Source organism: Acanthopagrus latus, chromosome 15, assembly GCF_904848185.1.
Source record: "Acanthopagrus latus isolate v.2019 chromosome 15, fAcaLat1.1, whole genome shotgun sequence".
In the NCBI taxonomy this organism is placed as follows: domain Eukaryota; kingdom Metazoa; phylum Chordata; class Actinopteri; order Spariformes; family Sparidae; genus Acanthopagrus; species Acanthopagrus latus.
Window position 1 is genome coordinate 12388304 of NC_051053.1, and position 287879 is coordinate 12676182.

The following is a 287879-nucleotide window of genomic DNA, read 5'->3' on the forward strand; positions in this document are numbered from 1 at the left end:
TAGCTCCCATCTGCTGTCCTGGCAACGCGCGCACACATGTAGATTAACCATCTTATCTGACCGCACGCTGGTCCTGCACCAAACCCGGAGCTCATCCGCACACGACCGCCCAGGCCTGATGGAGAGGTCAGGACGTGACCTCCCGGGATCACTCGGTGGAAAGAGTTGGATGAAGCTACTTTTTAAAAATTGATAGTTGCTGACAGAGGAAGAGCAAAAAACGAAAAACATTCCAACTGCAGCTGGGTCGAAATCCCTCCAAGGTGAGTCCGGTGGGTACAAACACGTATCCAAATAAGACACAGCCAGACCAGCTCTACCCACAGTTCAATGCAGCTGCACCCACCAGCCCCTGGAGCACATGATAGATGGGACCACACTCCAGCAGCTGGGCTGGAGGTTTATGCAGGAAGTAGCAAACAAATTTAATTGTTTTTTCTCTCCGCACCCAAAAAGGCTTATGATTAATTATTCAGCGAGCCCTTTGCCGTCCCTGCGGTGAAAGCAGCATCTGTCATTTATTTAAAGCACGCCGACTCACAGGGAATCAAGTCACAAACACATTATGGTTTCATGTTTCCATTCGAAAAAGTCGTAGCACACCTGCTGTTTACAAAACAGAGGATGAAAAATCCTCATAGAAAAGCTTGTTATCTTTTGTTTTTACCTGCAGGAGACCGACAAATGTTCCTGTCCGAGATGAGCTCTTTGTCTCGTCGGAGCCCGGGGGGACACGTCTGTTGGCTGATGAGCCCATTTACTGTAGCTGACAGTGCATCTTCATTTCTGTATCATTCCATTCCATGTTTTTTTTTTAAACTTGTATCCCATTGGTTTGTCTTGTATATTTATTGTATTTAAAATGCTTTTAATGGAGTCCAAACTTAGCTGTCCATGAGATTTGGGCACATTCTGTTAGACTATCAGTAACTTTTTATGATTCCATCAACGTTTTGTTGCTATTCTCATCCTGTTGACACACTCATGGACGAGGTTCACTTGAAAGGCAGGAACGAGTTGAAATGTGAGGGACAGACTGTGTGCGAACAGACTCACATGTGAATCATTGAAAAAGTCTGAGCCACTCAAGAGGGTGAAGAGTTTAAAGAGCTTTTAGTTTGTGATGGCTGTCGAATCGGAGCAACAGTCAAAACATGCCCACGTATTTTGGCCCTTAAAGCCTTCAGCAGGACAAGTATACTCATACACATACTCACACTGATGAAGGCCTTAATGGTCTAATAACTCATTACCCTCTTGAGTGACTTCAGCACTCCTGAAGGAATAAGTCAGCATTTTCAGCAGCACTCTTTTCATGCTGTTTTTTTTTTTTTTTTTTTTTTTAACTTTCAGCTAACTTTGAGTTTCCCCTTGACAGAGTCTCTAGCTGAGCTTTGGTGTAGAGATAGTCGTGCGAAAACAAATCACACTCAAAAGACTGACTCTGAGACACCGACCTAACAGAACTAATTAAAAGAAGGTATTTTTGTGCAGAACTGGGGAAAGGAGCTAGGAGAGGATCATCTCACGGCCAGTAAGGAGAGGGGACAGATGTGTAGCAGCAATTAGGGGGAAATGTGCTCTTTGAATGAGATCTGAAGCTGGAGGAGAAGACTGATACCACTCTCCTGTCTTCATGAGCAACATAAAGCTAAAACAAACAGCTTGTTTGGTGCAGCATCAACATAACCAAACAAGTTGTTAATTTTAGAGATATCAGCCTTAGACATGTCTCCCCTTTCTTATATACAATGGAACAAGACGCTAACCCTATCACAGTGCTGAGGAAGTGCGCATCAACTCTTGAACAAGAGGCCTGTGCTTGTGACAGGGCAGGATGGAAACATTAAAGACTGACTGGCTTAGTTAGCTTCGTTAGCTAACCTCTGATCAATGAGTAGATGCACGCTATGGAAAGAGAAACAGATCCTACATTAAACTGCTCACAACATAGTCTGTGTAACTCTTGAAAGAGCCATTGTTGTCGAGGGTCTTTAACTCGAGTGCCATCTACTTCCATTACATGTGAGAGAAGGCAGACGTCTCTACAGCTGATATCTCCAGAAACTCACATTTTGATTTTGGAGTCAGCTGTCGCAATAGACAAAATGGAAGGAACACACACACACACACACACACACACAAATGTTATTTTTACAACTACATTTATTAAAAAAACAAAACAAAAAATTGAACAAAAACAAATAAAGCAACCAGTGTCCCACCAGGGATGAGACAGTTTCCGGAGAGAGACATTTTTAAAAGCATACAAACCAGCAAACTGTAATCTAGCAGCATCCAAATGTTGGAATCTCCAAAATCATCATTTATATATTTAAATATATAGTTTGTTTGTTTTTTCTTTTTTGCCCTGGCAAGCTACACACTTTACAACATACACAGAGCTTTATCTCTCCATAGTGCAGAAAAAAAACAAAAGAAAAAAACAAATACCCCTTAATAAAATAAACAACTTTAGGTTAAATAAGCTTAAATAATAGTGTTAAATACAAGACACTTCTGTGGCAGATATGTACAGAAATAAACACATTTGGCATTGTAAGTGTGGTTCACTGGCGCTTACTCTAATGCTAGAAACCACTGCATAAGAACACGTTTTGCTGTGATAAACTACACACACCCACGCACACACATTCATACACACAATTTCATATCAGTGAGCCACAGACAAGGCATGTGTTTATAAAAGAGAATTAAAAGCAAAGAGAAACAATCCATTTACAACCGAGAGTTTTAGGCACAGTCTCTTCCTGTTTTATAAATACATGTCAAGTACGACTGCTTCTCGACAGGAGCTCTTCACGTTTGTGCTAACTTTTTTTGTTTTTCATCGGGTTTTTTTTTTTCTTCACTTTTTATTTTTTAAACACAGTTTCGTAACTACCACTTTGTTATTGCTAGGACATTGTGACAGTGAATGGAAACTACTGACAAACGTGTGTAGGGAAAGCACCTTTAAAACATCAAAATTACTGCCATGTGACCCTACGTTACAACACTGAGGAAAAGGAAAAAAAAAAAGTGGAATTCGTTGAAAAAGAAAAAAAAAAAAAAAGAAAAAGAAAAAAGAAAAATGGCCCAGAAACATCAAACTTTGAAACCTTTTTGTGGCTTTGGGAATCCAGAAATAAAAGGGTCTCAGTTGAGCTACATTCATTTTCCCCCTCTCCTCTGTTAGGTTTAAAGACCACCACATGTGGATTCCTCTTGGTGCAAGCAGACAGTAAGTACCACTTCATTATGTCCAGTACATTCCTCCGCTCCCCTCCCCTCCCCTCCCCTCCCCTCCCAGCCTCACCCTCCTCTCCTCTCTCCTGTGTCCGTGAAGGCCGGCACAGAAACAGCTGTGTGACAGTGTGCGCAGTATGATACAGTAAAGCGGAGTATACAGTACAGTAGACTGACGGGACATACGTAGGTAGATTATATGCTGACTACAGTAAATGAGCTTTACATTCCACTACTGTAAGAAGATCCCAGGGACTCTGGCGGGGCCCCCCCGGGGGGGTTGCCTTTCTCGATTCCTCTCCAACACCGGAGATGAGGAAGTTTCCCAAGAGGCTCGTTCGCCGGGATGGAGAGAACGTTAACATCAGAAACAGCCCAGCACTTCAGACAGAAGAGGTTCCCAAGAATAAGGTCCAGATCGGGGTTTTAATTCCACACAGGGCTGCACTACAGTCTCCTAAGCAGGGGCTTTTTAAAGAGTCTTGATTACACTGGGGGCCGGTAATGGTTTGTTTGAAAGTTTGTTTGCCTGTGGATCATCTGGGAGTCTTAAGTAGGAGTTGAGTGGGTGCCCAGGAGGAGTGAAGGCCATCTTGCGCTTTCTCGCTCTCTCTTCCTGCAGGTCTCTCGGCCTCTCTCTCAGGGTTTCTTGTCAATGGTGTGAAAGAACCACTCTGTAAACTTCCTGAGCTGAGCCGCTGCCGTCTGGCTCTCCTCCTGCAGTCGCATGTTGTCCTGTCTCAGGTGCTGCACCTCCTCCTGCAGCATCGCCTTGTCCTCTTTCTCCTGCGCACACACACACGCACACACAATCAACACCAGGACATGAGGCAAATATAAATGGATGCAAAAGAGGTTGATAAAAGCCCCGCTATTACAAGAAACATCCGTCTTTCGTCAGCGCTGTGTAAATGGGAGGCATTAAGCTTTTTTTCCTCTGCTGATAAAAGTGCATTTCCTCTCTCCATTTTAAGCACATTAGCGGTCGTGGGGGAAATGTTGGGCTGGGAAACAATACGGAAAAGGAAGCAGGATATTGAATTAAGTGGACGAGTTTGTATTACACAGACCTCGGGGGCACCCATTACTCAATGTCTATCCTCTCGGGTTGAGTGGCACAGACTGTTTGCTGACATGTAAAAAAAGAAAGCGGAAAGGTGACGAAATGTTAATCAAGTCACTGGGTTGATAAATGTGGACTCACCTTTCTGAGGTCATGCTGCAGCTGCCTGAGGATCACCTCCAACTGGTTGACTTTGCCAGTCAGGGTGGAGGGGGCGCTGCTGTTGGGGGACACACAATATAATGTTGTTTCAACTCAAGGAAGACTTGTTTTATCACATTTTTACTGTCCTCAGCTAGCCAACTAAGTAGCTAGCTAACGTGAGCTAATGCTAACGTCAATAAGTGGAAATCTAAGTATCCAGCTGACTTTTTATGATTTAATTTGATATGTTTTAAACTGACAAGCCTGTGAAATGGGGTTAAAAGGCCCAATATTTTTTATTCTTGGTGTCTACAGGAAGATGTTTACATGTTTCAATGCTCAACAAACATGTTTTTTTTATGCTGTCCATTGCTGCAGCACCTCTATTCATCCAAGGGGAGGTACAAATATAGGAACAACCTTGTTTGTGTATTGCAGTGTAGAACTAAATAGCCCCTGGCTTAATTTTTGGACAAGCAACACAGTGGTTAAATTTATGCTTCAATGTTCGTACTTTCAAACAGCATGTTTCAATGTTATCAGAGAAAAAAAAGCTTTAAAGGTGAGAAACAACTGATGAATCTGGCAAATGTAACACTATCCAACACGGGGCAGGGTGGAATGTTATGTGCAAACTTTTCCAAACCACATAAAAGGACATAATAGAGATGCCACCGTTACTTTAAACTCAAAACTCATTGATTATCCATCAGTGGACGTTTCAATCGGGGACACATTTGTTAGCAGTCCCTGTAAAACATATATAGTTGTTGGCTAAAAATATGACCCTTGTCTTTGAAAAAAACACTCAGTTATTGTTGGTGCTCGTAAACGATTATGCCGCTTTAACGTTAAAGCAGATAAACACAAATCAAAGCAATTCTATTTTCCCTCTTGTGTTTCGGGTTTTTGCAGAAGTTATAAAACGATAACCACACTACAAACTCTTGAGATACTGAGTGTTGGTCTTATTACAGTCTCTTGCACATCGCTTCATCATGTGAAAAAATCCGAAGCTTGACAGGCCTGCTGTGCCTAGTTATGGTTGCTAAGCTATGATTGGACAATCACTGCTCCGAGCCGGATTCAAGCTAGCGCTCAATAATTCACAGGCTACGGGAGCATTGTGCTTGTGTGTTTGTCGGTTAGGCGTACTCTGCTTCCAGCGCTGCTCCCTCTGCCTCCACCACTCGTCTGGTCAGCTCTCTGGAGATCTGCAGAGCCTCTGCCCGCTGCATGTCTGTCATGGTGCAGAATGACGCCACGCGCTGGTCTGGAGACAGAACAGGTCACGTAACAGGTCATAAACTGGCCTTAACACCCAAAAACAGGAAATGAGTTCAGCGACGCATTTCATGGTTTCAGCATGCGACGAAAAATAGAGCAGAACAACACATTTGCATGCACACACTCCTGACGGGATGAGGCGATTCATTCATGCTCTGGATGAATGAGTGGTTCTAGTGTTAAATGCTGATGCAAAAGCCACCAAATGAGGTCCTGCTGTACAGAGAGATCTACATCCAGGCAACTAGGAACAAGGTGGTAAACAGAGCATTTCTAGACTATCACAGATAGAGTCGGTCCCTTGGGCGTTGCTCGAGTGCCCTCGCCCCTCTGAGCTTCCACTGACAGCTGTTTGCCACATAATGGGCTGGATCCCACAGAGCTGTAAGGCTCCAGTCATGCTTGTTTTACCATATCAGGCCCTTAAGCTTGCTCAAAGCCCCATGGAAAACCCAAACTTGGCATGTTACACTTGGGGACTGCTTAGTTTTGAGGCGTAATGCTCTTCTTCTTTAGAAGCCACTCTGTCTCTCTCAAGCCCTTGGTCTGAGACTAAAGATAGAGGGATCTGCATATTCATAGAAGAGATTAAGGAAACCCTTCCATTAATTTAGACCCCCAAATGAAAGCTAATCCACTCCAAGACAAAAGCTGATGGAGCCTGGAGTTGGTTGCTCAGACGAGGCAGGAAAGGGAGACCGAGCTCTTCATTTACATATGAATGAACATTTTCCTCGTATTCGATGGCTGCATCGGAAAGATTAAAGACTTCTAGGAAATCAGTGACGGGCGCGGAAAAGCGGCTTGTCATTTTTATGTGACCCTGTGTCCAGATTTAGCGGACAAATGGTTGAAAATCAAAGAGGAACAGCTTAGGCTGAATTGAAAACATGACAATCCAGGAGTAAATAAACAGCGGCGTATTTATTGGAGATGGAATAATAAAAAACATATTACATAGTTGACAAAGACAGCTTTCAGTGATTGCACCAAAAGCCTTTTGTCGGTGAAATTCACTAAATCCCATTTTAATTCCATCCAATTCAACTCTAGAAGTCAGGAGGCCAGGATGTGTTTTCGGATGCTGCAATCCAAACAGTCTCTCTGCAATATGAATTGGAGCAGCCTGGCAGGATCCGCAAGGTTAGGAATGCTATAAATGCTTTACATCTCTGGCAAACTTTCCTCCCCTGGCTCTAACCAGAGCTGGTTAAACATACATGGACCACAATGGCAGCCTGGAGCAACTGTCTGCTCAGCAACAAACCTCCAGTTTACATAGTGTTTTTCTGGGCCAGCCGGGCTACTGTGACAAACCCCTTCTTGCTGCCAGTCAGACTCTGCATCATCTCCACTGATTCCACTCTCCTTAAATGATACGCTGCGGGCTATGCAGCAGGGATTGGATCAAAGACGGAAACTCTACAGAGGATACATAAATTATGACAAATGAACAGTCACATGCTACGTTGCCTCTTCAGTGGTCTCGGGGTCAGATGTAGTTCAAGTTGAAACGAGGCTCGTGGCATGTTCGCGTTTTCCGTGACAAATGGGCAATACAGTGGCATGAGTGCGATCGAAAAAAGTACTTCAACTTGAAGAAATGAGCAGAAGTGATGATGCTGACCATGAAGTGGAGACATTTAAATGCTTATAAACTGAAAACATGCCGTGACTGAGTGAGCAGACAGATTTCAGTCCTGCTCGATTCCTAAATGACTTGTCAAAGACCACAAACACTCTGAAGCAGCCATTTACAAGGTCCGCCTTACGTATGATGATTGCTGTTTCTAAGGAGAGAATCTGCCACTTTCAGTCAGATGACTCATCTTGTTCTAGCAGAAAAAAAATCTTCGAGTGGACCAAATTCAGTTTTAATGGAGAAAAGGCCAGCGGAAGAGCTGCGATTATCCCCAAACTATCAACCTCGGAGCTTAACAGTTAAAAAGGCTTCGCTGGAAGAACTCTCCCTGAAGTGACGACTTAGAAATTGGCTCCATGTCTGTGCTGAGAAATGATGGCTCATTTTTCCAAGTTAGGGTGCTTGATGGATTCCCACAAGTCGCCTCGTACAGCACTTAGGAGACGCTAGAGGACACACACAAACAAAGCGCACACAAACCTGCACATTCAAGCCAGCTAGCACTTGCAGATTAAAGACACACACACACTTAACACACACACAAACTAAGCAGCAGTAAGGGGGAGGGGGTTACACGAGGTGCCAGCAGCTTCAACCAGGCTGGTTACCTTCGAAGGCTCGTGCTGCATCAACCAGGTGGGACCAGTCCAGGCCCGAGGCAGTGTCTGGGAGGGGCATGAGGCCCGGGTCGCTGAACTTGGACCTGTCCGCCAAGGAGCCGTCAGAGAACCAAAACTCATCTGCAGAGACAGGCAGGCACTCAGATCAGTGTCTAGGCCCAGCCTGAGTTTAGAGCTAATCTCTGAGTCGCCCATCAGTTTGCATCAGAGCAGACAAGAAGGGTTGGGAGAGGGATGGAGGGGCGTAGAGGAAGGGGGGGAGGCAGGGGGTTTATTCTAACTAGTCATAGCTGAATAAAAAGGTCCAGTCACTGCTCATCAAAACATCAAAACACCTAGCTTGAGTCCGCTTCTAAACTGGACGCACCGGAATAATAAATCCTCTTAAAGGTCGCAAACAATTTAACTTTGAAAAGAAAAGTTTCGATTTCTGTGACTGCACACCAGCGTCTCTGCATAGCACTCACAAGGCGCTGTCTGTGGGGCGATAAACGACTTGTCTAAGTGAATGTCTTCATGTTTCAATCAATATCTCCTTTCCCCCCCCCTCTGTCTCTACCACCCTCCCTCCCTGTCAGCTCTGAAAGACTTGGAACGCAGTAAACAAGCTCCCATTCTGCAGAGAGGCATTTAGAAAAGCATGAGTGGAGAAGAGACGGCAAGAGCTCGAGGTGATGCAGACGCTCTCCTTTCAATTTACCCGAGCGTCACGGCACTCGAGTGAGCCGCTGTTTACCAAATTGGACTGTTTCAGTAAGGGAAAGAGGGAGCCCGTGTTCTCGACTATCCTTCAAAACAATCGGGGATCCATCAGGTTGACAGCCAGAAGGGGCTAAAGAGAGAAACATCTTTCCAAAAGCCATTTTCTATCTAGCGACGGCAGCCGGAGACGGATGAGGAGCGGTATGGAAATGAGACAGGAGGGACAGAGAGGGAAGGCAGGCAGGGACTCATGAGTGAATGAAATATAATGTATGACAGACACTGTGACACTCCTGATGGGAAAATAGGCATGTTCATGTCGCAGATCTTAAGGACCTGCAGTGGCGCAGGCAGGACACATCACACCTCTCATTGCTGATACATATTCAGAGGATGCTGGGCCAGCAGTAGAGAGGGGGAACACTAGCCAGCAGTGACAGGTGTCTGCTTAATGCAGACGGAGCGGCGGGCCTCTTTGCAAGTTGCGTGCCGCCTCACCCAGTTCCAATTAGTTGGTTATATTGAGGAGTGTTGCTGGAGTGTGTACCAGTCTTGCTAATGATATCGGTAGGACGCAAGTGGCTCTTCAAACAAGTAGCTGTATCCTGGCTCTTATCTGGGGCCAGAGAAGAGGAATGATAATCCAAAAGCAACATGCAGAGAAAGTCTACATCAGTCCTCCTGTCTCTGAGAGGTATTTTAATAAGACAGAGCACGGCCCTGTTTGTTTCTCTTGAAGCAGCTTCTCTGCGGCATACTTGGTAGGAGGACACTGATTGTGAAATTATGGGCTGGTACCAACACTGACGTTTGTTGTTGTTTTGTTTTCATTGTTTTTTTAGTTCCTCTATTGTGAAAGGAAGGACAGAAAGAAAGAAATCTTCATTATAAAAATAAAGTAATTCAGCCCTTCATTATATTATCTCGTAAGATCATATGAATGTATGATACAGCCTTTAACACAAAGTTCTTTTACATTAAAAAGACTATTTTGTTGAGAGGTAAAAAGCTTCAAAAGCCTCTCTCTGTTAGCACTACCCAACTACCTACTCATTGTAAAAGAGTTTTCAGTGCTTACATAGCCCTACAAACTAATGGGTGGAATGTCACAGTGGTACATGAATTTCCCCGGGCAAAATTCAATGCATCACAACTGCTATTAGTGACGTTCATCCTACTTTACCAATAGGCCCAATGGTGCATCCTTAATCTCCCAGTGAAGAATTGCAGAATTGCAGATTGTTTGTGTTTTCTTTTGCAACTAGGTTAGTGAGTTTCACCGCCTGTACTTACTCCTTAGGTTGGACGCCCCCTGGTTGTGGATCATGCGAGGAGGCAGCGTGCTGTGGTAAGGTGGAGTGGTGCTGAAGAGGATGTCGTTAGGCATGGCTTGGTCCAGCATGGAGCTGTGCGAGCTGGCGTAGGATGAACCCTTGCGGTTACTACACACGCTCTCGTCTGACAGCGTCCGGTACAGTGTGGAGCGTCTTGGTGACAAACTGCCCACTGCCGACACCTGAGAGAGGGAGAAGCAGAACAAGCTGTCATGCGATGGTCACAACGATGCAGACGACAGAGCTGAATGACCTCTAAACCCCCAGCGATGGCCCCTTCTCTGCAAACCTTCCCCACGCCTTGCCCTTATACAGCACAGCAGGTGTACATGAGCAGGCAGCTGGGTGGGTGAGGAGGGAACATCGGGGAGCGGTGTCAGGAATCAATTACAGTCTTTGCTCTCAGGAAAATGCAGATGGATTGAGCACAGCTGGAGAGTGTCTGGCAAGTGGGAGAAAGCGGGGACAGGGCCTGTGGAGGTGGTGACAGAGGTCACTGCGCTGAGGCGGCCAACAGTCACTGAGCTTAATGTGATGGAGGAAAAAAAGACTGCTTAAATCCATTGTATTGGTGATGGCAGCTTTGCACTTACCTTAACAACATATATCAGGGGGGAGGTGCAAGCTTTTGTCTACAATCTGACTTAAAGTAAACACAAGCCTGCTAGAGTAGAATAGCCATTACAGCTAACTGCATGGAGATTTAAAACCAGGTCACATCAGAGGGTGTCGACAAACAACAAGACTTTGTATTCCTTTCAGTATTGTATTAAGTACTACATTGGTGCAGATATTGAAGGTAATTCAGCGAGCAAGTTGACCCAGATGTAGATCCTTACGCAGTTAGATAATGGCTAATTCAGGGGGCCAAGTTCTGTGCGTACTGTAGGTCAGCCTCAGAGACTACCGTTAGAAATTATTCATGTGAATTTGATGTTGATGTTCCCCACAAACATTGTTCGTCACGAGTCCCTGTTTCCTTGAATCTCTCCAACAGTAGCCACGGGTGCAAAATGAGCGCATCCATAATCACAATGGCTGCCTTTATGGTAAATAATCCTGGTTGAAAAACATTGTCATTTTCCTTCAATTAAACTCCAGCGATCATCCAGGGATTGTCGATACAGATGAATAGAACACAGGGGCGCTCCTGTATAAGTCAATTTAACTCAGCGCTCTATTAAAAACTCATCATATTAAATGAGCCCAGAACAAATCTTCTTTTGTGTGCTTGCTTACAAACCAGACAAAGGCCCAGTGGACACAGCTCCGTGAAGCGGCCCGTGTAATGTACTTACATAAAGTGTGTGCGATTCCTTGCATGTACTCTCTCTAGAATAGTACTCGTATTGCGAAGAATCTGAACACTGAACAGGAGATCAGTGTTAGGCCAGGCAGGGGTCGGACGGCGACACAAGGTCAGGGTGAACAATCCCAAAGGCTGTGAGGGTTTGAAAGGCAGCATCATCCTGAGGGGGTGATGCTGCAGTGCACAGAGAAGAGTGAGACATACTGCTGCACGGATACTCGAGTTTCGCGACTGTTGCCAGACTTTTGATGGAGGATCTCCTGTTTAAACGCACGAAACCGCGGAGGCCAATCCAATCCATCATTGTCCCTTTCAGCCTACATAAATATTGCAGCAGTGACATCAAAAGTAGCCACAAATGATATGCGGGGCAGTCGCCCAGATGGGTGAATGTCTGCCTTTGGCTTTCCAGCTGTAACCAACACTACACTGATATCCCCACAAGCCAACACCCAGCCATCTCCATTTCAAAGACCGATTCCCCACAAATCCCACCGTGAGAGTTTGACAAACATCTAGTACGTCTTTAAATGAGATATACACTGGCATTCAAAGCAGCATACATACATACGACGTCTCACAGGGTTTAACTTAACAAGGTTGTCTCTTATTGCGAGTTTTCCCACCCAACTTTACAAGATTAGACCCCATAAGGTTCTCGCTCATCATAACAACTTAGAACAGGATTTGCTGCTCTCTCTTATAAAGCAAAAATAGCACAGATTTAGAAGTGCAGTAAACGGAGTCACGGCAGATGAAACCATTTGCAATAGGGCTTAATGTTTTTTCAGAAGCCATCTATTTATTACATCTACAGCATCAAACCGGGCTCTCTGAACACATCCTGGCACCGCCTGATTGAACTTGCTGAGCACATTAGGCAGAAAATATCATATTAATCAAACCTGCAAGATTACGGACTATTTTGGTGTGTCTAAATCCACCTCGGCTGGCAGCGGTCTGCGCTCTGATTCAGGCTGCAATGCCTTTGAATTCTTTCGTTCTTATCAGTCGAGGCAGCACTGACACATCCAACATTTTTTCCCCCGATTTCCTGCACTTTTTTTTTTTTTTTTTAACCTCACTGCCCGCACTGAACAAAGACAACAACCAGCGTTGGAACCCTTTGACGTGCCACTTGAGAGGATGTGTCGGACAACCACCTATTCAGATGCTTTTTTCTTTCCCACAGGAGGTTCAAAGGAGGAACGTTGTGGGAGAATAAGCTGTGAACGGCCTTTCCTTTACGTCAGCCACACAATAGCCTGCCTGTCTGTGGAGGGGCGTCCCAGCGGACCGGGCGGCTGGCAGGGAAAATCTCTCTGCACCTGCTCACCCACACAATGGCATCGGGTGACTACCGGAAGTGACACACAAATTAACCTTTGCCCAAGACTCCGTTTAATCACTTACGAGATTAAACAACTCAGACTGTATTAAATTAGAAATACATCGCTGATGTTTCCAACGTTGTCATTACTGCAGTCTGATTCTTTTACGTGCCAGCAGATGATTGAAAACATGCAGTCCCAGCGAGGCTACTCCCAAAAAAGAGTAGTATGTGTTCATTGGGATCAGATGTGTACAGAATATGGTTGGAGTATCTGGCTCTGTGCCCTCCCTCATGCATCTCTCTCCCAGATTGCTTTTCCACACACTGTATTATCATGCTGAATCGGACTGGGGAGTGAGACTGCAACAAAGACTCAACTTCTCTTTGAATCCAACAAGCAGTGCCTTGCACCTTTGTAACGGTTACCGCGCATTCCTTCTCTGTGGGGAACAAAACAGCATCAAATGAAGGGAAATCACAGCGCAGGCCCGATACACCTGCTTTCATTTTAGACAGCCCATTCTCCTGTGAGCGTAGTGGAAGTGCAGCATACAACAGCAAGATGAGCAAACCACTGCACTGAGATACATCAAGTGAGGGTCGAGGCCTGCTTGTGCCAGAGGACATGCCTGTCATCTGTAGGGCTGGAGTGCATTTATATTGGAATTGAGCAGCATCCAAAAATAACCCATTTGTACGTCTCCAGGGTCTCTTACTGGTAGATAATGGATGGAGGGGTGGGGGGATGGCACAGGGGAGACTGAAGATGCAATTAATAGAGTCTGCAGGACGCAGGAACATCAAACATCGATGCACTCTCTGCAACTCCCTGCCTTTAATCCATGACATCCCGACTGAGCAAACATAGGCCCCCTGTTTTAAATCAAATTAACCAAACACTCTGTTCCAGTCAGAGGCGACTGAAAGGGTCTTGTGTCAGGGAAGACAAGCCCTATCAGCTGTGGTGCCAGCTGATAGGCAGCAGATGTTTGTCCTGCTTGTGCTCGCTTCCCAGCAAGAGGTTATCTGACTGATTCTGGCCTTATGTACTGTGCCTGTTTGTCAGCATGATGAAATAGCATTCAGGGTTTGGGGACGATCTTTGGAATGTCACATGATCATGCTACCAACATTACTTCACAATTTCATCCATACAATTAACATGTAGAACAAGGACGTGGGCTTACACCTGGATGGCTGGGACATGTCCCTTCCCATATCTGAGTGAAGTCGTTAGCATTATCTTAGTGGTGAGGTCATACATGATATATCCATATATCCTCCTGGAGGCTACGTCTCCAAGACAACCAATTTAGGCTTGTCAATGTTATCATCTGATTGGCTGAAAAGATGAGGGCTGTCCTTTTCACTGGTGCCAGGATTGCTCATCACACACAATGTAGTTTTGTCGATACCAACACATACAGCATACAGGTGATCTATTATAAAGGTTTATCACAACGATAAGATAAACCTGCGTCTGTCATCTGTAGGCTAGCACTTGGCTAATTAGCAGGAGTAAATGCAAAAAGGAATAAATCAAAATATGAATCCGAGTATAAAAATCTATTAATTATTTTGTGTGCAGGAAACACAGCAGGGTGCTCAGGAAGTAGCACAGGCTGATACTGAAGCAGGTGCATCATCAAATGATAAAAGTTAGTGTTAGGATGTTCAGCAAATATAACTGTAAACCTTGACCTAAAGTCAAGGCCATGAATTTTTATATATATATATATATATATATATATATATATATATATATATATATATATATATATATATATATATATATATATATATATATATATATATATATATATATATATATATATATATATATATAAATAAAATCTGCTTCTTCAGAAAATAAATGAGTTTTACGACATGTTTGTATGTACTGTATCTTATCCATTAATGCATAATTCAAATCAATGCATTTAGTTTTATATAGGTGGTGGGTTGATGTGTCTCTACAGCATTGAGACCGATCATATGCCCTTGATGTAACCTCACCTTCCGAGTCCTGTCTTCTCCTGGAGGGCTGTCAGGCTGCATCATTTTCAGGTATTCTTCTTTCGAAAGTCTCTGCAGTGATTTCCCATCCCGCTCAGCCTGGAGACGGCAGGCAGCCTCCTGTGCATACAGCTGCCTGTGGACGACACAGAGGGCACAGAAGAGCAGGGCTCATCAGAAGGGCCATGGAAGACACAACATGCAACGGGAGGCCTTGGGCCATCACAGCTCGGGTCCAGCTGTTTAGAAAATATTGTCAGTTTCACGCAAAGCGCTCAGGTGGATCCATCTTAGCATGCCAACATCAGGTGCATCCCTGCTCCATGCTTGTCAGGTGATCATGGGGTAAAAGGGGGTTGGAGAAAACAGGGAAAGAATTTATTTCCAGTCTTAACCCTGCCAACCCATGATTAAAGAGACTGTGAAGAATGCAGCCAAGCACGTTGAGAGGTGGAAAGGAAGGAAGGAAGGAAAAAAAGAGGGTTTTGGACAGAAATTACATCTGAAGACAAGTGCAAACCAGGGACTCTGGGGGAGTGTTCAGACAACAACAGAGGAAGACACGAGAGCTGTTAGACAGGGTTGGAGAAGGAGCCAAGCCAAGTGGTGACAAGTTTTGTTTTGGTGGCAGTGGTTGTCAGTGAGGTATTTCAAGAGAAGATTAACATTATATTGAGAGTGTTTGCTGAGTGTTTAGAGTGGGAAGTGACCTGGCTGGTGAAGCTGTGTGGCTGTGAGACCTCTGCTTTAAGTGTGTGTGCTGTTGGCAGGGTGTTATAAAGCCGCAGGGGGGGTTGCAGTACGCTAGATAGCAGGATGTTGGGACAGCCTGACTGTGTTGGTTACCTTAGAGACACTAACGCTGAGAGATGCCCCAGCACCATGGCAACCAAGGCCTAAATACATAGATGGGTGTTTTCATCCATTTGAGATTGCTGGGTGCATCCTGACTGATACACGACATCTCTGATTCAAAAGCTCTTTTCTCTGGGCTTCATCCAAGAAGGAAAATGCATTTAATTGAGCTGTATATACTGGTGCTTTGGTGAAAAAACTGTTGGGACAAACCCCATCCTCTCCTTTTGTGTCCTGATCAGCTCTTGTCCAATTTGCTGTTATGTGATCGATCCATGATTAGGGGAAGATCGGAACCTCGCTAAAGCCCTGTCCTTTGCAATTAAAAATTATTCTGCTGTACGGGAGCATCATTTTAATGCCTACAGCATGCAATACATGTTATCTTACACAGCAGGTCCTAAGTATGGATGTGAAAAAAAGAGAGTATGTTTTCATCCACCTGTTCCAAATACACACTTTCTAATGGCAGAAATTTGAAAAAGACTGAAAAAAAGGCTTGGCTGAAGAGGGCATAAAAAGAGGAAACACAATTATTTCTTTCTGCACCTTGATGCTGAGGTGCCTTCTTTTGTCAGAGACGAGGTGTTAATGTTACACTGCCCATCATTGCTACAGGACTCCAAAGAAGAATAAAGAATCCTTCTAAAGAAAAAAATGAGTGGGGTTGTTATAACCGCAACATCGCTGGTTTGGGTCAAGACTGGGCTGCTTGTCATCTCCACTCTCTATTACAAGAGTGGCTGATTAAAACGCCACAGGGTACACGTGTTTCAGATGAGACAAATTCCTTCATCTTAGGTGGGAAGCAGCATGAAATAGCATGATATATCAGAGTTACTTATGCTTGATTACATATGTGATGGTCTTGAATAAAATTGCCTGAAGGTAACTCACACAAATGTGGGCCGATGTATGGTGTCTGAAATTCAGCTCAAATTTGCTCAGAATTTGAAACAGAAATGCAGGAATTCAGAGAGTGTGTTGGCTACGGGTCTAACAGGAGGACAGTGGGATTCTGTAGGAGATACACAAATGTCACAGCCACTGATGCACAGCTGGTTGCCATCTACTCTCAGCATGTGCCACACGTGAGGACTGTCCACGTAAGGACACTTTTAGACCTATGAGGACAGGCTAGTAGGGCGGTGGTCGGGGACAAAGGGGGGTGGTTGGTATGTGGAGTGAGGGGGGCAGGCTGGGTCAGATTGGGGCCACGGGGTTGACTTTGACTAACTGTATACCTTGAGCGTTCAGACAGCATTGTGAGAAGGAAGGCTAACAAGCTCTCTGCTCCTCTGGAACAAGAAGCAGAAGCAAGAGAGACAGAACCCTGGGTTAGGAGCATTGTTACACATCCTGCATTACATACAGTGTTACAGCAAATGAGAAAAACTTCTTAGAAAAGGGGGAAGAGAAACTTCATTATGTTAGAACAATATCTGTGAGTAATATTAGCCCATTCATCATGAGGCACTGTTACGTAAGATGAAATAAAACCACAGGAATATATAAACAAACAATGGGGAGGGTAACTGAATTACAGAGCTTTTTCATAAGTCGGCAGAAGATGACTTCAGTGCATGCGATCAATCACGGCGCCCTTAAGTGGCAAATTTCACAGTCTAAATGAAATTACTTGGGAGCTAGAGCAGGGGGTTTCTTCCAGGGCAGAGCTCACATTCTCTTCTCCAAAATATGCCCCAAGCAGGTCACGCAAACACCTTCGAACAAGCACATACACACACATCTACACTCACACCATCAAAGCTGTGTTTCAATTTCACCGTCAATGGCTCTCTGTTCTCAGCAGCATCCATTTAATCACCAGACAGATACAGTCAGTCATCACTGCTCATATAAAGTCTCAACCTGGCTTAGCGACTGCATGCATTCCTCTCCCTTTGTGAGTATTTCTAGAGGCTACTCTGCGGCAGGTGTCCTCGGGCTGCATGTGCGTCAGGAGTGTGTTGTTTGTGTGTGGATCGTTGTTTGGCTCCCAGCAGAGATGCTGATCTGGTAGAGTCTCAGCCTGGCTGTCCACGGGGACCCGGCTTCACGGGAGCGATCAATAACCACAAGTGACATGTGCCAAGTGTATTATGTCCACGGCTTCATTGAGCTTATTTATTTTGTGGCTGTCGGCTTCAATCAAGGCCAGTTTATGCACACTGGGTGGGCCGATGGAGGGGGGACACTTGTATTGGAATGGCCTTTGTGCGACTCTACGTCTGGACGGAAACAGTGAGAGGAACAGTGCTGAAGTGGCTAGTTAGCGTGATTAAAAAGTGCATCATCTAGCTTTGCACTCTAGCTAGTGTAACTGGAACCAAACTGTACTAACTTTGTGGTGTATGCGCTAAATATTTTCTGTCCGTTTTCAGTCACGCTTGCTCTTGCTTCCTCGTTCACACACACACACACTCACCCACACTCTGAAATGCTGGGAGGTCCCTCAGTGCTGTGGGCATCATCATCATCATCCTCGGTCGTCTTCATGCCCACTGGGAGAGTGCAACCAGCCTGCGGCCGTGCCTGTCCGCAGGCCTCTGAGCTGGGACCTGGCCCCGGCTCTGGCCCTGTCAGTGAGCTGCTGGTCTGGGGGATGGTGTACACCTTGGAGGAGTCAGCTGACATACAGTATCTGGCACCGCGGGCCAGAGGACTGCCAGAGTGGTGTGAGCCACTGACATGATAGCAAAAAATAAAGCATAATGTAACTCAAAAGTGACCAAAATGAGTGAATTTAAAAAAGGCGCAATATGTAAGAATTGGCCCCCACACTCCAAACAAATAGGGGGCAGCAAATATCACCAGAGTAACTGCTTACTGCTGCTAACTGTGGCTGCTGTTAGCTAGTTAGCTCAGTTAGCCTTGAAGCTAGCAGTTTGAGACAAGGAGCTCAGGGACTAGGGTAGTGTTGATGTTTACACCACTAGCACAACAGCTTTGTACTGGGACAGGTCATGGCTAGCTGGTTAGCATGCTAACCTCAGTAGATATCTATGCAACACAATATATAGACATAAAGTCAAAACTGCTATTTCTTCACATTCTGTTGACAATTTTAGTCATTGTTTCAAATAAAATTCTTACATATTGCGTATTTAAACAGAGAAAAAAAACATGAAAGCATAAAAAATACAATGAAAAAATGAGAGAGTAATACTGAAACTCAGCCTGGCTGTTGACTCAGGCAGGATGACATGATTTCCTCTACGCAGAGTGTAGTCACGCAAGTTCACCTCTGACCTACATTTGGAGATGACTCACATGCAGTCTATCATGTGCGTATTCTTGCTGAACTTTGCCCTTTCAATATTTAGTCAAATATCAACTGACAAACCAGATTAAAGGGTCAGTGCACTCAAATCACTAAGTAGTGTATTTCACCACTTTCTGCCAGTGGTATTTAGACAGTAAATCTGCAGAGGTTTTGAGAAATCCTCCACTGTGTCTTCTGCTGATTTATTTCTTAAAAAAAAAAAAAAAAAGTAAGGACATGGCTGGCTAAAGGTTAAAGGGAAAATGTTTTTTTTGTTTTGTGACTTTATGATGCAATGGTCAAAGTGCTTTATTTCTTGAGAAAAAATATTTATTTAAATATTTATTACTAGATTTCAGCTATAGTTTTTTATAACAACTTTTGCTTCTGGTTTATTTCATAGACAGTAAAATTGTACAAAATCTATCTGATTTAAACACATTTATGTGCCATTTCCTTGATTATTGTTGCAGCTTTGTGAAAATAATTAGGACCCCTCAATATCCTTATCCTATCTAATCATTCACCTAATAACAGATTAATGCAGGATGAATGTATCACATTTAAAACAGCAATGTGAAAATGAGAAGCACTCTGCCTGTTTTTGCTCCTTTTTTACGTACAGTACATCATTAATATGAGGGTGGACAGATTGGGTTTGGCGTCAGTGACCTGGTTACGATCCATCATTTAAGTATCATCTTGCTGTTTGCTGGAAAACTTTCGGCGAACACAAAAAATTCTCATAAACCACCCTGAGACATACGAGTTGGCTTTAGCTGGAGGCACTACACACTCCGCTTCCATATTCATGACCATCTGGGCCACACCCTGCAGAATGTGCTCCTGCTGCTTCACTGTTTGCTCAGATGACACTCTGGTGTCAAAGACCATTACATAAAAGGTGGGAAGCATCGGAGTAGTCAAGGTGATGGCATGGGCTCTTTAATCATTTCTGAATGACATCCTGGAGCGGACAGTTCTGATGGCTCCCAAACCGGTCAATGATCTGAACAGATTGTGGGAACATAATCCTGTATGGCATAAACAAATAGATACCCATTCTATTTCATACAGACAGACTGTGAGTGGCTGCAGGGCCAACCCTCTGTGACACCTCTCCTCTTCCCCAGATGGGCCCCAGTCTGGTAAGTAGGACTTGGACGACGGTGTGATAAAACCCCCCATGATGCTCCAGCCTGACAGCGGCTCCACCCACAAGGCTTTCAGCACAGCTGGATGAGTCAAGTTGTGCGGGTCAGGAGTGAGGGAGCACGGCTCGGTGAAAAGGTCAACTAACAGCTAGCAGCTATCCTTTTGTGTGTGCGTTTGTCCATGTGTGTGTGTTTAACGGGAAAGATAATGGGCAAAAGTGTGCGGGCGTGGCGGTGGGGTAAGTGTGAAGTACATCCACATGTTTGAACACAGCAGATAATGCTTCCGGTCATTCCATGAAAAGGGTGTGATTTTTCTCAGAGGGCAAATCAATGACCTAACACACTACAATCAAGTAATTACCCATCGAGAGGAAAGAACATCAGAGTCATCACGCAAATTAGCTGGAGCATACAATGCAATGATTGATAAAAAAGCATTAAGTCTCTGAGTTAAGCATTGGGCCTGCAGAACAGCTTTAATGCACCTTGGCAAAGACACAAGTCACTGGAAGCCTGTTGGAGAAGTGAACGTGTTTCCTATAGATATTCCCTCGTTTGGTGTCGCGATATTGGCTTTCCAACATGTCACTGTCTCCCGTTGGTGTTCAACAACATGTGATTCACTCTGTTTTTTAAACCATCCAGTGACACACTTGTAGCTTCAGATGTATTGTATACATGAAAAAGAATAGGAAACAACATCTGAACTGGTTTTAAGGGGAAAAACCTGAATAAAACACACAATCTGTGTCTGGACTATACCTTGAGTGGGATGAAATCTCGCTCAGGTCTCCGATGCTTCCCTCCGTCACATGACTCGACATTATGGCAGAGGCGTAGCCCTGCGGCAGGTACAGCTTCCCATGCTCCTCCTCTGACGCCCCGTCCTCGTGGTGCTCTGATACCCAAGGGTGCCCCTGCTCCCCCACCCTGCCCTGCATTAACACCCGGGCCCCAGGGGCCACACAAGGATTAGTGTCTATGCCGCTGTCTGTGGATGCCCCTTTGATGTATGTGAGGCCCAGCATCTCTGGGTCCATCAAGTCTCCAGAGCCAAAGTGCTTATCGTCGCTGTTGCTGGAGGCGTTGCTCGAGAGAGTGTTGCTACTTGAGTGGCTCGAGTTTTTATCGCCCGTCTGGTCGGATGAGAGGGGAGAAGGGGGTGAAGGAGACAGAAATACAGCAGATCAGACAAGGTTAAGCAGCAGGTGCAAATTATTCTTAACGGCAGTTTTTAACATACTTAGTGATAGGTTTACCCATCAGGCTACATCACATGTTCATGTGTCCCTGACGGAGGTGACAGCTTTTTTCAGTTTTTTCAAGGCTATCGTTTGGCTGGTTGACAGTAAAAGGGAGGAAGACGAACTGAATATGCAGAATGTCAGACGCGTACATTCAAATTCCTTATGTGAGAGATGTGCATGATCTTACCCTCTATATAGGTGAATGATATTTGCATCAACTTTTTTTTATCAGTTCTGATCAAAAAGTCAGAGTTCAGCTAAAAAAAGTAAATACATTTTTAATGTAGGACAAAGGTCTTATAACTCATTTTGTTGACTCAAAAACAGGCCTCGAGAGAAAGTTAACAGCAATCCTCAGGATTGTGACCTGTCACGTTTTCTTCATTATGTTATGCTTCACACAGCTAAAACACAGAAACAACAAAACAGAAAAACAAGCTCTGTATGTTAGGGAAGAGAGAGGGAATGGTCCAAATTTCTATCCACTGGCTCGGGTTAATGCAACACTGGCTGAAAGCACGGGAGGATGTTGTTAGCTGTGTGCAGCAGCCTCCAGCATCAAAGGAGAAATAAAAGACAGAAGGAGAGACTGTGCATGGGCCAAAAAAAAAAAAAAAAAAAAAAGATAAGTGAGAGGGGAATATAGAGAAAGGGGGAAATGAGAGGCTCGAGCACTTAATATATTCAACCTTCTAGGAAAATGTGTCCTAGAAAAAGTGTGAGAGAACTAGAAACTGTGATGAGATGAGGCGCCCTGTTAGCATGCCAATGAGGGGAAAGTGATAAGTGCAACGAGCGGCTAGAGGGGACGACACGAGGTTGAATACCCCAAATTGAGCCGCTGTTTGCTGCAAAGCCCGTATACAAGTCCAGTTTGACCTCACTCTGATTTAAACACTGATGTGGGCTAAAGCAGCTCTGACAGAGCAGAGTTGGGCTCCAAACACAGCGCACACACACGGGCTGCATTAAGCTGCATTAAGTGCTTCTGTGCCCTTCAAAACATATCGACAGTCAACTTCTGAACACTTTCAATAAACGCAGTGTGGGCAGCTTGAGTCAGAATGAAATGAAAAGTGGGTCAGGCATTTACCCTGGACAGCTTGTTGGGTGAGTCTTTTCCTCCTTCTCTCTGCTTCAGAGGGTTCAGGATCTTGGTGGAGGGGATGTGCCATTTGGCCTCTGTGGACCGAGAAGAAAAAGCAGATAAGAGTGTAGTTAAGAGCCAGTTATGAATGGACAGCACGAATTGGGCAACTGACGAGACAAATGTTACATTTCTAGCACCAAACCAACAAGATGTAACCTTTTTAAACCTTAAATTAACAGCTTCAAAATCATTTTGATGCCACAGTGTCTTGTAACAGGGCAGATGGTGTATCTGTCTCAGCCACTGTGTCACTAGTTTCTGCACGATGTAACTTCAACGAGAGCGTAGGATCACAGCATTATGTTCATGTTTACTTCAACATACAAGTTTCCAACAAATTATTACAGACCTCTGTATTTTGACAGTGGCGTTGCACTCAAAAACTGTGAGGGGCAGCAAATTGCATAAAATGCCAATTTCTGCACATTGTTGCTTTAATATGCACCTGGATTAGGCAAGGGACTATATAAACTTCCATGTCATGATTTTCCTGGCCAAAAATAAATGCATTTCACAATATTATTCTGATAATCAACAAATGTAATCTTAAATTGCAATTGTAATTGTAAGTTGTAATCTTAAAGACATACTGAAATATCTTTACCGGACATTTGGCGTCACATTTGTAATCAAATTTCAAATATCTATATTGCATCACAGATAATACAAACATCTCTTTGAATCTACAGTTTTACAAAAATTGCAGAGAGATGACAACAAGGGTACAGCACAAGAGCAACATGACTGCAGGCTCAAAAAGAGATAAAGTTGTTAAAGCTGCATGCAAACTGTAATATGAATGGTATATGCCTTTTCATCTGACAGCTTTTCCAAAATAAGGGCAAAACCTGAAATATTTTATGCATGTTAACGTAGTTCGTTTTAAATAAGGTAATCATGAATCATAAAGGATTAAAGATCGTCAGACTGACCTGCAGACCTGGTCCTCTCCAGGGTGGGCTCCCTCTCCCTGTGCATCTCCCCGTCTCCCCCCTGCATGTCCCCCGCACGCTCATGGAGGATCGGGGAGGGACACCTGGAGACAGAAAGAAAGAGGAGGAAAATGGGCTGTAAATTATTTTTCTCTCCATCGTGTGAACTCTGTATTCCAGTCAGCAATAAAGGCTTGAATAGATTTACCACAGATGTATAGCAATTAGCTCAAGATCATTTAAGGTCGAATCACTTGAGCTTATAACAGAATGAAGAAGCTGCCAGACAACGCTGACAAGAGACCTCCTTTCATTTGACTTGGTGCTCGCTTCTTGCTCCTGACAAAAGGGAGAGAGCAGCAAATGTTTCAATGCGGGTCTTAATTAAACCTTGACGAGCTTCTAAAGGTTACAGCAGATGAACAGAGGCCGCGGCGCTTCATGCTTTTCAGCAAAGACTCTGACTGGAGATCAATCGGCCAGTCAATGTCTCCGCTGTTGTGCAGCGTGGCGGCTCTGACAGGGCACAGTGATCCCTGAGAGTTCAGTGCACTTTAGAGGCCTCTGACAGAAAGGCAGCAGCGTGGAGCTAAGCCTCTTGTCATGGTCGGCAACCACTTGCAGACAGACATTGGTCTCTGATGGGTTCTGCTCATATACAAGACTCAGACTGACAGATGTAATGCCTGCGCAGTCTGAAGCCCTGCTGCCCTACAAACCACCAAATGAGAATATTGAAAAGAGATCTATATTGATATGTACAAAACACTTGAACTGGAAAATTATAATGGCAGAGAGAAATTGTGGTGGCTATAATCATGTTGACAGAAGCTAAAAGGTCTCCTCTGAAGTCTCTCTCTCGTGTTCTCACCAGGATTTTACTTCCCTTGTGTTCGATATGGCCAAAAACATTATTTTCAACAGGCTTTCTCCAAAATTACAGCGTAGTTTGCTAAAGTGGCACTTAAGTCGCAATAGGAAATGGTGAAGGACAAGAAAGTCTTCTTTATAATCACTTCCTATTACACGTAAGTGCTCACCATTTTTATCCAGAACATAGGAGGGAAGATGTTCTCAAGAGTTACGACAACGCGAAATACTGTACTAGGCTTGTATTTGAATGGCTATAAAACCAAAATGGTTTGATTTTCAAAGTTCCCATTTATGTTTGAGGTAGCCTTTATGTTCATCTGAATGAAATCCGGAAACCAAGGCTCGGGATGACTGAATGGAAACTATAATAACGGATATTAAATGGAAAAAAAAAAAATCTCATACATGAAACTCATCATCTTCCCTCTTTTATGCTCTGGATGTGGTATTAAACTATGCCAGGCATAATGTCATTGTTTTGTTAGATCACTTCCTGCACAAAAAAATAAAGAAGGAAAAAAAAAAAAAAAGGAAAGAGTAATGACTGGCCAAAAGTGCACTGATGATTTGGTCATTTCATGGGGAAAAATTGCTGTCATTTTGCAAAATTGCAAGTTCTCAGAAATAATGCTGGGGCTGATTGTAGCTGCATTCATTATTGCTGAGCCTCATATTCCTGGAGGGACTACGTAGAGGTAGAGACTAGTTCAAAAAGAAAAAAGTAACGCTGCTGTGGTCCCGTACCCGTCATATCCAGGCTGCTGGGACCAGGTGCCGCTGCCGCACGGTCCTGGATCACTGGAGGAGGACTGGTTACTGGGGGAGCTGCGGTAGTGCTGGTCTCCCTTGTTACACGAGGTGACCTGTGGGTTCTCCATATCCTGCATCGTCCTGCAGAAACACAAGGGCAAAAGATACACAACGAAAAATGAGCACTGTAACTTCACAGAGGCCAGGTTATCAAGTAAATGCTATATCAAACCACTTTATATTAAATATTTACATTAGATTTTTGACTTGAGAAGCTGAAATTTCCAGGGAGCACGTCTTCCCCTCACTGTTTCCCACATTAATGACTATATTATTGGGTGAAACCCCAGTAAACGGTCTCTTGCACGTGAGCACCGTGGATTATCTCAAAGAATGTGAGAACTGTCAGAGAGGGAGAAGGTGTCTTGTTCTCCACAGACAAACAGAAACAGAGATTAGTTCTGGTAATAAGCCTCAGTGAGTAATCCAGATGGTGGAGTCCTGTTTGTGTGAAGAGTGAAGAAGCAGTAGCTTCTAAATGTGAGAGGGTGCTTCAGATTCCTGCTTTGAAACATAAACTCGACTCTGCTATGACCTGTTAAAGGATGTTAACTCACCCCAAACTGTCCACAATGTACGTTACTGTCTTGAAATAAGCCCTGGCCTGACCTGACATGACGAGAGGTTTCTTTGCTTGCTTTTGCCTGGTCAGAGGACTTTGGGAACTACAGTCAAGGGGGAAAATAAACACTGGATTTGAGTTTTGTCTGCTGCCTGGAGGCCTTCCTTTTAACACACACACACCAAAGTAGGTTAGATGACCGGACGGAAATAAGAGTGCAACAACACAGGCAGGATGGCTTTCACATTAAGTCTCAAGTCAAGGCTAGCTGAATGCTCTTTTTTTCCTCTATATACTCTATACCACTTTCTTCTATATGTTTTTGCTTCTGTATTTGTTTATACGACGAGTTCAGTGATAGATTTGAATTAAGCTCACATCCCAGGTGTGTTCTCCCTTTTCAAAAACATCAAAATCCAAAGAAAGCATGAAGGAACATTCAGAAAGATCAGAAACACGCAGGTAGATTTCATAAAATAAAAATCCAACAGCGCTACATAATGAAAAAATCACATATAAATGTCTTTGTAGAAGGTGACAAAGTCTCAGCATGAACCCTTTCTCCTTCGTCATCAGGATTCCTTTGTCTGGACCTCCATGGGAAACTCACTAAACTGTCAGTAACTCAGTCGCAGCACACATCATTGAGCGTTCTGGCCAGATCGCTACATTTCCTCCCCGGCTGAAGTGTTAGTCTCCCCAGTCGGGTGCAGGCACTTTAATGTGAACCAGCAGCAGCTGCTTTTTGTTCTCCCTCTCTTCCTTCCTCAACATAATGTAAAGTTCGAGATATTGAACATAATTTTTCCTGTCTGCGCTGCAATAACATGCGAGGCTACGGAGATTAGCGGCTGTCTCAGTTGGCTGCAGCATAGGTGTCATATTTTATAGTGCCAAGTCTGAATTCAGCTGTGTGTGTGGATGGGATGATGCTTTATCTAAGGTATCAAGCTTCACATGTGTCCTATAGGCCGGCGGTTCCCAACCCTTCCCTTTGTCAGACATCCCTCTACAGCACTATCAGATTAACTCAAGTGCCCTTTTATTGATACCATCTGTCGTGTTCATCTGAATTCACACTGGATGTTATTCAACACTAGTGATTGTATAGAAGTGGATATTGTTTCAGTCATGTTTCGTCTACTTAGAGTGGACAGAGGCAGACATTTTAAGTGTTTATTAATGTACTCTTAGCACATTTCAACCAATTAGTCATTAGTCACGACACTTTTAGCTGTTTTAACTATTTATTCATTACATTTAGCTGACGTTACCTGTTCAGACTACCTTGCATGTTTGCTGAAGAGTTCTCACTCAATTTTAAGTGTACAGCTAGTTTTTCTTTCTACTCTGCAATCTCTGCACGTAGACCTGGTTCATGGCTACTATAGGTACATGTTTGATTCCTCTCCTGCATGTCCACACAACATGAAAAATACATGAAAAAAACCCCAAAACAAAACAAAAAACAAACAGAATATGTCAGTGTAGAATATTCCCCTCCTGTCTCTCTCCCTCCCTCTTCAGGCTGTGCCTCCTCCATCCCCCTCCTGTACTCCCACTCCCTCTGGGGTGCTACATATCGTGGTCCAGGGAAGAGCTCTCTCTTTGTTTCTGCAGTAATTGGATGAGATGAGCTGAGCTGTGTCAGTGTCCCCATCACCTCCTCCTCGGCAGGGTGCAGGAAGAGGGAGGGGAGGGATATGGAGAGAGAAAGAAAGGAGTGAGGGAGAATGGAGTGCTCCCACCGCCAGCGACTCTGATTAGGCAGAGAAGGCAGCCATTATCCCAGTATAGTCAGAACAGGCAACACCAGGGGGGGTCAGTGTGACACACTGGAAAGGTTATCATGACTGTAGGGGTTTCATTAGAATGAACAAATCACTGCTTTACATGGCTCAATGGAGATGTCCAAAAGAGACACAGTCTAGGAGAGGAACAAAGTCTGAGCGTGGCCTTATCATCTAAAGGGAGATGAAAGCAGAGCCGTGAATTCATTGGGCTAAAATGCTCCATTTATATGTATGCAAATAATTGAACACAATAACAGCACCTCAAAGTGTTACTGTGGTTCTTTTCTAAATGAGAGAGGCTGAGAGTTCAAAGATTTTATCTCAAAGGATTGGATCTTTTGAGCGTCATAATGTTTGATGGCAAGCGTTGCTCTGCGCAGCTTTCTGAAAAACCTTGAGGAGAAAGCTTGACTTCTAAAAATGTCTAACAGCATCATTTGTTCTCTTGAGTTATTGCAGTGACTCTGTTTTTCACACCACTGCAAATAATGTTGCTGTGAAGGTGAACATTTTCAGTTGTTCTTATTGTACATACTAAAATAGTTGTGACTGTTGAGTTGAGGTTATTAGCGCGTGCTGAAAACCTCATAAATATTATTACACTCCTAAAAACTGAACATGTACAGACCCAAGAGTAATTTGTCCTTTCACAGGGAGCTAATGAAAATCTGGTTACAGTTAAGTAGTGGTAAGCAAGACTTCTTTCACAAAATTATTCATAGTCTGCTATTGCTAGAATTATCGTTTTTTTGTCATCTGATCACTTTGAGTGATGAGTCAAGAAATGGAGTGGGAGCCGATGCCGGTTTACCTGGACCCATCTGGCAGCTTTCGATCAAAGGAGGTGCTCCGTGGGATAGCTGCCTGGTGCTGCTGGAGAATCTGCTGGCACTGCAGGCGGTCAGGGCCCTGCGTGGGTGAGCCTCGGGATAGCTGTGCTCCTGCAGCTGTGGGCACCCGATGCCAGGTGGTGTTTCTCCTGAAAGGTGTCTTGTACTCGCAGGGTGTACCCTCGCTGTCGACTTTGTACTCCACCATGGGAATGCGGTAGAGCTCGGAGCAGCCCCTGAGAGGGAGGGATGGAGGGCGGGGATGTGGATGGAAAAAACTGTTACAGGTCAGTCAAGAGGTCGGGATGGAGACGATCATAACATCCTAGTTGTGCTGCGGGTTGCCTTTTCTTAAGATAGCACCTAAAATATCAACTCTTCTGAGCTCTGCTTCGTTCACCAGTGAGATGCTAGCTTGTCAGTGTTAGACTGGGTGCTGCTGAGCAGGTAGAGCACTGTGGGTTCATCTAAGCTAAGTCGCTGCTTGAGAGAGTGAGAGTGAGAGTGACAGAGTGACCATAACCAACGAGAGAATCAGGCAAGGGGACAAGCAGAGTTGGGTGACAACCAACAACCAATTGCCTCACTGGGGACAAATAAAATGATCTGACTGAGAAATCCTCTGTGAATTTGTCACTGTGAGTTATTTCACTGTCATTTTTTCATTAATGAGACAAAAAATAAAAAAGATTTTTGCAGGTTTTTTCAGGTTCTGATGAAAATCTTACAATTTGCTGAACAGCTCCATGGAGAACACAGTAGATTAATCTGGGACCAATTTCCATTTTTTTACTGTATCACATGACTCCAACTATTAATCGTTATGATTCTTATCAGTCAATAAATCCACATGACAATATGAGAATGATTATCGGTAATGTAAGAACATTATATTACATGTTTTGGCAAGTTTCCCATTAAAAGGTTTAACAAAATTCTGTTGTTCGGATAAGTCTGGGATTTTAAGCTGGTGCTTCATACTGTACAACACAACGCTGATGTTAAAACTAGAGTGAGGGGAAAAATTGCTTGTATTACCATGACTACACCAAAACACGCTGTCAGGAATATTTAGCCTGAGGCGGACATCTAGATAAAGTGTGTCAACAATACACACAGACACACACACACACGCACACACACACACTTGCATGTGCATGCCGGGGGCTTACAGGCACATCGGAGACACTTCGAAAACAGTGGAAAACACTTTGCCATTTTAATAGAGCCAAAAACCTCAGCTTGCCACTTAATCAGATATGGGTCTCCCCTGAGTAGCTCTACACAGGAGGCTTTTCCTCCCTCCATCTCTACCCCATTACTGCTAACAACGCTGTGGATCTCTGGGATGGACAAGGCCTGTGATGCCATTTCATGCAACATTAATCTTTGGGGCTGGGCAGAGGCTTGGTGTGTATGTTCGGAGGGATGGGGAGTTTACAAGGTGGTGGGTTGGGGTTAAACAGCCTGGGTGCTCTGCTAGCCCTCCAAAAGCATCTCAGGCATGACCCTAATGATTACACTGCCCTCCCCCTCCAAAGTCCATTTTCTACAATCCACTGGAGGGGGGAGCTGTGGATACTTTGCTGTGGTCATACATGTACACACAGCGGAGCTTGAGAAGGGTGTGCTGGCTGATTGCAAAGGCTGTGGTGGAGGGGGTGAGTAATCCCTCTCAGAGAGACCTTTTCATCAAACTGGGCCACGGGTGGCTGGGCTGTTTACAGCCGGTCTCCAAGTGCAGCTGTGGGTGTTATAAGATCTAACTAGAAGATCATCCTTTGCTGCTTCCTCCTCCTCCTCCTCCTCCGCCACCGTGTCGCCTGTCTCTCACATCTGGTCAATGTCGTCGGCAGGCTGGCCTGATACATGACAGACTGTCAATGGTGTGCTCTACATCCTATGTAGTTTACATTATTTACTATATGTATGAAGCATGCATCACTGGTTTGATATATGGGACAGTGAGAGTAATGAATGACATTACAGCATCAGAAGATCACAGATGCATCTTAATGACTGAAGCTCAAAAATCTACTGCACACATGTGAGGGGTCCAAACACTGGCTATTTAACAGATAAAATCATTGTCCTGCTTACTTTCATTGTGTTACATGAGGTCTTTCAGTCAGTTTTCGTTCATGTCAAAAGAAAATTGTGCTAACAAGAGTGTTAAATCCTCTGGACTGTTGGTCAACAGGGCTGCTAACCCACTCATTACATTGATTAACTCTGTTTGTGTGGTCATGCCAGGTTGTCACACTTCATTACTCTCTGAAAAGGCTAAAACAAGCCTAACAGCTTGTCAACGGGAAAAGTCTCAGCCGCTGTCTCTTTCTCTGCTTTTTGCACCATAATGACCAAGAGCTGACAAGCTTCATTTTTATCTTATGATGCTAATGTCCTCCATCAGCACCCTTACAAGCCTAGCTGGAGGTTGAAATTCCCATCCTGCTGGCCTGATGTATGTGGAATGCACCTCTTGTTTGTAATCTATAGGGGGACTGGGGCTCACTGTGTTTAAATCACAGAGACACAGCAGGAAACGGGTGTTTGGTCAACAGTTAAACCTGAGCCGGAGGCTGGAAGTTGGAGGCTGGAGGCTGGAGGCTGGAGGAGAGGCTGTTTGACACATCCAGCCTGCCATAAGGAGAGGAGGGAGCCAAGAACTGGTGAGGAATATACTGTCTGCTTCCTCTTGATTCCAACAAGAAGTGCTGTTCCACTCTTCCAGCTAAATGTGAGGGGCTATAAATTATACCACAGTGGCCTACATATATAGAGGAGGACATCCACAACTGAAAACCAACATCCGGTCAACTAAAAATACAGCTACTGCATGTCTGACTTATTGGAGGAAATCATTTGACAACACAATTGCTGGAATAACACCGTTGCTCAGTTAAAATATAGAGCTCAGCTCAGTCTGTGGCCGACAATCAGCTCTTTTAGCGTTAGGCTCTTAGAGAATTTCACTCGATCAGTGTGACAACAGGACCTTAGACCTCAAGTCAGAGTGCTGTCACTCTGATGACATGGCCAGCAACTGAGGGACATGCTAATCCATTCCCACAGTCAGAGTCCATGTCACAGCAAAGAGCCACAGAGGTTGTGACCTCCACCAGGCCTTTGCTGACCATTGTCAGGAGGTTCATTAAATAAGGTGTGCTGAAAAAAAGGGCGAGAGAGAGAGAAACTTTTTCAGCAATTTCTTCGCCAACCGATTTAAAAAGAAAAGAACGGTTCCTGCGAAGAATGCGAGGGGATTAGGGTGAACAATTTGTGATGCAGGTTCTCTGAGTTTAGGTTCAGCTGTGCTCTTTTTCACAGGGTGTCGGCATGAGAAGTGAGAAATCCGGCTTAACTTTGGTCCAGATGAAAATCTGTGATGACAAGTCTGATGACACTTCAAAGGAAAGGTCACAAGTGGCCATCTGAGTGTCACAGGCAATCCTCATTATCAACAGGGGGCTGCTGCAGGTTCAGCCTACTTAAATTTGGGTTATCTGACATTTTACAGACAACTTTAATATTTTTGCACTTAAGATCTAAAATGTACAATATGTTGGATGATTCTCTTACAATATGGATGTTTTTTTGTTTCTGTCCTGCAGTGATCGTCTATATTGTACTGATCCTTCTGTTTACTCCGACATCTCCGATGTCTGTACACCAAAACATACAATCGCTGCCATGTTCTATACATCACATTCCTCTTCCAACGAGCTAATCTATTTCATCTTTCTCTCATTAGTTTGATCCAAGGCCAACATGTTGAACTTGTTTAAAGCTTTTCAGAGTGATGATGGAAAAGCCTGTGGTATTGCACTGGGCTGAAACCACATCCTTCCTCCAGTGTAAATAAATACGGCACTAGGTAAGGCTAATATTAGAGGCATATCTCCATTGGCTTAAGGCTGAGCAGGGTAAAACCATTTAGGGTATAAACAGCTTTAGGAAGTTTGTTGTTAAACAGTGCTACACAGCTATATGTCTACATGTTGCTTTTTTTTTCTTCAAAATGTTATCTTTACAACTGTATGACCCCATCAGTCTTCTTTGATTCTGAAGGAATCACAAAATACAGAAGACTAGATATTCGGACAATTTAAAAACAGTAAAGAGGACACGTTCTCCTTCTAGCCCTAATGTGCTTATGAAAACATTTTTCCTTGTCATGGTAGCAGTATGGAGCCAGAGTACATTGTCTGGAGGTCATGAGACTCTTGTCCATTGTTGTTAGACTAACCCCCATCTCTCTGGCCACAGGGGACAGACTGAGGCTGCCGGGCCCCTGCTGAATTCCTTTCCTTTGAGATAATAGTGGAGAAACTGGAGCACGTATTGTTGAACACAACTGCAACACTTTGGCAACTCAAAGACGCGGAGGCGAAAAGAGTTGAGGGCCCTCGAGATTCTTCACCTGACCTCTCACCTCCTGATTTGTTGGAGCCTTGGGAGAAAATTCACAGGACCCAAGACGGAGACTTCTGGTTCTCATGGGATCAGGATGATGATGAGAAAGTGTGTTTCAGTAACACAGATAAGTCTCCCAGGAGAGCTCAACCGCTCGGACCAGTATAGTCTTTGCCTGTAATACCTACTAATCTGCCACATGCATCTGTTAGCAACGCCATATATGGGTCAAGCATTACGTGCATTATGCATCCTACCACACGTTATGGACACACAGCATGATATAATGCATACTCTTGGGCACACAGTGCTATGCCGCATGTTTATTTTTAAAACCATCTTTTATTGGCTGTCAAAAGTACATTCACAGGCTTCAGTGGTGTCAGGGAAACCAAACCAGATGTCCTCCACTGGCATAAACACCGTGTCCAAAGCCTCCTTTACAGAGCGCTCCATCCTGTAACCACATCTCCAGGGAGCTGGACAGGCGTACACCGACGCAGAACCAGTTTTTTGGAAGATGTTTGTTTTGTCTACTTTTTGCTTCCCTGAACTGTGATTACAATAGTATCACCATGTATCATCATAGATCGCGGTAAGAGGATTAGATGTCGGTTCTGCCAGAGTGGCTGCTGTGTTGGATTCCCAGACGAGGCATGTTAACCCGCCATCTGGGGGAGCAAATATGTTACTCCTCTGTTGCCAGAACAGAATGCAAAGTTGAAAAACTGTCAAATACACACCAACTATACAGTCATTTGACATAATGGCATACATATAAAAATGTTCAAGAACATAATCACACAGAACTTGTAGCGAGGCAGCCATTAAAATAATGTTACAGAAATATAGCACATTTTCAGTGATCAGCACTTATAAATGCATAGCCATCAACAGGTTTTTAATTTGAATTATTAGCTACCAACATTAGCATGACCTGCAACATCGCAAACAGAAAACTGGATTAAATGGAGGCATTCTCTCTGCACACAGAAGTCATTCTGTGACGAAGTGGGAGCTGCATTTGCTGGTACACAAATCTGTCAGCCTGAAGCACAACCAAAACAAAGATGTCGAAAATGTGAGTGTGAAAGACTGATGGATATGATTTCACAGGGCTGTCTGTCTCTCACAGACAAAACAAGCAGATGTGCTTTCAGAACAAGCATTTTGCACGGACCTTCATCTCTCCCCATCACATAAGATCATTTGAAATATGCCTCTCTCTTTATATCATGGGAGCAGTGGACTCTCCCCATGGGTGTGTGCCTCTAAAAAGCCAAACACTCCCATCCTAATTGCTGAATAGAAGACTGGGTGAGGTTAGAGAAAACCAATCTGAAAATGCGAGCCGTCAGACAATGGCAGTGAGAGATGAGCCATTAATCAAAATGCTCCTCTCATTATCATTAGTGAGAAACGCTGACTGTCCATGTCTATGTGACTCTACAGCCCTGCTGGAGCTTCCTCTCACAACAAAGCCGCATCAGTACAAAACAGAGTCCTGCTCGGGAGACATCAGCGGAGAACATCATCAACCCGTGTGCAACAAAAACAGTATGTAAGCATTTCTTCATGCTAATCTTCTCAAATACGAGAGCAAATGTCAAGTTAATTTAGTCCAGCTGCATTGACAAACGAGAGAAGGGAACTGCTTTTCTGTTATGTCTTCATACATTTTTGAGGAGCACCTGCTTCTCTGTTTCACTAACCACAACACCAAGCAAATGTGAAACATGCAGCTGTTTTGTAAGCATCTTTGCCTCTAAGATTTCATAAAAAGTTTGCGCTGTAAAAATAAGAAACAAGGGTGAGGTGTTACCTTCTGGGGGTGCCATCTTCATGAGGCTGGATTATCACCACTTTGACACTGACGGATGTGCGCAACAGGTCGATCATCTGCTCGTGGGTGAGAGTAGCGACAGCCACCTTGCAGATCTCCACCAGCCGGCTGCCCTGCCTCAGCCCAGCTTTCCAGGCGAAGCCGAAGGGCTCCACATCGGCCACGATGCCTTCAAAGTTGACGTGGAAACCGAGTTGGCCGAGGCCGTTGCGACGCAAAGTCATCTCTGATGTCTCGCAGCCTCTGGTGGTGATCTGGAACCAGAATCAGGATCAATTTGTTCATTATCTTCCATACAGGGACACCAATTTTGTTTTTAATGCACTGATCCAGAGACATAAGTGGACTGTACCCAATCACACTGAGATAAACAGGGAAAGACTGGATGCTGAGTGATCCTAATATCACTTAATAACAGCTTTCTGAGCTAAGACAGTGTATTCCAACAGTAGCCATCAACAGTGTACAATTTGCCTCTTTTCTAACAGATGTGCGTGGGTTTTATTACACAAGAAACACACAAAGAACACCAAAGAATAATACTATTAGAGCAGAGTGAAAATCCTGTCCTTAGGCAGAAGTGCGCGAGCGTGTTTGTTTGGCTAATTCAAAGAACCTCTCAAAATGGAAGTTAATAAGGGGGTACATCACTGAGCTAACTACTTTAGCGTCAGTGCTGCACAGAGACAGCTACAACACACATGCACACTGCACACACAAATACACGCCTGTCTCTGGACACTCTAACTACAGCAGCTCTGTGGGTGGGGAATTAAGATCAAGTCTGCCCATGAGATGCTTGTTCAAAGAACTAAGTCTATTAACCAGAGTTAATTTCTAAAAAGGACTTTGGAGAACAACATTTAAACTCCAACACATAATCTGCATCAACTGGCAGCTGATGAACACACTTTGTTCACATCCAGATTGAAAGAATGTTCTCTTCGCCGGCTCCTTTTTTTCACAAATCTGGAGACTGCAGCCATGGATACTTGATGGACAGTGGCTACTTGTCCAATTGGATGAAACTTACAGTTGGGTCTTGTCCAATCATGTACTTGCATGCAAATTACGATGCTCACTTTGCTCAGCGGTGGCCTGGCCTAAGCCTCTGCTTTAGTGCAAGTCCAGTTCAAATGAAGTTCAGGCGGATCTCTTGCATCCGCAGCAGTGTATTAGTAAACCACGCAGTGACCACACTGAGCAGAGATGAACATGCAACTGTAACCCAACTATGAAGTTATACTCTAAGTGTAGGTGCACAGAAGACTGGACATTTTCCTCCAAGTTTTCTTGTGACAAAAAAAAAACCAACAAAAAATAAAAAACCTCCCACTGCATCAAATGAGCTTTAATCAGGCATCAGATTAGTCTTGGTTCAGTTGTGGGTGACAGCCTCCATTTGCCTCAGAGTGGCAGCTGGCTTCAGGGACACATTAACTCAGACTATGGCCTGTCAACACTCCACCGGATTCTCACACTTGCAGAAATCCTATCCAACTGTGAGGGAGGGGGAGCCTAGACAACCATGGTGAGACACAACCTTAAAACTTTATTAGCTGAGGAAAGGACTCATCGTGTTAGTGAGGTTTAAGAGCTGGTTAAGTCTCAGTCTCACTATTTTTTTTTCTAAACAGTATCAAAGATTCCGCTTAAAAACAATCACTCTGCATAAAAGATCAAGGGCAAATAAAATTGGAAATGTGAAGTCCAAAAAATCTCAGGGCGCAAAAGTGTAGAAGTAAACGGTCTATATATGAGGAAGACGTTGGCCCGGGTGTTAGGGATCATGAATCAAACTGCCCTTCGTCAGAAATTCATTAGGCCTAAATAATAGCTTTCTAAATGGCGTCATCAAGGCCCTTTATTCAGTCCATCCTGAAAATTAATGGACCCAGGTTCTCCTCCGAATGTCCCAGATCCATAATGGCTGAAGCTAACAGCACACTCATTATCTCTTAGGAGAAATTTGTGGCCTGTAAAGTTATTTTGATAAGGCTGGTGACAAGTGTGGCAGCGTGGACGTGTGTCTGAAACGTGTGTGTCCTGCTGACCAAAGTGTTTCCACATAGAACCGAACGAGGAGCTCGAACAACATAGAACAACGCTGCCCTGGGGAACCAAACAGTATCTGCCTCAAATCTGTTGTCAAGTGGTGTTACTGGCGTTGATCCACAGTGAGAGGTCTGACACTCTGAAGCAGCTTTGACACTGATGACACCGTCTCTGGTAGCGTGTTTCACAAACATGACAAAACCTTGTCATCCCAGTGATCCTCAATCTCATCTCAATCAATCTCATCTAAGATTTTTTTGCTTTCCTCTTTGAAAGATGATAACCTGAATCGTCTTTCATGTTAGATTGCCGTCTGTGTGGACAAAACAAGCAACCCAACAGGGTGAATGGTGTCTCTGTCTCAGCCACTGTCACTTGTTTCTGCTCTGTGTAACTTCAGTGAGAGGGTTGGATCACAGCGTTACATACATGTTTACTTCAAAATACAAGTTTTTTTAAATGATCAATTAGGCTGCTGTTTCTCAGGAGGTAGAGTGGGTCTACAAGGTCCCTGGTTCGATTCCCTTGAGAAAAGCAGTGACCCCTCACATTTAAGAAGCTGCAACCAGTAAATGTCTTCTACTCAAAAAAATTACAGAGACTCAAAATAGTTATGCAATACATATTCTCCCGCTGGACTAATCGATATATTGCTTAATTGTTATAGTTCTACCTTATTTCATTTTGCTACTTCGCTTACTTCTGTCATTCAAGTCTATACCAGATTTGGTCATGTGCTTTAATTTGAAGTCCTGCTGATGTGTACACTACAAAAAGAAACAAATACATAATGCAGGAGACTGCCGGTGTTTTGTTCAGGAAACCAAAAAAAATCAGCACCCAAGCCCAGCTGACTTGTCTCATAAAAGCCGAAACACGCGGCCACCCAGCCTGGCAACACCCTGGAGAGAGCAGGGCGTTATCACAAAGCTTTAAGTTGTGTTCTCACACTGGGGCTCCTCTGTGTGTTACAGTGGGCAATCTGTTCACTCTGCTTCGCATTACATCACAGGTCCGGCAGCCTGTAAAGCCCTCCAATGAAACGCGATTCGAGTCCACCTCTGGGACATTACAGACACCTTTGGGACGAAGTATGCTCAGTCAGCTCATACCGAAATGAGCTGCTGCTCCACTGTCTGTCTGACTATCACAAATAGACACCCATTTATTAATACCTCTTCTCAGCTTTTCACCGTGAAATATCCCCTTGCAAATCCCGTGGGTGAGTGGACAGTAAATGTGAAGGGATATTAGCATAGTGAATGAGGAAGCGAGGTCCTTTGGCTAATCACAAATGCTAATATATCCTGCACTGTCCTTTCTTATGATGAGTTGAAGAGATGCTGAATGACACCCATGTCCTTTTAAGATTAATTATGGTAAATACTTCTTCAGGATCTCATGGTTTTTGAAGCGGTTGAGCTTCTTTGTGCTCATGTTCACATTCACTTTTCATAATTCAACGCAGTCTCATTTCTAACAGGTCATTGCAAAAGGTAGTAATGAAAGAGGTGTAATTACAGGGTTTTTGTAGCTTTTTTAGGGGGGAAATTCAAAGGCACTTTTAGCCTTTTTAAGCCCTTACAAATGCAATTGCAAAAAATATATTTTTCATCATGCCTTTATATCATAACTATTTCAAGGTATAGTGTCAACTAATTTTCTTTGCAAATGTCAGCATTAGGAGACAACAAACAAATGTGATGACAGGAGAACTTCATTTCAAATATTACATATTCAGGTAAAATTTTAGGTAAACACAAGTTACTGCGTAGATGAAAAACACAATTAAAGGAGTCTATAGGAATTCAAGTATATTCCCTAACCTTGAAAATGGTAACAGTAGAAATTGTGCATTTTCCAAACTTTCAAGATTTTGTAAGAACCCTTTGATAATCATACCATAATCCTCAGGAGAATGAGGAACTTGTCCTTGTTTTTAGTAGGAAATCAATTGCTACTTTCAGATTGTTGGCTGAACCAATGATACGCTGACAAGGGTTTGTTAGAGATTTCCAAATTGCTCATGAGGTTGCCAAAGGGATAAATGGAGGAGAGTATGCAGACAGGCAGTCAGAAATAAGGTCATGCACGGCTCAGGTTTGGATTTTGGGATTCAAACTCGATGTTATTTAGGGGAAACAAAGGGTTGCCTGATTAGAGGTTCAGTAAACAAACCATGGAAACTAGAATGGGAAAAGCAGTGCAACAACATAAGGAGCGGAAACAAGGCATCGGATGCCAAATTCCAGGCTGAGGAACCAGGTGTTTGGACCTATTTTTTCTTAACTTGAAAGGTACCTAAACCCACCTGACCCCAAAAATCACACAATGTGCCCAGGGTCACTGAGTTGTACAGATGGCCGAGGCAGAAATACAAAATGGGGATGAGAGAGCTAAGTGTGTAGCTCTCCATAGGAGTGAAGTAGTCTGAGGCCAAGAGTCCTCTATTCTTAGTCCATCAGACCCAAAAAACGTGTCTGTGTTTTCTCTCGTCCCTTCAAAAAATGGGTTGGTGTCCTCTTTATGCTGCCTCGTCCTGTACCTGCACCCAGACATCCTCATAATCAAGACTGGGCCACAATTACATCACGGCTAATCTTTACTCCATTAAATTAACCGACCGCCGCAGGGTGTGGCTTTGGCTTTGTAGTTTTTTAATGTTTTATCGTGATCGAGAGCTGGAGCCCATCTGCACTTGTGTGACCCTAAGTGCTGTACACCTCTGCTGATTCTGTGCGATGAGCCAAAAAAAAGCTATCGACAGGAGGTCCGTAATCCTCTCAGGACTCTATTGACTTCACTTTACAGTTTCACATTGAAGTGACACGCACATCTCTGTGCAGCCCAAAAAAGTCCAGGTAGACAGAGGAAGGGGGAGCCTGGAAAACAAACGTGTTGGGTTAACACTGCAAGATGTTGAGGAAAAACGCAACCAAAGAAACACAAGGAAGGAAAACAAAAGACTGGAAGCTCAGTCGGAGTGAGTACAGTTGCGACACATAAGACTTGACAGGACAGATATAGGTTAAACAAGCATCGGTTCTGCTGACAATATGATGAAAATAAAATAACACGGCTTGTGGTAAGTAGTAAAGCTACAATGGCAAGAGCAATATTTGCAGAACGCATTGTTTCACCACAGGGAGACCACAACCATCCTGAGTAAAACGCCTCACTGCACCATTTAAAGGAAAGGGAGCCATTTTTCCTTCGTGTGCCAGCAGCTCATGTGTGAGACCCAGTCATCATAGATTTACACGGCAATTCTGGTGACAGACGACAACTCAACGTTTATGGGCGTTACTTATAGGTAAAGTTTTAGATGGGATATACTAATGAACTCCTTTTCAAAACATTATGGGATGTTGTGACTAAAACCTCTACACGAAGCTTTTCTTAGGATAAAAAAAAAGAAAATGCCATTCAATCAGTGAACAACAAAGCTGTAATAGCATGGAAAGTGTAAAAAAATCAAGATATTGTGTTAAAAATTTACCTGTGTAAAAGTCAAGTCTCATTAAATAGTACTTGAGCAAAAGTCTTCAACCCTTAAACTATACATATATTGACATGTATGTAGATACAGTATACCATGGGTCAACCAATTATTGGCTAGGCCGATTATCAGATCCATGATTAAGTATTTGTGTATTTATGGAATCAGTCTTTGCTTTTTAAATGTGATTGCCAATAAAATAATTGATATGAAAATGTGTAACTTTGGCTCTGATGTAGCATAAAAACTAAAGCACTAAATAAACGAACTTAAGTACCTAAATCAAATAAATGTAGTGGAGTAAAAAGTACATGTACTTCAAAAATGTACTGGAGAAGAAGTATAAAGTATAAGATAAGGAAAATACTACTCAGTGAAGTATTAATACCTCAAAACTGAACAATACTTGAGTAAATGTACTTTGTTACATCCCGTCACTGGATGCTACAGACCCGTTAGATAACGCCTCTCATATATAATAAGGAAGATATGGGGGTATATGGTCATGACTGGCAGAAGCAAAGGCAAAAGACATGATGCAGCTGCCGCCCCCACCAAAATGTTGGCTGCTGTCCACATAAGAGATAAGACCTTCAATCAAGCAACTGCGTAGAACGAAGAGAGGATTGACACAAATGGTTCCAAAAGAGGCTGAGGCTGCGTCATTACTGCAGAGGCCCAGGTGTGTTACCAGGGGCCCTCTGCTGCATGCCATCCCCCTCCCTCCATCCTTTCCTGTCTGTCTCTAGCAGCACACGCCAAAAAAGGCAAAGGGCCAAAAAAATAAATAAATCTTTCAAAGTTAATAAACTTTGGAGCTGTCTCTTTCTTTTGCTTTCCTGCCCTACGGCTGACCTGGCAAAGAGGCCATCATTATTTGGCTAATTTCGATGCTGAAGTTCACTTTTTTTTAAATCTGTCAGCGCATGTTAGCGTATTAATGCCAACCCTTGGCCAATTCTTTACAACAGTTTCTGACACACCACCGGTGTGAGGACTTAATTATTTTTACTGTAATACGCTCGTTTTAGCAAAAATAAACTGGATTTCCCACTAGGACCAGAACCCTCAATTAGCAACAGAGACATCAAACAGAGAATGAATTGCTCTCCCTCTGTGAGGCTGGTTGTAGTGTAGTGAAAAAAACTGATTATCTATGTTTTTTCTGTGAAAATTCAGACTGACACTAAAGAGATGGGCACAGTCACGATCAGCTATTCCGCCTATAGTCTTATCGAGCAGATAAGACCTCTAAATGACTGAATGAGTGTTGCAGTTGAGTCTTTCCGTTTCTTACCTCCAGTCGTTGCACCATCTCCCTGATGTCCTCTCCGCAGTTGTCGTGGGCAGACAGCATGATACACTCCCCGCGTTCATAGAAGATCTTAATGCTCATAATCCCTGAGGTCCACCCGATGACGTCACGACAAGAGCAGTTGAAGACCACATTTTTGGATTCTTCCTCGATGAGCACAATAAACTCATTAGAAATGCCGAGCAAGCAGTCCACGTCCATCGACTGGCCAAAGTCCCTGGCGCGAACACTCCACGTGATGGCTCCCACGCTGAACAGATGTGCGTCCTTCCTCGGTTTCACCTTCTCCTTCTTCTTGGCCCCCAGGGTGATGAAGCTGAATTTGACAGCATTGTCAATAGTAGTTGTGCTGACAAAGTTCTCAGCCAGATCCTTCAGGTACTCCTGCCGCGTGCGAGTCGCCATGGCTCGGAACTTTTCTGACTTGTGTGCGGCATTTTCTCCATTGATGACCTTGGCGAGCAGGAAGTCCCTGAAAACGGCTGACTTTGGGAAAGTCACAGACTTGGGAATAGGGGGGCCGAATGGAGGCACGTCTTTAGATCTGGACACAGCCACGCTGGGAAAGAACAGGATGAGATCAATTAATCAAACGTAGTGGCGACAGTGAGGAGGAACTAAGAGAAATGGAGTATTGAATTGTACGTTTAATGAGCAGCCATTTGAAGAGTGTTGAAAAAAATATATGGCTTTGAGGGAAATTATTTCTGGTGGGAAGACAGAGAGGAGCTCTGACTAATCTTGGTCGGTTCAACAAATGCTATGTTATTAACATGAGTCGTCTTGACTTCAGAAACACTCAAGGAGAGAGTCGCAAGTCATAATTTCAAGGTGTCTCTGAAGATAATAACTGTATCATCACCATGCAGATCAAAAGAGCCTTGTGATTCCTGCACATTACGATGAAGCCTTGACAAAAACCACAGAAAGCACTCAGCAGGCTATTATTATTATTCTTTCAAATTAAGTGCTCTTAAAAGTTCATGTAGAGTCATTTGGCATGAAGACATTCATGCACATCAAAAGATAAACATTCCTCTGAATTGTCTGGAGGATATCAGTTTGCATCTTTAGGATATGAGGAGTGAAATATTTGTGTGAGAGCCTCACAGGCGTGGTGCATGCGTCTTCTATTTACCTGTAGCAGACGTTATCAGTGCAGGGGTTGTGGACTTTGACGATGACAAACACATGTTGGAAATGGGAGCGGATGTGTTTTGGAGTGAAAGGAAGCGCCCCGGGCTCCTGGAATACTATGGTGACGATATCGTTGCCAATGTGCCTCTTCCTTAATAACTAGGACAGGAAAGGGAGAAAGGGAGTCAGATGCAGGTAAAAAAATAAAAAAGCACCATACAAAGAGTAAATATAGTATGAGAGATCAAGAGGACACAGGTTCAGATTTATTTATAGGTTTATTCCATCTCGTTTGAAAGCATTTGAGTGGACTAATCAAGAAATCCCACTAACGTTTCACGGTGAGATATTGGATGCGATGTCCGTACCAACACTATGAGATCAACACCAACCATTTTTTTTTCTTTTTATGATTTAGAGGTGCACCATGTGGTTTTGGAGAAGACAATTTCAAATCATAAGAGAAACTAACTTGATTTTTCATGCCTGAACAAAATAAATAAACAAACTCTCGACTTCACTTGACTGAATGAACAAACTGAACTTAAAGACTGTTTTACTTTGTTTGTATTCAACTGGACCCTGCCACCTTCTCTAGCTTCAACACTGAGAACAGCTTGTTTGCTCAGTTTCAAAATAACTTTTTAGTATTAACTCGTTAATATTGTAAATATCAAAATTCTGAGTTTGAACTTCTTCTCCAAAACCACACTCAGCCCTTTAGTGTCTAAGAACAAAATAAAGGGCTTTTTGAATGAGGGCGGTGTATTCCACTGACACAATTTAGCCTTTTTTTGGGCAAAGGAGACACACTCATCCAAACCCAATTTAGACTGCTTGTATTGTTGTATTGTGTGGATAGTTAACCTCATTCTCTTGGCTGAAATGCAGTTGTCAGTGTCGGTCCACAAGAGGCTGAAACAAGCAGGATTAGAAGGTACAGAGGTGAATTGGAAAGGATGAATGGATGAGCGGGGCACGCTCTGCTCGGGCCTGCTGAAAGATTACCAGCAGGGATCAAATTGAAATGTCCATGAAATACGATTGGAGGAAGTGGAAAGAAATCCAGGCCCAAATCCAGCCAATCAGACGCCTTAGATACACATGATAGATTAGGTGCCGGCAGTACTCACTGTACATCTGCTGCCCTTCGCTCACTACCCACCTCCTTCAGTGTTTCACTGTTAATGTCTCTGCCGGGTTGTTTCATTATGGGCTCAAAAAGTACTTCCATACGAGGAGTACAGAGACTAAGATGGCTTTATTGGGCCGTCGCTTGCCAGTCCACCGTTATATCCACTTAATTCCACTTGTTAGCGCAGACAGACACAGTAACCCATCAAATACCACGTCAGGTCCAGCCCCTGGGGACGCATTGATTAAATCCTACTATGGGGCACCGTTACCATGGCAATGCTCATGCTTTCCAACTGATAGGTCATTACCGTGGCAAAATGAGCCTCTGGGGAAGACTGAAAGGGGCCGGGATTGAAAATATCCTCAAAGGAAGCTGCTCAGGGACCACCATTACCGCCATTAGACCACACAGCAAAGCACGCAGTGGTCTGCTGGACGGTACAGACAGAGAAGACATGAAGAGTTTACTGACCTGCTGTCTGTTGTTGGGTGTGTAAGGGAGCATGGTGGACACGTGAAACATCAGCTCATAGTCCTTGTAGGTGGTGTAGAGAGAGTGTGTGCCCGTGGAGTCGGCTGTAACACAGGACAGGACAGAGCATGGCGTCAAGGTCACAGGCCTCAATACAAAAAGGCAACGGTTTTAGGTGATGGTGAGGTTAAGCTGATGATGTAATTGGACAGAAATCAAGATTAAAGATATACAAGCTTAAAAAAACACTACAGAACATCTGCACTCAGCAGGATTACAAGTGTGTGGGCTTGCACTTTGTGAACATTTAGCATGACGTGTGTTTTATCTTACTCTTGTTATCCAGCTGGGCTCTGTACTTGGTGAAGCCTTTGAGCCGCACCCTCTGGCCAAGCAGATCCAAGAACTCCTCGAGTGCTGGCCCGGCGCTCTCGTTGTTGTACATCTCCTCCTCTGTGCTCTGGCCAGCCTTGCAGTAAAGCACTCCTACCTTGTGCTGGAAGCTTAGCTGCAACAAGGGAAAACACAGACACTCAGCAAAGTAAGTATCCTTTCCTGTCGCTGATACGCATCACACACCACCACTCACACACATACTGTACATCATGCACTCAAAGCATGCAAGTGCCCACTTTCCATCATGTCACAGCTAATGTGAAGGCCTTCATAACCCTTCTAGGAGAGAGCTGAAATCCCCTTTTGTGAAGCCGGGCTGTGAACTCTCAGGAGCTCTGAGCGGAGCATAAATCAAGCCCAGCTAATAGCTGCTACTTAAGAGCAGCTGTGGAGCAACGAGGGAGACATATAACAGGATAGCTTTGGTTTATGGCAGAAAACTCTATAAGCCGCCAGCAATAGCATTTTAATCCTTTCAAAAAACACTTCCTTAAGCAGTACTTTTGTTTGGTAAAGTCTTACTGTAGCAGTGGAACACAAGCAACAGGCACTGAATGGCAACGGCATTGATCTTTCAAACAACCCCACTAATAAAACTCAACGTTCAGCAAAGAAAGCCATAAAAAAAGATAAATGTCTTATTCACGAAGACGTGTATTCATAGACACAGACAAGCCAGCCAAATCTCACAGGTTTCACTGCAAGCATTTATATTACCCAGAAGTGACAGGTCTGATATGAACTTCTCTCACAAAGAGACAGGAAGAAATAAAACATCCGGAGTGATTCTTCCTCTTGCACGGTGAGAGAGAGGGAGAGAGAGAAAGCCCTCTTCACGGACATGAATCTTTCATGGCTCATAGCTCTCTGAAGCTCGCCAAGTAGGAGGAAAAAATAGATGAAAAAACAGCCTCCTGCATTTGGCACCTGTTGCTCAATATTCACAGCTGAGGACAGGGCGTTCTTGACCCGGGGTAAATGTGTCAATGCGGCAAGACGAAAAGGTTTCTCCGGATGTGAACGCTGACAAATGATCTATATACTGAAACAAATTGGAATTGTCTTTTTCCCCCCGTCACAGGTTATCAGTTCCCGGTGTGCTCCTGACACTGTCCCCGTGATGACTCCCTCCATCAGGCAGTCGGCTCTGCACTAAAGCTCCGGCGGTGGCGGAAAGCTATTATACCATCAAGCCCAGTGGAAGTGGCATGATGTGGCCCTCTATTTTTTTTTATCCTGCGTTATATGGGCACACTTAACCTCCTGCTCCTCTTAACAGACTAGCCTATGGCGAGGACAATCACATTGGCCCGTTGGTGCAAATTTGGCGCTGCCTGAAAGGTCCAAACACATCAGGACACATACAGATGAGTAATGCTCCAGAGTTGAGGCTCATTGTGTAACCGCCTTTGATGTGTTTTCTTTTTTGGTGGCATCAGCAGCCACAAAAAAAGGGAGATCCCATTTAGGGGATCTGTGATTGGTTAAAATATTCCCCTCGCTAAAAGATCTGAGTGTACATTTCTAGAAATGTTGGAAATGTGTCCCCTCTTAATAGATCTTTTCCCGTAATGCTCCTCTCCCTCTGTCTGTCCAGAGCTGCATGGTGCTGAACACTGTTCTCCCCTCTCCCTCTCTTCAAAGAAAAACTGCAAAGATGGAAAGATACTTAATGAGCGGAGAAAGAAATGAGGACAGTGTTCTCCTTTGAGAGCCGTGAGACGTACCTGAGGGATACAGCAGTGTCCTAACACAACACTGTGACATCTGTCTGCACTGCAGTGTCCCGCTGCACCAAAAAGTCTCAAAACACGACTGCCAAAACCTGGTTACAATCACCACACACCATTAAACAAACATCTATTGCAGTTTTGGGGGCAGAAGGGTTCAAGTTCTACAACAAAATGTAAACTAGAATGAAAAAAAAAACCTTGCCTCTATGGAAAGACATTTAATTCATACAGTGTTACTTTAATCCAGTGGCTGGAGCGGAGTAAAAGTACGATATTTGCCTTCAAAATGTAGTGGAGTGGAAGCATAAAGTAGCAGAAAACTGCATGAGTAAATGTGCTTCAATTCTATCACTTGATACCAGGCACCAGTACCGAATCATTACACAATTGTAAGTAAAACTACTGGTATTAAAATGATACTTAAGTAAACGTACAAAGTATTCTTAACACTAATCAGAGTATTATCAGTCTAAATAGCAGCAGGATTTTCATTGACCCGTTTGTGATCTGATAGTCTAAGTGGCTACAAAAAAACAGATGAAAGGTTTAGACATGAATTCTAATTGTACTCGTCATGATTTTTAAATGAACCGACGACATGGTGTAATGCAAAACCAAGTAGATAGGAAGATACTCAAGGTACCCCCCAAAATTACTCAATTAAAGTAATTTGAGCGATGGCAATCAGTCATCATTTTTTCATCAACTTTCAGGCATAATTCATAGAAAAATAAATTAATCTCACAATGTAAATGGAAGTCAGAAACAATGTCTTGATCGGTCCCTTCATCCTGATCTGCACCAAAGTTCATTTAAACATTTAACATCTATTCTGGGTCAAGACCCATCCTCCGTCCCAGTTTTGTCGATATCTGTTTATTGTTTTTTGTGTAATCCTGCTGACAAACCAACCAACCAATCAACAAACAAAAAGACACAGGAGAATATGTAACCTCCTTGGTGGAAGTATAAAAAGGAACATGGGATGTAAATGTGAAGGGAAATGAAGGGGGGAAATTCTGGTCACTTCATGTCACCAAGTTAATCCACGAGTTTCAAAGTCATGAAAGGGGATAGATTTACATAAGGCCTAGGTGATTTTTCTGACACTGCAATACCAGCCTCAGTAGGTGGTAGATTAGTCTCTTGAACTTGCGGAACAAATCTCACTTAAGCCTGAATTATATTTCAGAGTCGAGCGGTCACTGTTGGCATCGGGAGTGATTCATGGTCCTGCAAAATGCTTTACCTGTTGACTACTGTAAGACCGCTGTGACACTTGATTGGCAGCGCTGGCAACAGTGTCATGCATTCATTCTTTGGTCGCTTTATGAGACAGAGCTCTGCAGTGAAAATGGTTTCCTAGATTAGGAGGAAGGTAATTTGTTCAGCATTTCTGAGAGGGGAAGATAAGCAGCCCCTCTCTGACCTCTCCGATGTTGTCTTCGCTATCACCAAACACTATTATGTGCAGTTACGTTTCCTGCGCAGCTGCGCATACACCTGCAGGCTTGACTTTTATCTTTTTCAGATCCCTGCTTTTGTTATCGTGAATTACAAATTAAAGCTTGAAATTACGTTTTTTTTAATTCGGCGAGCTGATAAACTCTATTAAACAAATTTCATTTCCATTTAATTTTCCAGATTTTAGTTGTCAGATGGCAACAGCAGATACACATCTGACAGCGGTGGCTTCTTAGAAAAGTGTATTATTTGTGATTTCTATCACCTAAAATCACATTTCGAAATCTGCTTAATGCTTTTCCCAGCCCATCTGCACACAGCCGGGCTCAGTGTGATCTACAACGTGATCTAAAATACATTCACATATGCCCTGTTCTCTTCTTACAGCCAGGCAATTACAGCACAGTCTACATCACTGCTTTTGGGGATATTCTTTCTGCAGAGCTGATCATGAGGCTGTTATGAGGGCTGTCTTGCTCCAGGACACTCTCACTCACCAGGCGTCCTTTCTGCTCTGTTCGGAGCAAAAAAACAAAAAAAAGAAGCCTTTTCACACACATACACACACTCGCAAAACACAAAAAACAGCGGACTGACATCTCCTCAGCGGCATGTGCACACACAAAACTTCCTCAAATAAAGCTTTCTACATGCGGTGGAAGAAAATAATGCAGCAAAACAAACACAAACAAGCCTGGTTGTCCACTCCATTTCTGAGCTGCAGTGCTTCCTGCCCAATATTAGCTTCTGCACATAAACACATTAACAGGGCGGTGAAAGTCCAGCTTGCTTAGAACGAAGATTACAGGGTGCATTGACTATTAAACGCATGCATGGCAAGCACAACATTAATGATTAAAACAGAGCGTACAAAAATACCGATGACCAAATATAAAAAACTGGCCTCCACTGGGCGTTTGGTTTGAGGTCTGTGTGGAGGCCTGCCAGTTGGAAGAGCTTCAAGCCCCACTTAGTCTGGACTCTCTGTAGTTTCTTAGATTACTTTATTGCTTTTTTATCCTCCCTATGTGACAGTTTCCCTCATATATCGAAAGTCTGTATCTGCAGACAGTCTCTCATGGTGAAGGCATGGGGTGTTGCATGGCAGGTGAACAAACTCAAGTATCAGCTACTTGAAATCCGGCCGGAATAACATCCTGGAGCACTTATTTACAAAGTTACTTTGCTATAATTGGATACACAAAGTCTGTCATCATCTAAAGTGCATCTAACTTGCTTCAGAGAGGACACTACACAGCTCTTGTTTAAGCGTGTAGCGCAGTCTTAATATACAAGAGGGACACGGCTGACACTCTCTATTATATGAGTCTTTCCCCTGTCAGTTGGAAGGATGGGTTCATGCTAATGAATGTAATTACACTAATAAGCAGCCCATTCTGTGATAGAAAGATAAGCAATAGAGCACTCGCTAATCCCCCCACGCTCCTATCCATCCTGCAGTTTTATTAGATGAGAAAATAAAGGCCTTAAGATCACACAATGAATCCATCTCTGACACCTGCGGAGACAGAGCCCAATATCACTAATAGCCATTTTATTCAAACAGAGATAATGCAAGATGACATCCCCTGCCATCTCGACAGAATATCAAATCACCTGCTCTCAGATAAGTAAGTTGTCAAAAGTGAGTTTCTTGAGCATCCTATCAGCAGAAAATGTGCGCCAAAGTAGTCGATGCAGGCTAAAGAGAGAGCTGCATTCATATTGATTATTTTAAAGTGTGATATTGGCTGTCTTATGCCTCCACCTGGGAGCCTTTGTTCATCTATATTAAGCAGCCCACGTATGGGACAAAAGGTCTTGCTATTTGAAGTGAATCCCTCCCGTTTCCTTTAATAGCTAACGTAAATGTCAGGTACAGAGAGAGATAATTCAAATTAAACATCTATATCATATTATCATTACATTATTCATATTACTGATATTTTGCAGTAAAAGCACAATAAAAGACATTCGACATTTTAGCAAATATGTGTATTTACCAATAGTAGAAGGTTAGCTTAGCTTAGCATAAAGAGTGGAAACAGGTGGAAACAGCTAGCCTGGCTCTGTCAGAAGGTAACAAAACTAACCTCCCAACACCACAACATTAAACACACAACTAAATGTGCACATGTCAATATGTCTGTCAAAACATTGTGGTTTTACAGGGCTTCTGTGAAGCGGTCTGGATGCAGTGACTTCCTGGAGTCATGTTTGGATTCCTGGCAACCCCATACTGAAGTAGTAGTATTTACTCAATAATGATACAAACCAAGGTCTTCATGAATGAATGATACACTGCACCAGTCGCTCTAAGAGAGAAGATTAGCACTCTATTACCACTGGAAATGCTCATTCTGGTTGAGTGACCAGATGCACCAGAAGTGGAGCACATAACTAGTGTAAGGTAACATGGATGGCTACGATTAGGGTAAATATATGGAGAAAATAGATTGCATTGCGTAGATTACCCAAAATGTCGCAGATTTCTCTTTTAATAACTCTTGTTCCCTGTCAAATGTTCCTGATTGAGACACTCAACCGGATCGTTCCAGTGCTGCTTAATTATCAACAGCAGACTCAAAACACTGAGGGCATCTACATGTACTCACCCCCTGCTCATCCAACTTGAGTAGCTGCTCCGGGACCTTTGGGGAGTTGAGGGCCAGCCTCAGACACTGGATATTAAGCTCAGGGATGACGTACTCGAGCACTTCTTTCAGCGGCAGGCCTCGGGCCGTCCCGTGTCGTGCAGTGGATGGAATGGCATCCTCCAGGATGGCTCCGCGGAGCGTAGTCAGCTGACAGAAAAGACCGGTGGTGAAATGACGATTCGTTGTGTCGCCTTGTACAATGTGTTTTGGCTAGGTCTGTGTGGCACTATTTCCATGGAGGTCAATATGTCTGTGAATCAGTGGCTTTACTCATTTGGATCTCTTTGCCCGCACTGTACTTGAGTGATTACATTTCATTTCAAAATGCTGGGAATGAAAACCAGGCTTCATCCCTTTATGTTATGGCATATTAATTAGAGCAGTGGCTCCATTACGGCTCCATTGGAGGGCATTAGGAACTCAAATTCTAAATAATTAACATAAGCTGACTGCGCAGTAGATGTTAAGTGGTATTTTACTGTTAAGATCATTAATGTGCCAGTAAACGTTAACCCAAACGGCTTCAGAACACCCACTCTGTTGTTGTTTGGAACATCACAGGCACATTTAAGCTCATAAATCCTATTTGCATCCACACAGCCTGTGGACGTTAATGTCAGCAGTCAAAGGCTGGCCGACAGAGAGGCTTTCAGAAAAGCAGATAACTTGATAGACTCGTAGAGGAAGGGAGAGTGAGAGTGGGGCAGTGAGGCAGAGAGCGCTCAGGCTAAATGATAGGAGTACATGCAAATAGACGCTCCAGTGGATGGGGAGTTAAAACATTTTCTGCGTGCTACTTGCAGGGCTACCATGACCCAGATACATTGTTTTATCATGGGAGTGGTGCTTTAAACCAAGAATGGCACTGGATATCAGTGACATTTCCCTGCCTGACACATCTGTTGCACCTGAATTATTCAGTGGATGAGACCACCCGGCATCAGTCAAGGAGAGGGGTTCTGTACCACCAGGGACCGAGAGACTGTGCATCTCAGTTTGTGGATTAATCAGATTCTGTGTGCACGAGCGTGGGTGTGCGAAAGTGTAAGCAAGCCAGGGCGATCACACCGACTCCGATAGACTGCATCAGTGTTTGCATGACTGGCGAACTGAGTCACAACTGGCACGGCGTCACTGGACACGTTAGGGTGGTGGGAGCAGATTTTGGAGCTGTGAGAAGCCTCCTGATGTTTTTTGGAGGTACTGAAGCGTTACCTCCACTCTCATGCTGCTTGAATGAGCGCTGAGCCGAGTGACCTTAACATGTCTTGCCGAATGCAACATATGAGAAACACACTTTAAAAGCTTGCCTTGGCTTGTAGTCAATTCTTTAATAGGGTGTTGATTTCACGCAGGTTCTTCCTATCCTGCATAGTTCTACGCTGATTTGAGTCAACAAGCAGAGCAGAAAAAGTGCACAGCGGTGTATTAAAGTTACCTGGCTGGTTCTGAAGGTGACTCTGTGGTTGAACTGCATCCCGTCTTTCTCCTTCCCATCGTCCAGCCTCTCCCTGCGGATGCTGACGGCCACAGGTCCAAGATTGTCATCGAACCCGAAATAGTTCTGATGTTCTGGAGGACGAGTAAAAAAGATCTTAATTAAACACAGATGTTTAAAAAAGCAGAAAAGTGGTCTATTGCCTGTTGAAGCATCACATGAAGTGCTCTGAGTTGACACTAACTTCAATGAATACACAATGAATACACAAACTTGCATAGTTGTGAAAAGTGTTATTAAAGGATATGTCCACCTAAAAATGATAATTCCTACATTATCTACTTGACCCCAAACTAGATGTAGTAGGCTGAAGTTTCATAGCTGACAGCTAAAAGTGTTAGCGCGCATCTTGTCTGAAGAGAGCACACGACTTCAACCGCACATTCCGGGTGTACATAAGGTCTTTCAAATCAATTTGGGATCTTGGGGTTTCAGGAGAGTTGGATTACTTCGAGGAGCTATGTAGAGCCATTTTATGATTTTGTTTTCAGATGTTTCTTAAGCTTTAGAACAAGTCCAGATCTGCTTCAGCTGTTGAGGAGAATGCTGTGATGCTGTTCTGCTGAGAAGCATCTGAAATGTTTTGTGGACTTTGACACTTGACCTGACTTTCCCTCTGCGAGCCGCTCTCTTGGAGATTGAAAGTCAGGTCAAGTTTCAGATGATGACAAATTTTTTATTTTTGATGGAACTTGTCCTTTAACCTTGTTCAAATCTGTGTCAAATCACTGCTTTTGCTTAAATAGAATATTGATTAAAATGATTGAGTCCATATATTTATCTCTCATGTTGAAATTCTCTGAGCTTTGGCAAGCTGGGGCAGTGATTACAGAAAGCAGCAGGGGTCCGACGGAGATTTGAAAATGATTGGCTTGGGGATTAGAACCTGGTTTGTGGTGGCAACACTGGGATTAAAAAAGTAAATAAATATAAATACAGCCTTGGAAAGTTTGCCCCACTCTGACCCATCACTGGCCCAAATACTTCACAAAGCACCGTACTTCCATACACAAATGAACAAAGTATTGAGGCAGTCAGACACTTTTTGTTTGGTAGGGTTCGGTATGAAAGATGGATTTGGGACTCTGATTCAAAAGTAACAATCATCCTTTGCATTCTTCATTCGGGAGCGGTGAATTTATGATCCGACCACACGCATACCTTTATAATGCAGATCCAGTGTTCGGGGAGCTTTTTGTATCTGAAGTCACGCCACTACAGATAGAAAGTCTGCTCCTGCTACTGTATTAATCCTAGGCATTAGAAACCATGCTAAAAGCTCACTCAATCCAATTTCTCTCTGCTTTGTTTTAATAGCACACTGCTTCATTGGATAATTGACAGTGCAGGGTGGAAGAATATATGGGAAGAGATGGACAAAGCTACATTTAAACCCAGGACAAAGTGGTTACACGGTATGCACCCTAAACCATGAGGCTACCACCAGGATGTCCTCTCTGACCAGGCTTAGAGTATTTGTGTCCTGTAGTGGAACATAAAAAAGAACAGTGTGTGACATCGCTGGGACTGACAAACCAATTTATGGACTTTATATGAGCTGCCTGTCAAAACAAACAAACAATAGATTTAAATAATTTAAGAATCAGAGTTTTAGCGACAGGGCCTGTGGATGTTGATGTTCAGCTGGTCAGGACATCCATTCATTGCACTCAACAATAGTTGACAATAGTCTCCTAATGTCTTTCTAACCCTGCCTCCTCTCCAGTGTACGGGAAAATGACTAACTCTAATGGGAAGTCAATTTCTCATTATATTTACTCATCAGGATGCATATTTTTTGTTCACTTGTGGACACTCACTGAGTTTTCCGCATTTGTCAAGATGATAATTTGTGCAATTGTAGAGTTGCTGATATGTTGTTTGTTCCTCCCAGCATGTTTGTATAGTGGGGTGTGATGAAATCTATAATGGACACTTATGTCTGTGTAGACATATTGATTTCATATTTGAAAATCATTATATATGTATAAATAAGTAAAAAAAAAATCTCTACTTACTCTAATAAACATCTGTGTGTGTGTGTGGGTGTGTGTGTGTATATAAGGTATGTGTCTCTGGGTGTCTGTTTAGGAGATGGACAGGAGCAGAGCTTTGCGCACAATGAGCGCTGCCTTGAGCAAACACTCCCTAATCCAGGCTAAAGCCGGGGAGAAAGACCTGGATCCCACAGACTACAAAAGAAAAAAAACCTCAAAAGCACTGACATTCGCAAAGTGATTCCTGCAGAAGTTTTGACTTTGCATCTATGTCTAATGAAAACGCTGATCCTTGTCACTGTGGCGTTAACACTGGGGCAATGTGCTTATCAGCATGAATAATGAATTAACTGTATGTAGGCACTACGAGGTCAGCTGTCTGAGGAATGCATGGCTTGTCAGGGACAGTCGACTGAGGGGAAATGCTCTGTGAGGCATAAGGTCAAATGGTGGCAGGATGAGGGATGCCTATGCATATCAGGCCTATAGCGATCCAAATACCAACGGCAAAGTGACGGGGGCAGAGTTGACTGCAGCGGAAAGCTTTTTGTCAACACATCTATATGAACTAGTCACTGGTCAACAACAATAGGTGTTGACAAAAGGCTAAAGGGTAAAATAAAGGCATTACTTTACCCTGTCTCCATATAAGGCATCATCTACATTCTCAGGGACTGGGCCTAGACCCGTTATCCGTCCATCAGCTTTGGCTACTGGGCCACAAAGATATAATCTGACAAGTACCAATCATCTATCATCTAAAATGGACTAGAAGGAACAGCATAAAAAGACACCCTCAACCCTGATGTAGGTCATTTCCACCAAGACAAATAGTATATATGTGCAAATTTCTCATTGCGCGGTGAGTGATATCTTACATGACATCTAATAAACTTCAGTTTCACACTTCTCTCGCTCTGTCAAAACTGTACATGTGTGTTCCCTCTCTCTTGCACGCCATCACCAGGGCACTTCCTGTCGCTCTCTCTGATCTTGACATATGTGAAGTTACAGAATCAATGAGCTCGTAGAGGAATTGGCTCACTTATGAAGAGAAACAGAAGGAAAGGGTGCCATTTTAAGGATATTGATGATGTAGTAACTTTTTTCCTATAAAATCCATGTCCAACACATATACGACAATGTAATCTATTAGGTTGATGAATGTGCAGAGTTAGAAAATGTTGACGACCCCTGGTTTACATCATCCTCTATTGTATCTAAATGGCCTAGCAAGTACAGTATGTATCCAGGACCTGTGTGTAACCATGCTTGGCTTGAGTGTGGATGAACCATCGTGTCCATTAGGGCAGCCTGGGGAGAAACACTCCTGTTGCTAAGGGAAGGAGGGCTTCAGGCAATCAATCTGATCAATGTTCAGCCCAGGTTGATAAAAGCCTGCCCTAAAGTGGTGTCATGCGGTCGTGTTTGTGTGAGTGTGTGTGAGTGTGTGTGCGAGTATGTGCTTGTTTGTATGTGCATGTGGTTTTTTGCGGTGAAGAAAGGTGACGACAGACTTGTCGTTCCAATAAAACACCTCACGAACGAAGGGCAAGGGCTACATCCACATGCTGTGAAAAAGGCATCTTCCGTGAAACCAACGACATCAAAACGAAACAGACAGCTACACAAGGCACTTCAATTATACATTTGACCTCGTTGCCATAGAATGAGGTTAAAAGGATAAACAACTACACCAGTTCTTGGATGGGTAGAAACTGAGACAACATTTCAGACTAAATGGATTATGGGAGAAGCTCAATTTTACATTTAAACACACTGTAAGAAGAGCCGGGGCCTCATTACAGAAAAATGTCCAAGCTGCTTGTCCTATTTTAACTTAAGTTTCAAAAATAGAAAAAAAAACAGTTTACAGAAGCAACTCATGACTGTGTCCTGTCAGACATATCTCAACTTAGGAAATTTAAACTGTAAACTCAGTTCCTCTTTAACCAGCAGTCATCCTCGGTGTCATGCCTGTATCTGTGTTTGGTATGCACTACCTGTATCCATTGTCATGGGTGTGCAAACATGTGCAATAAGAAAAGATGGCTGTGCAATTTTAGTTTGAGTTGGAGTCATGTTTTTGGAAGAAAAAATGTATGAAAGTGAGAATGTGTTTTAAGTCAAAACATGGCCAAGGAAATCTAAGGCTAACATTTTAAAATATGAATGCCATCCTAACTTATTAGGTTCCTTACTCTTCAGTTAGGACACTTGTGTAAAAGGCTAAATTCTTATACTAAATACAATTTAGGAGACATGATTCTGTGATACCAAAAATACTAAATGTCATCCTGAACTGAGATAAGATTTCAGACTTTGGAAGTTTCTGTAATGAGGCCCCAGATCCATAATGTTCTAATTAACCTTGATGGAGGATATCAAACCTCAACTGAGGAATATTCTAATGTGTAGTATCTTTTTGAAGAAGGTCAGGCATTTCTCCGTGTGAAAGGTGAAGCAGCTGTTTTCTGCAGAGGCTTAAGAATGGGTAACTCAATCTGCTGACGGCAGCAAACACAGACACGCAGACAGTGAGAAAAACAGATATGTATAATGCGGTGATGGGTTGGGGTCGGCATGGTATTTCCAGCGTTGGTCACAGAGGTGTTTTAATGAGAGGACCTGGGACCTTGGAATAGTTTTGCTGACCCCAAAGTTTCATAGGGGGGGTCCTCACGCCCCAGCGGCCCCCGCGGGGAACAGCTGCAACACTCCCTCTCGCTCACCTCTCTCTTCTCACATGACTAATCACAGCTTCTCTGCAGGGTTCAGGGCAATATCACAGAGAGGACACGACCGTTCTTCTCCCGGGGAAGTGAAACACACACCCTCGCACCCAACACAGGCCTGCTATTGTTCTGGCCCCTATTTCATCTGGTCCTACAAAAATAACTGGGCCGCCAAGATATCTGACCCAATGAGCGGAGGCTGGTCCATAAGGGAACTCTCACACGGCATTGTGCATAGTCTTGTTTCAAAGAAGTTTGGCCTGGAAAGTTTTATCATCCTCAACATGGAGTCAATTTCATTCTTCCTGAATCATCATTTTAAATCTCTGCAAATCCAAAAAAAATGACACAGTCATCATGAGCATTCCTTACCTCTCCCATAGAAGTACTTGTGGTAGTAGTATGCTCCAAGGTCGATGTGCTCAATGATGTAGCGTTTGACCTTCTCCCTGTGGATAGGCTGGTTTTCTCGAGGCACCTCTAGCACAGAGACTCCAGCATTGGTGCAGTGGGAGCTTAAAGATGATTCAAAAGAGCAGCTCTCTGACACACCACTGTAGTTGGCACTGTTGGCTCTGGAGAGGGAGATCCTCCTCTCGCCCTCACCGCCAATTTCATTGCGAAAGTGTGGACAGCTCAGCACCAAATTGTTGCCCTTCCCATCCCCCTCGTCAACGTCCAAGTTCTCCTTAGGGTTCAAGTCCTCCCTGCTGCCCAGCGGTGACTCAAACAAGGGGGCATTCACATTGCTACATCCTGCTGCTCCGCCATCGTTCCCTATTCCAGGTCCAGCTCCAGGTCCAGCACCAGCTCCAACTCCAATCACTCCAGCAGCTCCAGGCCCTATTCCAGCTGATGCGGCTGAAGCCCCCGTAGTGGTGTTCTTCCTCTGGCTCAGGTTAGCTCTGCTCGCCACCGCCTCGCTAATGTTAAAAAGAACGCTCTGGACATCATAGTGCGCGAAGCATTTCTGGAAGCTGAGCGGACGCCGGTCATCCTCTATTGAGAGCCTCAAGGCGTCGCTCTCGCTTTTGATGGTCCGCAGTTTCCTAAAGAGAGACGTCTCGGATGATTCCGATTTAAGACGCCTCATGAATGACTTCTCCCGCTCCCGGCTATAGAGAAGAGAGCTGTCAATGTAGTCGTAGCCTGGAATGTGGACTATCTCACCCCTGGCAATCTGGGCTGCAGTCTGCAGGCTGGGGGAGAGGGAGGCATCGCAGCGCAACAACTCAGGGAAACCCAGAGGCGGAATGCTACGGTGGTCCAGGGTGTCAACTCGGTAGCCCCGAAGCATGGTGAAAAAGCCATCTCCACTCAAACCTTGGCGGTCAATGGAGGATGTGCTGCCGTATTCGCGGTGCAGCGAGGCCCCAGTGTTTGGATTGACAGCATTCTGGTCCATTATGTCCTCAGAGTCAATGTCACTAATAGTAACATCGCTGTTGCTGCGTTGACGGATCGGATGGAGACCCTTCAGTGGGGAGTGGCTGAGAAGGTCACTCAGCGAGTATTTGTCAGAGTAGTCCACCTCCACACAGACTGCTTCGCCTTGCTCCAGTATTTCCACTGCGTGTTCCTGTTGGCCGTTCTGAAATACCGGTATCACACTCTGATAGTTGGGGGAAGGCCGACCGTCCCATCCATCTTTCCGTGGTGGCCATTCCGTCACCCTGGCCCTGACACCCATTTTAGGCATGGCTGGGGTACCATTTGTTTTGCCTGCGCCTTCAGGTTTCCCCTGCATGTTGGAGGCTGGTGGTCCCATGCTACTATTCAAGGCTTTGAGTTTCCTGCCAAATAGCTCCTCTGTCTGCATGGCTCTGGAGTATTCTTCTGGGCCTCCCACAATTCCCACAAGGTTTGATTTGTTATCCGTCACAGGGCTCAAAATACTCATATCCTGCTGGCAGACTCCTTGAAGAGCACACTTTCAGGACCCGTCTTCATTACATCATGTGATTTGCTCAGTGGTGAGTGGAGGAGGAGCCTCTTTCCTGAGTCAATGAGGCAGCCGTCGTCATAACTCACAGAAGGCGGCTGGCACAACGATCGACACGCAGCATTTGGATGTCAAGGACAAGTGTCTGAGGAGCGCTGAGGCACAGCGCAGTGGAGTCTTTTCTCACAGCGTGCCACCGATGCAGAACGACAGCTGGAAGAGTTGGATCTGTGACACAGAAACAAAAACACAGAAGAAAATTTTAGTGCACTGAAGTGGGTTAGAGCACTTTAAAACATTTAAAACAAGGGAAAGCAGTTTGCATTGCTCAAAATGACCCGAAAAACACAGCACATCCAGTTCAGCTATAAAAATGATCATCCTGCTGACCTAAATCTTCTGTTATCTCGTGATAAACTCCCACCAAGGTGTATGTAGGGCTGTATTACTTTTGGAACTATGTGGAGCATAACACTTAATACGGATAATTAGTGAATTCGAGAGGAGCTGATTCCATTATGGGTTTATAACAAGATAGATGTATATCTTGGTGCTTCAAGCCAATGCCTAACAGATGGTGGTGAAGCAAATTACAGCAACAAGAGGCAGATGTTCAGCTAAATGTTCGCATGTACCAATATCTGATCCAACTGCTCGCAGCATCATCAAGCCGGCAAATTATACAGGAAGGATAGTTCTGAATATTCAACGCCAATGCCATTTTGCATTTTTATCTGATGTAGTTGGGTAGGAGGAAAATGAACACGGATACAATGAGGCAAACTGGCTATGGGGTGAAGTCCTCTCCAATACTGTTACAGAGTCAAAGTTTCCAAGTTTAGTCTTTCCCCTTGTTCAGTTTTGTTCTGCTGGGGGAAAATACACAGACAAAAGGCTGATATCAGCAGTTTTATTCATTAACCTGAACATCTGAGGACAGGGAGAAAGAGAGCGAAAACATTGCTCGGCTTGTCCTTGAAAAAGAGTTTCGTTTCCTCCTGGGTATTTTAGATGTCAGATATAAAAATGGAAACCACGTGAGTGTGCAGCATGTGTATCTGTAAGTTACATCCCGGTAAATCAACCATGTGTACAAATTTGTTAAACAGGCACCGTGTTGGCCATGCACCTCCATCTAATGCGGAAAACGATTTGACATGGACAATGCAATTAAGACACTGACAAACAAAGACTGTACTGTTTACCGACGCCAAAGGCAGAGCTCCAAGAGGAAGTGAGCAAATTGAGGAAACATAAGTAGATTCTTCTCTCGTCGATCTCAACCAGTGTTATTGGGTGTGTTGTGAGTCCAGTGGGAGGAGGGACTGAGGCGTTACACTGGATTCATTTCCTCAAACACTAACTTCTGCATAAAAGATCACACAACACCATGCGCCAGTCGAGAATGTGACAAGGGCGGATATAGAGGAATAGAGGGTGGCATGACGACTTTATGGGGTGCTAGAAATATACTGTATGTATGTAATTCAATCTGTCTTATATATCAATATTTTTCTGGGAAAGCTGCCAAAAAGATATTATTAAAAGTATTAGTAAAAAATAAAAAAAAAACGGAAAAAAAAACCCAAAAACTAAAGGTGGCTTTAGACATTAAATTGTTTCATTTTCAATATTATTTTTTTTTTGTAAATAAATGTCTATTTTTAATCCACCATTTTTATGACGGTTTTTTCTTGAATTTGGATTCTGCAGATACTGATGTGGATACGAGAGCTCCTTTATCTTGAATATTATTATCATCGATATACAAGTGGATGTTGCTAGTATTATGTGGAAGGATACAAAAGACTTGCAGAGCACTTCTTTTTGAAAAAGCAATTCTGCAAAAATACATTCAAGGACCAACATATGGAATATATGAGTGTGGAATCTGGATCAGTACCAGGACTGCACTGGTCCCAACTGTACGTTATAAAACTAGTTGTTGTTGTATGTTAAAGGTGCATTACTGGTCTGACCTATGCACATATCTTCCTGCCACTCCCCATTCTGTACTTCCACTGATGGAAGTTTGCACACATAGTAGGATTAAAAAGCCATCAGCTGCTGGGAGAAGATGGAAATGCGGCCTGCTGCAGGGGCAGCTAACAGTACCTGGGTATAGTGGGGCAGAACCTTGGAATCTATGGGGAGCTTCATCTCTTGTTGCATTTACTTGCAGTCAGGCATGAGCATGTTGCTCTTTTAAATTTCTAACAGCAACAATTTTTCATAAACACATTTTTGTATTAGACTGTCAAAAACCGGGATGGCAGCCAGGGTGTCAAGGCATTTTTTTAGGGGTGGCAGCTGCCTGCAGATCTGCCCCGGGACTGCTGCAAATCTTCCTACATTGACCTAAATGCCTTTTTCTTGTTCTGTGGCTGTGTGCCTCATTTCTCCTAGTACTGCAATCATGTGAAAACCCCACGAGTTATCAAATAAACCCTGCACATCACAGAGAACAAGGCTCCAAAGCTCAAGCTGTTTGCTTCAGTGAAGATGATAAGCCCCCGTTAGAGCTTTCCTCTTTGGAAGGTTTCACTGTGAAAATGATAGATGAAGTTTAGACACAGCGTCCCAAGCTGTGCTCCAGCTCTGTCCACTGGCCTCTAATATGATAGCTTCTGTTTCCAGACAACTGTTTACATTTCTCTTTTGCTGTTAAGGAGGAGGATGAACTATTTTGGGAGGGAAATGTCGGCCACATTAAGATTAGCTACAAGCCACACCAGACCAAATACATTTGAGTCGGAAACGTTGTACTAATAAAGTATGCACCTCTGCAGGGGCCAAATACAGTTTAATGCATGCATGACCCAAATGTGTAGGAATAGACTAAAAATGATACCTTCTCAGTTAAGTACCCTGCCAAACTACCCACAATACCTCTCTCTCCCATTAAAGGCTTGTCTGGTTATGAACACAGCTTCATTCACAGGCAGCAAACTGCAGTGTCTCTGTATTTAACACAAGGCGGAGAGAGGACAACAAGACATTGTGTTGTGTCATGTGAATGTATAATGTAGTGACAAGAGCTGTTCTGGGAAATATGTTTGTCGGTTGCAGTAGGCGAATGATGAATAATGGAATATTTGGTGTGCGGCAGCGTAGTTAACAATGACAGCATCTGTATCTGAAAAGGCCAAAGTGGTAAAATTGGGTATGAAGTTGCTTTTGATGAATAAATCAATGAGCTCTGAACTATAAGAACCAATTCTAACATTACAATCTGGTACACAGTAACAGGCGAAAGATAGGACAAAGACCTGTAGCGAGTAAATATGGTTGTACTTAAAGATGGACAACTTTGTCTCCGAATTGTTTGTAATTATAATTAATGACTTGACAAAGGTAAAAAGAGAGTACTAAATATCCAGCACCCAAAAACACCATTTAAGTTATCCTGTCACCACAACAAAGTATCTTAAATTTACTGTAAATTACTCTAATTTTTTCCCATATCATCTATCTCTTAGACATTTCCTTTATGTTTCTCCAGTCAACCAAAATCCGCCTTGGGGTCTGTTTCCCAGCCACGATGACAGGGAGCAGAGGTGACTATATGGCAGCCTGCTGACCGACACCCAAATGTCGCCTATTGACTGAACAATTAGAGCAAGTGACAGCAAAATGTGCCACCTGTGCAAACAGCTTTATCAATGGTGACACTCCAACAGAGGCTTTAACGGATGACTGAGAACCGGGAGAACAAAGGAACTGACATACTGTAATCTCAAAGCGTGACAACAACACAGCATGAATGACTTTTCACAGTAGTCCGTGTGGGGTGGCTAAAAAAGATGGAGGGGTGTAATGCTGTCAATGCGGCAGCGTCGGGAGAAGTCATTAGCATTATGTCATCGCGTCAAAGATGACTAAATGGACAAACATTAAGATATAAAGAGAACAAAAGAGAGCTGTAACAACTGCCATTCAAAACTTCTACAGAGGTTTTCAAAGACGCTTCAAATGTCTCTCATCACATTTTATGGAACCATTATCCGATAAAAATGTATTTTTCACAAAATTGTGACTTTTGGACTCTCTGATTACTGGAAATCCTTGGATCACATCATTCGGAGACAATCCTACTCAGCCACAACGGGAATCTAATTCTGCAAATGGTATAAGACTAAAAATATTAGTGTAGCATAAGTGTAATTCTCGATTTAAAGGGTAACTCCACCATTTCACATTATAGAGTGTATTTTCACTCTTTGGGGAGTACTTCTGTGTATGTAAAAACAAGTAGTATAAAGCCTTTTTGTGGCTCCAGACGAACCTGCATGTAACTTGATAAATTCCATCCAGTGTTGCATTGTGGGTAATGTAGGCACCAGGTTTTTAAAAAAGCAGTAAACTGCATTGTGTAATCGTCCTGAGTGAAATCACTGGAGGCAATTTATCAGATTACATGCATGATTTTTTCATCATGATTTTTTTCCATCAACACACATTATTCCCTGAGAAAATCCACCAAAACTGTTGAAAAATGCCGTATCCTACAATGTTAAAGATGTTTACCCGGATCGGTAGCTTAATGACAACACAACAACAAATGTACAGAGATGATAACACAATCTCCTTGGCGGAGCTGAAAACACACAGAAGCAGTAGACCCCTATGTTTATGTTCATACTGTCCAGCCTCTCCTTGTTTATGTTGCTACAGGGGGTCAGGAAAGGGTGAACTGGCCTTTATTTCACATCTCGGACAGGACAGGATAAACCAGAGGACATGGTGGTCTGTGTTTCCCTTTCCTGTCTGCTATTAGTTACTTTCCCTGCGACAGTGATTAATGAACTCAGTTGTTTCAGTCCACATCTATCCCCCAACCAACAGAAAGTGCCCCGAGCTACTTGGTCAGCAGAATCTATCTATACCTGAAGGAGGCTGTTTTCTGTCCTCTCCTTTCAGGCTGTGTGTACATGGGAGGCAGCAGATGGAGGGTGGGCGGTCTGCTTGTCTAACAGCCCTTTATTACTGGAGTAATGCATCGCCATTATGGGTGTTTAAGACACAAGGCCTGGTGATCAGGGGGGAAGGGGCTGAGAAGGAGAGATGGGAGAGAAAGACAGGCCTAATTACAGTAATGAACCCATTTTCTGTCTCTGATGTTGGATGGTCTGTCTTTCATCCCGGTCCATCTAGAGAGGAGTGGCCTAGCTTTTCTCGCAGGTCTTAAAATAATCCTGACATTGTGGCCTGATTAAAGGCCCGGCAGATATTAATACGCTGTCAGGAAAGTGAGCACGTTCCGTCCACCATCCTGGGATTAATAGTATCGCTGATAAGCCGTCTCACCAGATCAGGACACATGGCGAGATGTCAGCCATCTCTGACGGTCTCACTTCTCACTTCTACAACTCCTATACAACTGTCGCTGCGATCACGGAGAGAAAGACCACCCCAACAAAGCTCTGGAGCGCCTTTTGTGGCAGCTCCTTTGCAGTTCTCCGAATTATCCAAATGTTTACAGTGTCAGATAGATTAAAGTGGGTACATTCAGATACTTTGCTCCTCAGCTACTTGAGCTAAGAGTGAAATGGTGTTTCAATTTGAAGAAGAGATTTATGGAAATTAAATCACAACGCAAGGATGTTCTACAAAACAGCGCTGCATATATTAACACTTAGGCTCTATTCGACGCCAGTTGCAAACACGTTCTGTGCACAACAGCATTAAGATTACTCCACCGAGCGACGACAGCACTTCACGAAATTAGGAGCTCACTGTGTGCTGCTCAGAAAGCAGGGCCATGACATAAACCCTTTAAAAAAATACTCTTTGAGAGGAATGCCAAATCATTCGCACACCTGATTTAGACATAAGGTTACCTTTCAAAATATCTTCTTGTGAAAGCCTGAATTAGAGGAGTTGCAAAGGTTGAGTAAATTGTGTGTTGAAATTGCAGAAACTCACCTAGAAGTCGCAATTATGGAGGCAAAATATCAAGATTTGCATGGGTTTGGCCATCACAGGCACAATTTCGCTGTATGTTTCTGCCAGTGCATGGTGCATCCATTCTGCATGATTACAGAATACTATAACAACAGAGCAACCTGTTATTATATTATTCAGTACACTGGCAAGGCTGAGGCAAGAGAATCAAGTAGGTAAAAGATGAAGCAACTGTATGCAAGCTTTTCACTTCATTGAATCCCCACATTCCTCTAAAATCTGCCATCCTCCACGTTATCCACCCCAGGTCAAACATGTTTATTTAACCCCCACCAAGCTGCAGGGCCACTCTGAGCCCCGGGGTGACCACAGACCTGTGATTATAGACAATTATCTTTAATAAACCCTGGTGTAATTGAGCCACATTAACGCTCCTCTGTTCTCAGCAAGCAGGAAGTAGTAGCTGGCCGCGTCCCCAAGACGCCTCGACCTCCAGAGCTGAGGCCAAGCCGTGATGCAGTCATCCTCTCCTCTCGCAGCCAAATTAGGGTGCAATGTGGGTTAGAGGCCAAGATGATTACACCAATTTTCCAGCTCATGGACTTCATCATATAGTGAGTCAGGCCGCATTAATATGTGAAGCCCCGCTCTGTGCATCCACAATCCCTTTTATTTCAGTTCCTTGCTACCTGCCCTCTCTGGCAGCTCTGCAGCCAGTCAGAGATTTGGATGCCTCACACTGACTGTTGTTCATCATTAACGCACGGGAGAGGAAAAAAAAAAAAAACAGCAGAAAGCAAACAAACCTGAAGGCACGTTTGCTTATGCTTCGCTGCCCGCCATTTCATTCCTCAATAAACGCACAATAAAAACAATGAATCACATTCCATGTCACATCACACTCAAAGGCGATCAAATTTGCGCTGCACACTGTGTTAGTGTTTCGCCCTCTGAGGAGTTGATTTAAAACAACGTGGGAGCTCTGTTTTCAATCCTCTATTGTGAGCAGATGTTCCAACCTTGCAGTGGGAATGGGAGGGGTGCACGCAATGGTTTTGGGCAGGATAGATATTAAATTCATCACACTTGCAGGCAAAGCATGAGGGGGTGTATGACTGCAACCAGACACGGGCATCTCCAATCTGATGAAAACATTCCTGTTTCCGCTTCACTGGAGCGATTCTTTACCTTAACTGGGTTAAAGCAGAGGAGATTGTGAGGTTAAGAAGAGAAGGGAAAGTGGTCGACCGGGAAGAAAAAAAAACCAAATGGGAGTTTTGCCAAACCTTGCTCAAAGAGATTTGTGCAATCAAACCATACAACCAATTAATTGGGTGATGTTATCCTCGAGAGTTCATTACCAGGGCCTGGGAAAACTGGCACACCATCTTCCCCAAGTGCCTCCAAAACCAGAGAGGACACTGTGTGTGAGACTATGAAAGTATGGACCAAAGAAAACCAAATGCACCATTCAACTATTTCCTCTTTCATCTGCTGCTCTCACAATTCAACCTCACAGCAGGGAGAAATCTCCCACCAGCTGACACTCAAATTAGCACTGATGCTAAAGCCCTGCCATCTATGTCCAAGCCCAGCCCGTCCTCAACACAGCGATAAACTCACTCCATCTGAGCCAGTAAGAACCCAATCATCTAACTCCACCCTCTCTTATTGTGGTCAGACCACCAGCCGAACGCCCCGATGTGCCAATATTGCCTGCAGGGAGTAACGCTGAGATTTTAATGGCCAGTGTGAAAGGAGGGTCACACCCTCAGTGGGAGGTAAGGAAACCAATAAAATGAGTTCCAGCCAGCGGCCTTATCGCGCCTGATGTGTATGTATAAAGGGAAACTGACAGCAAACCACATCCAGCCTACTTTTCCTTTAAAAATACTCACATGGATGAGGATTTAACAAGATTTATTTAGGTTAAGTGAGGTTGCACACGTAAAGAGCAACAGAATTAAAAATAATGCTTCACTAGTGAGAGGATACAGGGGCCCACAGTCACATCTATCCACCATTTGACCACCTGTATCCAATCTCCTTCACGTCACTCTATTTCTATCATTATGAGCTCCAGTATGCTCAATTTGAAATAAATTTAGCAAACTGTCTGAAGCTGTTGAATACAGTTTTGTATGTGACTGGAGGTCAGTCCCTCCGCACTAAAAATGATGGAATATGCAGAGAAATCTCAGAAACACAGAGCCAGAACTCCTGATGCTAAAAGTTGAGATGAATAGACGCAGCAGCTCCATCTGCAGCTTAGAGTCGCAGCTTATGTTACAAGAGGGACAAGATGATTTAGAACCGGTCCCTGTGCTGCTCTGCAACAACAAAAAGCAGACAGCGTGTTTGTTCCCTAAACTAAAGAGGAAGACTGAGTGGAGAGCTTACTCTTTTCTAACAACAGAGGAGCAGTACAAATGAGGAGGGAAGAGTGTGCCAGCCGCTTTTATGATGTGCCAAAACAGTGACCCGAGCTATCACTCCAAGTCAGTAAACTTGATGTGATTTAGTTCTTTAATTATGTTAGAGATATGTTGATATTTTTTTCAAAAGTCTCTGTAAAAGCTCAGCTGAGTTATATTACAAGTACTGCTTGTCTGATATAGGTATCATTAGGGGCACAGCAGCGGCCACAGACCACCTGCTTTCATGGTAAAACTACAGCAGCACTTAGTGAAGCGCATACCTCCACCATGGTCCAACAGTCCTCTTTTGTACTCATTCATGAATACCATCCACGTAAATATGCCAGGTTGCTTTTCATCAGGAAACCACTTACATTTTTTGCCTCCTGTCTGTGTCCATTTATTTGTTGGTTTGTCAGCAGGATTACACAAAAAACTACTGAGCAGAATTTTGTTCACTTTCTTTAACATTGCTAGACGGGGTGTTAAAGAAAGTGACGTTATTGTTAATTTCTCAGGAAATAATGCATGGATCTTGACTTTAAGTGGCTGAATACAAAAGGAGACTGCAGGGCCTTGGTGGATCATGTGCTCAACTTAGTGCCATTCTACTTCCCTGATAAATGTACCATTTAAGTGTTGAAAAATGATGTCCTATCTCGCAATCCTAAAGAAAGTAAGAAAAAAATTGCTTGTCCTGTCCTTTTATCTGGATGCGCACCGAAAGTTAATGGGGTCTATTCTGGGCCGAGACCCATTTCTTCATCCAAGTGTCGAGGAAATCTATTCAGTTCTTTTTGTGCAATCCTGTGTAAGCCCAGTGGAGGCTTTTTATTTGTCAAACCTGCCATACTGTCTTCGTGAACATGGTAATTCGGTTTTTCAATGTCCAAAGTCCTCACATGTTTTACTACTCATGTGTGATCTCATTTCTCTTTGACTGTCCGCAAATATGCGCTGTCATTTTCGGGCTTAACTCTTGCTGGGAAAACAAAAGAGCGTCCTGTCATCACCGCAGACCGTACTGACATGATCCAATTTACATGGCATTGCCCACAATCACACAAACAAACGCGATGAGCTCATACCAAACATGACCATGGGCATAACAGAGGAGACCAAGGGAAAACAGAGAATACTACAAAGGACAGGAGAGTGTGTGCATGTGTAAAGAGCGAGGGGCTGAACAGAGGCAGTTTCTTGCAAGAGCAAGAGACGATTAAAGACTTTTTGTTTACATCTCAAAGCACACAGACCCAAGTTGAGCCTACAGCAGAAGAACAATCAGAAGAAGAGATAAAAAAGGAGGTCAGACAGCACAAAGTAAACACACAGCCTCGCCGTCTCATCATTCCCCTGGCTCCGGGCCTCACAATGCCCTGTGGGAAATGCCCACATTCACTAATGCCCAGTCAGTGCCCCAGGTGCACAGACTTATGGAGAACACAGCCTCTATCAAACAAGCACTGCAGTGTCTCCAGGAGTCCAACCTCTGGCATGAGAGCAGCTTCAAAAGAAACTCCTTTTTTCTCCGTCTACGTTTTGATCTATATAAAACTCAAGCAAAAGTCCTTTCAGCTGTTTCACTTCTAGACTGAGAGGAGCAGACGAGAATCTCTGCAAAAAGGAAGTGCGTTCATACCTGAATAAGACTTCTAAACTTCTATAGCAGTCGAGGAAAACTCAACAGCGTTCCCGCACAGATATAAGACAGACAACATCTGGAATAAAGGAGGCCACAGGCAGATATAGCTTTGTGCTGAGCTGCACTGTCTGATATCAGCTCCTGTGGTTACAGAGCTTACCGGAGGTCACTGCCCTCAAATAGTCATCTCACCACACCTCATCTGTCAACAGCTGTGCTCTCACGTGTAAAATTAAACAAAAGATAGCCGTTTGCTTTGCCGTGGACTTTGTGGTTTTTGGACTGGTGGTTATTTCCAACTGTTGTCTTATCGTGGAGACAGCTTACACCGACATGAGTCTGTTTTCCTACACCTGACGCACCCCTGGATTCTGCTCTGCTGCTTTGTGTTAGCTAGCAGTAGCTCCGTCTAGAATACCTAAAAGCTCGGGGGTCACCCCGAGATCTGACGCCGCTTTACGTGGTTCAGGGAACAGTAAGTATTTACCCCACAGAAACTGCAAATGCTGAATTCTTTTAATTTCCTGCACACATTCAAATCTCCTAATATCTACCATATGTTGCGTTACAGATGGAGAAAAAGGGGTCTGCCAGAAGAGTGGTTTGAAACATCGTGACTGTGTATAGAGGCAGGGAACTGGGAGAAGGCAGAGACAGAGCTAATCTTATTATGTGTATGTGCACATATCTTTCATCTCCATTTCTCTGGGAACATCAGTTGAGTCTTTGAAAGTAATTGATTGCATTGTGAAGCAGCACAGCATGTTGTGACGCTTCACATGTATAAAGTTCAAATGCTTCTGCGCCGAGTGGTGTTGTGACAGTAAATATCCACAACAGATGTTCTGAAAGTGATTTAAGACACGACTCTTATCACTTGGTGACGACTGAGCCCGTTCATCAAGTCATTTGTCTCAGTAGTTCTAGTGCAAACACGAAATACACACCTTGCACTTCAGATCTGCTGTTTTCGAAAGTCAGATGGCTGATAATGCATTAAGATGACAGCCGTCAATAAAATAAAATTACCACTGCAGCTCTGGAATGACGACCTTTACGTGCCAAGATTAACATAATTACCAACAGCAATCCATCAAGTGGGACCGCAGTACCGCAGTAACGGCTGACGGTAGCTCCAAATAATCGCAGTGACGAGGTGTAGAGCCGCAAAGTTACGAAAAGAAAAGAACCCCTGTTCTGGATCTGGACTGAGCCTTGTATAACACAGCACAACAGTGGTAGTGCAGGGGAGCGGCAGGCCTCCTCCTGGCTCCACTGAAAATGGGAGTCTCCTGCCCTGATGCCCCGCCAGCTGGCCGCCTGCCCAGCGCCTGCCAGGCAGCACACTGCCATTGTCCTTTAGTTGTTTCAGGGTGATCTGAGAATTAAAATAGACAGGACAACAGATTTTCCCTGTTTATACACACAGAATAAAGAACAGCCACTGCGGTAAACACTCACCCAGAATGCACTGAGTTAAATTATTTAAGCAATGTAGTAAACCAGGCTAATGCAGTGTCCCATTTTTTAAACACAAAATTAATGAATACTGACTTATGGAAGGCAGCTTTACTAGAAATGTTACTGGCAGTGCTACAGGAAGTTCTAACACCTGTGTCAGTTGATATTATGTAATAACCAGCATTAATATCACACCCATAATATGCATGCATAGTTCTAGATATCTATAGAGGTCTCACAGACTGAAGCTCCTGTATGTTCCCAACAGAAGGAGACCGTGTTTGTTCTTGGCTGCTCCAGTGAAGCCCCACGAGCAGAGAGCACTGTGCTGTGGCCCTTCTCCAAAAGGGACCATCTGTCCCCCGAACTTGGCCTAGCCACACCGGGCCTTCGTGGCTATGGTGAGACAGAAAAGGGACGTGCAGGGTTGATGTGGCCCAGCAGGCCTCTAGAATAAACCACCACCTATTTCCATCAGCACACATCCCCCCTCTGCTGCTTCCCAGCAGCACGCCGCTTGCCCTGCTACCTCCATACCAACGACAGCCTGTCAGCGGAGCACACTCTCTCAGGGAGAGGAGGGAAAGAGAACGGGTGGGGGGGGGATGGTGAGAAGCGCACTCTCATCTCGCAAAAGCGAAGCTGTTAACAGAGACTTGAGGAGTTTGGAGAGAACGCTTTGAGAACATCCATGCTCGCGCTTCTCTGCTGAGGTCAGTCAGATTGCACATTGTCACATTATCGCTGCAGAGTAGGGAAGTAGGTAAAGGTAGTGAGAAACTAAACACTAAGGAACACACATCACGCATCATTCATGGAGCAGCACAAACACATGCTGACCAGCAGGACGACCTCAGAATGTGTCAGTGTCCTCTTATTCACTTTGGTAGTGCTCAGTTAGTTTTCGAAGTTTGTTTCTCACCCAGAAATCTCAGAGATTTGCCTTAGACAGACAATTTGGACTTCTTGGCAGCAGCTGGGAGCTCCACAGCTGACACAGAGTAAGGTTTAGTCAGCTGGGGGGGATGGGGGAGAACATAACTTGAGGGAGGACAGGAGTAAGCACAGATACATGGATGAATCACTCTTACATTCACCTCGCAAGAACTTTCTGTGCTGTTTCAGCCACAGACACACACTCACCGATTCCCCCCGGTATACACCATAGGCTAGACCAGTCCTCAAACACAAAAAAATACTTATTCTGCACATACATGTGAGGTCAGCATGCATCATTTAGCATGTATTTTTTTCCCATGATGCCATGACATGACAACCAACACCAATGATCAACAGTTGCCATGCTTACCTGATTAAGAGAGTCCTATTTCATCAGAGCCATAAATCCTTAGAGCACAGGACACAAAGCCCCGTGAGCCACTGTGGTAATGAGCTCACTATGGAAATGCTATCCAAGTGCATTAAATCCATCAGCCACTTGTTGAGAGAAAGCTGCCACACTTCACAGCAAGACAGCCCAGAAAACAAACAGCTCTTCCTCCTTATTCCCTCGGTTTCTTTATCCAATAACTAGTTCGGGGAGAAAATTAAGAGAGGTGGAAGAAAAAGAAGGAGAGAGTAAAATAAGGTTGAGTCTGGCGGCCATCGGGGAGTCAATTTGGGGGAAATGCATACAGCTGCTGCTTAATGCACGCGGCCCTCTCCCTCCCCCTGTGACAAAGCCACCAACAGAATGAATGGGACCGCTGCATTAGCATATGTAAGGGAAAGTAGGTGGCTGTGCTGGGCGGGAGGGGAGAAAGACTGCTGGGAGTTGGTGGCAGGGGGGAGGGGGTGGACCGTGACATTCAGAACTTCTCTGGCTGACAGGAAGGACGGGTAAAAAGAGGGGGAAAAGCTATTGTTCCTGGGAAAAGATGCCCAGGTCAAGCCTGTGACCTTAAGTTTCTTGCAGTGGCTGACATTTGGATCGGCGGGAGATGGAGGGATCCGCTTATCCGTTCTCCATCCTATGAAGCCGCAGCCGGGTACAAAGGTCTGTCTGACAAACGGAGCCAGCAGCAACCATGACCGCCTTAAACACACGGAGATAAGAGGAGAAAGACAGAGCCCAAGAGGAGAACTGCCCTTCCTTCAAAACTGATAATCCCTCTAGCCACACGCCATATGCTGAGCCGGCATATTTTTACCTTGGGCAGACAGGAGGGCTGGGTGAGGCTGCGATGGTCCTGAGAGCAAGGAGGGAAAAAAAATGTATGACAAAAGGTCCTCATCTCCGCAGGGCGCTACTCTCCGGTGCTTCACTGCAGACAGCTGTGGGTTTAAGGGCCGACACACCGCAAGCCGGAGAGCTAGTGCCACCAAAGCCTCACTGCAGTTTGTTTAAGTGAAGCTTTTATCATGAGATGTGAGGCAATGCATCAAAGGCTGCAGCTGACAGCAAGCTGACCACTAACATTCATGCACAATCTGCATCTGAATGGCAGGAAGTAAGTAAGTAAGTGAGGCTATTTAAAAGTTGAAACTGTAAAGGTTTGCTTGCTTTTGCTTTGTGCTGGAGTGGAAAAGCAAAAGAAAAAAAAAAAAGAAACCCAAACAAATCCAGTGAAAACAACAACTTTCAGAGAGTGAGTGCAACATTTCAGCAGACATATTCTCAATTTATTCCTTAAACATTTAGTTAAAATATTGTGAAGAGGATGAGTGTGCAGGGGTTGTTGGTTATGTAACATTCATTGAGACTTTCTTTGATTACATCAACACTTATGAGAAGTTATTTCCTCTTATGCAAACACAGGTCAGCTGTTGTCTCCGTTGTCGCCGTCACTACTATTCTGGGTATTTTTAACCCCTTCAACACTCTGTGTTCGATACAGCCATAGCAGCTGCGCTTTCTGGTTCTCTCTTCTGACAGCAAGTTGACACAAACACCACTGCAATGCCCACTGAAGTATTTAACGAGATGGCACAGTAAACTGCTGTTGACGAGTGTGTTGTGCTGTGGTTAGCCCAAAAGCCAAATGTAATTCTCAAAGCTAAAAGTAATCCCTCTCAGAGCTATCAGGCCTGAGGAATCACAGCAGGGTTACGTTTGACAGGAAAATACTTGGACACACTATGGTCAGAAGTAATTTACTTGGATGCTGTTGTACTTAACACACAGTACACATGCATTATTATGCCAGGCTTTTAATAAAAAATCATGTTAAGGCCTAAATATAACTACTGTTATTCTCCCTATGGTATCAAAAGTTGATATTTCTCCATGTATTCAAGTTAGAAACGCCAGTCACATGACAATACCACTTCAAGGTGTTCATCTTTTAAATGAAGCTGTCAGGCATCGTTGAGCTGTGTCAGCTGTCATTATGTGTTGAATCAGATCAGTTGCCGTTTGCTGACGCCAGTTGTTTAAATTCAGTTTGGTGCGTCTTGGCCCTGACATGGAGTTATTGTTAGGGATTGTGGTTCAAATCTTTGGGTGTGGAGACCTATAAAACCATTCTCAACAACCACTGAGACACCTCTAAACAAGGCACTTGTAACTACTGCAGAGGAGCTGCATTAGCACCATGTTTCATAAGTGCACTGACTGAGCTGTGAAACCAGTTATTTCCGAGAAAGTCAACCTTCCTTAGACACATAAAAGCTAAATATAGAACAACTCTGCGAGGTAATTGAGTTGTGATGACATATCTCTCCTCCTGTACAGTGCAACATAACTGAGTTCCAGAGGTCTTAATTGGAAAAACACTAAACAGTGACATTGTAACCACTTCCTGAAGACTGCTTTGCTCTCCCTGTTTCCAGTTGGAGGTAGGAGCATGTTAATAGCAGGAAATGACAGACTTTAATCTAGCCGAATGAATGGCACCAAGTACAGGTCTGTATGCCACAGTTGGCTTTGATCTAGCCACTGCAGGCAGGTTCTCAGCTTTGATTGGAGTTGAGGGGAAGGAAAAGAGTTTTATTTGAAGAGTGGGAAGCCCCAGGAGGTAACACTTAGCAGTTCTTGTCACTGCATCCCAGCAAACAGACAAACTATTCATCGGCCTACACACATGTGCAGCAGGGCCTGTGGAGAAACACACAATCCCACAAACACCGCTCGTTTGCACATGGACGGCCGGGTCTGACGGGTAATTTACATACCAAGGGTAGTCATTACACAAACGGATACACATGCAAAATGACCTACATTCACAAACACTTCAGAATGGTCTTTCACAGCTCATCTTTCAAATACTGCAGACAGTTTGGACTCATTCAAAGAAACACACTGACTTTTTTTCCAAGTTTCCTGTTTCTATGCTAAGCTAAGCTAACTTCAGACACCCCTACACAAGGTAAAACAAAGCACAACCATGTTTTTTCATAAATTAAATATGCCTGACATTTTTAATAATGGATAGTTGAGTTAAATATTTTACTGCAGTTAGTTTATGTGGTTGATGTTTGGATCCTCTCGCAAAACTGAAAACAGAGACAGCATCTGCTTTATCACATGTGTCTCTGGAAACAATAATCACAAAATTTAATTACCAAATTTGGACTGGATGTTCACAGAAATGTATTGCATACAATGAAGCAACAATTTAATCAAAACCTTTGTCCACGTTTCAAATTTCTACATTAAATTCGTGAGTATACTCCAAAAAAAAGATTCAAACGTGGGCAGCTGTGGACACTGTGGAGCTTGGAGGACGCGTCCCACACATGCAGACGTATTCTGTACATTGCTGTATTGTAGTGGTCGCTGTCACAACAAATTGGAGGGAGATGGATGACTGTACAGAGCCTATGTATGCACCCATGATGACTAAATCAACGTCTCAAGGACCCTCACGCAATCATGGATGCAGAAAGAAAAAGTCTGTATAGAAACACACACATGAATTGTGGATGAAAATTGAATAGGAAATCAAAAATCCATTTCTCAAATTAAATAGTAAATTTATACAGTGTGGCTGTCCTTAATTTAAATGTACCAAAGACTGTTATCTTGTCACAAAAGTAGGGTTTGGACCATTTACTTCACCATACAATGTGGTTTGCCCTTTTCTTCTGTAGTCTGCATTGTTTGTCCTTGCAGTTGAGATGTGTTGGATCTTACACATCTTATGCCTCTTTATACATCACTGGTTCCATTACTCCTTCCATCAACCTCCAGCCTTTCCCCACAGGACACCTAAGCGCTGTCTTGTTTGGTGATGGCTTTGGCCATTTGGTACATGGCTGTGAGTGCATGCCGGTGGATGACTCAACTCATCCAGACTGGTACCTTGACACCCTCTCTCATTCTCACTCTGGCCAAACAAAATGCATGTGTGACGTCTGGCAGAGGGTTATGAATATATTCCCCAACAGACGCATACACAGACAGTCACAGACACATATTAGTTAAACAAACATACCGCATCTTGCGTAATACAATATCTTTAGCATCGTACAGGACTTTCCTTTCGAGATGCTTGACTGTGGTGTACTTTCATGGGACTGTCAAGAATACAGTGTAATCCATTACAAAGCCTGATTACGAATAAATGCACACTCAACATTTTTTAAAAATATATTATATGTATTATATATATTATATTCAATTTCTCTGCAGTGGAACTAATTCCTTCTTAAAACAACCCAAAATTAGTCATTCAGTGGTGAACCCGACAAGTCAACCCAACTCAGCATGGTGGTGTGGAAGCAATTGAGGCTTGCTTCGTAATTACAGCACTAAACAAGTCGAAGCAGCACAATGCGGTGGGGAACGAGGGCTTTTGCCTGATTGATTCCACCAGGGGACATTTCATAATCACCAAGAACCAAAGGCACCTGTATCCGCTCAGATCAAGCTCTCTTTCATGAAGGTGTGACGATAGCCAGGCATGTGATCCATTTGCCGTCCAGTATTTTTAGCCCTGCTGATAACAGCATGCTGCAGTAAGACAAGTTCTTCCTTAGTTATGCAGAGTGGCAAAGAAGTTGTTTAGGGAAATGGCCTGTTCCTCCCGCAGAGAGGAAGGGGGGAGCAGCAGCTGGCAGCCAACAGGCAAACACAGCATCTCCGAATGTCACTTCTCCCCTATCCGCCCCCTTCCTTTTTATCTCCCTCCAAATTCTCTCCTCCTCTCAGTTTGTTCTGTATCTGTTGTCTGAATTCATCAGAGAGCTGGAGCCTGTGCTGCCACCACTATGCCTCCCATGCCACTCCATCAGGAAGAGAGAGAAAGAGAAGGGGGTCGTGGGCGCATGAGGTGAGGGGGTGGAGAGTAAACAGTGGCTTTCGCATCCCTCCATGTTGTTGCCAGGCAACTTTTTTCTGCATATGACAGCCTTGAGTGACAGCAGACCTCCCTTCAGAACAAAGAGGGAGGGAGAGGAGAGGAGCAGAGAGCAGCACGCGGATGAGCGGTGATCTACTGAATACGGGACAGGCACATTGTCGTCGAGTTTCGAGCAGCACAGAGCAACATTATTAAACATTTGAACAAAACCACAATAGTCTAGAAAAAGGGTGAGACAGGCTCAGGAGAGCAGTTCCCAATTTAGGGGTCAGAACACACCAAGGGGTCGCAAGATAAACATGAGGGGTCGTGAGATGATAAACAGAAATGTGTGCTTCTAATTTTTGCTGTTTTCTTTTCAAATTACTCGATAATTTTACTCTTTATGGCCTCTAAAAACTGTTCAATTAGGCCAAGGTGACTACTCTCAGGCCTTTTGAGGTCTTTATGGGTCCAAATCTTCCTGCCCAAACTCGAAAAACCGAGCGGTATATTAGCCAGAACTGAAGTGGACCAGTCTATCACCAATGAAGAAGAAGGAGACAATAGACCTGGTCTGCACTGATTTCCACTAGTTCACATTCAAGTTGTCATTACAAAAACTGCTGTTCTGACAAGTGTAATGTTAATAGTCACCTCGAGTGTGCCTGATAAAGCATATGGACACATACAGTCCACCCTCTTTGCCAAACAAGGTCAAATATAAATTTCTTTTTTTTTGTTTTTCTTCTCTTGCTGGTTGAAAAAGCATAGCTAATACACTCGTTAGTTCAATTCAAAAGTTGACTTGCATGATCACGGCTGAGTCTTGTCAGATCCACTTGGGTATTATACATAATGCTAAACAGAACCGAGAACAACCTGGAACTGATTGGTTGGCTTTGCCCATCAATGGAAGTGAATTCTACAGTATTTTGTTGTTGTTGTTCCAAAAAATATTCTCATGTCAGTTACAGGGACATAATATTTAGTGAAAATTATAATAGAGCCAAAAAAGCCCTTTTGTTTTCATCCTGTTAAAGACCATTATAACTGTTGACATTAATAACAGAGTCAAACTGTGATTTGGTTTTAAATGGTTAGTGTGCTGTGAAAATTTCACACCATTGCAACCCTACAGTACCTGTCTGGGATCTCAGGGATGAAACAGTAAAGACTTCCACTATCAAAAGCTTGATGCAACTGGTGACTGTGAGTAATGCAACATTCAAGGTTGACAAGCATAAAAGAGGGAGTTTCAGAACATGGTGCTTTTGAAAATGTTCCGTCTCTGTTGCAGACAACTTTCTTTCTTTTCACACCAGATAAAGAAAACTTCTTTTCTGTTGCTGTCACACTGCAGAACAAACCACTTGATTATTTTTTTGAACACTTAAAACATTGCCACTGGCACTCTGAAGGATGTCTTCGGTAATTAAGTGCTTATCCGACTCGTGTTTATATTTTGCAGTTTTGCGCTTGCTCTTTCATTACCTACGAACATATGATTAGGATCTGTAAGGAACTCCTGGGGCAGAGCACCGGCTTTTACCAACAAAACCTACAAACTATACTTTGGCAAAAGTTGGCAGACAGCAGTAGTTCCGGCTCAGCACGTTTTGTGAACGGTGCAGATGACGCGCTTCATCCATAGGGCACGTAATGAGGGTTTCTGACGAACGCAGGGGCTAATATTAGCACGTGAATAATAATCACTGGCCGGAGCGCTGCTTTTCATTGGAAGTTTGGCAGGGAAGAGCGTGCTGCTGAATGCCAGGTCAGGGGTGCTGCTCTGCGGATGTGTGCAGATGGAGTGGGCAGTCAGGAAGCAAAGGAAAGTTGACACTGGAAACCATATTGTTAACAGCAGTATGGGCAAAGCTGCCAGTGCTTTCAGATGACCGAGTAGGATGCCAGATGCTTGCACCACGGCTGGCTAGAGAAGTGGAAAACAAGGCTACAAACAAACAAGTAGTCCGACAATGGTTACATTCACAGATGGATGAACCCGTTGGCATACTGTAGGTGAGGCTGGTGAAAGTCTGATACACAACAACAAAAAAAAGAAAGGATGTATTCAGATCATTGTACAGGATCTAGATACCAAAATAACAACAACAACAACAACAAGTAGTGAAGTGCAGGCCATCTGGAGCATATGTTCCTGTGCAGCTACTTCCTCCTGTAATTAATGAAGTCCTCCAAAGGGAACAGTCTGATTAAGTGAAAAGTTTTCTTATTCTCCACAGGCCTTGTTTTCAGGGCTCGGAGAGAAATGGCTCCGGCAGAATTCCTGAGAACTAGGCGGCCCTGGTTTGTCATGCAGCTGGCATCTCTTTTTATGGAGTCACTTTCAAAGCTTTTCCCCCTACAAGTGGCATCAAAAACATCTGTTCCCAGGGCAGCCACCCACATGAGAGATCGCCCAGTCCTGGCCTGGTAGGATGGCCTTCAGATGTAGGCAACATGCAGAAGTGCATGTAAAACCCCAGACAGCCGCATAGTGACAGTTAAGACAACAACTTAAGTCACAAAGTGGAGAGCAGAGAGGGAGGAAAAGACAAATAGAGAATGAAAAGGCTGTACTGAAAGGTAAACATGGCTCAAAAGAAGAATGAAAGGAGGGAGAAAACCCTAATACAAACAGGTTATAGTGGAGGAGGACGAGCGCAACAACTAGTACTTCTGAGTGAATGTCCTGGCCATACTGAAGGATGCGCAGTGGTACAAGACCACTTTGACCTCCATTCTGTTAGAAGTATCCCTGGTAATGCCTGATGAAGTAGCAGCAGCACAGCTACTGTATTTTAAGGCTGCTGTGTCCAGAGATGCCTTAAATGTGCACTCTGACAGTGCTCCGAGCAGTGTAAAACACTGTGCATCATTAAGGGAAGTGTGTGTAAGTACTGTCCACAGCCCTGTAAAGAGACCGCTGGTGGGGAGAGAGTGGATGGAGGGAGGCGATGGGAAATGGTCCGAGTTATTTCCATTCCCTCAGCCCGTTTATGGAAACATTATGGGAGCAAGGTTCGGTTCTCACGGAGGAGGAAAAGATTCGGGAAGGAAGAGTGAGAGAAAAGTGAAGGAGGGAGAGAGGGAGTGAGGGAGAGAAGAAGGAGGAGGGACTGGGGAAATGCTGCTTTTAGCTATTTTCTCTGGAAAAGACCTTGCTCTGTGTGCGTCCTTCATTGTGTGGTTCTCCCCCTGGCAAAGGCCACAAAAGCCTCCATTTATCTATCCTGAGCATCTAGCCTTATTGAGAGAAGACCCTGAAAGGCAGGCAGCCATCACGTGTGCCAGAGTGACATGGCTCTTCCCTTGTTAACACTTTAGACTTGCACCCAGAGTGCACCCGGCACAATCTCCACCTGAATGAGGGATTACTCCTGCCGACGAGCGGACGAAAAAAGAAATAGTACATCTGTTCTATATATTTGCATTTCTTTGGTTGAATCACAATGCACCACTTGACTCGATGGAAAGCGAACATTCTCAGTCAGGCGTGAGAAACCCACCCCATCAATGAGGCCTTTTTCCACCCTTTGGTTTCTTTAACCAGGGTAACAGCACATCACAAGGAGCAGCCTGCACAAAACACAATCTGTCAACTCGGAGGCAGACGGGGGCCAGTTTATTCACGATTCGCCCTCATCAGTTTCTATTTACTCAGTGTTCTCGGCAGTAGAAAGGGGACCAAGTGCAATTTTAGGACATCGCAATGTGCGCTATTCAGCAATCTGCAGCTCTAATTGCAGTGCGAGAGGAATTTTCTACATCTCTTGCATTGAGGCACAACAGCTGCAGCTGGCATGGCATGTGGTGGGTGTGTTTAAGGGAGGTGTGGCGACTAAAAGGGTGTCAAAGTCTAACCTCCCGCTGAGAGCCACCCACACACGCGAGCACCTACGCATAAACACGCACAAAATGCGCACAGGGTTACACCCACATGTTCACAATCACACTGTCTGCTTCTGTCTCCGTGTAAAGATTAATGATGTTAATGACATACCGAAGCATCGGGGGAAATTCAGCGCATCGAAATTTTGCTTCCCTCTCTGCTGCCACTCATCAGCACTTCCTTGATCTCACTGATTTAGAGAGGAGTCAGCTGGCTTGAAGGGAAAACACACACACACATGCACACAGCACAAGCATCCCATTCCTCCAGTCAGCTGGCCATCATCATCATCCCCTGCTACATATCTGCGGAGGCACGCACACACCACTGTTCATGAACCATTAAAAAGTGTGTAGAGAGGACAAATGGATACGAATGCTCTCCTTTTTGCCTCCATATCTCCACTCTAGTCTTGTTCCCACCTCCTCAAACCACCCTCCTACCATCCCCCTTCCTGAATGCTAAATGGGGAAAAAGTGTCCAGGGAGATGAATGTTGATGAATTCATTCCTTCCACCAGGAGCAAGTGCACTGATCCGACCTGGCATGAGGGCCCCCAGTGATCGAGTGAACTTTGACCTCCAGAACTGATCGAGGCCAATGATCTGATGAAGTGCTCTTATGAAAGGGGGGGGAAGGGGCTGTGCAAAAAGAGGGGGTTGGGTGAGTAAAACGTCCCAACAGTCATAAGGAGTATTGTTGTATTGCATATTGCAGCATTTCCTCAGGAACCTCAGTCCACTGGCATTAATATTTATGTAATTCAGCATGACACAGAAAGAGCTGGAGTTAGATCTCTGAATGCACTTCTGCCTCAGTCAAGCAGAGATCAGGCACAAGATGAATAATGTGCGCAGGAAGGTGTCTGTCCTTAATCACAGAGTCGGCCAGACTTTACAAGCGAATACCAACTAAGCACCGATTTCCTTATTCCTCACTTCCTTATCTCTAAACTGCAGCTGGCTCTGAAGAATGTCACCAAGATGGCAGCATTTAGGGAAATCACCAGGCACTAGCAGCTGTACAACATGCACTCTGGGTCACCAACCAGCAGAATCAAGAGGAAAGTGTTGCTTTAAGAGCCAAGACGGCACATAAAAACATTTTTATTTTTAACGTTTTTATTGCATTGGTCTATTTAGAGATTTGGGGCTATATGGCTTCCTTGTCTTCTTTCAGACTGGTGGGAAGAAACAAGTCTAAATACACGTTTAGGTGTTTATTTTCATTCAGATTCTTGTGATATAATGTCTATGCTTTATGTTGGAGAAATATTTACCGAAGTTAGCATGCTATCCAGCTAACCCCGGCTCTTTGGTCCAGAGCTCCTGTGCTAGCAGTGTTAACAATAATTCTCTCTGAGCTCCCAGTTCGAACTGCTCGCTGGACTGCTAACTGGGCAAATTAGCTAATGGCAGCTACTATAAGCAGCAGTAAGGGTATCACTAGAGTAACTGAGTGTAACTTTGCCAGGTGGCAAATTCTTACATGATACATTTAATGATGGTAATCAACTGGGGAAGTTTCAATATCTATTTTGACCGTTTTCACATGCATTGAATTTTTTTAGCCTTAAAATGTACGTACGAGCCAGCAATCTCCACTTCAGTAGCACTTACATATAACAAACTTTCTACTTTTATTCCTGTCTATATTCAGAAAGTGTTTATTGTGAAATGTCCTCATATATCATTCCTACCCTAACTTATACCTCATTTTATTCTTAGATACATGGCAAAAATCAAATTCAATCTATTAGTTTTTGCAGATTAAAGTCTGAATAAGAGCATTAGCTCAACACGCCAATAAACTGCGCTTAAGGGAGCTACAGTGTGCAGACCGTTTTTTCATGTTTTCATCAATATGTTTTTGTTTGTTTTTTTACAATTTTCACCTGTGGTGTCTGAGGTAGACTGCTGACACAGTTATATCCAGCAGGGTTTGGTAAGGTGAAAGACTCCTACAGGCTGTTGCTACAAATACGATCTTAGTCAGTTTGCCTGGTTAATAAGACAGACAAAGAGTCCTTCAGCAGTTTGTCATGTAATGTGTGCGTCTGATCTTGAAATGCCACCTCAGAAATATTAAATTATTTGAATTCTCACCATCGTCCCAAAAGAGAAAGCTCAGACAGTAATGCTGTTCAATACTAAATCAATAACAACCACAGACCTCCTGTATGGGACCCCCTGGGGCAAAATCCTATGAACCAGAGGCTCAGTGTGTCTTTTTCAGCATCTATGGCGAGACAATGTTTGCAAACCCATAATATTCCACATTGTAAACCTAGCCATGGGCATGTTTTGTTGATTATGCAGTGCAACAAAAAAACACTGAGGTGGCAAAGCAATGAATGGTGCAGCAGCAGCAATCCATGAAGTCAACAAACAGAGGAGCTGGGACTGACCAGGGAACAGGCTCTGTTTGAGCAGAGGGACATGCAAGATATCTCCTCGGGGAGCCTGGACTGCCTTTCAGCGAAAATGAAACAAAATGACAGGAAACAATTAACCTAGACTCATTTGTCTATTTACACTCCCCCAGAAGAAGTCAAATGTCACCACCTGAGAGAGAGGATCTTCGTGTGTGACCTGATGAGAATCTGTGTGTGTTTACATGCACTTAACTAACCTGATTATTGTCGGCTTTCTGCTTTAACCTGATTTATTTTAGAGTTAGAGAAATTGTTTCCTCCAAGGGAAGGGGGGGCTGGGAAAATCTGGTCAGGAAACCAGGATTTCCTCTGGAGAAAGAACTAAACTTATAACTTAAAGTAAGTGTACTATAAGTTATTATATTATAAAGCAAATCCATCAGCAAGTTAACTTTGACCCCTGACCTTTTGTGTTTGTGTGCTCCACCTAAACACAGATTATCTTGTGACAGACGGGAACAGTGTAATTATACAGCTGCTCCTGTGGTTAGATATACAGCACCTGGCTGTGTATCCAGCAGTTGTGTGTTGGTTGTGTTTTGGCTTGAGCCCACACAGCTCAGTGCTGAACTGTATGTGGCCCTACAGGCCTGTTTACATTTCGGAGAGGTTCCGAGGGCTTCCAGTAAACACCGCCTGAGGAAAGGTAAGCACTGAATGAACACACAGTGTTGCTGCTAGGCATTGTAAAAATTAATTGCACAGAGACCTCTTGTTGGGATCCTAACATAGTGTCTGGGTTTGCCTGCCCATGTTATGTAATCTCCTTTCCCCTCACTCCTTCTTCTTTTAAGGCAGTAAACCCATATAAAGGCGAGCATTCAGTGTCAAATGAGCTGCCCCTCCAGCTCTGGATCCCACAGCGTCCCACCCCCTGTGGCTACCCTCCAAACATCCACAGAAGCTTTCAATACACTTGAGTGGAGGGGAGGAGGGGAGCAGTTGATTTCCTCCACATTGACAGTGCGATTACAGGAGCAAGGGAAAAAAAAAAAAAATCAGGCCACTGTCACTCCGGATCATTATCCTCTGTCAACAGCCTTTACAAATCACATAAAACGAAGGCTAGTCAAAATGATGTCGCATAGAAAGAGGAAAAGCAAAAACAAGCTAGATGGAATATACTACTCTAGCTTGGAATTAGCTCTGCTTGGCTGAGCCGGTGCTCCTTAAACACATCATACCACTGCTGCAGCAGCCCCGAGTACAAGAAAAGGCCAGGCCGACTGCCAGCCCCTGCACCGTTCAGCTCCTCTCCACTTTAGCCTCCTTTTCCACTTTGTGTTAAAGGGTTTCCCATACACACCAGTAAATCCAGTATCTCAGGGTTGTCTAAATTAGTCACAGACTACTGTGTCTTTGCTAACAGCGAGTCAGAGGAACAGGCCACAGGCAACATCATGCACAGACATTTTTGTGCTTCAGTAAGTGGATACAAAGACGTGCATAGTACAATCTGAACTGAACAACAAGAGACAAATATTTATATTTCACGGATATCGAAAGGAAGTTTAATGTTTAATTTAACCAGATGACGCTTTAGAAACTGTGAAAATCCTCTTGGAAATAAAATCAGCAACACTTCAGATTTTGTCTCAGACACTTAAAGCTGCTGTCAAACGAAAGAGTAACACAATCGGAATAATGCATTGAATGACACCACTTTGAAACACACACCAAAAACAAAGCTGAGAATGGCCAAAGGTTTGTTATTGTAGTTCTGGGATTCCCAGTATAAACCATATATATTCACTTCACTTAAGTCATTATCATCTGATTAATGAGTCAGCGGGAACACAAACAAGAATAACTTCCCGATAAGTTTCGTCAGCGCTTTTAAAAACACAATGACAAACCACAGACCATGACTAGACTGTCTCATTTGTCTCATGTCAGACGGCTGACAACATAAAAGGAGCCAACACGAAACAGACACTTTCTCACAATTGATAAAAAGGGTTGTTTAGGAGAAGGTTCCTTCCTGTAAAAAGACTGATAGAAACTTGTACATTCTGGTCAGTACTGTACAGAACAACACAAGCACAGACGAGTAAATTCAGTGGTTTCATTACTATATTATTTACATCTTACGCACATACTCCTTAAGGACACTGCCTAACATACTACAGTGTAATATCTATTAAAGGGATCCTGCAGGTCATTAAGCTTAAATTGAATTTCAATGCAACCCCATGCTTGACAACAGTGTGGAGGTACTGCAGAGCGCTGGTGAGGTTAAGTGAAGGGTACTGGCTCCAGCAGCAGTGCCTCAATGACTCACACATACAGTAACACACACAGACACACGCACACACACACTAAAGCTGAGCACTTTATGGCACATCTGTCATGGCTCTGCTCCATTTGACTTGTTAATTATAATCAACCTCTATCAGAAACAAGTCAGCGCACTTTTACGCTTCAAAACAGCTCATCCGATGGCTATTTGCTCCTTGACTTACCCAGGGTCAATTTGACAGTCAAGGGCGCAGATGTATGCACGGGGGGCTTCATGTAGTATTGGCCTATATTTGGCCTAACTACAGTTCCCATATAGTGTACTTTTGAGGCTAAAATTTCATTGATATATAATAAAAACAAATAATCCAGGAAAAAAACATTAACTGTAAAATACATCCATCCTGTCAAACCACCAAACTCAACTCTATTTAGTTGAAGTCGAAATGTCTGAGTTCCAAGATAAAAATTTCAACATGAAAGTGCCCTGAAGCTTGACTCATAATCCAGGGTAGCTGCTCCAACAGTAAATAGAAGCTGTTGAATTCAGAGTACATTAGCACATCTGTCTGTTTAGCGTCTCATTAAATAAGTTGTAGACTGATTAAAAAAAAACAAAAGTACTGTTTTGTTTATACCTACAGAGCAGGCATAACTATGTCTTCCTGGAGGTGTGCGTCTTGGTTTTCCGACTTGCTCAACTGGAATGTGGTCAACTCTGGTGTGACTTCTTTTCTAGCTACAACTTCAGCGGTAAGTAACTCAGTAGCGCAGCACTGTTAGCGGGCAACTGCATGATATATGTATCTAATACTGGTCATTTTAAATATCCATACTGTACACCATTCCCAAAGTGGTGTTCACTGAAAGACAGAGTCCACAGAGGCTGTAATGGCATGCAGTCTGGACTGGCTGGATCACCCACACCCAGTCATGTCTGCCACTTCAGACAGGCCCTTTCTTTTTCGCTACAGTAGGAAGGAGGTATGCACACCAGCGCTAAACCAAATCCCTTCTTATCTCCCATTGGAGGCTGGCTGAGACCGCAGAGGTCAGCTGTCCTGATTGTCTGGGCCCGCTCAGGGGAACACAGACCGAGTTAACCCCATGGGTCAGGACTGGTCCTTGGACTCTGTGGCAATCGGGTTAATGACTGGCCAGCGCTCATTCTCTCCATTGTGGCCCAGTGACAGACACGTAGACAAAACATGTAAGGAGGGTCAGCAACTTTCGATGGCCTTTTCCCCAACATTCCTGATATGGACACTAATGAGTCCCCGAGGGAACACTGGGTGAAGACATAATTTATCTTGGCAAGACACATTTTCCTATATGCTTGACTATAGAAAATCCATAATGCATGAACATGATGGTATTTTGGAGTGACACTGTTAAATGACTTGGTGAAACAAAGACCGATCCTGTGGTATTTGCACTTTGTCATGACAGGAGAACAAATGGCTAAATAAAACTATTGTGTGTCCACACCAGGAACTGGATTATTATTTTTTCCAAGCAAAAATGTCATTAGTATTAAATGTAAGGATTTGCTGGTTTACATTGTCATGTATGATGGGAAATGACGAGTCTTTGGATTTTGGACTGTTTTTGGACAAAATAAGCAACTTGAAGATGAACATTTTTGGCTGTGGGAAATTATGATTAGCATTTTTCACAATTTCTTGTCATTTTATGGTCTACATTAGTTGTGAAAAAATGGCAGATTGATCAATAATGAAAATAATTAGTTGCAGCCCTAACAGGACAATGACTAATGGATTTACGCCAAACCCTGAAGGTTTTATTATTAAACTTGATCAAGCAAAGACCAAAGATGACTAAATTGGAAAATCACTGGTAATGTGACAATGGCAGTCCTTCTTTATACACTGAGATGACCCAAATTTCACCATTGTGTGTCTGAAGATCAAAGAGATTATCTAGAGGATTAATGATTTTCTTTCATCTGTCAACAAAAACATCTCACAGTTACATCTATGTTGTGTGTGTGGAGGCTACATCTGTAAGCCACTGCCATACAGTTAAGACCATATGTAGCTTTGTCCGTAAGTCCTGTGTGCTTGACACAGCTTATATAGAAAACCATGTGGGGTTTCAAAAGGTCATCGTTAAAAAGGTCCAGGCTCTACACAAGTTATATAATTCTATTGTAATGACCAGTGACACAGTAGTTACATCTAATGCACTGCCACAAAAGGGCTTTAAAATAGCTGTTATGCAGTTACAAGGACATGTAGTGTACATCATCTGTGGCTCTGGCTGAAGTTTTCAGATCCTTCGTCTTGTCCATGATTGTTCTAGTTATGCATGAGTGAGCAGTGACAGCAGAGTTGGTCGTCAAACCCATATTTCCCCACATCCCACTTCCTCTTCAGTCCTTCGGCATCTCTCGGCTATGTGTCATCAGAGGTTGACGGGGTCTTTACCAGCCGTGTCGCGATCAGTATTTGACTTCTGTCACTATACCATCTGCTCCATGCAGCAGCTTCCCCTCCAGCCATCACGCTGCTTTTTCACTCAAATATGCCTGGTACCATAGAAAACCACGGACAAGGGTAGGAAATTACAGATCAGAGCAGATACAACAGGTATAAGACCCATAGGAAAGGCTGCTGGAGCAGCAGCTACTGTACCCGTGACACAAGATAATCATGAACATTCGCAGATCCATTTCCCTGTGGTATAATGCAAATCCTCTACGTAAAATGCCTCTAAATGACAAGCATTACATCCGACAGCACAGCATCACTCTGCTTCTAATCTACTGTATCTACTACAGGGCTTAACCACATCAGTGCAGTCAGATTAACATACATCTTCTAGACACAAACAAATAAACAAGCAAAGTGGCATACGAGGGCACCAATCCACATATGTCCTCAGAAATACGCCACGGGCCACAACATCTCATTTGTGCGTTTCACATAATATTGTGCTGTGAAGGGCTGCTGGCATCTTCTTGCCGTGTTTCCCTGGAATGGATGCTGACACACGCCAGCGCCCGAACAAGCTGTTCAACAAGCCGTCTTAATGCTATTACGCTGATTACACATGAGTAGTCGAACAATGTGCAGTGCAGACAAAAGCAGTGAATGACCCTAAAAGAACCCAACATGATGACCTTAGAGCAATTTAACATACTACAGGGTACTCTGACTGGTTATGAAACAGCCTCAATTTAATATTCATGCCTCTTTATGACCTACATAAGCAAACAACACCATCAGCGAGAGGACTGGCTATTTCTATGAAGTTATTATAGTTAAACTGAATGCCTGGCAGGCAACCTGTCGGGCAACCAAGTCTGATTCAGACTTATCTGGGTTAGATAAATCACAAAATTAAAGCGCAGACTGCTGAGGATGTACCGGGTCTCACTGCCTGAGGAAACAAGCTGCTGTGTAGTCTGTTGGTATGACACTAAAACAAAGTTTTCTTTGTTTCAACATCGTCATATTAAAAAAAGGTATTAATCTGACATAGCCACGAATATCTACTCTACCTCACTGCCATACATCCAGCAAACAGCTGTTTAACATAGAACACTACTGTTAACAAATATGTTGCATCCTTCTTTCACTCACACATGCTGGCCTGACTGAGGACTTTAAACATGAGGCAGTGGTTCTCATATCACTCGTGTCCGCAGGGGCTGCCAGGACCTACAAAAGACAACTTTCCTTGTAGTTGCTTTTACGCCAATGATACGACTAAAACTCAATGTCTAGAGCTTGAAAGAAAATTAATTGCCAGCTCGTTTGACGATGGATTAATTCTTCCAGGCAATTTCTGGTTCCTGCTTCTTAAATGTAAGGATTTGCTGCAATTCTTTGTCATATATCACAGTACATGAAGAGCATTTGGGTTTGGGATGGTTGTTTGGACAATGAAGCAATTTTTTTCCGCCACGGTTTTGTGACATTTTATGGACTAAATGATTGTCGATCATTTCCACAACTGATTGTGAAAATAATCGGCGGATCAATCTGTACTGAAACTAACTGTTAGTTGAAGCCCTCCTGATGTACTCATGTCCTTGTCCGTACTGTACACAGTATGAACCTTGCTCAGGTTTAGGGTTCCAGTAAACCGCCCAGATCTATCACAAACAGACTTGTGGTGGAACACAGGATCAATTTATAAAATAAATTAATAAAATTAAATAAAAAACATCAACCAAATGACAGCATCTGTACTTTCCCTGACAGTGATGAGTGGGCTCAAATCCTTCCATAAATCCAGACTGCAATCAAAACAAAGGCTGACAAAGAGAAGGAGAGAAAATCTGGCTCTCACAACAGGAGCAGGCAGCATGTGATCCCCTGTCTGCTGGTTGGTTGGTTCTAAAGCAACAGGATTTGGTTGGGAGGCCTACTGTGACTCCTGGCCAGCCAGCCAGCCAGCCAGCCAGCCCAAACCAGCCCAGGTTTCCTGATCCTCATCACATGCATGGGGTCTGGGATCTGTTGGAGAGGGGGGTGCCACATGGTTTGGCATGCTTCTGTGGTACAATAAGGAGAAATGCATCACCTCTAACAAATGTGGTCTGAATGTAGGCCCTTCGGTAGTTTTTGTTCCTTCTTCTGTTCTCTAAATCGTGACTAGTCAGCACACCAGCAGTAGAGAGCCGTGGGAACAGGCAAAAACAAGGGGAAAGAACAGGACACAGTGTCAGGCGCACTGGGGAAGTGGTGTAACAAGACTGGAATCAGCTGCTGCTGTTAAGTAATTTCCCAAACCTACAGAACGCCCCCAAACAGTGTGTGTTACGGTAATATCTTCACAGCCAATTTCTGTTCCACAAGCACAACATAAGAGCTGTAACTCTAGTGGGGCGTCTCCAAACCAACTAGGCCAGAAGACATCCCGGCCAGCTCTGAAACGATAACAACTGGATGTGGCCTGTGGGCATGTCACAGGAAGCCAATCCTCTGCCAATCCTGACAGGTGCCTTATTGTTCAGCTGAGCACACATTGTGCACATAACTTTATTCTGAAAGACATCTATCGAGCTCAATTACCCATTGTCTGGTTAGCCATGCAGAGGACGCGGATAGAAATAGATGAGGGCATACTTCTTCTTCAGGGCCCTCTCTTTGCCCTATTGATGGCAGAACGCAACAGCTCTCTATTCAAACTAAGATTCAAAGACTTTCCCCTGTTACTGTCATTATCATGGCTGCTGAATAGGTCTCCATCTAGGAGAGCCCTGTTGGCAGGGGGTGAGATGTGGTACCTAGACAGCCTCATTTTCATCAACATTAAGATCTTGTCTTCATCTTTCATCTATCTGAAAAACAAAACCGACCTTCCTTTAAAGCAATAAAAACACAGCGTTTCAAACAAAAAACTCATCAACATAGGAATCAAATGAAAAACTAAATTAAAGATGACAAAGGTTATGTATTGACGGCAGCTGCATAATGAGGAAAGGACTGGATCCAAAATCGATTGTAAAACAGGTTGACTAACAGAAATACTTGCAGAATGACAGGGAGAATGAGCAGATTAATGGGGTTGTTATTCGCTTTTGTGCACAATGATAGCAACTTATTCACCCATCACTGCAGACATCTTTATGTCCATTCAGGAGAGTGGTCACTTGTAAAATTGCCTCCCTGATGTGCAGAGCTATGACAGCTGGAGTTCAGCCAAGCATTTTCTGTCATTAAAAGGAAAATATGTTAAATGTTAATACCGGGGCCATCAACATACTGGAGCAATGTTAAAACACTCCCGCGCCTACTTAGTTCAGATCAGCCCCATGGAAAACTAATCTTTCCCAGACATAAAACCCTGTGAAAAATAATGGTGTCTTATTGATTTTAATGCTCCAGAAGCAAAGAAGTCGTTACGCTTGCTCTATTCAGATGGGAGCTGCGAAGCCATGAGGATATAAATCCACAGCTCTGGAAATTAAACAATGGAAAGTTACATTCACACTCAAGAGCACCTAGTTGTTGTGTCTGCAGTGAGCCACCAGCAGAGGACCATTTGTTTTCCCTTTTATTGGGACGTTGGTTATTGTGGAGGCTTAACTTCCTGCAGGAAGACAGCAAAGGATATGGTGCTGGAAGACAAACAACATTTCACTTGTTTACGCTCCCAGAGGGGTATACAGTACACAGTATGTTGAATAGGCCACAGGAGCAAAGCAAGATTGCACATGCTGTGCACAAGCAGACTGTCTGCCTTTATTTATGGAGAATCTAAACAACTCTCATGTAAGGGGAAGTAGCTCTTTTGTCTGAGAGGCTCTCTACTGCTGTAAACCGCAAATAAGCAGATAATGAACCAGCACAGCAGAGTTGGGTGATTTCCTTTCCTTTCAACATCACTTACATAAATAAAAAACAAAACCTTTTTTTTAAGAGTGTACCAGAATCATTAAACATCTGAACATGGCCTCTCAGATGATAGCTGTGGGCTTTACCCACGGTAGACATGTGAGGGCTTTATTATTACCCATGACCAGTTAGACAATGATGCCTTTATCGCCCCCCACCGTTTTCATGAAAGCACTCCACTGAACAATTTCATTCAAAAATATTCTTTATGCAAATCCAGTCCAATAACCACCACCCAGGACACGCGCGCGCGCGCACACACACACACACACATCCCCGAAAACATGACGTCAAGGTGTAATATCATTACATGTTTTTTTCTTTAATCAAAGTGACAAAATGGGGTCTGACTAATGAATGAGAATGCAAAATTGGGTCGATTTCACATTGAGTTTGGTGCGTGTGTGAGGCCAACACGCTCCTCAGTTCATAAACAAACAACGTGTTTCAAGTAGGAGCCAAGCAGCAGCGTCGCTCGCTGCACTTCATGAGCAGACACAAGTACGGGGCTATAGATAGCTCCGCTGCTGAAACATCATATCCTCCAGCTCGCCTATGCTTGACCTCTCGACTCGCAAACTAACTTCACCCATTGTGTTCACTATCGCTGAGCTCGTACGCCTTTTCGCTCACTCTCGCTGTGTGGCAGCAGCTCCTCACTTCTCTCAGTCCTACTTTTTTGACTTTGTTAGTCGGCTCGGAGGGAGAAAAGAAAAGCAACGCACGGGTCTTACCTTTAAATGCGAGCGGTGTCCTGTCCAGTTGTTTGCGAAGGTTGTTAATGCTTTCAGTTATCCTTTAAAAAAAGAAGAGGGTAAAAGCCAGTTGAAGCTGCGGTGGTCCGTCTCACATCTCGCTCTGTCAGTCTCAGCCTCCGGACTGAAGGAGCGCAGACCATAGCGATATCCATCCAGCACCTACCTCCGTGATGACAACACGCAGGGAGACAGACTCCGCCCACCCGACGCTCGGAGAAAACTCTCTGCTGTTCACTCCTGTCCACCCTGTCACATTATTATCACATATCTAAGACAGCCTGACAGATATATCCCGCCGACAGAATAAAAGTAAATTAATGGAGCATGCTATGTAAATAAATCAGGAGAGTCCTCGTTGCCATCCATTCACCACCGGACTATTTTATTGTATACGCCCAGTAAGCCCTACAGTGGCACCATCTGGTGAACTGGAGAAAAGTTATTCACACAGACTGTACCTGAATAAATTATCGTCGCTGTCTCCATCTGACCTGTGCTTGTAATGTGTCGTGTTTCCGTGTATGTGATGGATATATCGCAGGTAAGTAGTTGATGATGTTTTCAGGCATTTTTGCTTTGTCTTCGTCTTAAATTCCTTCATTCGCATTTGTAAACCTCCACAATTACAATCATTTACGAATGCGAACGGCATCTCACCCTTTTCGTGTGAAACTAGACAAAGAGAAAGCAGTGTTATCTATATCAAATTCAATTTTAAATCAATGTTATAAATAACGACGTCTGAAACTACATTTCCCATGTATCCCGGGGCCATGCGTGACGCTGAATGCTCGCGACAGTGTTTTGTTTCCATGGAGCCCACAGAAGCTAAAAGCTCGAGTGTGCGGATTAGCTAACAGCTAGTAAGCTGGTATCTTTTGTGGTGTCGCAGCTTGCAAGATGTCGGGACGAGAAAAATGCGATAACCTCGAGACTCTGTTTTCATTTGAGCTCTTGGTGGAGTGTATTAGAATCGAGAAAGGAAGTAAAGTGTCCGACGAGCTGGCTGTCGGCGTGCGGCTGCTGGATTTTCCAACGCTGCTCATTTATCAGCCTCAGCAGGACAGTGAAAGCACCAGCCAACAAGGACCAGATGGGAGGAATCAGCAAAGGGAATACACCTTTAACAGGGGCAAGTCCTGCTTCTTCAAAATGAACCTGAGCTCACTGCACACCCAGCTATCTAACAGCCCTCTCTACGCCATGGTACTGGATGTGAAAGAAGAAATTCCCAAATTAGTTGGGACGTCACTTGTGTCCCTGGCTACAGCGATGGGCAGGATCAGGCAGGATGTGACTGAGCGTGGCGCCTCTGCTTCCTCGTCTCATGGTGAAAGAGGCCTCGTTGTTTTGAGCAACCTCATGGGGGACAGAATTGGATCCATTTCACTGAGTTACAAGCTGCTGAGTCTGGGAGTAAATTTACTACCACATATCACAGACAGCAGGGGTCTTAAAGGCACCAGTGTACACAAAGAACAACATGTACAAGAAAACATAATCACAGAGTTATCGTCTCCTCGCTGTGGGGATGTCAGCGCACCCACACAGGACAAGTCTGATGTTGGCATCCAAAACAACAAACCATCGAATGATGGTACCTTGATGAATGAGGATGAACGGGAAAATGGTGTTTGTGTCGACTTGCAGGCTGAACAGAAGCCAACGAGCCGAAGACATCGGCCACTCAAAGAAGCTGAAAACAGTTTTGAAGAAGATGTGACTACATTCTGTCCGCCGCATCTCTTCTACAGTAATTCTGCAGAAGAAAGACGCAAAGATGAGGGAGGGGAGTGCAAATTACTCAATCTAGACTCTGAGGCTCATTTTACATTTCATTTTGAAGACACGTACTCAGAGGAGGAGTTTGAAAACGAAACTGAAGATACAAGTTCTCCAACGATCCTCCAGAGAGGAAGGCATGATGTGAACACGCCAAGAAACCGAGAAGCAAGTGGGCCGAATCCAAACGTCCTCGGGGAAGCTTTGCAACAGTTGCCTCTACTGAATGCTCTTCTTGTTGAGCTGTCACAGTTGAATCACCCGAACCCACAACAGCCGTTGTCTATTCATCCCAACCTAGCTTGGATTTACAGGCCTGCTTCCACAGAGCATTCAGCACAAAAGGCAGAAACTAAATCATTGCAGAAAACCAGACAGGGGACTAACCGTTTGCATCCCCCTAGAAACTGTTCGACACCAGTAATTAGGCCTGCATCTGCGAAAGTGAAAGGCAAACAAGAGGAGACGAGTAGAGGCCCCAGAACGTCTGCGAGGAAGAAGCTTGTATATGGAACAACTAAAACATTTAATCTAAGGCTAAAGCAAGTATCTCCACTTCGAGTGAAACGTCGAGAGTGCATGGATTTAATAGACAATGAAACGCAGTCAAGTATGGCCAAAGACAGGACAAAGGCAAGTAATAAGATCACAAAGTCGAGCAGAAGAAAAACGGCATTAAACCAGAGCTCCAGTCTAAATGAAAATGTTGAGACAATGATCCAAGGCATCACAGTGGATTCTGCACTACAAGGAACAATCACACTAAAACAGAAAAACCTGCATGGGAGGGTTAATGGTGAACAAGACAGACACTCCTCAAGAATGTCAGAGAAATCTTCCCTTTCTGAAAGAAGCTTGAAGTGTGTTCACATCCCCTGTGTGGATGTCCCCCCAAACAAAGACGAGAACAAGCATCACGGTGAATCAAGTCAATCACAGTCTGAATCTGACAGGCACACAGACAAAATTGAATCTTCAAGAAGCAGCAGAAACAGCAGCCCCAAATCATACTTTTCAGACTCCAGTGGGGAAGAAAACGAGGAGGCAGACTACGCTGATGACTTTAACAGTCTCGAACCCAGCGATGCCTACTCTCCTGACCCCACGAGTAGCCCCAAGCCCTCCAGAGCCAAGACTCCGAGGTCTCCCGTCCGCCTCGACTTGGACGACTCTGAATCTGGCTTCCAAAGTCAGTTCCAGAGGAGAGGCGTCGTCCCTGTGCCCGTCAAGGCCCCCAGCTCTCCTCAGCGTGCTCTGAGGGGCACGCACGTCATCAGACCTCGGACCCACGTCTCAGCCCTCAGCTTTTCCTCCGATGATGCTGCTTCCTCGCAAACTACATGCTCAAGAAAACAGATGCCAGAGGGTGGTGGAGTGGAGAGGAGCTCTGGCGCTGACAGCTTTATATCATCCAGAGGTCAAAGGAGCGAGTCGACCAGGAACAGCGGCCCAGTTCGAGGATTTTCTGCAGATTCGATATCGTCCTTTGAACCGCAGGAGGCAGAAGAACTGGAGGATGAGCTCAGGCCTTTGGATTTCAGAAAGGAGTATCAGCATATCTCCAAGCTGGTGGCCAACAAACTCCCTGGTTACACTATGTAGAATATAGTTCCACGCTATGGTAACATCAGTTCTACACTATTTCCCTTAACAGAGTGAAATGGATGAATAGTAGTATTACACTGTACATATGGAGCAAATGCATATATTTTAATGCAATTGCAAAAGTGTTTCTTTCAGTGATGAATAAAGTCAAGCTTTCTATGGAAATTATGTGATCACTTTACCGTCACTCACCTAATATCAGGTTGCTGTACATTTGCATAAAGTGTTGAACCACGGCTCTTTTAGTAACACGTTAGAGGATGTAAAATCTCTCAGCACGCACCAGTTATGCAAATCATTACATTTTATAAGCTCTTGTTTCCAGCAGAGTTGTCACAAGCTGAAAATCTCCCAGAGCTCAGAGGGCAGCTCCTGATTTCAGTGTATTTCCTTTAAATACCGCCTGCTACTTTGCATTTGCCCTGTTGGATTATTTGATAGGCAAAACAGAGGCGGTTATTATGGTCACTGCACGAGCAGTGCTGAGGGTTCACTTAGCAGTTTTTGGTTTTAGGTGGAACAACTGAACCACTCATTTGCAGTGGTGGAAGATTATTATTATTGAGTCCTCTGGTTAAAGGTGTACTATGGAGTTTTGGGGAAGATTTTTTATTCGGCAGAGAAAAGACAAAAAACTCTGTCTCTGTTCATGACTGAATAGACAAACATTAACTCGCAGTTCTCATTTTTTATTTTTACCTCATTAATATCATATATACTAAAATTCTGAGTTTGAACGTCTTCTCCAAAACGACATAGTGGCCCTCCAACTGTGAGTACATTTTAAATGCAGGAGTTTTCGTGTTTGTACAGTGTTTGTGCTCCTTTCACTTTTACTAATTTGAAAAGTAGGAGTTGTTTTACCATCACACAACAGTGTCTGGTTTATACAACCCCTGCTGATTCTTTACCCAAATATCTTAAGGTTCTAAATAAAAACTTGTTAAGACGATGTCTCACCGTTCAAATCTGTGTCGAATTTGCTCGTTAACTAAACAATATCCTCGAGAAATGACCTAATATATGCAGTCTTTGACAAAAATCGTGCTGTGAGTTCTGGTGCCTACCGCGCATGCGTCAACTCGCTGTGTACGGAAGAGCCGCAGCAGCGTGCTGTGCGGCGGAGCGGTGGAAAGAGAAATGTTCAAGCACGTTTTTCTGACAGGACCTCCAGGTAACACACAACACTAAATGTATGTCGGTGCTTTTGAAGGTCAAGCAGCTGTGAATCCAGTGCAGTCAGTCAGCTTTGTTAACCCAGAGACCCAGTCAGTGGACGAAAGCTTCGACTCTGGTAAAAGTTAGCTTGTTGTAGCTATTGTTATCCTGTATAATATCGAATTACTGTGAACGTTTTATGCTAACATGGTATGAGTGCTAATCCTTCAAGTTCTGACAAAGATTAAAGAGACGTCCATACAAACAGTTTCATTTGAAATGTTTTATTAAAAGATGTGTAGCCACTATCACACACTGAATATTCCAAAGATATATTGTTGTAACTTTATAGTAGAATGGGAACATTGATTAAGAAGTAAGAATGGCAACATCACGAATATGTGGAGGAAACATGTCCCAACATGTAACAGTTTTAACATTTCTGAAACCTAATTTGATATTCTGACACTGCAAGTGTTTTATAATGTCTTATTTTTGCCTACAGGTGTTGGAAAAACCACCCTGGTCCAGAGGGCCTGTGAAGCTCTAGTATCATCAGGAGTGGGAGTGGAAGGTTTTTACACAGAGGAGGTCAGGGAGGGAGGCCGGAGAGTTGGCTTTGATGTTGTCACGGTGACAGGAGAGCGGGGCCACCTGTCCAGAATCAGGTAGCAGGGTTGTCATCCTATCCAAGTCAAACTATGTCCTCACTTGTGTCATTCTGTTTTTAGTAACTTTCACCTTCCTTTAACCTGCAGAGATGTTGCCGGTTCGTCTCACAGCAGACGTGAATACACAGTTGGGCAGTATGTGGTTGACTTGCCTTCGTTTGAAAACCTGGCCCTCCCCCTCTTCAGAAATGTAAGACAGCTCAAGCTTTTTAAAATCATCAATAGATCACAGTGAGCAAAACACTCCCTCTTCTTCCCCTTACTTTACAAATCATCAAACCTTTGATTTTCTCAGAATTGATGGAATAATTGGAAGCTTGCAAACGCATAAATTCCAGAGTGACATTTTTAGTGTTTGTGGTGCCGTCTGGCTGTCACTGACCGTGATTAATCCGGCATGTAAAGTGAGCCTGGAGTGACGCCTACACATGCGCTGTAAAGGAAGGTGTCTGTGCCTTGGCGGCACATATTCCACTTTCATCTCGCTTAAAGCATCTCTGTAATCACTGCTGATCACCCGCTGCGTTTTTCATGCGTCACAAGCATGAGATTTAAACACACGAGACATTAACATGATGAGCTTTCCCCACATGATAGATTAGCCATGTTGCCACAGATGAAACTTGTTTGATCTTTTTTATCAATAACTGTCCAAACTGAAATGGTTTCCCTTTTTTTTCTAAATTGTAATTAACATAAAGCAGACCTATTTTTGTGAGCATTTATAGCACTTTTTCTCTTCTGAATCTATTAATGTTTAGTCAGTAAAATGTAAATAAAAATGCTCATCCCAATTTCCAAGAGCTCAAATTGATATCTTTAAAGGTCTTGGAGACAAGCTGTTTTCAGAAGAAAATGAGGGCCATAAAACACTATTTGATGCCAAATAGGTGGCAGGATGCACCAAATATACACAGAAAACGGAATAAAATTGTGTTGTCCTTAAATGTGTGGTTGTTTACAAAGTTAGTTTTGTTCCTTCTTCTGGTTAAAATTTCCCAAAAACTACATAGTGCACCTTTTAAATTGCCTTTTTTTTCCACCAACCAACAGCCAAAACCCAATGACTTTTCATTTACTATCATAGGTGACAGAGAAAAATAGCAGTTCCTTGCATTTAAGAAGCTAGAACTAACACATGCTTGACATCCTTGCTTGTATAATAAACAAGTAACATAATGAATGAATAACAGACTAATAGTCGCAGCTCTAACATTTGTCTTCTCCAGGTAGGGTCAGCAGATGGGGGCGGCAGGAAGGTGTTTGTCATTGACGAGATTGGCAAAATGGAGCTCTTCAGCCAGTCGTTCATCAGGTCGGTGAGACAGACTTTAGACAGCTCCTCCTGCACCATACTGGGCACCATCCCCATCCCAAAGGGTAAACCACTGGGTCTCGTGGAAGAGGTGCGAGGCAGGAGAGATGTCAAGGTCTTCACGGTGAGTAGCAATCCAAGCACCAGCACAGCCTCTGAGGTGGACAAAATAGATATTTAGGTCAGTTCAAGACCAACAATAGCTTTAGGGCAGTGTTTACACTGTATCCACTTGGTCTTAGGAGGTCAGTCAGTCTGCTCACTAACGCAGAAGTGGCATGCCCTGCATTATCCCTCTCCTATAGCGGGATTAACTCTAAATCATGCGTGACTGATTCACCAACAAAGGGTGGTCTCAAATGTCAAAAGAATTTATCACGGAAGACTCAGTTATGGATATTGTCATGCAAAATATCTGCAGTAGTTATTAGTGGGGTTATGGTGGAATACAAACATTGTCATCAACGCATGATTTGTTGTTTTTTACTCATGAGACAGTCGATCAGAGATTAGGTGTTTACAACATGTGGTTGGATAATCTCAAAGTGGACACTGGTATTCTCTGAGGCTAAGCTCTTTGATCCAGACCAACAGGGCAGGACTTGTACCACAGCTACCATGCCATGTCATCTTTTTTTATTTATCTGCAGACAATAATAGATTAAAAATTATAATATTTCCTTATTTCTTCTCCCACTTAGGTGTCAAAGGAAAACAGAAATAATCTCCTGCAAGACATTATAGCTGCACTGCAAAATTGTCTGAAGCAAACATCCTAACATGGAGATTCAGAGCCACTAAATTGGAGAAACCCTGCAGTTCGTGTGTGTTTTAGTGCTGACAGCAAGTTTTATTTGTGTCAGTGCATATGCAGCACACAGACAGACTGTTGAGTGGATCCATGCACGCTACGTATCAAGGTTGTGACCTAACCTGAAGGGCAAGCTGAGCCGCTGGAGGAGTTAGTGTGTCACATGCATGTATTTATATACACTGTTCATTTTTTTTTCTTCACATACAGCCTTAAAATGGATTGCATGCTGAATAATTGATTGTGAGATGGAAGAGAGCAGGGGAATTGTTCAGTTAGTGTGTCAATACCTTGTGCTCTCAGAGTCAAATGCTGCTAGTCTGAAACAGCTCTTTTATGTTTTTTATTGAGCTGCTGGTTTTAGATTTTAGAAACTAAAAAAAACTCCAGCTGGCATTTCATTAATTTGTTCTTGAGGTTAAGTTGTGGTATCTTCTTTTATAAAGGGGCAAACAAAGCAGTGCCCCTATTTATTCCCTTGGTAGGTTGCTATGTGAGCCTCCCTTGGGCTTGTCTTGTCAACCTGAGGATGCGCTCATTGAAAATCAATCAATATTTAACAGTGCAGCCATGTCCAATGCTTTCATGGTTTATTCATCCACCTGAATGAACATACAAATAGAAAAATAAACAGCCTTTCAGCGAGGCGATTGTTTTCCTCTGGTATTCATTTCGTATTTTTAAAGATGGAAACTGTGCATGTGTTGAGGCGTTACAAATGTTATCAGGCCGATTGATAAGCTTCATTCACGCTCTCAAATTCATAAATGCACATAAATATGCCTCACCGTAATTACGGGAATTTCATGATCAATCCTGGGAGGTGATGGAATTCCTATCTGTGTGCAGTCAGATTACATTGAAGGATAGATTGCTTCATATGGGATTTTTGAGGGGTCAGAGTGTATTCATGAAGGATTTATTGCAGCGGTAGCTCAGGAGTCTCTGACATGTCAAACAGTTAATTGAATATGCCACATTAATTCTTTTAGCCTGATTTGCATTTATTTTAGACGAAATGGTTGTTTTCTTATTAATCTAAGTTTATTAGGAATAGATGAAGAAGGTCTTGAGGGAGTAAAGTAGCTCAAGAACATTCAAGGTTTATGAGTTTGTTTGATAGTTGAGATCAAACCTGCTCCAAGTGGAATTTCACAGACTCTGCGTGAGCGCTGAAGTCTGGCAGTTGTATCAAGGTTTTTAATAGAAACCCTCTGGCAAAGATATTTGTTTCAACACCAAAGCGTCTTCAGGTCATTTCAAAGTGAACATCCATGGAAGGTTTTTTTGGCTTGTTTTTTAGTACTGCTTGTATAACTGATGTAACCTGTCAGGTTGGCTGCAGAGAGAGCTGCCAGCTGTGATCTGCGTCAGACATGCTGCTGCGCCAGCATCTGTTCGGTGGCCACCACCGACGTACCTCTGGATCAACTGGCCCTGACAGTCGCTGAAATGGCTTCAAAGTCAACATTGCGACGGTCGTATTTTTGAGCTAACATGAAAATGTGACGTTGGATTGTTATTGTAGGCACAGACTAAACCGGCAATTACAGTTGATGGTTTGGTTCATGGTAGGACAAGCCAAGCTGCTGAAGGGGCTGGCTCAGCTGATTGGAAGGTGATCGTCAGCACCCTGCAGCAGGGTAGCAGATGGGTTATGTAACAGTGACAAAGACCTTGCCAATTTTAGTAAAGGGCGTGTGTGCGCTTGCGTGCATGGTTGCATTTGATATGATGTAATTAAACATACTCTTCATACTGTAATATTAGGGGGATAACATTAACTGTAGTAATTCCCACATGGAGGTAGGCCTACTTCTGCAGTTGCCTGGGTGTATGTGGAAAGATTGTGGAGTAGCTCAGATAATTTAGGAAAAAATACAAAATCACACACTTGATTTGTTATATTCATTAATGTTAAAATATAACTGTGGGTCAGAAATAAATTGTTAAAATTTCTGAAAGTATTGGATACATTGACAGCTAAAAGTTTACATCTTAGTAAAACGGCTAAAAAATGGATAAAGAGTTCAAATAGTGTAAATTGATAAATGGTTACGACGTAGCTAAAAGTAATGGATATGTGGCGAATGTTGATGAAATGTAGCCAAAATAAATGAATAAAAAGCTAAAATAGATAGCTACAAGTAAAGATAATCAGCAATAACGTAGCTAAAATAACATGACTAAATACTAAACCAAGAAATGGCTTAAAGTTAGCTAAAAGAAATGGCTTAAAGCGAAAAGTTATAGATAAATGGCTAAAAAATGGAAAAAAAAAACCCAACAGAAAAATGGTTAAATGTGAAAGTGGATGGATATGTTGCTAAAACATGGCTAAAGGTAACACATAAATGGCTACAACACAGCTAGAATAGATGCCTAATAGCTAAAACATAGTTTAAGATTACAGCCAACTGGCTAAAACATCAAACTAATGGATAAATTGCTACAATGTGGCTATTAGCCAGATTTCAGTATCATGATGTGTACGAAATGTTGCATATAATCATAACAATATTTGATACAGTGACAAAGAATTCAAAGCCACTGATAGAAACTCTCTCCATTACTCTTTTCATGGTGATGCTCTCCCGCTTGCTGTCTTACATTGTGAACATTGCGGGTTATGTTAATATACATAACCATTGTGCAGCTGTAACAATTGGATACACCATCAGAGGACTTGAATGTGTTGATGCGTCCTAAGCAGGAGGGGCGTTGCGTGAACCTCCATATAGACGAGCTTGAGTGAATATGAAGTGAATTAATATCCATATCACAGCGATGCATTCCCACCATATCTGTGGGACAGATGTCTACGTGGCACCCTGTACCCTTTATCCCTCCGCACATGCACGACACAGAAATGCAAGGAGCTTACCGGCAATGCAGGACAAAAGGGAGCTTGCTGCTGGGGAGAAGGGTGGTGCAGGGCTGGTGGGGTGCTGGAGCTTAGATGAGGAAATTTCTCTCCGGTTATTGCACTTTGTGGTACCAGCCCAGGAGGCACGATGACAGCTGCAGAGGGTGGACATATTATGATGTATTGTCCGAGAAGCCCTTGGCCAAAATGCCAAACACAGCTGATGAAAATCTGACATATTGTTCAGAGGCCATGTGGGAGATACACAAAAGCCCGCTCCATCTTTCCCAAAGCCAGACCTCAGATTTCACTGTTTATTTCCCAGGATGACTGTATGATTTATTGAAAGACGTGGCGCTAAAGCTTCTTAGCATCTGTGATGTCAGATTTGTCAGTGCCAAAGCCTGTGCATGGTAAGTACTTAGCAATACCCCCTTAAATCAAAGTATTTCTCAGCTTGTACCAGTGAGTTCTCAGTTTCTCCAACAAGGCTCAGTGTGGCTCACAGGCATTGTGATTTCAGATATGTTCCCTGAAAGCTGTGATTGAGCTTTAATTCTCCTCATTGTGCTAATGGAGGTGACCAGGGTCCGCTGGTCATGACAGGTAGGCAGTTAATGTCAAACGGGATCTGAAGGCTGTGGAAATTAAGCCATTTGATCCGGGTTCCTAACCACTGTTCCATCCTCCTGCCCACCGCCGATGATTCCTAAACCGCTCTTCCCATTACATCACTCTCATGGGCTCCCCAGGGCTGCTGGAGGCAGACAGTGTTGGGTTTCAAAGCCTGTGTCCGGGACACTAGCACACCCCTCCCTAAGCCCACCTTTTGGGAAAGAATCAAAGACACATGAAAATGAAAGTAAAGAAGGACAAATCTTTGTTTTATCACAATAAATGTCTTCCTCCTCTTCCTGTATTAATAGACTGTATTCATTTCCAAATATCGCTCCTGTTTTTGATCTCATGGCTTGGCTTATAAACAAACAAGCAGCCGCTAACATCTGTTGAAATCTGGGATGTGTAAAAAAAAAAAGTGATGCATCCTTCCAGCGACATGAGGACCATTTCCCATCAGCAGTAGGGGGAGGGGCGGAGGCCTGAGGACATCCCTCTCCTGTTACACTATCTCAATGACTTCTTGTGATCTCCGGGTCCCTTTGAATGACTGCGGTCACCCCTGTGACTCACTCCTCTCACTCGGCTGGATAACAAAACCCGGACTTTACCTCACCTTGGGAGGATAATATACGTTGGCTGTTATTGTGGGCTGGACAGGGGAAATGTAGCGACCAAAGTGTGGAGAAATGCGTGGGTGTTGTGTTTTGTGGTACACAGCTCCATCGCCCCGCCACATAATCCAGCAGGAAGCGTTCAGATTGTGGTGACACACACACACACAAAGTAAGTGTATCATCATCTATGCAGGGAGGGGTTGAACCCCCCTCCACCCAGAGCTGTGAAGGAAGCAGTAGCTGTCAGCAGATGATATGGGGGTCAAAGGGCGCAGAGAGGACACAAAGATCGGGGTCGCGGCGGTCAATCGATCGATTGGTGCTAGGTCCCTCGGGGCCGCAAAGGGTGCGGCTGTCATTCCAAACTTGACAGAGAGGAAAACGACACAAGAGCTGTCTTTATTGCGGAGGGGAAGCCCTAAATGTTTGTGCTCCATGCATATCAAGTAAATAGGCGCCACATGTGCAAGCAGCAACTATGTGATTTACCAATTATATCCTGGATGTCACTGTAGATTATTAACTTGTCTGTCGTAGAGCGTGTTAATAGCATATTGATTATTACAGCGGCATTGGACGTGACTCATGTGGGGGACCTTGTAGATAAACCAAACAAATGTGGGGTATATTTTACATTTCTGTGAGCTGTGGTTGAGTCATGCAGCATTCAGCTCTATAGCGTCTCAATAATGATTCACAGATTGCTGACCTGCCATGATTAATGCCTCCGCTGGATGCCTTTGACAAATTTCTCACCACAAACGCAGAGCTGTGCGAGATGTTTCCATTCCATACGCTGCTGTAGCTGCTCTGTGCATGTGTGTATGCGCATATACATGCCAAGACCACACTGTGACTTCTGGCAGGGCTGTGTGCACTGAAAGGTGGTGAAGGGAGCTGTGCCAAAACTCAGTGCTTCATCTGTCTTTGTTTTGTTTTTGTTTGTTTTTTTTTAACATCTGTGACAGTGCTACTCTAAAGTGTGTTTATGATGTGTACATTACACTGAGAACAGCGCAGGTCAGCATGAATATAGTGTGATCTGAAGATGCGTTGCACTCTGCGTGTTATTATTCCATCATTCCATCCACCAACGGACTTTTTCATCCGCTTCCATTGATGATACAGCGGCTGACACTTGAGCTGTTGAAGGTGCATATTATTCAACCAGCTCTGGCGCTTCAACTGGGATTTCAATTGCTTTCACCTTCCACAGTTCAACCAACAACTCAACAGCTTTCGTGATACTTCAAACAATGACGGTTCAACTACTTTCCGAGATTGTGTACAAGCCGACATGTCAACTGCGTACCAGGCTTGAACTTGAAATGAAAAATGTTAAGAGTTCCTTCTGTTGGCGTGGACTGTGACCTTTTTTAACTTTCAAGACCTTTCACATGTACATGAATCTGTATAAAGCACTAGAGGAAAGGAAAAACAGAAGAACACAATGGGTCTCCTTTACATTTATTTAGAGATTATACCAGAGATCAAATGAACATTTGTTGCCAGCAATTTGCAGCGTAAATGTGCTGTAAAATCAATGGATTTAGTGCTTTTCTTTGCCAGTTTTGACAGTAAATGGCTGTTGATAAGACAAAAGAGGCACTTTGAAATCTTTGTGCTCTAGGAAACTGAGCTTTTTCACATATTTGTGCCATTTTACAAGCTAAACAACTAATCTGTATATAAAGAGAACAATCTGCAGATTGATCAGTAATGAAGATCAATATTAGCTGCTGCCTCGATAACACCACCTGATTTGAACTTTTTCTTTTTTTTTTACACTTATTTCAATCCATGACACTGTTTTACCCTTCAACAGCTTGAAAGACATTCTATGAAACATTTCAGCATTTAAATGCTTATTAACAATTTGGCCATCGTTCTATATTTTGTTGAGCTATGTACTTGTTTTATCAATGATGTTTCCAACTATGCTAAAAACCAGAGAAGACAATCCTTCTGTTCAAGATAACCTTGTTTTCTGTTTTGTCACTGGTTGCTGTAACTTCAGTACAGAGTCAGAGAGGGAGGAAGTAGGCAAACTTTGAAAAAAAAAAAACACAACTAAAGCAAAACTTGAACATTTTGCATTGTTGGTGATAACTGTGCCAGATAGATGGTCATTGCTAGGGCAGACAACTGCTCCCATGATCCTATGCTACTTACATCTTTTGTTTTCTTGCGATTGAGACACCACTGGTGACAGAAATTACATATTGTATGTTATGATTCTTAGTGTTGTCTGTGTACCTTGAATCTTCCAAAAAAAACCTCTCAGTTACACAAAGTGACCTATTTCTCTCTCTCTCTCTCTCTCTCTGGTAGTTAATCCGTCCCTCAGAGATCTTGCAGGGAATCACTGAATATTTTTGTAATTCTAAAGAGCATTTTGCAAACTCTTTACGCATGCGACTCATTATGCAGCTATAGCGTCTGCAGAGAATGCCAGCCTCCTTAGCATATGTACAATGTCAATTATGGATTTGTCTGAATCACGTCTTTGAAGGGAGCCCGGCTGTGAATATGCATAAATGGGGCTGATGATGTGAAGATGTTCCAAACCTGGCCTGGCCTTTAATCTCTCTCTATTCATCTACTGGTAATCCCCTTTTTTTCTCTTCAAAGCCTCCAGAGATGACAAAAAAAGCTTGAACAACAGACATTTTCACCACGAAATGTATTAAAAATAAATATCTTCATCCATAAATCACAGCCGGAGCAAATCACTGGTTTTAATGTTTTATTTTGAACAGTCTTCGCTATAATTAGTACTCAAAAAGTGTTAATATCAGACAAGCTGGAGCAGTATCAAACTGCTGATTTTAGTGGAAGAAAGCAGATGTTTTGGTGCGCCACATTGAAGCAGAGGAGCTGTAACGATCCATCATGAGTTCAAGATATTGTTAATACTTAGTCATGGCTGAGTCATCACTGCAACTATTCTCTAAAATTTGGTTTCTATAGTGATTCTCCACTGAACAGGAAGGTTTCCTTTATACACAGACTGTCAACCCCATAACACAACATTCCAAAACAATACAAAAAGGAAATATGAAAACAAAAAAAAAAAAAAGAATAATGAAAAAAATGTGTTTGCAGTTAATCAAATCTACAACTACACAGTGCACACTCACACAGTATTGTTCCTTTCACTTGACAAGAGAAGGAGGAAGTAAACACGAAACGGACTCGTTGTGAGGACTTTTCAGCCCATGAAGTGATTTGTATGAAACACATTAAAAATAAAACTGTGGTAGCTCTTCCAATCATAAATACAGTCAGTAGTAGCGTTTTTTTTTTTTTTTGTCTTTTCAACAAATATGTGCACTGCACATTAGAAACTATTTGTAAAACACTTTATTAGTTAAAAAAAAAACAACAACAACTCAAAGGTCCCTTTTCCCGAAGAACTTTTTAAAGACAGACTTGTTGCGTGGCCGTGGCAGGCTGGCGTAGCTCCTCAGAGCAGAGTCCTGACAGGTGTCTTGCTGCCATCCAGCTAAGGCCAGCAGCGGGGGCTCAGAACTCCTGCATGAACTGTCTGATGACTTGTCTCCAACTACGAGAGTCACACAGTAGTTGGAGCCTTTCTCCAGGCCTCTGCCTCCGGGGATGTGCGACACAGGTTTGATCTTCTGAAAGGTTGCTGCGAGGAAAGCGGTGAGGAAAACATTATGAGACCGAGAAACAGATGTTTATGATTCACAGCAGACACGTTATGGATGACTTAGGTCAAGAACCTGATGTGAAGGAGTGGGAGCGACGCTTGTTGCTGAGCCAGTCGTCACCGCTGGATACAGAGGAGTGAGGAGAGGAGGAGGTGTCGGCTCTGGATGCAGCCGACAGTCTGTGAGTCACTGTCTGCTTGGAATCGTCTTCATCATCATCTAGAGAGGGACAGAAACCATTAAAAGCAGAAATGACGAGGAGAACAGTTGAAACATTTACTGGTAGCAGATGTGAGCTGTCCCTGTGCAATCTTGTTTTACTTATTGTATATGTAGTAAGGTAATACTTTAGCTCCCCCTAGTGGTGCAGACAACACCTGCAACAGCCATTCAATGTTTTCCTCTGTGGTTGAAGCACTTACGGCAATCTGAAACACTACAAAGCTCAATGAAAGCCAGTGGGAACAGAAACAAAAGCAGCCTGGTTGATAAAATCATCGTTGGGAAAGGGAATAATAATCCCTATTCAATCAATAACTGCCACAGAGGAGTGCAGCCTCTAACCAGCAGTGGCTCAGTGGGGGTATTCAGTAGCCAACAATGGGGGGCGGAGCCTTCTACTGCTTCTGTTAATCAAATCCACATTCAGTTAACCCTCCGCAGGTAAATATAGCTTTTGTCTTCACAGCAGAGGGGCCTCACCACAGCAAGAGGATGACATGGTCGACCGCTCGTCCACGCTCCTTAAATGACTCTGTGGCATGTGGGTGAACTCTCTGGTGAGGACAACAATCTCTTTGGTTTGGGCGGCGCCCGATGGTTTGCGCCCTGGGAACGTGGAGGTGACATCATGTCGGGAGGAGCAGTAGCATTTGGCAAGACCGAGGCAACGGGAGCAGAGGGAGGGCTCTCTGGAGGGAGGGAGGGGAAACATTAGAGTATTATTAGAAGGCTCAGAAGCATTTAGATGAGGAACAATCAAGAGCTGGAGGTGGTTAAACTGTCATATCTTACGAGGAAATGGGGAAGTCTTGATCAACTGGGACGCCTGATAACGAAGACACAGACTCACTTTGACCTTTGAAGAAAATAAACATTTAAATGAATGCATAATATAATACATGGGCTCAATATTAGTGTACACAAGCTTTGAAATAAAAAATGTCAACCTGTATTTGCCTGTATTTTCATCATCCATTTCTTCATCATAAAGCGTGACGGCGCATTGAGCAGATATTCGGAACCATCGCGGAGCCTGATGGACAAAAACAGACAGCTGTCACAACGTCCACGTGTCAGAATCAATCTATCATAATCTAAATTCCAAATTCGTGGTTCATAAGTCGTACTGTAGTCGGAGGCAGTTGGCTTTTTTGGTGTACTCTGGTGCAGGTGAACACACGGCTCCCGTCAGGTTCAGCGGGAGGCCACATGCAGAGCTCTGCAGCACAGAGCACATTGATTATTCCTGACTTCAACACCTCAGTTATGTTTCTGTGTTTCAGCTCTGTTCTTTGGGGCTCTTTTTGTTGTATTTTCTCTGCTTACCCTCAGTGTATCCTTCCTATCCTGGTAGAAGCACAAGGTGTGTCTATATAGGACGGCGTGGTAGGAGTTCCACCCTCGGGAGGCTGCCTGTGAAAATAAGATAAGAGTGTGTGCTGCTGACTGTGGGCTTTACATTTGCTGACCGTGCTGGCTTCCAACATTGAATGCAGCTTTTCTTACTTTCTTTCCTCCCAGCTGCAGCTTGTGCTTCCTCTCCAGCGGTCCCTCCATAGACTGCAGTTCAGGATTTCCACCCTGAGAAGGTTTGAATTAACACCAGCGTTAGACAAAAAGAAGAACTCTCTCTCTCTGAAGTGAAGCTTAAAATCCTCATGTCTTCGGGGCAATGAGCTGACTGTAGTCGCTCTTACCAGGGTGACACAGCGCCCTCCTGTGGTCATTGATCCCTCCTGCTTGTCCATGTTGTCCAGACTTTGAGAGGCTTGTCTTTGCTGACAGACGCCATCCAAACCCATGTGAACTGACAGCAGACTCATGGACTGATCCTGTTCAGAGAGAGAAGATTCCACCAAAGATTACACCAAAAAGAAAAAAAAGCTTCAGTTTGTATTGGCTATGTATACATGGTAACTGACATATTTGTTCATATTGTATTAACATTCAATGTGTTACTATTGCATCAGCTAGAATTCTAATAAATAAATCAGTGGGTGGGGTAAAGATTCAGTTCACCCAAATGACGTAAAAGCGATTTATCACTAACTGTTTTCTTGCTTACGTCTGGTGCTGTCCAGACATGCTGGTAGTTTTGGTTTCATTTGCATTTCATTCTTAAAGGTTTAGTGTGTAGAGTTCAGTGGGATCTAGGATGACCCATAATATTCATGATTATGTTTTCATGAGTTACAATCGCCTGACATTAATAATTGCTTTGTGTTGATACCTTAGAATGAGACTTTTACACCCCATTGTTTTCACAGTAGCCCAAAATGGACAGTAGCCAGTCTAGAGGAGGGTGAGACAAGTGGATATTTTGTTTTGTTTCTCGCAATCTGCAACTACACCACTAGATGCCACTAAATCCAACGCACTGGACCTTTAACTTTTCTATCAAATTATCTTTACATAGTTTTAATAGCCAACTGTGTGTTGTTGTTTTTTTTTTGTATTTATAAAGACTCGATGTCATTAGAAATTAAGGTCGCCCCTCACCGATCTCTCAAGTATAAATAAATTGAATGAAAATCACAGTTATCTCGAATAAAACTGAACCTATCCCCTCACCAACATCCCAGCAGGAATGGGTGAGATTTTCATTATTTGGGGTAATTTGGGTGAACTGATCTAGCCTCACAGGTTCTGACATCACAGTACAAACGCCGACCTCACCTTCGAACAACCTCTGTGCTCATCCACCTCCTCCCCCGCCTTTGCCTCCTCCACCTCCTCTTCCTCCTCCTCGTCCTCTCTGTATTGATAAATGTATCTCTGATTGTCGCCCACGTCTGGCAGCTTCACTGGATCAGACGCCGTCTCATTCAATGTCACTGAGGTCTTGCTGGCAGGTTCCCTGTTAGGGAAGGCTGCCCATGATCTCCTGTCTCCTATGGCCATTGGAGGGTGGTGACCTTTGGGCTCCCTGTCATAACCCAGCAAGCTCTGAACGTAGGGGGGCAGTTTGAACTCAGCCACGAGGAGGTTGGGTGCTGAGGCTGTGGCCAGGTTCCTGTAGAGTACAGCTGGGGGCTTCGGTGACGGTGACCGGACAAGGGGCTCTCTGGAATGGTCTGATGGTTCCGACTGTTCCTGGTTGGGCTGGTACATGATGTCTGAGCAGATGCTCTGTCTGTAGTTAGTAGTCTGGTTCCAGATGTCCTGGAGTTCTTCTTCTTCCTCCTCAAACTGCTGGTGGTCGAGGTGAACGCGCTCTGCTTCGAGCTCTGCCGAGTCTGTCGATGGACCCGACGGTGTTACATTGCTCTCCCTTGTTTTAGTGCAGTCTATCCCTCCCACCTCAAAGGACATGAGCCTTCCCACCACTCCCTTGGGCTGCAGGTTATCTGGACATGGAGCGTCAGAGGAAAGCTTGATACTGCTGGACGTGGAGATTCCAGAGTCGACTGAGTCCTGGCGAACACTCACGCTCACTGTCGACTTCAGATTCACCACCATATGAGAGGCCTGGCTCAGAGACTGAAGTCCAGGACTCTCTTCATGCACACTGTGGGATCTTGGACATTTATGGTACTGGTGTCCGTTTAGGTCTCGAATGAGCGTATGAACACTGGGGCACTTGTGTTTATGTTCAACTGTACTCTGGGCTTGGTTCACATAAATAGGAAGCTGGGAAGACTGGACGGTCCTCTCAGCTGCACTGGTTTTAACCTCTGATGACACTTTGTCCCACTCCTGCTCTGCGTCCTCATGCAGACTGAACTGGGCTTGAGAAAGGTCATTACACGGCACAGTCTGGTCCTCTTCTGGGGAAGGTGGCGTCTGGAAGCTGTTGTCCACGTCAGGCAGATCTTTCACCACGACCGGCGAAGTTTCCGAAAAGTTTGTATCTGCTGATGGGACGGCAGGAGTGGGTCGAGTCTGTTTGAAAGAGCTCAGGGCTGTGTGTCTCTGGGAAAGCGGGTCTGGATCAGTCCCAGCTCCTTTTTTGGACTCTGGAGGGGCGATTGTGATTATGTCCTGAATGCTGGGGATGAGGGTCATGTCCTTAGGTAGTTCGAAGCTCAGCACAGAGCCCAACGAGAGGAATCTGCAGTGGCTCCTCACGTGGTTTGCAGTTGGCTCCTCTGATACAGCATATGGAATAGTGCTGTATTCTCCTGAACATTCTGTATCGATGTCCCTCAGCAGGGGATTCTTCATATAGGCCATGGCTTCCACACTCTTTGGTGTACTCTTCTTCCTTCTGCCTTCCTTCAGCGGCCATGTATGCGTGTCATACATCATCATTTCGCAGGCATAGTGAGGCATCCCGTCTGTCTGCTCCTCCACTCCCATGATTTTCTGGATAGTGTGTCTGCGAGCGTCTCTCTTCCTCTTCCTCTTCTTGCCCATTCTCTTGAGGCTGCTGAAGATGGAGCTGCTGCCGCTCCCCGCCAAAGGGTGGAAGGTTACATTAGCCGTCTGAGGCGCAGGCGCTGAGGAAGAAGGCGAGACGGAGGAGGACAGCGAGAAAGTCGGGGAGGCTGAGGCTGCGGAGCGGCTCTTTTGACGGGGCAGGGTGATACTCTCATACACAGGGGACACAGCCAAGTTGTTATCCTTGACATGCAAGTAGGTACTTACCTATAAAGAGAAAAGGATATTAGGCATGTTTGAACTCTCATATGATTCAGACTTTACTGCAAACGGTTAAAGACTCATGCTTGCTGCAGGTCGGAGCCCCTGCAGCCATCTGTCAGAACAAGAGCTGATTTATGTGTTACAGATGAATGACGACATGAAAACTGACTGAGACAATCAGCTACTTTTTAGAGACAAACATCAGCGTCTCTCCCTCTACATCCCACACACCAGAGAAAACAATGGATTCAGTAACGTACAAGCTTCACACAGCAATGCAAACGTATGAAGGAAAAAAAAAGACAAAGAATGAGATGAAAGGACAAAAGAACATGGACATGATTACAAAATGCACACTTGCAGGTCTTTAATCAGAATCATATGTGGCTACACATGCCGTCATATGCAGCTGTAATGGCTTGACCTTTCAACTCTGTGACTAATCTCTTGTTTCTGTGGAAGCCCCAGACTATAAATCACAGTGTGCAGTCTGGGGGCCTTTCGTGAAAGTTCAACACCAGTTCTCTGTCTAATGACTGCACCTATGTCGGCGTCTGGGACACACTCCTGCTGGGAGCCATTTTTTGGAGCACAGGTTTCATAGGAACCGCGGGTGTGGTCACTAATTTTACAGAGTTTCGGCGCAGTTCCTGAGAGCTGAACAAAAGGAGGTTTACTTCAGGCTTGTGGTGACATGACAGAAGGAGAAGAGAGAGCTTCTGTCAACATTCACAGCAGGGAGGAGACTATGTGTGCTTTTCTTACTCATCACCCTCATTCTGTCTTTGTCATCAGTGCCTCCCAGCTTTAAACCCCGGCTCAACGAATAAGTTCGGATCCAAAGAAAAGTTTTAATGTTGGAAGAAAGTTGGATTGTTAACATACTGATTCACTGACTGATTTTCTGTTGGGATTTTCATCATTTATCTGAGTTTACAAAAGAAAAGCTGAAAGGGCAAAATGACTGCTGACAGATTACTGCAGAGATGGATTCACATTCACTCTTGTACAAATATACACGTTTGCTTTTAGTGCTTGGAGCTTACTTCAACAGGTTACATGACAAAAAATACAACTTTTAATTGAGGTCATGAACCCATTTTCAATTGTAAAATATTAATCAGTTTAAGAACATTTTAAGGCAATTTTATGAGCACATAAATAACTTTTGGGGCTCTATATTTGGTCCACTGTATACGTTATAGTAACTTGTAACAAACTGAAAAGATTTAGATAAAGACACTACATTTCAAAACAGATTGTTCCCAAATGGGAGGTCAGATGTGGCACTACATTTCACTCATTTGTATTTTAACAAATGGCTTGGAAATAGAGCACCCCTCTCTTCCCATCTCATTAAATATCATGACAGAACGTACTTTACTAAAATATAGAATTTATTTGGATTTGGATAATGCTTTTACGACTGCGGTTAAGAGGGAAATTGTGAGTTCTGACAGTAAAACGGTTTGTTGTCTTTTCTCACTTTTCTTACATTAACTGTGAATTTTCCAGCCACATTGAAAGTCACAGAGCTGGTGTGAGTGCATACATGATAGCACTTTGGCATGACTTACTTCCTTTAACACCTGGCTTACAGACATGGCACATACCTTGTAACAGGGGGTTAGTAGAGCATGCTGCCCCCCAGAAAACAACTCCACACAGCATGCAGCACCAGGACACTTTGGAGACGCAGCATGCGATGCCAATTCACACCGCGCAATTTACCTCATTTGCACTCTGCCGATAAATCTTTCTCTTTCGCTTTAAACTACCCAAAGTATTTTCCAAAAGCCCTTGGCAGCGCCTCCAAAAGTTTTTACAGGCAGAAGATTGAGGCTCAGTGGGCTGAGGGAGAAAAAGGAAGATATGAAGGCCGGAGGAGAGGGAGGAATGAACAGCAGCAGGAAGTCAAGGAGGGGGATCCCATGCAGTGTCATTACAGAGAATGAATGTTACTGCACTGACTCATTCAATAGTGGCATCCTGCAATGGTGTTTGGTGACTTATAGTGTGAGGTGATGAGTGTGTGTCTCACCCTGTGGACAGGCTCAGAGGTCTCCTCCTCCACCTCATCCGTCCTAGCAGGTGGGTCGAGCACCTGAACCTGGCTGTCCCCTGTGTTACCAAAGCTAAGTATCAGGTTGACCGTGCCCCCTAAAGCAGGGCTGCCGGGCTCTTTGAGGACCACAATAGAGGGTTTGGGGGACTCTGAGGAGGCGGCCTCACCGCCCCGTGGTGGGATGCTGTTCATGACCTCATACCCATCCTCTAACTGCTTCTCCTCCTGCTGCTGCTCGGACTGTCTGGGCGACAGCAACAAGGATCGTCGGTCTCCTGCGGCCTTTGATTTGTCGTCATCATAGCTGAAGACTGGGGACTGATGGGATTGGTAGGGCTCAAGCTCAGGAGCTGAACTCTATGTAGGAAGCCACAGAAAGAAAAAAATGAACAAATGTTACACTCCTATTTTACCGCTAATGTTCGCCTTAAATGTAATCTCATGAGCAGAGATCATGTTAGGCATGGCACCAGCTTTGTTTCGCCCCACTTTCTATCTAAACCCAGTTCAGTCAATGGTTATGAAAGTTTTTTTGATTTCTGATAATTATCATTTGATTGATAATTTATTTTTCTGTCTCGGCTGCTTGATCACTGTACCTATGTGTCAAATCTGACGCTGTACAAAAAAGGATCATTTATGATTTGTCGAGGGCCTCAGTTTTCCTCCAATGACTCAACTCTGTGCCCACAACAAATGCCTCTCTTTGCGTTTACCTCTGTGACTGGAGAGCACATTGTGGCCTCGGAGTAAATGTTATCTTGTGAAAGTTCCTGTCTGCTCTTCTTGTGAAGCCACTGTTGTTTCTGAGCCCTCCAGTGGACCAAGATCCACCCAAGCATGCTCCTCAGTTCCTCCATGCGTTCTCTCACCTGCAAGACATTACTTGGGGTTTATAAAAGCTGACAATAATACAGCCAAAAAATATACTCATCGTCTAAAGCAAACTTTTTCAGTGAAGGGAAGTAATCACCATGCATGGGCTAACACACTATCCCACTGTTAAGACTCATCTCAAACAACGACTGAAGGCAAGACAGAACTACTGCATTATGTATCTAGTTTGTTTTTACTTGTGTATTGTAAACATGTATCTTTTATTTGTGATGTTACCTGGCATATTTACGTCTTTTTATCCTGATGTTCATTTACATGCTCTGTCACTATCAAACAAACAAATAAATCAATAAATGAAACTAAATTGAGGATGGCACTGAGTCATGAGCATGTTACCCTGCTCACCATCTGCGTGAGGTGGTGCTCCTTGTCTAAAATGTTCCTTCCCGTGGCCACCAGCTCGTCGAACTCCTCAAACTTTAGCTCAATCTGCATGTCCAGCTCTGCAGCCAGTGGCTTCTGGCCATCTTTTCCAAGATGCAACGCGGTATCTGAGAAAATGCACGACCTGGTGTCTTCTGTCCAAGAGCTATTTGAAGGGGTAGGGGTGGGGTGACAGGAGGAGGTGGAAGAGGAGACAAGGACCAGGGCTGTGAGAAAAGCCGTACATTGGAAAAAATATGAGAATGACCAGACTCCCCCTGACAGGACACACATTCATCGCGCTGTCACACCAGGCCCAGGAAACTCACGCTGACCTCCTCAGCACATCTTAAATTATACATTTCACCAGGGACCTGTGTTTGACAATGAGAACATCCTGTTCTTTCCTTGAGGAGATATCGTAATGGGCTGGTGTTCTCACAAGGAGGATTACGAAAGAACGTCTGGAAGAGGTCACACCGTCCCCCCGCTTACATCATGGCGAGGTAGCTCCTGAAGAAGTCCTGGAGCTGCACAAACTCTCGCAGACGTGACTTGTTCTCCGTCACACTCTTCCCCAGCTCTGCCCAGCCCTGCAGCATGGCCGGGATCTTCACCTTGAGCACGCGCACTCTCTCCGGGCACAGCTCCTCCAACCGAGAAGCCTGCTTCTCCGTCTCCTGCACCTCCTCCCTGATGACTTCATAGTCAATCTGTGAAGAATCACAATAAAAATCTATCATCTCCCATCATCCTCGCTATCAGTCAAACAGCCTGTACCAATTGTATCTCTGTGCAACTATGACTTCATCCCCAAAGTATATTATGCATATTATTCAGCGATACAGACCCATATGGTCTACATATGGGCTGCCACGCTATAGCAAGTGAGCAATCCTGACCACTTTTTTCTCCTTTTGACGAGGCAGTAATTAATAGTGTTGAGGAGTTCTCTGGGAGCAGTGCTTCATAACGTTTCTCAGCTACACAGGGCCTCGAGAACACGGAGTTGTGGATGCCTGTCTGCTGACGGCACACTTATTTCAGTTTGTGAGATTAGGTCATTTCTGCTCTTCAGTGGTATCAAGTCCAGACAGCTGTGTGTGTGTGTGTGTGTGTGTGTGTGTGTGTGTGTGTGTGTGTGTGTGTGTGTGTGTGATAAACATAACACTGCCCAAAAGTGACTCACATAGAGCTTTACCATCCCCAACTTCAAATCTCCAACCCCATGACCCCCGGGCACATACACATGCCCCACCAGATTCCCTCTCTCAGACACACACACACACACACACACACACACACACACACACACACACACTCACAAGATTTGAGAGCCAACAGAACAATGACTCACACAAGCATAAATAAATATCCTGTGTGAATAATAAACTTTTGCACGCTCTAAGTGCGTGTGTGTGTGTGATTGCACGGTGCAGTTTATATAATAAATTAAACACAGCACAAAGTGCGGTGGGCCGGCCCGTTTTAGATGTGAGAAAATCTGGCACAACAGGAAACAGACTGCGGAACAATGTGTTGGAGGCGAGTGCGGGAAGGGGGTGGGGGGGGGCTTCCCCTTTTTCATTGCACCGAGCAAAGGTCCATAATCCAGATTCAATGGCATGTGCCGGGATCGTCGTCTCACCTCCAGGTGGTCCTGCTTCTCCTGCAGAGCCTCGAGGCCGCAGCGGTCTGGCTCGCACTGGACGGCCATGTCTGTCTCCTTCTCCAGGATGTCCAGGCTCAGCTCCTTGCTGCAGCATAGGCACTCCTCCACGCGCACCGCCAGGCTGGCATGCTGGCCAGGCAGAAAGTCATCATGAGCACTCGTAGGATGTCATTAAGTCATTATACTTCACTGTGTATTATTTGTTTTCCAATGAGAGCCACATTGCAAATTAGTGTTTTAAAAATGGTGTCATGGAGTCCCCTCCGGCTGCGTGTGTGTGCTATTTTGACATGTGCTATATTTTTTTTTACCAAGAATAAATCGAATTAACACAAAAACACTCATGCGAGGAGGAGTGGAGGCTCGTTTGGGGCCCATTAAAGTACACAGCCACAGACAAAAGGAAACCAGATGTGGCTCTGTTGGTTTGTGCAGCTGTTTTGTCCAAAAGTGTGGAGGCTTAAAAACCATTCAGCATCAACTAAGATCATTATAACTTAACAAACATTGTGGAAAAAACCTAATGAACTAGAGCTAGAGCACTTATGCACAGCTGTTGTCCAGAGAGCGTTCGGTATAAACAGACTCTATCCCCTTACCTTGCTCAGCAGCTCCTGGATGGCCTGGTCGTGGCTCTGCGAACGGCCTCTTTCCCGAACAGTGTCGTTCAGCATCTCTACAGCCTCGCGTAGCTCCTCCACAGGGTCTCCCATGCTTTCGATCAGGGGCTCGCTACTGCCACTGCTCTGGAGTCCCAGCAATGTAGGAGCTGAGGCCATCTCACTGTGAAGAGGCTGAAAAAGAGTTGTTATCAGACTGGTCGAGTAATATTTTCACATCCTCTCACATCCTCTACTCTGATGCTACGACACAGCCCTGCTGCTTGGATTAATAACATTTTTATCATTTTGAGCAGTTTCTCACTGTCATTGTGTTGGGTTGGCGGCAGAAATCTCAGACAGATATCTCAAAGCAAAACCTTTGGTTTAATGTACAACATATATAACTGGAGGATGCTCAGCTTCTCACCTGGCCCAGGTCGAACGGAGCACCTCTGAGCTCCTGGCTCTCCTCGAGCTCCACGCGCTCCAGAAACTCAGTCAGCATCCGTGTGTCCTGCAGCTCTGAGTTCTGCTGGGTAAGGGCACTTTGGACACGGTGGTACCTGGGACACACACACATACACACCAGCATGCAGCCAGCATGAATACTAAGCAGCTGCACCTTAACTTTAATCCACATCCGCTTATACAAGCCTGCATCCTTCAGCAGAACCACATTACAGAGGCCGCCATCATGTCACCGTGCTGTTGATGTAATCATATATCATGTGTCACATAAACATTTCCTGCACTTCAGGGCTTGAAGGCACCCTGCCCGTGCAGAGTTTATATTTGAGATGGTAAAGGGAGCAATTTCAAAGGGTATTTTTTCCAGAATAAATGAGCCTTAAGTTGCTTGTACGTAGCGTTAAATAATGACATCATCCCAACTGTCTTACAGCTGCTGGGTGCGAGCCTCTACCTGCATCAATGGTTCCTCAGACTGCACAAGTGTCCATTCCTGCCCCCATCTAACACCCCCACCCTGGAAACACTTAAACAGAGCCCTTTCCGCTTCTTTATTTTCTTTGGTCAACTCAGTGTTCTTTACAGAGTCTGAGCATGTGTTTGTAGACATAGGTACGTCCAGTGAACCGGCCAACACCATTAGGTTTTACTGAGAGCCTGTGGCAGCAACCTGTCTTTTGAGGTCCAACCAACGTGAGAGGCGTCATCCTGCAAACATGGAACGGGTGACTCTGACACATTCTGACAAGTTGTGGGTGAAGTGCATGTCAGGACTGTGGGGTAGACCTCGCAAAGTGCTGCATGAATCACAAATGAATAAACTCGAGCCTGGCAGTGAATGAGCACATGGAGAATGTTTTTTGCCAACTTCGAGAAAAACTTATGGGATTCATGGATATATATTTTCGTGGTTTATGGGGTGAAATTGTTTGTCTTAAATAAGAACAGGGGATTTCATGAATAAACTCTTCCATGTTGGACTGCAGACATGGCGAGCCCAAACCTGTGACCTCCTGGAAACACTGACAAAATTCTTACTTTATTTCCTGACCACAGTGACGAATGAAACCACCAGGGTATGATTGTTCACATTCATAACACGAGTCTTCCATGATGATAAACATCATGGGGATACCCCGAATCTCTGAAAAACTCACTTTCTTTCCACCTCCTCCATGCGCGCCAGCAGGCCTCGTGTGTGGGGGTGACTGTGGCCGTGGAGGCGGTCCACCTCCTGCCTCAGAGCGCTGAGCTCCAGGCTGCGTGCTGCCACTTCTTTCTCCAGCAGACAGCTCTCCCTCTCAGCCACGCTCATTGTTTCAGGGTCACCGGCAAGAGCAGATTCCTTCATGGAAAGCTCGACGGACTCCAGCCAGGCCTCCAGGCTGCCCAGGGCCTGGAGCACTTTTACAACCTATACAGTAGAGAAGCAGAGGGGCTAATGATGTTGCGGTCGTGCTGCTGCGATTCGCAAGTGATTTAGTGCACAGTGAAAACAACTGGAGGAGATGTACTGTATAAAGAAGACAATAATAGGTTTACCTCATGGAAGCAGACCATGCTCTGACCTACATCTTTTGTAATAAAAGACTCACGCTTTCCAACTAAGTCATCAATCTGGGTGGATTCGCAGCCTCTTTCCATCCCATAATCAAATTATATGGCAACGCAATTTATTTCCCTTGGATTAGGCTTCATAAATTTTTGGGATATACCTTTCAGACTACGCCAATTAAGGTGGTAAAGACGAAAGTAAATGAGCCTCTAACTGTGAGTGTATGTGAAAAGCCCAGGCTCGGGGCCAGAATCAAGCTTCGCACAACGGGAGAACTGATCCAGAATCATCCGTCATAACCATAAATTTCCCTTATAACTTCAGAGGTAACTTGCCTCCATATGACTCAAGAGGAGTGCCTGCTGTGAGATATTTTATGAATCCTACCCTAAAACCCAGCTCCTCTGAGGCCTTCAGAAACACGGCGTTCCTCTGGTGCCTCCTCCGCAGCTCTTCCCACAGGACTTCGAGCTGGCCTAGGAACTCCTCGATCTTGGTGCTGCCCGGGTGCTGTGCACGGACCAGCCCGCGGCCCTCCTGAGGACGGAGCGTTAAACTGATGAGAGCATGTGATGATTGTGCACTATTTCTGTTGCGAAATATAGACCTAATCTGAAGTTTTCTCAGACGACATGTCTGCTCATTATTTGATTAATACACAAACCAGGCACCCAGTTTGCTAAATGTCAAGGACATTTTCATTCATCCAGTGCTTATGTTTTTAAAGAAACTGTGAATATGACAGTGTGTCTTGGCTTACTCTTTTGACCACCTCGATCCTGGCCCTGTTGGTGAGGATTTCTTGTTCCAGAGCGTGTTGACACCTTCTGGCTGCCTCCAGCCCCTCAAAGCTGGCTACAGAACACACCTGTGTGGCCATGGACACGTTGTCCTTCAGCCAGGACAAAGTCTGAGTAAGTAAGGAGAGCACACAGAGAAAGGATTAAAGTTTAAAAGCGGATTATCTGAGCGCAGAACAAGAGAGATAACATTTAGATGCCATGGGCTGCAGGGAGCACAATCACCACGATCCGGGTGACCTCGTCCACACTGACTTTTGAACCCACCCACATGAAATCAAGGCAATTACTAGACATGAGAAAACAGTACTGCACAGTAGAGAGTCACACTTGAACGCATGACAACTTTGTCTCACTTAAAAAAATGTGACATAATGTCTGTGGCTGGTTACAAGAAAAGGGTGTAATAGTGCAAAAAACTGCGCTGCTGACTTGACAATTCTTAGCAATGGGGTTTTTTTGTTTACCCAAGATGAACCATTTTTGTTGATGCTCTATCGAGCGTACAGACAGTTTTGAAAAGTGATGTCTAGGGTGCCCCGCAGAGGTCATGTCACCTTGTCAGCAGACACGGTGAACTTCTGGAGCTGTACGTGAATCTGTGGGTGGCCTCGTGGGGCGGTGGCGGTGGCAGCAGCGAGCTTGGGCTCTGCTCTGGGCTTCCTGCAGCAAAGAAAACACAGACATGTGACTCCAATTATGACTTACATAAAGACCTCTCATTATGTAAGTAAAAGGGAGAGAGGGGGGCTGGGGTCAGGCTGAAATGAAATGTCACCTTTCAGCCTTCAATTGATGTCTGATGATGACATCATTTGCACAGGCAGGGCTGTCTCCCGTGGGTGACGAGGTGTGGTTCACTGATTGCTGCTCCTGGCTTTGCTCGCCTGGTGCTTTCCTACCAACCTCAACAGCACCCTGTGGACAAGAGAAAAAAGCCTCTGTAGGAAAATCCAGAAGATCAGCAACATGACATGTGAGTAATGTTTTGCTTTTTCTGTCGGCCATCCACTGAATAAATGTTGACTGGACGCGTAAACATCTCAAATGGAGGATTTTATGCACTGAGCAGTCACTACTAGACAATGAGGCGTTGCTGTGCTGCTGCTAATGTGAATGTTACAATGTGGCCGGACAACATGGACAGCTGCCCAGAGTAAAGCCTCACAAAGCATACTTTCTTACAAAGGTCGACTATTCTCATTGAAATAAGCCAGAGCAGGATAAAGATACAAGCTATTTCTGTTAGACGGCATGAATGTTCACAAAAAAAAAATACTTTAAATAAATTAGAATTGCTTTATGAACACATTAAGTCTAACAAGGTTGCCAACATGTGCTATACCACTCTGATGAGTAAAAAAGAGCCATTGCAGTTGGAAATATTACCCTTTTTTTCTCATTTAAGAGCAGCAGTGTTTTTTCAGCCTGAGATACTGAATTCCATGGCCGTCCACTCCGACTCTGTTTGTAACTGTGCAGTTTTTAGCGAGGTCAATGCCAGAGCCGTAGACCTTGTCTATGTGCAGACATATATTAAAGACGTCAACAGCCTTTAGGCCTCTTTTACAACCATCTGAGTGCTTTAAAGGTTGGCCAAAGGACTCTGCAGCGGGGTTTCCAATGAGAGCTCCGTTTATCAGGACTATTAGAGCGAACACAGTGGGATATCCTCATAGTTGGTGTTTTTACTCATGTCCACTGCAAGAGGCGCGGATCCAACAAAATCAGTCCAAAAGTGCAGAATACTTGGACCAGTATTTTTTTCAAATATTGTTTTCAAAAGCTTGTTTTCTTTTGGTTGTGTCATTGCTTTTTTGGTGCTCACTTGTGTTGTTTTAAAATGTGCATAATTAAAACTGCAAGGCGCAAGCCAAGGTTTTAAAAAGTTCTTAATAAATATAGTTTTATTGCTTTGCTTACCAAAACTGGTTGCCATAAATATGAAATATAATAAAATTAACTGTGAATTATGTTATGAATTGTTCTATGCTGACATTTCTCTGCCTAACTGTATGGGTGCAGACCACACTATGTTCATTGTTCTATATAACATAATGTCTTTTACATACGCCAGTAAAAACTGGTGCTGACACGAGTGAGGTCTCCACAACAATCAGCAAGACAAACACGCATCTGTCAGTGCTCTCACGTTAAATAATCAGAAATGCTGAATTTACACGACAGCCAGAAAGTGCAGAGCAGCCATTAATAACAGTGTTTTATGGAGAAGCTTTAATTTAACCACGCTATTTTCTGAGTGGGCTTGTAGAAGAGGTGAGTCAGAGAGCCTGAGAAAAGTGTCGCCTCCAAAATGATGCGAGAGATGTAGTAAATTGAAGGAGTCTAACATCATTTACTAACATGCCAGTCATTTTATAAGCCAGTCTGAGTTTCGTACAGGCACATTATCAGCCCATTTATGTGTTAGAGCTGCAGAACTAACAAACTGCTGTGATTCATTTGACAAGGTTGATAACCATCAATGATGTCTCCTCCTCAGATATTTGCTTCTGTCCTTCATCCTTCACAGTGGCTTCCACTGTAAACAACTTCTGCGGTGCACTCCACATCCCTCTCTGCCATATAAAAAAAGAATTATGTTGGCCATTTAATGATTCATTATGTCATATTCGATGGTATTCATCCAGCCATCTCTTTCCGTAGACTTCTCCGTATCTGGGTACAGTTGATTCTTATCTGTTTTCTGCCGGTCTCCTCTTCCCCTCTGTGTCTTTCTTTCGGCAATGTGCTATGAAGTGATGTCAGCCAAGAACTATCACTTAGCACCAGGCCCATCTGGTCCGCAGCCCCAGCATCTGGCTACAATTAGCCAGAGAAACAGACGATGGCCATGTTTACCGCCAGCAACAAGAGGCCATAACACTGCTTACACAGACATGAACGTATACTTTATAATGCATGTACTCATACACATACAGACACTAAAACCTTTACAGTTACCTTTAATCAAGTGAGTCAAATTGCAGCAATGAGGGAGTCTGAGAAAGACAGTGACTGCAGATACAAGAAAGTGCTAAAATGCAAATGCCTCATGAGTTACTGTCAGCCCACAGACCTGTGCAGCTGCATCTCACACCCTTACAAATAATGTAATCAATTCAGCACACACGGGAGCTGGAGCTAAAAACCTGCGAAAGTATGTGACAAATTACCTTTTACTGTTCAGCTGGTGGTTGAGCCCGGCGCTGACTTTGGCCTTTGGGCTCCAGGGTTTTGTTTGGAGCATCTTATTAATCCTTCCATAAAGAGTAACGAGTGCGGCTCCCATAGACAGTGCACCTAGGTAACACCCAGCTCCGGGAACAATAAAGGCAACGGACTGCAAAGCAAAGGGCTCAGGACGGCCGTGCCAACAAGCTCAGTGCGTATTGAGAGAAACAACTGAGCAGTCTGGCCTGATGGGCTCCTGTCGCAGGTGGCGGGGCCACGGGGCCTAAGAGCCCGAAAACACAAGAGTGGAAATAAACTGAACCGGAATGGAAAGAGTGAAATATTCTCTCCTTGAGCATCTGGGCATTTTTACTTTGGGCAAAACGAGGCCAGAGGGACTTAACAAGGACTCAGGGTCAACGAGAGGAGAGGAGCATTGCATTGTGGGATAACTCTGGGCTGAACATAAATAGCCGCTGTGCATTCAATTACAGATTGTAAAGAGGTTTAATGTGCTAACTTAAAAGACTAAATATACACATAATTACTGGTTTTTAACATACCACACACTTACATTTCTGGATGCGTCCTCTCCCAAAAGACGCTAACAGTGGTTGCTTGTAGCTTTATGAGCAGTTGGGCTACTATAGGAGCACCCACGTGTTCAATAAAGGGCTGCTAGGCCTCCATGATGAGGAATGTCGTGACTGAGGAATCCACGTGCTCGGCAGATTATTCACTCACCCTCGACTGACCCACACACCATCTAGTAATGTAGTATTAATCCAATGACTGTGTACTGTTCTTAAAGCAGGTGAAAGCCAAGATATTATTGTACCATGAAGTAAAATTTTGGGTCGGAGGGAAAGGTTTATTTGCTCTGGCCCATCGTTCAACCATGTTGTACAGTCACGGCTTGACATTTTTCATGGAAACTTATGGAATTCTTGTGCCAGGGTAAATAACACCTCTAAAAGCTCTTCCTGTGACTCGTACAGGGCAATATTCATAACATTAACAAACTGGGGTTCTTGTCAGGAGGGTTACATATTGATCTATCCTCTTGAGTGCTGCCGTTTGAGTTACAGAGCCAAGCTGCCATTCATCCTGACCACCTTATCAAGGATCTCATTACAACTGGATAATTAGTTGCTATTAGGGCAACTATCTAGCTGGTAGGAAAACCAGCAGTACGTTCAGCGCCAAGACAAGAAGCCACTTCTCTACAGCAGCAGTTGTTATTTAGGAAAAACCTGCTTAAATTGTAAATCAGGCATTTTCCAAACCAAAGGACCAAGTGCGTCACTTTGTGCAGCCGCAGAAGTCGTAGGACTGGATGAGGCTGAGCTCATCTCCTGCCAGCACTGACGGCGCTGTTCTCTCCCAGCCGAGAGCCACAGTGCGGTTTCTCCAGTAATAGAACCAAATGCAGAGGCAACTCACCACGCAGCCTTTCAGGCGATTCTGCTCCTCCTTCACCTCCTTTCCCATGATCCTTTGTGTCTCCGTTCCCACGTTGCACTGGGGTTCTCGGGCTGGGGTCAGGGGGTCAACGTCTTCCCTGGTGAAAGTGGAGCCAGTGGGAGAGTGCGTGGGCCTGTCACTCCTGCAGGGCGAGCAGAGCAGGAGGTTACTGTGGTGCTGACAGCGGCCTGCGATGAACTCCAATTATGGCTCTGCAGTTTTCCACCAGTGTTTGTGTTATTTGGTTTACATAGTTGAACTGCAGCTGATAAGACAGCCGAGATGATGTAATATTTGGATCTAAAGATAGCCGGCCGACATGAGAGGCTCAAAGCCTGAGAAATATTTGGAAAGCACGAGACGTTTGAGATGGATGACAGAACTGTGGACTTGAGTTATTCCTAACTGTTTTTATTATTTTAAAACTGGAAAATGTTCAATCTGTTTTTTGACCAGGTAGAGAATAAGGATTACAATGTTTTCCATTGGCCCGTCCAACACTAAGATAACATGTACTACTGGCCAAACTGAAATCAGATCAATTGAGGAGTATTCCTCATTGCTAGAGGATGGATGGATAATGATTTTAAAATTTGGGTGGCCTCGGTGGAGGGATGTATTGGATGCCATTCTAGTTATGATCTGTATTCTCAAAAATATAAACTATCAATGTGAGGTTTGCCCCTGCTTTACTGAAAGTTACCCACTCCTGAAATGTTACGTCATGTAAGTATGTCTTTTAATATCTAAGACGGTGACCCTGTCTGTGTATCAGAGGTAGTCTGAGGAAGACTCTTGGTATTACATTATGCAGTGACTAAAAGTGCTTAAAAAGGAAGCTTTTTGGTGTGTGGATCTCTCTTTTTCAACTTTCACAGGCATTTTGTGATCCAGCACCTTTGCATTAGGTATTGACATATGTACATTTTTTTTTTTGTCATCTCAAAGTTTCCACTTTTACACAAGTAACATCAACAAATCCAATGCCTGTAGATGTTTCCCAGATGATCACCTTCTACATTTTGGACAGTAAGTAAAAGAACATGTTTCACTACACATCCTGTAAGGCTATAACCATTATCAATAATTCACCAAAGTGCTCAATCACTGCATAACTTTTTGCAGTTGGTTCCCATTTTACCACCGCATTAAAATGTAGCTGTACTCATTAAGCAGATATTGCTTCTGACGGTCTAAAAAAAGTCCAATGACGTAACACTCCGGTTTCTTACTGCTGGCTATTAAAGTAACAATAAATTTGTTTTACAAATGCCATAAAAATAATCAAAAATATTCTTGTAAACATGTTTCATCTTAGATTCAGCAGACTATTCAAGGTGACGGCAGGATTTTAAGAGTTAGAGGAGAACCGAGCGTGTTGCCAAATTGACTCAGGAAGCCAAGACATTATTCACCCTGCACAGTAATCAAACACATGGTCAGATTCCAGAGCAGTGCAGAAAACGTAATGTTATAAACCAAGAAGTGGGTGGTGAGTGATGCTCTGTGTGGTAGTTATGGGCCGTCCTTCACTTTGCTTATAATATTTCATGGATTCAAACCCAAATTAAACAAGGCTAATCAAGAGAGAGCAAAAAAAAAAATCTTTACACAAAGTTCATTTTCATTGGGAAAACGTCCTTTATGTTTCGCCAGTGCAGACTTTTAATGTAGGGAACAAGAAAAAAGTTCAGTTCCAGCTCAGTGGAAACCTGCGAAGGACCAATTACTAGGTGAAATGGTGCATGTATTCACAGGGCCACCACCGGAGCTGTCAGTGCTATCCTTGGCCCGCTGTCTCACCTGAAAACCTTCTGCAGAAGCGCCCAGCAGTCCTTCACCTCGCTCTGCTTCTGTGTGACGCCGGCAGCCAGGGCAGGATGGAGGTTAGACAGCTGCGACACGCTCACATCTAGCATCTACCACACACAGGCCTGTAGGTTAGGTAGAGAAGGCTTCTGCAGCACACTTTCAGGATCTGTCTGAGCAGTGCTACTTTAAAGGGTAGGTTCACAGTTTTCTAAGTCTGTATTATAACAGTAGTCGGGTATCAATTACAACACTGTAACAGGTTTGGCTTGCTGAAACTGTTCCTGCTGTTTAGACTGGCTGGTAAGTGATTGCTTCCACATGCCTACACCTAGTTCTGCACAAAATGTTGTCTCAAATGCACATTTGTTCTAAAAAAGCTCTAACTTTGGAATACAATACCTCCCATCCTTTACATTCAAATTGCCTTATTAAAGGATGATGTGGAAGTAAGACATTTTTCATTTTTCTGCAACTGACTATTGTTTTAAGACAGGCTTGAAAAGTTGTGAACCCATCCTTTAAGAGAAAAGATGTTTCCTACCATGATTTGGCTGGCGATGTCACGTATTTCTCTGTCTCCAAAGCTGTCCAGCTCTCTGGACACAGATATGCTTTTCCTCTGAGAGAGAAAATACGTGTTAGTGAACATGAGCAAAATCTCACATCCAGTAGAAATTCAACAGTTAATCTGTACAAAGAACTGTACCATGTTGTTGATAGCAAACGACGTATTATCCGCCTGCTGGTAGAATGAGGACACCTCCAGTGCCAGCTGAAGATTTTCATGGTAATTTTTCAGATGAGCCTGGACCTTTAGCCACCTACACACAGTAGATGACAGTGCAAACAAGGTTAGGCATCAGTTTATCTCCAGATAGATGACGTTTTAAGCATCAGTTCAACCTAAGGGACAAAGTACATTTTATTGATGTGTTTCCGCCTGCTGGAGATGTTTTTGCCATCTGTCTTCCCCTGTTTCTCCAGTTTCAGGGCCAAGTGGTTGATCTCCTCGTGGAGGTTTCGGTAGAGCTGCTCATCCTGCAGAGAAACAGCCGAACACAGTCCAAGTATGACTTCAGCTGTCTTTACCATACAACGTGGGAGACAAATTACAGTCAGTCATAGATTAATGACTGTGAAACCTCTACAAAATTGTAATATAAACCAAAAACAGATGGGAATGTGTACACTTTTACCTCTTGAAGGTTGTTCAGGGTCTGTAATGTTTTTAATCCTACCTGTTTCAGATCTAAAATCCTCCTGGTCAGCTGCATTTTGTCAACATTTTCCTCCAAGACATTCACCAGAGCCTGCTCCTCTTCCTGCTGGCACACATAAAAGTGTTTATGGCCCCCATTTGTGAAGAACCCAACCATTATTTCTTTTAAGTGGCAGCAGGATTAAACCACACTCACTACTACTCTACTCTACCGAGGGAGATGCTGAACAGAAAGAGCCTCCAGCATTGAAGAGGAACTTTGAACTTAGTGCTAATGCACAGAGGAAAGGATGAGTGGAAGTAAATGGAGAATACAGTCTCCTCTGGGGATGGCTGTTTTATAAGCATCCTCCGTTACATTTCCACATGTCCATTATCAATCACCACTTCCACCGTGCCAGACATGGACATGAACATGAGGTAAACATGCTTTTTGATAATGACAGGCAGATGTTTTACACCGCTGACTATACACAAACAAGAGATGTCTTCAGGATACTGAGCTAATTTCCTGTATTAGCAAGTGCTGTGTTTTGTGCCAATTATCTTGTCAACTGTTGATTAGAGTTGTCTGTCCACTCTGTTTGCCTCTGGGCCAAATGTTTTCAGTGTTAATTGTTGGAGACGGCAACATTACGGAGGGGAAGAACTTCGGGGAGATGAGAACTGGTGACGTGTGCATCTTGTCGTTAAACACTAGCACCATAAAATAATCTATTTTGTCATTGTTAATATTTTGTCAGTGTCCACATTTAAACTACGTATTGTCATAATTTGCACTGAAATGTCATGGCTTGCTAAAAAACAAGCATCTGCTACCATTGTTAACAACACCGTTTGACTGCTAAAAAAAACTAGACAAACTGCTGAAAAACAATCAATATTACTATAAAATGCAAAGGTTTTACTTAAATAGTTCAATAAAATTGGCTCTTCCTCTGCACAGAGTGACAGAAATGTAGAGGAACGTTATTATTACCTTCTCTTTAATCCACGCCTCCAGCTTGTCCACCTTCTTGTTGAACTCCTGCAGGTTCTTGGCCCCGCCCAGCGCCCTCGTCTGATTTGCAGCCGTCTGCTTCAGAGTCTGCCACTGGTCCCTGAGCTGACTGAGCTGCTTCTTCACAAGATCGGAGGTGGGGTTCAGCTTGCAGATCAACTGCTCACCCATCTTTTGAAGAAGGAAGAAACATGAAGTCCTTGCTCGTTTTAGATGTAGCACAGATGGATGGCCAGACGAACACAGAACAGTGGCTGAGTACATTTGACACCTCAGGTTTGTAATTGATTATGTGCCAGCCGACTTCACGAATGTTGGAAAAATGCCAATAATTTCTTTGATTCAGCTTTGAAAAATCTCCTGGTTCTGGTTCTGCTTCTGCTTCCTCCTGAGCTGTCTGAGTGTCAGGGGAGGTTAATTATCAGCAATGTACCATTTCCAAACATGTTCTCCTGAGGGAGAAAGTATAAACTGGCTTGACAGAGCCGTCTGGAACACTGAGGGTCTGCTGTTCTCTCCGCTCGACTGGAAATGCCGACGAGGGCATTATGTTATGTGTTATATGATCTGACAGTCCCTTTAAGCACCACAGACAGTGATTAATGGTTACATTCAGATCTCCATTACCTGTTCAAATGGTTACATAAACATTTTAATTTGGATGTGGGCTGCTCTCAGGTGCTTGCAACTCAGTGATATTTCAGGCGCACTGTTTTGTTACCTGGTTGAGTTGAATCAGGGTGTTCTCGAAGTCTTTGAGGTCTCTCTGGAGCGTCTGCGATGCTTCCTCCCAGTCCTGCAGGGGGCAGCGCTGAATATTGCATCCATCCTTCAAGTCCTGCAGCTTTCCTTTGATCCAGGCCTCGGCCTACGTCACAAACAGACAACAAAAATGTTGAAGATACGCTTCACACTGTGCGCATCATAGTGGACCATTTGTTTGAGCTTTTATTTTATTTCAAAGTGAGTATGTATGTATCAGCTTGAGGAAGTATCAATTCTTTACATGTTTAACGCAGTCATAAGACCTGCAGGAACTGATTTGTCCCTGATTGAATTTTGAATGTTTGGTCAAAGTTGCACATGAGGTGTACTTGATATTTGCTTGGATCAAAGTCAGATTTCTTTTGCAGTTTTTTCAATGAAGTTTAGAGGTAAATTTTTCACATCTGAGGTGTGCCGGTTCTGGGATATCAGCTGTGTGAGTACATGCAACAAAGTGCTCGTCACAGTCTTATTCCTGTTGATCTGGACGGCAAACAGGCCAGGACATTTTCTCCCCGATTCCCAAGTAACACGTCGGCACTTCAGACACATCAAGTACAGCCCTTTGTTCTCCGATGTCATGTTATGCAGAGCAGAAGTTTCTCTTGGCAAGTTCTTGGACTCCAAAAGCCTGCGCGAGGCTTTGTCTTGCAGAGCTGCCTGTTCTGGCAACATTTGTATGGACCAGGTGGTCAGAGTCAGGAAGCGCTGGAAAGTACATGTTTGTTTTCTGCAAGAAACCCGTTGTGGAAGTCAGTGACCCGCCCAAGTCACAATAATGGAACGGACTCACCAATCAACTAAGGTTCAGTGAGTCATACGGCCGATACTATTTTTCACTCTGTTGCTTTGTGTACTCTGCAAGATGTCAAATAACAGCTAAGCACACAAATGAGTCATTATAACATTACATCCAAGCATCATTTTCCAAGGAATTTAGCATGACTGACAATGAATAATAGACTGTAACCCCCCTCTTTCGAATCAATAAAAACATCAAGCCGCACATGACACAGCCTCTAAACAACTCCTCACTCGAGATTAAAATGTGATGTCACTTCTCCTCAGAGCAGAAGGTCATTAACTTTATGAGGCCCCCGGTGCAGCGGAGGTATTTCTGGGTTGAACAGAAGGAAAAGAGCTTGACAAAACAGGCCGGCCCCTATCTCCTCACACTGGCTCCCATGGCATTATAATGACCTCATACAGGAAGTCTATGATTCCCTTGTTTCTTCCTGTCTGCTCTCCACAACAATTGTGTGTTTATCAAAATGTACAGTGGGGCCTTTTAGCAGTGAAGAATAGAAAGGTCATGACTGCAGCTCAGATTGTATCGCGGCCTCTGGATTTCTTGTGCAAAATCAGTGGCCACGCAGGAATACAACCCCGCAGTCAACACAGAACACACTTCACAATAAACGCCACGTTTGGTGATAATAATCTGTGAGCAGAAATATTTTTCAGCCTGCTTTTGATTTCCACAAACTTCAAAGAAACACATTTTGAACTGAAAAACGAGTACAGAGTTCACATGTCTTAATACATTTAAAGTATTTACCAATAAGCCAAATTTTTCGCCTCACGAGAAATGCAGCTTGGCCCAAAAAAGACTGGGGGAGTGGATGTTTCTCCAATTTCTCTATCATGGAAATGAGATGGTGAAAGGCGAGATGTTTTGCAGAGCAGCCTCGGAGACAGATGGTCCTCAGTGAAGCTTTGCTTCTCCATGTGGTGACCTGCTTTGCTCCCCTCGCTCGGAACATTGGGGGCCATTAAAAGTCTCTCTCTGGAAAGCTCACTTCCACTTCCACAGCGATGTAATACAGTAATAACACATTTTCATCAGCGATAGCAGTCAACCAAATCCCTGTAAAACGAGCAGGTCCCCAGGCACTAAAACCTCCGGCTATTTAAAGTCCGTTCTCAAATACAGTTATGATACAAAAAGCTGTTTCCTCCAAAAGCAACAGATACGCAAGCTCCACTTAAGAGCAAAGGGGCTGCTAAGCTTGTTAACATTAACAACGTGCTACGGAGCTGTTTTCAGCACATACATACATCATGTGTTTCCTTCAGCTGACACATTCAAAATGAATTTCTCATTACTGGAAGTAAGCAGCCTGTCACTGGGTTGGTTGAGAGGTCTGATGACAAAAGCCAACTGCTGGACAAAATGTCCCTCAGCCGAACTCGCTGAAAAATGTCCTCGTACGACGGGGTGGACGCAGCGATGAGATAACACAAGCAGTTGTGCTGCTTGGCTGAGCCTCTCTGGGCCATAGGCGTGAAGAGATGGAGCCAAACAATGATCTCATCCCTAAATAATTGCTTCACTTGTGGCGGTTTCCCCTCCCTCTCTTCCCTCAGCCGAACACAGCTCATACAGTTCTCGAGACAAAATAAGAACCAGTACATATTTTGTCCTTCCTCGGTGGGTCATGCGACAGGCAGCTTCCACTCTGATTTCATCGTAACAACATAACTTTGGAGATAAAGCTCCACTCCAGCTTCGCTTCATTTTGCATCTTTACATCAGAAGAGATGACAGATTCTGATTGGTAACTTTACATTTGGCTTCATTTTAAAATGATTCACAGCAAATATTCCGAAAAAGCGGAGTGGAAAAAAAGCACACCCTCCACATACATTTTACTAATTTCCAAATATATGAAGGAACAGAGTAAAGCAGGATGAAGGTGCAGCTTTCCCTGACTGACCGTGAAAAGCTCTTCATATTGATATCGTTGCTCACTACATCTTACCTGCAGCACTTCCTTGTTGAAGAGCGAGTTGCGCTGAGTGAAGCAGTCACTCTGGGACGTACCAGCTGCAGATGCTTCATGGCTTTCTTTCTTCTGTGATTCAGGCACTGAAATCTGGGTGAACATACAACACAGATAGCACAGGGGTTTAAAACATGATGCCAATTTGACGGCAACATTAGCCTTTTATATTATATAAAACTTTAGAAACAGCTGATGCTTGCCTCTCAAACAAACAAACAAAAAAACTTAGAAGAGCACCGGGTACAGCAGTCCCTGTACAATGTGGGGATGTGTCCATTCATAATAATAACACTTTTTTTTCCATCAAGAGACATTATACAACTTGTGTCAAACTGGCCCCAAGGTCCCTCTTAACAAAAACCTACTGTCAGCACTACGTAAGATGAAATGAACTCGACTGGCACAACTTCACTAATGGACGAGCGTTGCCGCTGCTCTCCAATCAGGAAACATCTGGGCACATGAAGGAAGCAGGAGCGGACAGATCCCTGGATGTCTGACGTTTTTGACTGTCAGCCTCACATGTAAACACATCACCTTTAAAGGACTGTGGTAGATCATGTTCACCCTCCAGCACCTGAAGGCACCACTGCCTTTGTTGCACATGTAATTATAACCCTTTTTTTTTTTTTTTTTGGACATTTGCGTGGGTAACACATGACAGGAGGTGCAGATTTGGTTAAAGAACAAGAGGCGATGTAGGTGAGCAGTAGTTTTTTTGTCCTAAAAAGGGGAAATGAGGCCACTGCTGTGTCAGTGTGTTATTCTAACCAGCCTCCATGAGGACTTGAGCGAGCCTTTTCTTTTGTTAACATCTTCCCTGACCTCATGTTTTCCAGTGAGCCCTGCCTCAGCAGGCTCTGCTGTAACACAGCACTTCATCCACAACACACACTGATGACTTCAACAAGAGACAGGCCAAATCCAACAGCCCATAGACTTTAAACAATATCCTACAATATGCTTTGACTGTTTTTCTTCTGCTTCTTTAAAGCACATTTAGAGTCAAACAAGAGGGAAAACAACCAGGCTATCTGTGCGGCGTTCACGGACACGTCGCTCCCGTAACTCGTTTTCCACCCCTGTGTAACTTTGGTCCACATGTATAATATAATAAACTGTTTAAGTTTGGCTGAACACGGCAACACATGACTTCACTTCCTAAACTCCAAGAGATCCATCAACTCCACAGCTGCCTATAAAGACCCCACTGCCTCATAACACAACAACTGTTTTCCTACAGACTGAATAAAGATGGAAAAACAGCATCACTCTCAACAAGACACTCAATATCAAAAAAATGATTTAAGCCGAGGATGATATTCAAAGACACTTTAGGATATAAATGTTAATTCACTGAAAGAGAAACACAGAAAGTTATTTTCTCCCTAATGCTAGTTAGCTATTTGAAGCTATGTAAAGCTATTAGCTATTTTACATTTTTAACAACGTATTTAAGTCAGCATTTTACCTGTTGGACGGATTTCTCTCCGTTCAGTTTCACCTTGATTTGTCCCTGCGTTGACGGAAATTCATCGCCGCTGTCTTTTCTGAGCAAAACCTAAAACATTCACGTGAAAGAAGCAAAGTGCTGAAAAACTACGCCGTGAGTGAGTGGAGCAAGACGGGCAGCACGAGCACAGCTGCGGCAGGTAAAAGCATTTTGAAACATTTCAACATTTAAGCTAGCTAGACCTCTCAAAAACAAACACGTCGATGAATTTTCGATTAAAAAACACAAGATTTTACCGTTTGTGCGAACACATTGACCGAGCAATATGTTATACAGATTGCTTAATAACCTCAGGAATCCAAAAATATTTTAGTTAATGAGTAAAGCAGTGAAAAAATGATTTGGGTTGTTCAAGTATAGTCTGTATGTTACTGCTAATATTTTCACTCTGTGTTGAAACATTGTGCAAATTGTCTTCTTCCTATACTGAGGCTTCATTTTATTTTCTTTGCTTGTACAGCATTTTTGTTAAAAATGGTTTAAAAGTAAAGGATTTATCACACAGCCTAAACATTGTGCAACTAAAACATGATTTTACAGGTTTTGAAAATTGTATTTTGTTAATCAAGAAAGTGCTGCTTAATTATCACAAGTGGCCCCTCTGTGATTATCTGCACACAGGCATGAGGAAAGTGGTTTCCATACCTTGAAGTGAGAATTGGGTTTATTCTCACAGCTCACACCCACAATCTTGGGCAGATGTGGATCTGATGTGCTGGTGGTGATGTTGTTGTTGTTATTGTTGTTTTCAGATGTGGAGCCCGTGATTGACAGTTGCGCTGGTCCCACTGACATCTCTGATCTGTCCTTACTCCCAGAGATTGTGATCTTCTTGATGGATCTGGACACGGCAGAGGGAGAGGTGACGTTCTGGTTCAGCTGGTCCTCGGCTGCCATGTCCTCCTGTTTGTGTGTGACGGGGGCTACTTGCTTGACGATGGGCGAGACGAGACAGGGGCCATGTGCACAGACCTGCGATCGGCTGAGGTAGAGCGAGTTCAGGTTGTGCTGAAGAGTGCAGTTATCCAGACTCTGGCTCTGTAGATAACTCTGTGTAAACTCCTGGCATTTTGGCACAGCCGGGACTGACAGCCTCGTCCCAATGGTGAAGGGCTGCACCTTCCTCACAATACTTTCAGACATTGTCCAGATAGGGGGAAAAAAAAGGTCCAAATGGGCATTAAGAAAAGTCTGTCACATTCCTTTATCCGCTCTCCTCACTCACCAGTGCTGTTTGTCTCTGTTGATCAGGCAAGTGGAGGGTTGAGCAGAAAGTGGAGGGAGAGCTCAGTTCTCCACCTTCTTGTGCATGTTGAGAATGCACAGCACACAGCCCAGGACGGCTTCCTTGGACTCCTGGGATCGAATGCGGTCCCAGACGTGGCGCAGTGCCGTGCCAAGGTGGGCAGCGCCTGTAGAGAGGCTTCTCCTGAGGAACTGTGCCACTGAGCCTGCCAGTCTGCTACTGAGGAGCCTGATAACCAGGGACCGCAGCAAGATGAAAACTGCTGGCATGCTGCCTGACTGTGCAGCGCAAAAAAAAAAAAAAAAAGCTCGAAAAAGGAGGGGAAAAGAGGAGGGTTGGTTACGAGAGGGGATGAAGTCACCACCTCTCCACTCTCTCTCTCTCTCTCTCTCTCTCTCTGTCTCTCTCTCTCTCTCCCTCTCTGTCAGGAGCGACAGAGCGAAGAGGGGGCTGTAAAGCCTGGCTGTCAAAACTTCCCCTCTGAACCCGAACAGAAAATCTGCTCAGATAAGAGGCGAGGAGTAATGGAGTCAAAGGGAGAGACCTCTGTCAGACCTCTTCAATCACAGCTTATCCTTCTATGAGGTAATATCCTCAGCTGAAACAAACTCTCACACACACACCCACTATGACTCTACCTTAGCTCAACTCTGAGGTGCAGGGGAACAGATTCAGCCCTGAGGTGTTCTGCAAAAAATTCCGAGACAAAAAATGTCTTTCAAAGGCAGCAGGTTTGTAAAAACAAAATCCAGGGTAAGATCTGAAAAGAGAGAACAAGCTTTAGAGGCTCATGCGAGCGCTTGTCAGTCCAGGAGTGAGAGTGGTCTCCTCAGCTCCGAGCCTCCTCTTTCCCTGAAGCAGTTGTCACACAGGTTTCAGCTGAATGGGACAGAGCAGCCCTGTGGCTATGCTCCTTAAACCTCAGAACTGCTGGCACGACAAGTGTGTGGGGGCAAATTACAGTCAAGCAGATGATGACCCCTACCACTTCTTGATGGTGGCAGGGGTTCAACAGAGCACATGTTTGGCTGATGGATTGGAATGGCAGGGGTGGCGTGCGTGTGTCGGGGGAGCAAGGATTACTGAGGAGAGCAGACAGCAGAGAAAATATTTGCAAGGCGCAGAGGAGAATCTGCTTCCACCGATGAAAGCTTTCCCAAAAAAGGAACCCTCACTCTTCCCTCTGCTGCCCTCTGACTCGACCCCAGCACCTGGTTCGAAGGCTCTCGGAGGCAGTTTAGCCACTCGCGACTAACTCCAGTCGACATGAGCAAACTGAAGTAACTGCATACTTCAACACTGCACTTTTTGAATTTGTGCTAAAATGCCACCCAATGCAGTAAAATTACATAACATTTAGAAACAGTAAATGTGCCATGATTTTGCCAGCAGTACTGTTCAACCAGAGGGACGGCAGCCAGGGCACCATGTGACAGAAGTGGCCCCGGAGTCTACATTGTTAATGGCGCTTTTCAAAGAGCTCTGGTTTCATGATGAAGTCATCTAAGGAAGAGATTTAATGTGTTGCAGCTTGAAATCAGAGATATATTCTGCGAAGGCTGGGTGGTGTTCACACAAGGCTGGATGGGTGGAGTTCAAGGGGTTTGGCTGACTTTAAAATGCCATTTCCTCATATTGCTGGGTGAGTGGCCGTAAGAGTGTACATTTTATGTGTGCAGTGGGTACACTGTGCTACCCCGACACCGCTATAAGCCAAAATGTCGGTTGTGCTCAACTGAGACATTTGGAAATATGGGCTATTTTTAATTTAGGATATTAGTCAGAAAGGAAATATAAACACACATGTTTTTGCAAGTCACGCTGCGTAAAGGTAACGAGCCCACTGAGGACTGCTCCTTAGTGTGTGTAGCCTACAGCATGATGTAGAATACAACATGCTCATTACCAATTTAATTGTTTGAATAATGTGCAAAACATTCAAATGTATATAGATGAAAGATCTTCTATTTGAAACATTATTAAATTTAAATGACATTAAATCATACAAGAGATAGAAACATAGTTATTCAAGATTTGTTTTTAGTTGTTATGGTTTACAATTGTGTTTTCATTTAGTTTTTTATCTGTTTCAGTATTATTTTTAATATTGTTTATTATACTAAAGGGTACATTTGTCAGAGACAAGATTTGAAAAGTACAGTATAGATATTACAATACAAAAGCAATACTTGAGGAAGCAGTTGAGACATCCCACTCTAAATAAATGCACCACTGACTCTTTACACTTGTTGTGTTGACAAATTTAACAATTTTATTTTAGCTTGTTTGGTAAGAACATAATGTGATTTTAGTTATTTTTTGTTTTTCCTAAATTCTAGTTTTTATTTTGATTTGGGTTAACTAAAAGGTTTTCTGACACCTACTTTTAGTTTTGGGTTAACTACAGTGTAAAAACCATGGATAGCACTCATTTGTTAAAGCTACACAGAACATAAAATTCAACCATACACACATTTTAACACAAACATGACACAATTGCTTTTCATTTGGGTATAATCAGTATTGTTAAAGGAGTCCTTTGACATTTTTGAGAAATACACATTGGAGTAGGCTAAGCACAGAGCTGGAGCCAGGTGGCGATTTGCCTCGCATAGCATAACGATTGGAAGCAGGAAAAGAGCCAGCCTGACTCACTAGTTAACACATTGTTTGAGTTTTACAGGGGCTGGTAGTCTTATTTTAAAACTTTTGAATGAGTCTTAGTGCTAGGCTAGGTGCTTCTTTACTCAAACTCAAGCAGATACATGAGAGGGGTATCACTATGGTCTCAGAGAACTCTCAGCAGGAAAGATACTTACACGTTTCCGAAATAGACAGCCTATTTCTTTTAACTTTGTCTTTAAAAAGAAATAGAAAAATATATGCAGAAAACATGTAATTCGTTTAGCATCATCACTCAAGTTTCTAGAAACACCATGAACAAGACACTTTGCATAGCATCAGGTAATCTGCCAAAGGTTGACAGGTACACTTGGAGTAATATTTTCTTAATCTCCTGAGTGAAGGTCCATGTGAATTGTACCAAAAATGTCTGGAAACTCCTTAAGTCTTTTAGTCTTTAGTATGGCCCCTGTTTTCCACTTGGCCAGTAAACATTTATAAAGGATGGAAAACTGTTTGCTCATTGTCAGATTAGATTTGAACCAGGTGTCCCACCTCTGCCAACCAACTCAGATTAGGCTACCGTAACACCTTCCTCATGTTGTTTACCCTGGAAGTCCTCTCTCCCCACAGCTGTAATTCACATCTTGTGCGTAACGCTGAACTTTTGTGCCCACATCCGTAACGAATAATCTAGACCTCAGCCTTGATCTGAAAGCTTTTTATTTGTGCCATCTTCCTTTATATGCACCTTTGATGGTGGCTGTTAAAGACAGGCTGGTTCTGGCCCAATGGCTGATATCATTGCCTCCCAAGATGATAATAAAGTCCTGATGCTTTCTAACCACAGGCCCTTGTTGGTGATCACCCTTGTTAGATATCTTCCATTTTATTGGAGTCAGTGAAATCGACTTTGAAGACTCGTTGAAGGGATGATGTCACTGAGGCTGCCCGCATGAAAGGAGAGTGATAGCTGCGGCGGAGGAGACAGAATATGCATGGGAGCCAGAGGGGGTCTGTACTTTTCCACTTGGTCTATGTCATCTCAAAGGCATGATTGGCCTGCTGGTCAAGTTTCACTGCAGATAAGATTGAGTTTTTGCTCTGGATCATGATCAAAAGGGAAAGGATGTCAAGTTTTTAAAAAACGGCTGATATGAAAGGAATAGGAAGATGAAAATACTTACTTGACGTGTGTTATGTCAGGCATGCTTGGCCGCAGCTCTTTGATAAGTAGACGGCACAGAGAGAGCTTTGACCCCGACACTGGATGCTTCTTCAGCTTGTCGTTACACCGAATATCAATCAATGGAATTTAAATGTAATACGCAGAGTTTTAAACAGGTTATGAAACAGTCTTCATTTAATACTGATGAATACTGACATATAAAAGTAAACAAGACCATCGGCGAGAAGATTGTTGTTTTTACATAATGATTATAGTCACTTAAATATAATATAAATATATGTAATATAATATATAGTTAAATATTGACTCATCCAGGTCTGACTAGAATTAAAACAGTTTTTGGAGGACTGCTGAGGGTCAACTGAGGGGTTTCACTGCCTAAGGACAGAAGCTGCTCTGTAGTCTTGTGGTACAATCCGGCACTAAAACAAAATTTATCTTGTTTCACCATCCACCCGTTACCCGTCAGTAATCTATCATTGTCACAAAAAGATACAGTGCCTCACTGCTATATACTCTTCAAATTGCTGTGTTTAAAGCTCCTCCACTAAGAAAAAAAGTGGTTGCCAGGGGCAGCACTGTGCAGCTCCCTGTGTTGGCATTTAGAGCAGCGACAAAGAATCGATTTCCAGTGTGTAACATTAAGCAGAGCTAACGGAGCTAACTGGGAAGTAGCAAGGTCCCGTATTTAAATTACATGGTGTTGGACTGATGCAGAGACTCATGTACTCGCTTATACCGATACCTGCATTTTCGGCAGTTTCGGCATTTCTGATATTGGTATCAGAATCAGAACAACGTGAAAGTTTATCATAGCTATTATAGCTGCTTAAAGTCATTTAAAACAAATCTCTGTTCATTGGTTTTAGTGTTATTACTAACACTGTATTGTTTCATGTTGGATGCCAAGACTTAATCACCACTAAAATTCAGTCATTTCTCCAAAATGTAATCTCAAAACATAAAGTTTCTGCCAACTTTTTAAAGTGACATGAGCGTGAACATAAGTTGTTACTGTTCAAGTAGAACCAAACAGAATGAGGACCATATTAAAGTTCTGACTGACAATGAAACCCAAACTACAAGGCGATGGAGGCATATTGCCAATGGAACTGTGAAGTCATACATTTGTATTAATGCTTATCTGTTGATCTAAATAGCTATAAATTCCTTTGTTCATAGCTCACAAGTCTGAGCCCACATCTTGACAATGACCTACCCTCTCTCAGATGGCTTGCCTGTGGGCTTTTGTACCTCAGCCACTTGAGCTAATCCACGGCCTCAACAATGAAATGATTTGAGCCTGAACAGAAAAACACGACAGCTGAAGTTTTATCGACAAAGGGAAATATAAACACATTACGAAAGACATTTCCAGCATCATGTCCACATGGGTTTCTTGAGGTTTCACCAAAATGTATCCAGCCAGGCTATTGAACGAGTTACAACATAGTTTATGACATAACTTCAATCAGATTCTCATAAAAAAACATTACAACTTGTCAGCTAAATTACCAAACCCTTTAATCATTGATTTAACACTGAGATGGTTTTGACACCTAGTTTTGACACTAACCCGAGGCTCTGTTTGACCTAATGAGACTGCATGCTTATCAGCTGACGTTCACACACACCTGTGGCACTTCATCCTGGGAGTCCTGTTTCTCACGTTTCCTCTAAACATGTCCACTCTTATCACAGCCATAAAGAGCCCGAGCATGCCCGAGCACTGGATGACATCACATGCAATAAAATGCCATCTTAGTCAGTCAGTACTCATTGTTTTGAGAGACTGAGTGCCAAGTTTGTCACAAAGCAGGAAGAGGCAAGCAGGGGCAATGAAACTCAACCGTCTGCCATGATGCATATATTTTTAATCTACAACAATGTAGCAGCATTGTTCCAAAAAACAATATGTTCCCCCTTCCTGGATGTCTTGGATATTATACATCATGTTAGTTGTCGTGTCTTGTTGAAAGCTAACTGCTGTAATGACATTGATAACTGAAAAGGTCACTGGCAACCTCATCCAGCATCCAAACATGCAACCTGTAATGTTTGTTCTGTTCGGCTTCCAACTTTGGCTGCAAAGTATCATGAATACAAGCTGTGGGTAGAAAATCTGTGTCATTAAGAGTTAAATTATAAAGGCAGGAGTCAGACCAGGTTTAAGACTAAACAGCCTTTGTTTTGACTCGGAACTCCTAAAAGGGATCTCGTTCTGACGTAACGATTGGCCATGACATTAGAAAAATACATGAGGCAGAGAAGTTGGGAAACAGTCATTTTGATGTTATGAAAAGATTCTGGCTTTCAAACAAGCTGATAATTCAGAGTCAACATTCAGGCATGTTGTCAAGTCAATGAACAGGTCAGAAAGGAAATTTGTAGTTGTTTAAATGTATCCACTTCACAGTTAGTTTGTGTTTGTACTTCTCAAGTGGAGGCCGGTTGATGACAGATTGGCATCCAATGGATCATTTGTTCTTGACAAGTACAAGGATCACTGGTAATGGCTTAATTTTTCTTGGCTGTAATAGAAAAGTTTTGGAATTGAAAGAATACATCAACTTTAAGCCAAACTAGCCTCTAGGAATGGTAATGTCAGCTTGTCTGTAGGTCTGTAGGTCCACCTTTGGTCCAGATAGAAATACCTCGATTACTATTGGATGGAGTGTTGGGAAATTTTGTACAGACATTCATAGTCCCCAGTGGATGTATCCTATCATCACCTTTGGTGATCCGCTGACTTTTCCTTAACATACCACCGTAAGGTCAGTATATAGTGAAATGTCTCAGCAACTATTGGATGGATTGCCATGAAATTTATTTCATTAATGCTTGATTGAGTATTAAACCAGCGTCCCTGAAAGGCTCAGTAGTTTACATGATGGGGCACGAAACACCACCGTGTCTATGCTTTTCTATCTACATCAGATACTTGGAGTGGCCATTGTGATAAATCCACGACTCCCACATGAACATAAGAGAAATCACCACAGCACCAAGATGGCAACATGGAAATGTCCAGTCCCATCTGTTAATTTAAACGCAATCAAGAACTACAGAGGACACAAGGGTTTTCAACCATTACCCCTTGTAACTGTTCTGTGGGCAGGTGGGTGGTTAATGCTCATGCTGCTTTTGACCACAGGGGCCGCCAGCATCAACAAAGGATGTAAGCTCCTTGTAGGTGCTTGAATTCAGTTAATGTTGGATGTCAAGCCTAGATCACCACCAAAATGTTATCATATGTCCCAAAACATTACTTTAAAGCAGACAACCACTTGATCATATGTATGCTAATCCAGCTACCCTCTTTTATAACTTTGTTGTGAATGTTGTGAAGTTGGTAATGACATGAAACCAAAACTACAAGGGAGTGTAGGCGTAGTGCCAGTGAAACTGTGAAGTCATACATTTTAATAAATGCCTATCTGTTGATCTTGACAGTGACCTCCCCTTAGATGGCTTGCCTGTGGGCTTTTGTACCTCAGCCAACAGGCTGCAACGGTTATGTTGTTTTGGGAACGGTTAATGTATTTTTTTTTGGGAGTGACTGGCAGTCGACTAATTGAGTCATCTGTGTATGAGGATATGTTGTGCGATAACACATGCAGTTGAAAACAATGCAAACGTAATTTATTATTCAATGCTTTACCTCATTAAATTAATTCTTTTTGTAAACATATGTTTCTTCTGAATTTGATGCCAGCAACAGGTTGGGACAGGAGCAACAAAAGACTGGCAGAGTTGTGGGACGCTCCAATAACACCTGTGCAGAAGAATCCACAGGTTAACAGGTTCATTGGTAACAGGTGATAGAATCATAATATAAAAATATAATTGCATATGAAAGGGGCCTCCTGGAAAGGCTAAGTATTTAGCAAGAATTTGGTGAAGTTCCCTACTTTGCGACACATGACTGAATATGGGCTTGGGAACCAGTTTGTTTTCAAATGACTCCATTCTGTTTCCATCTATGGTTTTGCACAGCATCCTAACTTTTATTGAGTCAGGATTGTAATTTCAATACTTTGCTTTGGGACCAAATAACTTAATCAGAGCTCAGATGTGCTTTTCCTTACACGCTAAACTAAGTTGGTCAACATGATACTTGCTACACATATGCTAGCACTGAGCATGGAAGCAGTCTGATGACATTAGGCTAAAATCTCAGCTATTTAAAATTAAATAATTCTATTATTAAACAAAGCTGCCCAGAGAACAGTCAGTGATTCAGCATGGGAAGCAGACTTACACTGCACCATAAGGCCTTCATTGTGCTTTTCTCTGAGTTCAATTTGAAGCCACCCTCAGGTGGCGGTCCGGCTCGGGTGGATGAAGGGATGAGGTCACGCCATCATGTGACATCATATGCTCACATGGCATATGTGCTCCGGCAGCAGGAAACAATTTCCCCCCTATCAAAGGTTGAATAACAGAAAAAATCTGTACCTTATTTTTACTCTCGCCAAAAGTATCAATCACAGTGAGAGGGCGGCTTAACATTTGACCTCTGATGTCATTCCTGCGGCAGGTCAGGTGCCTTCGAGCCTTTATTTGGAGGCCTTGTTGACTTGGTGGTGTGATTTATTAATCACACAGGAACTTTAATCATGGGATGCAGCCTGCCTGGAGTATATTGCTCGCCTGTCTGCTCGACATCTGAATGGCCTTGTGTTGCCAAGTGGAGAGGCTTGTTAAACACTCCGAATGCAGAAATGCATAGAATCAAGAAAGCGGCGGAACTACACATTTACATTTAAACATTTACACGTCCAGACATTTGACGGATCTGCACTGTAATCGTGATGTACTGCAAAACCTCAAAAGAGAAACAGCAGAAGGCGAAGAAGAAGAAACTGTTTCATGTGAGTGCTTCAGGCAAATGGAAAAATAAAGTTAAGCCAAAGTACATCTTGAGTCACTTTTGAACACCACTATTGCGTTACAGATTAGTTGGATGTTTTGGTTGAGGTCATTCTTCTCTGTCATTTTCTAATTGGAGGTAAATAAGAAAATACCAATAAATACACAGTAAAAACCTTCACAGATGTTCTGTAACCTTTTTGAAACACAGCGGGGTCGACACTCATTTTATCTCGCTACAAAGACATCATTACACTTCACCTCAAACAGTCTGGATTCAATACAGGGCAGGCCAATGTGAGCTTGTTTTTTGTCTGCTTTGACATACACGGTGGCCTCGAGGGCTTTACATAACAAGCTGGACCTACCTGAAAGCTCTGCGTTATTGTTTGCCTCGCTCATGTCACCTCCTGTTAGTGGAATGGATGAGCTCATTGCTGACACCAGTCTGAGCTATGCGTGGCTTGCTGATGCTAAGATTCAGATGACGCTATGACAAACAGCCGAACAAGAGCGGTATAGTTTTACAAATAGAAACGAGTGACAGAATATTATTTGGTCTCTAGGGTGGAATGACACACAAAAGTGGAATTTTAATAAGCGGGCATTATATAATTCTGGAATTCAGTCACTATTTGCGAGCACGAATACCTGCGGTGTCATCAAACACACTATACTTGGAGGCTCGCTTTCATAAAAAAAAAAAACGGATTTACATTTTTGTTTCAAATAACCTTTTCTTCACTGCAGTGACAAAGCAGAAATTGTTCCTGTTGTCATTCAGTAGTCTGCTGTCTCTTTTGACATGGACTGGTGCACACTCTGGAACATACAAAGCACATGAGACAGCATGTGACTAAATAAAGCTATGCATATTCCAGGTTGGGGATACATTCATGGTTGACAAGAAAGACACACAGAGCATCAGACTTTATCCAAGCACTGTGTGGGGATGAGAGGAGCAGGTGCGAGTGTCTTCGGAGAGGGCGTGGGATAACAATTGGGTTTTAAAACAGGTGCTGTGCAAGCTACCAAACAACTGTCCCAACTGTGTGGGGGAGGGAGGGCTGAGGTGGGGCTCTCTTAGGGCAAAAAATAGAAAGTGAGCCACATAATTAAAGGGGTTCAGATGAAAATACTTCTCGCAGCCGGTTGTGTCATCTGTTGCAGTCAATCTGAAAGACCCTGTGGAATGGCAGTTATTATGTCCCTCTGTACGTGCAACTATTTTATAATTAATCATTTAAGTCATTTTTCAAGCAAGCAATTTCAAGCACAGTTGGAGTCTTTAGGTTTTGGACTGTTGGTTTTGGAGACAAGATGCAATCTGAAGACACTCTGTGAAATTCACTTTATAGACCAGAAGTGATCAAAGGTGTATGTCAGAATTGGCCACCTTGAATTCACACTCCGAACAAATTGGGCCACTTATCACCAAGTAATGGCTAACTGTTGCCAACTGCTGTATTGCTGTGATGTTACCTCAATTAGCCATGCAGCTAGCCGGCCTATAAGGGGCATGTTGATGTTTGCCCTGCCAGCACAGGAGCTTTGGATCCATGGGAGAATGATGTTTTCAGGCCTGGGCTTGCTTGTTAACCTGCTAACCTCAGTATTGATATCTATTGATATGTCTTCAATACAATACATAGATGTCTTTGACATTACGTCAAAATTGTAATTTACTGCTGTTCTGTTGATAGTTTTAGTCAATGTTTCAATGTTTTAACTCTAGATTTGTATCATATTGCACCCATTATCGAATTATTGCCAAAATGATCAGATGGTAACTCAATAATGAAAATAATTTGTTTGTTGTAGTGGTAGTTAGCAACACAATTTCACAAAAGTCAAGTGGAGTGAATTTTTGTGGGGGAACGGAGTGTTTGCAGATGGGAAACATGCAGGGAAACAACTGTTCGGAGCCTCCAAGTGAGATTACAGAGACACAGAGTGCACTTTCACACCTGCCCTGTGTTGCACAGTTAAATCACAACCAGGAGCATTTCCTGTTCTTAATTTGCATTTATTTGTAGAGGTGAGAGAGCCACAAACTTCCAAACAAACTCACCACAAACACACACACAAATAAATAAAAAACTGCTCCCAGGTCTGTCTAATGGGAGCATTCTCGAACACGCCGCAGAACAGCAGTTTTAATGAAGCCTAGCGAACACCAACAACACTTTGCACCAAACTGAATTCGCCATAACTCTCAGAGGATATACTACAGTACATGCATATTCAATCACTGACATGAAACGAGATTATAATGGTGATATATTAACCATGGGATTAAATCTCCTACTATGTTTTCATAACTTGCCCCTCAACAAGCAAGTGAAGTAGAAAACCTGCTCTCACCAATCCTCACTACAGCCAAGGCATTTTTGCATGTTTTTTATGACCAGAGTGGAAATGATAATACTCTCATAAACCACTCATCTGTTCAGGATTTTAAGCTTTATCCAACAACTGGCCTCCCTGCACAGCCACATGACTTAGCTTATAAAGTATGACGTGTTGGTTAATTGGTAATTGGAAACACTGGCTAACCAATAAAAAGCTGCTACAAAGTACTAATTTTACTCCTCACTCAGAGCAATTCAAATGAACCATAAGCGAGAAAATGACCTAAGGCGAATACCAATCGTCTTCTTTCAAAACTCACAGAGAGGAGCTCTGTTCATTTAATAACCCCCAAATTAAAGGAAAATGTATGATTCAGTCATCTGGCCACAGAATTAGATCATGCTCTATGACATCATCCTGGACTGCCTAATGCTGTTGACCTAATCCTGCTGTAGCGGAAGTCAAATCAGTACGTTAAACGTCCCGGGAATATCTCTCAGCAGGATGTCGTAATAAACCAATATTAACTGGGAAATGCAGCTTTCGTAGTAGTGTTTGGTTGTCATTATGGTTAGAGTATGACCCTTTTTTGAGGTAACTGCCACAATGTCACGAAGACTGTGTTCAGCAGCAACACTATTTTCAGCTTACTGTGGGCCCATGAAACTGGGTGAACCTTCAAAATCCTACTAAACTGTAACTCTGCTTGTTTTTTCACGTCAACATCAACAAACATTTCTCTACCCTTCCTTTCATTTATTGGTTTATTTTGCATGGAATTGGTTTTACTGTTCATAATAACAGCCCACTTAGGACTTTTATGAGCCATGGTAAAGAAAAAGGGTAACCAAATGAGCCATTTCTAAGTAGAGGCTGTGTTTTTCTCTGCCACAAAGCATTGCAAAGCTCTTCCATCATCGGGCCTGCCCAAGAATACCGAACAACAGTTGGTTTTAGCAGTTGTTGTTGACTCGCGGAGCTATGCTGCAGTTGGTCGACTCCTGTTCTCTTCGTCGAGGCGTAACAACAGACAGACACCACATGTGTTGCCTATAAAGTTTGTAAAACACACCACGAAGCAAATGTGTCAAAGAGTGGCTCAGCAGGGTCACATGAGTGACGCAATGTGTGCAAATGCTGACAGGTGGGAGAGCAGGGTGAACAGACGGGGCGTGACTGCACAGAGCCTACAGAGACTTTGTGAGGGGAAACTCAATTTTTTGCAACTACTACAAATCACCTTCTTATAAAGAGGTGAGGCAAGAGAAAAATCTCCAGATGTCATTACATTACAACATTAATGATCCTGTATTCAGATTTTAAATAGTTGGTCTTGATTTTAGTATAAAGTAAATCTCATTTGCCTTGTCTTGATGGGCAACTTTTTAAAAGTGTGATATGCAAAAAAAATTGTTTAAAGCACTAAAAAAAAAAAAAAAAAACCTATAAAAAAACGCTAAAAAATTATCTACAGAATGTGAATAAAGATTCTGCTGAAATTAGCATGCTAACCAGCTAGCGTGTGAGTCGTGCATGTCATAGCTTGAAACAAAACTATCACCCCAAACGACATCCTGTGTCCCAGACATGTGATCATTTATCTAAACATAATCCAAGCCATTTCCAGAAATTCCTGGGTCCACTTCCAGACAATAACATCATCACACTGCATTGTGTAACAGGACTGCTGAGTAGACGTCTACAGCTCAGACTGTCAGAATTCATTTAAGAATGTTCATCTGCCTCAAAGATGTTGAAATAAAGCACACAAGACTTCTTGAAACTTGTTTTTTTATGGACAACATTTCATGTACAGCTCCAGATCATTTAACTTTTTGGGTTCAGATAATTTTAGAATATGCTGCACCCACAATACGCTGTAACCTTTTTGTCAATGTGTGTCCATCTGTGGTCTGTAATCACCTATCCAAGCTCCAAGGGGCAGCCATGGGCAGCTGTCGTTTGGGCAGCCCCAGGCACAATCTCACCATTGTGCATGACGTGCAGCTGGCATGGTGTTGGAATGCCTATACACGATGAATCAATCAAAGCCCCTCCTAAGTAGACCAGACCTGGGCACTGATACGGGCAGCTGTAACATGGCTCCTCCGAGCCATAATCCTTTTACAAGGCTCTACTTTCACTTCAGCCTGAGCGTTTGGAACCAAGTTGAACACACAAAACCCAGTCCCTTTGTAATTTGATGCTTCTAAATTATATGAGGCTGCGAAATCAAAGTTGCATCGTGTGTCGTACTTAGAGTCAAGATGTGTGATGCAAGGTGTTGAAGGGGGTTCAGGTAAAAATCACTGTATGGGACAGACTTGACATACTCCGAAATGACAAGTTCCACAAGAGCTGTTCACATCGATCCTTGGCTTCATCACCTGGGCCTCACTTACAGCAGGATTAGGTCAGTCATGCACATATGAACCTCAGATGAAGGTTATTTTGTTCTCCAAGCAAGGCACGCTGCCCGAGAGCACATTCTTATTTACTGACAGCATAGAGCTGGAAGATGTTTCTTTATATCAAACACATATTCATACTTAGAAACATCCCAGTTTGACCACAATCTTACACGGAAATAATTTGAGGTTGTTGGTCTTATTTAGTGGTTATATACAGACAAGCCGGGTTCCAGCATGTGTCATTATCCTTCTTTCACACTGAAGGTTTTTTAAACAAACTGACACTAAAACACTGAGATCAGGGATGCTGCCTAGTAACTGACCACAAGTCCTCATGAATGGCTGTCATGTAAGCAGCCAATACAGGGTTTCGGTGCCCAAGTGCACCTCAACCAGTCCAACTGGATAATCTGGTCCCATTGCCTCAGCAATTACACAACGGTAGGGATTATTTTCTTGAAAAGTTTTTGGGCAGGAGTCTGTGGGTTTAAGTGTGTGATAGCCTGCTGTGTGACAGTGCCATCTACTGCTGCAATGGTGTAATTGTGTATGAGAAGATAAGTGACGTGGGTTACTACAACCGCGAACAGTGGGGATGGAGGTTTCATCAGTTTGCTCCATCATCTTCCTCCAGTAACACAGTCTGGTAAGACAGTGGTGCCAAATCTTTTGATTAGTGACATGTCACATCTCAGATTAGAGGCTTAATGTGAATGTGAGTTATAAGCAATGACAACAAGCAAGACAACCTTCTCAAATCAGTCATGGAAAAGTCATAAGAAAACATCAGAATAACTTTGTTTCAGATATTTATATGTTCTTCTTTTTTGTCCCTTTAATCATCTCTGACACCTCAGATTCATATTGACACCAAGGATGAAGACTCATTGGCCACTTTATATGGTACACTCAGTTTAAATCAATTTTGCCATAACATCTAATTTTACAAAGTTTGTAATGGTCTGTCTTTGTGTACATTGTCAGAAACGTGTCAACTCTAACATGATTATCACTGAGTTCATAGATAAAGGTGTTGTTGTGCTGGACAACATTGGACTGAGAGGTGTTACTAATTTGGTAACACTTTACAAAACTATCATTAATAAATGGTAAATATGTAGTTACTTTAGAAATGCTTTCATAAATAATTCATTATATTTGTTTAATGTAAAGCTGTAACTTGATGTTTTAATTAATACTGTGTAGTTCATCTTTAAACATTGTTATTGTTTTAATGGACCTTGTGAAGTTGGAACTAATGTTTACATACTTTTACAATTGTTTAATAGTTAATTCAACATTTCATTGTTTGTTAACAGTGGAAAAAACGGATCATGGTTAAGAAGTTTTAGAAATATTATAAAGTGGTCCTTTCTACAGCAACACTAATAAATAGAACCTTGGTGTAAAATTTGAATTCAGTTAACTCCTATGATATTGTAAAACAAGACAAAAGCAAAACGGGGGCATCATAAAGATAGATTTTATGGCAGAGCAGTTGTACTGGCTTGCATCAGAGTGCACAGGTATACCCTATAAAGTGGACACTGATTGTTTATCTCACTGATAAGCGGGTGGCCCAGGAATAGCAGGAAAAGCACAAGTGTTTCTAACAATATCAACAATGACTCCGTTCACTTCAAGTGTCCCGGTAAGTCATGACAGAGGGAGTGTGTCAGCATGAACAATATAGGGCCCTGAGCTTTTCCCACTAATATGCAAAATATATGTGGGTTTCAAAAGGACCTAAAATTGTCAGAGACAAACTGTCTTTGTTCTCTTGACTCCCTAAACTGAATAAACAAGCTGACCTTAAAGGACAACACAGTTTCATACTGTCTTACTGTGTTTATATGTGGCGGACCCTACCACCTGTGAGGCAACAGGTAATTCTGCATATACATCCACAAACAGGTTAATTCAGTTGTGCAGCCTGAGGGGAACTACGCATGGGGTCATGTAAATAATCCCTAGATGGGAAATCTCAGAAAAATAAAAAATCCTCACCTATACCTTGGGTAAAATTGCTGCAAAGTAAAGGGCAATTCTGGTGAAAATTCACCGTCTTCTTCTGATAGTGTGAGAAGGAATACGGGTTTCTCCAGGACTCAAACAGCCGGTAGGGGGTGCTAGCGGACGGTTCTTCCCCAACACGTCACGAGGGAGTCGGTCGGTAGGGGCTCCCGGTGGATACCGCTGCCTGTCTAAACACCAGATAACAAGGAGCGACTGCACCTGAAGGTAGATACGCTTTATTTCTCTGCTGATATTACGGTCTGTTAACTAAGCAGTGCGAAACTTTGCCAGGGCTTGAAGTGATTTTACTCTTACCGGCTGGATATATTCAGTTCACGTTAGCTAGCTAGCAGCTAAATGAGGCAGTTAGCCTCCATGGATTAGCTTTAGCTTTAGCTAGCAACAGCTTCTCCTCGCGCACAGCGGGTTATCAAACAGCTGGACGCAGGCACGCTGTTGATGTTGTTTGGGGTTGATGTTGTCAGACAAGCGACCCCAGTGGATAGTCGCTGTCCCTCACAGACGTGTGCAACTCCGGTCTGGTAGCTAACATCGGCTACCTTGTGTATGAGGCGTTGACTGGACTGTAGTAACGGTGTTACAGCTCAATGTCACCGGCTTTAGATTAGCTTTATCAATCAACGAGCTGTGCGGCCACAGTTTACACGTCCATCCGAGACCTGTGCTGATCTATATTGGTTTCACTATATGTTAAACAAGTCTTATTGTCCACAAAGCCACTGTGATCATCTCAGGTTGACAGTGAGACGGCTAGTCATCTGATATCAACAATATCCTGCTCAGTGGGTCAGGAGGGTGGAGAAACTGCTTTCCACCCTATCTCTAAGATGTCCCTGCTTTCAAAATGTACGCGATAGTGAAACTTGCTGTTTACTGTACAATGGGGAAAGTTGCTGTAAACCGGTTTTGACTGCAGCAGAGATAATGCAATAGTCCCCTCATGTTGTAAGTGCATTCTGCAGCATGAGGAACCACTTTACCCCAGGTGGGGTCTTGAGATTGCAATACTGCTCTTACAGTGAGCTCCAAAGCAATTGCCACAGTGACTCTAGTAAAGTTCTGCCTCACATTTGACTGTTGCCTAGATCTGGCCTGAAGTGCTCCTCTGACATGGGGTGGTCTTGAAATAGAAAGGTCTATGTGAATGGTCTGCTGGGGGTTTATTTTTAAGAGCAAACAAAGGTTAGAGGTCAGTGAGGAAGTGAGTCATCCAGACAGAATAAGCAAGAGGCACACAGTGTGGGGGGAATTTCTGTAGTAAGGGTTCCCAAACAGATTTGCCTTTTGGCATTTTATTGTCATGCTTGGACGTGATCAGCCATCAGCAGCAGCCCCTTCTCCCAGCGCACTCTTGCATGCGCTGTAATGAGGCCAACGTGATGGGAGCAACTGAAACTCATTGAATCTCGTCAGACAGCTTCATCTTTGTTTTGCAGAGCGCTGTCCTCGCTTAAAGACTTCTCATTCCTGTGTGATAGGAACACGGGCAATGTGCCAGAATGAAAGGTTTCATCAGGTCACACCTCGCCTCACTCAGTGCTTTTACCTTTGTAGTAGGACTTGTATATGATTAACATGAGTTACATACTGTAGGATTACGTCCTATACCTTTAGTTTATCCATGACACACAGGATGACATATGCAAGTAAGTGAATATTAACCTGTCTGTACGGACTTAATTGCTGTTAATAAGTTGCGTTTCTTCGAGTTGGAAGTATTGTTGGAATACAAGTTGCCATTTAACTGCAGATTTTAAAGATGCTTCCTGTGGTGTGTTTTGTTTTCGCAAATATTTCTGATATGCATGGCTGTCTTACCATGCAAACTTAACTGCCAAAAATAGACTGGTTCATTGTTGCACTCCTTTCAACAGATAAGAACACTTGCTGCATAAGGGCTGCAATTAATGATTATTTTCATTGTTGAATAATCTGTGGACTATCATTTGATTAATGGATTAGTTGATTGTTCTATAAAATGTCAGAAAATGGTGAAAAGGGCTGTGGGTAATTTTATTGATGTAGCCTTTTTTATGCTATAGTATTGCTTGAAAGTTGTGTTTTATGTATTTTTTTATAGTTCTATATTGACTGTGCTTTTGTAGTGCAGCTGGAGGGCACAGGGATGGGAGTCAACAGAAAAAAGAGGAGTGGTAGGTGTAGGTCTAATCACTTCTTAAAATACTCTCCCAGCTTAGATAAAACGGGGGCTTGTGAGTCTGTCAGCAGCAGCAAAGCTGAGCAACTCTCAACCCAAGAGGACAAACAGTTGCCCTTTGTGTTCTCCTCCATTGCCACTCCTACTTTGCCCCCTACATGCTACTAAGCAGAGTGTTACTTTTCTTGTTGTTGTGATCACAGGTTTCAGTGGTGCTGACTTGATGGAATCCAAGCGAGCAACAAAGTGATGGTCTAGGACTCGCAGTCACAGAGGTGCTTGCGCGTGGAATGTTGCGCTGGTCGGTGCACCTAGAAGGAGGGCCGCGGAGAGTCAACCATGCTGCTGTGGCGGTGGGCCACAAGGTTTACTCCTTTGGAGGCTACTGCTCCGGGGAGGACTACGAGACACTCCGTCAGATTGATGTGCATGTCTTCAACACAGGTAGGTGGTGTTTAATGAACCTGAATAAATGAACAGAGAAACATGACAGCTCTGGGGGGAATTTTGACAGTAATGTTTTGAATCCAGTTACCCCCCGTAAAGGGAAGTGTCACTGCAAATCACTACAAAGTCATCATCTTTATTTTATGGTGAAACATTGCTATGTTGCTGAGAGTAGTTTCTTCCAGGATGACAACACCCTCATCCATAGAGCACGAGGGGGGGTCACTGAATGGTTTGCTGAGGATGAAAGCGATATGCCTTAGCAGACACAAGATCTCAATCCAACTGAACAACTAAGGGGAATTTAGGATGTCTTGGACAGTGCTATCCACCACCCTCATCAAAACTACTAAATGAGGAAAAATTCCAGGAAAAATGGTGTTCCAATTCCTTCAGTAGAATTCAGAGACTTGTACAAGACACACTGAGGCTGTGTTGGCAGCATGTGGTGGAGCAACACCTCAGTGAAACACTGTTAGGATGTTTGGAATCAGGCATCCTAACATCCTAACTGTTTTTAGCTGTTCATCTTGACTGTGAGTGCAGCTGTTGTTGGAAAGTGCTTGTTGATCTCATGACCAGAAAAACAAAATCAGTGAATTCAAGAAAATATTTTATTTTCAGGTCAAGAGCTCAAGAGCACACCGAGTCGTCAGTGAAAAGAGCTGGAATGTTTCAATAGGGCCACACTAGAATCCCAGTATATCTATTTATGTATATCTTAAACACTTTTGGTTTCTGTTTTTACTGAAATGATTTGTTTTCTATGTGGGTGAAAAAATTCACCTTAAAAGCCCTGTGTTTTATACTATAATGCTGCAGGGAAATATTTGTTTTTCAAATTCGGGGGTAAGGACGAGAGAGTGCCTCAGAGTTTATTGAACTTGAACCGTTTTAACGGTTACTCATTACAGCTGGTTATCAAAAACCAAGCTTTCCATTGCGGTTCGTGAAATGTTCTGTTAGTTGTTTTTCTCACAAACAGGTGTTTTCCCTAAATATGCTGCTCTATCTTTTATAAAACTGCTCCCTTTTCTTCCTCATAACCCATTTTATATATTCTTTTCCCCTGTGTGGTCAGCCACCTGCTTTAGGGTTTAACAACTTCTTAAAGTAGCTCGAGCCTACCTGCTGTTGCTGTGACATGAAAAGATCTGTAGAACCAACTTGATAATGACACCTTTGGCTGATTGAAATGGAAATGGAACCTCCTTAGCCATTGTTTCAGTATTTCATCTTGTCACTTGTTTTGGGTGCCTTCTCTTTGATGCCTCTTTTACAGCAGAGCCTGCTGTCATTTAAAGCCCTTTGCTTTTTTTCCATTTTCTTTACTTGTCAATCTTTTCAGACTTGTAACTCTTTAACCTTTTTTTAACCCTTCAAAATAAGTTAAAAATTAACAGCAATTAGGCAAGTTTCACACTGTATGACATCTTGTTATTCTGTTCATTAAAACAAATGCAGGTATGTCAAACAGCTGTAAAAGACTGGTGAAATGTCAATACTGCCCTTTATCTTAAGTCTGACAGTTAAATCTCTTGCACATGTATTCCCCAACTGTTTGTTCAAATGTTTAAACTCATCTTGAACCTCAACTATCTAACAATTAGGTTACCTGTCTGCAGTATGCTATTAATTATATTTCCATTACTTTGGGATTGAGGCTTGTCTTAAGTACATATTGTCTGTATATTTTCTGGAAAAATCTTTTTAGAGCTGTAACAAGTTGCTTTTTTTACTATGTATTAAATCGATCCCTTTCTCCTCTGTTTCGTACTCCAGTGTCTTTACGCTGGATGAAACTGCCTCCAGTGAGGACGGGAGGACACGAGCGTGCCCGTGAAGTGCCATATATGCGTTATGGCCACACAGCTGTGCTGCTGGATGACATTATCTACCTCTGGGGTGGGCGTAATGACACAGAGGGGGCCTGCAACGTGCTTTATGCCTTCGATATCAGTAAGTATACCTGCGTCTAGCTCCTGCTGTTAAGTGTTAGTTTCAGGCTGTATTTCCTTTCAAGATGCACCTGTTTGATGTTGAGGTTGTGAGAGCAAAAGGAAGACGAAACTGTTTTTACGTCAGGGAGCTGTAACACCTGCTTGTATGTGTGATGTTTTTTTATTGCTCATGACTCAAGTGTTAAAGTATTGTAAAATGAGAGGATCGGTCCCTCGCAATAGTACGTACTTAGAGTTCATATAAACTTTTGCTGCTTCACAGACACCCACAGATGGTTCACACCCAAGATTTCGGGAACTGTCCCAGGGGCGAGGGATGGCCATTCGGCCTGCGTCCTGATGAAGGCAATGTATATATTTGGAGGCTATGAGCAGCTGGTGAGTCTTCATCTCTCTTCACTGTGGGACTTACTCTCTGAACATTAAAACATCATTTCTTCTCTCCTTTGCTGTTTTTAAGGCGGACTGCTTCTCCAATGACATCCACAAGCTGGACACCAACACCATGGTTTGGTCATTAATAAATGCAAGAGTGAGTTAAAAATACCAGTTGTTAATCCTTCAAAAGTATAATTTTTCTTCCTGTTCAGACATTGTCTTGTGTTGAGTCCAAATAAAAGAGGACACAAAGCAATCACTCAACAAAACACAAAGATAGAATGGACTGGCATCATGCTCAGTTACATTCAAAGCGCTGTTGGAAATCCACAAACCATCGGTTATTACTGCAGTTGGCAGTAGTGCGACACGAGCACTCAGTGGTCAGATTGGCTGGATACAAAGGCACTGCAATGTAATGCTGCTCCCTGGTAGGGGGCCAAGCACAAAAAGCCTCACAGAGGATTATGTATACTCCCCTTTTGGGAAATGCCATTTGTGTTTGTACATTTCAACCTGCTCATGTGAGTCTTGTAAAGTATATTTTAAACATAGACACCAGTCCTGACGGTGAACTAGGGACGGGTGCAGCGGGGGCTTTCTCCACCAGCCACTAGTTTTAGTTCCTAACTGATAACATTTTGTCATCAAGGAGATTAGAGAACCGTGTTTACAGATTTAGTTGTGCATGTGACTGTATGTACTCAAACTTGCATTCCTGTTTGAAACAAAACTACCTGCTGTTCTGACACATGACCTTGTTTTATATTAATGTTGTTGCACCTGTTTAGTCTGGTATTCTCTTGAGGCTTGCTTTTTTTGTTGCAGTTCTAGTTGATTCGTATTATTTCTCCCATTGCTGTGTTTGTAATGCAAGTCAAAAAGCCTGTTTGTCTGCATAAGATCTGTGGAAAACATTTGGAGCACATGCTGGAAAGAAGGGCACGTGAGAGGCTTTACTGTGGCTATGGGCCAGCTAAATGCAAAAGGGGGTAGAGGCTCGCCTTTGTTAGGTGCAGCTTCATTCAGTCGAAACGAATCACATGTCATTATCGTACTGTATTTTTGTTTATTATTCATTGTCAGCGCAGTATCAGCTGCATGATTATTCTGAGTTTGATTCCCACCCAATTTCATACAGGATCCATTTACTAATAATGGACATGTTTTCGAAAGGCTGTATTGCTTAAAATGTGGTTTGGATGTTGCATGCCCTTGTAGTCGGTAACTATGTCCACTAGATGGCGATGTTTGGCTGAAGTTACTCATTAAGAAGCCCCTTTTTTGCCAGTATGGAGATGAAGCTTCACACCCAGGGTTGTGGTGAAAACAGAATGTTTATGAGGTGAAATTCGGGTTATGCAAGATTGCCATATGTAAGCATGTAGGTTACATTACATTGCCTTCTGTCCTGAGTAGACTGCTTTATGTTCGTTTCCCTAGAGAAACTTTATGGAGTGTAAAAGTAACATCCGCTGGCCTTGTCTTTTTAGGGCACTCCGGCACGCTGGAGGGACTTCCACTCAGCCACCATCATCGGGACAAAGATGTTTGTGTTTGGAGGGCGAGCCGACCGCTTTGGACCCTTCCACTCAAACAACGAGATCTACTGCAACAAGATCAAAGTGTTCGACACAGAGACCAACTGCTGGCTGAGCACACCTTCAACACAGCCGTTGCCAGAGGGACGCAGGAGCCATTCAGCCTGTAAGACACACATATGTTCATTAAATCAATATGATGAACAGATTTCTGATGAATCCCTTAAATGCATTGACTACATTTCCTGTTCTTTTTTATTCTGAAGTAGCCTTTAAAGAGATAAGGGTCCAGCCATAATTCATTCAGACTCATGAGCTCAATTTGAGAATTGTGTAACAATAAGACCATATGGAGAGTAAAAGTATTGTTTTGTTTGGGGGAAGCAAACAAACAAACTGTATAGCTCGCTCTGTTTGAATAGTCTGAAATAATAAGAGGAAAAACTTTTGACTTCTAGAATCATTTTCAGGTTTTCTTACTGTAATGATTCTTTTCTGTAGCTGCAGTTGTTTTCCAGTGTGTCCTTTTCTCCATTTCATTCTCATGCTTTGTTTTTTTTATTGAGGAGGATGGAGTATAAACAGTGCTCTACTTTCTGTATTCAAGATTGCATTTCTTCGCCCACATTGTCTGATTACACAAATCCATCTGATTCAGCCAGTTCACAGGGTTCAGTTGACTGCTGCAAATTTAATTGATCTGCATGATAGACCTCAACATTTTTTTCCTTTCTGTGTTTAGTTTCCTACAATGGTGAGCTTTATATATTTGGAGGATACAATGCCCGTCTTGACCGGCACTTCAACGATCTCTGGAAGTTCAATCCAGGTGATGCATTATTTATTATACATGTGAGATTGGGTAAACGTGTAATGTTGCTGTGAAGTATTGCTGTGAATTGTTTCTTTCCTGGTAGACTTTCTTTGCGTAGTGCATAGTATTTCTGTTTTTTAATCTACCTGCAATGATGATTGTTCACCTCTGTTGAGGTAATACAGCAGTGGCAGTGCTAGGTCCTGTTGACCCACCCTCCTTTTCATTCTTCTGTAAGGAGCCATGTAGTCAATCCTCTCCTCCCTTATTGCATCGTTATCAGTCTCCTGATATTGGCTGGTTGCTCCCTGATCACTATGCCGAGTTTGAAACACAGATGGCCATTATTTTTTGCCAGAACCACGCAGGTGAAAACTGACAATAATTCAGTCTTGAGAGTCTTTGTCTGCTCTTAGGAATGTTGCCAGTGTTTATGAGAAGAAACCTTTGTGTGCTTGTTCGAAACAAAGAGGAAACAACACACCAGGGGATTATCCATCGTCAATATGATGTTGAAACGGCACTGTCCATTGGTTTCCTTCATATTATGATGACCGTCTTTTAAAAAAACAGTACCTGCCACAAGTCCAGTGCATTAGTTATTACAAAAAAAGCCAACTTGTCCTATTTCCTCTCAGTTCCTACCTATTTATTGATATATTGAGGTGTATTGATTGTGACCAATGCAGGCATACAGAATGTGCAACATATCAGACAGCCAAGCAGTACCAGTATTTAACCTTTCCAGTTTATAGCACGTCACAGGGTAATTAGTGATGAAGTACCTGGTACTGTGTCCAGCTGGAGAGGTTTGCACTGGGTGAGCCTTAGATCTGCTGTCAATCCATTTAAACCTGTGCTTTGTCCTCCACTAGATGGCAGCACCTCAGTTATAGTCCTAATTATCCAACAAAGTCTGAATGGCCTGTTGCTATAGAGATGTAATGATGCTGTTGGCTCTGAGAGAGTGAGACTGCACACTTCATCCTTATATGGAACAACTGAGAGAGCTTCAACATCGTCACTCATACTGCACTTCAGCTGAAGAGAGGAGAGGATTTGTGTCTATTTCTGAAATGTAAAGTTTTGTGTTCAAACGAAGGCTAAGTTTCTTCTTCTTGCTTTCATCTCTACTTTTTATTCGTGTATCCCTGGGCCCTGTGTTTAAATATAGCAGGGAGCTGAATTAACTGCAAGCACTTAGAATCATGTATAAGTTTAAGTGACTGAGAGTTTGTATAGGTGAAATGATGTAGTCCGCACAAATCAAACTTTGCTGTGTGAAAGATCCCCCTGTCAAAGTGTTCAAAAGCAAGAATGTAATAATTTATGTAAGATTGTATGATGTATAATTTACTGAGAGTCTTCCATCTTGAAAGAGGACAGCCGGCGTAATATGGGTCTTTTTTTTTTCTTCTCCTAAATATTGTTATCTTGGGGCGCCCATTAGCTCAGTTGGAAGAGCAGGCGTCCCATGTGCAGAGGCCTTGTCCTCGCTGCAGCGTCCCGGCGAGTCCCACCTGCGGCCCTTTGCTGCATGTCACTCCCCCTCATCCTGTTTCCTGTCATCTCTCTGAGCTCTCCTATCGATAAAGCCATAAAAGGCCAAAAAAATACTTTGAATAGAAAATATATTATTATCTCAACTTTATTCTTGTCTCATGTGTAAACACTACAGAAGCTTTTGCCTGGATGAAGGTAGAACCGAAGGGGAAAGGCCCGTGTCCGCGTAGACGTCAGTGCTGTTGTATGGTTGGAGATCGCATCATCCTCTTTGGAGGAACCAGGTGAGGCACAAAATATCAGTATTCTTAACTGTAATTTTTCTCTTCAGTTTTTACTCCCAATTTTAGCCCCTTGCCCCTTTTGATTATTCTAGCGGCAATGCATTTTCTTTTTTGATTATCCTCTTTATTCTCTATGGATTTATTAATCAGATCTTTGTACATGCGCAATTAATAATGACTATTTTCCAACTACAGAATATGAATGTGATAAAAGCTTAGGCTGACAGCATATGGTGATAAAACCCCATTGTGCAAGCTGAGCCATTGTTTTCTTATAAACAAAGCGATGCCACACAGCTAAATGATGAATGTGGTGACACCAGTTATTATGTGTTATCTCAGTTCTTGTGTAGAAAATGTTCAACATCGTCAACAAATCAAAAGACTGGAGTGACTTCATTTGTCATACACCTCAGACACCACTGGTTTTCATTCATTTCAGTAGAATGTAATTTCATTATAAAAACTAACTTACAAAAACATGCAACTGTGATGTAACCCAATAGTCAGGTCTTTATCAGTTCATTGTTGATTTTGTATGACAGTTTTGTATAGCATAATTTATTATGATATGGTATAGTACAGTTTTATATAGTATGGCATAAAATAATAAAAAAAAAACAAAAAACAACACTTCCATCAACATGTTAACTATGCGAAGCTGCAGTGAATGACTATTGCAGCAACACTAATGAATCCAACTACGTGTGAAGGTGACTCAATATTTCTGTTAGCAGTGACACTTTAACATTGAAACCTGAAGTTAATTCTGCATACCCTTCTGGAGCTATACCTGCAAAATTATATGACGACATACTTGGTAACAACACCTCTGGCCATGACATTATTCTACTACTGTCTCTGATAATGTTAGTATTTACTGCTGAGATGTGCTGCTGCTTAAGTGTGACACACAGGGTATTTATCTGTTCAGTATAATGCTTAATTCTGGTGTTTACCTTTTGATCAGACAAAAACACAAGGTAAAACCAATGTCACTATTGCATTGTTTTTATATTGGAGACTCACATTTTGTTGATACTGTAGTTCCTGAATTAAGTCATTTACACAGTTGACTTTTAAAACAAATGTGAATTGAACAGTGGATTGAGAATTAACATTATGTTAAAGATAAAAACTTAAATTTGTCCAAACCTGAAAACTCTTGGATAAAGTATTGGTTTTCAGTAAGAACTGAAAAGCTGCCTGGCTAGAGATGGGAAATGTTACCAACCCTATTTTATATAAACACTAAAAGTCTTCTACTTTTAATTCTTTTAATTCTTTTCATCGTTAGTCATGTTAATTTTGATGATGCACAGGCCCTCAATACAAAGTGCTCACTGCGTTTGTTTGAGAAAAACAAAATTCTTCCCTCTTGCCTCTACATGCCAAATGGAGGGTCTGGCTCTGGTAGACAGCAGTCTGTGATGATTCCCTTGTTGGCAAGTAGAAGTGATTGCTGGGGCTTCATAGCTGGTAAGGTGCCACTGGGCTGGTGACGGGTTGTGATAGGCCAGTAGCCAGTGGAGTAATGAGGTAGCTAACGGTGTTAGCATGGTCCAGAGTAGTCCGGGACCTGGGCTACTGTTATCAGCAATGCTGTGTTATCAGACAAACCCCACTGGGTTAACCTGATAGGGAGGAACGGGAGGCTGTGGATAAGAGTCCTCTCAGCCCCACTACGTCTACAGGCCCTCGAGTCCTAAAGGCTTCTGTCTGCTGCTAGATTAGTTTTCAGCTGGTCCAGTGGCCACCAAATCACAGGTAGCAAGATACCCTAATACACAAGTGTCATCAATTCATCCATTATCACAGCATCATAGTTGTTACAAATAAAATTAAGTTTCAAGTATCACTAATCGAGCTGAAAGACAAAGCAAAAGATGAAAATCACAATATTTGCTATCATGCTATCTAATGTTTGGTCATGTCAAAAGGTGAGAAAATAGTAATACAATGAAGAACTATAGTGCTGCAATGATGGCCTCATATGTTTGTTTGGTTCAGATCCCAGAAGTGTTGCATCATCATAATTTTAATTGTGAAAAGTGAAATTGAAATTGTGCTGCAAATATAATCAATCTTGAAGATATTTGGCTGTTGTACTAGCTGCCCAAATGATTGCATTTTGATTTTTTTTGTTTAACATATCTTGCAGCCCTAATTAGCATGTTTATTGACTTCAAAATAATAGAATGTAACAAAGCATTTGTAGTTCATAAACGTTAATTAACTTTTCCAACTATGTCCCAGCAGAACCATATTTAAAGGCTTGTTTTCATTTCTGAATTGGTAATTACAATTCAAAGAAAGAAAATCTGCTCTTTGTAAATGCACCAGTAAAATGTCGATAAAGTCAGTTATTAATAATGAGGGAAAGGAAAATAATTGTCCAGAGAAAGAGTTTAAGTTGATGCCTATATTTGAAGATAGTTATGCATTGTTTGGGTTCTCACCGGGATTAGGCCAGGATGGGTTTTAAGGAGTCATGATTTCCTGTTGGGAGCAGATAGGACTGGGGCTAGAAAGGGAGTGTCGTTGGGGCCGCTGGAATGATGGAGGGTGCTGGTTGAGCAAAGGAAGAAATCAAACACCACACGTTATCTACGACATCCTGTTTAAAATGTTCAGGGTAGGTTTGTTTTTGTTTTCACTCTGGCCAATTTGACTTTTTGTTAACATATATTCATTACCATATATTCATGAATGCACATCAAGTGTCTTTATAAGTGGAGAACTTGAGTTTGTTTGTGTTGTTTATTAAGTCGAGGATTTTGGTTTAAGTCCGCCAAGATGTTGTTTCCTGTTACTGTACAAATTAGACCATGATCCTTGCATCCACCAAACAAGGTGGCCACACAGGTTCTTCAACATTGCACATTTGTTGTTTACATAAGCACACTTAAGCCTCTTACACACAGGAACTCCCATAAGCACGTGCACACACATACTAAGATACACAAACAAACACCAAACGGCTTCGTATCACACTTATTTATTTGTTTTTTCTTCTTTACTAAGAAAAGTATTCTTATTAATGTTCATTTGGTTGATAAAGATCAGACTGGCCAAGTTTTTTCACATTATATACCTATAATTTAGTGTGAACACTATTGCTATGTCTCCTGTGTTTACTTTTTCTTGACCTAACAACATGAGTGCAGTTAACAGGGCATGAAGTTATTGGTGTCTGTCTCAATGCAATTGACAAATGTTTGCACAGGTCATCATGAATTACTCGCTGGACACCTTGCTTGTGTTTTTTCTGGGGCTCCTCATTTTGGTAGGCCTGCCAAAGGAAATTGTGTTCAAATTTATGGTCTACGTCTTGTTTTCCTGAGTTAGTTGTCCTTTCATATTGATCCAAAACAGAACCCTCCAGTTGATTCTTTCCCCAATTTATGATATTTATTTTACCTGCAGGAATTTGTTCAAGAATAATTTATTACTTTAGTGAAGGACAATAAAACTATTAAGTGCAAGAGCGATCTACTTTCAAAGGGGTTGCGCTTTGGACTGGACATAACACTGAAGTGTGTTGACAGTAAACACAAAAACAACACCAACAGCATGATGTAGCCTTTGGTAGAGTCAGTTGAGATTTACATTGAATGGGCCTTGATATTTACATTGGATTTCTCTGTTTTGGTGCTGTTAAATAGTGCGTGATGTCCTTTGTTTTGTGCGCCTGTTTCTAGGTAAACATGTGCCCTTATTTTAGGGTAAATGAGCAGTGTGTGTGTGTGTGTGTGTGTGCGTGTGTGTGTGTGTGTGTGTGTGTGTGTGTGTGTGTGAATGACAGTCTAGGCATTAGTGGCAGTCTATTGTGTGCCACTTACGTCAGTGTAAACAGGCCTGCTGATCTGCAGAGAGGCGCGAAATTCTGCCCATCTCTGATTTATGACCTGAGGGAGCATTCTTTCTCACGGACTGCAATTTGATATACCCTCAGCACCTCTGCTACACTCATTTACTGGGACCTGCTCACTGCCCCACGAAGGACGACCCATGCATGACTAACTCCACCTGCACTGACCTTCAACTACGCACACAAGCAACAGGCAGCATCCTTTGCCAAATCCTGTGTGTTTGTAACTTTTCTCTCACCTTCCAAGGAATTGAACACTGCTAAAGTTGAGCTGCACATGAAGACAGCGCCGCAAAGATTATGGATCTCCTGCTGAGGTTATGTTGTCATTGTTGGCATTCATGGAACTCGGTGTATAATTGCTTACGACAAGCCTCGGTTGGGCTAAATCGGGAAGCATTTTAAGCTAGGGAACAGGGCATCCTATGAGGGGCAGGATGTGAACAAGGACATGACAGATTGGCATGCTGGGAGCAGACAGCTTGGAATCTGTGAAGGGGAATCTAGCACTGGCCCTTGCGACATTACGACGTGTATTCATTGCTTCATTAAATTCAGAGAATTTATTTTTACCATGACATGTATTCATGCCACCCTGATAGATTTAAATAATTTCTTTGTGTTCAATTTTTACTCTGATTGTAGGCTTGCTTTTTTGTCATTGAATTAATTTTGAACCATTCCAGTTCTCTGTAGAATAGAGATGGTATGCCTTGAGCCTTGCAGCACCTTTATGTGGGCTGCTGATGAAAGGAGTTTTTAATTGCCCTTCACTTTGAGAATCAAGGACCAGTGGCTGTCAGTTTAGGTCTTGCAGTGCCAAAGTGGCCTTAAGCCATGGATGTGTCTCTTTGATGTCATCACTATGCTCAGACAGGCCCAGGTCTGGTCTGTGACACTTGTGTTATCATCTAAATTTATACTAGCTGAGACACAGGATGATGAGGTTAGTGCTAGTAGCATGGATGATTGCAGATTCGCCATAGGGGCAGCTAGTCAGGTTAGACTAGTTTTAAACATGCTCCTGTGCACCCCCAAGTAGTCGTAGCATTGATGACCATGACAACTTGGCTTTGCTGGACTCTTGGTGCCAGCTACTTTTCTCGATTTTGTTTATCACTGCAGCTGGTGCAGCTCTAGTTTATATGGGATTCTTAGGTGATCATAGCAATGCCTTGACAAAGTCATTAGCATTACACAAACAACAGTGGAGGGTAGGCATGCAAAGAACATCTCCTCTTTGTATTGACCACAACTTGGTTTTTTGGGCTGCCATTTTCAAAATCTGGGTCAAGTAAATAAAAAAAAAAAAAAATGGAGTTGCAATTTGCTGTGCAGGATGTCTGTGTTAAAGAAGTGACAACTGTCTCTGAACTGCTCTGCAGTGTTTCCACTCCATCTTTAAGTATAGACTCAGATTGCTTGAAACCTTGACTAAGATGATACCAGACAAAAAGCACCACATTTAGTTGCTGTTAACATTTTGCCAATGGAAAACCAAACAAAGAGAAAAGAAAAGAAACTTAACCTGATAATACTGTGTAACACAAACATCTGCTTAATAAGAAATACCACTGTGCTTGTGGCAACAATTATTTGTTATCCTGTAAGTTAATTTATCATTTGATAACCTTTCTTAAACATCTCTAATGCTGGGAAACCAAAGCTAATGACAATGTCTGGCTCTGAATGATTTTTATGTACGTGTCAGTGCATTGTGTCTCTGGCATAAAAGGACAAACTATGGTTTGTAAAATATCACGGTATCTATGATTCACTTCCTCTGATTCTGACTCTCAGTCAAATTAAAGAGGCTGCTGTAGGTCACTGCTGAGATTCCCTACTAGCTTAAGCTCAGTACCCGGAAGAACTCTCTGTCCCATTATAGCATTCTCTCTTTTCCTGTGAAGTGTGCCATTTCTGTGTGCTTGTATGTGTTTGGATGTATTGTCATTACTTGCTGATTCACAGCTCCTCTTGTTAAGCTGACGTCAGAGTGGTGCACATGATTGCTTTGCTCTGCCAGCTATGATATTCACTGACAGTTGGTACATTTAGTGACGATAGTAAGCATGCTGACACCAGACCTGACATTAGATCCCAAAGCATTTATGTGTCAGTTATTGGGCTGTTTTAATGTTTCAGTCACTCACTATGTTGACTTAGTAAGGATAGGAAATGGTAAATATAAGAGCTGGTAGACCACCACTGAGTTTTCAGGTAGGGAGAGTGTGTAGCTGCTGTATTCTCTGAGCAAGAGGGAGCCTGCACAGCAGTTAATCTCACTGGTAGCCAAAACATCCCAGCCCCAAAACCTCTTGTTTAATCCACCAGAATGTCACCAGGATATTTAATCTGCAAGGAATTTAAGTGGTCATTTCAAAACATTGAGTTGTTGAGCCGCAGAGCCTCTGCAGAATCCAGTGATTCTGTTTAGTAAATCTGAAAGGTCAAAAGCCTGGTGCCTCGATATCACCTACAAGGCCATTTTGCACCTTATCAATGGCTGAAAGGGCTGCTGTTACGATAATCCAGCTGGTAAGAGTGTGGCTTGTTATCACTGTTGAACCTGACAGTTCAGATGTTAGACTAAACATTACATGGGACTGAGCCAAAATTAACTCTATAATAATAATTTTCTTGTCAGCCATTTCACAAAATTTCTTTTTTTTGTTTTCATTAATTCTTGAATATAAATATCAATATGGCTGCACTCGCTGCACCCCATAATAAGGTCTGCCACAGGGAACTTGGCTCCACGGAAACACGCCTATCAACACTCCATAGATTATGATGCCACACACATGTTGTCGTTTGGCCTTGGGTGTCAAAGGGTAGGCCGCAGAGGTTTCCTTTTATTAATAGTCTTGTGTGTGTGTGTGTGTGTGTGTGTGTGTGCGCGTGTTTGTGTGTGTGTGTGTGTGTGTGCACACGCATTTAGTATGCCCAAGATAAAACCTGTCAAACAGTGGAGGTGACCCCAGCAGGATATAGGGCATCCCGCACGTGGCGGGACAGGACCTCTGAGCAGCACAGCATCACAGTGATTTACTCTTCAAAGACAAGCTCCTGATAGTATTTCATCTGCATCTTAACCCTCTTTAACCCACTAACAGGCTGTATACATGAAGGTGTCATAGGGTTGAGTGTTGCACAGCAGCTCAAATAAACAGACTGCATAAGTGATGCTTTGTGATGCTGTTGTCCACATAAATTCACATGTCTAACTAGTAGTAGTTTGACTTGTGATTTACTACTGGCACCACAAGCAAAAGCCCATCTTCGTGGTTTTAGGTCTCCACTGTAGAACAATGCCATACTCTGTAGACAAAGTAAAAACAGACAAGCAAAGCACACCAGCTTATTGATTTAACAGGTTGTGCTGTTTATTCTCAGTCAGCGAGTCATGTTTAAACAAGACTGCTTGGCAGTGAAATAGACTTTTCTGAAACACCACATGACTTTTGTTTGTAATGAAAGAGAGTGATCCAACTTACATGAGAGGGAATACTTATAGCAACCATTAAAGCACAGGATATGGAGATATAATCACTTGAAAAGTAAGAAGTTTACTCAAAAGCTTTTCTGATAGAGGGCATGCATCATAAGCATACAAGTAAAGTCTATGTTTCTCCTGTTAGGTTCCTGACCTTGAAGCTAGTCTTCAGATTGTGGCTATAAAGGAAGTAATTTATATTTCAAAATGAATCCTCCAACTTTAGAGGAGCATTTGACAAATAGTTTAGAGTTTCCCCTGTATATCAACCAGCTGTGTTCAAGGTCCTGAAGCACTATTTCCTCTTCCTCATTTTTATAGGCACACTTGGTTGATAACAACCTGTCCTGATAAATGGGACTAAATTTGTATTTGCCAGAGATTTGTAAGGCCTGCAACATCACCATCCAACTAGATTTCATCCTCAGGGGTTGCAATTTGAGAGGCATGATTCACTAGTGGCTGGCATCTCCTCTGTCTAATCTGAAGCCAGGCGTCTGTCTCTGAGAGCCAGCTGTAGTTTGTGTCTCACCCTCTGCATGGGGCTTAGGTCTGGGCAGCTACAGGTCTTAATCCACTGTCCAGCCACTGCCCAGGAGGGGGCACAGATAGCTCGGTAAGACGAGGTGAGGCAGTCGAGATTAAAGCAAAAGAAACAGGCGGGAATCTATCGATCTGTGATAACCAAGTCTGTTGGATTTGTGTAAGAAAGTTTAGCTCCGAAACTGTTGCCAACTCTTGCTGGATTTTAAACAGTCCACAGATCCCCTTCTAGATTCTATTTGTAGATTTGGTAATTTAATCACAATATTTTTGCTTCAAAGTGTGTATAAAAAATGAAGTTAAAATAATGACTGGTCATAAGTTAAGATAATGACTGGTCATACCTAAAAAAAATCCTTTGAAGCGATAAATATTATCTGCTACTACAAGACTACAGTCTTGCCATGGTCCAGCCACAATCTTTAAATTATTCTTTAAAACTGTTATTTTTAGGTTTATATCATATTTCTTGTCTTATTTTTTGATGTAATCTTCCCCCAAAAAGTCCTCGAGCACCAAATGATCAACATTAATAAACTAATTTATCAGCGGCCAGATGCAGATCCGCAATCATTTTGTAAAGGCTTAAGGACTCAAGTAATTGACTTAAAGAGTGTTACTGCCTAAATAGATTAATTTTGTTGCTGTGGTAATAAAGGTGTAATTTTTGGTGTGTTATATTGCTGCTATACTGCCCTGTTAAAATTGGAGTAAGCAGGTCGCTTTGGGTTGGTAGCTGGGTCCAGATTCACACCTATAATTCAGGGAAAAAAAGCAATGAGTTTGATGCTAGGAGGCTTAATTCCACAATAACTATTCACTATAGCCCTAGTTATTTTTGAAATAATGTTGCTTTAAGTGTCTGATATGCTTGTTTGCAGTTATTGAACTATCACTACCTTTTAAAAGCATTTTCATTCCTTTCACTTAAAAGCTGAAATAACATGATGCACGTCTGGTCATTCTGATAAGGTTCTTGGCAGGAAGTTATAGTTTGTGATGAGTTCCTGTTGGCTAGATGGTTCTGAAGGACCAAAGTTCAATAGGAAGTGGAGAAAGGAAAAGGATGCAGATTATATCACTCTAAGAATGAGGATACGGCCAATGAAGCTTCTGAAATCATGCCCGCAGCAGGCCGGGGTCCATCTACGTTTTTAACACCAGTGTGTGTATGTTTAGAAAGCAGAGGTGTTACCAATGGAGTTTGCTCTAATACTCTGTTCTCGTCACTTGACTTCCATTGTTACTGTTTCTGAAAGTCATTTGCAAAATGTGTGGGTAATTGCTTTCCTGTACACTTGAGACAAATTGGAGCGTTCCCAGACTCTGTGTTGTTCCCTCATTAGTTTTAAGGGTACAGTTCAACTCCTTCTTCCACCGTTTTGAGACCAAGGTTTGAAAGATAATGAGGTGGAGCAGGCAGTGCATTGCTGGAAAGGACTGGCAATTGGGTGATTAGACACCCTCATTGAGTGTTGTTTGAAATAGCAGCCTGTGTTTTTTTAGTGGGGGTGCGGCATCACTCAGGCCTCATTCAGACTGGGAACCGCTGCTGCTGTAGGGGGAGGAGCACTTTCACACATAGTGATACTTTGCTGATCGAGTAACAAAGTGACCCATCAAACACCAGGATGCCACATAAAGTCACACACTGTGACTTTCCCGCTTCCAACCACTGCCGGTCGCCTTTTTTTCCCTTCCTCAGCCTCTATGATCCCCATCCACCCCTTTTTTTTGCGATGACCAATAAAGCATTATCGTTACTTAATGTTCTGCTGAATTTCACACCCAGGCTGACATTACCCATGAACATGCGAGAAAGCCTGGTCTCAAGGGATACAATCTTAATCTCTCTGGCTTGCTCTTGTTAAATCAACCTCTTATCTTAACCTTTTCACGCATCATCATCCAAGGCCCATAGCGTCTCTCCATGCTAGTGTGCACAGTAGTTGATAGCTCCTGCAGACAGAGATGCTGCTTTTCATTACTTCTATTATGGAGACAGACTGCTGACGTTACTGTCATTTTTACACATACAGTATTGAATGCAACCAATAAATGTTTGACTCTTGTGGCATAGCAGCTTTTTTCTTTGGACACTGAGCATAGGTTGTGAGTCATCAGTATGCATTCAAGATGTAAAACCAATTTTTTCTCTTAACATGCGGCACAGTGGCATTTGCAGCAGACGATCAATTTCAGCAGTAGTTTTATAGCTGCCTCTTTTTAAAAACGTATCATCAACTCTTTATTATTGGTCAGCCAGAAATGTAAAACACCATTTTAATCACCACAGTAATTTTACAAGCAGCACTGAACTGCAGGTCCGAGAGTAGACAGTCTAATGATAGCTGAGGGGGCTCGGATGGTTGAGGGTATTCTGATAAAGGTCCATGCTGTAAGCCCGGGTGGATCACCTCCTGGGGGGCAGGGGGCGTAATGACTTCTCCAGCTGGCCCCCTGGGACGACTGCGCTCGTGCTCTGCACCCCTCCTGGCCGCTTTAAGCCACTACTATGTTTGTTTAGGGAAGATTAGCAACGTAAAACCCTTACAACATCCTGAACACGCAGCAAAGGGAGACACGATGGAGAGGACAGCGGGAAAGGGGAAAAGAGATTGATGGGTGAAGAGACAGTGGAGGAGAGAATGAAAAATGGAGACAGATTGAAGTAAAAGTGAAACATAAACACTCAAACTCAAAGCTCAAAATCAGTAGTTTCTGCTAGATTTGCTTCAACAGCACAGTGGTGGTGTCTGATGGTGTCTCATGCCTTATGACAGTCCATGTGTAGTAGAAAGCTTCTTGCAAAGCTATTCTTAAAAGTCCCTCAGTCATTCTCCATGATGGATATTTATAGACACTAAACTGTCTGGTAAATGCACCTGTTTGTCTGAAGCTGTCCTCTGGGTTGTGTAAAAGTGTAGAGTGCATTTTTATCCACTTATCTGCACAGGTCTCTTGGTGCACTGTTGTTACGGATGTAAAGCAATGATGTGCATCGAGTACATTTACAGGAATATACTTGCTGCCTCAAGAGAATACATTTTCTTTAAAACGTTAGTTCAGCTCCCACAGACTGTAGCTGTTGTTTTCAGTTGCACTTTATTCAGCTGCACAGTGTCCATCCATGTAGCCATGTTGCATTTCAACTAATTGATTAATTGATATGAAGTTAGTTACTGAAGAAAGTCCAGGCTTTTTAAGCTGTGGTGCACCAGGTGTCTCACAGGTGTGTGTGTGTGCGCGCATGCTGAGCTGAGGCAGGAAACAGATGTGCAGTGATATCAACGGCTGCACAGGTCTGGGGGACTATCAGCACGGGCCAGCCTGCCGTCTCACTGCAATGCTGTACTTCCTGTGGGCTTAAATCATGCCAGCCCATGATAAGGCAAGCAGAGCACTGCGTTAACAGCCCTGCCTTTTCTGAGAATAATCTGTGGCTCCCTGATTATGAACTTTAGTGGTTAAAGAAAGATGCTAAGAGGATGGATGACGAGGGGAATAATTGGAAGCAAAGTACAGAAAATACATCCTTGGAAATACACATAGGAGGTTTAAGGAGTTTCTTTTGTCCCCCTGAATAGGTTTGAAGCTTTGACTACTACTAAGTGATCATATTCAGTATTTTTTTGTTGACAGCTCTAATCTTACAAAAATGTTTTTTTTTGTTTTACAGTCCCTGTCCAGAGCAAGGAATGGGTGATGAATTTAACCTCATGGATCATTCAGACCTGTATATCTTAGACTTCAGTAAGTATCCTTGTCTGTCTCTTCTGTGAGTTTAAGAATGTGTCTTACAGAGCAAAGCAAAGGGTTCATATGCAGTTTGCAAGGAAAAGTACACATTTTGGTCTGTTGAGCATAATGAAATGTTTGTTTCCAGACTGTTTCCCCTATTGTGTTTTCAAAAGGGTAAAATTCATAATTGCTAAAAGTACACTGAGTGTTTTTAATGGGGTTTGGCGCAGGCGAAATGTTTACCACTGTGTGAGAGAGAACAGGCCAATGTGAGCCTGGCATCCTCAAAAGCAAGGCAAGAAGTATGATGTGTTGTTGAATGCACAAGTACATGTGCTTACTTTTCTTTTTTGGTGTAAGGAAGCCATACCTTTATGGCTGAGTTCCACAGATGCTGTGAACAAGTAAGGCTCTATAAATGCTGGGACGTTTTGTTTTTTATTTAAACATTTGTGCTAACTGCTGGGTTTAAAACAATTTATTTATATAATGAACACAAACTACTCAGATGCCAAATGTGGTCTGAGTGTGGATTCTTTTATATCCAGTGCTCACCTAAATACATTTCAAAAGAACCAATACCCTCCTTACACCACTGCTACACTTCCAACCTGGCCGAGCATGCCTGGCATTGGCCCCAATTTGTATCATCACGTGGGGTACTTCCGTCTCATGGACTACCAAATAAAGCCTTTTTTCCTGCCTGTAATGCGGTCAAGCCACAGTTAGGGGTTGTGTAGGTGGGCTGACACAGAGACCGTATGGGACTGGCAGTACCCAGTGGCATCCCCTGTGGCACACGCCTCCACGTGCCAGTCACATGTGTCTTCACACTGTTTATTAGCGAACATATGGTGGAAGAGCTTTGACGGGGATAGTAATTCAGACGAAGTTTCTCAATAGTATTAGAATGGAATTTAATACTAACATCACAATGTCGTGTGTGTCCTTATATGCGAACGCTGTTGTTTTTTTGTGCTGTTTTTCTTGGGTATTTTCTCAACAAAACATGATGATTTTTACACTATAGAGACAGAATCTAATGCCTTTCATCTGCAAATCCTCAGATCAAACCTGCTTGGCTGCATATTGAATTCCCACAGCTGAAATGGATATTCTTAGCCTGGTATGATTAGTGTCTATGATCAGTCTATGACTCATTACACGTTCTCTTCTTTTCCAGGCCCTAATTTGAAGACGTTATGCAAAATAGCTGTTATTCAGTACAGTCTGGAGCAGTCAGGACTCCCACATGATATCAGGTCAGATGAGCATCCTCTCTTCAACCATTGGTGCTTTTTGATCACAGATTTGACATATTGTTGTAAATGCTCTTGGTGTTAGGCTTGTCATCATCGCTGCCGCTGTTTCTTCCTTAGTAATGATGTGTATAGAAAAACTGGATCATGATCAGAAGTCTGTGTGATGCTATCTGTCTGTAGTCTGGAGAGGACAATCATCCTCTCTCTACTGATGTGATACTTCCATTTTACATGTGCTTCATTACAGAGGGGCTTAACAATTTGATTGGACAAATTTAAACTAAATTAACATGAATGTCAGAATGTCTTGGTATTTTGTAAGCCCCATTTTTTGCTTTTAAGGAGAGCATGCACCTGAGCAGGCATGGACTCCACAAGTTAGCGCAACTCCATTGAACATTAGGGCGAACTTGGAAGACTGAGAACTGCAAGCATTTTTTGTAATCACAATAAGCTTTGTGGCATACAAAGGATGCAGGGACAACATGAGTCTTCAGATTTTGCACACACTGGAGTCCATACCCACAGTCATTAAAGCCAAGCAAACTTAGGCATAATACCAGATGAGAATTCTGACATTCATGTACACTTTTTAAAGATTCACCTTTTCAATCAAACTGTTCTGAATGGTGTTGCAGAAATGAAATTCAGAATAACTTATAGTTACACATATTAATGAAGTTTAAACATTCGATATGTTGTTTTTGTAATGTTTTCAAATGAGTATATGTCAAGAAGGATTTTGTTTGGTTTTATTTACTTACTACACATCTCTGCTTTTTTAGATTAATAATACATAATTTTCTACTCTCATTGACAAGTTAGAAATTATTTTGACATTTAACTTGTTGCAAATAGACTTGCTGAAAGCTCAGAAGTTTGAGAGCACTGCTTAGAGTTGTTGTGACATTGCAATCACAGGGTAGGGGAAGTTGTAATAACCGTTTTAAAGAAGGTTGACAGTAGCTGCTGCTGAAGTACTTTTTTTTCCCTCTATGTGCTTTAACATCTAGTTTTAATTAGCTGCATATAAAAGTGAAAGTGAGTATGTTTTAAATTGGCAGGGTCCCATTAATTAAAATCTGTGTCTTTTACTCGGTAATAAAGAGCATAATATTAAAATTCTGATTCAGTAATATTCAGTCAGTCCATCAAATTTACGCATATAACTTCCTCACATAACCTAAATGAAAAGACCTTTTCAAGCTAATGTGGCTCATTAGACAAGTGCATCTGAAACGGAGAGGAATGAGTCTGACTGAGATGACTTTTTTTTTCACGTGGACCCCATGCAACTCGATACTAATTACTCCTCTCAGCCTCTCATTCCTCTCACACTGTCAGTGCCACCTTGCGTGCTCCCCACTTCAGTGTTTGCAGTTGTGTCTTTAACCCTCAGAGGGTTTTTCTCCTCTGGGGTCACAAGACTCTGGTTAACTCCCTTTGCCCCTCACTGGCATGTCCAGCTCCAATGCCAATCTCCCCTCTTAAACACACACGCGCGCAACGAAAAAACGAATAAAGCAATTGAGAGGGGAGTGAGTGTGAAACCAGAGCCAGTGATAACAATCTGGAGCTCAACCTCTGACCTGTCAGCAGGTCAGCACTAGACCCTGTTGTCAGCCCCTGCTCCTGGCTCTCGCGTTACAGTGGAGCCTTCCCTCATCCCTGTCCACATCGTAGCCCTTCGCTCCGACAAGAGGGGAGCAGAGGGTGAAAGGGAATGTCACACAATTGGTTGATTGAGTGTCGCTGCAGTAGAATTGTAGCATATTGGATATTTCAAACTATTAATGTTTCTGTGTAATATGATAAAACATGATAAAAGTGTCAGGATTCTGCACTTGATAATCTTACCAAATGATCATTTAATAAAAGATCATTTGGTATCCATGGTAACTCATGGTTGTCCATTGAATCAGTTCTTTTATCTACCTTATTCCTAATCTCCATGATATCTTGCGAGAATTGTGGGTGCAGCCTCCACCCTGTCACTGACTGGAGCCTGCGTTTGTACGCAGCTCGGTTTGTTTGTAAAAGACCAGAGTGAACGCAAACCAGATCAGAACTAAAAGGCAACGATGTGTCCTTTGCGAACGTGAAAGGAAACCTTATGATTCTTGCCTTTTTGACTCTTCCTGTTGTTCCCTCCAGGTGGGAGCTGGCCGCCATGACCACCAACAGCAACATCAGCAGGCCCATCTTCTCCTCCCACGGCTGACGCTGCTGAACGCAAAGCAGAACCAGAACTCCTCGCTCTGTTTCAGGACACTAGGCTTTTATCTTTCTAACCAACTGAAACTTCTACGGACTGTTTTTGAGGAGTCTGGATCTGAAATTGTTTGATTCAAGCGAAAACTCCGACCAAAATTTCCTGAGTGCGACTTCCCCGGAAGGACGTCCATGAAGGATATTTTAACCCTTGAGACACTGATGATATGAGACAGAAACTATTGACACCTTCTTCTCTTCTTTCTAGCCTCTCTAGAAATCCAATCAGCCTATGATAATCATAGACTTCTAATCTTAAGCACAGGAAGAGACGACAAGAACTTCAGCCAAAGGTCTTGAGAGCTAACCTCTTTGTTGAGGATGTCACACTCAACAGATCTCTGCTAAGGGACAAAAGTGATCCTTGTGTTCCTGATACAAAGAGACTGAAACGGTCATGAGTTTGTATATCTTGCAGCTCCTACTTAGTCACAAAACTATGTAAAACTATCATGTCCATTTGAGGCAAATTAAGTTATGTACACAGTATACGGAGTGGAAGAGGCTAAGTTATTACTGGGTGTTGATGCAAGGAGAGAGTGTGTTGGGATTTTTTGGGGGCGTTATGCTTGTGAAAGGTTCTGTTCGACTGGCTTTCAATGCGAAACTTTTTCCCTACTTCATCATAACTTGGCTAGCACCCCTCTGCTCTTAAGTGTCTCAAAGGTGATTTGCAAGACAACTAAAGCAAGCTGCCTGTCTGCCTTGTAAAATAATCATGTCCATCTACCTCCCTCAAAAGTGTGTGGGTCTTTAATAAGACTTCCCATCAGACCCATTAGAATCTACATTTCCCTCGGAAAAAAAGGCCTTTTCACAGGGACGTTTGTATTTGTTGTATTCTTCCAAGAATTGTCATAATGTCACAGGAAGAGTGCGACTCAGCCTGCCACCTCACCCTTACCCTGCGGTTTCTTTTTCAGTGCCAAATGCAGAAGGGAATCGTGATGCAAACACATACTGTGTATGTGTGGAAGCACGTTGTCCCATCGGCGAGTAATCCTAGCCCACCTGCCTGAGTTTGCCTGTTGTTGTGGGGGGGGGAATCATCACGAATATGCATAATGTAGTCGTTCCTCTTTAGACAATCCGACAGCGTTCAGAGACCCCTCCTCATGACCTGCTTATTCATTGAGAGGTGACAAAACAGGAATAGTGTGGCCGTATGTTTGTGTATGAGCAAAGCTACACCTGAGCAGATGTTTTGAATGCATAAGGGCTGTTATTAGATGACACCACGCAGCTTGAAGAGTACCCAGAATAGCTCAAATTGGGGGTGTGTGGTTAAGATTTTATTGATACTAATAACATTTTAGAACAAACTTAAAAAAGAAACACCAGCTGTCGGTCTTTTTTTTTTTTTTTTTAACCATTTATCTCCATCAAGGACCAGTTTTGGGATATTCTGTAGTTTGGATATTGACAGCAAATCCCATTTAAAAAAAGACCAAAACCTACAGTGTTAATTCCTCTCAGTATGCTTTGCCACCATGTCTGTGCCCATTTGTTCCTAGTGGCCAGTACCTACAGATGGTTCATTAATTTCCCAAAACAGCTGGACAACTTCATTTGAACAACTTTTCTCTAACAGGAGGATATGGTGCATATGGTGGGGAATTTTTTGCAGTGGCGGTTTTGGTCCACGGGCAGCGAGTCTATACAGCTGCAGCATGGCGTAATTAGGATCGATTCAAATCAGACTAAAGTGGCTAAATGAGCCGGGTACAGTGTTGTGGCTCTGAAAGACTACAGAGAAGATGCATTAGGTTTTGGATACACTAAATATGTTGGGTTTTTTTTCCAGTTAATTGTTGGTTTCGGCCTTTTTATGGGAATTTTTGACAATAAGAAAAACACAGAACATCACCAGACTTCTCGTTTGAATCTTGATAATAAGACATATGGCATGACATAGAAATGAATAACTTGGCGAGGATGAATATACAGGCAGAAGAGTTGTATTTACTGTATGCTGCCTAATTATGTTGATTGTGAATAGGAACTGTGTTGCCACAAACTTGTGAGCTGCATCAATGCTTTTCAGCCCTGGTCTTTGGGACCAAGTGTGCTCCGGCTGTCCGTCCTACCTGATTGTTAAACTCCATCTAGAACTATATTTTACCCTGAATTACTGGTTAGAATTGAACCCTGCAGGGCTCTGGGTCCCAAACATCAGGATTGGACAACACTGACCCACATCCTAAATGTTTACAAATCTGTGTATTACATGTGAAGCAGTGTAAAACAATCTTAAATGCAGGTTAGAGTCACCAGATAACTGCACTAAAGCCAATCGCGGCATGTCAGGCCTTACAGGGGGGAGACATGTCGGTGCTGCTCTTTGCCTAAGTAGAGTTCCAGATTTTGAGACGATTGCCTGCCCGAACCAAGTGTGAATTTTATTTACAGACCGGTGGTGCCAATGTGACACAGTCTTTGTGCCGTCTAACACTACACACACACACACACACACACACACACACACACACACACACACACGGACATATCACACACTGGATATCTCCCCAGTACCCAAGTAACTTGGACTAAGCAACAGCTGGTGCAGTGAAACCACAGGGACGCTGAAAAACAAAACCTACTGGTGAACAAATCAAACTGACACCAAATGGCCATCAGCAAACTGATGATATTTGTTTTCTCTCTCTCTCTTTTTTTTCTAATGTGTGGTGTGGAAGTCGTTTTTGTTTCAGGATTTTGGTCCTTCTCTTGTTGCGTGTGAAGATTATGGGTGATGGTATTTTCAGTCAAGAACTTTTCAGGTATATGAAGTAAATATTGAGCAAATGACAATGTAGACACTATGGTCAGAAAATAAAATACCACATCTGCACAACAGATTTCCTCAGTGATGGTCACTCACTTGCTTCCAACTAGTGACAAGTTGTCGTGATTTAGCCCACATGTATTAGCATTACATTTTTAATGGCAGCGATGATGCGCCTCTACTATTTGCCATTTAACTTAGTGGATCTTTACCAAAAGCATTTGCCAACCTCGAAAGAAACTGCTTCTGTGAAGAAAAGCGCATCATTAGATTGTAGCACGCACTCATTATGAAGTTATTCAGGGTGAGCAGGAATTATTTGCCAAGCTGAAGTACGTGACCAGACTGATTTCATGCCAAGAAGTGTTGTCTGTCTTTAGGGCTTAAAGTAGATGGGTGAATAATAAATAAACAACAAACAATGCTTGGAAAAGAATCAGAACAAATTACTGAGTGTGTTTTTGAATCATTACGCAACTGTGCCGACTCCCTATGCTCACTGTTTTTCTTTTTCTTTTATATTTTACACATTTTTCAGAGGGACTCTGTATCTGTTGAGGTTGGTCAGGACTTCCTGTGCAATATGCTTTATAACTGTATCAATAATAAATCTGAGAAAATTTGAGTTGTTAATATTTGTATCCTTTTTAAATGAGACAGAACAGAAAATACATTTTGTATTGAGAGGCGGCCCTGTCTGCTGGTGAACATGCAGAGAGCAGGGTCCTCCTGCTCGCTCCTATCGATTACCGCGACATGTTCCTGTGGCAACGTAGAGAGGAGGGAGAGGTTTACTAACTGCCAAGCAAACAGGAATTGGCTAAAATGACTAAAACAGCTCTAAGTTTGATGATGATGATTTCTGAGGCTGTCAAGATTTAGCCAAGACTGAACTGACCATGTCAGTCAGTGTTGATGTCATTTGCTTCATAGCTGAGGCTGGAAAGGCAAAAACATTTGCTTTGCTCTGAACACCAGGGCTGCCCAAAGGTCAAAGCTTTGAGATGTGTTTTTTACAAAAAATCTAAAATTTATAAATCAAATCACTGTTTTTGCAGTTTTGGACAATATAAAATGCTGTTATTATATGAAGGGTCCCTAATTATCGTTAATTACTTTTCCTAATCCTGAACATGGTGGGCAGATACTGTGTGAGAACTTAGGATCCTGACACTATTATTATCAGCATTATTTCATTTAGAGTTTTCCCCAGTCCCAAATTCAGATCCAGCCTCTGGGACATGTATGAAAGTCTGTACGGCTGTCTTTCACGCCAAGAGATCTTTGTGCCATAACCTAAACCCAACAGGCAGTCTGCCATTTTGAATTAATTGCTCATCTTTTGACAACTTACATGCTGCACTTTAATCACAGTTATATTTATATATTGCATTCAGTTTTGCACAACATAAACACTCACTAGGACCACCAGCAATCTGATTCGACACAACAAATCCAACACACAAATGTTTCTACTTAAATCTAACTAAAAGAAAAAAGTTTGACTAGGTGGGGCATTATAGTTTTGGAGAAGATGATCAGTTAGTTTATTCAGTTTATTCAGTCATGATAACAAAGACAGATTGTTTTGTTTAGTTTGCTTAGGCATGAGAAGATCAATCAAGAACCTTTTTTCTGATTTAAATTTCTTCCCTAAAACTACACAGTACACCTATAAATGTCACACACCTGTTCTACATGTGTCTGCTGTCACAGGAAATGAGAAATTGTACATTTTTGAGTAAAAAAACAAATAATTAACATGAATTAAAAAAAAAATCAAACTCCTAAACAAACAAACAACCAAACAAAGTCTGATGAGTGTGATTTCCACCTCTTTATCTGGAGTGTGGCTTCCTCTCCTCTTGGAGCTACTGTATTAGGCACTTAATCGTCAGCAGGTCTTTGAACCCCACAGTCCAGTTTCTGCTTCCTGCTGAATCTACCCCAGCCAGCCTGTCTGATAGCCCTCACCGTCTACTTTAGTGGGTGCTCTGAAGCCATGGTGGCACCCAACCCCCCTGCCCCCGACTGCCTGTCAGACTACCTAATGGGACGCGTGCGGCTGTTTCGGGGGGGTCCCCCATCACTAGAAATTGTCTCACCCTGAACCCCAGCTCCAATCCCTGCCTGTGCTACCAGTAGCGGCCCTGGCAGTTTGTTCCTGTCTGTCACCAGCCCTGTGCTATAAAGCCAGTGTTATCTGCAGTGTTAAGTGCAGGCCACAGACGGAGGGTCAGCTTAAAGTGCAGCAGCAGAGACACCCTGTCCCGCCTGGCCCCCGCCACACACAGGATGCAGGGCCGCGCTGGGTCCCTCTGTCTGGCCCCGGAGCCCGCCTCGGCCAGCAAACGCCGGCGCTAATGCAAGGAGACACTCAGCCAGATGACTCTCTAATTTCCCTTCAGGACTCAGACGATCCCACCGGCCCTTGAGAATCAGACTGAGGATTTGTTCGGAGTGATTTGTTTTGTCTTGTCTCCCCTATCCCCGTGCAAATACCCTCACTCAAGTTCTAGGTCTCGGCCCCGCAGCGACGTGAGGCCGGCAAATTGGGGATTTGAGGGAAGAGGTATTAAAGGGGCACGAGCCCGTAGAGGATAGAAGCTGTGGCTGTGTAACTTCAGCTCGTGCAGAAGAAAAAAGGAACAAGTCACTATTGCACAGCACGGACAAGCAGACAAACTTTACTTTTCCACCAATCGGCTCCTCTAAGGACGAGTGCAGGGTTTCCCAGTGTGCCTTGGTCATGTTCTGTGGAGCCCCTAATCTGTTCATCTGCCATAGGAAGTGATTCTGTGCGAGTGGCCGAGTCTCTCAAGCCTCAGTGCGTCATGTTTGCAGACCTGAAGCTTAATTCCCTTCCAACTGGGGTTTAATTGAGTGACTAATACACGCGCAGTCAAAGCCCTCTGAAGATAAACTGCCATAGCTGACTGCCTCGCAAGTCTGTTCACAAATTAAACAATGATGCATCGAGCTGCTTTCCTGCTGAGACTTCAGTGATGATGACACTTAAACTCTAGAGCCGCGTTCAGGCACTTTCAAGTGTTCAAGCGTCTAATATTCTTACGATGTGCCCTTCAGTCCGACAATGTTTCTCTCTCAAGCATTGTTCTTATTGATAGCAGAGCTGCAATCATCAGCCCTTCAGCTGACTGGTCTGGAGATTAACTGCCAGCTGTTTTGGTAAAAGACGGATCGTTTCAGTCATTTTCCAAGCAAGAACCGTCGCTTCCAGCTTCTTAAATGTGAGGATCTGCTGCTCGTCATTGTCTTCCATGACAGTGAACGAAGGCTCATTAGTCTCTGGACTGCTGGTTGGACAAAAGAAACAATTAGAGGTTGTTACTTTTGGCGCTAGACAATTATCCATTAATCGGCAGATGAATTGATGATGAAACTTGCGGCATCGTGTAGGGGAGATGAGGCTGTTGTCTCAGTGCTTTATACAGCCGTCCCACAGGGTTCAGTGCTGCATCACGATACAGTTTATCTCACTGTGAAACCAACTCCATTATCAGGTAGAAAAACGTTAATAGTCCTGCACTGTCAATTTAAATTCATTATGTCACAAATCACTTTTTACAGCTAGGCAGCAGTAGAATAAGGGAGATGATTCTTCACGCGTTGCTTTTTCCTCTATCTGTATGAATCTGTAAAACCGAGCAGTGAAGTGGAGAGGCAAGAATGGTTTTCATCCAGATGGTGAGGTCAGATATTTCAAACCTAATGTTCTCTTTGGGTAGTCCATGACTTTTTCCAAATGTTCAGAGAATTGCTTTCAGAAGTCTGTTACAGGATTTGACACATCACTTTCTGTCTCTTGGCCTCAGAGGCTGCAGCTGTAACACATGCTCACATGTAGTGGGATTTCATCATGCTCTGTGTCTGTAATGGGTGTTGACAGCACATGTTGTCACTGCATTTGGATTTGGACCCTCTAAAATCCAAAAAACGGGTTAGCTGTTCATGAGATATCTTACGGGCACATACTGACTGAAGTCGCTTTGTAAGATAAGATATGAACAGTATGTACTTTTGCCTAACAAATGTAATATACACTTTGAAAAATATATATATTTTCATATTTCCGAGTTTAATAATAATATTAAGACGTCTTTATGTGGTGTATTAACAATGCTTTCTGGTCATTTCTGTATTTTGTAGCCTTCACTATACGAACAAGCTTAATGTGCTTAATGTGTTGCAACAGGACGAGTTACCACTTCAGTAATTTTCCACGTTTGGTTGTAATGATCTCAAGAAGCAGGAGTGGTGGAATATAATCAAGTACATTTACTCAATTATTGTACTTGGACAGCTCCAAAGTGCCGATGCATCAGTTTTTATAATTACAATAAGTCACAGGGGCCATTTTGTGAAACCAGTAGCCTACTTTTACTTCAGCTTTTGCAGTCACATTTGGCAGATAACTTACTAATGTGCATTTACTTAAAACGATGTAGCTGTGGAGCAGAATTTTAATATTTACAATATTAATGAGGTGATAATACAAACTGAATAAACAAGCTGTTTTCTTCCCCAAAACTACTTAGTACACATTTAACAAGCTAGGAGAACTTTTTTTTTCCATAAGAAAGTCATTTTATTGTTCAGCATTTGTCCTTTTTCAAATGAGAGAATTTCTGTGTTCCAGTTCTTCAGCTGCACATCACTGTGCAGAGGTTGTGTCCTGAAGACCCCAAAGCAAATGTCAGCAGAAGACACGGGAGGAAAACTGACTGTGATGAAACAAAAAAGAGGTTTTCAGCGAAAAAAAAAAAAAAAAATCCATTTTAGGGTGGGGGTATGATCCTTCTGTGTCAGGATGCATTTGTCGGCCATCAGTGACTGAATCGAATCAACAACAGCCAGACAGTGTTCGCATGTCGCTCTACCTCGGCAACAAACCCAGGAAGATGGATCGCAGGGACCAACATTCAAGATGCTGGCTTCTTAAAGCGCCTCCTACCCTGAAACAATGGGTAGATATGAATAAATGAATAAATGAATTTTGGTTACATGCATCTTGAGATTATTTTTACACAAATTTTCTCCAAGTCAATAACTAGAAAAGGAATAAGCCCAATAAGCTCAGTCTGTCCTTTGTAAGCCGAAGGATAACCCAGCTATATAGAAGAACATAAATAAATAAACAAACAAACAAACAATACTTCAAATACCTTAAATAATAAATTGTATTCCTCAATGATTTAACATGTTGTTTATTTAACTTTCCAAGACTTGATTTGATGCTCAGCAGAGAGCAACAAGTCCATCCCACAGTTTGACACCCAAACACTGACACACATCATGTTAGAATAAACCAGAATAAACAGACAGGAACATAAAACATCCAGCTCAGGATGAGCCAGAGGAGGAAGGAGAGCAGTGGGATCACGTGACCTCGTGTCCACCGTTACAAGACAGAAACATATATTAATAAAGGAACAATGGTGGGACGAGGCTTAAATCGCTGTCTCAGTGAATCTGGGTGTCTGTGTAGTGTGGAGATCCTCCGCGACACTCCTGAATCATCAGGCTCCCTCTGCATTAATAACATTTTCACATCTTCGCCACTTAAACACGCCGAACCGGTTGTTGCGTTTAATCCGGCGGGTTATTTTTAGTGCTCACTTCACTAAATATAACCCGCCTCGATCGTTTGTCATCGCGTCACAACATGTAACATTATCCCTCTTTTTTTTTTTTTTTTTTGTCTTCCCCACTGAGTTGGACGAGAGGTGTCGGGTTTGAGGCTATATAAAGGAGGGACGGACACCGGGGCGGGACACTCACCATCCTGACCGGAGCCTGCAGAGGTAGGACACGGTCTCTCCTCACAGGGGGACTAGTTTATAGTAGACACCCCTGGCTCCAGATGATCAGATCAGCTTTTTTAATACAACTGAATTGCTATTTATTTATTTATTTATTTATTTGCAGATTTATTGGGTCTCTTCTGAGTCATGTCTCACGTGTGTGTGTGTGTGTGTGTGTGTGTGTGTGTGTGTGTGTTTTTTTCCTTAGTTGGCTTCATCAGCGTCAAAATGAGTATTTGGTGCCACTCCTGCAAATGTCACGTCTCCGCTCCGTGCACCTCTCACCATCTGCCCGAAGATCACCGCAGCTCCTTCTGCAGGAGGCACAGGTCAGTGACTCTCCTCCTCCTCCTCTTCCTCCTCCTCCTCCTCCTCCTCTCTCCTCTCTGCTCCACGTCCTCTAGTGGCTGAAGCAACACATGGCTGTTGGGGAGATTTAGACCCCATCTCTGCTGCCTGCAGTGAACGCACCACAGGGAGCACTTAATCCAGTTTTCTCCAGTCTGCAGCCTTGTACTGTATGATACATACTAATCCAGCCACAATGATGCTGTTGCTGCAATTAAAAAAAAAATGTTAAAAAGTCAAGCTGGGACGGACGGGCATCTGCTGGGTCGCTTTGTTGCACCCGGTCTCGATCAATTACTGATGGAATAAAACGTAATGTGAAATTAAAGTGCTGTGATATACAGACAGACTTGGCTGTGTCCTCGAAAAAGAGCCCCAAAACACAGGCTCATCATTTATTTAATTTGAGTGGGCCTTTATTGTTAAGACACTGGGAGGCACACTGATATAATTCTCCTTTTGTGGCACTTTGTGTGTCCTGGTGACGTGGGGCTCCCCGCTCCGAGGACACCCACTTTATAAGGCAATGAAGGGAGCAGCAGAAGCCCAGCCTCCCCCTTTGTGTGCGACGCCCACGCCGAAGCCCTGGCAGCTATAAAAGCCCCAGACTCTCTGTGGATGGGCCCAGACAGATACTGATCACACAGACAAATCTGTCGAGAGCCCTCATTTCTGCCGCCGCCACGACAGCCTCTCATATCAGCAGTTTCCATAGGAACCCTTGATATTCAAAGCCCGCTTCACCTTGTGGGGCAGCGGCTCTGAAAAAAAGAGAGGCCATATCAGTTCAGGCCAGCCACTCTTTTTGTCTTTATTGATCTTTTTTTTTTTCCAACTTTGGAAGAGGATGACTTTAGACGGATTTTTTCCAAGTGTGGTAGTCGATGAAACTTGCTAAAGCTCCCCGGCTTTAGTTTCCCTCCTCTCTTCTCCCAACCTCTGACCTCAGTGACCATGGTCTCTCACAGATCCACCAAAGGAGCGTCCAAAGCCCGGCGGGACCACATCAATCACGAGATCAGGAACATGCGCGCCCTGCTGCCCGTCACCCAGGAGGACCAGGAGCGCCTCTCCTACCTGCACTCCATGGCCGCCATCTGCACCTACATCAGGAAGTCTGTTCTCTTCCAGGGTAAGTCTCCACGCTTCAGTTTTCGGAAAAAAAAAAAAAAAAAAATGTCTTTGAACATCTCATCTATATTCAGCTCGCATCAGTGTCAAACAAAACGGGACTAAGTTGGCCGTACCGCTGGGAATAAATCAAAGATAAAAAGCTGTGACAACCTGCTGAGAAGCGCACAGTGTAACCAAAAGTTGAACTCGCTCGCTCTTCTCGCAGGGCTCCCGGCTGGAGAGAGATCACTCTGCTGTCTGCCGTACGAGGCCTTTCTCCAAGCCCTGCACGGCTTCATCCTGGTCACCACCGCCCAGGGGAGGCTGGTGTATGTGTCCGAAAACGTGTCAGAATATCTTGGAATTTCGATGGTGAGCGGGTTGATTTAATACCTTGTCAGTGTGAAGATGTTTCGCCGATTTACTCTGAAGTTTTACGGCTTTAATCGGTGGGATCTAATAGTACAACTTTTTTTTCCCCCCAGATAGACGTTCTTCAAGGGGACACTGTCTATGACATGGTGGAAAGCTCCGATGTTGCTATCGTTAAATCAAACCTGGACACTGAAAACAACTCATCATCGGGTAACTTTAAAGACTCTGATATCCCTTTAAAATGTGGTTGAAGTAGCATTTTCCACAATGCACATCCTCAGATGTAACGAGCAAGCTGTTCTAATCTCACGCTGTCTTTCGTCAGAGAGGAGCTTTATATGCTGCATGCAAACCTCCAAGGCCTTCAAGCTGCAGCACGGCAGCTGCTGTTCCATGCTGGTCAGAGGGAGCTTCCAGGCTTTCCCTCGGCCCGGCCCCGTCTCCTCCTCGCTCCGTCCCGCCAGCCAGCCTCTGTTCGTGGCACTCTGCACCCCCACAGTCAACCGCCTGCCGAGCTCCGACCCCAGCTTCTGTCGCAGCTTCACCAGCGTCCACGGACTTGATATGACCTTTACTCAGGCGTCAGACAGGTAATGTAAGAATAAAATCACGGCTTTAGACACGTGGATGTATTCAAAACGTTCTCATGATGGTTGCTGACAAACTTTTTTTTTTGTGTGTTTCTTTTTCAGTGTTTTATATTTTTTGGGGTATTCGGCAGAAGAAATTACCGGCAGATCGTGGTACGGTCTTGTCCACCCTGAGGATCTTTCCTTGAGCGCAGATTCTCACAGAAGTTTGAGTAAGTTCACAAACACAATGCATTTTACACCAGTTGAATACTTATAAAACAGTTTGCTGCAGGGATAAACAACTGAAGGTTCCAAAAGACCACCCTAAATGAGTTTACAGGAGCAGTGAGACATTTAGTGCTTGAGCACAAATTTTATTGTGTCCCTTCACACATGTTAAGGCTAATTGTAATATAGCATCTAATAGCACCTACTCCTTCCTCAGTAAGGATTAGGATTCAAGAATTTGGAAACCAAATGTCTCCTGCTTCACTGTAAAGTCTTTTCTCACTATATGCATGAACCAGGATAGGCTTACCAACTATTTGTTATGTCACCAATCATGCTTGTAGGCCTGCCCAATTGAAATCAGATTTTAAATAATTGCAGAGAAAATGTATACTTAGAGCAATAAATGTAAAAAAAATATTTTTGTCAAACATCTAACAGTAGGAGCAAGTACAAAAACATATTTTTTGACCTGAGGGGGACTTTTGCCTGATTATAACCATGACTCTGTCCTCCGTGTCCCGTCCAGTGCAGGCAGATGAGGGCCTCCGGGTAGAGACGGTGCTGAGGCTCCAGTGCAAGGATCTGTCATGGGCCTGGATCTACACTCAAGCTAACAAAGGCCCCGAGTGCGAGGGCGTCAGCTGCACAAACTTCATCATCAGGTATGACAAAGTTGACTTTTTCCAGCAGACCTGATCTGACAGCGTAAGAGATGTGTCGACTTAACGCGCTGCTTTGTTCTCGTAGTGAAACAGAGGCCAGATTCCTGAGGAAGAAAACCAGCAGCGATGCCTTCAGACCATCATCTCGGACAAATTCCTGCAATTTCGCAGCTCAACAGGCGCCCCGCAGTCAGAGTTACAGCAGCGGTAAATGCTTTAAAAGGCAGAGGATGTCTGACAGCCAGAGCGAGGAGTCGCCAGCTGCCAGAGCCAGGATGGACTCCGAGCAAGATATATACTATGTGGCGTGCGCCTCCTCTCAAGGCGATGGCTCACCTGTTCCCCTGGGTGACAGCCACGCTTTCTTCACCCCTCCCTACAGCCCGGCCTCCCCCTCCAGCTCCCCTCTGCAGCAGGAGGAGCTCAGCCATGACCTCCTGATGGATGTGCATGGATACACAGATCAGCTGATGTCCTCCCCTGAGGGCTCTCCCTCCTATTACTCCTACCCAGAGGCAGGGCTCACCTGTCACCAGTCTCCCTCCGACTCCCTCCCTGCAGCCGCAGCTGAGCAAACCTTTGACCAGGCAGCCCTTGGCGCGCTCACTCGCTCTTCGCTCTCATCCTCCTCACCCACCTATGATTTCCAAGCTTGTAAATCCGATGCTCGATTAGTTCCAGACTGCCTGTCTGTGTCCGACATGTGTGAGGGTCCGGTGGACTGTGCTCTGCATCAAGACGACTTCGGCCTTCTGGAGCAGCCACAAGAGGGCGGCCTTGTCCAAGCGCATCATGTTCCCCACCACGTGTTGCCCGTTCCCTCCAGTCTTCTCACACCCAACCAGTCTCCCGCATCCACAGAGTCCGGCCACTACAGCGAGCGGGAACAGGCAGAGATCAGTATCCTGGCGCAGCAGATCTCCTCGCTGGCCAGCAACTTTGCCATGTATCACAGCCTGAACCCAACACAACCCGGGTTAGGGGTAGGGACCACCGTTCCTCCTGCCTGTGACTGGCCCCGTCACCCTCCTCCTCTTAAGCGTGAGCTGGACCTCGACGACTGTGTGTTCGACAGCATCCTCAAAGACCTGGACATGGTCACAAGGAAAAGCAGCTTGGCCGAGCCTGCCGCTGCAGCGTGCAGCTACCAGCAGGGCTTGTTGGGCAGCAGGAGTGGGTCCCAGCAGTTGGAGCAGGAGCTGACCATCCCAGACGAGACGCTCCCAGTCATGGACGCCTTCAGTCTGCAGTTGGGACGTCATGACCAAATAACTGGGTTGCATCAACTCAACCACTATATGCAGAGTGGCCTTCAGCAAGGTAACATCTACCAACCAACACAGCCACTGATCCACTGATGTTCCTGTGATACGTTCACTGTTCTGAAGTTGCGTGTCATTAACGTTGTTTTCTGTCTCCTTTCAGATGAAGTAAACCTGTACTGAAATAAGTCCGTGACTTACTGTACAACCACTTGTATGACATATTGTCAGGGCAATCTTCCATCGCTGGACTCAAAGAGGAATGTGAGCAACGACATTTAAAGGACAACTTTGCTCAGACAGTGTTTCCCCCAAATGACTTATCTCTGAATGTAGAACAGAATGTAAAGTAGAATAAGACCGCAGCTTTGTCTTCATTTCTCAACACTGCTGTCGACCGTCTCCTCTGTTTCGCTGATGTCTTCTATTTTATGAAAAGGGTACTTTTTTAAAAAATGTGTCCGACCGACAGCGGAGGTATATTTTTCTTCTAATGCTGAGTGACCACAGTTTACTATTGAGCACTTTATCAATGTCATCGCCACAAGAATTTTATAAATGAGGTGTGCTGATTTAAAGGAAGAATACCTAGATTTAAGATGAGCTTTAACACAAAAATCATTCCTTGTAACAAAGAGCCATTTGTAAACATTTGGTTTTTAGGTGCCTTGAAAACATGTAGGGGAGACGTATCAGTTCCCTCTCTGGTCTCATTGTTCTCAGTGTGCCATAAATACATTAATCATGCTGTTACGAATGATAGTCAGCAAGAAACTGATGATTGTTACAGAAACACCTACCTCAACAGTACATCTTAACACATTCCGCGTCTTATTAGTTAATTATATTTATTTTGAGCACACTAACTTCTTTCTCTCACTTAACTGTGTTAAAAATGTTTTACTTTGCCACAATGTGAATCTTAAACTTATGTTTATTCATTCCAAATGTCTTTTTTTTTTTTTTTTTTAACGGTACAGGTCCATTTATGTCTGAATGTTCAATCTTATTCCTGCATTTTGCTTTAAATGGTTGATATGTAAATAAAACGAATGAAAAATGCATTGGGTCTAGTTGATATAACTATGAAAATGCATAGTGCAGTGACCACGTTATTACACATTTAAGCACAATCAATACCAGATTTTAATTTTTACACCATTAGTAGGTGGCAGGTGGGTTTAGCTGACTGCATTCAGGCAGCTAAACTTACCCAGTTAGGGTCAATCAACATTTTCTGTCAAACTTAAACTTTGGTATTTAATGATTTGTTATCCGTTTGTTGCCAGTGCACCAAGTTGTAAGCACACCACTAAAATATATGCTTATAAACGATGATGTGCGATACCACTGATTTTCCTCCCCGATCCGACGTTCAGTAAAACCCAGGCTGGTATAGCCGACACCAAGACCATATAAGTGAAACACACAAACTGAAGCCTGGACAGCTGATAATGAACTTGTCGCAGTCAATTTCCAACAGCTCCACACTCTCTCTCTTTAACTCGATAATACCCCAAATTCAAAGCCCCTCTCCTCTCATCTTCATCAGACCACTGCTGCATCACCGCATCGTAACAGGCGGAAGAAGAAACTAGAATCTGCTGTGTCCCTGTTGATGATAGAATACACATTTACCCCAAGTTACTAAGCTGAGACATTGATCTTTTTATATGAAAATCAATCCTTGACGTCCCCGTATCGATCTGCTCATCACTACTTATAAGGTCTTAATGGCAAACATGCCAGAAAACAGCTGGATGATTGCACATCCAGCAGATCTGGAGCAGTGATGGAATGTAACTAAGAACATTTACTCAGTACAGTTTTGAGGTACCTGTACTTTACTTGAGTGTTTTCATTTTCTGCTACTTTATACTTTCACTCCTGCACATTTTAGAGGCAAATACTGTTTTACTCTACTACATTTATTTGATTACTTTAGGTACTAGTTACCTACAGATTGCATGATGCAAGCTTCAGAGCCAAAGTAGAGCACTGTTAGAAACACTGACTCTGGCAATCAGAAATCTTGGATCTAACAAACCTGTATATAAATGTATAGTTTACTTATACTTGCATTTTTGATACTTAATTACATTTAATATCAAATACTTTATAGGTACTATTTGTACAGATAACTTTCACTGAAATTATATTCTAACATGATACATTTTCTTTCTTTTTTTTTTTTTCCAAATATGACATCCAACCATTCATTCTGAGTCATATTTCTGTCCACCTGATGAATGTACCCTTACATTTTCATTCTCCCTTTTTTGCTCTGTTTTGCTCTGAAGCAACTCTGTAGCTGCTACATTCTCCTCTGTGTTCACCAGCCAGTTGGTGGCTTGGTGTGTCGGCTGTGTGGTGCTGAGCAGGTGGAGCACAGCGGGTTTATGAGAGCCCCTTTGGTTGGAAACAGCTAACTGCCATGTCTGGAATCATGAGGACGAGTGTGACGACAGTGAACCCAAACAGCATTAGCTGTGGCGATAATCTATTTGGCTTTCACGTTAGTTGTAACTCTGTGACATTTTTTAAAATGCAGCTTTTTGTGAGAACACTTATTTGTGACAAACGGGTCTGCTGTGTGTATTTTTATGTTCTCTTTATGTGCACTTTGTATCTGATGAGATGGCAGCACATAAACAGGCCACAGCACAGCGTCCACTGAGCTCTTCAGCGCTCCCATTGATTTTCACATATTGTGGCTGGTCAGTCCAATGAGAGCACGTAAACTGTATACAGAGGAATCAATGACATGTTGGGACAGATGCGCAGAGTCGATGCATTAATGAATAGTTAGACAAAGGGAGTGAATTGACTGGGCACTGAGGCGACTGATGAATCGCCATGGTTAAACAGAGATGTAGCTCCCGGAGGCAAAAAGGCTCGTAGGGGGCACTACAGTCATGCTGCTGGGGCCGTGTGAGCAATGCAGAGCCTCCCTGCCTCCTCCATCAGAGTCAGAGCAGCCACTAGATGGAGTGATAGCTCCAACAGCCCTGAGTGACACAGATATCTGCATGATATCTTGATGTAATGTCACTTAAACAAGTGGAGGGGCGTGCGCGCGTGCGCATGCTCGTGCTAGTTGGCGACGAGAGCACGAAAGGACACCATTCAGTCCGCTCATGAGCAGAGAGTCCAGATGCCTCTTCTTATCCATGGAGACCTAATTAAGAGTGATGTCTGTTGAAGGGTACAATGGCAAATAAAGTCCCTAACAAATCCCCACATCTGCTGCGCTCCAGCCTTCCTGCATTGCTCAGCGGTACCTGCGATGGTAATGATATCCCGGAGGGATGGCGACACCAGGCCCGTGGCACCGAGGCATTTGTCCAAACTGGGCAGACAGCGAGAATCTACCTTTTCTAATCATTCCAACACACGCGTAAAATACTCCAAACATTCCCATGTCTCAGGGGTCCCAACACCAGAGCGAAGAGAGTTGGAGCGCTTCTGTAGCTGCAGTTGTGTGATTATTGTAAGATCAGCGTTGCAATGTTGGTGTTTGGTGTTGATTTTTCAGCTTAGAGGCCACTAAAGAACATTATTACATTTTTATGATTAGTGGTAGTTTGGCCGTTAAAAGTCAACATATAGATTTTTAGGGTATAGCAAATTCAAAGGAAGTTACATGTACATACAAAGATGGAACACACACACACACACACACACACACACTCAGTTTATCTCTATAACGTGGGTTAATGTATCACTTAATTACACAGGCGGCCCTCCTATCTCCCTGATATTAAATTAAGATGCTGTGAGATTAAATTAAGACAATCTCTGCCTCGCAGGAGTGGCAGGGTGGTGTGGGAGTCTGCCAGCGGAAGTGAATGATGAAACGCATTCAGGAACGATGCCGTGATTCGTATCTGAGATCTGAGAGCAGCATCGGGGCTGAAGACGATACCACACAGTAGAACTGACAAAAGAGAAAACACAGGCAAAAGCTGTCATCTGCCCTACTTCAGTGGCTTCTAAAGTGCTTTCTCAGGTGGATGGCTGGAGGGCGGGTGCTGAGGGAAAAGCGCATCGGTGCAGTTAAACAGAGCAGCTCATGGATGGGATTCTTTTTCAAAGCTGTGCCTCCCACAAGCAGCCGGGGTTTTCATACCCTGCCTCTCTGGTGGCGTCTCGCGAATGATTACCTCATTTACTTGCAAAGAAAAACTCTCAAAAATTGAAACTCTCGCTGATTTCAGACAACAGGGCCTCAGGTGGCGCTGCCGTGTCTTCCTTTATTTACCGGCTTTATGCCTTTATTGTCGTTGCAACCATGCAGCCTTGAGGGCTCCATTGAAAGCTTATCTCGGAGCATACATTTCTTTTCTGAAAGAGATGAAGATGTGCGAAAAGCAATCCAGCTAAGAACGTGATTTGTCTGTCTTGCTCCGGCAGACGGAAGCGGAGACACGGACTGCAGCCCGCCAAGGTCACAGGAAAAGTGTTGCACCCTGTCACGAGGGAGACCTGAGCAGTTATTGCATGTTAACATGAACCCCCCCCCCCCCCTTTTTTTTTTTTATTTTTTTTATTCAGCACACTCCTCGAGGAGATCCTGCTCACTGTGTAATTCATTTTCCCCTTGTCTCACCGTATAAAACGAACCGCCACTGCTTTGGCTGCATCACATTTCCAGCGTCTGTAAGAATGTTGTCCCACTTTTCAAAGGAGGCACATCACCTGACTGGTGCTGGCTCAGTCAGCACACACTGACACCGTAATTGGGTTAAACAAAAAGACCCAAAATAGACTGCAGCCTGCTCCTTCAGGAACCCTCCTGCTCCTCCTGTTGCCAAAGCCTGAAACCGCGGCTCTGATACGGCGCTGTATCACCGGCATGCAGAGTCAACATATCCTGTTCATATTCACGAGAGTAAGGCCAGCCAACCAGGGAGAAGAATACAAACGGCAGCCTAACAGCGCTGCTTACTTGCATATGAATGCTTGATTTATTTTCTACTCTACTCTCTCACAGAGGAGCTTGCTGCTTAAGGCAAAGCACCTTTGCACAGAAAAGACATAAGCGTCCCACTGTGGAGAGGTTTGATAAACATGTTATCCATTGTTGATGGAAATTCTCATGTATTGGAAAAAAACCCCCCAAAAAAACATGTTCTCATGTACGCATCTCCATCAGGGACTTGTGCCTGAATATGCGCCTGAATGTAGTATTGTGATTTACAGCAATCCCAAACAGATTGCCATGGGTTTACACTAAATTCCTTTCTTTCTGCAGAGGCAATGCTTCTAGTTTTAGGAAGAGAAAGTCTCGGTATATTGTGTATTTACCCTCCATAAGCTCAATCCCCCACAGCATTCAGAGAAATCAATGCCCTTGGCTGGAATTCCAATATGAAGCAGCACGCTGAGGATTTCTATAAGATACAGTTTGATTTTCCCAGCGCCCCCGTTGTTCATGTGTAGTAATGTGGGTATTTAAAGTAATTGACGAAAATGGATGTGATCGCTGGTGATTGCACGCATGTGGTCGCACAGCCAGAAGTGCATCACAGGCGCCGGCACATATAGGGGAGCAGGCAATGCATCGCAAACATGTTTATCTCCCCACTTCTGCAGAATCCCAGGGGGGCAAACGTGGACCGCATCTCTCCGAGGACTCAGATAGGCAGAAAGCAATTAATTAAGTGATATGAAATTATGACTTCAAAATAAGCAAATGGGTTCATGAAATAGAATCACATAAAAAAAGGATTTATAAATGACAAAATAATTGATGCATAGCTAAATCAGAAATTAGTATTAATGGCTAATTAAACGGTGGCGTGTGTGAATCAAATCGACGACCCAGTTTTTAATGGGGAAATAAACAGCTACATTTACAGAACATGTGCGTTTTACAAACCGTGAAATGGAATTATTTTTTTCAACTGGCGCTGACCAATTCATTACATCAGCCATTCCCTAAGCCCCAGCTACTTCCTGTAGGCGACTGTTGCTGCATGCCTGTCAGGCTTTCTGTCCTCACACATATGCAGTTTACAATAGCAAGACAGCAACAGCAAAACTGACAAAACTTGTATGCTAATGCTATTCTAACTCTTGCTCAGTTACAGCAGCCTGAAGCCTATATTGAACTAGTTAGCAAGACTGCTTACAATTGCTATCTTTTAATAGATAGCACGCTTTTGGAAGCAGCTGTAATTGGTATATTATGAACAAAAACCAACTGGGACAATTCAAAGCTTTCATGGACCTACAACAGGGAGATACCATTTGAATTTACATCTATTTCTATTCTTAATTTTCAGCCCATGGTGTAGATGTCATCATCACTGTTTCGGTTCATTCTCATTGCTCTGAGTTGTTGATAGAGACCAAAACCTGAGCTAGCATAGCCAATATTGGTCTAAATTCGTCAAGTAATGTTGTTCCATAACTGGAAACTCTTAGTTCGCTGTGACAAATAATCAGACTTGATGATATGTTAATGTTGTCCTCATAATGTTTATCTGCTGGCCCCTGAGCGGCTGGGAAAATCACTTATTTGCATGTTTAAATGCAAAGTATCACTCTAATGCTACAGATCCATGCAGGCAGAGGGGAAGAGGCTGTATCTCTATCAAGAGAAATGTAATGAGTTTTCACCCATGTTGTGATGCAGTGGGTACATTTGCTCCACTGTGTAAATGTTGTAACATTTCATGGAACTATTGTCTTTTGTTGTTTGGCACTGGATGAGTCATTGTGGCTGGACTTTATTTGACTCAGTCTCTGAAGCTATTATCTGAGGATGATTTAGCCTCAGAGACAACTGCTGAAACTTCAGGACTGCCTGTGTGGCCCACGGTCACAGCCGAGACGTGCTCATCCAAGCCCCGGTCATTGTTCACAGTCCAATCAGTCTTTATCTGCATATGAATGAAGATACATTTTAAAAACGCAAATAAAAGCTAAATCATTGACAGACGACAGCCGATGAGTTACTGCTCGGACTACAACAGGAGACCAGAACACTTCTAATACCAAAAGCTCGTCCCTCTCCTCCAGGTTCTGCTTTAATACACAGATACCTGTTTATAGAGAGAGCTCTGACGTGACTGACAAGAGTGTAAAATTCCTTCTTCTTCTGTACGACTGTGTGTATGTGTGGCCGAGCGGATGGTTCTTTAAAATTCATCTCAAATCATCAGACCCTTTCAACACTCAGTTAGCTTGGGTTTAGCCCTCATTGATAATTCTGACAGTGCAACGCGCTCAAAGGCCACAGGGCCTCAGCTCATGCATAACGTATACAATCTTCCAGTCAAATGTTTCATTCCATTCTTCTCATCTTAAAAAGGCTTTTTTTAAAAAGCATTATTGTTCAGACCCTCATTACCAAAGAGTCTTTTTTAATCTTCTCTCTTGACTCACAGGAACACTCCGATTGTTCTGTCACTGTATACTCTTTATGTCCTTCACGTCCATCTTCCGCAGACTTGAATTGAAAAAGAAGATTTCCCTCGCATTTCTGAATAAGAAGACGTTCTCAACAGGATACTTGGAAGTTCTCAGGATTAACATACATGTTGTGTAGATATTAATATTTCTGAATAACGTCATGCTGTGCCGACGGAGTGGAATGACAGTTAACGCAGCGGGAGCAGGAGTCTTTCCACTACAGACGGAGATTCCCCCTCTGAGCCACTTCAAACCAACCACAAGGAAAACTTTCGGCAGTGCTGGGGACGATACAAAACTCTCGCGGCTTTCACAGCCTCGGAATATATATTCAGCCTGGCGGGGGTCAGCATGTGGGTGATCTGAGCGCCGTTTGAAGGATGAAAGAATAAAAGGAACTACGTAGGGGAAGATAAGCAGCGAGGGAGCGTCCCTGACATCCTCGTCACTCGGCCTATGCATATAGACAACGGAGGAACGTGTCGAACCGCTTTCCACTACCAGGCAACACTTCGCGCCACCATTTGTTACCTTGAGGGAGTTTCGACTCTGTACATTTGTTGACAGAAAGCACATGCTGCGTAGCGGTGGCTACTTCTGTGAGTGCACTTTTGAACGCACACGCTGTTCGGGATAAAAAGATCATTGTACAACGAGATCTCTCCGCGATGAGGTGTTTCATCTTTATATTGCAGTCACAAGTGCTTCTGCATTCAAGCGCAAAGAATATTACCATGGTAACAGTACACTGCACAGACCAGTATAGGTAATAATAGATAGTCTGAACCTTGGCATCCTGGATAATGTTGCCATATGCTAGATTATTTGTGGCATCGCAAACAAAACATGTGTTTGTTGAGCAAACCACATAATAATTCATACCAGCAAATTGAGATGCATATGGGTGCACGCTCGTTGTAGTCGACAAAGAAAACTACCTTGCCAAGAATAAAAGAAAAAAAAAACACACACACACACACACAAAAAAAACCCCTGCTTGTTCTCCCCTCTGCACAATCAAGGTTATATCTCTACTTTTCATTAGCATGGAACTGGTGTGATTATGGGGAACAATCTTTATTAAAATGCACAGTGCACACTGGGTTTCTGTCACAGTGAAAGATCCTTGAGGCTGGGATATTTCCTTGGATTTGAGAACCCATCATCCATCTTCTGTCTAACACCGCTGCTCATTGTTGGCCTGGTGCCCTCTTAGATGCCCCGATGATAGATAAAACATGTCCCTGTAAGTTTCTTCTAGGGTTCCCTTCCAGTGGAGATAACATGATAAAGAACCCTCTTGGGTGCCCTTACAGTACCCTTACTGTGTACTGCACATTCAACTGGTGCTCTTTTTTCTTCCACCCATGCCCTTCAAACATCCTGGCTCCAACGCTGGTGAACCTTGCTTGCTTTCCGCACATCCATCCTTTATGTCACACCGTAACTCAATCATCTCACTTGTAGTACCCAAGCGGGGACAAGATCCATCCATTTTGCTGATCACTATCTTGCTCATTCCAACACTCGCTAATGATGATAATTGAGGACAGCACCGCCCGAGTGACAATTTGGCGTCGCCTCCTCATTAATCTAGTCATCTTACGCTCAGATTGATGCGCTGCCCGTGATCCTGGTGACCTCTGGTCTGCAGGGACCTCCGTCACATGCTCAGGTCACACAGGCCTCCTCCTACAGACCATACTGCTCCAACAGCTGAACAAGAATCTAGGCTTCGTGGAGGAAAAAAATAAAATGACTGATAATGTAGCTCAGGCTGACTGCCAAATGGAAACTAAAGATGTAATTAGAAAGTAAAATGAGCAAGGATCTGCTACTGTACATAGATTTAGCCATGCATTCCCAGAGCACGTGCAGCCACATACGGCGCCCTCGCGCACAGATGGCTTTGTGCTCCGACAAAACAAAAATCAATAATGATTTCACACCGCTAATCGAACATGATCGCCTTGGATTTTGGACAGGAAGGAGCTTGATTCGAATTGAATAAACCTTTCAAGTGTTAGAGCAGTCACTCTGCCCTCTCAGCAAGCCCAATTTTATTGAACAGATCTGCGCTCCTCAAGGGTGCCCTAAAATACTCAGAGAGCCCGAGCCAGAAAAACAGACTTGACAAAACATTTTCTTTCTACTGCCGTCGCTTCTCGCCTTCTCTGTGAGTCACTGCGTGTATTGTTGTCGTAGACGACGCTCTCCTGTGTTCTCTTTTCCAGTCCAAGGTTTATGACTCGGGCTGCACAGGTTCGGGTGTCTAATGGGAGTCCTGATGATGAACGCCGAGGCATTGACACATGGATGATTTATAGTACAGTAGTCACCAGAGGTGTGCACGCGGCTGTGCCACCCGGGGAGATGCCTTCCATCACAACTCATTTGCATTCGCTCGATTTCTGTGCCGACGATGACTCACACCGCTAATGAGGCACCCACAGGACACGAGAGCGTTCAGCTCACAGTTATACTGGTGTTTTATCCTCCGCTGCAAGCAAGTGCGCAGCTTCTCGCAGGAGCCTGCACATGCATCGACGCCCTGTTTGATCTGCTAAGGCACATGATATTTATCCGACATGTTTGTTGATACAGGGTCATCCGGTTGCGACCGAACAACATCCCCACAACAGATCTGACTTAGATCGTTGGAGGTGTTCTGACTGGGACATGTTTCAGTTATCCCCAATGCCTCAAAACATCAAGATGACATGTTTTGACGACCCTTTTCATCTACATGTCACTAAATCACATACTGTTCCGTCACATTTTCACTTCCATCTAAACATAGGAATGTCTACCTGTGTAGGACTGAAAGTGCCAAAATCAGAAACAGACGAACAAAAAATAAATGGCTCAATTAATAATTCAATATGGCATTAAATGTTTTTATTAATTCATAAAATGGACATAAAGTTTATATTCCTTCTTTAATTTTGTATGTGTTTACCTATATATTCACTCAGCTATGTAGTTAGTTTCCCATACTTACTTTTTATTTAATTTTTCATTTAAGCAATTTATATATTCATTTCTTAAAAATGTATTTATTTGCTCAGTTATTATTTCTGTATGGTTTTTAGTTTGCATTTACTTGCACAAAAACTTGTGTATACCTTTTTGCCTCATTATATAAATGGCAGCAAAGTGGACTCTTGATCATTTATTTATGGAGACATTTGTTTTCATATGACTTTGGCTGTTTCAGTCCTCCATGCAAACTCTCCATGTCAAACAGTTCAACCCTGAAACCTTTAAACCAACATTTATTAAAGTTTCTGTCCAAAGCTTTGCACAAACGATGGTTAATCCCCCCGCCCCCGAGCAACCAGGGCGTAGAAACACGTACACACATTCTTCTCGTCCAGGTGTTTAGATTCTGTCTCCAAAGGACTCGGACCACTCTAAAAGACTCCTCTTAAATATTTGATATGTAACATTTCTGCATTAAAATTCATAAAAATGACTAGAACTTTTCCTGCTGTGTTGTGTATTCACATTATCCCCCAAACGTTTCCAGCAGAGTTCATATCCAGAGAAATCCATAAATTCACCTCGGCTAACAGCGCCCCTGTTGCTATAGTGTCTGAGTTTGGGAGTAAGAAGGGAAGTCGGTGAACCTGACTGAACATAAACTTTCTAAAACTTATTTTTGGGCCTGAGTCACGTAGTTAGACTTTCCACAGCAGTGTTGGTTGTTACACAAACTATACAACAACCCCCATGATCCCATGCCTTCTTATGTCCTTTGTTTTGTTTTGATTGAGGGACCCATGGTGGCAGAAATTACATACTGTGCAAGTGTCTATTTCATTACACTGGAAAACAGTACTGTCAGTCGGTGTGAATTTATCAGGTTGCATTTCTGTGGAAGAATTCAGGGCTCCCGCCCATAAATGTACGCTACGCTCATGTGCGGTGCGATGAAGCACTTGGTACAGCTGGATGGGACTGTTTGCCTGGGAAAGCAGTTTATTTGATACATGCAGTGGAGAATGAAAACACTGCGGCGCCTGAGTTAAATTCAGTGGAGTTGGAGAGCTGTGGACATGACAGACTGAGAAATAAGAACGTGAAATGCAATATTGTTCCCTCACCAGCGGTGGAAAGACCCTCTGCGCTGCCAACTTTTTTTCCCACCATGTTTTCCGGTCAGAGAAGCCTGCCTTTTCCCCCCCTTTTTTTTCAGAATAAAGTATGTATTTCCCTCCAGTGAGCTTTTCACTTTTATATGCCAAATATTAAGACATAAATACTGATGCAACCTCTCTTTCTGTACAGAAGCATGCAGCGATGTAGCAAAAGTTAAAGAGACATAAATGAGTGCTTTGAATTCTAGTCTGTCAAAGGGTAATTTGATGTTTTTAATGCACCAATATTTTAATTAAAAACCTTCCATACATATTTATAGATCTCATTTTCATTTGTGTGTTGTGCAACAGTCAGAAACAGAGAAGCAGCTTGAGGTTTAATCATTCAAACCTTTCGTGGACCTCTCCCCCCTCCCCCGCCTCATTCTTTCTTTCTTCCTAATAAATCCTGCCCTCGTAATAAAGCAGCTCCGCTATGAAAAAGAAAAAAAAAAACAAAAAACCTTTGTGAAGTCAGAATGAGTGTGTAAATTGAAATTTACGAGTCTAATAACAATGTGCGGCGCCATTTGAATAATTTCCTTCTCATATCCTCTTTAGTCATTCTGCGCAGGGGAAATAATTGTTCTGCGGGTCTCTCTTTGAACAGCAAACACCAAAGGCACCAAAGTTATTTGGAAACTTTTCCGCCGAAATGAAATACTGACCAGGAGCTACCTAATTATATGTGTTAGGTTATAAAGTAGTAATCAGTAGGTGTTTCGAGGGATTGAACTTGGGAAAAAAATGCTCCTCGAGGCTTCTACGCTGGATCAAAAAAAAAAAAAAAAACAGCTTCATTCTCAGTGTTCGTGGCGAGTTCGCTCGTACTGTACGCATCATTTTAGGTGGGGCTGTGATCCTAATTTAGACGTCACATACTGTATCTAATCTGCGCTCCCCTGCGGTGTGTGGCCTTTCAGTCACAGTGCCATTACTGGAGGAGTGCAGCCTGTGACTGACAGCTTTAGTGGGTGGTGAAGATGTGTGTGTGTTCCCCCGGAGCAAGAAGTGCATCAGTCCCCACCACTCTTGTGTCTTTTCCCCTCCTATTGATCACAGGCAGTTAGAGCGTGTCCGTCCACATGAAAGGTCACAGGCTCTTTTTTTTTATGTCTCCACCGTCACAGTGGAAGGACACCAGTGGCTGCTTACATACATAAAGGCCTGTGGGGAGACATCTAATGCGCTGGATATACAACTACGGGGCTTTATAGGCCCCCTTACCGAGTAGGAGGACTCTGAATCGCCCTCACATATTCCCACCAATGGCGACTTATAAAAGGCGAATGGCTCCATTGAGGAATGAAATGCAGAGTTCATTTTATCCCTGCCTCGCACTAAAGTTGATGAAATTACTTTGTCCCCTTCGCTTGGCAGCAAGAATCAAGTATTAATTACAGTTAATCAAACTTTGCAGATTATAGAGGAATGTGAAAAGGGTCAGACGTTGGACGAGTGCACTCTGAGCGCTCATTCAAGGCATGTTGGTGCGTTCAAGATGTGAGCGGCCTTTTGCTGAGGTTGAAATTTCAGAGTATTAGCAAGTTATTAACTTTCCTTAATAGGAAAATCCTGCTCTCAGAATGCAAACGAGGTGAGGGAGCAGGGAGGTGACAACGAGAGCATCGCTCAGCCGCTCATGGGATAATAATGATGTGTTCATTCATGCACAGGGTGGAACGGCCTCCGCGTCCTTAAGTGGTGGTCGAACACACACATGTCAAATGTCCATCCTGAGTTTTTTAGTCAAGTGTCTAGTCATGAAATTGAATGCCACGGGTCATAAAGAATTGTTATTTATCAGAAAGCCACCGGGGGATTCCTGTTTGTGGCTGTAATGCGAGGCTCTGTTGATGAGAACGACCATTTAATGATCATTGCTGGCTCATCAGGGTTGGGTCATCTTTATTCATGTCTTTATTGATTTTGCAGGGATGATTTTGTAATTGTGAAAACATGCAGTGTCAGGCGCATAAATCACTTTCCTCGGAAAACATGGCAACTTATGGTTATGGCTCTATTATGCATTTGGAAAAATCCTGTTGTTTTCATGGTTCTGATAATGTTTTCGGTCTTACATTTTCATATAGGTCTCTTTTTTATTTTGTGCTTTTCATGTAATTATTTCATGTCAAATTTACACTTTTTGTCCACCCCAATCACCAGAATATGTTAGAGAAGTATGTTTCAACAAAATGTAAAAAACTGAAAAGTTAAAACTGAACCTTTCTTTATGTTGCAATTTTAGGCTGTTTAGTTTGGATTTTCTATTTCTCTCTTGTCACAACTGGTTAGGTTTAGGCACACAAAACGTTTGGTAAGAGTAAGGAAAACTTAATGTTTTGACTGAAAATAAACTTTTAGATGATCACAGTTGGAGAGGGTCCGACTGCCCGTGACAAAAATATGGTTTTGGTTGCAAAAACAGCTGGAAATGTCCGTCAGTCTCCTCAAAAAAAGAACCTGATTTGCATGTTAGCATGCTGACATTAGCATTCATAAAGACACTAGGCTGTAGACTTGGAGATTTCTTAGTGTGAATTCTAGGACTTAATAAATACAGTATAATAGTCTAAACAGATGAATGAATTTAGAAGAATGAGCAAAAAAAGGAAATTTCTCTGTTTTCACTATATCCATTTTGATCATTTTTAAACAGCACATGAGTCCAACAGTGTAGCAGAAGTGCAATATTGTATAGACCAGTTAACCACTTCTCAAAACCTGGTGCCTGTGTTACCCACAATGCAACTTAGCCACTTAGTGGCATCAATGGAGACAATTTATCAGATTTCATGCAGCTTCCTCTGGAGCCACGGATGGCTTCATGCAAATTTTTCCCCCCTACATATGCAGTATCACTCCCCAAGACCTGCATAGACACTTCAATATGTATAATTGGTGGAGTTACCCTTTAAATTTACTCAAGCTTCCTATCTACCACATGTCTGGAATCAATGACAGGAAGAGATGTGACTACCTGAACAGCATGTATACAGCTAAAGTCATGGACGATGACAAATGCGGAAGCACTGAACCACAGTACACTATCCTAAACTATGACCTTACCATATTGAACACAAGATCCTCGACACGCAAACCAAATCAATTACGTAATTAAAGCAGCAAACTGTAATCTACTGAATTTGCACAGCAGTGGAGAGCAGAGATAGTAATTAACTAGAGTAAAACACATTGTTCAGGCCTGATGATGTGTCAGTACGTGTCTCTTTTACATTCTGCGTCAAATGTTAAGGAAATGAGGTGTGTGACAAGAATAAAGTGAGCAAGGTACAGAACAAACACACAAACACACACACACACACACACACACACACAGATGTACCACACAGATGGAAAAGGGGGCTGGCATCAATTAGCAGACATGTTCCACTCTGCGTGTCGCCGTGTTTTTGAAGCGTGTGCTGGAGTGCTCGCCATGCATCAGTCGGCCCCGTTACAAAACCTCTCAGAAATGTCATTAGAATCAGTGACCTTTCAAACAACAACCAGCACGCTCACACACAACACTTTAAAAGCTCGCAACTCTCAATTCGGCTATATTTTTTCCCCAATTGGTGCTACTGAGACTGTTTCTGTCATAGAACATTAGCATTGATAAGGCCCATTTAAGAACAGAGCTGATTTTTAACTAATCACGTCGCCACTTCAGAGACATGCTGAGACAAAATGTGTCAGAGGGCGGCAAATCTGTTTAGCCCTCATAAGGGAATAATATTTTCACATCTTTAAAGTCACGGTAAGCATTTTTAAAAATAATGGTGATTATTCTTGAAGACATAGCATGAATTCAAACAGAAGAAGATGCAAAAGAGAAACAAAAAGATGAACACAGCACATCCTGGTAATACTTATAATAAAATAAGCTACAATGCAGGAAATCCCAGGATGAGGAAAACATTATATCAAATCTTCAGTATGCGTTGTGGGTGTTCCAGTGTTTCATTGAAGTTTCCCACTGAGATATAATATATATATATATATATATATATATATATATATATATAATATTTAAAAATATATATATCAAAACGAAACACAAAATGGAAAATTCCTCTTGTCTTTTTTAGCATTTCATTCACACTCTTCTGCTTCAGCATTTAATAATATGATATCTTAAAGAAGGTTAAGTCTGCCACAGAAAAACTACAGAGAATGGGGACTCATTCTCAGCCTCGGGGACACATATCACTCATAAATATTCTAAATATAAGGTCAACTTACTCAGCCTTTTCTGGGAATTATTACTTCAGACGCTTCTTCAGCAACTGCAACTAACCCCAGGTGTTACTACACGGAAGTACAGGACCGGCCGTACACAGTAGGACAGGACTGAATTGTAGTCAAGCTGACTGCCCACCATCCACCCCAACCGCCTACTATGGTGTTTCTTATGGTTAAAATAAAAGCCTATACAGATTCACTTTAATTTTCTAAATGATGTTAAGAGGAAAAATGCAACGCGAATTGCATGACTGACTTTCGGAGCGATTAAGCTGGGTTGCACGAAGTGTAGTTTCAGCAGAAGTCGGTGTTCGGCTGAGGCTACACTGTACAAGGCTGGAGACAAAATGGGTTGTTTGTAATCCATCAACAGACCTCAAAGAAGGAGAGGAAGAGGAAACACAACCAGTCCCCTTACTGATCAGTAAGGCAAAAATGAAGAGAGGTCTTTCTACTACTAACCATATTAATGCATGTTACAGTAAAAATCTTCATCTCCTTCTTTCGGAGCAAGAACAGCTGATCAGTCATGTTTGTTAAAGGTAGAGAAGGCAATTCTGGTGAAAGATAGTTGCAGCAGGGTCAGTGGCCTTGGCCTCTGACCTCCACCTGCTAAGGATACAAACAGAGCACAAGGGTGATAAAGCGCTGGAAGAGTGAGAGAGGTACCACTTGAAAACTGCATCACACTTGTAATTTTCCTTCCAGGTAATCCCTCTTCGCGTTAATGCCAATTTAAAGCATGAAGAATGAGCGGCAGCAGACTGTGGGTGAGCTCGGGGACACTCCCAGACTTCCTGTGTCCATATCAATCATCTCCATCCAAAGTTTCTCATGTGGCACTAATCTCCTCAGGGGTTTCATCCCACAGCAAACACGACTCCCTACTTAACACCACTAGACGCCTGGAATTACTTTTACTCTGTAGCACACAGCTGGAGGACTATGTAAAGGGATCTGGCAGCGCGCAGCTCGATGTTTCACTCTCTATCTTTCACATGGCACTTTGACTGCGCTGAATTCACCAAAAGTAGATAAAGAGATAATGATGGTCTGTTCTGGTGTAATCAGCACATTCCACCCATTGATTGGCTGATAGATTGGCTCTTAATTTGCCCTCTTTGCATGAGAAAGAAAGTGTGAAGCAGAGGGAACAGCGTTCTAATTTGCTCCGACTGGCTCCCTCCGGTGGCTCAGACGGCGCTGATGTGTCCCTAATTGATTTCCATGGCATCCCGGGATGAGCTGCACGGGTGAAAGTGCACCTCGCGTTGCACTTTTTTTTTTTTTTTTGGCGGGTTCCCACCAGTAAAAGGCACTGACGACTGGAGACTGCTCTTAACTCGTCCTCCGTTCCCCCTTCACGTGTGATCATTCATAGGAGTAAAAGCCAGTAGAAATGTTAATTAGTGACTGCATTTATAAACGCTCTCACTCCCCACGTCGGTGTGAAAATTGAGCTTCGATGGATCCTGAAGTGAATAATGAGAGGGAATATAACCTTGTAATTTGCATGTCTTCAGGTTTTAAAACAGGTTGATTGCGCTTCGGCTGACTCATCCCGCCATCATCGTCACCAATAACATCCGCGGGGGGGAAAAGAAAGCACTGATTAATAGGAGAGTTTGTTTAAGGACAGATTCTGCGTTAAAGTCTCCACCTCACTCGACAGGCCACTTACACCACCCCGGTGACCCGGTGGATCCTAGTTGTCTTTCCCCCCTTCAACTCCCAACAGCGTCGTGCACACAGCGTTCATCTTCATGCAGCCAACTGGACAGTAAAGGATTTAGGAGGGCTGCTCTCAATCCGTCATAGCAGCAGAAGCCCTTTTTGAATATTAAAAAGGCCATCTCCTTGATCAAATTGCTCCGGCATTGAAGCCTTGCCAATGCGAAGGCGCGGGATGGATATACGTCATATATCAGGTTGAAGGGGAACAACGTATCGCAAATGTAAAGATTAAGGTTATGTGTTAGTTGCAGCATCTCTGCGCAGGTTTTTTTTCCAGAGCAAGAAAAGGTAGCGGCGTCTCCTTCAAAAGGGAGCAAGGGATTAATCACTGGCAGCTATTTCATCATTTGCTTATATCCAATCTTTATACCTGCTTCGGCACGTCAATAAACACATTAGTATGTTGTTGCCAATCGATGAGCGCAGACAGACAAACCTATTTTTGGTCGCGGCTGCCCTATCAAACGGGAGCTGGCTGCAAATTAAAGCCCCCTGAACTCCTCACCGTGCATTCAGCGCTGACCCAACATTTATCAAACATTCATAGCCGCGCGAGCTATTTGCATCAGCACAAGACCCACAATCAATTCCTGGGCCATGATAGAGGTTTACCAACTGGAGGGCTGTCAATAACCGTTTAAGATTCACTGTAGATTTCCCATGCGTGAATCGACCCCCCGCGCTCCGGCTCCGGCTGCAGCGGGATACGGCGGCGGTGAGCGCTGATGATGTATTCCTCCGCTGTGGGCTCAGCTTGACTCAGGTGTCTGGGCTTCGTCTGCCGTCTCGTCTCAGTCGTATATTTACATAATATTCACCACTTACTCCACATCCACAGTCCTATGTGCGTGATGACAACAGCCTGTTAATCTTTACTCGTTCAGTGTTGTAGCATTAGCGCGTGTAATTAGCTGTAATTACGGTGCCACAGATTTATATTGTCATTGTGTTTTCCCAACATGCTCCATTCCTTACAATCAACTATAAATATATAGTATAGTATGACACGCTGATGGTTCCGTTACCTTTCAGTGGCTGTTCCAGATAACTGGGAAAACGGGCACAAACCACTTCAGCACAAATGAAATCATCGAATGTGTGGACAGTGTCCGCCACATCTTGAGTAAACCCGAGGAGCAGCTGTAGAGCTCTCAGAGGCCGAGGCAAAAGTGGTGTTCCCCGATGGCACGCATTGGCCTGTGTGTTGCACTCGATGGCAACAACAATGTGAGACTCAACGAAAAGCAGCGTGCGGTTTTTGGCTGCAAAGCCACAGGAGTCACTGAAGCATTTGATGGGAACATGCGTGGCGCTGACTTCATTTGCCGAGCTGTGCTCCACGCTGAGATCTAACACAGATGCAAAAGTCTGAAAAGGGTCAAGTAAGTATTTGAGAAACAACTAATTGAAGGTATTGAATTATTTAGTTTTTGAGTTGAGTATCTTGCTTATTGTTTGGTATGTGTTTTTTTTTTCTGCTAAGCATGTTTTTTAAATTATGTGACTACCAATCTGTGCATATTGTTCATGTGACAATCGACCTACCTGCATGGTCTGTCATGTGAGAATAATTTTACTCTTTAGTCCTTTGAGTGCCTCAGACTTTTTCTGCCATTCTGAAAGAACAAGATCCCTAAACTGATGATCACCAGGGGAAACACCATTTTCCACGCTCGCGCAGCACTCCTTGCCTCTTGTTTTTCTACTGAAGACACTGAGACCCTCCTTGTTGGGAAGTTAACACAAATTAACACACGCCACAACACACTGTAGAGACAAAAGATGAAGAAAGAAGTGTTTTTGTTCAAACCGATCTCATAAAGACTTCCCTTGAAACCCTCCAAAACTTTCCGCTAATGCAGCCAGAGGCAATTATATTCCCCTTGCAGTTATTGCTCATGCAGTATAACCAGCACATGTACTGGAAGCTACAGCTGACAATTCAAATTAAATCATTTCATTAAAGATGCATCACTCAAATCTCACAAAATGAAATTTCCCTTTTTATTCCTCACAGTGAGAAGACACAATAACAGGACTAAGTGTCCACAGCCGTGCCATCAGCTCTGCAGGGCTGCACATAGACACAGCAGTGCCCTCGAGCTAACGCCAGCATGGCATCACGCTCGCAGTGACAACAGGCTGACGTTGTAATGTTTACATTAAAAGAGATTATTTTTGCTGCGTTCACACTCTGAGTTCGGCCTGTCGGCATGCTAACATTTGCCAGTTAGCTTCAGACTGGGCTGGCATTAGTTATTCGACAGCAACAAAAATCAAAGAATTGGAAAATGTAAAGTTCGGGTGACGGTGCTGGGAGAAAGGTCGGGAAGACACAGCACGAAAGTTAGTAAAGACTTTGAGCTACAATGCTGTTATTATAACTCAAAAACAGCTCTATTGTCCTTCAACAATCTCTACATGTAGAATGATTGGAATGATTAGATTAGTTCAGTTTTGACACTGCCAGTGAGGGTATACTGAAACCGTATGTTTATTATGATGTATGACTGTGTGTAAATACAAAAATACAACTTCAAGTTGAATACTCAAAATGGATATGATAATGGATGTGTGATGTTGTGACACTGAATAAAGTACAAATCATTTGTTTGTTGTGAATGTGCAGTAGCTATCTTAGTCTAGGGAAGAATGAATTTAGACCTTGTTGGTGTGAGCAAGCGAAGGGAAACCATGTCTATGCGTTGTAAATCTTTTCAACTCTCCATTAGAGAGATCTGCCCTGATAGGCCAGTTGAACTGGAAAAGCGGACTCTCCTGCTATATATGTGAGTGGAATGGGAGATGGGTTTTTTTTGTTTGTTTTTTTTTCTTGGGTAGAGAGCGACCAGAGTGTTCTGAAGCTGAGTAATGTTTCTTTGTTTGTTTTTGAGACTATAAATAAAAGTCTTCCTGCACAACCCTTGCCAGTGTGATGTTTTATCTTCCACCTTGCTTTGCCGCACCTCACCTTATGACAGACTGGTGGTGGTGGACTGTATATATTCATGTGTATACAAAGCTATGTTTCCACTGCATGATACGACTCGGCTCAACTTGCATTCAACGTGCTATTCGTACCAGGCACTTTTCTTTCCACCAAAGACGGTACGTCCTGATTGCACACGGCATTATTTACTTTTTTAACTCAGCATCAGATCATGCAATACAATACAAAATGCAACACAAACACACAGGAACAGTGGAGAAGATATGATTTTCTTTTGCGATCCTTTGATCCTAAACCAAACAGCTGAACATCATGAACTTGAACTTTCCGTCCTGCAGTCGGGAGTCTAACAGTAGTGGTTTTCACACTACGTGCCTGATCAGTGACGGGGGAGTCACACATCATAAGATCACACGCTTGAGACAAGACTGAGTTGTCCGTGCGCTGATTTGCTGCAAAATAAACCAGGATGAAAAAGAAGATGAGATGAGAGACACTGTATGTGATCTGATAGAAACCACTGGCCGTAAGACTATATGATCTCCCAACACTGTGAGAGCATGACTGGGATTAGCTCGCGTGTGGACCTTGACCGAGGTACGGGTAAGATTCACAACCTTAGACAGAGTTGTGCTGTTCCACACGTTGGAAACACAGATTATAACATTTTTCTCAATACTGTGGAGGAAACAGCAGAAGCACCTCTTAATACAATGCAGTCCAGTCAAGCATCAGTTGATGGGACAGTGCTGATGCAAACAGAGCTGTCATTACACTGTCTAGTGTTCAGCACCTGCTGCTGTAGCCAGGCTGGTCAGGGCTGTTTATACAGACACCTTGGACATTGTTTCAAGTGTCAGAGAAACATAACACTCCTTTACGATCCAGACAGTTCCAGAGAGACCTGCAGAACATGGAGGATGTTAGAGTACTTGTATGGCTAGAAGATTCATGCTCACTGTCATCGGCGTCGACAAAAAGCCGAAAACAAGTCCTAATAAGCTGAGCACTAATGTTACAGTACACTGTATTGCAGCTCACTCCCTCAGCGGAGAGTTGGAGCTCTGAGCAAAACCAATTATATGCAAATTAGCACGCATCCCCACTCTTACAACTTCTTCAGCAAGCATTCGATGCTGATTCGAAAGGGGTGAACAGTGCAGTGGGTTGCCAGGTCGATGATTGCTAGTGGTTATCCTGTTTCTCGGGCGGGTGATCGTGGTAAACCCGCGCAGTTCATGTAGTTTTGATTGTGCTGTAACGGACAAACAGTCCGCCGAATGATTGGTCGGAAGGGTTTTCCTGCAGGCTAATTGTGATGTAAAGTGAAGGATTTGTTGCCGGTTAAATGCGCCATAAACCGTCTTTTTGTTCTTGCCAAGCAGGTCACAATTCTACAGAGAAAAGTCTCCCAAGGATTGTCTCCCTCCTCTCCTTGGAGATCAAGCCTGAATCAAATTTAACAAGGCCTATTCTTTTGAGCCCAACTTTTAATTAGTAGAGAGGGTCAGTCTGGCTGTCAAGAGTAACTCGCCATGATAAGCCCCCAACCAAGGCTGTATCATTATCCTGTGTGAAGCACATACCTTCCTCTGCTGGACCGCTGCCAGAAGAAACGGAGCCTGTGCAGGGTTTTTTTTTTTTGGGATCTTCAGATCAGTTGTGTTGTTTATGGAGGGGGAGAGAGTCTCCGGAGACGTGTGGTGTGTTGTTTGTGTGGCGCCTTTTAAAAAATGGGCGGGCCACGAGGGGGTGTATATATATATATATATATATATATATATATGAACGTGTTAATAGTAGGCAGCTGAGGCTGTGAGAGTACAGAGGGATTCAGATGAAAGAGACAGAGAGAAGGTGTCCCAGTCATCACCTCTGCAGCGGGGTGCACATTTCCAGCCCCTGCTCTCTATTAATTTTATGCTACCTGTGTTTGAGAAGCTCTATAAATATGCAGAACAGCCAGATGATAAAATTCCCATCCCAGGAATTGCAAGGTAAGACGGACTATGGCGTCGACCTGAGATGAAGACAAACCCTGATGGCTCTCCTAATTGACCGCAGGAGAGTGTGAGGGAATCATCTCTGTGGCGCTTCGGCTCCAGCCGGAAGGGAGCAAACCGGGGCTTTTAGCGTAAGTGTGTTAGCGCTGTGCCACGTGACATGGACTCCCTCGATACCTGCAGGACACACTCATCCATCCTATTATGTCGTCGGGAGTGTTTAAGATGGACAGGCCATGTTTCATTCAGATGTTTCCTCTCTTTTCTGTCCGTCTTTCAATATTGATCGTGTTACCCCTCCTGTAATGTCCTTTCACAGTGTGTGAAGACTGCAGAACAGCACTTATATAAATATGCAGCGCTCACTTAAGGTCATTTCCCCGTTCTATAAGGAGGAATATAACCATTACATGACACATATTTCCTCTCAGAAGAGAAGAATATTTTTCATATTATTGCAGCTCTGCCTCACCTTGTGTGGAAAAATATGTATATGTGTGAAAATCCTCACCCTCTGTGCAGACTATGACCGAAACTCTCGCATAAACGAACTCGCTGAACTTTAATTTAACCTCTCTCTGCCTGGAAAAATGACTTTTCACACCTTAATAAAATACGTGTGCCACCTTTTCTCCTCGTGCCCGGGAAAGATCACTCTTACAGGCTGTGTGTGTCTTAGTTTTTTTTGTTCGCATGAATTAATTAACACCACCGCTTATTTCAGCAGCATTGCAGAGAATCCTCCTTAGGCGGCCACCTCTCTTTCCATCTAGTCAGCGGAAAGCTCATCACAGTTGCTTCCCGGCCTCAACTTCACAGCAGAGGAGCCACAGACGCCGGCACAATAACTTCAGGAAATTAAAAAAAGCCTGTGTGTTCGAATAGAGCGGGACGCGTGTGAAAATTGGTCTTACGCTGCCACCGAACGTCTCAAACCCGCCGCAGCCATGATACCTCTCATGTCGTCCACGCCTCCCCCCTCCACCGAGGACAGCCTCTGTGTGCCGCTCGGCGCTTCCTGGTGGGATTAATATAGAAGCTAATATGATGACTGCAGCGGGGAATTAATACAAAGGCTGCTCCATAAGCTTCCTAATACAGAGTGCAGGTATACTAATCTCCTGGCATATGCTGTGCCGCGAAGCACACTGATCTCTGCTTTGAATTGGCCCGTGTGAGTCACCGCGGTACTCATGAAATCACGGCTTACGCTCGAGAGGGTTGTGTAACATGCTGCAATCACGGCGTGGAGACATGCAGGGCACCGCGTCGTCTGAGAGCATGTAGACGTGTGTGGAGGTGAAGTCTTATTCCTCTCATGTAATTAGTTATCAGTCGTGTTTTTAATTTAACAGAACATTTGATTTGAACTTTACAAAGTCATAGAGGAGTTCCGCGGCAAATCCTTTTGTCCCCCCGCAACAAAGAGCACGAACCCGTTGGAGTCCTAATCGGTCTCTCAATCCTCGGCTCGCTTCTTCAATCACAACATTTTTAATGAAACAGCATAATGCAGGAATTTCCAATTAATAAAGCACAATGCCAAGTTCAGAAGTCCCTGTTTCCATTTGCCGCGAACACAGGGGGCACAATGTAACCCAGAAAACCGCTACAGTCTTGTTCTGCCTATCGGGAATGTGCTGCACGTTTTGTTTTTGAGTCATCTCGCCGCTCGACAGCGATCGCAACAAAGAAAGCGTCTTTTAAAAACTGAATTCATGAACCTTTAATTTCCCTCAAATGCAAATCCGCTACCACACGGATATAAAAGATGGAGCCGAGGAAGTTTCTTAAGTGCACTCGTTTTTAGACAGTTACTGTACGGACTTTGTTCTCCTGACTGTGAAACATCTCGACTGTCACTCCACCGTCTGGGGGTCAGAAACCCCGGCAGCAACAGAGAACTCTCCCCATGAAGAAAAGTGCTGCTCATTAAGTGAACTTCTCGCACATCTTGTCTCGCCGAGCTTTTCCGTTGAGTGAATTCCTTCCTCTGCTCATGCCCCTCTGATGATGTGGATTTGCAGGTGGTGGTCTCCTGATTGTGCTCCATTCAGCTCACCACGTCTGACTCTCTTCTAATTGCTGATCACCACATGCCCCGGTCAAGGTCACCGGCCGGAGGGAGAGGCCGGCCTGGGAATTCACCCGCCTTCCCTGGTATAAAAATAAGTCTCCTGCCACACGGGGCCTGAAGTGACAGCTTCATGGACTTTAATAGCAAACAATGAATGCGCCGGCAGATTAAGCCAATGCGGCGAACATTGAGATTGCATCTCAATTGAATTACTGCCAGCAATTTTTGCTGTCATTTTACATTCCCTCCGTTACCGAGAGAGAGGAGTGTGCGTGCGTAAACCACCTTTTCACAGTCGTCTCAGTTATTTTTTTAGCATTGTGCGCGTGCTCGCTAGATATGACAGGCTATTCGTTATAAAATATGACTCTGCAAGCTGTCACTCTTCCGGAGCTGACAATCAAAGGACATGCAAATCTTAAAGTTGCAAAAAAAACCCCCAAAAAACAACAAACTTTTCCAAAAGTGAACAGATTCCACACGTACAGATGATTTGAAAGGGGGATCTATCTTGTCAACATTTTGAGGCTGCTGATCACTCTCCTTTGCTTTTACGAATAATAATAAGTTCTACTCCAGCAGAGAAAAAGAGAATTCTTGACACTCGATGTCTTTTAAATGAGGATAAACTGAGAACAACAGCACTTTTACTTTTTACATTTATTTCACTGATAACAAGCGGCCTGTACAACTAACATAACTAAGTGTCTGTCGATTAGACTTACATACACACTGATAGTGATCAGAACTTACTGGACCATCTAATTAACCAGAAAAAAATAAATGCTAATACCCTTCCACCTGCTGCTCATCACGTCCTAGATCTGGGTAATTCTAAGTAACTAAGAATGATTACTGATTGTATTACTACTATCATTCCACGAACCAATCAAATTGCCTCATATGATCAATCGATCTAATGATTTTTTTTGCGGCCTCTTTGCCGTCCGCATCATTGGAAACTGTCCTGCAAGAAAGGAAATAAAAGTGAATCAGGGGAGGGGTGAATTAGGAGGAGAAAGCACAGGTGGGTAAATGTATCCAGACCAAGCTGGGGTGGTTGGGTCCGCGTCAGTCTCTGGCTGAAAGGAACAAACATGTTTGCTTTTTCTGTTGCTGGAAAGTTATTCTGAAACACTCATTCGAAATGTTGGCATTAGTCTTGAAAATGAGTTTCTGTAACACCTGCGAGAGAGGGTCAATAAAATGTTTTTCTAACAGAAATATTGGAATAAATGTCAGGAATAAACAAACCACTGACGTCTTGAAACTTTATTTTTCTTCCGTTCTGTTTCCAGTTTTATGCTGTCACAGTTCACTTATGATCTTCTTAGGTTTAGGCACAAAAAGCTCTCGGTCAGGGTTAGGAAAAGGTCGTGTTTTACTTGTTCTGAGGTCTCATGAAAGTGGTTTACGCTGCTACAAAGAAAGCTTATGGTAAGTGTTGTAAGGAAAAAGACCTGTGTGCTGCTCATCATTCACATTTCTCTCTCTCCCCCTTTTCACACTTCCATCATAATCAGCTGTCTATAGGTGTTTTCTGTTTCAATGAAGCAGCCAAGCACGCTATGCCACAGTCTTCTTGAGCAAATCATATCTTCCTGCTGTCAGTAGTCATTTCAGTGGCAGCTCTTCTTCGAGTTCATCCATATCTCAGCCATTCTCTTCATCCAGTCACCACCACTCTTAATCAGGAGGTATCCTGTACTGCACACGGCTCAGTTACCCCCTTAAAACACGATTTTGTCAAAGTGATTTCTAATCGCCAGAGACTATTCACATTTCTCATCTTTATTGTGCACATGCCATTAAAATCAAAGTCTTCATAAGTCTTTCTGGACATAAATGTTGAAACTCAGTCTCTAACTTGGCAGCTGAGTGGGTAAGAAGACCAACATCATCCAAAATGATCACTTTTGGCTGGAAACAGACATCCCAGTTTGTCTAAAAAGACAGGGCAGAGATTAAGAAGAAATCCTCTTCTCCATAACATTAGGTAAACATTTATTTGCTCGTTAGTTTTGCTCTTACACAAGTTTCTCATCTTGAGTGAATATTGATTAGCAAATAAAACAATCCCATCATCGCTGAAAACTTTCAATGAAAAAATCGGTAGATCCACTCGGGCCTGCTAATGAGAGCCTCTTAATAACATCAGTGCCATGCTGATCATCATGACATTATCTACAGTGTCCCCATGACAAACACACCTGGGAATTTCTCTTTAATCTTCAAACACGACTACCCTACACACCAATTCAAAGTTGACACGTTTTTTTTTTTTTCTTTTTACACCAAATATGCATGAAGACAGACTAATCCTTATCCTCTTGGAGGGTAATGAGAGAGAGGCGAGACAGACAGTCTGGAAACCACTAACCATTGCGATGCAGTTGGTTTAAGCTCCGGCAGCGGCTCCCTGCGTATCCCTGGACACTGTGTTTTTACAAGTCACACATGACCAAACAACCAAATCCTGTGAACCATCAACCAGGCGAGTCGTGGCTTCTGGATTCGGAGGCTAATTGGGAAAGTTTGTTTTTTCTGGAAACCGAGGGTTAAGAGTTTTGCAGCTGAACTTAACATGATCATTAATGTTGAAAAGAGAAGACCCAGTCATTTAACAGATAGCAACGAGTGATAATTCGTGCAGAACATGCTCTGCTTTCGGTACTGGCGCTTCCTCCCTGGCTATAATGTCAAATATGCAAGGATTGCTAATACAAGGACACATTTTCTCCTGACAGATACATTTGACAGCCATAACAAACTTTGCCTTGCTCTCTTACCACTGGCTTTCTGCTTGTACGCACTGATATCATTACAACTAAACAGCCAGCACTACAGGAAAATGTACCTTTGAAGAGTCAGTCTGGTGAGCAGATGAGTTAGGAGCAGATGTTTCATCACCACTCAGAGGGCATCAACTCAGATTAGTCTGAACAGATGAGAAAATTGGCAACAGGTCAGTCAGTGAACGGCTCAATGTAATTAGTTTGCGAGAGACGAGGATCAATTAGTATCATCGGTGCCCTGTGACACTTAATTAATATTCTAATCTTCTCTGAATTTGTCAAGTAACACGTATAAAAGTATTTTTTAAAAGAGCAGACAGGATTGAAATAGGCTCGAGTGCAGCCTTTCAGAGATTATCTTGAGACAGGAAGTTGTAATTTAGTAAGTGCCTAGTCTGAGAGAGAGTTAGGCTATTTATATTTTATTTATATTTTTCGGTTTAATGTCAAAGATCAATTACAGTGTGACACTTAATTTTGCCATTTGAAGTCCCTACAAGCCACTGATACTTTCTCATATATAGATATCATCGGCAACATACCATCTTGATGTCATAAAAAGTTCAATTTATATGTTTGTGATCTGACTTTTATGTCACAAAGCGCAGGGGATGGCAGCTGAATTACAGACTAGAGGGCTGCAAAGCCAATGACCATGGATCAAGACTGTGTTTCAACATTTGTAAGTGTGAAATCACTGTATTTTTTTTTTTTTTTTAAGAAGACCTCGGGGCATGTCCAGAAGTGTTTGAGGCGCAGGTTAATTAAGGCAAAACAGGATTTCCTAAGCCTAACCAAATGGTTTGTATGCCTCAACCTACACTGGGCACAAGTACAGTGTTGTCACAAGACAAAAACTGAAAGTGGAACCTAAACAAACGTAAAGGTGCAACATGAAGAAACGTTTAGTTTCAGCAGGGATGGGAGAGTTATTTTATAAATGTATTCTGATACAATTACTAATCCTAAAAAAATAATTCAGTGACATATAGCAAGTATTCAATAGCAAGTATGCAACACGGCTGGGAATTGACTTTATTGACATAAATCAAAAACATCTTTTTGTGGGAGTAAGACGTCTGTATGTCTCGCTGAAAGTATTCGATGGTGTCTGTGCTGATGAAATGAATGTGTCGTTATCAGGCTTCTGCAGCGCTTGATGATGATCTTATCATTCAAATCAGGTGTGTTGGAGCAGGGAACCATCTACGACACGCGAGCCTATAGAGGGCCGTATGGATCTTCTGTGCCGTCGGGTTGAACACGTGTGTGAAGCATCAAAGCTTTTCCAATTCGCAGCTTCTTTGCAGAAGCGTTCATAGCTCAAGCTTTATATAGATCCACAATTCGGTTGATCGACGGTGCACCACATGACAAAGCTCTTGATCAGTCAACGGGGGCGACGGTATGTTTCACACTGGAATCATGCATGTCAATATAACAGTAACTTCCATTTTGACACTTAATATCTACAAATACATTTCTTCAGAATCTTAGCGGCATCTATGTTATGCGAGACTGGCTGGCATACAATTTCGAGGTAATACTTCTATTTTCTTCTTTCTTTTTTTTTTTTTCTTATTACAAAGAGCCATTGTCTCTCAATTCGAGATGAAACTGGGTCTGTCGACTGTAACCAGGCAGCAGAGCAGTTATATCTGCAGCCTGTCTTGGGTTGGCTCATTAAAAGAAGACACTGGCTGCTTTCTTGCAAGAGCAGAAATCTTTATCTTGGCTCTGTGGTTTGTTTGTTTGTTTGTTTACTCAGATTCATTGATTTCATCCTGAGAGTAGATAGCAGGGGGCCCATGTGGATGTTCATGTCCTGGATTATTTCCCTGATTTGAACTCTCACACATCTTCATTGTTACCATTTTGAGCGACGTACAAAAAGTCCCCAAAGTCCTCGGAGGAACGGCTCTGGGAATGAAAGACTCACTCTTCTTATTGGATGAATGACAGTTTTAATCTTGCATGTGTCGCGCCGTCTATTGAGGACTCCCATAAGATTTTTATGAATTCTGCATACATGCTTTCTTTTTGTTGCAGGGGAAAGCCTGATGTTGTACTATCACATCTCATTTAGAACAGCACCTTTATCCTGAGAAATGGGAACAGGTTTATTTCCTGTGTACCTGCAGACAGAGCGGTTATTACAGAATGAACTTAGATCAAAAAAATAAATAAATAAATAACTGCAGTGGAAATTTAAAAAAGGCATACATGAAAATTTGATGATTGAAGTTTTCCAGCAGCATTTCCACCAAATACTGAATATTTCCCACTGAATAATTCACACTTTATTTTTCTCATGTCCCAACTTTCAAGTGATTGACGAGCCTATGAATCTAAAAATCTTGACCTTTGCTGCGGGCACACGCAGGTCTGACAACCTTTCCTATAAGCGTCATCTAAAAACTGCTTTAAAGGATCAGTTTGACATTTTGGTTAATACATTTATGAAACTTCTTCATGTTGTTTTGATAACACTCTAAATATCTGTCAGCCAAATATGAAGCCAGATCAGCCCAGCTTTGCATCGCCTGACATTTTACGTACTACTATCTGTAACAACAAACACACATTTAACGATGAGATTCAATTCAATATGTTACTGTCGATAACAGAATTTAGAGACACTGGTGGGCAAAAATCTTAAACGTACTTTTCAGAGCCAGATGAGAGTCAGAGTCAGTTAAAAAAAAGAAAATTCCCTGTTGTCACTTATAGACAGAATGAGGCTGGCTGCCTCTGTTCAAAGTCTATATGCTAACCCAAGCTAGTGTAATATTAAAAACCTATTCTCTGAAACCTTTATCTTCGCTTAACTTTGTACAGTGACTGGCAGTGGTGGCTAGCCTGACTAAGCTAAGAATACCCACCTTCTATATTGGTGATAAAGCATTACATAGACTTAAGGCAAGTTTATTTTTTAAAGCACAATTCCCACACAAGGCAATTCAATGTGCTTCACAGGGTTACACAGATTACACACAGATTACATTGAAAGAAAGAAAGACTGCATTGAAAATACATTAAAAACAAGTAGGAAACAATCAAGCAAAAAGTATTAAAATAAGTTAAGAGATAGGAAAGTAGGCTAAAATAGAATGGACAAGAAAATAAAAGTCCCAGTGCAGTTTACAACCTTTCAATCGGTTCAGTGAAAAGCAGTGGCAAACAGAAGTTTGTCTTGATTTGAAAGAGGTGAAGGTTGGAGCAGATCTGCAGTTTTCAGGGAGTTTGTTCCAGATATGTGGGACATAATAACTGAATGCTGCTTAATGGACAAATAAAGATGATACCATTTAAAAGCAGTTACAAGAAATGCTATCTAATCTAACGGCACACAGCTCGGTTAGGCTGATGAAAACATCCTTCTTTGAGGTAACTTCTTCATTAAGATGAGTGGACTGTAATAATGGTTACAATACATGGTTAAGGTTTAGGAACAATCACGGTCATGCTTTAGGGGGAAAAAGACACTGATTGCTGTTTGGAAATGGTAAATGAAAAGCTGCCTCTCATGTTTGATTCCGGTGTTTTGTTGTTGTCCCTCAATAATCACATAATCTAACTTCCACCTCTACTCCTGTCATGATTATTTGGGGCATTGCTTTGTGACCTTGTTCCCCTGAACAAGAAAGAGAATACAAGCACATCTAAAAAATATCAACCAGGTAAGGCGTCCACTTCACACCTCTGATTTAGATGTAAAACACATTTCCACACACCTGATTTGGATTCATGTGGGAACGTAAGGGGTTAACACGTGAATACAAACAATGTTGCTCCTGCCCCTTCGCCACATGATCAATGAGGCTACGGGAGATGTGCAGTCTGACATGCAGTATCATTTAAAATTTAATCATATGCTGGGCTCCAGGTGGAAATGATACGGTAATTGGCGAGGTCAGATTTTACAGGCAAATCTGAGGGGAGCTGATTCATGGTTACTCAAGGACAGAGTGGAGAATTGACATAAGAAACAACAGTGAGTAAATGGGTAAATGTCAGGGTGGTAATTTTAGTTTCAATATTTAATAGCGTCCTCTGTCTCAGTACAAATGAGAAGTGACGGGATGCCAAGCTTTTATTGACCAGTTGACATTTAAACCATTAGAGGATTCCCTGTCTTATCCAATCATCCCCTCTACAAACAAATGTTGCAGTGCAATTCTCAAAACAGGACCCTCCCTCTCTCCCTGGCTGTGCTGTCAGCCTTTCCAAATATAAAGCGTTACTGCCGGTGACATGTGTGGACAGACTCTAAAGGACAAGGATACAAATTTGAATAAGGACACTTCACCCTAAATTTTGCAGGGCTTCGGGGGCGTCCGACCCTGAGACACGATGCTCTGAAACGCAGCGTTCTCTGACAAGTTCAAATTGAATTTGCCAGAGACAAAACTGAACTTGGCTGGTTCAGACAATAAAGGTAACACAGGAGCCAAGTTTCTAACCAGTTCATCTCAGACGGCGTGGTGTTGTCGATGTCATGACACTAATGAGCAGGATGCTTTCCCAGTGATGTACATTCATATGCTGCACATGCTGTTTCAAGTTGAGCTGAAACAGAAGGCAGAATGACATTTGCTTCTGCATTTTTATGCTTTTATTGTAACTTGTTCTTGAAGCCAATAGACCACATACACCCCCTACTCGAGAATTCAATAGGTGACCAATTTTTACATACTGCACCTTTAAGATCTTTGATCAAATGAAACACAGTGGTTATGACAAAAGTCTTTTGTTTGCCCTTAGTGGAGATCATTTTAATCGTCAAGCCAATCCTAACGTCGTGACAAATTCTCTGATATGAGAGCAACTCGCTGTCAAGTTGACTGACAGACCTTTTAATTCCCCGTCTGACTGCGTCTGGCAGCTAATCATGTCTTCTAAATCTGCTTAACGGCTGTAAAGCCTTACTGTCTGCGTTGTTTGATTTTCCCCTCCGGACAAAAACATTTTGTGCTGCATTAAATATTACTAAAACACGAAAAAGCATTTTTTAAATATATTTTTGTGAGGCTTTTAAGGTCATACAGAATATTGATTTTGAAGCTCCAGCCATCCCAAATTGGACCCCCTCTGGCAGCCTTTTTCCACAAACTGAAATGCACCCAGCAAACAGCGTGAGCAGCCACCACTATGTGGTTTGTTGTATTATTCCAAAATAAAAAATAAAAAAAATAAAAAAACAAACAAACTACTGGATGCATTAAAAGTGCAGAGACAAGTGCTGCACACGGCCAGATTCTGCAAATAAATGAATGAGTAAATATGTGAAAATATGATTTATAAATGAATCAAATACAGCAGAGTGTGCTGAAATTAAGTTCTGCATATGAATAAAGTAATAACAATGAGGAGGCTGATAAATAATGCAGCGCTAAAACGCACCCAAAATAAACATCAATCAAGCTCTCAACTTAACATAATGTGTCTGATTTGCTGACCTGCTCACATCTTGATTGAGTGACTCGACACATAATGCGAGGAAGAGGAAGCATGAAACAGCAATGAATGTGCTGAATGTTTAAAAACACATACACATGCTGTGATACATGAACAACAGCAGTCTGCACGGGGTATGAATACACTTTAGAGAAGACCTATCAATTTATATGTGTGGCTCCTTGCCACATAAACTCTGGCTGTCACATACTGTAAGCTGGGTGCATCTGAGTTGCCGTTTCATAAGGCTGCCAAAGCTCCCTTATTAGGTGCCGTTGCTTCTCCTCTTCCCTCAAACTGCCTCACAGAGAGAGAAAACTCCACTGCATATGACTAAGATATTTTGCCTTACTGAATGGAGCAGTTACACATTTGGCAAAAGCGAAATTGCTGCGATAATGGACGCATTAAGCGTGCGTGGAATGATGTAAAATGACTGCTTTGGCGCTGTCGAAAAAAACAATGATAAATTTCAGAGAGGAGCCGGCTTGTTAATTTTCTGGCTCTTGACCACGTCCACGACTGGGGGAACACGTCTTTGTTGCTGCAGCCGCTTCTTATTAAGATACATATTTCCTTTGAAGTAAATACCAAACTGCGAAATGGCCTCTTGATCTGGATAGGGAAAAATTAATCTCACCTCAAATGATAAACGTCACAGATGGTAAAGCTGCACTTGTTCAGGCTTGGCTCCTCGTTTATTTGCTGTTTTGATTTTAATGGGATGAACGCATATTTAAGCTTCAGTTAGGCAACAATTATCCACTCGTGCATCATTATGGGAGGATTATTGTTGACGTTTATGCTTTTTTGTCCATTTCCCAACGACCTGAATGTGTTAGTTTGGGGTGCTCTTATGAAGAAAGCACACACACACGCACACACACACACACACACACACACACACACACACACACACACACACACACACACACACACACACACACACACAACAGCATCCATGGCTGCAGCTGTCAGTGGTGAAATTAGTTAATTAGCTAATTATCTTGGAAACATTGTCTCTTAAATGTCTCCAGCTTACTGCAACAAAAACAATACAGCACATGCGAACGGTTAAATGTTAAACCTGCACTAAGAGGTTTTGTTCATTTGGGAGCAAGAATCTAACACTTAACCATAAAAGCAAAAAACATTATTCACCTGGAGCTGTGTGGCGAGGTTTAAGTCCAACATTCACTCTCCTGCTTAGCTCCATTCTGGCCTCCACAAACCCCTGAGGGTCAGGTCTTTCCAACTAAACGCTGCACCATGTTCAGCTGCAACTTGTTAACTTTGTCTATGTGCTGCTAGGTGTTGGGCATCCAGCGTGCAGTGGGTTAATCAAAGTTTTTGTTTTTTTCCTGAAACCAGCCGCCTGCTTTGCAGCTTGTCCTGGCCTCTCTGGAGCCCAAAAGCCAAATTCAGCTAAGGGGCCCTCATACCGGACCTGTGAGCCAGTAACCGGGTTCACAGTTTTATCTGTTGGTGTAAGAAGATAAGTAGAACTACACAGCACAGAATGAGGTTTAAACAAACTTCACCGAGCATAATATTTACTATAGAATCTTCTATCTTAACTTGTACATTAGCATAAATAAGAAAATGTAGAAATATTCAGTGCAGAAAATAATTAAACATTCTGCTGCTGCCTGGTAATTAGTCCAGTGCTCACAGAATTATAGAGTTAGCTTTGGTTATAGAATGTAAATACAAGCCTTTAGGCTCTGGCTGCAGCTTTATGTGATGTTGTGTGGATCAATTGAGTCTGTGCTTGTACCCCCTAATGACCTAGTATCCTCTCTACTGTGAAACTTCAGCATTGCACCCGCAACAGCACATTAAAAAAACAGCTCACGTAGATTTCCCTTTGCACATTTTCATACCTAAAAGGCCATTTATATTATAGCTGAATACCTGATGGTTATTATTCACAGAGATCCTTATTGCCCATTACAACTGGGATTATGAGACTAGATTACCATTGTTTTGTTTTAAAATCATGTGCACTCATGTGCAGCTAAGTTAGCAGGACAGACTACAAGGAGATGCACTGCAAGCATGTTGACTTAATGTTCATTTGCTGACATCAAACTTGGAGAGGAGAAAATCCAAATGCACCGAATTGCTGCTCCTGTGAAAGGACAGTTCTGCTGCATCCTCTAACGGAAGTTGCAAACACTGACCCCTGCTTTGACACGAAGGGGAGGTGGTGTAATTTGCAGGGCTGCACGCAACTTGCATAGCGATCACGTGCTGTTGTATCTGCAAATTATGTCAGTGACAACCAAAACAATGAATTGACAGATGATTAAACAACACAAAGCTAAAGGAAACTGTAGCACTGGGTCCTTTCACACACAAGGAGTTTATTTCACATACAAGGGGTCATGTGTTCCATTGTGTATAAAAAAAAGTTGACAACAGCAGCTAATGCTACTCCTAATTTTGCTACAATGAACAACCGGTGCAATACCTTATATTTTTCTTCACCAGCCAGTATGATTTAATGGAAAAATACTGTGGAGATTCTGCCTCCCCAGTGCACCCTGGTTGCAACTGGAAATGCCATTCTCAGGACAGTGAAAAACAAATTAGAATCCTTTTCCTCAATCTGACATAAGTCTAGAGTGAGATGGGTGCCAGCAAAAGTTGCAAATGCAACAGTATTCCTTCAGCCATTTACACTGCACTCAAACTTCAGCAGAGTTTGTGCAAAGTGATAGAAGCTAATGATCCACTGGCAATGCTGAGATAAAATTGGGTCACTGTCTGCTGACATGTTCTGGCAGCTCCATTATGAGGCAGATGATTTGACTTTGTTGGGGGATTATACTGTATGTATCCTGCAGCACCAAACACTGTGCAGTGGAGATATCAATAAAATGCAGCAGGCATCAAGTTGGACTTCATACACAGAAATGAGTCTCTTATGCACTTCAGAGTGTCAAGAGTGCCTATTTAATTTCCAGTCATTGCAAAGTCAGTGTCCTGTGAGTCGCAGATAAAATCCTGTGCAGATAAGAAATAGATGTATTTCATTAGATCAAACAGCTGTGCTGAATGTGGGCACTGACACTTTCTGACCCAACACTGCAATTGAGAAATAACCAGTCAGCGTGGAGTGTATCAGGGTCATGCGGGCTGCCGACAGACTCATTTTATTTATGATAATCCATCTCTCTAAAGTTGCTCTTCATCAATAACTCCAAAGGGAAGCTTTGCTTATTCTAGCTTTGAAGCTTCCCCAGGAAAGGCTGACGGGCTGTGTGAAATATTGTGTCACAAGCTGTATAAAATATTGCCTTCTGATGAAATGTTGTCACCCTTTGAATCATTGTTTCGCCATGCATTCGTGATGTGACCTTTGCACACGAGTTATCCATGATTCACAGGCTGAGGAGGACAGAGTCTGCTGTCTGCAGCCTCAGCCCGGTGGCTTGCTGTTTGACAGCAATGGTGTGCACGTCATTTTGATCTGTTGGAGCGCTCAGGAAACTTCTGCATTAGCAAGCAAGACCTTGCTTAGCTTGCAAGGTCTTCCCATTTTGCCGGATCATAAATAATAAATTGATTAAAATGAGCTGTATTATACGGCTAATGGCTGGTGAACAATTTCAATGTAAACAGTGGTTCCTGCTCCATTTATCCATTTATAAATCGAGCAATAAAAAAACCAACATAACCTGTGAGCACTCAGCTTAAAGAGCTATGCTGTGCAGTAATGGAAGCTAAAGCAAATCCTGCTATAAAGTAGCATCCAAGGCCAAAACGTTACAAATGCCTTTTATGTTGTTCAAGGCATAACATTTGACTTGTTTATTATGTTTTATTTACCTTTGGAATAATCACTCTCTGATTTTAAATAGGATTAAAAAATGTTTTCCCTTCCTGTTATTTAAGCATTAAACCCACTGAGCTGCAGCTCACACAGCATCATATACAAGCCACAGTACATGTAACGGACCATTCAGTAATTCGAATATTCACCAGGAACAAACACTTTTGAGTGCTGCGTTATTTTTTGCACATGGAGGTATTTTTCGCTGCAGGATCTTCAGGTGTCTGTTTGTAATGCGCGTGTGGGCGGGTGAATGATGCTCCGGTCACAGCAGCACTTAAACTCTCTGATGTATGAAGCATCAGCAACATGAGTCAATTATTTGCAACACCATTTGAGAAGTGCAGGTGTTGACAGGAGCTTCACTGACTTTTCTGTGCTCCCAGACATATCCTGTGTGTCACCCTAAGATAAATATACTGAGTTTATTCCATTGTCGGAATGAGGCGGCAGAGTGCAGAATCTCACCTGATTGTGTCTGCAAGGTGCTGTTTAATCTCATCACTGCAGGGGGAAGCTTCAAGAAGTTAAACATTGCTTTCCAACCGAAGTGATTTTATGCAGCTAATAATTTCAACACCACTCTCGTGTTGCTGTAATCGCATATGAGTTAGCCTAGCTTAGCACAGAACCTGGAAGCGGGGGGGAAAGGCTAGCCCCAGGTTGCCTGGCAACTGGTTCAGGGCAAGAAACAGTCCAGCACACATCCCCATGGTTATTTTTACACTTCTTTTTTGTAAAGATTAAGAAAACAAGATGTCAGGTGTTAATTAGACCGTTTTTTTTCTCCCCTAGGATTTCTGCAAAGCTACACTAACTGGCTGCTGGCAGTAGCTTTACAGACCATATTTACACAACAAGCCATTTTCCTCTGACGCAACAGCTAATGTTAACATTCAGCCATTTTGTGGCTTACATTACTGCTCGATAGTGTCACACAATCTAATAGGAAAGGTGCAATTTAACTGTAAAATATAAATGCACATTTTGGACATATTTGTTGAAGCCTAGAAGTGAAACGCACTGGATGTCGTCAAGCGGTTAAGTTAGCTAGGAAGCGGTTGAGTGCTAACGTTCGCTAATGGGTTGCTTTACTGGTTCCCGACTGAGCAGTGACCGAAAAGAGAATGGGAAGCGAAAATCCAGAGGGAAATTGGGCTATATTTTAAGTAAAAAACAACTTATTTGATAGCCTGTTAGCTACTGTATGGCAACAGCTAACATAAGCAATCAACCAATTTCCTATATGACTTTTTATCACTGTTACAGGTTAGGAAAAGCGTAAATAATTCTAAAATATCAACGCACATCCATCACATGTTTGTTCATACCTGGAAGTGAAATGCACTGCATGTAAACAAATGGTAAATGTTTGCTAAGAGGTGGTTAAGTGCTAATGTTCTGTAATGGGTTGTTTTACCTTGAAATATGACAGCGGTGCCTCCAGATTTTCAGTATCAATTTATCAGATCAATTCACAGCAGCATAACATTATCGCAGCATTTGAGCTTCCCACCATGACGTCAGAGTGAGCCCTGTGAAAATGGTCTATCTGCAAACTTTACAGGGAGGTAACGGGGGAAATGATTATGGCTGATACTTCTGGTGCTATTATAATCACATCATAATAATAATAATAATAATAACACACCAGTGGCACTTTTTAGGGCTTCTGAAGCGTGAGCTAAGTGGGCTAAGCAATGGTAATAGTGTTATTAGTATTCAGTAGTTACTGTCATCCTCATGAATCAATAATCGCTCCAAGAGATGGCGAGGATTGGCGTCACGCTATAATTGAAAATGCTGGTTCCGGGTAAGTGACAGGACGTGCCGGAAGTCATGCACATAAGTCACACAAGGTGTCATAGGAGTTAGGAATAAGGTGGATACTATCCTACATACACAAGTGAAACTATTCCTTTAATGTATTTTCTTTATCATATCAGATAAGGTTAGGGTTAGATATCAGTCAAACTGAGCTATACTTGTGTGGGTTTTCACATTATTATGATTTTAAAGGCTATTTCACTGTGATTACCGCCAAACTAGTGTGTGGATGACTCATCAAACTTGTGCTGAGTCACATGTGTGAGTGATTCAGTTTAACTCAGAAAGAGGGGAAGCCTTTTTTTTTGCCTTTGGTAGTGTGGCAGCTCCACTTCCACTCAGCTTCCCCTCCCAGGAGAGCACTGATCCTCTCTGATGATTGTTGTGCATAGATAGTATGTAACCGGCAACCAGCCTTGCCCAAGATTTCACACCACTTCCTGAGGATTTGCTGCAGCTCTTAGATATTCAGTGCCACACCACAAGCTGGTGCCTGAATCTGTCCGACCATAAGCTGAACGAACGTGTGATTGAGTCCTGGAGGGAAGTCTCCGCAGGTGCCAGGTCAGCGTACATATACAGGTCACCGCTGAATCTGCTGCAGAAAACACAGAACGTAATGGGTGACTGTGGATCCACCTGTCTCGTCTGCAGGTTCTCAGTTCTTGCAGAAGCGTTGACAAGTATGGCAATCTCTGAAATAAACAAGTCACGACAGGTGAGTAGCTGTACCCTGAAACACCCCAGGCCTTGTGTTGAACATCCTCCCTCATCCTCACACTCTTTGGTGCCGCTGGCTGTGAATAACGAGCCCGAAAACCTGAAATCGAGTGCACCGCTATAGCCTGGCCAGGTTATTTGCATTATGATGTATCAAGCTGTACTTGCTCGTTGCATTTTTCAGGCTCCCAGTGTGCCCAACACAATCCCAATGCTGGTCCCGACAAGAATAATTTATCCAAAGCTGTCAGGGAACATTAAGACCTCTCAGGCAGCTGTAGCCTCCACTGTAAAACCAACAACAGCTTCATTATCGTATGCTGGAGCTCAACGTGTCTGAGCAAAAATAAGAGTTCATCGGCAATTCTATAGGACACTCAAGGTTGCCGTGAATAACAAGAATGATTTTAAATCTAATTAATAAATACAACTGACTTTTTTTTCAAAGGGTGAGTTGATTGCTTACCTTCTCATTTGCTTTATATTGTCAGAAGATGTGAGATGTCACATTAAGCAGCAGCAGCAGCAGCAGCAGCAGCAGCAGCAGCATCATCACAGACTGAAGAGCAGAACACTGTGGTGTACAAACGGTGAAGGACGAGAGTGTGTGAACACGACTGCTGATGTCTACATTACATTTAAACAGAGTTCTTACCCACCGTGCAGGGATGTGTTAGGGCAGAAGTGCTTGTGGCAAGATGTTTCTCAGTATTCAACTCACAACAGTGTCAGAAAAGCAGATTAGATCCCTTCTCATTCTCTTACCGCACAGCTGTGTATATATGGTGCGTTTGACTGACGTAATTTTAGACGAGACAGAACATTTTTAGGTACACTGTAGGTCGTGCCAGTAGCATATTAAGGCTTAGTTGGAAAAGCACTGCTGTTACTGTACATTAACAGTGCTTTATTCTATCAATTTATTCTGGCTCATAATTATGACCTTGATTGATTTGATTTGTTGTTTTGGATTGCGTGACAAATTGGGACTTTTCACCCATCCTTCAATAAAATAAAAACCTTTGTTACTATCAAGCGATGAATGCACTGGCCAAAGCCAAATGAGGTCTGCCAGACACATGGCTCCTCAATCTACCAGCCGTATACTGCAGCAAGACACGTGCCTCTTTAATGGAAGAACTTTTGAGGTGTAAAGCACAGGTATAAATAATTAAAAAAAAATTATTATTATAAGAATTTTATTATTGTTATTATTAAAAATTAAAGATGACTTCATTCCATTTAGCTGCTTCAGTTTCAGGGTCCTGGTATTGTGCATACTGGCTGTATGAAGCTGTGTGGTAACTGCCTAAAACACCAGAAGAAGAATATATTTGCAAACTGAACCGTTATTAGTGACGGCAACACATCGATGACTGGCGTTTATGGACTTCGAGCGAGACAAAGGTTTGTCAGTTAGACAGATCAATATGGACAGACCCTGTCAGCAGACTGCTCGCTGACTTGGAAGGAGCAGAGAGCAAATATACATTTTGGAGCGATGGATGCATTTACACATTTGTGGCACCTGGCGAGTCACAACACCTGGATTTGAATTCATCTCAAATGTTTCTTGGATGCTTTTGCACTTAGCTTTTTTTTTTTGTTACTGAATAGGTATCCAGTCCCGAGACATATGAAGTGACTGAGTGTAATTTGGGTCAAACCTGTTCCCACCAGGACAGGAAAGAAAAACTCAATCACAGATGTGCAAACAGGACCATCAAATGTCAAATGTGTAGTGCTCAGGGCCAAACTGTCAGATTGTGCGAAGGATGAAACTTTTTTCAAATTCTCCATGTACGGTTATAAATGATTCATTGACAAGGAACACAACTGTTTAAATTTTAAAAAGTACATATTTGGAATGCCGTGTTCAGTTCTTCATTTGTCTCATGGCACAATAGTGATGGTTTTTCCCAGTCATTGGGTAAACAACATTATCGTAACATGGCCTATGGACCAGATAAGAAGATAAATAATACAGTATTTAGTGCATTTCTGGAGCTGAACTGCACTCTGTGAGACAATAGATGGTTTGTTTCATTAGTGGATCATCGCTGGTATTACTGCAACACATCACTTCGCCAGATTACTTGAATCTATGATTGAAAAAAAAAATGATTTTGCTGAATTGTGCCGGCTTATGGAAGACTTAATGGTCCATTTCTTCCCAAATATAATTGGAAAAGGCTTATGGGTTGCCACAGGCAGATTAACATAAAAGATAATTAAGACAAGGGCAATAATAACAGACAATTCAAGCCCTTAGTTTTCACTCTGAATGTCTGAGACTGAAGTGACCGAGGTGCTCCGAGTGCTTGCAGCTCTTTATGAAGTCAAACCCTGCAGTAAAAATCCACAATAAAACAGACCTGAGTCGAAAAGCGAGACTACATTAAGTAATTTATTCTTCAGTCTGCTCAGTTTAGATTAATGTTACAGAGCAGCCATGTCGAAACAAAAGACCTGGCACTCTGATCTCTCATGTTATTAACCAAACCTTTATCGAACTTCCCCTCGCCGGTTTCCTGCTTTGTGAGAAAGTGTTTTATGTTCAGGAGTGTGTCGCAGAGCACATAAATGACCTGTATTACCTGCTTTAAAGTGGATTTTCTGTCACCGTAACTCAAGCCTGAACACTGGAAACATGCCACGACTTAAAGACCTACAAGACTGCCATTTTGTTTTAACATATTTCTGAGATTTTTTTTTTCAGTCAGGATATGTTATGGATACAAATCTGAGCGGCTGCTTCACACTGGTCGTGACTGGTTCAATTTCCTCTTCTCCCCGAGGCTTTACTGTTGCTTTCCTTCATCCCTGATTCAGCATGCATGATGCGGAGCTCCATGTCTGAACCCTCGGCGGTGATATATAAAATGCACAAGTATATAACAACTGCCGGTAACAGGAAGCCTTTGAGGAGAGAAGGGGTTAAAAAGGCAGAGGATAATGTATTGTTTCAGTGTTCAGACTTAATGACTGAGGATTTTTTAGAAACAGAGTGAACTTCAGCTTTTGTTTTTGCTTTTGTTGAATGTTCAGAGAAAGCAACACAAAGGCTTTTGAGCCTGGTCTCCGGAAATTTAGTGAAATGAGCTCAGTGTCTTGAAATGCAAAGGCTTTGTGCACAAAAAGTCAATAAAAGACATTTTCCCGATACCAGCAGGATATGAGAGTCAAAATGTTTGTTGTCTGAAAGTGAATTAATTTGGGTAAAGTAAAAAAAAAAAAGAGAGAAAGGGCTAGAGTTGGTTTAGTGCTGCACACAAACCATGAGCTGCTAAGTGTGCAGTATTAAAGAATATGAAAAAAAGGCATGATGAACATAATTCATCCTATAATGACAAATATGCAATAGATATTTCAGATAAAACATTAAAGGGGCCATAAACTTATATTTCACATGGAATTCCACTTTCCCGTTGAGAGTTTTATATCTCATTTCATACTTAGAGGTGAATTCCAGCATTTTTTAAATCTGAGCCCTATATTTATATGTTTTTGTGTGGAAATGATTCATATCAGAGAGTGGATCAGGTGGATCAGGTAGTGGATCCCGTCAGCTGGAAGCTGCAGTGGCTGCAATGTAATCCTTTGAGACAAATCCGGTGTCTGAAGTGTCTGACAACAATATGGAAATTATTCTGCAAGAAACCTTTTTGTTAAATAACACCACATCCTCTTTGTCACCAGGCACACAAGTCCTGTTCAAGGGTAAGTCTCGCTCTGAAATCTCACGAGCTCTGACCAGCACTTTTAGGTGGCAAAGTCGTGGTTGCCCTAAAGGATTACGATGCAGCCCTTAGAACTGCATTGCAACTGCAACCTGAAGCGATCAATTAGACCGATTTCAGAATTTTGGTACAAATGAATCATTTATACAGCAAAACATGTTAAACAAACACACTACTGGATTTCAACAGTAGAGATGGACCTGACAAGACAAATTAACTTGGACACAAGTGTGAACATGGACAGTCTCTCAATGCTTCCATTCACCTATGTGTCGTGAATGTGGAATTAGTGTCTTACAGCACTTTAAAAAGCACCAACAAGAGGTAGTTCCAGACTAGCTTGCACTGCATTCTGTATTCAGCGAACATGTTGAGTTAACATGGGTTTCCTGCCTTTAGCTTTTCCTCTGTCCAGTTTAGACACTTTAGTAATAAGATCCCAGAGGCTGTTGGGTCTGAGGCAACAACGCTGAATTTCTGTGAACTGTTACCCCATGCACCCATCAGCCATGTCAGGAATCACAGAATTGAACCAGACACTAGTCAATACCTCTAGCCTCGGGTGCAAAGACTCGGAGGTGTTAAGGACGAGAAAGAGCACAGTTTGTACTCTTTGTCCGTATCCGGATGCTTCTCTTGTCTCCCGTTTGTAAGGTTAAATAAACTGGCTTCACCGGCTAAAGCTGTCATCAGTAATGTGCTTTATGTTCGTTTCGTCTGGTGAACACACAGTCTTCTGGGTTCTTTTGGGCCGGAGGCGTCTTGGTAGACGTTTTCAGACAGGAGTAGCACACAGGACGGACATTTTGTCGTAATGTGAAACTCCAGCCGTGATTAAACGATCCATTCTCATCCACCTGTCATCTGTTGGCCCCTGTCACTCACCAAAATTGTCCACAATGTACTCCGATCGATTTCCAGGTTGTCATGCCCTCTGGGAAGTAGATAACCCAATCAAATTCGGTCTCCAACATGAAAAACACAATTTTCTCTCTGCAGAATCTTCACGCTGCCTCACTGTGCCTGAAAGCTCTCAGGTGGATCTCTTTGAATTCCTTTGATTGTTTTCAGCTGGTTTCCATTTGCATTTATAAGGGCATCTCACATCAGCTGAGGATTTGATTATCTGCAAACTTAATTAGTGAGTCCATCTTTCAGAAAAAGGATTTTTCCTGTGGCGCACAGCTCTGAAAGATGCCTGTCATTTTAATGCTAATAAGAATCTCCCGTATTAAAACCATTCAACACCAAAAAATTTAAAACCTCTCTCTCCTTCTGTTAAAATACCTCTGACAGATATTTGCTTCTCCTCTCTCTGATTTATGTTACTTGTGTTACTGTTACTGTTGGAATGAGGGGAACACAAAAGAAAAGGAAAAGAAGTCAGAAGAAAGTTTTGCGGTGAAACTTTATGATCACTCTATAATTACCTAATGTACACTTTTGTTTCTCGGCCCTCCCTCAGCTCATCAAGTATATACAGACACGTAAAGAAAACTGAGAGGGTGTTATCAACTGTCAGTGCTGGCACAATTATAAAGCATGACAGAGGGTGGTTGCGAACCAAGTAACACGCTGAATAGGGACGTTCAGAGGCGTCTAAGGACAGTGGAAAACCTATTTCCATGAAACCTGGACTGACGAATAGCAGCCCATCCATCCAAGTTTTGGAAAAGACCCCATGAACTTTTGAGGGGACGTTTTTCCAGGAATTTGTTCTCACTTTCCATAAAACTGTGACATATCTTCATTGACGTTTGTTAATTTCTCAGGGAATGATGCATAGCTCTAGATGAATGTCTGATGTGTTTAGGGGGCTGGCATCCATGAGTGAGTACAATTTGATGTGGATCCTCGATCTGGGGATCCTAAGTAGTGGTTCCGTTATGGCCTATTATGTCAACATGTAATTTCAGATAATAACATAAAATGCACTGGAAAGGCTCGTCCTATTTATAGTGGCAAAACAATGTGTTTTTAAAGATTGCCCTCACCCACACCACTGGTGGTTCGGTCCACGGCCTACAAATCTACACCTCCACACACATTAGTGCCCGGCAGGCTACGACTGTTCATAGAGCGGTCTAAGGAGTGTAGTAGTGGTGGTTTACATGCAGTAACTTTGCGAGAGTTAACTTAAAACAAAAGACATGTCTGACATTTTTATTTAATCAACACTCAATACAGCAAAACACAATTAAAAAGTTTAATTAAACTGCATGGCAACACCTCTGTGTTAAATCGTATGCATCAAGATGGCAGCATCTTTTAACACACTACAACCCTGAAGTTTTTTTTTTTACCTTTCAGTTATCTGGTATAGTTTAATAGTAGTCTTTCGTCCACAGCACTGTTGCTGTTTTCCTCAGGAGTTGCTCCTGAGAAATGTTTCCGTTTACTGCCCCACACAACAGGCCGCCTTTGCCCCTGACCTTGCATTGTGCCACCATGTGGTTGAGAGGCCATAATTATGTTCGTTGGGTCAGTGTTGTTTTTGTTTTGTTGCTTTTGGAAAGAAAAGGTGGTTGTCAGAAAGTTGACCTGTTACCAGAGCACAGTGTCAGAGTCATGATGTAGAGCACTGCTGTCATCGGACCTTTGACACTGCCAGTGAAAAGGAAAGGTGGGAAACAAAGCACAGATCTCACCGTGTTAAGCTCAGTTTTTTTTGCAAAACATGAATCTTCTGGACTCTCCAGCCCCAGCCATTGTATAGTTCTGTATGCAATGACAAAAATCAATACAGAGTTGTTGCGTATGCTTATTGTTCCTCGCCCACAACATCATTGTCATTTTCTTTTCAGAAAACCCACGTGTTTACATCGTGTCTTCAGCCTCACAATAGCTTTGACTCTCTGAGCTGCAGAGAAGTGAATCATTATTTTTAGTGAGAATAAAAAATGATCGCGGCACAGTCCGTCTGTAATGTTAAACAGACATGTTTTTGATATCAGCAACTGGATCAAATACGTGATTATTTGTGATTTTTTTTTTTTATTTTCATATCACTGGTGAGCAAAGCAACAGGGAACAACACTGTTCAGGGATTATTTTCCAGAGAAGAAAGTTATGATGTGGAGTAAGAAATGCAGTTCTATAAACAACAGCTGGACTTCTTCTATTGTGCCCTCTTTGCTGTAGATATGTCTTCCTCTGCATCTGCCTCACCTATTGCTCTTGTTTTTCAGGGCTTTGTTGACTGATGCTGCTGCTTCTCTCTGACCCTTTTCCTGGATGTGAGGAGGCTCTCTTCCTTCTCTCTCAGTCTCTTCCTGTTAAGATATTTCCCACAGATGGATGATGAGGGGCAGGGCAGAGAGACAGGAGCGGAGGTTCAGCAGAGCTCAGCTGCCTGCTGCTTTTCGGGGATTTTATAGATGAGCTGCTGTCTTCTTCCTCCTCCTCCTCGCAGCTGCCCGCCAGGTGTTTCTGAAGCGTGCACTTCGGAACATGACGTTCTCTTTTGAGAATTGGACACGAAAGCATTAGTGGACACAGCACCGGTTAAGCGAAAACATAATGTAGTAAGATGAGTGTGGTTTAAGTGCAGTTTTCATTAAGGAATAGCCGTGTGAGGAGATGCAGTGTTTTATCTGCGGGTCACATCACGAAACCACTTTTTAAAGAGTTTATAATTTAAATGCATGTAAATAACGTCTTTTCAAATAAAGTGGGGATACCAAGCTGTGTGGAGTCATATTTCGCATTGGTATTTTACATTTTAGTACCAATCTACTTCACTTTTTTTGGACAATGCTGCTCTGATGTTTTGCTGTGAGGCTCCAGGAATGTTTTGAGGACTACACATTTTCACCTGACTGAACTATAATTTCTGAGTGACCTTACCCTTCAAGAATTGGACATGAAACCATAACTGGACATAGAATTAGTTATCTGAAAACAGAACGTGGTAGTGATGAGTTTGTTTATAGCGTTCATCGAGGATGGCCTTGCGATGAGATGCCTGGTTTCATCTGCAGGTTACATCGGGTGACTGCATTTTCAAGAAAACCTATAAAATTATGATACAGAAAACAAAGAAGATAAAACCAAGGTTAGCCTAATAGAAAGCTTGGCAGAGAAAATCATTTTTGACCACAGTTGGCAGCTAAGAGTGATATCCAATCAAAGCATACAACAAAACTGAACATCAGAAATGAACCTTCATTGCTTTGTTGTATTAAAGCCGTGCCATGCTTCAAGGGCTTGAAAGATAGAGGACTGAGGCTGTGTCAAACAAATTTTTCCCCTTTTTGGTACCATTTCAAAAAGCTCTTTACAAACTACCTTTCTTTCACCCATTCACACACACCAAGGACACTTTCTCATGCCGTCAGGAGGAGCTGGGGAAAGGACCACCATTACTTTAGGTCACATCAATCAGATAAGTTAGATAAGTTTTCTAACTTGCTTCAGTCTGAGTGAAGAATTTCCTCCAGTATCAGGATCATCCACAGGTTGAACAGCCACAGGATCCGTCCAGAGTCTGGTTCACTCTGATGTTTGCTATAAAGACAGAAAGCTAAATCCTTTCAATAGAGGGACAGAGACACTCGACAAGCTCCGCAATCTGTTTTTCATCTGAAGAAATGACATCATCCGTGTGTAATGATGGGGGGGAGGCTCAGAAATACCTGATGTTTCACACTTGAGTGCATCACCACATGGCTGCATCCCAGGGATCCTGCTGTGGCAAGGGTCCATATAATTGGTGATCATATTGGAGTGGTTCAGTGGCATAAATTCAGCAGGTTTCAACATCTTAAAGGGTCAGCAACCCCTTCACAGAAAGGAAAGGCTGAAACAATGTAATATCGGGGGCTGCAGCTCACATCAAAAAGACTGAAATTTGACTGGTCACATGTATTATTCCACAACTTTACAAGGTCAACAACAAAATCAGCAACAAGTGAAAACAAAACAAAGAATGTGAGACTGCAAAAAGAGACTGCAGTGATAAAATCCCAGCCTATGAATGTCTTCATAAACAAAAATTCTGCAGCACAAAGGACGAGCACAGACTGTCCCAGCCGGCCAAAGTCTGACCCAGCACAGCCCAGTCCTGTATTATCAGCACTTCCTTTGTCAGTATCTAAATCACTTCTTAGTGAGTTTTCTACAATGTAAAATGTTTTTCTTTTCATTTGCTCAGGCACTCTGTGTGATGCCTTGCTTAAAGTTTTAGCCATCATCTCTAAGGGAAACATAACTGTACCTAGTCCAAAATCCACCTTTTGACATTGTTTTGATAATTTCATGCTCCATCCTTTCTACATTTAAGAAAGCCCCTGAAGTGACAAGTGGGTGAAGTTAAAGTTCATTCTCTTCTTATTATCATCAATGCAATACAATATGTTCCTGTTTTTTCACTGTGGATGAATAAAGCCTCTCACCACTCTGCGGTTCAGCTCCCCACTGTCAACTAGTCAACATTTTTCTGCGGCGTTCCAAAAGCTCAAAATGAACTCGCAACAATGTGTTTTCAATGGGAATCTGGTAAAATAGTTCAGCAAAAATCACATTCAGCAACACCACCTCTTTACTGTTCTGATTGTGGTTTTAAAAAGGGTTTTTAATGTATACTATGATCTAGCTGTACCATATATATATATATATATATATATATATATATATATATATATATATATATATATATATATGAATAAGGAACTTTTGTTTGTTTTAACGTAACATTGGGACAATTTCCAGCTGTGTTTTTGTGGCAACCAAAACTTGTTAGCCATGACCTTGTGCTACTGTAACATGACTCCTCCTCCGACAGTGAGTTGGTGCAGTGATGTAGTGCCTTTTCTTCTTGGTTAGTCCCAAAGAAGAAATTCAGATGGTCACTTGTGCCAGCTGCCATGAGGCTACATAAGTGCTCGCTGACATATCAGCCGTGGTCACAGTAAGACAGCAGGCAGCTGCTCTCAGCTTTCACTGCATCACCACGCAGTGTTCGCACTGCTCCGGCCTGATGTGCACATCTGCCCTGCTAGAAGAATCTTAGCTGTGCTGATTCACAAAACCTTTTAAACCTTTACATTTAGCCACGTTTTTGAGCCAGTGCGTATGTTTGATGAATTTCTCTCTGTACACAATATGGCATCTGCACCTGTTTCTCCAGGTTTGCATTCACCAAACAAAATGAAACTTTAAAAAATGATTGTACTATATGTCAGAATGTAAGACATTAGCATCACATGTTAAAATGATATCACGCTAGAAATGTCTTGCTTGACACTCCTCACCTCATGTTGTACATTTGACATGCATGTCATTAAAGTAAATCATTTCCAAATCAAAAGGGAAACTTTCTTTCATCCCCGATTTAGCTCGAGGGATATGAATTAATGTGACCATCATCGCTTTAAAATGAATCAAAACATATCTAAAATTATCCCAGATATAAATTATGTATCACCAGCTTTAATCAGATGTGTGGTCATATATTTTGAATCATAGATGACATGCGCAGAGGCCATCGCCTGCAGATCAGCCTCTGTTTGGCTGTTACAGGCTCTTGCACTATTACCATCTTGTTCACTAGAAGTGAATCCCACAACTGCATTATGTTAGTCACTAAAGTCTACTAAAATCATTAAAACTACCAAGAGGATTTGTTTTGAGGATTTGTTAAGTTTTAATCTGAAACATCTTCTTTCATGATGGATTTGTTAAGCCTTGTTTGTGGAAAAATATGTCAAAAAATGTACTTCATAGAGATACTGGATTACTGCGACTTATAATGTTGTAGAGTAAGCCTGAGACCAAAAATATAATGAGAAAACATTTATAGGAGACATAAAGTGCATGTTTTCAGGTTCATAATTTTATTTTGGGTTACTACTAGAATAGGTTTACTTGCTTAAAAAACACATGTGTTTTCTCTTACCATCCAGTGCAGCAGCACTGTATTCCTCCTCTGCCTGAAATGCTCTGATTTATTGTGTGGTAGAGAAGAGCACCCCTTTTGTTCTTTTTAACTTTCAAGATATTTTACAAGCAAAGGGAAAATACTGTCTAAAAAATGCTGAAGTAAAGGAAAAAACAAGTTCCCTTTTAAAGTGAACCAAAACAAAAAGGTAAAAACATTTACATCACTCACCATGCTTCCGCAGGGCTAAACAACTTGCAGCTATAGTGTGCTTCTGCTGAACAAAAAAAACAAAGGAGCAAACCTGAAGAAACAAACACTACAGATTAGTCAAGGTTTTCATGCTGCTGTTTTCACGAGACTGCCTGTTTGGCTTTGTGCTTGGAACGCAAACTGAGCTGACAGTCTGATAAACAGCAAGTAAAGTTCCACTTCGCCCTGGTGTTGTGGACTCTTGCTTGTGGAAGAAGAAATGAAAACAGTACTAAGTATAAACCACCTCTATTGGCCTCTGTCTGCCTGACACACTTCGCCTGTAAACCACTCTCCCCACATGTTACATATAATCAGCTTATAACTTCCAGTGCATCCCTGTAGTTACTCTGTGATAAGGTGTTGTCATTTCTTCTTTTAATGGACCCACTTTCCCTCATCCTGCCTCGTCCATTTAAGTCCAATCAGTGATCTTCTCTCCCAGCTTGCCTCAGGAAACGCCACGGGGAATAGAAGTGAGCCTAATCCAGTTACAGTTACAGTGAACGTTGGCGGATGTTTAACGATTGTGAAGCAGGAGTGCCTGCTGCATCTGAGCGGCTTCGAGGATGATGCTGCCGTTCACTGATGTTGGCCAATTATATTTTAATGTCAAACGCAATAGTGTCATCCAGCGTGCAGTTGAAAGGATTCACCTATGTCTTACATGCCAACATCAGGCTGTGAGTAAGAGGCAGATTTTCTGGGGTATCAGCAAACAGCCTACCCTCAACACCCACCAAGGATTAATAGAAGGAATACGAGAATGTGACAGTAAAAATGTTTTGTCTTTTTTTTTTTAATCTGTCTTCTATACAAAGATCACAGTAAGTAAAAAAAAAAACGTGTGTGCGCTGTGGAGCCATCATTTTGACGTTGACCTTCAACAAGAAGGAGACGGAGGATAGCATGGTGGAAAAGGAGGCAGGTGAGACCGGGGCCTCTGAGTGAAATCTGGGAGCACATTTCTTCTTCCTGCGATCTGTTTCATTCATTCCAGCGAGCAGAGTGCGTGGAGTGATGAGACACACATCAGGTAGGGTCATTTGCACACCTCTGCCTCCGGACTGCATTGCCAGATCTCACGACACACAGCCCACACAGAGACATGGGGGAAAAAAAATTGTATTACTATGAAATCGGGAGATTAACAGGAGAAATAACTAATCAGGAACACAGCGAGAGAAAAGGGGTTAAACACCAGGAGAGAGAATCAGGAGAGTTGGCGGATCTGGCACATTAAGAGGAAAATGACTGGCACATGTGAGTCATAATTCCTTGTGATTTTTTAACAAAATGAAAAAGAATACGGTGCAAATCTAAGAAGGACTTAAATAATGACAAGAGCAATTACTCTGCCCACCTGCTCACATCACCCACAGCTGCATACAGCAGGTTCCAGCTGTTCCAAGAGCAGCGAGAAGTGGGAGGCAGTAAGAAATCTGTAATGAGCGGAGGTAAATCAGCCAGGTTGAGTACATGAGTAAATCAAAAAACTTTATAATGAATGAAGTGCTTGAAACTTTGCCTGATTAGGTGCAGCATGGGTATAGAGTGTCAGTGTAGGGTAGACATACTGCAGGACTGCTCACACGTGGATGTAACTGAAGATTTATAAGGTCTTTACGGAGCCATTTCCTCTTACAGAAGAAGAATAGAAGTCTACAAAGCTCAGCTTACCGTTACCAAAGATTGTACCGACCTTACCAGAGCCTTCTCATTAATGGAAACATTCAAAGGATTTCTCCCTTTGTCACATGAATGAATGAATGAATGAACAAGTGTTTGACTAAGGAGGAGTGATGATGAATTAATAAAGTGCTCTCCCTATAAAAAAAGCATGAGACAGAGGTGTAGTCCTCTCCTCTCTTCTCTGTCCATCAGTTATGAAAGCATTTCACTCACTAAGTAAATCGTTGAGATCTGGGAACGCAGCCCGTTGATGAAAAGAAGTCCAACAGGGCAGGAACAGACTATTAGCCAGGTTGAGACAAAGCCCAAGATCAGCAGAGACAAGGGTTAACTCTTACATTTTGACTCCATAGTACTGTATTTGTAATCATCTGTCATAATTTATATACTGACTTTCTGGTTTCAGTTTTCCCCAGTGGCACTGATCGTAGTTAAGAGATGCACTTGTTCCTCAGAACCACAGTGGTATAGATACAGATGGTATGGGGAGGTTCGTCAAGATCCATGGATCATTTTCTGAGAAATTAACAGAAAATATTACATTCACAAGTCAAACTCGTCTTTATTTCACCAATTTAGAAACGTAAAACAAATGAGCTGCAGAGCTCACACACCCCCAACCCTGAACAAAACCAGGTAAACTCAGAGAAAAATGACAAACCTGATGATGATGACCAGTCACCTCAAATCAATGTTAAAATCACATATACAATCACTCACAGTACAAAGCATATTGGAATTCATAGCCGCCTGGAATTCGTACACCTAAATGTCAAGCTAATGATGAGATACTTGAATCAGAAGACTAGCTGTAATATAACTGATGAATTTTGATTTGTGATCACATTACTTAACAGTTAACGTCCAACACTGGTTATTACCGAAAATTGATCATGCCCAGCACAATAAAACCCAAGTTTAATAAAAACTAGATTAGCCTGTAAAGGTAAAATGTGTTCGACTGACAGATTAAAATATTCAAACACAGAGAAAATCTGAGTTTTACTCAAGGTAACAGTGCGTCTCATTTGGTTGCCTCTTGTTAAAGCTTCCAGCACAGAGTTAGGGTGTGAGGAAGGAAGTTGGTGAATGTGACTGAACATAACTCAAATAAAACTTTAAAACCTTTACACATCTGTAAAAACTGTTGCCTAAGTCACAAAGATCTTCATCAACAATGATGGTAATTTAACAATGAAGACAACAGCTCCCATGATACCTTAGAGAGAGATCCCAAGTTGCAGAAGTTCATTTAACAAAATATTGACTTGGCAAGTCCCTACAACTAACCTCGACTGCAGGAAAGGGGGAGAATAATTGAGAATTCAATGGCTCACATGAGCGAGAACAAGAACAAATGGATTTTGGAAATTGGGAAGATTATCACCTGAGGCTTTCACACTCACAACATCGTCCATGGTCGAATGATGAAATCAAGTGAGGGACTGTTCTGGAGTAAGAGCGTGTGAAAGCTTTCATGAGGCAAACAAAAAGATTCACACAACAAGTGGTTGCCGTGGTTGAAGCTGTTATTTGCACTCCAGTAGGCCGTCTTGTGATAGTGCAAGGCTCCAGACTCAAAGCAGAGGCCGTGGCAGGGGAGTTCAGTCAAATGAGGACAGAGCAGAAGGCGATAAACTCCCTTTGGAATGAACTTCTATAAGTGGTCTTGGGTGAAATTGAATTTCAAATTCGACGCTGCGCAGCTTTCATCTGCTGTGATTAACAGCTTGAAATAAACCGTCACCATACAAGAATATGACTGAATTAAAAGTACTGGAGATGGAATAACAAAGAAAAGACATCTTATATTAGTCAGTTAGATAAGCATAAACAATAGAAACTAGCCCGGCCGTACAACTTCTTTAAAGCTCACAAATCAACAGTGGTCAAGTGGTTGGTTCTGCTTTCAGCCTTTACGCTGGCAAAGCTAACAGTTGAAGGGACAGTTCACCCCAAAATCAAAAAATGCATTGTTCCCTGTGGTGCTAATCATGCATCTAGATTGTTTTGGTGTGAGTTGCTATGTTTTATATAGGCTGTAGAGATGCCTGTCCTCTCGCCAACACAATCGAACTAGATGGCCCACAAAGCTAAAAACAGCCAGAATTGCTGACTTTGGTGTCGAGAAGGAAGCATGCAGAGTTTCAGTGCACTTCCCCCTCTCGTGTGTCCTTGGTGGAATGTGGAGAGGGCAGAAAAGAGCACCGGCAGATTTCAGAAGTGAAGAAGAAGAAGAAGAAGAAGAAGAAGAAGGAGATTTATGATAGTGGACGGGTTAGTAGAATAAACTGACCACCAAGAGAAACGGGAAGGTCTCATTTACAATGTGGCATAACAATCCCCTCACATATGGCCAATACAAAAGTGATTCATACATTTGAATTGCTGCAAAATGTTGTTTAGAGCCCCTGAAAGGGCACTTTATAGCTGTTGGTAGGCATATTTTTTAACTTTGGAAAGCACCAGGCTCGCTGGCTGCTTCCAGCTGTGATGCTAACTAGGCTGACGTTTAACGTCTCAGCCCCAGCTCTAGCTCACACACAACCAGAGAGTGATATCAATCTTCTTCACTCCATTGCAAAAAAAAAAAGTGAATACTGGCAAACCTATAACCCATTATAATTTGTTTGAATACTACTCTAGGTGGTTAATTGCCTGAATGTGTATTCGATTACATTCTAAAGGTCGATTCTGCAATTTAAAAGGTGATTTAATGTCTTCTTGCTTACATTGCCGCTCGCAGCGTAGAAGTGAAATGTACAACAAAGACTCACAGAATAAAGCCTTGTTTTTGCAATAATAAATAGCAATTTAGAAGACCAGTGAACCCAACAGTGTACAATGTGCTTTTGATACACTGTGTCGAACTTGTTTTACACAGCTTAGACTCGATTTCTCAGTACCTCTTTAGTCTTATCTTTCTCATTGGAGAAAACAGTCAGACACTCTACCTCTCTCTTTCGTCCTCTGGCTCGGTGTTTATTTACATCCCTCTCCTCAGTACCCCTCTCCCCGTGCTCCACACAGTGGGCAAAACAGCTTCATTTTCTAGACCTTAGGAGCCGAAGGGAATCGATTGTGTGACTCAGAATCTCCTTCAGCCGCGGCTCTCACACACGACTTAAGGTCCTTAATTTAATCAAAAGGACAGCGTGATTACGTTATGCGTGAAAATGTGGCCGTTTATATGCCCCGAGATATTCATGGGCTTACAGTGTGTGCTCTGCTCGCTATGCCGGGAGCAGAGGTCATAAATAACCCATTTTCTTTTGTGTCTATATTCCTGAATGTTACTATTTAGTGCCAGCGCCCGAGCAAATGCAGCTATGACCTTTAAGCCATGCCCTATCAGTTTGAGAGTCATTTCAGAGAGGTTTCATCCACTGTGAAGGCAGAAATACACTGTGAGAACAAATTCAGGTGAGATCTACTCACTTTGCATACATTACTTCAGACCGAGAGATGCAGGTTGGCGCCTGTGGTGTCAATGCCTAAATGCAATTAAATGTGAATTCTTGTGTGCTGCGCGGCCCTATTATCAATCACATTAGTCTTGGTGCGGCATCATTTAAGCACAAATAATTTAATTTGAGTTTCTCAGTCATGGATTTCACTCCAAAGTTAATCAGGGCCTGAGCTATCACCTAGTGTCTCTGCAACTTGCCAGCATCCTCTGTGTTTAATCGGTTTAATGGACCTTCCAGTGCATGCTGATTTACATATTAGCAGAGAGACGAGGGAAAGAAATCAAAATGGATCACTTAGCTTTTTTTATAATCTTGGATTAGACATGCACGGCTCCATGTTCTGATTGTGTTAAGGAATGTTATGCAGAGCAGACAAAATAAACAGAATTTGTAATCAATATAAGCTTCCAAGGTGCTGCTTTACCAGCAACGCGATTAAAGGGAAAATAACGTCAAAATGATACGATTGTCCCAAACTGAATCCCAAAACAAAATCGACTTGATTGTTAAACATGCCGCCACATTCTGATGAGCAAAAGGGGAACAATAATGAATGTGTATTGCGTCTTAAATGTGACTGTGATGTGAGCGATATAAATGGTTCGCTGTGTAATTGAATGTTGCCTGCCAGCTCGGATTTAATGTTCGATTAATAAATATCAATTTCGTATCCCTAATTCATGATGCAAAATAACTCCTGACGATTCTTGTCAGGCACCAAACCTCTAAACGCCCGAATGGATTTGAGAAAAAGCAATGCCATTACTAACGGTTCAAGATTGCCATTTAAAACTCACAGACGCCCTCAGTCACAGGCTCCCTTGTGAAAAGATTAGATTCCTGAAATACACGGGAGGTCTGTGAAGGTGTATCTCACTGAAGCAGCTGACTTGAATGAATTTATTTATCTAAAGCTTGTTGGCTTTTCATCCTCGGGCTTCTTTATAAAGAACAGCTCTTATTTGGTTATAGGCAAAATACGTTATTGCTCCAGTGTTCTTAACGATATATTCCAGCGGCTCCAATATTAATGTTCTTGCATGTGTGTGATAGTTTGCCGGTTTTATTAAATCACTGTTTTCGCATCCATCTCCTGCTGCAGATGTTAACTTGAGGCTTCCATCAGATGCTATCTGGATTGGAGGCAGCAACAAGCACAGGTAGTCATCGATGCAGGGTTGTTGTCATTCAGATTGCATTTCTTCAGTGCACAATCTGATATCTGCTGTGTCGGTGTCGTTCCTGGAATATCATAATTGATGTTGCTCCAGGACCGTCACTGAAACTGACCAATCATGTTTTTGTAACGTCATAGGTTTATGACAGAAAGAGAAAACAGAAAAAAGAAAAAAACGGATGGGGGTCATCATTGAGACATGCATTAAATGTTGTGAGAGGGTCTATTTTAAACAAAACTACATTTTCCTAAAACCTTATCAAGTATTTTTGTTGCCTAAATTTGACCAAACAGTGACGACAAACTGGAAAGAACAATAAGTGAACTCGGGGCAAAACGTTCAGCCACTTGCAATCGTAGTCCTTAAACAATAAGAACTGGAATAGTCCCATAGTTCCCTTTGATTCAGTCAAGCCTGGCGCAATATCAGATAAGACGTATTTAAATTCCAGCCACCTGAAACCCATTCCTGTATACCTGGATCCATCCCTCTGTCTGGATCCACACCAAAAGCTAATGGGGTTTATCTGGGCCTAGATCCATCCTCCATCCAGGTTTCTTGGAAATCCATTCAGCTCTGTGTAATCCTGCTGATAAACCAACCAAACAACCAACAAACAGATGCAGGAACAAAAACATAGCATTTTAGGTGGATGTAATTGTAATGTCCTCGGCACAACACCAGCAAAGCAGTATCAGATACACTTTTCTTCAGCAGTCACTTGAAATGTACCCGTGTGTCTGTTTCAACATACAACCCTGCATTATACGGTCACTTACAGGACCGCCTCAGGAATCTGGACAGTACATCCCCAGGAGATAAGAGGCGAAAATGGCTCCACTTCATAGAGGGAACAGCAGACATAAGAGACTCGAGGTGGGATAAACTGTGCTTTTCCGGGAGAGCGCAGATTACGAAAAAGCGACCAATGCCGAAAATTGACTTTGAGCGAGTGGAGCCGTCGTAACTCAGCTGGGCCTCCAAATGGACCTCATAATGTCATACATCCCAGCAGGACACAATCATCTGGCAACACGTTGATTGATAGCAGCAGGAGGCACTCCGGCGCATCAGCTGAGGCAGATTTATCCATCATTGGTATTTGGATTTGATAAGCTGGTTGATATGAGAAAATATCATTAGACTGGCAGGGGGATGCAGCTGGGTGGGCCGCCGGTGGGAAGGCTTCAATTGGGAGACAATGAGAAATCCAGAATGGGTTTATTATGAATGGCTTATATTGATGAATATCTGGTGGGAAAAGGACGAATACGTGAGAGCACACTGGAATGGACATGATGTCTGTAGAGGCTGACGATGTGTCATCTACACTGAGCAGTCCATTCTCTAGATTTTCCTTTTGTCATACATCTATAATCTCTCAATCATATTCGCCAGCTTCATTGCGTCAGTGGAAGAAGAGGAAGAAGAGGAGTGCTCACCATGCAGAAATCTGCCGAGGTTTGTCTACCTCCGAGGCTGTTTGCGGTGGAGGGTGACAACTTAAATGGCTGATATAAAACCTGACACAACTAATCTATCACACATCCCCTGCCTGTCTGCTTGAAATTCCTCTTTTTAAAGGATGGTTTATCGTACAGCCATAAGTCATGGTGTACAATATTGCAGGCTGCGGCCTTGTGTGTTTACAAGATTGCATGTGTCGTCTGGATTTAGAATATCTGTAGCGCGGACATCTGATGCCATTTTGACATGCAATCTCGATGTTTGGATTACCCTGCAGGAGAGGGGATAACATCGGTGGGTTTATGTATTTCTTTCTTTCACTGAAAGATCAGATTGAAATGTCCAGTAAACAGTTTTGATTTTCGCAGGTTGTTCAATATTTCAACATTAATAAATAGATATTTAGTGGTATGTGGTAGATTTCATGATGCTGTAGGAATGGTCATTGTTGGGTTTCTGATTAGTCATTTCCAGTTCTACTGTGTAGTTTATATCCTCATTCTAAGTGCTGTATCGTAGGCAACTGGATTTGTTTCAGTTTCTTGAAGACGTTTCACCTTTCGAGGCTTTTTCAGTTCTAACTAACTGGAGGGGAGTTGCAGGCTTTTAAACTCTGTGTAGGAGAGTCCTTACAGAGTTGTTAGGGCCACTTGTGGATTGTTGACTTGACCGGCCTTCATGTGGGATGCGAAGGCGAGGTGAGCCCCGGTGTGGATGGATGTTAAGCTGTCTTCCCCTTCACCTTGCCCTAGCAACCCACATGAAGGCCGGTTAAAGCAACGACCCACAAATGGCCCCAGTGACTCTGAAACTCAGAGCTCATGTGTGTCTTTAACAACTCTGTAAGGACACTCCCACGCAGAGTTTGTAAGGCCTGCAAACTCCCCTACAGTTCTTTTGAAATGAAGAAGCCTCCTGGATCAGAGGTGAAATGTCTTCAAGAAACTGAAACATTCGCAGTTGCCAAAGATACAGCACTTAGAATTACAGTGACCTGGATGACCGAGACCCTTCATCAACTTTATATCCTCATGTGTCGTGTTCTACTCTCCACATCCTGTCTTGGTCTACTTTCTCACCCATGTTATCTGTGAAAAATCCCCAAAATTGTTCTTCATTTAATGAGAGCACTAAAATATGTCACTCCCTCCAACCCAAATGACTCTTCAGGCTGGTTGTTTTTGTCTGCTTTCCCTGCTTCCTTTGACAAACCCATTAAAACAAGTTAATCATCCATTTTTATTACACAAAACATCAATTAATCATGTCCATCTCTACTGTTAACTCCTTTAGAGCCCCATTAAACTATATGTGAGTAAGCATCTGTCATTCGAACACTTTCAGAGCAGCCGGCACACTTCAGCAAGAAACACAGAAAATGAGAGAGATGCTCATTTTAAATTAGACTCGGTCACGATCCAGCTTGGTAGATTAAGAGACATAAACGTGCCCAGTCTTCCAAATTGAATCACAAACTTTATTCATTGTGCTGCGGTTCTGCTCCAATTTGAAACTATTGACTCAATTTGTGGTTAGCTCATCGATACAATGTGATATTTATTTGCCCGGGGAAAGTTGTTTTGGACTTTCAGCGCTGCTGATCCACTGTAACCACATATGGAGCAGACCTGAATTTGACAATAAATTCACCAGCTCTAATCACACAGATGTTTTTTCACTTTATGTACCCTATTAACTGTTCTTCACACCATGTATTGTCATTCAAAAACGTGTAACATGCTGCAAAAGTGTGCCTCATCAGCGTGTACAACAGACATCAGTCCCTCATAAAGTGGTCCGTGAAGCCACAATCCCTGTCACTGCCCTCAGCATTAAGGGCTGTCAGCAGAATGCTGAAATCTCTCATCTGCATAATGCAACACCCACCACCCTGTCAAACACAACTAACCTTGGCAGGTAATGTGCATTACCATGGTTACAGTGGTTTCATACTGCCCATGTGTCTCCGGTCTGGTCGTGCCTTTGTTTAAATATCAATTAAGATTTAAGATGTTCTATTTTCACTCTCGAATGAGTTCATGTCTTCAGTCTGCTTTGAAATGATGAAAAGGCAAGCTCATTTTAGCATCGTAGTTAAAACTGTTTTCTAATTCTTTCTTGTCTGTGCACCAAATGATGCATTTGATCATCAGACTGAGGTTTAATGGGAAATGGAGATATAAACAGACTTGTTCTTTTTTTCTAAAGGAACATTATGCCTCTGCACTGCAGTGACTTATTCCAACTCTGCTATTAGAGCTGCAGGGAAACTACAATCCTTTGCACATTTTTGCAAGGAAATATATTATAATGAACAAATGTAGCTATTGTACAATTTTTTGTCATGTTTGTCATGCTTTAAAATGGGATGTATCAGTTTTTTTTGAACTACTTGTAAAAACTGGGTGGGTGTTTGCAGTGGCAGTGAGCTGACAGCTGGTACTGCAAAAGATCACTGTTGTGTCTGTCCTGCATTATAGAGAGGAGTGGGTCCAGTGAGCACTCGTCCATAGTTCGAGTTGGGGCGATGACCAGACTCCTGTGATTCCTATCACCAGGCTTTTACAAACAAAACAATGTTCAAATGCAAGGTTTTAGCACCGTTTTAGAAATAAACTCTGTTGTGAAAGCTGTGGTTGGTTTGTTTGATTACAGAAAATACCATGAACAAGGCTGGGAAATGTGGATGCTCTTCACAGAATCCCCCTAGTAACATGCACTAATAAGGCCTGGTTTAGAGTGAACATTCTTTTCTGCGTCATAGTTTTCCAAAGGTTTTTGCCTGTGCAAGTGCAAGTGGAGATTTTGAATATTTCCACCTTGGAACGAGATTTCCAGTGACCTTAAAAGCTGTTAATGCATGTACGAAAGGGCAAAACACACCAGTACGTGTGGACAGGATGCCAGTAACATAGGCCAGGCAAATTGCCAGAACACTCATTGATAAAAGACATTTCTGCAAAGCAAAGATATATCCTAATATTATGTTTCTTTAGGGAACATTTTCAGTTTAATGGTGCAAAAATGCTTGATCATAGGTTTCGGTAAAACATCTGATCTGATCTGGTCAAGGTTAGGATTAGATCCTGGTTTTGCTTATCAGGTGCTACAATCATGACTGGAACTTGTCGTAAAATCAACTTCAAAATATCCAGAAGTTATGCACTTAAAGATGTTGAAACACTGTCTCTAACACACTGAACAGTGGTCTCTTGCATCGTAGATGTGCAGAAATGTAAAATGCTAACATTATAATATATAATATTCTGTTGACTGGGATACTTAGGTAGTGCTCAAAAGTTGACCCGTCATCTTTGCACTGCTTATTGGAACTGAACTGTTATGGCGGACTAGTCCATCAACCCACACAAGAATTGCATCAAACAAATTCAGTTGGAAAAGTACATAATTTGTGTGGAGAAAACAGTCTGCACAAGTCAAAACAGACACAAACAGGATTTACATACTGATCCCGCAGCAAAAATGAATTTCAGCATCAGTTGGACTAGGAACTGCTCGGACCACTATCCATTTATTTAGTTAGAAAAACAAATGATAACTGAGGAGCGCTGGGTGAAATATGTTGAGACCGCTTCAGTGTCTGCTGCAGCTGGAGAATGGCAGAGTGTTTGATGGATCTCAGTAGCTCACAACAGACCCAGAGTAGAATTGCCAGCATGCCATCTCCTTCAATCTTTTACAACTTGGGTCAAATACATCTCACAGTTTCTCCCCGCCATCGCTGTCCTCCGTTTCTCTCTGAATCTCATATTTCTTCCATTTCCCATGGTGCCTGTTTTTTCTGTATTTCTCAAGAGTGAAGCCATTACACTCTCTCATTCCTGCACGCTGTCGATCAAACCAAGTGCTGAGCCTTTGTGTTGAAACGAGATCTCACGCGGAACTCAGAGACACGGAGGCTGGGTACCATTAATGCATCTTTTCTGTTCGAGAGAATATTACGTCCGTGTCTAACATCCAGTCTATTTATTTATTCAACGCCATTTAACATGCACAACCACCAGTTGATCTGTAATGGGGTTTGTGAAGGATGAATGAGTTTAGTATTCATGAAGCAGAAAAGAAATGGAGTTATAACAAATAATAGGAATAATAAAGGATAAAAAAAAATGTGATCTGTCTTTTCATTGTGCTTACGGTGTTGTGATTTATCAACTATTTCTAACAGCATGAAAATAATTACAAAGCAGAATATCCATCTAACAAGATCTTCTTTTTCTGAAACACAGTAATTTCTTTGAATTATGGCTAAAATGAAAACGCTGTTTGTATAAAGGCCCAAGAGCAATGAGATCCCGTGTTTTAACTGCATCTTTATGTACAATGAATCACCTTTTTGTTGTTGTTGTTGTCGGTGATGGTGGAAGTCATGTTATTGCAGATTTTTGGGATTCACACTACACACGAAAAAACAAAAACAAGCACCAGAAGGCAAAATTCACATTTAGCTTGTTTGTTGGAGCAGATTTCAGCAACCTGTCCTGCTGCTGCCAGGTGAGAGTTCTGGCACTGTGAAGATATATTCATAAGACATTTGATACATGTGATGAATGTGCTCTCTGGTGTGCATACTGCTAAAGAGCGCATAAAAAAATATAAATCAATACAAGCATTATTTTAGTTTGTGGTTTTGCCCTTCGTTCATTTAGTTATGCTGAAAGCTGGCAAACGTGGCTGTTTACGCTCTTTTCGTGCCCTGAGTCAGAACTTGACCTAAGGCATCTGAACCTACAGTATTCAAAATACACATATGATCGTCTTGATATGAGAAAATCCTGTCATCACATACAGTTTATCCTGTTTGTTGTGCATCTTCACACAACTCAGACCCCACCATCTGCCCATCTTTGCAGAGAATCAGAGAAAAGAGAGTTTTGACTAGTTGGACTGAAAGCAGCTGAGGACTCGCTTTGCTTTTCCCTGAGCCGAGAGCTCCTGTGGTTTTTTTTTTTGCAGCCCTTCACACTTCACAGCATCCTGGAGTATATGACAGACCACAGAGGTAGGCAATAATATATATATATATATATATATATATTATATATATATATATATATATATATATATATATATATATATATATATATATATATATATATATATATATATATATATTATTGCCTATCTCTCTAATATATATATATATATATATATATATATATATATTAGTGCCTATCTCTCTAATATATATATATATATATATATATATATATATATATATATATATATATATATATATATATATATATATATATATATATACACACACAAACAAATGTATATTATTTATCACCATAAACTGCAACATTTTTTATCCAGTGTCGTCTCAGATTGTTTTCTCTTTTTGCTGATAGTGCTCTGGGCCTTTTTTGGCTTCATGTGTGATTATTCAACCAAATGTGTCAGAGTTTAATGTTTTCCAGAAAGAGCAGACAGCTGAAATTCACAACATTTTAGCATGATGTCTGAATCCATTATGAAATGTATTTGTCGCCGTGTAGTTAGTTGCTGTTAATAATTTACACAAGCCTAAGTACTGTGCAAAGTCATGAGAGGCATCTTAAACACAAAACCACCCCAGAAGACATCCATTAGGCACCAAAGAGCACATAAATAAAGCAAAAACTTTCCCCGACACACACACACACACACACACACACACACACACACACACACACACACACACACACACACACACACGATCATTGTCATTTTGTCTTATAATCCAGTACAAGCAACTTCTTATCCTTTATTAAAGGAGATGTATTATGCTCATTTTCAGGTTTCAGCTGTAGTGCTCGTAATAACACATCAGTGTTCTCATGCTGTCCAGCGCAGCAACTCCATATTCCCACTCTGTCTTAAATGCTCTGTTTCAGCTCCTGTCTCTTTAAGACCCTGCCCCCCCAAAACAACCAGTATGCTCTGATTGGCCAGCTCACACAAGCCAGAGCCAGCACTGGTAACAAAAGCAGAGCGGCTGTGCTAAATCAATTCTTACATTCCAAACTAGCCGCTGGACATATCTTGTGATGTAGTGTGACAAAGTCACATAATTTAAGGTCCAGTGTGAAGGATTTTTTTTGGCATCTCACTGTGGAAATTATTTTCAGATTCATTGTAACAGAACTACAGGGCAAACACATTTCCTCAGTGCTACACTACCTATATGTAAGAACTTTTTTATTTTAAATAGTAAGTCTAATGTTGTCACATGACATTTACTGCCTGCTTTCTGTAGAATATGTGCAAACTTTCAGATGTAAACCCTGGACGATTTAAGTTCATGACCTCTTTACAGTGCATTACCTTATCATCGTCATTAAAAAGTTATTCTTACAGCTCTTTGGAGGCCTCTGAGCTCTTTGAGAAGAGAGAATGAGTGCTGAACTACAGTGTTAGTTGAGTCATGGCCTCAGTTTGGCCCACAGCACTGATTCAGAACTTGGCATGAGACCTGTGCACAAACTTATCAATAAGAGGCTGCAGAATGCCAGCTCAGATTTTTTTTTTTTTTTTTATCAATTATTCAGGTAAGACTTGTGATTTTCTCTCTGGCAGCTGAATTCAAGAAAGGGCCAAGTGGGGTAATGAGTAAGAAGCGAGGCACTCTGCTGCAGCTACCAACACAACTTATTACTTATTCTGCCTTGACCGTGAGCAGCGCAGCTCAATTTTCTTTTCCGAACTGACCGTGTTTTGTGGAAGTTAAAAAGTTTGCCCACTTGGATGCTCCACGGAAATGTGGGAGGATTAGTAATCCCACGCTGCCTCTTCCATATCGACGCACACACTTTTTTTCTACTTGCTGTGTCTCTCCGGGACATGTAGCCTTGACAGACACAGAGGGGCAGACAGAAACCTCAGAGGACGTGCCCTTTTATGTCAAAGAGAGCTGGAGCCTGAGTGGGAGGGAAGTACGGGGCGGTTTTGAAGGGAGGTGGGGAGCCGCGCTACGGCAAGCCAAGCTAAATCTCCACCCTACTTTGTATGCATGCCTACACTCGCCGGCTATGCATAGTGCAGGTGGAAGGCAGAATTTGTCACCCAGCTCAGGAAATTATTCAGAATTAGTCAGACATGTTTGATATCCTGGGATGCACCTGCCATTTATACGATGTGTTTGCATAGGGGATTCGAAGGGAGACGGGAGAAAAATAATCTTAATGTGTTTCTAAATTAGGTGCCATTGAGAAAATATAATAATTCTATCAAATTTCATAGACATGAAACATTTACTGGTTTCTCCTCCCTTTGTGGCCGATAAGTGTATGTAATGAAAGTGTGTCGACAACTCATAAATCAGACTTAAACACAGCAAGAAAATAAATGATAACTTTTTTTTAAGGGACACTTGTTGCTTCTAATTTAAAACTCAAGCTCAATAATGTGTTTATTTTTTGCAAATTCATCCAATAATGCCTGCAAATGATCCATCTATCTGATGGATATTCATGAAACAAGCACCATTTGCATGATTGCAATGTCAACACTGGGGTTCAGCCATTAGTTATGAATATTTATGAGGATGTTTACAAATGCATAATTGTCAAGGTAACCTCACAGGGCCCAGCTCGCATATGGATCGTGACCAGCACCTTTGGAATGCGAGGCTTGGCTTCGTTTCTGAGGATCAGTTCAAAGGTAACCGAGGGAGAGTTGCAGTGTATGTGGCAATAAATAACTGGAATGGAGTGTTAAGGTACAGCTGGAGACCATTTTCAATTATTTATTGGTCAATAACATCATATAATGAAAAAGGTAACTGTTATCAAAAAAAGAGCAGAACACTGACCCCTGCACCCACACTGGCTGGGAGAGACATGAGGGTAAAATGTGGGAGGAAAAGGACCAGAGCAACCTATTACCTGGGTGCATACACAGTCTTTTCACTCCTTTCGTGACTGAGACAAAGTTTTTCCCCGTTTTGGATTTTCTTTTGTGAAAAAGTGGCTCTCAGAACGCACATGACAGACCAATCCACTTGGACAATAGAGCCCAAACCTGACAGTCTGCGACACCTTCAAAAGGCACTTTCTGACGCTCTTCAACAGATAATGAGAGGCCCAGGGCGGTCCCTGGGGTGAATTTCTGGTGATAACCACTCGTTGTCTCACTTCGGAGCTGTTATCATTATGTAGCTGAATACATTAGGATGGGGGGGAAAAAAACTAAAAGAAACATTTGATCCAGTAAGTCGCTCTCCTGTTTCAGTCTTATTGGAGCTGCTGCTGCATCTGTCTCTGGATTACTGTACAAGACAGATTAGTGTTTGGGTGTGTAGATAAGGCGAGAGGTGGCTCACAGTTTTGTTCATATTGTACTGGTTTGTAGCAAAGCATTACATTTTGTGAATATTTGAGGCACAAACAGTAATTGATTAATTTGTTCCAGATTGAAATACCTCAACTTCTGGATTGCTTGTCAGGAAATTATATTGATGTACCCCTCAAAACGACTTGTAATGACTTTGCAACCTTAAGGTGCCAGATGATTTGTTATACAGAACCATCTGGGAATGTGCAGCTAGAAACAGTTTGGGAAGAGGCAGGCAATTTCAAAGGATACTAGGCAAGTGATGGGACGAATCATCTGTCTATCACCATCTATCACAGGCTAACTTGAGTGGATGGTCAATTCCTGCGATGGTAGTCACACCAAAACCACTGCTGGTACTCACAGTAACACCTCATAGGATGCTGATTGGTTCGATGCCTGTATGCAAGCTTGAAGCCTGGAAAGATGGACTTGCAAGATCATATAATCATGTATCTCAGTCATCCAACTGCCTCACAAGTTAAAAATATCTTCCATTACTTTGGTTTAAGATGTCATGTGGTGAATCTGGCAAACTGATAAACACTTCGGGAGAGAACACAGGCTTGAACACACATGGATGGCTTAACAAATGAATCGCAGGTGTGCAAGAAAAAAAAAAGGCAGGAAAAGCACAAAGACAGGAAGTGAAAAGCAAAACATGACATGCGGAGGAGTGAATTTCAAGATAAGACAGGAAATATCCAAACCAAAAATCCTAACAAATTTCCACCTGCTTAAGTTGATGCTTGATGCACCATTGGGCCTAAACTATGACTGTGATTCAATACAGACATGGAGAGAAAGTTAAGTTGAGGAATGGATGACGGACAAAGCATGCGTGAGAGCTTAATGAGAATAGAACTAAGGATGGGGATTACAGTTTAGAGGTCATGAGAGGTCATGTCCAGTCTGTTTGCTTGTAGTGTGTACAACCCAAATTTAGGGCTGTCTGTTAATACTGAACAATACAGATGTTGGCAGGGGACAACATTTACATGACTTTGTGTTTGATTACAGTGTAAGTGAGGAAAAACAGGCAGCGATTGTGGTCCCAGACAATTATTTTGACTGAAGACACAGTACAGTGCAGTTGTCCTGTTCTTATCTCTTCTGATAACAGACCACAGGGAGAAACAGGACCTTTCTTTCAACCCAGCAATAGCCTGAATCCTCTTGAACTACTGTAAATCAATGAAACAACCCCAAGCTCGGTTCTGAATAAAGATAAGCTCATAGCCTTGACTGTGTTACTTGGCAAGAGCCAAATCAAACTTGGAAATGGAAGAATACATTTGAATTTAGACTCACATACTTTACAAGATTACTATGCCCATCTCTGGTTTCCATTGTCAGCTGAACTCTTACAGGCCACAGACGTTAATGACCCACTGTAGCCACAGCTGATGGCCACAAGCCCCTGAAGAGTTTTCTCCATACTGGCCTTGGAAATGCTTACGTTAACCCAGTGAACACCATCAAAATGTCAGCTTAATTTGGTCACCATGCAAAAACTTAGAAAATCCAGCTCATCCACCCACAGCAGGAACAGGAACGGAACTGCCATCTGCTGTTTTTTAGGCACCCGTGTATATGTATAAATGAGAATTAGCAATGACTCAATATGCAAAAAAAAACTCTCCCAGGCTGATGATGGTCTAGACCAATAATAGCGAGGTCTTTAAAGGTAACCTTGGAGAAAATCCATCTCGACGCTCTGCGGTGAAACTGTGATTATGAAGCTGCGGTAATACAAGTTCCTGACTGACGTGAAAATCTACTGAGCTATAATGTGATTATTTTTACACTGTAAAAGTTTCCTGTGGTGAAATTGCCTAGCCTTGAAGGACCTGTCATGCCTCAGACACGCTCACTTTTCTTCTTTTCAGTCTGTAATGCAGACTTATCATCGGCACGATGTGTTCCACCATAGCACAACTACTCAGAATTGAATTAGTCACAGAAATTTTACACATCGTTACAAAACAGAGAGATATGTTTCTTGTTAAACTGTTGATAAGTTCATTTCCCTCAGGAAACAACAGATAAGACTTTATTTTTACTCTTGAGCAGCCGTGGTTGTTTTGTTCCTTCAATTCATCATTTCAGTATCATTTCGGTTTCTGAATTTCGTTACCAGGGTTGGGTTCCGCTACCCAGGGACTGGAATGGATTTCTGTACCCAACGGTACTTTTTTTTTTTTTTTTTGGTACTTTGCTCAGTGCAGGTGTCATTTCAGTAAAAAAAAATAAGCATTGGGAGGAAGCTGTTCAAAGACATGGAAGTAGCTTTGCACTTCACTCAGCCTGAATAACTGGACTGAAATGTAGAAACTGATGGAATATCAGCACAGTGTTGGACTCCGGGGAAGAAGAAGAACAGCCACATTGTCAAGTACATTATTGATGTCACTGAAGCAGTGCTTGCATGCTGTAATATTTCCTCATAAATAGTCTGTAGTTTACAAACTGTTGGTTTCATACCAAGGTTTCGGACTGAAAAACCTCACAACATAAACAAGGGGTTGATAATTTCAGAGGCAGCTTGGGGCTTAAAGCTGCTGTAAGCATTTTCATTTTTACTAAATTCCCGTCTGTTTTGAAGTTAGCAGTCCTCTCCCTCCTCTACCTCAACCCACCAGACAGGATAACCTCTTTACGGAGTCCTCTGTCCTGATTGGACAAAGTGGACAGGGATACCAGAAAAAGGTATTTTGTCTGTCTTTGTCTTTACTTGGACGAGGGGAGGAGACTCATGGGACACTGACCAAACACTCTGTAACAGTCATTACTGATGGAATATAGAGATACTGTATGTAGCAATTTGTTACAAACATAATGCTCACAGCAGCTTTATGTTTTGACAATGAGACAACAATGTCAACAACATTTGAATTTACAGCTGGAGCAACTTATCCAACTAGATAATTAATTACATAGAGACGTCGATGAAGTTGTTGTTGCCGCCTCGTCATCGGTGTAGGAGGGTTCAACTCTGGCTGGCTGCCTTTAAATTTGACAGGACATTTCCTCGGGCTAGACATGTTACCCTGGTTGACTTTGCATTTCGCATTACAATATAAATATTGCCCTGACTCACCAGAATGTGCTGCAGGGGTGACATCTCTGTCTACATTACTCTTAAGATTTGCTCTCAGCCACTGACATTTGGCACAGATTCATTTAATGTGATTCTTAAGTCAGTCTGCACCCTTTAAAGAACCAAGTTCAGTATTCAACACTAGTTCTCACTAAACTAAGTTTAAGTAAATGCTGATGGGGGCTTGATACTTCTTAAAATTGTAGTGCAGTAGATATTGAGCTATTGAGCATCTGCATGTTATTGCTGCTTGTTATACTTAAGGGTGACGACTGCTACACCATTTTTCTACTTTACGTTACATTATTTTGTATTATATCAACTAAAATTACACATTTACTTTGAACAATGGTTTCTGTTCACTGCATGGACAAACACCGCTAACATTATCCGACAAAGAAGCTAAATAAACACTTGAAAACTTGCTTTATATGTTTGGCACACACACTTTGCTTCTGCGTACCAAAAAACGAGCCCCATGCATTTCCTTAATGCTCAATTTGGCCGCAGAAACCTGTACCATAATTACAAAGGAAGCGCTGACAAATGTGTGACTGTGCCCTGTTGAATTGACCAGTGTTTACTTTGGTGCGACTCCTAAAATATTTACAGCCAATGAATAAAAGAGCAGGAGATGTGTCCATCCCTCTCTCTCGGTGTCGCGACGACACACTGTAATGTAAAAAGCGTATCACTGACGGGAGAAAACATAGCGAGGTTTTGGGCCAATGTAAAGTGGTGCAGGGCTCTTAATGTTGGGGCATTAGTCTCTGTCAGAGCTTGGTTAGAGGGAGTTGTGTGCAAGGCTGTGCTATCTGGAGAGGATCCAGCCATGTCAGCAGGGCGAGAACAGGCTCATTTACCTCCAGTCAGCTGCTGCCTTACATCACAGAGCTTCGCTTAAAGCTCTGGAGGGCTTAGACTCTGTTGACTCTTCCTATGTCTGACCAATTAGTGGATTTTGACTTCAGACGCACTGGATTAACTATACTGGAGTGAGATTTTATTTTTTTTTTACTGCCAATTTTTTTTACACAGAGCCGAGGAACCAGTGGACACTGCAGGGCAGCTGTGGTTTGCGGTTGTTTGTCTTTCGCAATGTTGCTGGAGGATTTAGGAAAGAAAGATTAGGACACCACCAAGAATCCCCTCATGTTGCGTCACACACACGCAACGCAGATAATATGTTCTCTCAGATTTCTCAGAATTTCTTTCTATTCGCACAGGATGTTTTATTCATGACATGGCTGTCACTTGTCAGCCAGAGTTCAACTCCTTCAGACAGATCTGTGTGCAACAGTGACTGGCGCGTTGCTTGAAGGGATTCGACTGTTCTCGCCCGCAAAATGTGTTCTGGTGTCATGCAAATTTTCTGATTTACATCAACTGGAGGCCGTAAGCTGACGTACTCCTTAGTGTCAGGCTCGATACCTCAGGTGGCGCTGCGCCATTCATCACAATCAATTGTGCTGTGATGTTTTCATTTTTTATTTATTTAACCTTAATTCAACTGTGTAGAAGTCACGTCAAGATTAAAATGTTACTGTTCAAGGAACTCTGCGCCTCGGAGGCAGCATCAAGAAAGTATCATGGTTATTACTTTTTAATACCCCGTGCGTTGGAAGTGTGTGTGTGTGGGGGGGGCATCAGTTACATAACTAGTTATGTAATGAACAATAATGTGTTTATCTCCCCAAACACTTGAAAAGCTTTAATGTAGGACATGTCCCCTCCATGCTATCATGAACTGCGCTCTTGTGTATGAAAGTTAAACTACTCACTGAAGGTCGATTTGCCTTCAGTCATTACTTCTTCATTACCACTTCAGCGACATCATCACATAACAGTTTGTCAAGACAATCTGTAAAAACGGAGAAGACGGAGCCACTGAGCCAGACAAAGCTTCATTTCTGCATCCAAACACTTCAGAGTGTGTTTATGCTGGACTCGGCCACACCACTACTCTGGCATTAGCTCTGAGAACTATCTTTGAATCTCAATTTGCAGAATAATTGCGTCCTTGCAGCGTGTGAGCTTTTGCCTTAGAAAGAGGGTGAGAAGAGGGAATCCAGTTGGCCAATTACAACAATTCCTGCGTTATAATGATGAGTTTGCTCCAAAGAGGCTGTAATCATGTTCTCCTCATAGCTGGCTGTGTTACCGTCGCCACCTCTTCATAGTCTTTTTAGTATGTATGCAAATGAATAAAACATGATATAGTAGTTAAAATGGTGCTTCTTTTCTTTTCTCCACACAGCTCTCTCCTAATTAATGCTGTTGTTTGGGGTCACCAAATAAATTAATTATGATGGAGCTCCTGGGAAATGGAGATTTTCTCCTGTTTCCACTGGAACCACTGGATGTGATGGTGGCTGTTACAGTCCAGCACTGTGAAAATCAGCATTTCAATAGCACATTATCACCCTTTCCTGTGCTTGGGTTTTTTTTAAAAGCACCCTCATGCCAGAAAAGTCCAACAGAACAGTCAAAGGCGAAATACGTGAGAAGAGCATGTCGACGCTACCACTTTACAGTTGTTCAGTGTTTAAACAAGTTAAACATCTCAACTCCAAGGTGATTAAAAAGGCAATCTTTGGATGTTTCCATCCCCTCGAAGTGGCAAAAATAAAAAAAATCAGTAAGTGCAGGTTTAAGCTTGGCACAGTGTCTCAGCATAAGTGGGTGGAAAAAACAGCAGGGACTCCTTTACAATATAATGCCAAATCACAAACCAGCTAAAATGCTATACTGGCCCTTTGTCATGGCATTTTTGTTAAGCACGTCAGAGATGTTTAAAGAGGCGGTAGTTGTGTTTTGTATGTATTAGGTTGGTTTCAGTGTAAAGTACAGCCTCTATAGATTCAGTATAGGTTCAAAGCACACTTCTTCATCCAGAACTAAGACAATATTCACGATATATATGGTTCAGCCACAACATTAAAAAAGCACCCACTTAATATTGTGCAGCCAAAACAGCTTTGACCCATCATGGCATGGTCATAAGACCTGTGGGGGAGTCCTCTGGTGCCTGGCAGGGAATCTGGAGGCCAGGTACCAATACCTTGGGCTCTTTGTTGTGCACCAAGGTCATTCCTGAGCAGTTTTTGTGGTGCACCAGGACCCTGATGGCCCCTGTTGGGGGGGACACTGCCATCGGAGACCGCCATTGCCAGGAGGGGTTGCACATGGTCCAGAAGTGATTGGTGGTCTGTGACATGTGGCATCTGCTTGAAAGCCAGATCCCAAGGACCCAACAACCAAAGGAGGTGATCAATGTTATGCACATCACCTGTCACTGGTTGTCTTGTTGTGGCTGACCAGTGTATTCAAACCATATAATTTCACGTTTTGGACATACCTGTTCTTAAAAGTTGGCAATGTTATCTCTGTTCAGGTCCTTGTTGTGGGGGAAAGGGCAGCATCACTGGCGTTACAGACTTTTTCTATTCAAAATCCCTCAAGTTGTTTCTTTCCTTTACAATGATGTGTCAACGATAGACAATGACAATCAGTGTTAATCAACAAATTCTTGCCATGTCATTTGCAAGAGGCATTTGTTAGTAGCCATCTGAATGGTTGCCATATGATCAGGTTGTCAGACGGGGGAGCAACTCAGCAGTTTTTCCAAAGGGCATTTTACTGTCCTTGTCATTGGCACAGATTTAGCTAATGTATATTGCACGCAGGTTGGCCCATGTATGGGCATGTTTGAGTGCCACTGATTGAAAAATGGCCTTGGATGATTTCCAAGTGGCTGTGGCTTCGATTTACCTCTTGGGGTCTAAAAGGATTCAGCACCCAGTTTTTGTTCAAAGTGCACCTACTGTACAGACGCATTGTTAATTCAATTTGTAACTGATTCTTTGACACGCCTGCGTGGATAATGACTGCTCTGCGTAGTGTTAATAGCTGTCATGTTGCACAAGTCTTTGTCAAAGCTAAATTCAGATCACTACTTAAAACGGGTGCCTTCAAACTAAGATTGTCTCGCTAAAGAGATGAACCACTTTAATATGCGTGGGAAGTGGATTTGATTTTCTAAATAGATTTAATTGCTTTACACACTTGTTCTGTTGAATGATACCATGGAAGGACATGATCCTACGATCTTACAGAAGTGCCATCACATCAGGCACGGCTTAAGTGCCCCCCAAAAACAATTTGGAAGACAAGCAGAGAGCAATCTTAGCATCTCAGTGCAGATGATTTGCAGTGCCGTTGTAACTCCATCTCAACCCCATCTGAATAAATCTATAACAGACCATTCATGAAAATGGGAAGCCCTCTATTAGAGCCATTTGACAAAGTGGATGCTTGCCTGAATTCATTAATGCCAGGGGCTCGTCCTTAAGAATACTGATGAACTCTGACTTAATGTCTGGACTTTGCCCGTGGCCACAGATACCACAGTTAGATTTTATGTTAGAATTATTAGAATTTATCACCAACAGCTCACTGAAAATGCATTCATCTCTAATAAATGCACCTTTTTTTCCTCATTTTCTTCATTTTAATCATGTGCTTGTTTTGTTTGGTGAAACATCGTTCATTGTTGTGGAACTTCTTAACCAGCGATGTGAGACAGGAGGGACATGAGGAGATTTTTAAAATACTACCAGCATTATTTTTTAAAGCTGACAGTGTTGCTATTGACCACCAGTGCCAGTGCTGTGTTGCGGCTCTAGTGGAGTTAATTGTTTGTGAGTCCCTTTTATACCTCCGTGAGAGCTGTCAGAAGTGTGTGTGTGGCCTTCATAGTCTGTTTCCTCCCCTGGGTGTTTACGTGGCTCCCTCACTGGAGCAGTGAATTAATCTGCTGGTAGTGAATCATCATGTTGCCCGCTCTCTGGCATTAGTTTGCTCAAATATCTTGCCTAGTTCAACATAGGTACGCTGACGGCGAGAGATATGCTAATTCAATACCCGTTTTCACACATCATAAATAAAGCCTCTTCCAAGCCCGGGTCCGTGGATACTTTGCTGCTGTTTTGTGAGATTTCGCCAACAGCCGCCTCAAATATTGCCTCCCTGCGCTGGATGTGAAGGACAGTGTGTGACACCCTGCATAAACAAAAACCACAGATGACTAACCAAGCCAAACCTTAATGTTATCTGGCTAGACCAAACCATATTCCCGCTGTCTGTTATGATGGATGTCAGATTTATGCTCATCTACTTAATAAATGAAAGCATAAGAAAGAGAGTTGCGGAGGATGATTATTTTGGGGCGCCTTTATAGCTTTCCCCCTTCGCACCGCCTGCGTGGTGTGATTTGTAGAGAGATTGAAATGAGGCTGGCTGGTCGAGCAGAGACTCGCTCTTGATTTACACACACTGTTAAATCACACAGACAGCTGGCTGCTGGCGCTGCCCACCAGCCCACCTCAGACACAGATCCATCTCCATGCAGAAGCTGGTCCACATTCAGAACCTTATGGCAGCTATAACACACAGCCCCAGCCCCATCCCGCTGTTGACAATGTCGGATGCTGTGGAACAACTGCCAGTAAATGATTTCAAGCCCAGGATTGCTCGAGAGGATATTGGGCCAAACCTCAGAAAGAGAGGGAGAATTGGTGACACAGAAAAGAGAGAGCTTCAGAAGGACCTGATGGAGAGGTGGCCATTGTTTGTGGTGGGTTGGATGAATATCCATGACTGAAAGCACAAAGACTCTGCGGTGTCGCCCCTCCGAGGAATATGGATGCTTTTCTTTCAGTGTGAGAAAACAATTATTTGTTTGAATGAACCTACTCTTTGTGTCTGCGTGCGCATGTGTGTGTGTGTTTGGGATGGAGACAGTCCCTGTAGACAACTTCAAAAACGGCAGGTTTTCACAGAAAATTATGAAGACAATCATTTCGCAAAAAAAAAAAAATCCCATTGTATTGGAAGCTCACAGGTGTGTGTGGGCATTGCTGAATCATTCATTTTATTCAGCTTGTTCTATAAGTTGTTCACACCAAGCCAGGGTGAAGCGTTGGAGACGCCAGCGTGAGACTTTAGTGACACTTAAAACAATCAGGACTCTGCGTGAGACAATGCCAGAGTAGTTAACAAGCACATCAACGTCAGTGATAATGACTTGTATACACACAACAGTCAGGGTGACTCAACTCATTAAATTGCAATTTGGCATAGAGCGCACGACCCATTAATTCCACTGTGCACGCCGCCAAATAACACAAGATTAGCTTTTTAATTATTTTGTATATTATTCAAATTGGGGGAGACCTGTTATGTGTTCATGCCAGAACACTTACTTCACAACTGGTTTTCTCGAGGCCAGATGCAGCAGGAAGGAGCATTGGACTGTTTCAGATTTTTTTTTTTTTTTTCCAGATCGAGTTTGTCAGGACTAATCTTGCCGTCAGAGGCACCGTTTTAGGAGTGGCAGTGAGTGAACGACTTTCTTGGTCATTGCACATAAAATGGACCATTACAGTCACGATCATCATCAAGTCCTCATTACAAAATTGTTAAGTTGTATTAGCAGAATTTGCACAGTATTTAATCTGAGTGCTGTGCGATGTAGCCTATTTTTTTTTTTTTTTAACAGTGCAATCATTGTCCTTTAATCATCGTGCCGTCGCTGCGAAGCTTAAAAAGTCCAACACATTTTTTTTAATGGAACAGAACGTGTTTAAAATGGAAAACAATAATCGCACATTTCAATATTCATCTTTTCCAGCAATTATCTTTCGACACAATTTGTCTTACTTGTGTCTCTATCTGACTTTAGTTTTATGTAAATAACTGTTGTAAGCACGTCTAACCATTCTGCCCCTCCCGAATGTTGAATCCTGATTTCATCATTAAAACATGTTGTGTGATCAAGTATTGCAACTCACGGAGAAATAGGTCATCCATAGGGTAGAATCAGGCAGAAAACGGAGCTCAACCTCGCATTGAAATTTCCGACAGCAACACGCGCTTGTTTTTCATGCCAGCATTGCTCACCAAGGCCGTCATCGGTGTAACAACAAACCCTGCCTTCGACATTACACAGCCGTGAAAAAAGGCCCCCTTATTTAACAGATACCATATTGGGATCACTCACCGCTGACGTTAAACACATAATCACCAGCTGAGCGCGGTGCAGCGAGCGGGAAATAAGTTCCCTGCTGCGGTCGACATTTGCATCCAAACATAGCACTGCGTCCCTCTTGCCGGCGTAAACATTCAGTAGATTATCCAAAGTATTTCTGCCCTTTGACATGCACTGAAACATTATGGTCGACACCAATCTCAATCTGGAAAATGATCTGTCACATCAAGGCTCATTTCTCATATCTGGAATGTTGCAGCCAACCCTTTTTTTTAAAAAAAAATTCTGGCTTAGCGTCATGGTGTCTTATTGCCTTATGTGCGACACGGTTGGCATGAAGTACCTGCTGGCAGCTGAACTGAGGCTGCTGCTGGGGACTACTCTCTGCTTAATCTCATTAGTGCAAAACCCTTTTTCTTGAGGCTACTATATGTTTCCTCAATAATTCTGTGTCACCGGTGAGTGACAGTAGAAAGCTTAATAGATTTTATTACAGTGTCAGGTAGCTGTGTGAGTACAGCAGATTTCACACACGGGGTATTTATGAGCAAATCCTCATCAGGGTTATACAGGGGAAAGATTCTTTAAATACATAGTTCTATTTTTACTGTTTCAGTCCGAACAAGCACTCGGCTGAAACGGGTCTCAAGTGCAGATAATGGACTCTCAACAACACAAGTGTAATCCAAATAAAATGGGTCAATATCCAACTCTCTAACTCTCTCTTTCTCTCTCTCATGATTACAAACATTGATCTGAAGTTCTGTAAATAGTTTTCTCATAAATAGTTATTCCTATTTAATGTTTATTTGTATAGGGACAAGAATACACCACAGCATTTATAGGCTAAGCTAATTTGCAATGCCAGTCCCTGGATGGGCCTTTAAAATACATAAAATTCAACAATAAATACACTAGAGAGAACACAAACACAAACCCAACTACAATGAATACTTATTTAAATAATGGCAAAAAGCAATATATGACACAGACTGTAAAACAAAATAATAAAACATCATAAAACAAGAAGCACCAGATCATTTACGACTACATGACTGATCCTTCAGGATCCAGCTTGAGTTTTGTTGGTTTTGATTTTGTTATTTTGGTTGATCCTCCAAACAGAAAAAGCTGTTTTTCCAAAGCAGGTTTTATGTTCAGGCGCCTTACATTTCCTACCGGATGCTCCAGATGTCAAATAAATTAGTTTTATCACACTGTCATCTGCTGCAGCGCTGTATTCCTGCGTTAGCACTCGTAGTGTTTTCTCTCCTGGACCAACGAGGGCTTCAGGACCAGTTTTTTTTTTGTGGGAGAGAGGAGCTTCTGTTGTTGTGAACTAACACGCTGAAGAAAAGGAAAAAATGAAAATGCAAATGTGTCCTTTGACAAATTAATTTTCTTGAGAAGAAGACAGTGATGTGATCTTACTGGTTTCCTGTCCCAAGATTGAAACACAGACTTAATAAAGCACATTCTGGTCACTCCATACCAATTTCAGGCTTAAATTAATTCCGTCTACTTTGTTGTGCCCGCTCATAGTTTATGTCCCACCCATTCCACAGTTATGGACACACATAATGGCGTTCTCGCTCTGTTTTTCATTATCTAAAGTTGCTCACTACAAACAAAGAATATTTCAACATTCTGGGAAATTTGTTAATTTGCTTTCCAACAAAGGGTCCAATGAGAAACTGATATCATCATCATGTCATCTGTGAAACATAAAACTATAGCCAGGAAGGAATAATTTGGCACATGAATGGCAAAGTGCCTTTTTTAACGCATTTTTTGTGCTGATTACACAAACAACATGCTGGTCTGCTGGCAGGCTGAGTCTGGTTCTATGGACGATACTTCCAGTCTTTATGTGAAGCTAAGCTAACCGGAGACTAAAAATGTTTATCACTTTAAACACCATGTCCGATAACCTCCAACCTGATTGTGAGTATGTGAGCGGTGCCTCACATCACATCACATTTTAACACAAGATTAACCAATAATCACTCCTCGGCCAGAATGAGAGAGATCATTAATGGAAATTCAGAAGTTATCTGCATAAAATCTCCTCATTTACTATCAGTGCTCATGCATCTCTTCCGCTTTACAGAACAGCTCTGAGGTTCTGGTTTCTGACCTTATCTCTATCACATTACATTCCCCCCGCCTCCCGTCAACCACCCTGCTCCATCTTGATTTCCTACTTTCCTCTCGCTAATTAGGTTACACGAGTGCGGGTTCATGGAGGAACTGTCAAACGGAACGATTAAATCCTACAAGGTCGTGTAGGAGTCAGAGCTGGAGGTGAATGGTGGGGAAGAAAAGTTTACATTAGACTGTGTGTTTAGACTTCGCCCGCACATCCTGCTGTGATCCGGAATATATCTACTGCTCATCAAAGCACGAGGTGCATGATTGCCTCCTTTCATCTACACTATTTTATCAGCCCGGCAACTTGGCAGCTTAATATATGCCTCCTACTCATTGTCCAACACTGTTTCAGAATTTACGGTTTAATAAGCTTATAAATAATCCCCCTTGTGTCTACAGATACATAGAAGGTCAGAGAATGTCACAACGCCACCATCGATACGGAGGCAGGTTTGGCGTCGGCAGCTAAATGGCTCCTGCCCCCCTTTCGCTATCTTGGCTAAACAATTTCCCAGGAGACATTTCTGCGAGCGGGGTCATTCCCGTTCGTTGAGCTTGTGACTCATCCTCCTTCTGTTCCCGCCATCGCAGCGGCCACACTTAAAGCTCAGCTCACTGCCTCCATCTATATAAATTCTTTGGTCTGCCTTCTGTGAACATCAGCAACCCGCTTTATTCCGTCTCCCCCACACATCCCTCACCGGGCCGCAGGCCGCTCCGTCTTCCTCTATCTCTCCCCAGGCTTTTGAAGCTCTCTCCAGAGGGCACTTTATCTATACCACCCCGGCAGTCTGGCAGTATATATTATAGCCATTTACAACCAGCTGATACACCTCTGACCTTTCTCTCCACATTAATAAAGTTGCTCCAACGATCAGCAGCCAAACATCCCTTTAATGAGGGTCCAAAACTGTCTGCATCATCAGAAGGCCTCGTCCTCCATGTCTGCCAAAACTTTACAGATGTTTGCACAACTGTAAACAACTTCAAGTGCAGATTACATGCTGTGTAGTTATTGTATAGAAGTTGGCTTCAAGGGCCGCTTCAGAGAAATCGAGATCTCCAACGATGTAAGTGGTCCTTGTTTCTGTTCTGAAGTGTTTTTGTTCTGTTCTGCTCCGTCTTCAGCTTTTTTTTTTTTTTTTTAAAAAGAAACAGTTTGAAACCATAAAATACAATCTGTTTAACAAAAAAAAAGACATTGCTGACTACACTTTGCAATGAACGAAAGATAGTTCAAAGCAAATGGGTCCAGACTAATTTTTACACACTAGAGAAGATGTGAAAGAAAAAGAAGAGAAAAACAAGCAAGAAAGACAAGGTGTGATACAGCAATCATAAAAAGTTGAATAATGTTGCATGAATAACAAGTTTTTCACGTTACAAGACTCATCAGAAGCCAAGGTCAGGCAGTTCATCTGTCAAATTGAGCTTTCATCCTGTAGAGTGAGTGATGCGGTGTCCCCGAGCCTTGCACAGGCGGCGGGTGATATTTCATGATGAGAACGCTTCAGGAAATATTTTAGTTAACAGAGTGAGTTGTGCTGTTTTTTTGTCAAATTCCTCCTATATTTAAAATCCAACTGAAATCAAATCATTTTCATCTTCTCTTTCTCTTTTCTCTGCCAGAAATAATGTCAAGGTGGGTACCAGGATGCAACACATAATCTTTTCTCTCAAGTTTCTGAGAGGGCATGTGTAGGCACAGAGTCAAGAAAACAAAGTGTTGCACAGCCAGGTAGCCAGCAAACTTACACTAACTGCCCTTTTCCTCTCTTTTCTTTTTTGATCAATTTTTCTTTTTTTTGTTTTTTTGAAAAGAGAAGGGCACATGACACAATTCAATTCAAAAGCAGTAATACAACAAGTAGTATCCACTTCCCTCTACCAACCCCCCCAGAATAGCGACAACCCCCCTCCCTCAGTGTCCCAACACGATCTTCTACATTACACACAGTACAAATAGTGATACAGCACAGAGTACATCGGTCATATCAGTGCCCTATAGGCCAAAGTAAGTGCACAGAAATAAACAAAAAAAATAAAATTACAAATAAAGACATATTTCTCAAAAATCTTTAACCACTGCCACCGCAGAGGTCCAGGTTCTGATTGTTTTCTGACTGGCTCCATGCATTCTTTCTACAGACAACTCCATCTACAGTGTGCTCAAAAATGATTATAGCCACTGGGTGTGTGTGGGTGCGTGGGGGGGCTTCCAGCACAAGGCCAGCATTCTGTTAGCTGCAGTCAACCCCGCTAAGCCCTTTTCCTCTCTTGATAGCTTGTCTGGCAATAAACAGTGGTCTGAGATAAACAGAGAACCAGTGATGTTCCAGCTAACGCGACGCCATGCATTCTGTCCTGTTCCTGTCACGTCTGTCTCCTTTATTTACGGTATACGTGTTTTCTCAGTTCTGTGTTATCTTTTGCTCTGTTTTCCTCCTGTCTTCTTGTGTTCCTGTGCTCCTCCACGGCCTGTTCCTCCCTCTAAACCTGCACTGCATCAGCTTCGGTGGCCCAGCCCAGAGCCCTTGAGTAGAGAGCGTCGCGTCATCTCTGTTTACTCCAGCGGACCATTTCCTCTGGCATCTCAATAGTTCCTGGGAGTTAGCTGCAAATACTATCAGCCCAGTACTGTAAGTCAATTAATCAATCAATCAGTGATGTATTTACAGTGAACTGTCAAACATTGTCCTACTGTCTCTGTGTATTCATGCATTGAAATGGCACGCCTAGTACTTCCTGGAACTATCTGAGGACTCCATTTTGAACTTCTGTCCTTGTGACCCTCCCAACTCAGGCTCAGTCCTGTTCCCAGTGTTCTTCCCAGCCTATCAGCTCCTTCCCTGCTGTGTTTACACTTGAAGGATAAGTTCACCCCAAAATGAATATTCAGTCATTATCTACCCACCCTCATGCTGATGGAAAGTCAGGTGAAGTTTTGTACGGCACAAAACATTTCTGGAGCTTCACAGTGAAAAGGTGATGCAAAAAAACAAAAAAATTGCCTCATACAGCTTGTCCAACTTAATCCAAGTCTCCTGGAGCCCCGAGATTCCAGAATTGATTTGAAAATATGCAGTGTTTACTCCCTTGTGTATCAACCTCAAAGGGTGCGTTAAAGCTTTTAGCTTGGCAGCTACATTAAAGATTTCATCTTTTAAAAGACTGTAAAAATCAACTTTCCGAATCAATTTGGGATTTCGGGCATCCAGGAGACTTCATTTATACCGCGGATGAGCTTTCTGGAGCCCTTTTATTTTTTTGTTGTTTTTTTTCTATGCTCTAAAACAGGTCCCTGGGTACTTCAGTTGTTGAGGACAATGCTACAAAACTGTTTTAAGATGAGGGTGAGTAGATAATGACTCGCTTTTAATTTAAAGGTCAACTTATCCTGTCACAGCAGTTTTTCCAACTTTGAATGCAGCGTACAGAAACACAGAAAGACATTATACTGAAGGCTACATTGCAGCCTGGCAGATCGGGTCCATCAATTTTTAGACGACAGCGGAGTGACGTGGTTATCCTGATTGTTAATAGGCAGCAGCTGTACGACTGATGAACAGCTGGACCACGGTGAGTGAGTCAGTCCTTTCACTGGATGATGTTCTGTCATCGAGCTTTAAGTAAGAACTTTATATTTCACTACAGTTTCTACCCGCAGACAGAGGGAATAAACACATTTAGAGCAAGAAGTGTAAACCAATTCTCACAGTGATTGTCCTCTCGTTATACTACAGCCACAATATGCTATTAAAATTAATTTGAGGATGAAATGTTTACAAACCCTCACAGGGGCTTTAATAAAATCCAACAATACACTCATTCTCATTTGCTCTTTTTATTTCTTAAACCTCCCCACAAATCACAGGCTCCTGGGTGGAACAGCCATCACTACATAATTGTGGTTGATTAATTGGTGGGGAAGCCTGGAGAGTCTGGATTCAGTTTTGAACAATGATTGGTTGAACAGAAGCACCAGTTTCAAACTGCTCCTCTATTGTCTTGTGACTCATTCTCATTCGCTCTAATTCCAGGATTTCATGTGGCTTAGCTACCGATTGCAAAAGAAAAATCCTGCAGACTAAAAATGAGAAATGGTCTTTTTATAGTTCATATGGTGCAGTGGAAATTAAGGGCAAGGAGGCTGAGGTGCAGCCCAATATTCACTGACCTTTTAGATGTTTTTTTTTTAGTCTTCACCCTGAGAAAAATATCTGGGTCTTTAGATGACGAACTTCTTCACAAGTTTCTTCACAGTTTGCTCCAGCTGGTTTTTTTTGTTTCTTTTTCACTTGCCAAGTGGACATCCTTGCGTGTTAGTGGAAACAGTTTGTAGAGTTTAATTAGATTCAACAACTGAGTCTATGTGGAGGCAAAAAAAAAAAAAAAAAAATGAAAGGAACAACGTGATATTGTCCAAAAACTGTGCTGCAGCGTGAACAGCACATATCTTCACGTGTCATCATTAAAACGTGTCACAGCAGTGACAGTGTTTCAGCAGCATCTTAATTTGAATCAAGCCAGCTGTTTATACTGGTCACGTAAGGTCCCGCGCTTTACTCGCAGGATACATGAAGATGCAAGCCAAAGTGTATTTTGACGTACACCATAAACTGTATCAGTACTCTGAGGGGGAGGGGTTTAAACATGAAGTGGGTGGGGCTTACTTGTATTCGGTCTCAATTTTTCCCAGAAAAATGAAGGACGAATTACGGCACAATGGAAACACCTCTGTCATTGCTCGACCAAATCATGAGAGGCAGTGGGAGAGGGAGAGGGACAGAAACCGAGGCAATACAACGGTGAATGGACGGGGGTCAATGGAGAGCTCCGGGCGGTGTTGTGCCACAGTTTGTCAACCCCTTACCACTGGGACCTGAGACAGTTCAAAAACTGGTGTTTTATTCTGTCTTTTCATATCACTGTGATCAGGGTTTCAAGGCCAGATTGCGACTCTTACAGTTGTGTTTTGCCTTGCATAGTAGCCGGGGCATTAGTGGCAGAAAGTTGAATATTTCCGCTTAAACAGGGGCCAACAAAGTCACGCTCTCCGTTTCTAAAGCCAACGATAGTTTCATGAGAAAATGACAGATCATATCGAAGACATGTTCAAAGGGAATGTTGTGGGTGATACTACATCGGTGACACAAAAGGTTTTATGTCCAGCAGAGATCATGGCATGAATAAGCACAGGTGTTGCTAAACAAACTAACAAAGGCTCTGCTCTGTGAGACATTATTGTGAGGCAGCATGCACAATACCATGACCCCGAAAACTGAAGCAGGGAAATGGAATTCAGGCACCCTTCATTTTATTATTTACACCTGCGCTTTCCCTGCTGTGACTTGGCAAAATGTCAGTGAAGGAAAAAGAGTGAAGAAGAAGGAAGAATCTTTATTTGCTCATGTGCCATACAAAGCACATCATAGTGGAACTGGTCCTCTGCTTTTAACCCATCCAGAGGGAGCAGTCGCCCGGCGACCAACTCCAGATGTGAACCAGTGCCATGGTCGAGTGGCACCGACTGGAGAACTGACCTAGTGTGCGTGTTTTGATATGTGATGAAAAGGCATATGGTGGCTAAATGTGCTGCTCGTTCCTGTCAGCGCATCTTTTGGCCTTTTACTGTGTCATCAGACAACTTATTAAAAAGGCCGGTGGTATTTCTCTGGAGAACCAGTAATGACATCAATAAAATTCCAATGCACAACGCGCTCATATTGAGACACAGTTACGCGCCGTGCATTTGGAATGACAAATGTGCCCGTCAGCAAAATATCTGCTGACATTTGTGAACAACAGCATGTTTATCAAATTCATTCAGTGCGTTAACATGTGTAATTAGGTTTTTTTTCTTCTGTCTCAACGGAACAGTTTGGATGTTTGACATCTGTGTCACTGCTAAAATTCATGCTCAGCCTACAGATCATGTGGACAAAATGCAACTGCGATTTCAGTTGGACCAGACACTAAATGGACCTTACCTGCCAGCTCCCTTGTACACAGTCCCTGTGATGTCTGATTGACAACATCTCTATGAATGTGACTGGTGCAAAACTGGAAGAATACAAACTTCCAGAGGTGGTGAAGAAGGGTCATCTACAGGAAGATGCTAGCGAAAGATGACAAGATTTGGGAACTTCTGTCAGCAAAAAGTGTCAGCCAGTGAAAGGAACAGCAAGAGACTCGGTTGTGCTGCAGTGTATTTACTGTTTCATGTCCCGTCTCCTGGACGCTCAACCAAGGCGCAGACCCAGGCTTCAACCAGACAGTGCTTCTGGATGGCAAAAAATGCATCTGGCATGGACAATCTCATATTGCGTTCTACATGAAGCAACAACATGTAACATCCTGGAGAAAGACAGTTGATCCTAAGCCCCATTATTTTGAAGGACGTACATCATCTAGTGGATACCATCCAGGAGGGACTGTCCATCCCTTTAATTCTCAGAAAACTGCACAGATAAATGGTATCTTTTTTATGAAATTCTTTTCACTAGATACCACAGATATTTTTCTTGGGAATCTTTTTTATCTGTGATCTTTGGTCAGTGTCTAGACAAAACCCAAAGAATGATAAATATTGCTGTTAAATAAAACTATTCAAGTGTAAATAAGGGATTTAAAAAATTGGATGATGGTTTTTCTGACACCTCATTTGGTTTAACCCTAACCCTAACCCTAATTTTGACTTTTTCACTTGTCTGGCATTATGAGGACGAAAGTTCAAGCAGGGATGCTAATAGTGCTTGGTACATCTCGTTAGACTTCAGTTTTGTAGCCAGTTTTATTTATGTAACCCAACATCACAGTTACACTGCCTCAGTAGGCTTTGCAGTCTGTACAGTGAACAACATCTTCCTACCGTTGACCCCCAAAGTAAGGAAAACCTCCCCCAGAAATAAACAGTTGTAACAGACCTACATGTTTTTTAATGATGCCCTATGTCAATGACAATGAGAAAGAAAGACAATAATCAACAGAAACTGTGGGCAGGGCCTTAACACCTCTAACACCTGATCATTGGAACATGTTTACAAAATGGTGTCCAAATATCTGTCTGCTGTACTGGATACCCTACATGAAAGTCCATTCACATTTTTAGCTAAATACTAACTATTTCATTACACAGTGTCAGTTCTTTTACACAGCGTTGCTCCAGCACTCATTGCATGGGATACCCCGTCTCCTCTGTGAGGCCCCATTTAATCTTTCAGGACCCAGCTGAGCACCAACTCACCAATGAATGTTCAGTCATAATTTGGCTGTAGCCACCGTCACGCCAGCAGCATGCTGTGGAAAAATCACAATGCCAGATTTAGCTCATTAGAATGAAAAATTGGACAGTAACTCTAATGCTGGCCCCCGCCAATATAAAAATAGCATTACGGACTTGTTTCTCAATGAAATCCTGGACACTTTGGGCTGGAGTCCATTTGCCGTGGGCTGTTCCATGGGCATGTAGCACAGGCCGGTCATGGCAACAATAGTGGACAGCGGTAAGAAATCACTGCTGTTTCTCTTAAAATCTGCCTGCACACACCATCTGTTTCATTAACGCCCGTGGTGGCTTTTTTCAGTGGCACTTCCCTCAGCCTTGGGTTAGATGCCGTTACAAGGGCTCGTCAAAATGAGTGACAGGTGTTATAGAGCACACTTCACTGACTGCAGGGGGTGGAACTGCCAGCACGCCTCCTGCCACAAGGTGAAATGATTTCACTGGGTAGCTTTAACAAAGGCTCAATGTGGACATGGAATGAAAAAAAAAAAACAAAACCTCCCTGTTAATCATCTTTTTACATTCGCTCGCAGGCCAAGTGAATTCAAGTGCCTCACCAAATAAATAGAAACAGTCACAAACGTGTAGTGATCAATATTTTCCTCCAGCAGTAGGTATTACGCAGAGCAAATGCTCTTTTTGGCCTTTAGGGACTTGACGAACACCTTTACATATAAATGGTGCTTGAGAAAAAGCCCTGTAAGCAACCGAGAGACTCGTAAACCATCTGAATCTTTTATAGGTCAACAACGCCTGTTCGGAAACTTGCAGAACTGCTCGGATTTAAATGCTAAATCTCCGGAAACTGCCAGCAAGTTTAAATATTGAAACACCTCTCCATAATTCACATTTACATTCAGCACTTCACAGCGCTCGGAGCAACCGGCTCTCATCTCCTACACCTGGGCTCCCCGGCGGCTCCACGGAAAGTAGCTGGCAGTCCAGCTGAGTGACCTGATTATTATGAAGATCATACTGTAGCTGTGAGTCACATGCTTGATCCTCTGTCGAGTTCCCACTTTACGGCTGTTGCCAATCCTCGACGGGCCGCGTGTGAGCGAGATAGCTAGACCATCCCTGTTCGATCTAACAGCGTCTCTGCATGCAGATCTCCTCTCGTAAAGTGCATACACGCGTGTCTAAGGGTATATGTGAGGGGACTGTTGTTGTAATTACACTGGCTGTAATTCGGTGATTGAGTGCAAGTGTTTGGACTCGGGAAGAGATAATTGTGAGTGTTCAGCAAAATTGTTCAAGGATGTTAAATGTTGCCCAGAGCTAATGTGCGCGCGCTCGGAAAATGTGTATGGCGGGTTTAAGAGAACTTTGTGTGTGAGGCTCTGCGGAACAACTTTCCGACCTTTTTGTGCTTCGCCCATGTGCAGAGCATCCAAATGTTAGATTAAAGCATTCATTAGCATGTGATCTGACCGCTTCTCTGTTTGAAAGATGCACAGAGCTTTAACTTACAGCATCACAGAGAGGCATTAACTACACTCAGTACAGCAGCACTGCATGCTTCCCTGTGATGCTTCCTCTAAAAAAGAGGGGAAAAAAACCCTGTTTGTTTTCAGAGAGGGCTCTTTTTTTACCTCTAAAATCAGTTACCCTCCAGACAAGACAATCAATACTTGATGAGCATTAATTTTCTGTACTGGTTTGTTTCTCCTCACGCTCCAACATGCCTCCCATGAAAAATACATTTGTTTCCCGGCTCTGTTGCCATCCAAGACTGCCGAAGGTCGGGCTGTGAATTTACTGCAGCCGTTTGTCTTGCTCGCTTGGCACCGATCGCTTTGTCAGTGTTAATGTGGTAAGTGTGGAGGTGCATCCTGCAGCCTCCCCAGTTTATTAACATTTTGAGAGCAAAGCAAAAAATAAATAAATAAATAAATGAATAAGAAAAACATGGTCATCTGGATGAATGCAACATTCATTCAGGATCTGGCAGTACGGTAATGTTGATGTGAGGTGGGGTGGGAGGCTGCTTGGTAGATTGGTTTGGGTGACTGCCCGAAGGCACACTTGTGGCTTCCAGAGGAGTGGATCTTTGTTCTTTAACCCATTTGTATGAAAACATGATGCAATGAGCAGTGCACATCCAGTGTAGATACTAAAAACAGATGTTGTTTAAACAAATGTTGATGAGCAGGGACAACATTTATAAATGTTGCCAGATTAACATCAGGTACACACACATACTGACATTCTACTCATGTTTGACTTCACAGGCTAAAGAATCTACATACTGCACAGTGAGTGAAGCAAGAATGAGTTCATTTGTTTATGTCTGTATTAACATATGCACGCATGTTACACGTCCAACATTTAAAGGTTAATTCCATACAGTTTTACAGTTCTTGGGGAGTGAAAAAAGCAGTAGAAAGACTGTTGTGACTCCAGAGTAATCCGATAAATTGTCTCCAGTGATGCCACTTAGTGGCTAATTGCAAAAAGATCGAAATCACCACAGCGTCTTTTATTCCATTTTATTTGTCCTTTTCAAGACCTGGCGCAAAAATTACTGACTTAGCAAATGAGTGACATCACTGGACGCAATTTACTTGATCACATGCAGCTTCCTCTGGAGCCACAAGAGGCTTTATACTACTCTTTCTACATAAGCAGTCAAACTCTGTCAAGACTAATAAACAGACATTAATGTTTAAAATTGGTGGACTTAACCTTTAAGGACACGACAGGGGATTGGTTTGACATTTCAACTAATATATGTCACCATGACACTTCCTACATTGATCACCTATACCTTAAAGCAACAATATGTAATTTTTCTTTAACCATAAAATAAGCGCTTCAGACTCATACTGATGGCACAGTGTAACAGGGTGAATGGTGTCTTTGTCTCTGTCACTTGTTTCTGCACAATGTAACTTCAGTGAGAGACAAGTTTTCAACACATAACACTGTTATGACGTAATGAGTTTTGCTTATAGTTAGCTCCTACATTACTATTATTATACCACTACTATATTATTATTGCTACAGACCTGGAATTTTGTACTCATGACAGTGGGGTTACACTCAGAAGATGGGGGTCACCAAATTGCACAAAATGCCAGTTTCTTCATAATGTTGCTTTAAGATAGTTATTTTATATCTAACCGATTTGTTATTGAATTAAAAAGTTGCTAATTTGCGTACATTTCCAGAAGAAAATCTGATGTTAGATAAACACCTAAATGTACATTTTAAGAGACTTTCCTGGTGCCATGTGATGAAGCAAAACAGCCCCATAGCTCACAATTTGCAAGTACCTGATACAGTGATGTTGATGTTTGAGACACCTGACGTGTCTCCCTTTAAAGTGCACGCGAGAGTTGGGATGGATGAGAATGTGCATTTGCAAGACATCTCAGTTGTCACGTAGCAACAGAGACCTATGGTTGAATCTGAACATAGGTGTGCATAATGCTCTCCCCACTGTGTTTTCCCATAAATGCTGTTTTTTTCCTCACACAGTCAGAATACATGGATCTCATGAACGACGCTCAGATGTTGTGAGGAATCATAACCTCTGAGCTGTAAGCTTCCGTTTACACCTCCTCAGTCTCAGTTTGTTCTCTTATATTTGTTTATGCACTTGTGTACATTATATGTAATAGACATTATGGGTGAGGATATACATTATGTATATTTGCAGTAGATGTAAATCAGATTTGGCTATGCATGTTTATGTATTTATACCACGCTTTCTTTCTTTCTTTCTTTCTTTCTTTCTTTCTTTCTTTCTTTCTTTCTTTCTTTTTGTGTATTTATTATCAACCAAAGCAAAATCAGTTAATCAGTCAGTCAGAAAGGGTGTACTTCTCTGTTTGTTAGCTCTGCAGTTGCCTGCTGACCGATTCAGGGGGTTTCTCGGCCCTCCATGCATTGCATGCTGGGACAGATGTATGTAAGCCCTTTTTCGACCCTGAAGGGAAATATTTGTATCTATAAGTGCAACAGTCGTGTTCCTGTTATAAACAGAGTGCTGCAGGTTGAATTTTCATACTCACATTTTCTGCTTTCACCAACAGCTCCAGTCGATACAATCTACTCTCCTGTGCTGTATGCTCTCCCTTCTTTTTAAAGGGAAGTCGATTTTTTTAAGTTAAAGGAGAATGGCCTTATGGGATGCCTGAAAGCCTTCACACCATTAACCAGTTGTGTGATTTGTATCCACGGTAGGTGTTAAATTGTCAAGACACATGCAGAGTCAAAACGGATGGTAGAATGCATGAGAACAAAGCTGTTTTTATAGCGTTTTTTACATTGTGTCCCTCACTGTATATCAGACTAAGTGAATTCATCATTCAGCACTTTCAGTATAACTTGAAGGGATGGATGTTCTCTTTTATTGCCTCAGTTCTGTAAAAACAATACAATCCAATAGTGTCTAAATTGCTGATGTTGTAACTTTTAAAAGCCATCAGCACCGACAAATAACGCTCGCTACAGCAGTCTCAGTGTGAAGGTTTGTGCCACACTAAGTTGCCACCTTCCTGTAATTGTGCCGGATGAAAACGTTGGACCAGCTTCTGCACTCTCAGGGTTTTAACAAACGTGGACAGCCATTCGGCCGACATTATGCAGTCAGCGGTGGGAGAGACATTATGCAAAGGGAAGTAACCCGAGTACAAGAGAGCGGACCGATTGTAAAAATGTTGTTATTGTGTTTTGGAACCTGTGCCAGGTCATCGTGCCGCGAGGCCTCATTGTTCCGTCTTTGCATCTCTGTGTTACCAGTGACCCACCCAAAAATCCTTCAATCCTTCAAGCGAACATAATTCTCAGCGCCCCTTTTCCTGCTTTTGACATTTACACTCGTTTTTTTTTTTCACTTTGTTTTTCAGGAGATACTGAAACGTCTGTTACTGAAAAGCAAAAGAGAAAAGACACTCCGGCTCTGACTCAACTGGTGGTGACAGAGAGGGAAAAGATTGCTCGAGACAGGGAGAGATTTGTCATATTAGAAGACGTGATGTTTTCTTGGCTGTTGTTTGGATTCACATCACTGGACCAGAGTATCCATTTTGTCCTTTTGTGTGTGAAGAACAAAATGACAGTGCTTACAAAGATTTGCCTCTCAGCACAAGCACAGATAGGCACCGAACGCCTGAGGAGGATATTAAACAGGTTTTCCTTATTTGGGAATCATTTATCCATCCGCAGCGTTGCCCTTTGGCTGTGTATTCTGTCCCGTGACTACGGCACCGTGGGCACCGCTTTGCAGTGATCAAACTGCTCATAACCGCAGAGAGAATTTATTTCCTTGCTCCAAAAAATGAGAGGCCTCGATTTTAACGATCACACTCAAGACGAATGACATCGCAAAGGCTCCACTTCTGCAATTAAGTAGTCTCTAATTGTAGATTGAACCAGAGCTTTTCTTTTCTTTTCTTTTCCTTTTAAACCCAGGTTAATGAGACAACACATGCTGAATTTGAATTGAAATGTGAAAAATACTCAGAGGGTCCAATAACTTCATGAAAGAGCAGGGAGGCCTTTATCTTGTACACAATACTTTATCAAAGAATCACATATAAAAACACACTTCTCTCAAGAGAAAAGCTTTAACTGTTATTTTTCATTCTCATTAACTTGGATTCTCTCACTGGTTGCTCGTGATAAAGCCCCCCACTACTACAAACATCCGAGCAACAGAAATACACACCACAGCACACGGACCCTTAAGTTTAAGATTAGAATGCAACACACACAGTTCAAAAATATATCCTCTAATCTTGCAGTAATAGCTTTTTTTTTTTTTGCTTTTTTTTTTCTCTCGTACAATTAGAAAAAATACACAGTTAACTGAATTCATTGAGGAGGAAATGCTTTACCAAAGTCACAAGTGAGACTGTACTTTGCACCATGACAGCTTTGGATACAGCACTGCTCGATGCTCGCTATAGGCGTGTGCAGTGTCTTATGTGCCAGTGGAGATCAGGTGTGTTCATTGTGCCCTGCCAGCATCCTGAGGGTCATGTATGTTCACACGGACAACTCCAGGATTCACCCCGCCATTCTGTCATGTGTGCTCGCACGTGGTCACCTCGGGGAGGGGCGTCTGGTCCTGCATGACCACTTGAGGAGGGGTGGGGGTGGGGCGAGCGTGGGCCACCGAGTTTTTCTGCAGCTCGACCCCGAAGGCAGGAGAGGCGTTCTGCAACTGTCTCCTGTACTGCACGAAGCTGCAGGTCTTTAGGATGATAGCCAGGATGTTCTTTCCTATCAGGATCCCCGACACCCTGGCGTCCCTGTACAGGATCATGTTGCCCCCGCGGATGAAGAGCGTGATGATGTTGATGGTGACCAAGCTGAGGATGGGGTACAGGAGCATCTTGTGGGGCACGATGTTGATGCCCTGCATGCTGATCTCGCTCAAGGACACGCAGGGCAGCACCAGCAGCAGGATGTAGCAGTAGAAGAACATCAGGCCCTCCGCCCACAAAGGAAGCCCCTTCTTTTGGGGCTCCCACAGGTTGGCTTGGATGTCCAGTATGTCCAGCAAGTCCACCACCACCCAGAAGAGACGGTTACGGATCTCCTCGCGCTTCTTGAAGGCTCGAACGTACTCCATGTGATCGATCGCGACCAGCACCACAAACAGCACTGGGATGCAAATGGACAGCAGCAACGTCAACGCTTTCCTCGCCAGGGCGTCCAGGCTCTTCCTGTCCGCCTTGTAGTTTTGATACACAAAGTAGACCTTGATCTCCAGCACAAAGATGTAAAGGAACCAGAGGATCATGGCGTAGCCCCTCTTGGCTGTGCGTACCTCGGCGCCCACCCACACCGCCACGTAACGCAAGACTATCAGGAAGCAGATGTCTCCCACCATCACCATGATGCAGATGCCAATCTTGCGCGGTCCGTGGTTCTGCTCCACTAGGTAGGCATCAATCAGCGCCATGCTGCTCATAATCAGGATGGTGGAAAGGCACACGTGGGGCTTGTTGGTGGGAGGTGGAGGTACCATCCTTGCCTAGGCGAGAGGAGGAGGTGGAGGAGGAGGAGGAGGAGGACTGTTGTTGAAGAGGGAGTGCAGAGGGTGCTCCGTTTGTCCAGTGAGGAGGCAGATCAGATAGTGCTGCTAGACAGCGGTGTTCCCCTCCATTGCTTTTGCCTTGGCCAGAATCCAAGATGCATTAATAGGATTCACACAGATCACTTCAATCAATCTCCGCTCGTGCCCAAGCCACCTGCCAGGTAGACAGTACCCCACATTTAGTAAATTATGTTCATTGGCAAGTGGTTTGTAAACCTACAGGTTCACTACTGTCAGAACTGGAAAAATCTCAGGATGCGTGCCTGACGCTCACACCCTGATGATCATTCATTAAACACAGCAGGAAAATCAGTGAGTTACATTTTCACTGTCACTAAAAGAGAGAAGAAGGAAAAAGCTGCGGCGATATGTTCTCATCACAGATTCACTTCCGACACCCTTGTTTTCATACAAGCTTAAGCCTTGGGAGATAAAAATCCAGCTGAATACTCACTTGTGTCCCTCTTTGTACTTTATCCTAATGACTGGCAGTGAGCGATCATCCATGAGACTGCACTGGGAGATCACAAAGCCCATCTGTAATCCACAGGGGAGGGAGAGGAGAAAACGTACGGGATCCTTTCCTTCTCTGACAGACGTAAATCCACCAGTCATGGATATATTTCTCTCTTCTTCCTCTTTTTCTTTTTTTTTCTCAAGCGAAAAAGAAATCCCAAAATATTGCCGTGATAATCCACTTACTGCTCAGACTGAATCTGGAGGAGGCATCTTAATGGTCCCGAAGAACGCTCTCAGTTACTGCAACTAAGAATAGAGGTTATTCTGTGGTGTGCTTAGATAGAGGGTTTAAACCTCCCATATTCCCCCCCCACCCAAAAAAAGAAAGTTATTCTCAGTGGAAAAATCTCTGCAGTAAGTCCTGCTTAAAAAAGAATCTCCTCTCCGGAAGTTTTCCTCTCCATCATCCGGCATCCATGGACGCGTAAAGGTGACATTTACAATCTGTCTTGGTGTGTAAGTTTCAGCAGGAGAAGAAAAGGTTGGAGTGAATCTTTTAAATGCAGCGTGCGACTAAGTGTCCTTCCCCGCTCAGCTGTGTGTGTGTCTGTGTGTGTGCAGTTTTCAGCTGTCTCCACGCTTCGTTGTCGCTGTGAAATGCTGCCCCCCTGGCGAGATCCTGGCTGTCGCGCCGTTTTGTCTCTCTCCTGCCCGAGCAGCTTTTTTTGTTTGGGTTTTTTTTTTGTTTTTTTTTTGCCAGGGACACCAGGATCAACAACGCCAGTGGATTTCCCTGCCTCCGCTCAGCGTGCACTGCCAGCACCACCAGCGCTGTGATACTCCGACGTCGTTTGCCTCTGCCCGTCTGTCTCGGTGCACTTCTGAGTCCTCTCTACGAAAGTCTGAGAGATGCGTTCAGACACTCCTGAGATTTCTTCTTCTTCTCTCTTTCTCTCTCTCTCTCTCTATCTCTCTCTCACACAGACACCCTCCTCTCCCTTCTCCCTCTTCAGCTCAAGTAAAGGCACTTGCTGTGTGGAGGTGACGCTCAGCAGACCACAGCTGCAGAGCCAGGGAGAGAGAAAAGAGGTAGGAAGAGAGAGAGAGAGAGAGAGAGAGAGAGAGAGACTTTTCCAGGGGGTGGGGAAAGGCAGGGAGGGAGGGAGGACGAGCCAGCCTTTTGCAGCTTAGCTGAATGCACAACTTCTCTCCCTCACCCTGTTTTTTCTTCTCTCCCCCCCCACTCCTCACATCCCTCTCTTCTTCTCACATCGTGCCTTGTGCTGATATCCTATTTTCTCAGGCTGTTTCTTTTTTAGCTCCCAGAAAGGAAAAAAAAATCCTGGTTTCCCTCTTCTTTGAGGGTCCCATTAGGGTGCCGTACATTATTTTGTTTTGTTTTGCCCCTCCATCGAGTTCGAGGTGCCGAGATGGAAAGCAATATGGAAAGAAGGAAAAAGGTGGTGGTGGTGGTGGGGGGGAGAGAAGATGCTCTCCAGTATGGGATGTAGAAAGCCAGCTTCCCAGCAGGCTGTGTGTCTGCAGTCTGGGGAGACATGGATGGGGGCGGGGGAGGTGTGCGAGGGGGTGAGGCACACAGTAGCTCCTCCTGACAGAGAGCCTTTCTATTGATCTACTGACAGAGCAGTGAATCAGGAGCCTGAGATGGGGCCAGAGACCAAAAGAGATGAGGGGTAAGGGGGAGATGGGGAGCGACAGCGCAAAAAAAAAAAAAAAAGAGAGATGAGGAGGCAGAGTGACAAGATGAGGAGAGAAAAAAAAAACAGGAGCAGGAGATGTGCGGGGTGGAACTAAATGTCAAGGGAACATTTTTATCTTCCGAGATGTAATAATGCCTGGGCTGTGAGAGATAATACTTAGGCAGAAATTTATAAAGGTAGGAAAAGGTTGGCGTGTTTGCTCTGCCTTGCGAAAGCGCGCTAGCACCACCAGCTCTGTTTATCCAGCTGGGCCAATTAGCGCTAATCCTTCCTCAGAGGAACCACGCGGCTTTCACTGCTACAGTATGAAGCCATTTACTGCTCATGTCATGAATCGCCATTATTGAAGAGTCAAAGTATTGGTTTTCTGAGCAGTGTGGCTGCACTTTTCACCCAACTGTGTAATGACGACTAAACATAATTGCAATCATGCAAATTTTCGCAGGCATGAATGGATTCGGCCGCAGATTTAGCAGCTGTGGATCGGCCGACAGGCAGAGGCCATCGCGGCTGTTTTACGACTTCTATCATGCCTTCATCATGGAGGCATATGGAGGCTGAAAAATGAAGTCAAGTGAGACTGAGCTGCTTTCTTATTGACTACTTCCTCTGGATTTATTGACCATTTTGAGAGGAGCGATGAATAATATCTCCCTTTGCAAATTGTGAAGTTGCTCTTCCTTCCACAACATTTTTTTTACACCTCGACAGTCGTTATAAAACACATGGCAGCCTTCCATTAAATACCAGCCGGTACTGAAATGTTACTGCAACAAATTTAACAGCTTGTTAGAGACAGTGGTTTAAAAAACAAAACAAAAAAAACACTGTCGCGTGGTGAAAGGTCACACAGGTCCGATCCCCATGACAGGCATGTTAACAGCCGCGTGTCCTTGAGCCGGACACTAAACCGCTACCTGCTCGCCTGTTTTGCTCAGAGTCACTCTGGGTAACGGCGTCAGCTAAACGGCCGGATAGTAATTGTAACTGAGTGGACAGCTTGTCCGCCACACGAGGAGGCAGCCCTGCAATCTTGATAGTTTAACTCCCCCTAAAGTGAGCGCCAGGGCACCGCTATTGCTCATATTGTTATTCATCCCACATCTCATCCACTTATCTATCATTTATATCTTAATTTACAAGCCTTTTGTGATGTGCAGTGGCGTCCGAGACTATGTTAGCCCCTCCATTAAAAACCAGGACAGTCAACCTGGGCTCGGACTTTAAATCACATCTGCTGATAATCTTCATTTATACCAGTCAGCATTTCCCCTTTTGTCTCCCTTCACTGTGTGTTTATAATTCATGAGCGAAGAGGAGGGTATTCTCTCTTTTAGATGTAGCTGATTTATGCACAGGGTTTTGGGGTTTTTGGGGTTTTGTTTTTTTTTAACACTTCGTTTGTGCCACAGTGATCAGTCTTGATTAATGTAATCAAACTGTTACAGCAACATGAGGCGACTGAAGTACATCCAGGAGTCTTGTCTGTCCTCTTCTGCCCCCTCTCCTTCGTCCATCAGGCTCTGCTCTGCCTCCAACAGAGGGCTGTCCTTGGCTCCCGGACAGGGACGCTGCTTCATCACTGTTCAGCTCCAGGCGGACTAACACACAGCAGATAGCGGATGATAAAGAACGCCAGCCACATTCTCTATAACATAAAGCATTGACAGAAAACAATCAGAAGCCTCGAAGTGAGGGAGCCTTGGAGTGGCTAGTACGCCTCGGCTCCCTCATCTTTAGAAATGGAGTGAAAGTTGTTTGTTTTTGTTGTTTTTTTTTATGAGAAACCAAATGTTCAGTTCCATCTCTTTGCCTTTAAATGTGGTGTTTGCCTTTATGCAAATATTTGAGCGCGCTTTCTCGGAGCACGCTTCCATTTTTCTGTAATGTTCCCTTGACAACTGAGTGCAGCAGCTTGAGAAACATGTTTTCTCATTTTGTCAGAAAGGATATCATGGGAGAAATCCAAGACTGCGAGCTGCACCTTGAACTCAGCTTAAATAACCCACAAAAATATGTTGACTAAACATTGCTGTGGGAGGAAAAAAAAAACAAAATACACTTTGCCATTTTAGCAAGAGAATTCAGCTTTCAAGTGCAGTTTTTGACTGATTGCAATTGCCGGCTCAATCAGAGGCTTATTCTTCGTCTCCCCTTTTTGCTTAGTGTTTGTAGCAGCGCTCTCACCATCTACCGCTCCTATTTTCTTCTTTACACTCAGCAGACGGCCTTTGTATCAGGTTACCTGTTACAAATACTGGGCTGTATGCCCTTTTGATGAGTGTTTTCTGCACTTTTCTGTGTATTGCATCTGTGTTCACCCCAGAGTGAGACAGAGAAAAGATATTAATGTACACTTAAGTGCTTCAGGTAGAGGCATAATTACAAGGGTACGCATCACAGAATGAATAGGCTGATTTGATTTCCTTTGTGTTTAGACTACAGATGATTTACTTAAAAATCAACAGGGAGGCATAATTAATTTCACTGTGCTGTGCCACAGGAAATCCAAACAGAAAACACCCGCCAATTAGGATTACCGCGGAACGTGTCACCACATTTATTCAAGGAATGTAGGTGAAATGTTTCTATCTTTGTCTCTGCGATTGTCATCATTTCAGAGAATCAAGTTTCAGTGCGTCAACATTCATAATAGTATGATTTGCAGGTGTTGTCACTGATGGGGGGGGGGGGGATAAGCCACTGGACACAAACGTGGATTAATTGCTCGGGTTTGGCAGCCGGGATTCAGTGTCAGCAAGTTGTGAAAAGATTGGGGAATTTACATCACCAAAGACAATTTGTACATGAGGCATAACAGTGGAAATAGGACACATAAATCACATTAGCTGTAACCCTGAGTCTGCCATCGATTACCTACAGGGAAACAAATGGGGGCGTTAAGGCTTCCCATCCTTAAACATCCCCATCAGGACTCTAACCACCGCATGGGAAACATGAAGTGGACAGGCTAAGCTGCTCCCCATGGGGCTGTTAGAATAGAACGAGGGGCGGGTCAGACTGCCCTATATCCACCCCACTGCTGACCAGACACCCACGCTGGAAGAGGTCATTCTGGCCCCTGTAGCTCTGATATTTAACTGTCGCTAACAAGGAGGGTAAAAAGAAAAAGTGTCTGCTGGTATGAGTTTGCTATATTTGACATAACACCAGGCCAAAAATGAGACAAAGGCTCGTCAGCGGCTTTTGCCGGGGATTGATGAATACAAAGCAGACCCAGATCTAACGGTATTTGCATTCAATTGATCTTGTTCAGAGTCCCATGTGGGTGGGCCGTGGATGGAACATGGAGAAAGTGAAAATGACAGTCACATTATCACCGCCTTTAGGAAACTGAGAGACATTTTAGTATACAATTTATGGGTAACGCTTTAAAATATGGTACAAAAGATGTGAGCAGTTACTGAAGATGAGTCAGGAATGAATCAGGTACTACTTGATAATTCATGAATCATTCATGAGTATTTCCTGAATAACTGTCATTTCGGGACTGTCTCGTAGGTAAAGATGACTTGGAGATTCTACTTAAATGAATCAATTTAATTAACTTATGATTCGTTTATAAGTTTCAGTGAATAGCACACTGACCACTTTCTTCATGAGTTGTTCCTGATTCACTACCAACCACCCACTGACTGGGATGAACAAGTGATGACTCGCTAATGACTAATTACTGAATCATTAGTTTCTGTTTCTGTGTGCCTTAAAGTAGAGTGAAACAGCTTGCTGTGTAGCTATCCAATAAACTAATTAAATACTAGTTACTTAATCACTTTTTGGGTACCTTCAGATAGCGTGAAACAATATCATGTGTAGTTACCCAACAGATTCATTAAATACTGGTTACTTAATCAGTAGTTACTCTTTTTGTAACTAATAATACTCTTTATGTGTCCCTCCAAGTAAAGTAAAACACAATATTCGATAGATACCCAGTAGAGTCAAAACACTCATTACTCAAAACTTTGTTTTACCTTCAAGTCAGGAGGTTAATACTAAAGAGCAGCTCATGAAGAAAGTGGTCAATATGTCGATTCCCAGATATCTTTGAGCTGACCATTACCTAATGATTCATTGAAGTATCTCCCAGTCTGTTGTTCAGTAACTCATCAACAGTTATTCAGGAATTACTCATTAGCAGTTCATTAACTATCAAGTTGTTACTGACTCATTTCTCTTTCTTCTTCTGTGTACCTTATTGAAGTGTCAACAAATTGATGTATTCAAGAACCTTATGGCTACACACACACACAGGGAGAAATAAACACAAAGACGTACTTGCAAGAGCAATCAGTGGATTCCCGTAAAAAGCTCAAAACCTCAAGTTCAAGCGGAGTTGTTATATAATAAAATGAGGCAGTGCTCACGCCTCTCCTGATGCAGCCATACACAGAAAAGACAGTGAGTAACAGAGCTTATGATCAGGCCTCACGAGCACAGATTTGTTTTTTTATATATAAGCCTGTGTGAGAAAAGGTGGTGGTGGTGGGGGGGGGGTTTGACAAAGCACTACATCATCACTCATGGCTCATAATACCTTTGATAGGTGTGACACATGGGTTTGGGCCGCATGTAAATAATGCTTCCAGCCGCCGCCCGTCAAGCACAAAGACCCTGAGACAAAGAGAAAGAGTTTCGCTGGACATCACTGATGAATTGAGACATCGGAGGATTTATGTCAGAGAACTTTTTTTACTATTAAAATGAAGATTAATAAATTCCTCCCTTGACTTTTCTTTTATCTCTGGGGGAGGAGTGTG

General features: G+C 42.9%; 7 protein-coding genes and 2 long non-coding RNA genes across 21 annotated transcripts; 5 read left to right on the forward strand and 4 right to left on the reverse strand.

The window, feature by feature from the left end:
- Nucleotides 1-2148: 2148 nt before the first annotated feature.
- Nucleotides 2149-92439, reverse strand: LOC119033946 (signal-induced proliferation-associated 1-like protein 2). Of its 6 annotated transcripts, none has more exons than XM_037124574.1 (21): nucleotides 91790-92439; nucleotides 56900-58697; nucleotides 51736-51869; nucleotides 50256-50444; nucleotides 44381-44555; nucleotides 44048-44151; nucleotides 42440-42597; nucleotides 41284-41860; nucleotides 34412-34686; nucleotides 28155-28451; nucleotides 24923-25069; nucleotides 23306-23409; nucleotides 22317-22405; nucleotides 20739-21112; nucleotides 17983-18240; nucleotides 14700-14835; nucleotides 10001-10223; nucleotides 7994-8125; nucleotides 5612-5729; nucleotides 4454-4532; nucleotides 2149-4035 (listed from the first exon to the last, which is right to left on the reverse strand). In XM_037124574.1, exons 2-21 carry the CDS (start codon nucleotides 58425-58427, stop codon nucleotides 3889-3891), a joined length of 5244 nt encoding a protein of 1747 aa, XP_036980469.1. In that variant the 5' UTR covers nucleotides 58428-58697; nucleotides 91790-92439; the 3' UTR covers nucleotides 2149-3888. The 6 variants fall into 6 exon arrangements, with proteins under 6 accessions (XP_036980469.1, XP_036980471.1, XP_036980472.1 ...); XM_037124577.1 differs by having other exon boundaries at nucleotides 3889-4035; nucleotides 34412-34527; XM_037124575.1 differs by having other exon boundaries at nucleotides 3889-4035; nucleotides 28155-28409.
- A 145-nt stretch (nucleotides 92440-92584) lies between these two features.
- Nucleotides 92585-95368, forward strand: map10 (microtubule associated protein 10). Its single transcript, XM_037124580.1, has one exon. It carries the CDS (start codon nucleotides 92714-92716, stop codon nucleotides 95195-95197), a length of 2484 nt encoding a protein of 827 aa, XP_036980475.1. The 5' UTR covers nucleotides 92585-92713; the 3' UTR covers nucleotides 95198-95368.
- An 861-nt stretch (nucleotides 95369-96229) lies between these two features.
- Nucleotides 96230-99802, forward strand: ntpcr (nucleoside-triphosphatase, cancer-related). 2 transcript variants are annotated; one of them, XM_037124582.1, is made up of 5 exons: nucleotides 96230-96374; nucleotides 96864-97026; nucleotides 97117-97219; nucleotides 98259-98468; nucleotides 99046-99802. In XM_037124582.1, the coding sequence occupies exons 1-5, from the start codon at nucleotides 96341-96343 to the stop codon at nucleotides 99121-99123; spliced, it is 588 nt and encodes a 195-aa protein (XP_036980477.1). In that variant the 5' UTR covers nucleotides 96230-96340; the 3' UTR covers nucleotides 99124-99802. The 2 variants fall into 2 exon arrangements, with proteins under 2 accessions (XP_036980477.1, XP_036980476.1); XM_037124581.1 differs by having other exon boundaries at nucleotides 96352-96494.
- Nucleotides 99803-105985: 6183 nt separating this feature from the next.
- LOC119033945 lies at nucleotides 105986-135178 on the reverse strand. 3 transcript variants are annotated; one of them, XM_037124571.1, is made up of 33 exons: nucleotides 134537-135178; nucleotides 133850-133939; nucleotides 132355-132468; nucleotides 129549-129695; nucleotides 128807-128998; nucleotides 127847-127930; nucleotides 127528-127646; nucleotides 127315-127429; nucleotides 127150-127227; nucleotides 126600-126715; nucleotides 124776-124938; nucleotides 120937-121076; nucleotides 120716-120821; nucleotides 120119-120268; nucleotides 119746-119895; nucleotides 118961-119217; nucleotides 117763-117898; nucleotides 117333-117527; nucleotides 116710-116862; nucleotides 115557-115774; nucleotides 115044-115227; nucleotides 114518-114673; nucleotides 113778-114158; nucleotides 109829-111739; nucleotides 108850-108984; nucleotides 108659-108733; nucleotides 108479-108565; nucleotides 108280-108371; nucleotides 108100-108185; nucleotides 107945-108008; nucleotides 107633-107841; nucleotides 107003-107149; nucleotides 105986-106908 (listed from the first exon to the last, which is right to left on the reverse strand). In XM_037124571.1, exons 1-33 carry the CDS (start codon nucleotides 135032-135034, stop codon nucleotides 106649-106651), a joined length of 7008 nt encoding a protein of 2335 aa, XP_036980466.1. In that variant the 5' UTR covers nucleotides 135035-135178; the 3' UTR covers nucleotides 105986-106648. The 3 variants fall into 3 exon arrangements, with proteins under 3 accessions (XP_036980466.1, XP_036980465.1, XP_036980467.1); XM_037124570.1 differs by having other exon boundaries at nucleotides 127847-127933; XM_037124572.1 differs by lacking the exon at nucleotides 133850-133939 and having other exon boundaries at nucleotides 127847-127933.
- LOC119033950 lies at nucleotides 133856-135272 on the forward strand. The gene is made up of 3 exons (XR_005079436.1): nucleotides 133856-134030; nucleotides 134644-134878; nucleotides 135143-135272. It is a non-coding gene; the product is annotated as an uncharacterized LOC119033950 (long non-coding RNA).
- Nucleotides 135273-150669: 15397 nt separating this feature from the next.
- On the forward strand, nucleotides 150670-178300 carry klhdc3 (kelch domain containing 3). 2 transcript variants are annotated; one of them, XM_037124296.1, is made up of 11 exons: nucleotides 150670-150824; nucleotides 152982-153222; nucleotides 155008-155184; nucleotides 155449-155564; nucleotides 155647-155718; nucleotides 157058-157271; nucleotides 157848-157934; nucleotides 159598-159706; nucleotides 171296-171369; nucleotides 172541-172619; nucleotides 174774-178300. In XM_037124296.1, the coding sequence occupies exons 2-11, from the start codon at nucleotides 153069-153071 to the stop codon at nucleotides 174838-174840; spliced, it is 1149 nt and encodes a 382-aa protein (XP_036980191.1). In that variant the 5' UTR covers nucleotides 150670-150824; nucleotides 152982-153068; the 3' UTR covers nucleotides 174841-178300. The 2 variants fall into 2 exon arrangements, with proteins under 2 accessions (XP_036980191.1, XP_036980192.1); XM_037124297.1 differs by lacking the exon at nucleotides 150670-150824 and adding an exon at nucleotides 152753-152773.
- A 3752-nt stretch (nucleotides 178301-182052) lies between these two features.
- LOC119033098 lies at nucleotides 182053-183604 on the reverse strand. Its single transcript, XR_005079147.1, has 2 exons — nucleotides 183478-183604; nucleotides 182053-182651 (listed from the first exon to the last, which is right to left on the reverse strand). It is a non-coding gene; the product is annotated as an uncharacterized LOC119033098 (long non-coding RNA).
- npas4l (neuronal PAS domain protein 4 like) lies at nucleotides 182682-189024 on the forward strand. 4 transcript variants are annotated; one of them, XM_037122725.1, is made up of 10 exons: nucleotides 182682-183500; nucleotides 183709-183829; nucleotides 184817-184980; nucleotides 185188-185333; nucleotides 185447-185546; nucleotides 185662-185926; nucleotides 186029-186138; nucleotides 186666-186801; nucleotides 186887-188121; nucleotides 188227-189024. In XM_037122725.1, the coding sequence occupies exons 2-10, from the start codon at nucleotides 183729-183731 to the stop codon at nucleotides 188244-188246; spliced, it is 2277 nt and encodes a 758-aa protein (XP_036978620.1). In that variant the 5' UTR covers nucleotides 182682-183500; nucleotides 183709-183728; the 3' UTR covers nucleotides 188247-189024. The 4 variants fall into 4 exon arrangements, with proteins under 4 accessions (XP_036978620.1, XP_036978621.1, XP_036978619.1 ...); XM_037122726.1 differs by having other exon boundaries at nucleotides 185451-185546; XM_037122724.1 differs by lacking the exon at nucleotides 182682-183500 and having other exon boundaries at nucleotides 183648-183829.
- A 90352-nt stretch (nucleotides 189025-279376) lies between these two features.
- LOC119033099 (transmembrane protein 121) lies at nucleotides 279377-282433 on the reverse strand. The gene is made up of 2 exons (XM_037122729.1): nucleotides 281373-282433; nucleotides 279377-281072 (listed from the first exon to the last, which is right to left on the reverse strand). The coding sequence occupies exon 2, from the start codon at nucleotides 280847-280849 to the stop codon at nucleotides 279899-279901; it is 951 nt and encodes a 316-aa protein (XP_036978624.1). The 5' UTR covers nucleotides 280850-281072; nucleotides 281373-282433; the 3' UTR covers nucleotides 279377-279898.
- Between the last annotated feature and the right edge of the window lie 5446 nt (nucleotides 282434-287879).

Bases quoted from the DNA above. Each gene is read 5' to 3' on its own strand.
- ntpcr (XM_037124581.1), top strand. From the start codon at position 96,392: ATGTATGTCGGTGCTTTTGAAGGTCAAGCAGCTGTGAATCCAGTGCAG. The intron at 96,495-96,863 runs GTAAAAGTTAGC...TTTTGCCTACAG, and splicing joins GGACGAAAGCTTCGACTCTG to GTGTTGGAAAAACCACCCTG. The intron at 98,469-99,045 runs GTGAGTAGCAAT...TCTCCCACTTAG, and splicing joins GAGATGTCAAGGTCTTCACG to GTGTCAAAGGAAAACAGAAA.
- LOC119033945 (XM_037124570.1), bottom strand. From the start codon at position 135,034: ATGTCTGAAAGTATTGTGAGGAAGGTGCAGCCCTTCACCATTGGGACG. The intron at 127,228-127,314 runs GTACAGTTCTTT...TTTCTCTCTCAG, and splicing joins CGTTTGCTATCAACAACATG to AGGAAAAGCATATCTGTGTC. The intron at 114,674-115,043 runs GTGAGCAGGGTA...AATGTCTTGCAG, and splicing joins AGCACCACCTCACGCAGATG to GTGAGAGAACGCATGGAGGA.
- npas4l (XM_037122724.1), top strand. From the start codon at position 183,648: ATGTCTCACGTGTGTGTGTGTGTGTGTGTGTGTGTGTGTGTGTGTGTG. The intron at 183,830-184,816 runs GTCAGTGACTCT...GGTCTCTCACAG, and splicing joins TCCTTCTGCAGGAGGCACAG to ATCCACCAAAGGAGCGTCCA. The intron at 188,122-188,226 runs GTAACATCTACC...GTCTCCTTTCAG, and splicing joins GCAGAGTGGCCTTCAGCAAG to ATGAAGTAAACCTGTACTGA.
- map10 (XM_037124580.1), top strand. From the start codon at position 92,714: ATGTCGGGACGAGAAAAATGCGATAACCTCGAGACTCTGTTTTCATTT.
- klhdc3 (XM_037124296.1), top strand. From the start codon at position 153,069: ATGTTGCGCTGGTCGGTGCACCTAGAAGGAGGGCCGCGGAGAGTCAAC. The intron at 157,272-157,847 runs GTAAGACACACA...TTCTGTGTTTAG, and splicing joins ACGCAGGAGCCATTCAGCCT to TTTCCTACAATGGTGAGCTT. The intron at 157,935-159,597 runs GTGATGCATTAT...TAAACACTACAG, and splicing joins TCTCTGGAAGTTCAATCCAG to AAGCTTTTGCCTGGATGAAG.
- LOC119033099 (XM_037122729.1), bottom strand. From the start codon at position 280,849: ATGGTACCTCCACCTCCCACCAACAAGCCCCACGTGTGCCTTTCCACC.
- LOC119033946 (XM_037124574.1), bottom strand. From the start codon at position 58,427: ATGAGTATTTTGAGCCCTGTGACGGATAACAAATCAAACCTTGTGGGA. The intron at 23,410-24,922 runs GTACGGGACCAC...TTCTGTCTCCAG, and splicing joins CAGCAGCCTGGATATGACGG to GTGTCCCTCCCCGATCCTCC. The intron at 4,036-4,453 runs GTGAGTCCACAT...GTGTGTGCGCAG, and splicing joins TGCAGCATGACCTCAGAAAG to GAGAAAGAGGACAAGGCGAT.